This window comes from Hemitrygon akajei, chromosome 2, assembly GCF_048418815.1.
Source record: "Hemitrygon akajei chromosome 2, sHemAka1.3, whole genome shotgun sequence".
In the NCBI taxonomy this organism is placed as follows: domain Eukaryota; kingdom Metazoa; phylum Chordata; class Chondrichthyes; order Myliobatiformes; family Dasyatidae; genus Hemitrygon; species Hemitrygon akajei.
In genome coordinates this window covers 48,045,477-48,333,834 of record NC_133125.1, presented here as the reverse complement: position 1 = coordinate 48,333,834, position 288,358 = coordinate 48,045,477, and the positions used below count along the sequence as shown (strand labels likewise).

The 288,358-nt window shown below is 41.6% G+C and overlaps 2 protein-coding genes across 5 annotated transcripts in view; both read left to right on the top strand.

The window, feature by feature from the left end:
* The window catches only part of lyrm7 (LYR motif containing 7), a 21,272-nt gene extending 36 nt beyond the window's left edge, over positions 1-21,236 (top strand). Inside the window, exons 1-5 of the mRNA XM_073071983.1 lie at positions 1-172; positions 6,212-6,284; positions 8,537-8,607; positions 13,207-13,288; positions 19,209-21,236. The exon at positions 1-172 is cut by the window's left edge and continues 36 nt beyond it. Of these exons, the coding sequence (XP_072928084.1) occupies positions 155-172; positions 6,212-6,284; positions 8,537-8,607; positions 13,207-13,288; positions 19,209-19,282 (318 nt within the window). The 5' untranslated portion in view covers positions 1-154 and the 3' untranslated portion in view covers positions 19,283-21,236. The remainder of the gene's footprint in view (positions 173-6,211; positions 6,285-8,536; positions 8,608-13,206; positions 13,289-19,208) is intronic.
* A 68,455-nt stretch (positions 21,237-89,691) lies between these two features.
* On the top strand, positions 89,692-281,002 carry cdc42se2 (CDC42 small effector 2). 4 transcript variants are annotated; one of them, XM_073071952.1, is made up of 6 exons: positions 89,692-89,890; positions 144,117-144,239; positions 223,721-224,024; positions 272,021-272,125; positions 276,433-276,554; positions 279,043-281,002. In XM_073071952.1, exons 3-5 carry the CDS (start codon positions 223,971-223,973, stop codon positions 276,532-276,534), a joined length of 261 nt encoding a protein of 86 aa, XP_072928053.1. In that variant the 5' UTR covers positions 89,692-89,890; positions 144,117-144,239; positions 223,721-223,970; the 3' UTR covers positions 276,535-276,554; positions 279,043-281,002. The 4 variants fall into 4 exon arrangements, with proteins under 4 accessions (XP_072928053.1, XP_072928051.1, XP_072928044.1 ...); XM_073071950.1 differs by lacking the exon at positions 144,117-144,239; XM_073071943.1 differs by lacking the exons at positions 89,692-89,890; positions 144,117-144,239 and adding an exon at positions 223,127-223,292.
* Positions 281,003-288,358: the final 7,356 nt, after the last annotated feature.

Genomic DNA, 288,358 nt, shown 5'->3' with positions numbered 1-288,358 from the left:
TTGTACTTGCGGTACTTTGTCCCTCGGCGGCACAGGTCCGAAGGAAGATTGTTGCGTAGGCGGCGGTTAAACCGAGTGACGGCTGACGGCGGCCCGGGCTCGGGCTGTGTGCGGTTCACTGCCCGGGAGTCGTGGAGCCCGGGCTCGCTGTGCCATGGGCTCCCGCGCTAAGGTGAGTCCTGGGGACAGGGGTAGGCCCCCCGGAGTGGCCGGGGGCTGTGCCGGCCGTTATGCTGCTGAGCTTCTCCTGAGGTGGGCACTCTACACTGTAAATCCTGCAAGGTGACTTGGAAAGGAGCAGTCTACCGAATGCCTTTCCAGTTGACCGGTGGGTTATTCCTCCCCGCCATCTTAGTCTCCTGTTCGGGTTAATTCATAAGATCGTATAAAACACTGGGGGAGTTTTCCCCGATGCCACCGCACTAATCATAATCAATTAAGCTTAAAAAAAAACCCTGTTTCAGAAATCAGGTTTAATATCACTGGCACGTGTCGTGAAATTTATTGTTTTGTGGAAGCAGTGCATTGTAATACATAATTTAAAAACTATTAAATTAACAACTAGTGCAAAGAGAGGAAAAATAAGAAAAAATATTGAGGTAGTGTGCATGGGTTTATTGTCCATTCAAGAATATGGTGGAGGGGAAGAAGCTGTTCCTGAAATGTTGAGTGTATGTCTTCATGTTCCTGTACCCCCTCCTTGATTGTAGCAGTGGGAAGCCAGCATGTCCTGAGTGATGGGGATCCCTAATGATAAGGTGCCATCTTTTTGAGGCATCGCCTTTTGAAGGTGTCTTCAATGCCAAGGAGGTTAGTGCCCACAATGGGGTTGGCTGAGTTGACAATTTTCTGCAGCTTTTTCTTGATCCTGTGCAGTGGTCTCTCCATATTAGATGGTGATGCAACCAGTTAGTATGTTCTCCATGGTACATCTGTAAAAATTTGGGAATCTTTATTGACATACCAAGTCACCTCAAAATCCTAACGAAATATAGCTGTTGTCATGCCTTTGTAATTGCATCAATATGTTGGGTGCAGGATGGATCTTCAGAGAGGTTGACACCCAGGATCCTGAAATCACACAATCGTTCCACTGCTGATCCCTCAATGAGGACTGGTGTGTGTTCCCTCGACTTCTCCTTCCTGAAGTCCGCAGTTAGTTCCTTGGTCTTACTGACATTGGGTGCAAGGTTGTTGTTGCAACACCACTCAACCAGCTCATCTATCTCACTCCTGTACGCCACCTCGTCACCGTCTGAAATTCTGCCAAAAATAGTTGTGTCTTCGGCAAACTTATAGATAGTGTTTGAGCTGTGCATAGCCACACAGTTGTGGGTGTAGAGAGTAGAGCAGTGGGCTAAGCAGACATCCTTGAGGTGTGCCAGTGTTAATTGTCGGGGAGGAGGGAATGCTATTTACGATCCACACTGATTGGTCTCCTGATGAGGAAATCAAGAATCTAGTACCAGGGGGTTACAGAGGCACAGGTTTTGGAGCTTGTTGCTTAGAACTGAGGTTATGATTGTGTTGAACACTAAGTTGTAATAAATAAAAATCACTCTGATGTAGGCATTGCTGTTGTCCAGGAGATCCAGGCTGAGTGGAGAGCCATAGAGGTAGCATCCTCTGTAGACCTACTGTGGTGATAGGCAAATTGCAGCGGTCCAGGTCCTTACATTCACTCCTTCATTGCTGTCACTCTGAAAGCCAAGTTGTTCCATCAACGTAAATGGTTTTGTCTGCTGCTTTATTCTGTCTCTAGCATTTTTCTGGTGCTGTCAGGTCACATATTTTGGTTTACATTTCCCTGCTGTCTTGGAACTGTGGGTGGTTTGACCCAGTGAAGTTCTGCTGGATGATCGGTGTGATTTTGGAGTAGCCCAGGCAGGTAATTGCAGTACATTCCATAGGCGGGACAAACTGGTGGTAAAAGTGTGCTGTAGAATGAAATGGATTTTTTTTTTTCGCTGCATAATGTCAATTTTCTTGCACAAGAGATTCTGCAGATGCTGGAAATCCAGAGCAACAAACACAAAATGTTGGAAGAACTCAGCAGGTCAGGCAACATCTATGGAAAGGAATAAGCAGTCACCATTTCTGGCCAAGACCCTTCATCGGTGATAGATAAACCCAGTCCAGCACAGGAAAAGCCCTCCCTGCCACAAGAAAGCAGCATCCACCATCAGGGACCCCCACCATCCAGGCTATGCTCTCTTTTTGCTGCTGCCATCAGGAAGCAGGTAGAGGAGCATTAGGGCCTTCACCATCAGGTTCAGTAATAGTTAATGCTGTTCAACAATCAGGCTCCTGAACCAATATAGACAATGCTACTCACCACAACACTGAACTGATTCCCCAACTGTATGAATTGACATTCAAGGACTCTGCAACTCATGTTCTCATCATTATTTATTAGTATTATTTATTTATTTGGTATTTGCACTGTTTTTTCTTTTGCACATTGGTTGTCAGTCTTCCTGTGTACTTTTTCATTGATGCTATTGCATTTCTTTGCTCTACTGTGAATGCCTGCAAGAAAATGAATCTCAGGGTAGTAATGGGGTTTCTGGTTAATTGGGACACATGGGGACCAGTACATTTTGTTTCATGAAAATAGTTAAAAAGGTATTTTTTTAAATAGAAACTACCATTTAACTGAGTACCAAATTTTATATTTAAACAAAATAGAGAATAAATTAGAACACTACCAAAACTACGTCAGTACGATAAAGTTATGTATTAGTTCCTAGTAGTTATCAATGGAGGAATTCATTCAGTGTACACTTGACGTCAGCATTCCCTCTGATTTTTTTTAACAGTTGTATGGATCAAGTATTTCTCTGAGCAGGAGATTTTTACACTAGCTGAAAACTGTGTAGCATTTTAAATGTGTATATAGAAGAAAATTCCAGCTGCACAGCAACAATGGGTATGTGTGCGGGAGCATTTCAGTTACTACACAGCCACGCACTCGCACAACTTTCAGGGAACGGGCTGACATGTTCTTTTGATTAACGTTAAATGTACAAAATCAGTGCAGATAGTGGGCTGCCTTCAAACAGTGCTTTCAATGAGTGCATCCTTCAAATTTTCATTTTAATTGTAACATTCAAGATGTATACTGATATCTGCAAATTCCTCACAGTCCCTAACTTGAAGTAGTGAAATTTTTCTGGCATCTCCAAGCCTTGAATGCTTGAAACAGTAGTGAGCAAAACGGTTATGAATCATCTTACTGTTTATTACTTGCCAACTACCTGTGACAAAAATCACTGTTTTTTGAACACAAACTCAGGTGACACTACGAAGGGTCTTGGCCTGAAACATCAACTGTACTTCTTCCTATAGATGCTGCCTGGCCTGCTGTGTTCCATCAGCATTTTGTGTGCGTTGCTTGACACTATTTAAAAACTTTGCTCTAAGCATGGTGTAGTATTTAACAGACATGCACACAACTGATGCTTCTTAGAAAATGTTCGGCAACAGTCTCATGCCCCAATTAAGCAGTGTAGTGTCCCAAATAAACAAAGGGAATTATGGCTATTTTCTTGATTTGTTTTTGTTCTTTAAGAGTTGTCCCAAATAAGTGGCTGCCTTGATTAACTGATGGCCCAATTAACTGGAATCCACTGTATATAGTGTTACGTTCCCCGTAACTGGGTGACTTACCAGCAAAGATAGAGAGGTCCGCTGAAGTCTGATGGTACGATTTTCAAACGTTTTTTATTTATAAAGGGGCACAAACGTATGGTTAATACAAAACATTCAGATCATATACGTCGTCAATACTCAATCTAAAGCACAGGTATAGTAATAATCAATCAGAAATAAGCTCTATCGTTGTCTAGGGGATAATACTGAGTCCAATGGAAATATAAAAGTCACTCATAAATCTGCAGGCTTTTCCGTTTGGGAACCGCTGGCATTTCACGTGTTGGAGAGAGGGATTGGTGAGAGAAAGGAACACTTGCCCGTTGTCTTTGCGAAGCAAATCCCTGTTGTTAGTTAAAAACGGTTTTTCCTTTGGTTTCAGCCACAGACTCCCGATCCGGAATCTAACGCACGTGGCTTCCTTCAAAATGGCTTCCCGCTCCGACGGGAAGCACTATCGTTTCTTCTTAGTGTGTCTCCTTGGTGCGTCTGAGGGGCTGCCTCGGCAGCCCACCTTTTATCGGGACTTGCAGGGTTGTAGCTGTCAATCAGGGTGGGGTGAGGCAATCTTTCCCCATCACCCAGCCCACGTTGCCCTGAGGGTTTGCACGTAGTCCAGTCCCCATTCCACAAAGGTGTCTCCAAGAGACAATGGCCATGTCTGTGGCTTTTGTCTGGCTGAGAGGCCAGACCACATTCCAAACCTTAAAGCTTCTCTCTTATTTTCCTGAGTCCAATTTCAGCACATGGCTCTCTCTCTTGGGTCATTGACCCCCCCCCCCCCCCTTTCACTAGGGCTCTTGCGATTCTCACAAAGGAGGGGGCTGGGGTCATAACAATAGTGACATGTGTATATACTTCAAAGATAAATTTATTTTGAACTTTGACCCTGCTGTCTAGTGACACAAAGATGAGGTTGAAAGCCTACTTAAAAGTGACTTTGAAGATTTATGATGAAGAGCTGATGTTAATAATTCAATTTAATAGCAGATGATGGGGATTCCTTTTTGTTGGAGATAGTTATTTTTTCACCCTTAGGAGCACAAATATTATTGCCACATGCCAGCTTGAGCCAGACTCCTACCCAGATATTGCTGTATGCAGGCAAATGTTTCATTTTCTCCTGAAGAAATGCAGATGGATTTGACCATGTGGAATTGTTACTGCACATTCCCATGTATGATGGGGGGAGGAGAGGAAGTTGTTCATGAAGTAACTGAAGGCAACTATGTGTTGTGCAGAATGACTGCATCAGTAGAGTACTCTGTGCTCATGTTGATTAACTTCTTTTGTACAAGGTCTCCAAGATGACAGATTTGGTCATAATTAACTGATGCTTAGACCAAGGCTGTAATGAGAGAAGGTACTGAGTGGTTCAGGCAGAACACAAACTGAACTTTGAGCAGTTTATTGGTACGTTATGAAATTGTTGATAACGCATTTCATAACTTGGTTGATCAAAAGTAGAACTCAGGTGATTGGATCAACTGGTTTGGATTTGCACTGTCTTGAGCATGGCTTAGATACGTTGACAGAAAGCTGCCAGTTTTGTAAATCTTAGTAGAACATCTTGCCTAAGGATGTAAGTTATTCTGGAGGGGAAGTTCAACAATACAGCGAAAATATCGCCTGCTTCCTAGAGCTGTTGCAGTATCTAGTGCTCTCAGCAATTTCTTTGATGTTGAGATGAACTAATTGTAGAAAATTTCATAGAGGGAAGCAGAAGAGTATTTACTAACGTATTTGACTGAAGACATTGTCAGTGCTTTAATTTTCTATTTGAAATGTGCATACTGACCCTGCTACTGCTGACAATATAGGTGTTTAGGTGTTCCTGTACCTCCCACTTCAAACTTGCTGTGCAATTGCTCACCATTATTCACAGCTTGATGGTTTAAAAAGATGTGATCTTTTGGGATCTAAGCATCATTGGAAAGGTGAGCATTTATTCCCTGTCCTTAAATGTCCTCAAAGTATCCTGAGCCAACTGAGCTGTTAGCATCCTAGTCAAAGTTCAAAGTACATTTTTTAAAGTAAGTAGACATTATACAGCCTTGAGATTCATCTCCTAACAAGCAGCCCAAAACTAAGAAACCCCAAAAAACATTTTTTAAAAACCCTCAAACACCTAAAATGCAGAGGGAGAAAAAACAAATCATGCAAATAATAAACGCAAGCAAATGATGTTCTGAGCTGAAGGCCACAAAGAGAGTCTGTCCACAGACCCTTAGTTTAGTACCAAGCAATGAATTAACTAAGACTTTAGTTGTTTTCCTTATTTCATCAGCCACCAGTCAAAATTTGCTGAGATTCACCAGCGCCATCTTAAACCATTAATTGCTATTAGATAGAGTTCAAGGATTTAAATCCAACAGCAGATATGGAATGTCAGTGTATTTCCAAGTTAAGGTGGTGTGTAGCTTGGGAAACATGCAGGTAGTGGTGTGCCTATGCACCTTAGCCCTTGCAGGGAGGGGATTACACTTGGAATATCATTGACTGAAGGGTATTTGACTGCACTTCACTGGATTGAGTCTTTCACATCTTTTTGCTTTGGAAGGTATTGCAGCTTTTCAAAGCTTTGCATAGAACAAGGAAAGAGGTGTTCAGCGGTGATGAAAAAACACTGGAAGGTAAGCTGAATTATTATTGGCAGTTGTGCAGAAGTGATTATTTTAAGTAAATAGAGAAGTACAAAAAGATGCATTTTATCATTGCCTGTTAAAATAACTTTCTTCACTTCTGGAAAGAAATAAATACTTGATGTGGATGTGCTGTAATTGTCATGACTAACAAAACTGTACCTTCTCTTTTTTGTAGCAGTTAAATGGAGCTGAATATTACTGATCATTTGCATCTTACCTATTTTACAAGCCTATTTGCTAAAGATTGAGAATTATGACTTGGAGAGCCTTTCTCCAAAGAAAAATCATTCCACTCGTCATCTTTTTGAGATCTTGGGTGAATTCACAGAAAGGTGTCAGGGCTAGGCAGTGTCAACAAAGTATTTTGTTATGGGTAATATCTTATGATCTCTGGGGCTACTTGCAACAGTTAGCAAACAGAAGGGCCTCCGATTCAACTCATAACTAGCCTTGGGTATAAACACTCTGAACTGAGATCAACAGCTCTGAGGTAAAAGCAATTAGAAGCAGAGTCTTTCATGATAAATGTCATGTTACAGTTTTCCTGTTGAGAAGTTTGTTTTCTTTCAAATATTGGATCTGACTTTGAATGCAGTATTTTAAATTATTAAAATCGGGCATTACAATCTATTCTTAGTGTATTAGCTGTTTTGGAGAAAACTTTTTTAATAATCAAAATGGATACTTTCATTAATCTCTTCCCATGACAAATGAAATGATGTTTTGGCAAATGGAGTTGAGTTTCATTGCACTTGGTGAGAGAGAGTACAAAGATCAGAGAAGAAATTCCAGATGTTCTTGGCAGTTAGATCAGATCTGGGTTTGGTTCTAGTTACTGATACGGTATGGAGCTTGCATTTTCTTGTGACTGCTTAACATCAGGCTTCTGTAAATCACCCAAAGTAGATAAGGCTGGTGGAAGTGTGTGTGTACATGTACACTATATCAGTTCTAACGCTTTACAGCACCAATGATCACTGATCAGGGTTCAATTCCCAAAATTTTCAGTTTGTATACTCTTCCCAGGGCCGTGTGGGTTTCCTTCAGGTGTTCTGGTTTTCTCCCACATCCAAAAGACGTATTGTTAGAGTTAGTGAGTTGTGGGCATGCTATGTTAACAGGAAGCATGGTGATAATTGCAGACTGCCCCCAGCATAATCTTTGGACTGTGGTGGTCATTGAAGCAATCGATGCTTTTCACTGTATGTTTTGATGTCTTGATGTACACTTGATAAAGCTAATTTTTAATCTTTAGAATAAAAAATAGTCATGTTGAGAGTAGGTTTTGGAGAATTTCAGGGAATATGATTAACCCCAGAGTCAGCACAGACTCGATGGGCCAAACTCATCTACTACTTCCATTTTTCTCTCCATTCCTCCTGAGTTCTTCCCAGTTCTCATTGCCTCTTACTGCCGTCAATTCATTTTACTTGCCTTGTCTATGATACTCGATTTATTAATAGTTCAGACTCTAGGCATGTGTAAAGTAGATCGTGTAGCCCATTAACCCTGCTCCTCCATCCAATACAATTGTGGCCAATTTAATCTTTGGCTGCATTTCCACATTCCGGCCTGATCGCCATATCTCTTGGCTTCCTCTATAGTGCAGAAGTCAATCACAGTCTTAAAAATACTTAATGACTTGGCATCTGCAACTAACTTTGCATGATATAAAATTTCAAAGATTTCTCATTATTCAGTCTTAAGTAGTCAGCTAAAGACAGTTATACTACAGCATTTACATCCTCCATATAACGTACTTTACCACAACAATCATGAACAAACATCCATCATCATTTTCTATTGTAAACACTAATCCAAGAGGCATCCTTCCAATTAGTTTTCCAGCTTGAAAATTGCTGGCATTCTTTGCCCTGTCAAACACAGAGCTGCCTCCAAATGCATGAGATGTGGTGGTAGTGCACATGTATGAAGCCTGAATTATTACTTGCCTTGTCTATAATATTTGGTTCATTCAAATGAATTGATGTCAGTAACAGGCAGTACAAAATGGAAAGAACCAGGAGGAATGGAAATGAGAGAGATGGAGGTGCTGACTCTGACACTACTCTCAACATGCCCATCTAATGAGACTCTCTCACACTCAAGCTTTGTCTGCAGAGGATATACAATATATTTAGAAATCATTTGGGGTTTCTTGAGGCTATGAAATATTACTGTACTACATCAAGTTACAAATTTAACTTACATTGAAACTAGTTTTATGCCCTGTTTTGCAGCTGCAAGGCAGAAGATTAATTCTGAATTCCGGAACCACTGTAATGAATCATCTCCAGAGCAAATATCTGAGGTCTGTTCAGTGTAATGATCATTACAAAGGTTTGCTCTTCTACTAACAAGTATTCCACTTATCAAGTGTGTGTGCTTAGCTAATCAGGCAATTGAACTTCGCTGTTGAGGCGTGCAGGAACTAGAGGGCACTGTGGTGCAGTGGTGGATTCAGTCCAGTCTGTGAGTTTGTCCGTTGTCCTTGGGACTGCATAGGTTTTTCGTTTGCTCTCCCAGTCCAAAGATAAGTTTGGAAGTTGATGTTGACTGAAAATTCCCTCTATTGTGTGCCACATCTCCTGAGGAGACATTGGATTGTATAGCAGGAAAGAGAGTTTTAAAGCAAACAGAGGCAGTCAGCACAATTTGGGTGCCACAGTTCCCAAGTAGGCATTGGATTGCGTAGAGGGAAAGAGGGGTTAAAAGAAGCAAGCAGGGGCAGTTGCCATATTTTGGCTGCCACAGTTCCCAAGGAGACATTGGATTTTGTAGCGGGAGCGTGAGTTTAAAAGAAATGAGTGGGGGTACCGGGTGCATTTTGGGCACTTTAGTTCCCGAGAAGACATTGAATTTGTAGAGAGAGAGAGTTTAAATGAAGCAAGCAGATCAGCTGTCACATTTTGGGAGGCCTCAGTTCTGAAGGAACTTTGGATTGCGCATAATTAGGCACTTGGCAAGGTCCAATAAAAAGAAGTTAGGTTTATGTGGAGTGACCATGGAGGGAGTGGGTGTTGAGGTTTTGGCTCATCAAAGCTTCGGCAAGGAGAGGCATAGACCGTAGGTAGATTTTTTTTTGTTATTTATGCTTTCTTTGTTATTGCACTTTTAGAGCAGTGGAGATCCAGGCAATTTAGCAGAATGCACCTCTTGTGGAATGTGGGAAATCAGGGAGACTTCCAGTGTCCCTGACAACTTCATCTGCAAGAGGTACATCCAATTGCAGCTTCTAATTGACTATGTTAAGGAGTTGGAGCTGGAACTGGATGAGCTCCAGATCATTTGGGGGGCTGAGGGGTTGATAGACTGGGTGTACAGTGAGGTAATTACATTGAAGGTGTGGAACACAGGAGACCATTAGGAGGGGGAATGGGGACAGGTTTGATACTGCTGGGAGGGTGACCTAGCAGAGGAAAGTCACAGCAGTCAGGTCTCTGACACAGAATCTGGCCCTGTGGCTCAGAAGGGAAGAGAAGATAGGAGGTGAGCTGCAGTGATTGGGAATTTGTTGATTAGGGGAGCAGAAAGGAGGTTCTGTGGACAAGAAAGAGATTCCCAGATGGTATGTTGCCTCCCAGCTGGAGGTTAGGAACATCTTGGATCAAGTACACAGCATTGTAAAGTGGGAGGGCAAGCAGCCAGAGGTCGTGACTAATGATGTGGGCAGGAAGGGTGACAAACTTTTGACATATTGACTGGGACTCCCATACTGCCAAAGAGCTGGATGGGAAAGAGTTTGTCAAATGTGTTCAGGAAAGTTTCCCTAATCAGTACATAGAAATCCCAACTGGAGAGAGTGTAATATTAGATCTCCTGTTAGGAAATGAGACAGGGCAGGTGACAGAAGTTTGTGTAGGGGAACACTGAAACTAATAGCATTATAATCACAAGATGCAAAGTAATTGTGGAAAATTGTAGCTCTATTCATTGGGTTGAGATTCTACATTGGAAAAAGGCCCATTTTGATGGTATCAGAAAGGATCTGGCAAGTGCGGATTGGGACATGTGTTCTCTGGCAAAGGTGTACTTGGTAAGTGGGAGGCCTTCAAAAGTGAAATTTTGAGAGTTTAAAGTCTGTAGGTTCCTGTTAGAATAAAAGGCAAGGATAACCAGTTTAGACAACCTTGTTTCTTGAGAGATACTGAAGCCTTGGTTAAGAAAAAGGAGGTGCATAGCGGGTATAGGCAGGTAGGAACAAATGGTGTACTTGAGTATAAAAAATTAAAGAGAACAGTTAAAAAGTAAATGAGGTGGGTAAAAGAAGGCATGAGGTTGATTTAGCAGACATCATGAAGGAGAATCTGAAGGGATTCTACAGATATGTTAAGAGCAAAAGAAAAGCAAGGGACAAAATTGTGCTTTGGAAGATCAGAGTGGTGATCTATGCTTGGAGCCAAAACAAATGGGGGAGATCTTAAATGGATTGTGTTTTTGCATCTGTATTAACTCAGGAGAGACACAGAGTCTGTGGAAGTGAGACAAAGCAGCAGCGAGGTCATGGGCCTTGTACAGATTACAGAGGAGGAAGTGTTTGCTGTCTTGAGGCACTTTAGGGTGGATAAATCCCCAGGGCCTGACATGGGAGGATAGTACAGAAACTGCAGTGGCCCTAGCAGAGATATTTTAAGAATCCTTAACCATGGGCGAGGTATCAGAGGATTAGAGGATAGCTAATGGTGTTCTGTTGTTTAAGAAGGACTCTGAGATTAAGCCAACAAATTATAGGCCAGTAAGCCTAACTTCGGTAGTGACCAAGTTATTGGAAGGTATTCTAAGGGACCAGATACACAAGTATTTGGATAGACATGGACTGATTAAGGGCAGTCAGCATGGCTTTGTACATGGTAGATTGTGTCTCACCAATCTTAGAGAGTTTTTCAAGAACTAGGAAAGTTGAAGGTAAGGCAATGGATGTTGTCTCCATGAACTTTAGCAAGGCTTTTGACAAGGTCCCACATGGGAGGTTGGTAAAGAAGGTTCATTTGCTTGGCATTCCAGATAAGGTAGTAAATTGGATTAGACATTGGCTTTGTGGGAGAAGACTGAGAGTGGTAGTAGATGATTGCCTCTCCGACTGGAGTCTTGTGACTAGTGGTGTGGTGCAGGGATCAGTGCTGACTCTGCTGCTGTTTGTCATCTGTATCAAAGATCTGAATGATAATGCAAACTGGATCAGCAAATGTGTGGATGATACCCAAACTGGGGTTGTAGTGAACAGCAAGGAAGACTATCAAAGCTTGTAGCAGGATCTGGACCAGCTGGAAAAATGGGCTAAAAATTGCAGGTGGACTTTAATGCAGACAAGTGTGCAGTGTTGCAATTTTGGAGGACAAACCAGGGTAAGTCTTTACACAGTGAGCAGTAGGGCACTAAGGATTGTGGTAGAACAAAGGATCTGGGATACAGATCCATAATTCCTTGAAACTGTCGTCATAGGTAGATAGGGTCATAAATAAAGCCTTTGGCACTTTGGCCTTCATAAATCAATGTATTGAGTACAGGAGTTGGGATGTTATGTTGAAATTGTATAAGACAGTGAGGCTTAGTTTGGAGTATTGTGTGCAATTTTGGTCACCTACCTACAGGAAAGAATGTAAATAAGATTGAAAAAGTGCAAAGAAAAGTTAGAAGGATGTTCTGAGATTTGAGGGTGAGTTATAGACAAAGGCTGAATTGATTAGGACTTCTTTCCATAGAACGTAGAAGACTGGGGTGAGATTTAATAGAGGTAAAGAAATTATGAGGGTTAGAGATGGGGTAAGTGCAAGCAGGCATTTTCCACTGAGGCTGGGTGAGACTACAACTAGAGGTTAAGTGTCTAGGTAACTTTTAAGGGGAACATGAAGGGGATCTTCTTTACTCGGTGGTAAAAGTGTGTATTGAGCTGCAAGTGATGGATACCACTTCAATTTAACATTTAAGAGAAATTTGGATAGGTACATGGATCAGAGGAGTATGGAGGACTATGGCCCGGGTGTGGGTAGATGGGACCAGGCTGATTAATGGCTCAGCATAGACTATATAGGCCAAAGGCCCTGTTTCTGTGCTGTATTCTATGACTGTAGTGTATGTGGGGGCAGGGGAGATGAGTTGATGGGCACTTGCAAGAAAATGGGTTGTAGGGACATGATAAGACTGGCATTGTCTGGAGCTGCAGTAGGACCCGGTGATGTTGTCCAGAGCCGGAATTGGCTCAATGAGCTGAATGACCTTCCTGACCTGTGTGTACAGGAACATGAAAATTAGATTAGTTTCAAAACCAAGGAGAGTTGTTTTCTAACAGCAGAAGGGGCAGGAATGTGGGCTCAGATTTAAGATGATTGGCTGAAAAATAGGACTGTGATGTTGGCAGTGTGGAACAAATGGACAAAAGGTGCCATGGTAGCATAGTGGTTAGCGCGACACTTTTACAACTCCGGATGTCAGAGTTCAATTCTGGTGTCCTCCGTATGTCTTCGTGGAATGTGTGGGTTTTCTCCGGGTGGTCCAGTTTCTTCCCACAGTCCAAAGACATTCTGGGTAGGTTTATTAGGCATTGTAAATTGTCCCATGATTAGTTAGGGTTAAGTCAAGTTGTTTGGGGATTGCTGGGGAAGCACAGCTCAAACAGCCAGAAAGGTCCACTCTGTGCTATATCACTAAATAAAATAATTAAAATTTGATGCCATATTGTGCTTCATGATTAAAAATGGATTGCTCAGTGCTATGAAATTGGAATTCCGAAGATGATTTTCTCCTTTGTACTGCCGAAGGGCTTCTACTTGCTTTCCACACATGCCTCCTGCCCTTAACGCCCATCTTTGTCCAGAGATCTGATGGTCTTGCATTGGATCTATTGTTAGCATGGAACAAATTATTGATGTTTTAAATAATTTTTGTAATATATGTTCTGTTTTCTTCACAGTTAATTAAATTAGGATCAGATATAGAAATAATTCTCAGGAAGACTGTAATCCAGGGAATTCACACCAAACATGATACCATTTGTAAGTAAGATTTATATCTTATATTTTTTAAACACAAATCTAACTACAAAACCCATCATACCTTAAAACGATATTAGTGATTTTTGCCTTTTTTTCCATATTGTGGTTGAAACCAATGGTAAAATAGGGTAATTTGGAAATTTCCTTTTATTGTTCTATCAGATTTTGTAGGCTGACACAATGACGGCACAAGTTGCACTGCTGCCTCATCTCTAGGAAATAGAGTTCAGTCCCATCCTCTGCTATAAATGTGGAATTTGCAGGTTCTCCTTGTGACCATGTGTTTCCCCTCGTTGCTCCCAGTATGTTCCTACATTCCAAAAAATGCTAGTTAATAGGTTAATTGACCATCTAATTTTTCCTAATGTAAGTGCACGAGAGAGGAAAGAGATTACAGAGGGGCAAAATCTGGGAATGGGAACAACACACACAAAATGCTGGTGGAACACAGCAGGCCAGGCAGCATCAATAAGGAGAAGCACTGTCAACGTTTTGGGCCGAGACCCTTTGTCAGGACTAACTGAAAGGAAAGATAGTAAGAGATTTGAAAGTAGTGGAGGGAGGGGGAAATGCGAAATGATAGGAGAAGACTGGAGGGGGTGGGATGAAGCTAAGAGCTGGAAAGGTGATTGGCGAAAGTGATACAGAGCTGGAGAAGGGAAAGGATCATGGGACGGGAGGCCTCGGGAGAAAGGGGGGGGGGAGCACCAGAGGGAGATGGAGAACAGGCAGAGTGATGGGCAGAGAGAAAGAAAAAAACAAACAACTAAATATGTCAGGGATGGGGTAAGAAGGGGAGGAGGGGCATTAACGGAAGTTAGAGAAGTCAATGTTCATGCCATCAGGTTGGAGGCTACCCAGCCGGTATATAAGGTGCTGTTCCTCCAACCTGAGTTTGGCTTCATCTTGACAGTAGAGGAGGCCATGGATAGACATATCAGAATGGGAATGGGACGTGGAATTAAAATGTGTGGCCACTGGGAGATCCTGCTTTCTCTGGCAGACCGAGCGTAGGTGTTCAGCGAAACAGTCTCCCAGTCTGTGTCGGGTCTCACCAATATATGAAAGACCACAGCAAGAGCACCGGACGCAGTATACCACACCAGCCAACTCACAGGTGAAGTGTCGCCTCACCTGGAAGGACTGTCTGGGGCCCTGAATGGTGGTGAGGGAGGAAGTGTAAGGGCAGGTGTAGCACTTGTTCCGTTTACAAGGATAAGTGCCAGGAGGGAGATCAGTGGGAAAGGATGGGGGGGGAATGAGTGGACAAGGGAGTCGCGTAGGGAGCGATCCCTGCGGAAAGCAGAAAGGGGGGGGTGAGGGAAAGATGTGCTTGGTAGTGGGATCCCGTTGGAGGTGGCAGAAGTTATGGAGAATTATACGTTGGACCTGGAGGCTGGTGGGGTGGTAGGTGAGGACAAAGCGAACCCTATCCCGAGTGGGGTGGTGGGCGGATGGGGTGAGGGCAGATGTGCGGGAAATGGGAGAGATGCGTTTGAGAGCAGAGTTGATGGTGGAAGAAGGGAAGCCCCTTTGTTTAAAAAAGAAAGACATCTCCTTCGTCCTGGAATGAAAAGCCTCATCCTGAGAGCAGATGCGGCAGAGATAGAGGAATTGTGAGAAGGGGATAGCATTTTTGCAAGAGACAGGGTGGGAAGAGGAATAGTCCTCTGTGAGAGTCTGTAGATTTATAGTAGATATCAGTAGATAAGCCATCTCCAGAGATGGAGACAGAAAGATCAAGAAAGGGGAGGGAGGTTGGAGGCAAAGTTAATGAAGTCAATGAGCTCAGCATGCATGCAGGAGGCAGCGCCAATGCAGTCGTCGATGTAGCGAAGGAAAAGAGGGAGACAGATACCCATATAGACTTGGAACATGGACTGTTCCACAAAGCCAACAAAAAGGCAGGCATAACTGGGACCCATGTGGGTGCCCATGGCTACACCCTTGGTTTGGAGGAAGTGGGAGGAGCCAAAGGAGAAATTATTGAGAGTAAGAACTAATTCCGCTAGATGGAGGAGAGTGGTGGTAGAGGGGAATTGGTTAGGTCTGGAATCCAAAAAGAAGTGAAGAGCTTTGAGACCGTCCTGGTGGGGGATGGAGGTATATTGGGACTGGATGTCCATGGTGAAAATAAGGCGGTGGGGGCCAGGGAACTTAAAATCATTGAAAAAATTCAAAGCATGAGAAGTGTCACGAACATAGGTGGAAAGTGATTGAACAAGGGGGGATAAAACAGTGTCCAGGTATGCAGAAATCAGTTCGGTGGGGCAGGAGCAAGCTGAGACAATAGGTCTACCTGGACAGGCAGGTTTGTGGATCTTGGGTAGGAGGTAGAAACGGGAAGTGTGGGGCGTGGGAACTATGAAGTTGGTGGCAGTGGATGGGAGATCCCCAGAGCTGATAAGGTTGGTGATGGTATAGGAGTCAATGGCCTGGTGCTCCTTAGTGGTGCCATGATCTAGGGGTAAATAAGAGGAGGTATCAGAGAGTTGTCGCTGTGCCTCGGCCAGGTAGAGGTCAGTACACCAGACAACAACAGCTTATCAGCGGGTTTTATAGTGAGGTTGGGATTAGTGCGGAGGGAGCGGAGAGCAGAGCTTTCGGAAGGAGTGAGGTTGGAATTGGAACAGGGTGTTGTGAAGTCGAAACGGTTGATGTCCCATCGGCAATTAGCAATAAAGAGATCCAGAGCGGGGCCTCCATGAAGAGGAAGAGGGTTGAAGACAGGAGAAGGGGTCATCCGTTGGGGTAGGAGAGTCCTTGCCAAAGAAATAAGCTCGGAGACGGAGGCGGCGGAAGAAGAGTTCAGCATCATGGCGTACGCGGAACTCGCTGAGATGTGGGCGAAGGGGGACAAAGCTGAGGACAGAGCGCTCTGCCTCAGAGAGTTGAAGGTCGGAGGGAATGGTAAAGACCCGGCACGGATGAGAGATGGGATCAGAGGGGGGAGGGAGGCTAGTAGTGTCAGTGGAGAGGGAAGGGTTGGGGTGAGAGGAAGATGGAGCCTCTGAGGACCCAGGAGCTGACGATGGGATCTGAGGGAGAGGGGATGGCAGAGTGGTGATGGGGGAAGGGGAGACGGGAGTCACAATCGCAGCATGTGAAGACCCGTCCTGGAATTCAAGGCTGGAGTCGCAGTCGGTGGTAGTTCAAGGCTGGAGTCACAGTCGGTGGTGGTGGTGGATGGTTACCCCACCCCTGACATATTTAGTTGTTTGTTTCTTTCTCTCTCTCACTGCCCATCACTCTGCCTGCTCTCCTTCTCACTCTGGTGCTTCCACCCCCCCTTTCTTTCTCCCGAGGCTTCCCATCCCATGATCCTTTCCCTTCTCCAGCTCCGTATCACTTTCACCAATCACCTTTCCAGCTCTTAGCTTCATCCCACCCCCTCCGGTCTTCTCCTACCATTTTGCATTTCCCCTCCCCCCACTACTTTCAAATCTCTTAGTATCTCTCCTTTCAGTTAGTCCTGACAAAGGGTCTCGGCCCGAAACGTCAACAGTGCTTCTCCTTATAGATGCTGCCTGGCCTGCTGTGTTCCACCAGCATTTTGTGTGTGTTGTTTGAATTTCCAGTATCTGCAGATTTCCTCGTGTTTGATCTGGGAATGGGATTGCTCTGGGATCTGGCAAAGACGAGATAGGCTAATGGCCACATTGTATTGTGAGGAATGTTCTTTATTTTCATTCATAAGTTACTTTCACATTTGAATCGTGTGAAAAGTACTGATCCATTCAAATTTACATTGCTGGGGATGAGCATTTGCCCACTTGTTACTGTTTTGCCAAGAAACAAAATGGGAAGCAAACCATTCATTCTCTTATGTCTGGCTAATCTTTTACCTTGGTGTCCCTTTCCTGCATGGATCCTGTATCTCTTGATTCTGATATATACTAAAATTCTAATCTGTATTGAGTAGTCTTCATAACCAAGTGCCACTATCCCTCTCCACTAAGAGAATTTCAAAGATTTACTAACTTATAAAGAAATTTTCTTACGCCTGTATCCTGAAAGGCAGAATCCTGATTTTGAAATTGTCTCTTCTGGTTCCTTCCCCAGAAAGGAGAAACATCATCCTGTATCTATACATTAAACTCCTGTAGAATTTTGAATATTTCAATGAGATGCTCTCATTCTTCTAAACTCCACAATATTGGTTTACTATCCTTGGTCTCTCCTCTTGCACCAGGTTCAGGAATCAATCTGTTAAGCCTCTTGTGTTTCCTCTTTTACAATTATCTTTCCTTGGATAGGAAGATAAGACATGTTAACACTATTTTAGGTGCGGTCTCTCTAGAGTTCTATATAATTGCAGTCTGTACTTGTGTACTGATCCTCTAACAATCAACAGACTATTTTCCTTTCTAATTTATGATACTTAAATATTAGTTTGTGGTTATTTTTGGACAACAATACTTTCTGATCTCTGCTTTTCTATTTTTTTTTACCAAAATTGGTAACTTTAGTTTTTATACATTATATTGCTTTTTACCAACCCCTCACCCATTCATTTATGTTAACCTCATCCCTCAAAGCGTTGAAACCAGGACATGGTTTCAATACTATAAAAAGTTCAATTTGGCTTTCTTTTTCCCCCAATAAACTTTAGGTAGGATATTTCCTATTCTAGTGAACTGTTGTTCTTTTAAATTTGATTCTTTCCTTGCCTCTCACTTTTTGTCTTAATTTCTGCCAACTTACTACTAATGTAGGTAGTCTCTTTCATGAATGCCATATTCTGATCATCTCAGTCTTTATGTAATGAAAAGGCACCCAGGTTCTGTATCCAGGGTATCTTAGTCAGTCTTATCTGTGCCTTCTTGCTCTAACTTCTCCCCTTCCTTTCCAATCCTGATGAAGGGTCTCGGCCCAAAATGTTGACTGTTTATTTTTTTCCATAGAGGCTGCCTGGCTTGCTGAGTTCCTCCAGCATTTTGTGTGTGTTGTTTTGGATTTCCAGCATCTGCAGACCTTCTCATGTTTGGAATAGACTTGCCTTGCTGGTGATCAGCAGAGTTGTCCTGTTCATGATTTCTACACAAATGCATTGCAGCAGAGAATTCGGGAAACCCTATTATCAGATGCTGGTACATCTGATCTCTGTTATACTGCTAGATACAAATTGAGCCCAGGATGAAGTACAAATGCTCCAAACATAATGCCAAGGGGCCATACATACAGATATTGTGAATACACAATATCTGTATGTATGGCCCCTTGGCATTATGCAAGCCTCCATTTAAAAAGGAGGCGAAGTTCAGTGACGTAAATGGAAAACACACATGAAAGTTGTAATTTTGCTTTTATATTTGTTGCTCAAACATTCAAAAATGCATTTATAATTTTAATTTAATAATTGTTAGTTATTTAGAACAACCCTCACAAAATACTGTAGGAACTCAGCAGGTCAGGCAGCAAACATGGAATGGAATAATTCATCAGGACTGGAAAGGAAGAGAGCCAGAATGGGGAATGCTCTGGATTTCCAGCATCTGCAGAAACTCTTGTGTTTATAGATAATTAGAAACACTTGTAAAGGCCTTCAGCAGTCAAATGGCCATCAGTGGTTTGGGGTGGGACCCTCAGGATTTCTGCTGCTTGAGACCTAGTTGCTCCTTGTGAGTTGTCCCACTTCATGGGTCAGCTGCATCAGCCATGCCTGGAACTTTTGTCCTGTGGCACCATGATAGGTAGTGCTGTTACGTGGATTCAGCAGAGGCAAATGAAAGACCTGGGTTTAGACCACTGGTTTTCATCACAGTTGGCATTCTTCCCAGAATTTGATGTTTCTCTACTTACCGAGTTCCTTCCCTTTTCTCCCTCAAGGAAAACCTCCATTTGATACACATTGATTATCTCTATAGTTCTGTGAATTCATTCTCAAAAAATAATGAGTCATTTAATGTTTTATTTCCAGTTCTAAGACCCAGGGAAGATGTTCTGCTGGATAATGTGCCCTTCAACGTTAATCCTACGAAGAAAACTAATTAGTGTAAGAAATATTTCGGTGAAGGTTTGGACTTCATGTATTCTTATTGAAACTACAGCATCTTGAAGTTGCTGAAAGGCTGTTGAAATTTTTAAGGACTAAAGGCTGATTTATACTTTTGCGTACAGCTTATGCCATAACCCTGATTTTCACTTTTGCATTGCTCTACGCCATAGCGAGCATGCGTTGGTGTGCGCCAAAACGCTAGTTGGCGGTGGGGTTTCTATGCCACTGTGTTGAGTTTCTTCGTGAGAGACATGGACGAGGAAATGCATTTCAAACATTTTTGCATGACGGCAGGTAGATTTAACGATTTGGTTCATCTGTTTCGCATCGGTGTACGCACAGCCCACAAACATGGCAGAGAAGCAACCGGAAATGCGTAGGAGGAAATGCGATGCTACCAAGTGGACCAGTCACAGTTGTTGCGGTCTGCGTCACTGTGATGTGTGAGTAACTTTTTTGCAGAGGTGCACGTCACCCTACAGCATAGGGTACGGCGTAGCGTATGCGTTACCTACGGCGTTGATGCGACACACAAGTATAAATCAGCCTTAAACATAATCAAGGTGTGGTTATACAGAACCTGATTTGTATTCTCTGGACAAGTATGAACTCTGCACTTGTACTCTAGATTTTTCTGTTCCATTTCATTCACTAGTGCCCTACCATTGAGATTACAAGAACCACCTGGTTTGACTTTACAGTGCAAAATATTTTGATATTTCCACTGTACCTAACCATTAAATGAATGAAATTTCCTTGTTGTCAGTAGCAGTTTAGTTGTGGTAAGAGACCAGTGCTAACTTGTGGAAACATTACAGAATTAATAACACTTAAGAAAATTGAAACTTTTGGATGAGAGCATGACCCTCAGTCAATTGAGTTCTCGTACTTCTGTTGGTTGTGTTACTTACCTAGTCATTGCAATTACCTTATATTGATTATTCAACAAATATAAAGCAATACAAACACTCATACTAGAAATCTTTGGGAATTCAGTCCAAGGTTATCGTTTCGGCAAGAAACGATATTACAAGAAATTGTAATTTGATGAAAACAATGCCAAGTACTTCTGCTGGAACTGATTTCAAAAGTTGAAGATTTAATACTTGAAATAACTATTTTACAGGCTAGTTTTGAATTCCTTTCAAATGTTGGAAAAATCCTCAGAATTTACTATTCTGGGAAAGATGAAATGGCTCTGCCTGGTTAATGCTAAGAATAGAAATGGTTTTGATTCTCTGCTCATTTTCCCAACTTGAACATGATTAATTAATTTTTTTTTTTAAATAATTCAGCTCTTCCTTCCCCTCTATTCTTATATGTAACCAGAAACGTGCATTTATATGCAATTTTTTGTTCAGTACCCCAATTTATAGATCGGGGGGATTACCTTACTATCAGCTCAGATTTGACTACTTGAAATCATTGTACCACATGATACTCTTGTTTAATTGAATACTTTTGCCACAGCCCCTATTTATTATTTATCAGAATTGGTCCTAGCCCCAGACTTGCTGCTTTTCATGCTTTACCAGTAATTTTTAAAACATTTAGTAATCTATGCATCAAATGAACATTTTGTTCATTTCTTTCTACTCATGCTGCATGTTACACACTTACGTTTCCCTTCATTTATTACACATTTCTAGGAAGCTGAAAATGGGTCCACATGCATGATTTAGTTGCACTGTCTGATTCCTCGTGCTGCTGTGAATCTCATGTGTTACAATGGATGAAGTATGTGAATAAAATTGTCTTGATAATGCAAGTTTTTTTTGTAGATAATTAACTCATTGACCCTATATTAAATAATGAACTTTCATGACAATGTCAAAAGCAGGGTTTTTTTATATTTGTGTTTTATAACTTATTTTCCAACTTGAGGTAATAACTGTATTGACCTTGAGTTGATTCACTTTCATACAAATAAAATATTGCAAGATAAAATGATTGGTGCTAGTCCTTTTACTTGTGCTTAAGTTGTGCAAACACATGAATCTTGAGCCAGAATAGGCCACATGGCCCCTCAAGTCTACTCTGCATTGAATTAAGTCATGGCTGTTGGGAATAACTGATACATAATAGACATTAATGTCAGTTCATTGCAGAGTAATTTGCATTTTTTCCACTTCAAAACTAAAATTGTGTTTGTCTCCACAAAATATCTAATCAGTATCACATGTTCTAATTTATCATCACATTCTTGAAAGCTGCAACTGATTAACAACATGAACTTTTCTAAGAAATTTCACATTAAGCAGTCATGCAAGGAAAATTGTGCATCATGCTGTTGTTGCCTATTATATGTGGTAAATTCAAATATGAGTGACAGTAAATTTTACATTAGGATAGCTGACTGTTATACCTAATCCATTGAAAGATGTGATGGAGTGTGACTTAGTACACTCTCAGAATGTGTTTCACACGTCAGAATTTGGTATTGTAGGTTAAGTTATGAAACACTGACCTTTAATAAAGCTTTTCACAAATATCCAATATTTTTATGATCTTCTGTTTAATGGCTAAGATTGCAAAGAACATCAATTCTAGGGAATTTCTGGCACACAATACTACTAATACTCAGCAAACATTTATGTTTATTGATCATTAACTGAAAATTGGAACATAAATTTGAGGTACAAGTTGAATTGTGGAGTATTTGAGAAAGGGAGAAAGTATTTGAAATCAAATTGATTTTTGTTTTTGTAATAGTAACAGGGAAAAATTAAAGGATGTGATGAAGTTTCTTTCAAATGTACCATTCCATCTAATTCCTGAAAAGTTATGGCCCATGGCTGCTCATATATCAGAAGCTCTGCATTATTAGTGAAGGGAGTTCACCACCTTGCAAATCAACCTCTTATCTATCCCATCAGCTACTTTTTACCCCATCTATGAAAGTTTGCACTTCGCACATTGGCTTCCTTAATCAAATCAAAACTTGTAAAGCCAGCTTACAGGCAAGTTATCCAGCTCAAAAAGAATGATTGCAAATATAAAATCTTAACAATGCATTGCAATTGTTCATGCTAATGTGTTTTCTTGAATGGGCGAAGCTGCTATTGAAAATAGTAAAGAATGAGAAAACAGACTGCTCTGTCAATAAGCATCCAATATCTTAACTCAACCAGCCTTGTTCCTATTTTATTTAACCTTTAAAATTGAATTCCAGACACCCATAATTATTTACTTCATTCACCAATATTAATTCTGTGCACACTACTTCACATGTGATCTGATCCTTGTACTACTCAACAGCACGAATCTTGATTTAAATGTAATTCAAAAATGAGATTAATAGGGGTGTGCCCACTAGTCAGTGCAGCCACGTGGCGAGTTTCAATGCTGTCTTATACAATGACCATAAAAGCAACTTATTTGTTAATTGTTTTTTTTACCATTAATTGGCAACTGATTAACATGATGGCTTTGAAGAGTTGGCCATTATGTGTCCTTAAATTGTGATGGACTGCAATATATATAGTGTATAATTTTTGTTGAATCCATGCTCATATAATCTATCTACATTTGGCCCTTAATTGTCTTCCTGTTGAATTAGTTCCTTAAATGACCCACTTCCTCTCACATCTGTTAACGATCTTCCTAAATACTTGTATTGCCTACAAATTAGCAAACGTGGAACTTTGTTGCAGTCTTAAACCTAGTCATTGAATCAAACGTTTAAACTTTCAAAACAGCAAGTATCCAATTGAAGACAATTTGAATGTTCTGTCAATGTAAACCAAAAGGAGAAATCACAAACTGGTTAAACAGACAAGTTAGAAATAATCTTATTCCGTTTGCTTATAGCAGATTATAATTTAAAGCTTTTGGCAATCTTTGTGAAGGTGGCCATGGTTATAAATGAGGTTATTCAATCAGTATTCTTTATTTGAAATAGATAAGGGAATTCAATAGTTTTGAAAAGTGTAGGAAGTCATGATGTTACTAATGTTTCTAAGATAAATTATCAGATTTAAATTTGTCATTTTACTAGAAAGTGAGACTTTTTTTTTACATTGGAGAATGTGGGAGGTTAGTTAACCATATGAAGCTGTGATTCAATTGTAGAGTTCAAGTTTTAGTATTTTTTCAGCAATGTGTTTCACATTTGATCAGTAGTAAGTTTCATCTCATTTACTGATGCTGATTTCTTGCTCTACATTTTAATACTATTGACTGCCTCTAATAGTTCAACATCTTTGATAAAAGATTGTTGTGTTGTTTAGCAGTTTAGCTATGACAACAATTGGTTATGCATGATTGTTGGTAGAACTTTAAAGTTGATATATGGCCCCAAAAATTAGATATATTCAGTTTGATGAGAAGTTAAGTTGCACATTTAAGTATTTCAGGGAAAACGATCACTGAGAAATCAGGAGGTGAATTAATGCGGGCTGCCCCAAAAGAGCAAGGAGCATCAAAAAAGCAAATCCATCATTAGGAGATCTAGGCCTCATATGGAGCCAGTGATCATTAATGGAGAATGTGTGGAGCAGGTTAAGACCTACAAGTATCTGGGAGTACAGTTAGACGAGAAGCTAGACTGGACTGCCAATACAGATGCCTTGTGCAGGAAGGCACAGAGTCGACTGTACTTCCTAAGAAGGTTGGCGTCATTCAATGTCTGTAGTGAGATGCTGAAGATGTTCTATAGGTCAGTTGTGGAGAGCGCCCTCTTCTTTGTGGTGGCGTGTTGGGGAGGAAGCATTAAGAAGAGGGACACCTCACGTCTTAATAAGCTGGTAAGGAAGACGGGCTCTGTCGTGGGCAAAGTACTGGAGAGTTTAACATCGGTAGCTGAGCGAAGGGCGCTGAGTAGGCTACGGTCAATTATGGATAACTCTGAACATCCTCTACATAGCACCATCCAGAGACAGAGAAGCAGTTTCAGCGACAGGTTACTATCGATGCAATGCTCCTCAGACAGGATGAAGAGGTCAATACTCCCCAATGCCATTAGGCTTTACAATTCTACCGCCAGGACTTAAGAACTTTTTAAAAGCTATTATTAATGCTTTTTGAGATAGTGATTTAGATGCATATCATATTTTTTACTGAGTTAAGTATTGTATGTAATTAGTTTTGCTACAACAAGTGTATGGGACATTGGAAAAAAGTTGAATTTCCCCATGGGGATGAATAAAGTATCTATCTATCTATCTATCTATCTATCTATCTATCTATCTAGTCTGAACTGTTTCACAGTAGATCAAAGTAAACTCCATCATGGGTAAAGCCCTCACAACTATTGAGCACACCTACATGAAATAGTGTTGTAGGAAAGCAGCATCCATCATCAAAGATCCTCACCATCCAGGCCATGCTCTCTTCTTGCTGATGCCATCAGGAAAAAGGTACAAGAGCCTCAAGACCCACACCACCAAGTTCAGGAGAAGTTATTACCCCTCAACTACCAGGCTCTTGAACAAAAGGGGATAACTTCACCCATCTTTGAAATGTTCCCACAACCAATGGACTCACTTTCAATGTCCTGAAGAAGGGTTTTGGCCCAACACGTTGGCTTTTTTACTCTTTCTATAGATGCTGCCTAAACTGCTGAGTTTCTCAGAATTTTGTGTGTGTTGATCTTCATCTCACGTTCTCAATACTTGTTATTTATTTATATTTGCATTTGCAGTTTTTTGTCTTCCACACTCTGGTTGAATGCCCTAATTGGGTGGTCTTTCATTGACTCTGTTATGGTTACTATTCCATAGATTTCTTGAGTATTCCGGTCAAGAAAGTGAATTTCAGGGTTGTAGATGGTGACATATGGTAGCATGTAGGCCTCTGTTAGTCTCGATAGACCATGGATTTGCACCTTGGAAAGTTTCCAGGGCACAAGCCTGGGCAAGGTTTTTTTTATGGAAGACCGGCAGTTGCCCAAGCTGCAAGTCTCCCCTCTCCACGCCACCAATGTTGTCCAAGGGAAGGGGATTAGGACCCATATAGCTTGGCACCAGTGTCATCACAGAGCAATGTGTGGTTAAGTGCCTTGCTCAAGGACACACATGCAGCCTCAGCCAAAGTTCAAACTAGCAACCTTCAGATAACTAAACAAATGCCTTAACCACTTGGCCACACACCTACAGAGTGACATACATATTCTTTGGTAATAAAATTTACTTTGAACTTCGTCACCATATACAAACCTCAGATTCATTTTCTTGCAGGCAATTGTAGTAAATACAAGAAACACAATATAAGACATGCCCAACAAGATGGTCAACAACCAATATAAAACAAGAAAAACAAACTGCCAATTTAAAAAGAAAGAGAAAAAAATAAATAATAAACAAATAAGAAATAAATATTGTGAACATGAGATGAAGACTCCTTGAAAGTGAGTCTAGTTCAGTGATGGGGTGGGTGAAGTTATCTCCTCTGGTTCAAGATTCTGATGGTTGAAAGGTAATAACTGTTGCTGAACCTGGTGGTGGGGTCTTGAGGCTCCTGTACCACCTTCCTGAGGGCAGCAGAAAGAAGAGAGCATGGCCTGGATGGTGGGGCTCCTTGATGATGAATGCTGCTTTCCTGCAACAGTGCACTGTAGAGATGTGCTCAGTGGTGGTGAGGGCTTTACCCATGTTGAACTTGGCCATAATCACTACTTTTTTTTTTAGGTTTTTCCTTACAAGGTTTTCCATACAAGGCTGTGATGCAACCAGTCAATATACTATCCACCACACATCTAGAGAAGTTTGTCAGAGTTTTAGATGACATGCTGAATTTTTGCAAACTTCTAAGAAATTAGAGGTGCTACTGAGCTTTCTTCGTAATGGCACTTACGTGCTGCACCCAGGACACATCAAAGAATATAAAGTTGCTGACACTCTCCACCTCTGATTGCCCAATGAGAACTGGCTCAAGGACTTCCGATTTCCTCCTCTTGAAGTCTTTCCTCCTCTTTAGTACTTGACCAAGTGACCCGGCTGAGCAGGATGTTTTCCATGGGTTCACCCTCCTGAAGGATGCTCTCACGTCAGCCTTCGAGACTGAGATCACAGAGTCATCAGGGCAGTGGGAGTTTGTGAAGGTGCCTCTATGTTTTCATGATCAAAGCAAACATAAAAGGTATTGAGCTCATCTAGGATGTGAAACAAGAAGACAAGTTGAAACAAAGAGATCTGCATTTATATGGCATCATCATTGGGGCATTTCAAAACACTTTACAGAAAACAAAGTACTTTAGAAATGTAGTTGGTTCTGTAATGCAGGAACCCACAAAGCAAGTTATCACAAACAGCAATTTGATTGCCAGATATTTTCCTTATCTTGATTTTTTAGCATTGTGTGACCTTAAACCTCCACTTTGATACTTCAATTTATTTGCTTTTGTTATTTTAATAAAACAATATAAAATATAGAGCAGAATCAGGCCAATTAGCCCATCAAGTCTGATCCATTTTCCATCTCAGCCCCAATCTCCTGCCTTCTCCCCTGTATCCCTTAATGCCCTGACTAATCAAGAATGTACCAACCTTTGCCTTAAATATACCCAATGAGTTAACCTTCACAGCTGACTGTGGCAACAAAATCCATAGATCCAGCAGTCTCTGGCTTAAGAAATTCCTTCTCCTCTCTATTCTAAAAGGATACCCCTCTATTCTGAGGCTGTGTCCTCTGGTCTTATATGCCCCCAACCATAGGAAACATCCTCTCCACATCCACTCTTATCGTGGCCTTTCAACATTAGATAGGTTTCAGTGACGTCACCCCTCATTACGCTCTCTAATCAATTCCGGTTCATTGCACAACACCCATTCAGAATAGCTGAATCCCTAGTGGGCTCAGCCATAAACTGTTCTAAAAATCCATCTTGTAGGCATTCTAAAAAATCCCCCTCTTGGGATCCAGCACCAATCTGATTTCTCAATCTACCTGCATATTGAAATTTCCTAAATCTATCATAACAATGCCCTTTTAACATGCATTTTCTATCTCCCATTGTAATTTGTAGACCACATCCTTCCTACTGTTTGGGGATCTGTTTATTACTCCCATCAGGGTATTTTTACACTTGCAGTTCCTTCACTCTGCCCTCAACAAAGCAACACCTTTCAATCTGATGTCACTTCTTTAATCAAAGTTAATTAAAAATCTCTTGTTGACTGATTTCTGGTCTGAGATACCTCAGGCTAATTTGCAATTTCAAATTCATGTGGAAGATTTCAATGAGATACAATATTTCATATACTTTAGAAGTGCCATAGAAGCTAATGTGTTAATGTGGTTCCTTGTAAAAAAAAAGTTTGATTTTATTCACACTTTAATGTCTTTTGGAATGATATTGAGCTAAATGTTATTAATGGGAGTTTACATTTTGCACTAACCTGGATTCAGCCAGTTTGTGGAGGACAGAATCTAATTGTTACTATAATCTGCATATAATGATTTATGGATTATGAAGCCCATTCAAAATAATTGTCTCAGCAAAATTTGGGGAGGTCATACACCAATGATTTTTCAGAAAATATGTCATATCCGAAGAATAAAAATTGAACAAGGATCATTCTTCCCAGTAATGTTTTTAATCACATTTGGCAAGTTTTTCTTTATAAATTAGCTTAGTGTATTAATAACTAGTTGTTTTTTTTTAAAAAGTAATTTCAGGGTATCATTGATGGTGCTTTTGGCATCTCTATTGTTGCTGAAGATCCTGAACTATCTTGTCAGAGATGGGAATTGAGGAGGAGGAGCAGGAAACAGAAGATAAAACTTTTTTTCAGACAATTATATACACAGTTTCCACTGCAATCCTATGATATTTTTTTAAATGATTTTCCACATAACCCCCTTTCCTAATATGACACATTTCTTAAAGGTAATATCTTGGGATTATTTGTGTTAAAAATAAATCACATAGTCCTGAACGCAGGTGCTCTGTGTAAGGAGTCTGCAAGTTCTTAAGTTAACGTTTAAGTTCAAGTTTATTGTTATTCAAACGTATACATGTATACCACCAAATGAAACAACATCCCTCCACGGCAAGGAGCACAACAGAGAGCCTACAACTCACACACAACACACAAAGTAATAGTACCACAAACAAAACGGACAAGCAATAATATATATTCCAGAAGATGGACATTTAGCATAAGGTTCATTTACGACACAAGTTAAGAAGCAAACAGTGTAACACTACTAGCGCTTCATACGTGATGAAACCTGGGTAGAGGCAGCGAGTTCAGTTGTCTCATGACAAGCTGTCTCCCATCCTGACAGTGCTGGCTGGATACCTCCTGCCTGATGGTAGAGGATCAAAAAAGATTATGAGACAGATGGGAGGGATCCTGTACAATGCTAAGGACCCTGCATACACAGAGCTCCTGATAAATACCTCAGGTGGGTGGGAGAGGGACCCTGATAATCCTCTCAGCTGTACTTGCAATTCTTTGTAAGGTTTTGTGGTCAGTGAAGGTTCTCCCTTCACTAGATGTGTTACCTCCAGATGCTTCAACTTCTTCTCACATCTCAAAGAGATAAGAGTTGGTAGATTACATAGCCACTGTAAACTGACCCTAGTGTGAACCTGAATGGTAGAATCAGGGGAGTTGATAAGAGCGTGGAAAGAAATTTTAAAATGCTATTAATATCAGATCGGTGTAATTGAGTTGTTGATGTTCAGTATGGAATTGATGGGCTGAAAGATCTGATTCTATATTGTATGTCTCTGACTGTGACCCACTTGTACCAACAACTGTCTTTCCTTCTCACTTACCTTATTAAAATTTAGTCTTCCAACTTCTTTTTTCACTTTTTTCCCAGCTGTTTTGTTTCCTTTATTTTGAATTTGTCTACCACTCTTGTCGTGCATTATTCTCTCTCATTTCCATTTTGCTAATAACATACCGCTTTGTTGATCTTGAGGTTAAACACTTCTTAGCTCAAATTATTTTCACGTCTTGCCTTTAAGCCTCCGTTTCAATCTTTCTCTCATGTCTTGGAGAGTACGGTATTTGAAAATAATGTCCCGGATTCTAATTGATTTTATTCAGCTAAAAGCAAAGATCAAACAACCAACAGTATCACACCACAATGAATAAAGGGATAAGGGACAAACCAAAATCAAAGGGAAAAATATGTACTAAGTTCAAAGCAAGTCCTCTCCAGCAGGAGAGTTTTCGAAGATTTCCAAAGAATATACAAAACAAGATGCCCACTGCCCAACAAACCAAAACTTAGCTAGAAATCCAATTGTCACCTATAGGGACAACTGGAACAATGAACAACTAAGTCAAATACTTGCTCTTGATCACATTAAGTGGCAAGATATTTTTAGTGTAGGATTTAGCTATGATAAAGAACTGGTAACTCACCTTTCTTTTGATGGAGGTGGTCATTTCTTCACACTTGTGTGGGGAGGAAGTTCCTGCCACTTCTAAGCAAAAGTTTGAAAGCTGAATAGGTAAGGCAACATATAGAGCAAAATCCACATTTCCCTGTGAAATTTAAAGAAGTTTGGCAGAGTACGTGTCCAGATCTATGAAGTCTTTTATTTGCAGCATAGTTTACATTATGGAAGTAAAACAATTCATTTACTGACAAATCACAAACAGAGCTGGAAACTGCAATCATCATTAAACAGGTTCATTGTTGACCTGATAAGACATCTTGTTCTCAGGGAATCACCTGGCAGTGCTGCATTGGAGCTAAGAAGATTTGCTTCCAATAACTACTGACATCTTCCTTCTTTATAGGGCCCCTGCCCCCTCCCTCTTCAGTCCTGTTGTAGGGTCTCGGCCCAAAACGTTGACTGTTCATTTCCACGGATGCTGCCCGACCTGTTGAGTTCATCCAGCATGTTGTGCTTGTTGCTTTGACCCCAGCATCTGCAGAGTATTTTGTGTTTACCTTTATCACAGCTTCTTGATGCCACACTCCATTGTCTGTTTCTCTCAACATTAAAGGCTAGGACTGAAGAAAGTTCCAGAGCTGATGTATATTGACGGATGGCCATTGAACAAGGTGACAAGTCATTAGTGTCACTTGAATTTGCTGTTGAGATTTCATTCATCACTTGACAAATGTTAGGGAGTGGCTTAATACGGCAGGGATTTTCCGAGAAAAATATGTTCTGCTCTTTATGAAAAATATACTGTTATATATTTGCTGCTAGAGCTTAGCCACAGATATGGTAAGTTTTGGATCATTGGTCTCAGCTCTACAGCCAGGATATTTTCAAGTCCTGTGTCATGTAGAATTAATTCAATTAATTAGATTCCACTGCGATTGGAGTGCAGCAATGTCTTGGCCAATGTAGAATATAATGATTGACAGGGGTGAAAAGTACTTGTATTAGTATTTTACTGTATGCTCTTTGCTGCTGTTCTACTGCTTTCTTTCAGAAGCAGTGGCTCGAGCCAGTGATTAATGGATCACTTTACAAGAAGCAGGCAAACTTACTATTTTTCCTGGAGTTAGCCAATGGTAGAGAGTGGAACTATCTACAAGGAAATAATTAAGATTGCTGAAACCTCTAAGTGAGCTGATAAGAGTACCTCCTTAAATTATTTAATGAAGCCAGCTGTTGGTTCGTGTCTGGTTTTCAACAGCAGATGGCAGTGCTGAATAAAGGAGTTTAGTTTCAGTAGTCCTGAACAGTTACAATGCGGGATTCTCTTTGCAGTTGGTCAGAATCTTGCTGTCTGCCCATTTTGATGTTAACAGCACCAGCCAGGGATAATGGAACTGCTGATTAGCTGGGCCCTGATTGTGAGCAGCAGATGCAGGCAAAGCTGAACAGCGAAGGAAGGCTAGCAGATTAAGCTGAGGAGCACGGAACAGTGACGTATCATGAGAAAGGATGGATTCTAAGTTCTTCCAGTAGTGCCCAGGAGGCCAAGGTGGAGAAGCTGCAAAGAACAACATGTTTTATTAGTGAAGGTGAATTACACACTCACAGCCTATTAAGAGTTGTCTAATTTGCTTTCTTCCTTTTTCTTCTTCTTATCTCTGTAGATCATATGGGCTGTGGTCCAGTTGAGGATCGATGAAACTAGGCAGAATAACAGTTGAGCAGGGAATAGGTGGGCCAAAAGCCCTGTATATGTGCTATAGTGTTCTATGACTCCATGACCCTGACTGCAAAAGTTTGCCTACAATAAACTGAACGATCTTTGCTGAGGATTTGACTCCACATGTATGGTGAACTACATATACCTGTCTGGACACACCCCCCTGCTGACTGCTCCTGTGGCTCCTCCCACAGACCCCTGTATAAAGGCGGTTGGAGGCACTGCTCCTCCCTCAGTCTCCAGGACGTTGTGTGGTGGTCTCTTGCTACTAATCATGGTCTCTTGCAGCTAATAAAAGCCTATCGTTCATCTCCCGTCTCCGAGAGTTATTGATGGTGCATCAACACGACAACAATGTTCAGATGCAAGCCGTTTGTGGTCCTCATCACCATTCAACTGAGCAGACACTAGTGACCAGTTCAGTTTGCTGGCTCCCACCAACTATGGATAGTCATTGTCAACTTCCTAACTTGGGGATCTTGAATCTTAAAGTTACTTTGAAGATGCCATTATTTCAATGGACCCTGAATGGACTCAATTAATTGAGTTTCAGCCACTTGAAGTTTGCCTGTTGGACAAAGATCTCATTTTCGATATAATTCAACTCAGCCATTTGTAACTCAATATGCTGGTTGATGTGGGATGCCATGCAATGTATCTCTCTCAATATCTTCAAAACTTCTGAATATATTTTGAGGCTAGGCATCCTCCCTGTGGGGAAACTGACAGCTTTTTGTCATAAGCATTCTTCTGTTGCTGTGTTAAGCCGTATTACTAGTGACCTGCTGCTATTCAGTATTGCAGCCCATAGATACTTTTCAGATGAAGTTGTATACCACTTGCGTCAGATTTAATGTTGTATAACTTGGATCTCTATGGTTTCCTAATAGAGAACGTCTCTCTCTTTAATGAAATACGGTAGAAATACCACTCCATTCTGTTGTCTGCTTAGAGATTGCTCTTTCCCCTTTGTTTCTCAGTGGAATTTGGAATCTGTATAACAGCTACAAGGAGAACGACAGTCAATATAATGTTAACACAGATTTGTCCCTCATTCTTTGTTTGATGCTGTCTTTTTAAAACCAAAATTTTGGGTGTTGTGCTTTGCTACCATTATGTTTGTGTCAAGTGAAAGTCTGAAATCCCTGTCACTTCTGGCTCTCACGTTCATCAAAGTTAAAATCTTACAAACTAAATCAAATGTAAGGCTTGTTGCACCTAGAATTTAGCCTGGACTTTTTAGTTCTTCAAATATCAAGTACAAGAGTTGGAATATCATTTTACAGCTGTACAAAGCATTGGTGGGACTGCACCTGGACTGCTATCTGCAGTTCTGATCACCATATTCAACAAAGAAAGCAATTAAGCTAGAAAAAGTGCAGAAAAGATTCACAATGTTATTGCCAAGACTGGAGGTCTTGATTATAAGAGAGGCTGGGTAGGTTGGGTCTCATTTCCCTGGAGTTTAAGAGCCTGAGGGGGATCTTACAGAGGCTTATAAAATCATGAAGAACATGAATAAGGTAGATTGGCGCAGTCTTTTTCAGAAGGATTAGATTTATTTTTACTGACTTATAGGGCATAACATCACATTTATTTTGTGGTGGCAGTACAGTGCAAAAACATAAAAATTAATATAAGTTACAAAAGCAAATAAATATTAATAGTATATAAAAAGCAAATAATGAGAGTGTGTTAATGGGTTCATGGACAGGTCAGTATTACAATGGTGAAGAGGAAGAATCTGTTTCTGAATCACTGAGTGTGGGTCTTCAGGCTCCCGTACCTCCTCCCTAATGGTAGCAATGAGAAGAGGGCATGTCCCAGATGCTGAGAGTTACTAGAGATGGATGCTGCCTTCTTGAGGCTCCACATGTCCTCAATAATGTGCAGTTTTCCACAGAGTAGGGGAGTCTAAAAATAGGAAGCTACGTTTAAGGGGAGAGGCAAATGATTTAGAGGGAACATGAGCAGAAAGCTGTTCACACAGAGTGGGGTGGAAAGCTAGGATGAGCTGCCAGAAGAAGTGGTTGCTGTGGGTAAAGTAACAATGTTTAAAATACATCTGGACAGGTTCATGAACAGGAAAGGTTTAGGGATATGGGCTAAATGCAGAAACATGGGATTGGCCCAGGAAGAAGAAACCTGGTCGGTTTGAACTGGTGGGTAAAAAGGCTTGTTTCTATGCAGTATACCTCTGTGATTAACACACACCAATCTGTCTCACAGTAAGCAATTTAGAACCTATGCAAAGTTGCACTACCTTGACAAGTCTTCTAACGCAATTATGTAATCACTCACTATTTCTCCCATCAAGTTCACAGCTCTCTGCATCTCATAGAGCTAAAGTACCATTCCAGTCTGGAGTATCGTCATTTTAAGCAGGATGCATTTTGCTTTATTACTAATCAAGAATCCTGGAAACACACAACACCAAGGAGCCAAATTTTGTGCATTTAGCATTTGATGATGGTGAAATATGACTGCATATGCATAAGTAATTCATCAACATCATAAAGGATAGTGGAGAGAAAAAAATCAGTTTTGTAAATAGACTTCTGATGCTAGGGTTTCTGTTTTGGAAATTTTGCCATCACCTTTACAATTTTAGTTCCACATAAACAGAATATACACGTTTACCAAACAAAATCTGTAATCCATGAATGACATTGTCTGTATGACCTTCATCCTCTCCTACCACACACATACACACACTCAGACATTCAGACTGCAGGTTGAGTTATGAAGTACCGGGTGGAGTTAATTTTCAATCATTCTGATACTGTTCTGAAGTACTAAGTGTTTTATTGCACAAATCCATTAGCCTAATACAAAGAAGTCTTTATCTGAATCCTCTGCACCAGACATACGGTATGACCTCCACTTCTAAGAAGTGTGCATCTGTAATATCTTAGCTCTGTCCTGGTTGTTTGCCCAATCCCATTTCATATGTAAGTTTTGCCTTCATTATGCATTTTAATTCTATCCAGAACTGGCATCTGAATCAGTTGCTGAAAGTGTGAAGTCGATCGGTGGTTGCCTGGATTGGAGGGAATACGTTATGAGAAAAGGTTGAGTGAACTTGGCCTTTTCTCCTTAGAGTGACGGAGGATGAGAGGTGACCTGATAGAGGTGTATAAGATGATCAGGGGCAGTGATTGTGTGGATAGCCAGAGGCTTTTTCCCAGGGCTGAAATGGCTAACACGAGGCGGCATAGTTTTAAGGTGCCTGGAAATATGTATCAAGGGGATGTCAGGGGTATGTTTTTCACACAGAGAGTGATACTTGTGTGCAATGCACTGCTGGCGGCGATGATGGAAGTGGATACAACAGGGTTTCTTAAGAGCCTCTTAGATAGGTACATGGAGCTTAGAAAAATAGAGGGCTATGTGCTGGGGAAATTCTAGGCGGTTTCTAAAGTAGATTACATGGTTGGCACAACACTGTGGGCCGAAGGGCCTGTAGTGTGCTGTAGATTTCTATGTTCTATGTTTTATTATTATTTTTGCTGTTCCTACGGTCCTTGCCCAGGCTCTATTTCTCATGTACCTGAAATAAAATGGGGAAAGAGTTCGATATGTAGTGAGGGAAGGGTGAGGAAGAGGAAGAGAGATAATTGCCACACTTCTTGCTAGTCATTACTTATACAAGGTCCTATCAGCTAAGAGAAAGAGTAGCTAATAGGATACATCTTCAAAGGAAGTCAAAGCAAGGCTTCATCAGCAGAGAATACAGTTACAGTTAGCAGTCTCTCTTTCATGTGATTTTGCCTATCCCCAGTCATCTGCCCCTGCTTGTTGGTCATAATCTAATTGGGTGATGCAGCTTTTATAGTTTAATGGATGAGAGTGTGTATTACACTGTGTGTTGGGATTGACACATACAGCAGTGCCCGCTGTGTGATAGTTGGCTATGAGTTCTCTCTCTAGACATAATGCAGACAGGACAGTGGTGTAGCTAGAAGAGCTACTGCCTCATGATGCCAGAAACACAGGTTAGGAGCTGTCTGTGTGGAGTTCGCACATTCTTTCTGTGATAGAAACCAGGACCTTCTGCTGAGGCTTTATAAGGTGTTGGTCAGACAGCATTTGGAATACTGTGAGCAATTTAGGGCCCAGTATCTGTGAAAAGATGTGCTGGCCCTGGAGAGATTCCAGAGGAAGTTCAAAACAGTGATCCCAGGAATGAAAGGCATAACATATGATTCCGGGCCTGTTTCAGAGTTCAGAAGGATGGGGAGGGGGGTGGGGGGGTTTCTCATTCAAGTCTACCAAATATTCAGAAGTATGGATACTGAGGACATAGTAGGAGAACCTAGGATCTCAGGTCACAATCACAAAATAAACCGATGCCCCTTTAGAACTGAAATGAGGAGGAAACTCTGCAACCTCAGGTTAGTGAATCTGCAGAATTTGTTGCCACAAAAGACAATGGAGGTCAAATCATTGGGTGTACCTAAGGCAGAGGTTAACAGGCTCTTGCCTGATGAGGGTGTTGAGGTTTATGAGGGGAAGGCTGAGAGAGAAAAATTCAGCCATGATTGAATGGTAGAGTTGAAGGGCCCAATTCTGCTCTTGTATCTTCTGATTAAGCAGCTTTTCCCTGGGGGCTCTAGATTCCTCCCATATCCCCATTATGTGTGGATTGGTATACTAACTGCCCACAGCAAGTTAACTCTGATGTGTGGTGAAGTTTGGGAGGGGTTGATGAGAACGTGGGAAAAATAAGAAGTGAGATTAAATTAGGATTGTTAGAAATTGTTGATTGACATTTGGTGTGGTCAATAGGCCAAAGGGCCCATTTCTGTGCTAAATTTCTCCATGACTTTGACTCATGGTTAAATCCTCTCATTGGCTTCTGCAAGAGTTTCGCTGGGGGATGGGAAACTTCTGCTGATAGAATATAGATTTGCTCATCCTCCTTTTGCACCATAGAATCTATTTGCATCATAAAACCTTGGAGCCCTCTCTTTTGCCATACAATGTCATTGATTAAAGAATCACAGCCAATATTGAATTATAACAGAATTCCTGCAACTTCTTCCAACTTCAAAGCCTCAACAATCTTAGTCAGGCTATAAATGGTGCAAGCTTGTTTTAATATAAGCCATAAGACATAGGAGCAGAATTAGACTATTCTACCCATCAAGCTTGCTACGCCATTCCATCATGACTGAATATTATCCCTCTCAAACCCATTCTCTGCCTTCTTCCCTTAACTTTTGATGCCCTGGCTAATCAAGAACCTATCAACTTCCACATTAAATACACCCAATTTTGGCCTACACAGATGTCTGTGGCAAGGAATTCCACAGATTCACTACCAATGCTCTAATGCTACCAATGCATGTGTGCACATGCAGACGTCTTTTGCTACTGGCACACAAAGGAATTTAAACAGCGCACATAAGGTTGTCACCCTCTATCACGTTGACATGTTAAGTATATTTTACAATCATACGCAATCACACTTCCTTTTCTAGTTTCTGATGTGGATGGGGTTAAAAACGTGGAGTCTGTGATGATTTGTCTGCAGATTTTAGAAATGCTTTATTTATACTGTTTTTATTGAAGGAATTATTCCGTATACACATGTTGTAACTGAACAAAAAAAATTACACAGCGCAAGATTTTTGCGCACACTGGTCATTACAAATTAGAGGGAACATTGGTCACTGAAGAAATACTTCCTCATTTCTATTCTAAATTGACATCTCTCTATCAGAGACTGTGCCATTCTATCCTACACAACAACATTATAGAAAATATTGTCTTCACGTCCACTCTATCTAGGCCATTCAAGGATCAATGTTTCAATGAGATACCCCTGCATCCTTCCAAACTCCAGTGAGTACTAGCCTAGAGCCATTAAACATTTCTCATATATCAGCCCTTTCATTCCTAGAATCATTCTCGTAAGCCTCCTCTGGACCCCCTCAAATGTCATCACATTTCTTTTCTTAGATAAGGGGCCCAAAACTGTTACAATACCCCATGTACGGCATGACTAATGCCTTATAAAGCCTCAGTATTACATCCTTGCTTTTACATTCTAGTCCTCTTGAAATGAATGCTAACATTGCATTTGCTTTCCTTACCATTTTTTAACCAACAGCCAACCATCCCCTCTGCCTACCTGCCTGTCCGTCTGATACAACGTGTATCCTTGGATGACTATGACCCTTTCTCAGCCACAACTCGGCAATGCCCACAACATCATAGCTACCAATCCTAACTGCGCTGCAGGATCATCTACTTTGTTCCGTATACTGTGTGCATTCAAATATAACACCTTCAATCCTGGATTTGTCACCCTTATCGATTTTGCCCCCCCGTTACACTTCAACTCATCCCACTGACTGCCGTATCGTTTGCCTGTCCTTCCTGGCAGTCTGCATCTACTTGTATACCAACTGCCCCATCCCCCAGCCAAATTAGATCAACCCTTTCCCATCAGCTCTGCTGTGAGGAAGTTCCCCTTTGGTTCAAGTGTAACCCATCCTTTTTATACTGGTCATACATTCCCCGGAAATCTGAAACCCTGCCCCCTGCACCAGTTCCTTAGTCACCCATTCATCTGTCTAATCTACCTATTCTTACCCTCACTAGCACGTAGCACAGGCAGTAATCCAGAGATTACTCCACTCGTCCTGCTTTTCAGCTTTCTGCCTAACCACCTACACTCTCTCGTCAGCATCTCATTTCTTGTCCTGCCGATGTCATTGGTACCAATGTGCACCACAGCTTCAGTCTGTTCACCCTCCCCTTTGAGGGTGCTGTGGACCTGATCTGCAACATTCCTGACCTGGCAGGCAACATACCATTTTCATGTCCACAGCATCTCCTATCTACTCCTCCAACTATGGAATCCCCTATCAATACTGCACTACTCTTCTCTCCAGTTCCCTTCCGAGACACAGTACCAGACTCAGTGCCAGAGACCTGCTATGGTGCTATTTATAAGTGAGAGAGTCTAGGGTCAGAGGACACAGCCTCAAAATAGAAGGGTGTCCCTTTAGAGATAAGGAGGAATATCTTTAGCCCAAGGGTGGTGGAAGTGAGGAATTAATTGACACAGACGACTGTGGAGGCCAAGTCATTGGATATATTTAAACTGCAGGCTGATAGGTTCATAATTAGTAAAGGTATCAAAGATACAAGGAGAAAGCAGGAGAATGGGAATGAGAGGGATAATAAATCAGATATGATCAAAAGGCAGAGCAGACTCGATAGGGTGAATGGACCAATTCTGCTTCTATGTCTTAAGGCTTTACATTGGCTCCTCACAGAAGAAGCTGTCATGCTGCTCCATCAGATACAATAGGTGGAGGCAATTGCGCATCACAACCCCTCAGCTGTTTTGGTTGTCACAAAAGTCACCCTATCACAACTCGTTACAGCGTTCACTGCCTCAGTACCTTTTAGTCTGATTCTGGATTCAGCAAGGATGCCAAACTAGCTTAGAATACAAACCACACTTTGGCAGGCATGTATGATGTTAAAATCTGAGTGATTTGTTCCAGTTAAATAAAAATGTAGTTTGTACATTTATATTTCAATTAGCATTGCCAGCCATTGAAGTGAGAATTTTTGTCAGACAACAAGCTATGAGATGTTATTGAGGGCTTAGGCTGAAGAGAAGTATTTTTAAGAAAATTACGTTCTTCTTGGAAAATATCTGTTGTATTTTAAGTTTTGTTTTTATTTGTGGCTTGTCCTGTGTATTTTTAAAAAAAGTCAAGTTCTTGAAACCTCAAAAGCTTTTTCTTGAGGGGAGCAGATTTTTAAGCAACTGCCTTTCAACTTTACAATAACTTCTGTGGCACTACGTTTCAAAATTTTTACCGAACAAGATATTTTACAATTCATGAGGTATTTGAAAGTTCCATCAGTGAGAAAATGTGAAGTAAGTGTAATCTAATGTAGGAAACAATGGCAAAGTTATTTTCTCAGAACAGACTGGTCCTGTACCATACCTTATATTGTTTACAGGTTTAATTTCCCTTGTGATTTAAAATTGCAAATGACTTGTGATTGTACCAGCTTATTCAAAAAATCTACAAGCCAAGTACAGATAGAAGGCATAGGCCAAAAACTAATGGTTTACTCAGAACAAATCCAATATGAATGATTCCAGTAACATATCAATTCCTTAACTGCATAGACCAGGAGAATATAGAAAGCAAATATCATGGAATATATTAAGGATAAAATACTATCAACAAATTATTTTGAAAAGAAAATCAATTTTAAAAATATACTTGCTGGCTTATAAGGTGTCTTGTACAAAAGGACAGGAAATAAATACTGCTGTTGCGGCTCATTGGGGGTTGTTATTCACAGTTAATTCATGCTACATTGGAAGACAAGAGGTTGCAAACTGCTAATGATTTAATTTTACTTTTCTCAACTTTTCTGCGTAAATCCACTGAATAATTAACTGTTGATGTAATGCCTCATGGACTCCATTTACTGAAAGATATAATGCCATTTTGTGGTTCTTATCCTTTCACTAGCACTTCACACTTCACAGAACCAGACTGTGTAGAGTGTCTATGTCAGTGCTGGTGACGAGCAATATTGATCTGTGGTCATTTCTTTTTCTGTTCTCCCCAAGTCACAGAATAACCTTCACAACGGCAGTGTACCAGTTTCAACTTCCTTTTTAGAAAGTAAATTAAAACTGACCATTTTCAAGATGTCTCTTAAACTTGTTCATGCATGACATGCTGTAATGGGAAATGTTGCAACTGGTACCACCTGATTACTGTAGATCTGCATAAGTAGGAAACATAAAAATGATTAACAAACTACACTGGCTTAAACTGGCATAGTTCTATCATACACAACCACATTACAGTGTGTGTTGTGGGCTATTGAATTTCAATACTGTACATGATTTTCCGATTCAGATATGATAATGCAGCAACAGTCCAAATTTGACATCTCAGTGAAGACCTACAGAGGTACATCAATTACTAAAAGAGAGCAGAATCAGTGAAATTAGCTAAAATTTTAGCTTTTTCATGATTTAGGAGTGTATATCTGTTCTTTTAATGTGAACTAAAAAGTAAGTAGATATACTCAATATTTTGATGAGACAGAACAAGGAAAAGTGAATTTAAGTATGTGAAGAAGAAGGCATTCGTCATCTGAAATGAGTCACCAGAAAAGGAGGTGAGGATATATTTCGTAATCATCAAAACTGCAAGTGTTGAAAATGCCCAAAATATTGAACATTGTAGAGAAAAATTGTTAGCATTTCAGATGTGTGACCTTTCAGTGAAACTCAGAAAGCTAGATATGTAACAGTATTTATGTGAGTACAGAGGAAGTAGAGTGAGGAACAAAACAATAAAGGGAGATTTAAGTAATAACTCTAGAGGGTAGTAATTGAATGACAAATGCTTAAATATTAAAAAGACACTGGAAAACCTGAAGCAACCCACACAAAGTCTTGGAGGAACTCGGCAGACCAGGCAGCATCTATGGAAAAGAGTAAACAGTTGACGTTTTGGGCCAACTTCATCAGGACTGTGAAGTTTCTTGGCATGAAACATCGACTGTTTAGCCACTTCCATAGATGCTGCCTGGCCTGCTGAGTTCCTCCAGCACTTTGTGTTGCTTTGGATTTCCAGCATCTGCAGATCTTCTTGTGTGTGTGATTCTACTAGAAAAACCTGAAGTGAAGTAAAGGCTTGGATATCTGGTGTCTGCCAGAATTGCCAGATGCCAGTAAATCAGATTTTCCAGTGTTATCCAGTGTTGGCCTCGGCTTTTGCTCAGTGCTACCCCAATGTAGCTCCAACTTTGCGTTGGTGCTTTCCCAACATCAGCTTGGGTGCTTCCCGCACTGGGACCCTTTAGCCCAGCTGGTCCCTCTGAAGTGTTAGTTACTGGAGCATGCTAGTTGGTGATACACTGGACGAAAGAGGAACAATGACAGAATCATTTCTAGATGCTAAATAGAAAAATGGGAACAAAGCTTGTGACCTGAAATTGCTAAACTCAAGAGTCTAGTGGTATGGGCTGGAGGGAGAAGTGTTCTGCCTTGGAACCGTTCTGGTTGCCACGCTTATAGGAAGGATGTTATTGCTCTGAGAAGATATGGAGGACATTCACTATGATGTTGCTGGGATTGGAGCTTTTCAATTATGAGGAAAGACTGGAAAGATTAGGTTTGTTTTTCTGGAGAATAGGTTTCTAAGGAGGAGTGGATGCTAATTAAGTAATTCAGAATTATAAGGGTCATAGAAGAGGTAGATTTTTTTCCTTTTAGTAAATACGTCTACCTTGAGAATGCATTGGTTTAAAGTAATGGTTAGGTTTAAAGATGATTCAAAGAAAAAATTTTGGACCCTTTCATGAGTTATACTAACTTAACTTCCAAAATTTTTCAAAAGACAATACATTTTCATCAGTACATCAAGTGATTGATCTTGTGATATCAATCTTAATACCACTAGCATTTAATCATCTTTTGTGTTTATCTTATTATATATCCTCATTATAATCAGGTTCTAAACTGCATTTCTGTTTTTGACTTGGAATCTACACTAGAGGGATAATGGATGTACAGACTGCTAGTTACAGTATTGAAGGTATCTAGGTAAGGACTTGAATCAGCAAGGCATAGAAGACCAAAGGCTAAATGATGATAAATGAGATTAACATAGATGAGTAATTTATGGTTGACATTGACATTGGGGACCCAAGGACCTATTTCTGTGCTGCATGACTCTGTAACTATACCAAGGAGGTCAGTACAGGAGTGGTATAAAGAATTAGAATGCCATGCAGTGTGTGGAAGTGTGTTGTGGCCGATCAGAGTGTCACAGAAGACATTAGATATTGTAAAAAGACAGGATGGTTAGTGTTCTGGAGTATAAGCTAAAAGGGATGAAGGAACTTCACCTAAACCTGTTGTCAGTGGTGGTATGAAACTTATTTTGCAATTACCTCGTCTTCAAAAATCTTTTCAACATGTCAGTAAACTATCATCAGGATTTCAGGTGATTTGGTGATATCTATCATAATTTCACTGGCGTTCAATAATCTTGGAGTATTTTTCAAACAGAACCAACGTTTCTAGTTTACATTTCTATAATGACTAAATTGAATAAGAGAAAAAAGTATTGATGAATATAGGCACAGAAGTTCGAGTGTAGAACAGATTGATTTAAATTTAATAAGAAAATGGAAGACAGGATGTTGCAATTCTCCATTCTGACTGGGTCTGTTGTTCAGAAGGATGAAACCTGACAAGTTACCTCCTACTGTCAACGTGCTGTGCATTTTTTATACTTCCAAGCTTTGGTCAAAATTAGCAGAACAGCTTCAATGAAGCTCTAATCAAAATTAAATGATAAAGACTTGAGCATTTTCAAATGCAGAATGCTCCATACTTGATTAATAGCCAAGTTGTTAGTAATATCTACAAAGTGCGCTGCAGAATATCCCCAATCTTTTTCAATAGCACATCCTAAACCCGAACCCTTTCCGACCTGAAAGGTTAAGTGCATGCAAATACACTCCCACTCTTTAGAACCACCTCAAGCTTTATATCATCTTGATAAAGACTTAAAGGTCCTTCATAATTTCTGAGATAAAATCCTGGAATTCCTCATCTCATGTGAAATTCAACTTTCGTGCACAACTTGAATTATTCTCACAATAAAACAACACTATAAGTTTATATAACATACCGAAATCCATTAAATGACAGATTCTTCACAGGAGTGCCATCAAACAAAATTAACGTCAGACTATATTAGCACGAATGGCCAATCACTCAGTCAAAGTGATAGGGTTTATAAAGTGGCTTGAAATAATAAAAGCAGTGAAGAAGTAGGAAGGAATTGCAGAGCGTAGATCCTTGAAAGCTGAGTCATAACTGCCAATAGTGGAATGATTATCTTTGCAGAGGTGTACATGACTGAATTGGAAGAATGCAAAGATCTTGGAAGGATATTGATGCACCATCAATAACTCTCGGAGACGGGAGGTGAACGATAGGCTTTTATTAGCAGCAAAATGGAGCACAGCATCTTGGAGACTGAGGGAGGAGCAGTGCCTCCAATCGCCTTTATACAAGGGTCTATGGGAAGAGCCACAGGAGCAGTCAGCAGAGGGGCGTGTCCAGACAGGTATACATAGTTTACCACATTCACCCCCCCTTTGTTTTAAAAGAGAGTCCCCACGGGGTGAAGTTTCTTACAAGTATCTTTACAGGTTAAGTCTATCAGGTGGTTGAGTCTGTCACTGCAATCGACGTAGCACCGGTGGTGATTGCACCGGTGACGGTGGTTGTGCTGGCTCCGGCCTGACTTGAGGTGCCAGCCCATTAAGCATCAGTAATCCCTCATGCGTGTGCGAGGCGCCCGGTATGGGAGTGTCGTGAGGAGTCTGTATAGGGCTTGGTGTGCGCTGCGTCTCGTGGGTATATACATTGGTGGGTACGGGGTTCATAGTCATCGTGGAGTGTTCGGGGTAGTGGTCTGGTGCTCCTGCGGGTGCCAGGTCGTGGACGGAGACCGTGTCCTCCCGCCCATCAGGTAAGACCACGTAAACATACTGGGGGTTCGCATGAAGTAGGTGAACCCTCTCGACCATCGGGGAGTACTTATTGCTCCTCACATGTTTCCAGAGCAGCACTGGCCCTGGGGACGTCAGCCAAGCCGGTAGGGTGGTCCCAGTGGCAGACTTCCTGGGAAAAGAAAAGAGTTGCTCATGAGGGGTGGCATTGGTGGACGTGCATAACAGGGAGCGGATGGAGTGGAATGCCTCAGGGAGGATCTCCTGCCAGCGAGAGACCGGCAATCCCTTTGACTTAAGGGCTAAAAGTGTGGCCTTCCACACCGTGGCATTCTCCCTCTCCACCTGTCCATTCCCCCGGGGATTATAGCTCATGGTCCTACTAGTAGCAATACCCCTAGCCAGCAGGTACTGGCGCAGCTCGTCACTCATAAAGGAGGACCCTCTATCACTGTGGATATAGCAGGGATATCCGAACAGAGTGAAGAGCTGGTGCAGGGCTTTTATGACAGACGTGGCAGTGGTGTCGGGGCAGGGGATGGCAAAGGGGAACCGCAAGTACTCGTCGATTATGTTGAGAAAGTAGACATTGCGGTTGGTGGAGGGAAGGGGGCCCTTAAAGTCGACACTCAGTCGCTCAAAGGGGCGGGTGGCCTTGATGAGTTGTGCCTTTTCAGGACGGTAGAAGTGTGGTTTGCACTCAGCGCAGACTTGACAGTCCCTGGTCATCATCCTGATGTCCTCAAGGGAGTAAGGCAGGTTCTGGGCTTTCACGAAATGGTAAAATCGGGTGACCCCCGGATGGCAAAGATGTGCATGGAGGGCGTATAGCTGGTCGAGCTGTGCGCTGGCACACGCTCCCCGGGATAGGGCATCAGGGGGCTCATTGAGCCTTCCAGGCCGGTACAGGATGTCATAGCTGTAGGTGGAGAGTTCTATTCTCCACCTCAAAATTTTATCATTTTTGATTTTGCCCCGCTGTTGGTTGCTAAACATGAACGCAACTGAGCGCTGGTCGGTCAGCAAGGTGAACCTTTTGCCGGCAAGATAGAGCCTCCAGTGCCTAATAGCTTCCACTATGGCTTAGGCTTCTTTCTCCACCGTGGAGTGCCGAATTTCAGGGCCTTGAAGGGTACGAGAGAAGAATGCTACCGGCCTTCCTGCCTGATTGAGGGTAACAGCCAGCGCGAAGTCGGAGGCGTCACTCTCTACTTGGAAGGGAATGGTCTCGTCCACCGCATGCATCGTTGCTTTGGCAATGTCCCCTTTAATGCAGCTGAAGGCCGCGCGGGCCTCGGCTGAGAGGGGAAATGCGGTGGACTTGACCAGGGGGCAGGCCTTGTCTGCGTAGTGAGGGACCCATTGGGCGTAATAGGAAAAGAAGCCCAGTCACCGTTTGAGGGCTCTGAGAGTGGTGGGAAGAGGGAGTTCCACCAGGGGGTGCATACGGTCGGGGTCAGGGCCAATGATCCCGTTCTCCACGACATACCCAAGGACAGCAAGTCAGGTGGTTCCGAACACACACTTGTCCCTGTTATAGGTGAGGTTAAGAGCTTTGGCCGCTTGGAAAAATCGTTGGAGGTTGGTGTGACTGCAGATGGTGATGCTATCCAGATATGGGAATGTGGCCTTCAGTTGGCACTGGTCCACCATCCGGTCCATTTCCCTCTGGAAGACAGAGACACCATTCGTGACACCCAAGGAGACTCACAGGAAGTGATAGAGCCTGCCGCCCGCCTCGAAGGCGGTGTAGGGGCGGTCCTCCGGGCGGATGGGGAACTGATGGTAAGCGGATTTCAGGTCTATGGTCGAGTACACCTTGTACTGAGTTATCTGATTGACCATATCCGCGATGCGGGGTAGGGGGTACGCGTCAAGCTGCGTGAACCTATTGATGGTTTGACTATAGTCCATGACCATCCTATTTTTCTGCCCTGTCTGAACAACAACCACCTGGGCCCTCCAAGGACTTGTGCTCGGCTCAATGATCCCCTCCCTGAGCAGTCGCTGCACCTCCGACTTACTGAAGGCCCTGTCCCCCACGCTGTACCTCCTGCTTTTAGTTGCCACAGGTTTACAGTCAGGGGTCAGGTTGGCGAACAGCGGTGGGGGAGGGATCTTGAGGGTGGAGAGGCTGCAAGTGGTGTCAGTAGCGCGGCCATTGGCATGGTGTTGGGTGGGATGTGTGGGTCGGTGTGTGTGTGTGGTCAGTAGCGGGGTATATGGCGAAGTCCCACAAAACTGAGGATTTCTGACAGTGATTGGTGGCAGGGGCCCGTCATACTCCTTTGTCACACTTTTCAGGTGGCTCTGGAAGTTGAGCCCCAATAGCACAGGGGCACACAGTTGAGGCATGACCAGTAACGCAAAGTCCCGATATTCCGTGCCCTGCACCACCAATGTCACTGCACAACCCCCCCCCCCCCCCGGATGTCTGTGGAATGCGACCCAGAAGCCATGGTGACCCTCTGGCTTACCGGCTGTGTCACGAGTCCGCAGCGTTGCACTGTGCCCGGGTGAATAAAACTCTCAGTGCTGCCCGTGTCAAACAGGCAGCTAGTCCTGTGCCCCTCCACCAGGATGTCCATCATTGACCTTGCGAGCTGGTGTGGAGCGCTTTGGTCGAGGGTTACGGAGGCCAGAGTTGCATCGCCGTCTTGGTGCCCAGTAAGCACCCGTGGGTCGGAGGCGGGGCAAGGTGGCGCCGACTAAGATGGCCACCCCCATGCCTCGCACTCGGTGGGCAGGCAAGATGGCAACCCCCATGCCTCGCACGCGGCACTGTTCGACCCCGCTCGTGGTTTGGACTTACAGGCCTTGGTGAAGTGGCCCTTCTTTCCGCAGCTGGAGCAGGTAGCTTCTCGGGCCGGGCAGCGTTTTCGGGAGTGCTTTTCGAGTCCACAGAAGTAACACTGCGTGGACTTGCGACTGGCAGCAGCCGTGGTCGATTTGCCGGTGGGTTGCGAGGACTTCACGGACTCACGACTGGCAGCAGCCGTGGTCGACTCGCCGGCGGGTTACGGGGACTTCACGGACTCGTGACTGGCAGCAGCCGAGGTCGATTCCCCGGCGGGTTGCGGGGACTGCAGCATCCATGGGGCCAGCGGGAAATCGTATGCCTGGACAGCGTCAGCATCGTGCAGAGCGGCCTCCAGCGTGTCGGCCAGCCTGATCGCTGAATGTAAGGTAAGATTGGCGTGTTCCAGCAGCCACTGGCGCACGTACACTGACCTGATCCCCGTAACGAACGCGTCTCTTACCAGGAGCTCCGCATGTTGTTCTGCTGTCAGTCCCCTGCAGTCGCAGGCCCGCACGAGTGTCTGTAGGGCCCGAACAAACTCAGCACTCGACTCTCCAGCCCGCTGCCGTCGTGTCGCTAAGCGATGTCTTGCGTAGACGGTGTTCACCTGCCGCTGGTATTGTCTTTTGAGGGCATCCATCGCTCCCTGGTAGTCCGTTTGGTCTCTGATCATGGAGTAGACCCTTGCACTGACTCTGGAGAGGAGAACCTTGCGCTTTGTGGCAGGATCGGTCACATGAATCTCCTCCAGGTACGATTCGAAACGTGCTAGCCAGAGTTCAAAAGCGTCGCCGACTTCCTGGGATTGTGGGTTGAGATCCAATCTGTCGGGTCGTAAAATGCTCTCCATGTTTTAAAATTGCTGCTAATAAAATTGATGCACCATCAATAACTCTCGGAGACAGGAGGTGAACGATAGGCTTTTATTAGCAGCAAAATGGAGCACGGCATCTCGGAGACTGAGGGAGGAGCAGTGCCTCCAATTGCCTTTATACAGGGGTCTGTGGGAGGAGCCACAGGAGCAGTCAGCAGAGGGGTGTGTCCAGACAGGTATATGTAGTTTACCACAGATATAGGCCTGAAAAAAGTTACAAAGATGAGAAAGTAAAGAACTTGAAAACAATATATGAAAATTTTCAAGTTGAAGCATGACTGGGAGTATGAGATGGGTAAATACAAACTATGTCAGCCATAGGACATTGCAAAAGTGTTATTCCTGGGGCAGCTGCCCAGGGCAAATATTTTCAGCTGCTTCATTGGTGACCTTTCCTCCATTAAAGTCCAGAGATGAAGATGTTCATTAATTGAATTCCATTTGAAATTCCTCAGATAACCTCTGAAACTTGGAATGGTAGTCGAAAATTATGTTGACAGTGCACTAGTGCCAAGGATTGAACATTTCCAGAGAAGTGTTCATCCACACACCCCCAACTTTCAATCAGAACACCATCACTGAATTCACTGCAGTCAGCATCCCAGAAGGTATCGACTAGGCAGACCCACAAGTTCACTGGCAGTGAAAGCACGTCTGAAGATGGATATCACAGGGTCATAGAACATTGCAAAGTAGCAGACCCTTTGACCTACTTGGTCTTTGCCAAGTTTGATCTATACAGATCCCATTTCCTGGCACTTGATCCATAGATTCAAATGTTCATCCAGATGCTTCTTGAATATTGTGAGAGTACCCATCTTCACTTAGACAGTGTGTTTCAGATGCAAATTGAAGCCACCATCTAGGTGTAAACACTTCTTCCTCAGATACCATCTAAACCTTTCATTCCTCAGTTGAAGATAGCTCTATCAGGGGGAAATATGGTTGTGTATCACTTCGTTTCTATTCCTTTCATAATTCTGTATGCTTCTATGAGGTACTTGCTCAGTCTCCTCTGCTTCGAGAAGAGGAACCCAACCCATGCAGATTTGCCTCCTAACTGAGAATTCCCTTGAAGGCAGTATCCAGTGAATATCTTCAGCGCCCTCTCCAGGGTACTCACATCCTTCCTATGGGGTGCCAATCATAGAGTCATGGAAGCAGAACAGCCTGGATCCAGGCCCTTTGGCCCATCCAGTCCATGCCAACCATTGTGCCCACCCAGCTAGTTCACCTCGAAGCTCAGAGTCAGGATCAGGTTGCCATATAAAGCCGTTATGCATCCAGACAGAATGCTTTCTCTGGTGCATCAAAAAAAATTGATGAGTCAACAAGGATACACGAAACTTCTTTAGCCTTCTCAGGAATTCGAGGTGTTGGTGGACTTTCTTGGCTGTGGCATCCTATGGTTGGACCAAGACAGGCTATTGGTGATGTCCAGATGGAGGAACTTGAAGCTCTCAATCCTCTTAACCACAACAGCATTTATGTAGACAGGAGCATGTGCAACAAAAGACATAGAATCATAATTGGGCCATTTAGCCCATCAATCCTACTCCTCCATTCAATCATGGCTGATTTATTTTCCTTCTCAACCCCATTTTCCTGACTTCTCCATAAAACCTTTGTGACCCTTACTAATTATGAACTTATCAAACTCCACTTTAAATATACTCAAAGACTTGGTCTTTTCAGCTATCTCTGGCAATCTGTTCCATAGATTCACCCTCTAGCTAAAGAGATTCCTCTTCATCTCTGCTCTAAAGTGACATCCTTCTCTTCTGAGGCTGCCCCCTCTGGTCCTAGACTCTCCCACTATTGGAAGCATCCTCTGCATGTCCACTAGGTCTTTCAATATTCAGTAGATTTCAATGCAATCCCCTTCATTCTTCTAAACTCCAGCAAGTACAGCTCCTCATACATTAACCTTTTCATTCCTAAGGTACTTCTCATAAACCTCCTCTGGACCTTCTCCAATGCCAGGACATCCTTTCATAGATACAGTGGCATGCAAAGGTTTGGGCACCCCTGGTCAAAATTTCTGTTACTGTGAATAGCTAAGCAAGTAAAAGATGACCTGATTTCCAAAAGGCATAAAGTTAAAGATGACACATTTCTTTAATATTCTAAGCAAGATTACTTTATTAGTTCCATCTTTTACAGTTTCAAAATAACAAAAAAGCAAAAGGGCCCAAAGCAAAAGTTTGGGCACCCTGCATGGTCAGTACTTAGTAATACCCCCTTTGGCAAGTATCACAGCTTGTAAATGCTTTCTGTAGCCAGCTAAGAGTCTTTCAATTCTTGTTTGGGGGATTTTTGCCCATTCTTCCTTGCAAAAGGCTTCTAGTTCTGTGAGATTCTTGGGTCATCTTGCATGCACTGCTCTTTTGAGGTCTATCCACAGATTTTTGATGATGTTTAGTTCGGGGGATTGTGAGGGCCATGGCAAAACCTTCATCTTGCACCTCTTGAGGTAGTCCATTGTGGATTTTGAGGTGTGTTTAGGATCATTATCCTGTTGTAGAAGCCATCCTCTTTTCATCTTCAGCTTTTTTACAGACGGTGTGATGTTTGCTTCCAGAATTTGCTGGTATTTAATTGAATTCATTCTTCCCTCTACCAGTGAAATGTTCCCCATGTCACTGGCTGCAACACAAGCCCAAAGCATGATCAATCTACCCCTATGCTTAACAGTTGGAGAGGTGTTCTTTTCATGAAATTCTGCACCCTTTTTTCTCCAAACATACCTTTGCTCATTGCAGCCAAACAGTTCTATTTTAACTTCATCAGTCCACGTCTTGTTTCCAAAATGCACCAGGCTTCTTTAGATGTTCCTTTGCAAACTTCTGACACTGAATTTTCTGGTGAGGACACAGGAGAGGTTTTCTTCTGATGACTCTTCCTGAAGGTCTTTTGCAGTCAAACGGGGTTTTTGATTTGCCTTTCTAGCAATCCAACAAGCAGCTCTCGCAGAAAGTTTTCTTGGTCTTCCAGACCTCAACTTGACCTCCACCATGCCTGTTAACTGCCGTTTCTTAATTACATTACGAACTGAGGAAATGACTAACTGAAAACACTTTGCTATCTTCTTATAGCCTTCTCCTGCTTTGTGGGCATCATTTATTTTAATTTTCAGAGTGCTAGACAGCTGCTTAGAGGAGCCCATGGCTGCTGATTGTTGGGACAAGGTTTGAGGAGTCAGGGTATTTATAAAGCTTTGAAATTTGCACCACCTGGCCTTTCCTAACGATGACTGTGAACAAGCCATAGCCCTAACAAGCTAATTAAGGTCTGAGACCTTGGTAAAGTTATCTGAGAGCTCAAATCTCTTGGGATGCCCAAACTTTTGCATGGTGCTCCTTTCCTTTTCTCACTCTAAAATTGTACAAAACAAAAATAATACACTAATCTTGCTCAAAATGTTGAAAAGAATGTTTCATCTTTAGCTTTATGACTTTTGGAGTTCATCTTCTACTCACTTAACTATTCACAGTAACAGAAATTTGACCAGGGGTGCCCAAACTTTTGCATGCCACTGTATAGGGCCCAAAACTGCTCTCAGTACTTCCAATGTGGTCTGACCAACGTCTGTAAAGCCTGAGCACATACAAACTAAATGATTATACTAGTCCAGTAGTGAAATTACTGGACTATTGATCTGGAAACATGTGTTTAAATGCCAGCATAGATTTAAATTTAGTAAGTGAATTCATTAGTGTTTGAAATTTAAAAATTGTTAAATGCACCAATATGATTGTTGTAAAAGATCATCCGGTTCACTGTTCAGCTCAGGAAAGGCGTTCTCCTACTTAACCAGTCTGGCCTCCATGTGACTTCAATATGGTTGACACTAAACTGCCCTCAGTAGTGGCCTCACGAACCAAGGATTAATTGGGAATGGATAATAACTCCAGTTTTGCTAGTGACCCAAGGAACAAATAAATAAAAGGGAATAAATTTTCAAACTGCTACACGTCCACTTTGTCAAAGACACTGCTTAGTCTCTGTGTCAGGGTAAGTGTATTCTGTCACTTGACAGTTCATAAACATTACATTTGTTGAATTTAATTTTAAGTAGAGGACTGGCAGTTGCAGAATGATTTATACTGGAAGGGAAGAGCAGCAATTACAAATAAATTTTAACATTTCAACAAACTACTTTAATAATCCTGTGAAATTATATGATATCAAAAATAGAAACTTTGCAAAGCCAGTTCCAATGAACACTTTTTGGTCTAAATAACCAAGTATGATGAAATTTATTGTATATCATTTGTTTTTTTAAAATCTATTTTATTTTATTATCTTGCACAATTTCCATTCAAAGTTTTCTCTTTAGTAATACTTCTAAGAAAAATGTAAAGATTATCTGCAGTGCTCCTTTGCTGCATATGTACATTTGGAAGTGATTTTATTATTAACAACAAAATATCAATGTGTTTGGGAAATAGAAGTGTGGTCTTGATGGCAGGGCACACTGCAGGAAATGAGAAATGAGAAACACATTTTGCAACTCTTTTTGCAGAGTTCTTGTCCACCTTTGTACAACTTTCCCATTCTGCCGCTACTTTAGCTGAGGTATTGTTTCTAGCAAGCTCCTCATAGCTATGAGCAATGCAATCTAAAAATAATCACTTTAACATTTTTCAGTGTTTTAGATTTGCTGGACGCAAATTCTATTGCTAATTTTATTTGCCGATATATATTATAAATACTTAAGCACGAGAAGAGCAATTTTATGACATCTGCTGCAAATTGTCCAATTAGGAACAATGAAGCCATTTGTCCTTTCCAAGTGCAGAAGAACGTTCTACCAATTAATTGGAAAGTGGAAAGTCTTTGGAAACTCTTGTGGCAAATCTTATATGTTCACACTCTGAGTTACATTTTCCATTTGCTGAAATGTCAGCAGTCCAATTTCATGTTCCACTTTCAGGACATGATTGACCTGTTCTTGATCTCAAGATTCAAGATTCTTTAATGTCATTTCCTGTACACAAGTGAAAGGAGAACAAAATAATTGTTACTCCAGATCTGATGCAGCACAAAAAACCCCACAGGCACAAAAGATAAGGAACACAATGATAATATTAATAATAAGCACACAATACATAAGATATCTTATGTACATGGATTAATGGTATGTCCATAAAGTGAATCTATGCTGTACATAAGGTGGCTGATAGGAAATAATTATGTAGTGGTGAAGTTAGCAGATGGAGATGTTGAACAGTCTTACTGCTTGGAGAAAGTATCTGAGTCTGGTCATCATGGTGTTGGTAATGTGTAGTCTCCTCCCTGGTGGGAGTTAGAAAAACAGTTCATGAGCAGGGTGTGTGGGATCTTTCATTATGCTACTGGCCCTTTTCCAGCACTTTTCTGTGCACATGTCCTTGATAGCGAGTTGGTTAGTGCCAATGATATGTTGGATAGTTGTAGAACCTTCCTGTCTGCCACAGTCCAGTTTCCGTGCCAAGCAATGGTGCAGTTTATTAGGATGCTCTCTACCTCTCCTGTAGATTGATGTGAATATGACTGTGCAAAGGCCCGTTCGCTGCAGCCTCCTCAGAAAGTAGAGGCAGTAGTGAGCTTTCTTGTCTGTGTAGAATGTAATCTGTACTCCCAGGAGTTTGAAACTGCTTGCAGTTTCCACTGCTGTGCCCTCAATGAAAAGGGAGGTGTGAGTAGCGTGAATTCTCCTGAAGTCGGTAACCATCTCCTTTGTCTTGTTGACATTAAGAAAGAGGTTGTTTGCCTGCCACTAGGCCTCGAGCTCTTCCACCTCCTCTCTGTAGGCCATCTTAATGAGCCCACCAGTCTTGTATCGTCAGTGAACTTCGAAGTTCAAAGTAAATTTTATTATCAAAGTACATGAATGTCACCATACTCAACCCTGAGATTAATTTTCCTTATTCAGCAAAAAACTGATTAATAAAAACATATTTTTATACAAGCTGAAAATCTGATTTCATTCAATCTGTTGGTTCCCCACATGCAACAATATGGCCAATGGCAAACATTTGTGATAATACTAGATTCTTATTTCCAGAAGGCAGAGATTTATCATTGAAAGAAATTCATAACTAGGCCACATTTGGAGTACTGTGTCCAGTTCTGGTTGCCTCACTATAGGAAGGATGTGGAAGCATTGGAAAGGGTACAGAGGAGATTTACCAGGATGCTGCCTGGTTTAGAGAGTATGCATTATGAGCAGAAATTAAGGGAGCTAGGGCTTTACTCTCTGGAGAGAAGGAGGATGAGAGGAGACATGATAGAGGTATACAAGATATTAAGAGGAATAGATAGAGTGGCTCCACATAGAGCGCCTCTTCCCCAGGGCACCACTGCTCAATACAAGAGGACATGGCTTTAAGGTAAGGGGGGGGGGGGAGTTCAAGGGGGATATTAGAGGAAGGTTTTTTACTCAGAGAGTGGTTGGTGTGTGGAGTGCACTGCCTGAGTCAGTGGTAGAGGCAGATACACTAGTGAAATTTAAGAGACTACTGGACAGGTATATGAAGGAATTTAAGGTGGGGGGTTATATGGGAGGCAGGGTTTAAGGGTCGGCACAACATTGTGGGCTGAAGGGCCTGTACTGTGCTGTATTGTTCTATGTTCTATAACGGGAAGCAAATCCCCACTATCTTTGGTGGTCATTCTGAATGCGTGAAGGCTAGATTGCAAAGACTGGAGATTTTCAAAACTAATTCCTAAAAATTAAGCCTAATTTTCTTCCCCTCTCCCCGCCTGAGTCCACATACAAAATCTCCTATCAGGGATCATTGGGTTTAAATATTGGCATAATATTTGATAACCTTTTTCAGTTTTCCTAATATGGGAATAACTTGCAAGTTCTTTCAGCAAGTTTTCTCTTACTTTTATAACCACTGTAATCCCTGTTGCTTTCACTAAAATCCATGATTATGTTAGTACATTGATGCCTGTGATACTTGATAAGTATAAAGACTGTATATACTTTAGTGAGTTCTGATTTATCACCCAATACCCAAACTCAAAGTGTGATCATCTTCAATGTAATACCATTTTGAAAAGTGAATTGTAAAAAAATGTTTCAAAGTGGGTTTCAAAGATGCTCTGTTACCAACAGGAGTGCTGGTAACATACATATGTGTATGGTAACATACATACAGATATAATTTCAGAAGCACCAACCTCCAGTAGCAAACAGGAGCACGACTGATTAAGAGAACAACAGAAACATGTCTTGTTCTTCTGAGTTTATGATGATTAATGATAACTTATGCACAGTACTGCCGGCAAAATACAGTGAAGAACCTTTAGTTCATGACCAAGTTAAATATGTTTTGAATACTCAGGCTGAGCTTCGGTTGAAATGTAATTCATAACATTGATCAGTGATATATCAAACAAGTTTGGACAAAGAAAACAAGGTCACGCTTACTTCTCAAAGTTATCGTTGATTTATGAGTATTTATCCATAGTATAAATGACCTTTCCAAGGGTAGGAATTATCGTTGAAGGGAAGATTCAAATTTTCCAAACAACTCTTTTACCTTTTATTTGTGAAAACTATGGCTTTCTCCAAGACATGGTTTGATACTAAAATGCATTAAACCAAATGAAACACATTGTTAATTATTATTTCCAGCTTTTAAATCACTAATGCACAAATACAAGATATAATGGAGCCAATAAATGATAAGTGATTGTTCTCAAAATGCCACAGTTCAGTAACATATTATGTAGACAGCCACTGTTTGTACAGATCAAAATATATTAGTAAAATCATCTATTATCTGGCAATTTTATTCTGTCTCCTGTATCATAACAGACATAGAATAAATGTGGTTCACCTCATGTGCAACACCTCATATACCATCTGGGTAGTCTCCAGTCCCTTGGTATGAACATTGAATTCTCCAACTTCCAGTAATTTCCTCCCTCTCCCTTCCCCCATCCCAGTTCCACTCTGCCTCCTCCTCCAGCTGCCTATCACCTCTCTCATGATTCTGCCGCCTTCTACTACCCATAGTGCTTTTCTCTTAGATTCCTTCTTCACCTTTCCTGCCTATCCCCTGCCTGCTTCCCCTCCCCCATCCCTTGATCTTTCCTCTGATTGGTTTTTCACCTGGCACCTTCCCATCCTCCCCCCACCTTCTTTATAGGGCCCCTCCCCCTCCCCCTTCAGTCCTGACGAAGGGTGCTCGTTTCCACGGATGCTGCCCGACCTGCTGAGTTCCTCCAGCTTGTTGTATGTGTTGCTTTGACCACAGCATCTGCAGTGTACTTTGTGTTAATGAATGTGGTTGGTGCGTGGATGAAGTGCCACATTTAATTTAGTATAGACTTTATTATCTACACAACACAGTTTCTTATGGGTGATTTTTTAAATTAAGGAAAATCACAAGAGCATCTGCAGATGCAGGAAATCTAGAGCAACAAACAAATGCTGAGCTCAGCAGGTCAGGCAGCATCTATGCAGGGAAATAAACAGTCAACATTTTGGACTGAGACCCTTTATCCAGACTGAAAAGGGTATCTATCTATTTAAAGTCAAATCTTTATTATGCTGACGAGGTTTTCCATTTTCGCTGCAGCTTCCTCAGATCTGTAGTGTACATTTGTGGAGATAATATCTTGGGGTGCAGGCATCAGTGGGATGGCCAGCATTTATTGCCTATCGTTAACTACCATTGAACAGCTGCAATCTTTTCCGGTGAAGATACTCACACAATGTTGTTGGGTTGGGAGTTCCACTATTTAGACACCACAAAGATAAAGGAATAATGATGAATCTCAAGGTCTGGGTGGCACATGACCGGAAGAGAAATCTACAGTTGTTGGTGTTGCCCCTGTCGCCAATCTGGTTACTAGATATAGCCTAAGTTTGTTACAACAATCAATATTGCAGTTGATATGGTCAACACTTGGTAAAGTGAGTGAATGTTTAGGGTCGTGAATGAGGTATCAAGCAAGTCAATTGTGTGCCATGGTAGAGTAGTAGTAGCAAGATGCTACTACATCTCCGGGTGTCAGTACCCGGAGATCAGCTCTGGTGCCATTTGCAAGGAGTTTGTATGTTCTCCATGTGACCAAACCTCTTCAAACTCCTAATGAAGTATAGATGCTGTCTTGCTTTCTTTGTAGCTGAAGTGTCATGTTGGGGCCAGGTTAGGTCTTCAGAAATCTTGACACCCAGAAACTTGAAACTGCTCCCTCTCTCCACTTCTGATCCCTCTACGAGAATTGGTATGTGTTCCTTCATCTTACCCTTCCTGAAGTCCACAATCAGCTCTTTCATCTTACTGGCATTGAGATCACAGGACAGTTACTTGTTGAGAGTATGCAACAGATTATAAAAATGAGCGGGCCCTGTAGGAAATTTCAGCAGAGCTTGAAATTGTTTGGATTTTTATGCACTTGGCAAGGATCAGACAGTAGAGAATTAAAAGATAGCCAGGAAGGAGCTTAAGAATAGACATAAGAGAGCTAGAAGGAGACATGAGAAGGACTTGGAAAGTAGAATTAAGGAAAACCATACATGTACATGAAAAACAGGAGGATAACTAGAGTGAGGGTAAGACTGATTGGGGACAAAAGAGGAAACTTGTGCCTGGAGTTAGATGAGGTAGGTAAGGTCCTGACTAAATACTTTGCTTCAGTATTCATCAAAGAGAGGGACATTAATGAATGCAAGGACAGTGTAAAACAAGCCAATATGCTGGAGCATGTCAATGTTAAGAAAGAAAACATGCTGGAACTTTTGAAAAGGTTGAGGATAGATACTGTACTTTCCCAGAACCAGATGAGATAAACCCTAGGTTACTATGGGAGGCAAGCGAAGAGATTGTTGGGCCATTGGCAATGATCTTTGCATCATCACTGAACAAAGGAGTATTGCCAGAAGACAGGAGGTGGCATAGTTATTCTTTTGATTAAGAAAGGTAATAATTAAGACTTACCCTGAGGATTACGGAGCAGTGTGTGTTAGGTTTTGCTATTGGAAAGAATTCTTAGATACAGGTCTTACCATCATTTGGAGAAGCACAGTCTGATTATAGATTGTCAGCATGGCTTTGTGAGGGGCAGGTTGTGCGTCATGAGTTAGGTTGAATTTGAGGATGTGACAAAGCACATTGATGAAGGTAGAGTAGTGGATGTGGTATATATGGATTTTAGTCATGTTTTTGGCAAGGCTACCCATGGTAATGTCTTTCAGAAAGTCATGAGGTGTGGATCCTGGGAAACTTGGCAATGTGAATTCAGAAATAGCTGGCCAACAGAGGGCAGAGGGTGGTAGTAGATGTAGATGGAGCATATTCTGCCTGGAGGATGGAGACCAGTGGCATTCGGTAGGGATCTGTTCTGGGACCCTTGTTCTTTGTGACTTTTATAAATGACTTTGATGAGGAAGTGGAAGGGTGGGTTATTTAGTTTGCAGATAATACAAAAGTTGGTGGTGTAGAAGGTTGTCATAGGCTACAACAGAACACTGTTAGGATGCAGAGCTGGGCTGAGAAGTGGCAGATGAAGTTCAATCCAGAAAAGTGTGAAGTGATTCACTTTGGAAGGTTAAACCTGAAGGCTGGACACAGGGTTAATGGCAGAATTCTTTACAATGTGGAGGAACAGAGGGATCTTAGGATACAAGCCCATCAATACATCAAAGTAGCTGTGCAAGTTGATAGGGCAAGAAGAAGGTGTATTAGTCAGGGATTAGAGTTCAAGAGCCACTAGTTAATGTTGCAGCTCTATAAAACTCTGGTTAGGTCGCACTTGGAGTACTATTTTCGGTTCTGGTCACCTCATTACAGGGAGAATGTCAAAGCTGTAAAGAGGGTGCAGAGGAAATTTACCATGACGCTGCCTAGATTAGAGAGCATGTCTTATGTGGAAGGGTTGAGGAACTAGGGATTTCCTCTTTGGAGTGAAGGAGGATGAGGGTGACTTGATAATAGAGGTGTATAAGAGACATAGATCAAGTGGACAGACAGAAACATTTTCCCAGGACAAAAATGGCTAACACAAGGGGACATAATTTTAAGGTGATTGGATATAAAGGGGATATGAGAGGTAGTTTTACTTTCCCCACTGTGTGGTGTGTGTGTGTGGGATGCACTATCAGGAGTAAAAGTGGAGACAGATACATTAGAGACATTTAAGAGATTCTTAGATAGGCAGAAAGTTGAGAGATAAATACCATACCATTTGTAAGGAAAGGGTTAGCTTGAGCTTAGAGTTCGTTAAAAGGTCAGCACACCGTTATGGGTCAAAGAATCTGTACTGTAGTGAACTATTAAATGTTCTATGCTCAATGTCCAAAACAAATAATTATAGAACTGATAAAGTATTGGATTTTATTACACTATTAGCACCGTGTTGACTTCAACTCAACCACTGCTTTATCAAGAATTCAAGTTACATCACAGAATAATGTATCGGAAAGGATTGGTCTTAAACTCATTCTTTTAATGCTTCATTCTGAACTGAGCATTATTCCACCAAGCACAAGGTTTGTTTGATTAAGTGCATCTTTCCACTTGAACAGGAAAACCCACGTTGAGAACTGCAATCAGCATTTGATTAGATCTAAACACTAACCGCTTTATAAAACTGCCTATTTTTGGATAAAATAACTTGAATAAGAAACAGAGAAAAAAAAAACTGCAGCTGCTTTAAACATTGCTATTTTGGCACCTGATCTGTTCTACACTTAAGTTGTTAAGACTTGCTTAAATTTCCACTGGAGACATTCTAGCAAAGATGTGTTGTGTTCAAATAATTTGGCTATGGATCAGGGAATGAACGTCTGAGAAAAAAGGTTTATCCTGAATGTATGAATAGATAACTTAATTTCCTGACAGTCAAGTACAAGTGATTATTTTGTGTTTCCTTTCTCCCTTAAATCCCAAGTTTGGACATACTTTAGAAGTGGTCCCTCCTCTCCAATGAGCTGAACTTGTTATTCAAAACTGATGATGCTATCATCAAATTTGTTTTTGCAAGAATGCCCAACAGATGGTACATCTGATCAGAGGAATGATTCGACTGATAAAATAAAATGAGAACAAATTGTTCTGATTGGTTTCTGCCACTGAATTGCTTTTCTCCATCTTTCTAACCTCTGCACTATTATTGCAGTTTATTTATAATGCATAGCTGTTGGTCTTGGTCTACAGTATGCTCATCCATAATTGAGATGTTTCTTTGCTTAAATTTTTAATTATTATCAAAGCCTGTGACACAGAGGCTGATTGTTGTCTCCCTTGCCATCCTATTTGTAATCATACATTGGGCAAGAGCAGACAGAAAATAGAATGTCTTCTTCTTGCCCAGTGACTGGAGCTTTTACCATTGGTTAACATTTCCCTAGAACATTAACACTGTGGGCTAGAGTTCTTTTCTATCCTGCATGAGATCTTAGTGAATAAATTAAAATCAGGGTCATATCAAGGTGACTATTGTAAATATTATTTTTTTAAATCCTCAGCTGTTTGCAAATAATGCTGAAAAGAATTGTTGGAGGGAACATTCCTTATGCCATTTTTGTGCTTTTTTTTAACCTTAGGGAACTTAGAAATGCTTTGACCAAGTGAACGTATGCCAGTAAAGGCAACACAACTTGCCAATATAAAAGCGATCAATATAATCAATACAAACAAGTTAAATGAAGAATGTTAATTATGCAACCACACTGATATAAAAACTAAAATTACTTTCATTCCTGCCTGAAATCAGAGTCTAAGTTTTTAATTGAGCAAACAGCAGAGCAATTGTTTTGTCTATACAACTACTTAAGAAAGAAGAGAAGGAAGAGGAAAGAACAAATTACCCTACAGCTTGTGTGAAAGCAAAACGAGTTTAAGGCCCACTGCAACAGAACTGCTGATCAGAGGGAAAAGGTATGCAAAGGTTCAGATTCATTAACAAGCATGTGCCACATCCGGCAAGAAAATCTGCAGTGAACTGTTGCATTTCCACACTCTTGCCTGTCGCAGTCAAATTCACAGCAGGCCTGAACCTTTTTGCTTTGAGTCTTTTCCAGTCTATCAGTTAGTAACAGGGTGCGTTGAACAACAAAGATTTTGCCTCCTGAAAACATTTGGGTGTATTTTATGGATTTAGCGCTGCTGATCATGAAAAATAACAATAAAGTTTCCCTATCACAACCCTTTTTTAAAAAATCACCTATATTTGTTATTTCAATTCGTAATTCTAGTCAATTAAAATGTTGCCCACAATGTAAGCTGAAAAGTTTTCTATCCTGCCTGGACATGCCTGGGCATGCTTAGGCAGAGTGGATGCTGCATGGCAGGACAGGATTTAGAAAGGCTATACATTTCCATGAAGGATTTTGATATTTAGGACAGATGTTTCCCAGAATTACTGATGCCAAGATTAAAGAAGGCATTTTTGTTTGTCCACAAATTGAACAGGTCATGAATGACAGGTAATTCAAAGAACTTTTCGTGGAACTGGAGAAAATCACATGGAAGGCTTTCAAGGACGTTGTTGAAAATTTTCTTGGCAACTATAGAGCACCAAACTACGTACAGCTGGTTGGCAATATGCTTCAAGCATACAAGACTATGAAGGGCAACATGTCACTAAAGGTTCATTTTCTACATTTCCATTTAGAATTTTTCCCTACAAATCTTGGTGCTGTATTGACGAGCATGGTGAAAGATTTCACCAAGACATTGCGGTCATGGAGAAACGATATCAGGGCAACTGCAATCCATCAAAGCTGGTTGATTATTGTTGGACACTTAAGCAAGAAGCCTCAGACATTGAGTACAAATAAAAATCATCAACAAAATATTTTTAGCATCATTGAACTATTGCAAAGCATCAGCATTGTTACGCAATTAAACACATTATATTTAATAGAAGTTAGTGTTTTGTTCCTCCAAATTCCTATGTGATACAAGTACTCTGAAATTATATTTTCATTCAGCTTCAAGCAGTCTAACAGGTTCTAAAGAATTTTCTGAGGAAGTAACACTTCCAAAAAAAAAACTGGTTGGAGACAACAGCAAAATGACCAAGGGGGAAAACAGTAATGAACCCTCTGTTAATAGCTTATGTTGATCACGATAAAGGAAAATAAATCATTAGTGTTGAGGATTTTTGATGAACTGTGCAAAATTATAAAGTATGTAGGTAAGCCTTCCCTTGGTACACCTGGTGCGTTCATTAGTTATCAGAATCTGACAAAAGTTTTACGATGCTCTATAGCACTGCTTTATTTACATAAAACACAATTCCTTTTTAAATTACTACAAACCCTTAAGGGGTTACATTAATAGCAATTTTTCTGCATACTAAACTGCCTGTGGAGAGCAAGAGTTGCACATTCATAAAGCAAATTTAGCAGTGGCACAGAAAATGAAGCAGATTACCTCCCAATTCCTCACATTTTCCACAGAAATCGGCCTTATCTTCCCCTGATTATTTCCCAACAAGAGACCAGAATCTAATGAGAGCATCATTTCTAAATCCAAGCCATCAGTTAATCGGAGTGCTTGCTCTCTGCAATGGAGAAAAAAGGCAAGTGGACAGGTGCCTCCTTGAAAAGTTGTGGATTATTTCTCCTTGGTGGGACATTTCCTTAAAACCAGATTATTTTCTTCAATGGCTAATTATTTTCCACATCCAATACCATGACTCTACAAACCCTACCCAACTGTTCTACAAATTATTCCCTTAATGTGTAAATGGGCAAGAGGTTGTGTCAAAGATCTTGTTGAGTCAAACTCTAGAAGCTGTATGAGGTCAGCCCCATTATTTTGGCATCAAAATAGCACATCATTTGAAGTGTAGCCATGTGCTGCAAACTGCAAGAAGAGCAAGGAACAGCAGTAGAATATCAGAACCATAGTGCCCTAACATTTACTTTTTAAATTTATAAATTTGTTTGGTCCCCAATTCTCAGCCAACAATTTGTAGCACATTGAGGGAATGTTGGGGCACAGAAAGGTGATCCAAAACTTAGAAACTAATCAGCAGGAAAAGGAACATCTAAAAGCAATCAAAGAATTTTATTTGATGATAAAGATATTAAAAGCTCTGTTCATCTTTTCAATCTTTTTTTTAATCATGAGATCAAAGGCAATAGCTCTAGAAAGCGGGAGTGGGCTGGGGAATGGCATCTACAAACATCTTGGTGCAAGCTCCAAGATGGAATGTTGCAGATTACCCACCATTATTAATGTTCTGAAAACCAATCTAAATACAAGTGCAAGAATAAGAGGCTTGACGACAAAATATAAAATGACATTTTTTCAAGACTAGCAGATCTCAATTCAGCTTATGTTTTACGATTGAGTCACAGGATCAGATAAAGGGCTGCTTCAGACATGCTTGTGTGTTCTATGCATGTATTTAAGAAAGTATTTATTTGCATTTTCCACTGATTTCTAGGATGTGTAGATGTGATTTGAAGGATTACAGCTAGAATTCTACTGTGAATCATTTCAGTTATCAGCTATTAGAATATATGTAGTTTTTTTTACTTTAAATTGTTTAGAAAAATGTGATTTTCTCAATAGAAAAGATGAGGAATTTCTAAAGTAGTTATGGAAGTTCACTTTCGTAGTATTGGTGTTATTAATTCAAGGCTAAATCATCAAAATTTGTGCAAAAGATCAAAAAATTTTAACATGATTGAGTTAACCTCAAACCACATGCTTATGTTTTCCACGATCCTTTATACTGTTCAAGATTCAATTTGCCTGGCTCTGGCTTCACTACAAAACTGTTCACCCCCTCAGGTCAACTTGGCAAGATTCCACAGATTCCACTCGTTCAGGGAGGCTCTTCAAAATGCATTCAGTTCCTCAGTCATCCAGACCTTTTCAGGCATATATTTCTGGTTTATTTTATACCTAAAATATTATCATGTTAGAAACTTGACTCGTGAACCAAAGAATTGCTTAAAATATCATTTTCAGTCATTTTAATTGGGGTTACCCATTAGTAGGCCAAAGAGATGGATAGTATTTATTTTTATTTAGATAAATAAAATCATTAATTTAATTACTGATAACTATACATAGCCATTTAAAAGCTCTGCTGAGTTCTGTGAATCAACTTTGCACAGTCATTATCTCCTTAAGATAACTAGCTATGATAAAAATATTCTTTACCTTAAACTAAGAGTGATAAACCTCCATTTTTTCTTGTGAGTTGATTACTTTCATAGAAATGGTTTTAATTCCTTTTAGGAGAATTTTGCACATGACAAATTCTGTGTTGGGATCATTTTCCTTCTTTTTATTAATTGCCTTGAAATGCTTCTTTCTCTCCAAAACAAAAAAAATAGAAGCAAGGGTTACAGAATTTATAAAATGGAAATTGACTGCAAACTGGTATAAGGATTTGCAAAACAAAGGGAATGAAAAGTTTGTGCATTTTTCCCTATATATTCCTTAAAAACATTAGTCACCCATGTACGGAAATGCAGACACATTAGTATCATCATCGAAACAACATTGTTTTCTTCAGAAATTAATGGTTGGTAGGCTTATATTAGTGGTTATTAAATCTTCACTGCAAGTTAATTCTTGAGAGTTTTCAGATTCTTTCTGCCCCTGAAATTTAGTATTAACAGCTAGAAAACTGTGGGAAGCTTTAAAAAAATGTCACGAATAATGCACAACAATTGTGGTTGCTATACCAACATGCCTTGGTATTTCAAACAGAGCACGTAGTGATTGAGAGTCTAATGTTGGAAGAGGCCTTACATTTACAGTATATGTTGTCAGATATCTTAAAGTAACCTTAAGCAATTGTCTCAGTTAGACACAGCTTGTGTCCAGAGGAGAACTGAATAATAATTACTAAAACAAAATTCACAATCTACAAATGAGAAATGTATTAGAATAATTGCAGACAACTGAATAATAATTACTAAAACAAAATTCACAATCTACAAATGAGAAATGTATTAGAATAATTGCACACATATGTGTATATCACCAATTAGTGCCAGATACTTCATAAATGAGAAAATTCTTACCAAACGTCTCACTCAAAATCCATTGCCATTTGACAATACTTTTATTTTCTAACCTGGGTTAGACAGAAAGGAGGTTGAAAGCTGAATGTAGGCCACTACTGGTCCTGGTTATTTGTACCACAAAGATTGGGAAACTGCTCGCCTATTGAAGATTTTCAGCTTATTTTCAAAGAGTGGAATATGCCAACTAGTGGAGTGGTGCTGCAGCAACAACCTTGCACTCAAAGTCAGTAAGACAAAAGCTGATTTTGGACTTCAGGAACGGCAAGACGAAGGAACACATACCGATTCTCGTAGAGGGATCAGAAGTGGAGAGAGTGATGCACCATCAATAACTCACTCTGAGACGTAAAGGTGAGGTATCGGCTTTTATTGACTGGAAGAAGGAACAAGCAGTGATTGACCACCATACTACATCCTGGAGACAGAGAGGCCGGGCTCAGACCTCCATCACCTTTATACAGGGGTCTGTGGGAGGAGCCACAGGAGCAGTCAGCAGGGAGCGTGTCCAGACAGGTATATGTAGTTCACCACAGAGAGTGAGCAGCTTCAAGTTCCTGGGTGACAAGATCTCTGAGGATCTAATCTGGTCTCAACATATCGATGTGGTTATAAAGAAGGCAAGACAGCGGCTGTACTTTATTAGGAGTTTGAAGAGATTTGGCATGACAACAAATACACTCTAAAGCTTCTATAGCTGTACCGTGGAGAGCATTCTGGCAGACTGCATCACTGTCTGGTATGGAGGGGCACAGGACCAAAAGAAGCTGCAGTAGGTTATAAATCTAGTCAGCTCCATCTTGGATACTAGCCTGCAAAGTACCCAGGACATCTTCAAGGAGTAATGTCTCAGAAAGGCAGTGTCCATTAATAAGGACCTCCAGCGCCCAGGGCATGCCCTTTTCTCACTGTTACCATCAGGTAGGAGGTACAGAAGCCTGAAAGCACACACTCAGTGATTCAGGAACAGCTTCTTCCCCTCTGCCATCCAATTCCTAAATGGACATTGAATCTTTGGACACCACCTCACTTTTTTTTAGTTTATAGTATTTCTGTTTTTGCAGGTCTTTTTAAATCTATTTAATATACGTAATTGGTTTACTTGTTTATTTATTATTATTTTTCATTTTATTTATTATTTTTTTCTCTGCTAGATTATGTATTGCACTGAGCTGCTGCCTCTAAGTTAACAAATTTTACGTCACATGCCGGTGATATTAAACCTGATTCTGATTCTGATCTGATTCTGCTAAATATTGTAAATTCACAATTTCTCATCTGGTAGCAATACAGCTCTTCAGTATCCAATTTCTCATTGAATTTTTGGATGTTCTTCCATCTTCAGCACACAACAGATGACAACTAGGATTCAGAATAAGTTAAAAATGTTATTCATTCCAGGACTTCTATGATGTCTAATAGTTTCTGTTCCTTTATATTATTATATCAATGTGATGTAATCTAATATTTAACGGAACAACTTTCTGTGATTCACCAGCCTAGAGTTCCTGCTTAGTTGTCCTGAATTTATCAGATCAATTTGAAATTAGACACATCTCCACAAAAAAAAATTGTGGAATAGTAAGTGCAAATTATGTCCAATGCAAAACGAGTATTAATTATCATTCAAAAAATATCATCCTGCAAGTTGGCCCTTCTTAAATATGGGCATGGGCCAAGTTATCACAAAAGCTCTTAAAACATTTCCCCCTTTTGTAAGTACGCAGCAACCATTGGGCACATTTTAATGTTTCTGAAAACGCTTTCTTAATTTGGTGACTGCTCCCCAACAAGCATAAAATAAGTGGCTCAATATTGCTTCTAAAATCCTTTCTCCTTGATTTGAAATTGGGTTGCTCTCAGGTGCTCGGTAAAAAAAAATTAACTTTTTTCTCTACTAAGTTCTGTTTCTGTCAAACTTTCCCATATTTCTGCTCAAGCGTATAAAGTAATATTTTTCAAATCAATCTTTTAAAAAGATAGTATTTTAAAACTTAACAGTTTATGAATAATGCTGATATGGAAGTGAGTTTAAAAGGTTATGGGAAAAATAACACTGGCGAGGTTAGTACAGTTACTTGGTCCCAATCTGCAGAAGCAGAAAATCTAGGTCGCATTTTTTATTTGTGACTATTGACACTTCAATGATGTTATATCCAGTATGATATATACTATTAAACTGGCTGGTGCCCAAGTAGCTACATATGTTTTTCAAATTCTTATTTTAACGAATATGCCAGGTTATGCTCTTGAAACATTTGTGACTGAATACCAAATGCTGAAACACTCAGGGGATCTCAAGGGTAATTTGGGCAGATTCTGCTAACCATAGGAAAACAAACTTTCCCAGCAGAGTAGATGGTTGGTTTTATTATAGCAAAAATATAGTAGGGGCAATTTTCAACCTTGCTGTTTCTCAGATAACTATATGAGTGAATTGCCTGCACAACTACTCAGTTAACAATATCTCGAGTGAAATTGCCTTCCTCATCTCAGCATCTAATGTTTCATACTTTCTCATCATTTATAAGACCATAAGATACTCTCTTGATATCCGCTTGACCATTTCACTTGCACTGAAAACAACAGGAATACTGATATTTACACAATTCTCCAGCATAAACAAGTTTTGGGGAATGCTACAGGGTTCTACATGAGGGCCTCTGCAATGCAGTGGATGATCAGCATCTGGCACCACAGTATCGCAGGAAGATAGCCAAAGGTTAACTTATTCTGATCTTAACGCCTCATTCAAATTTTAAAAACGACAGCTTTTTGTAGGTGAAGCTGTCCAGAAAATAATTCACACAAAAATGTCCTTAAGAATGATTTTCACAACTCAGAGTCAGAGAGTCCTAAAGCATAGAAACATGTCATTTGATCCAACACGTCCATGCTGACTGTGTTGGCCAGAAAGTAAGTCCCATGTTCCAAGTTCATAGAGGGCACATAGCTCTCTAAACCTCCCCTATCCCTGTACTTGCCAAGATGGTTGTTAAACATTGTTAAGTTGCTCGCTTCAACCACTATTTCTGGCAGCTCCTTCAAGATACACACCACCTTTTGCATGAAGAAAATGCCCCTGATGTCCCTTGTCTTGCATTTGATCTTTAAACTATGCCCTCTTCTTTTTAGCACCTCCTTCCTGGGAAAAACACTATGTGCTTTCACTCTGTTTATGCCTGTCATGATCTCATATATCTGTCTATCTGGTCACCCCTTGATCTCCTCTAAACTCCTAATCTAGACAACTTCTTGTAACTCAGATGTCCAAGTGCAAGCAACATACTTTTTCTTCATTCTTTCTGGTTCAATGACCCTATCTACCTGAGATGCCATCTTCAATGAACAATGCTCTTGTTTAGCTTCGTCACTCAGGGCACAGCATCAAGAATCAAAAGACAAAAGTAGAAATGCTAGACAGACTCAGATAGTCAAGTAGCGTCTGCGGAAAGAGAAAATAATTGACATTTCAAGTCAAAGACCCTTCATGAAAACTGAGTAAAAGAGAAAGCAAATAAAAAAGCTGCAAATTCTGAAAAATTAAATAAAAACAGAAAATGTTGGCGATACTGTGGGAGTGAGCCATTTCAGTTTCCTGGGTGTCAGTATCTCTAAGGATCTAATCTGGACCCAACATATCGATGCAGCTATAAAGAAGGCTGGACAGCTGTTATATTTCATTAGGAGTTTGAGGAGATTTGGTGTGTTGCCAAAAACACTCACAAATTTCTACAGATGTACCATGGAGAGCATTCTGACAGGCTGCATCACCGTTTAGTATGGGGGGGGGGGGGGGGGGGCTACCGCACAGGATTGAAAAAAACTGCGGAGAGTTGTAAACTCAGTCAGCTCCTTCATAGGCACTCCCATCCATAGTATCCAGGACATCTTCAATGAGAGATGCCTCAAAAAGGCGGCGTCCATGATTAAGGACCTCCATCACTCAGGTCATGCCTTGTTCTCATTGCTACCATCAGGAGATACAGAAACCTGAAGGCATACACTTAGTGATTCAGGATCAGCTTCTTCCCCTCTGCCAAATGATTTCTGAATGGACGTTGACCCATGAACGCTGCCTCACTACCTTTTTATTTTGCACTACTTATTGAACTATTTAATATATACATCCTTACTGTAACTCACAATTTTTTTCTATTATTATGTATTGTATTGTACAGTTGCCACAAAGACAACACATTTCATGACAGGTGTGGTGGAGACAAAGAAAGTGTGGGACGAATAATTGAGTGCAGGGAGAGAAGACATACAGTTACTCCAAGAACAAGACTAAGAGAAGGAGGATGCTTGTAGGAGGTGATACTCTGCCTCCCAATCTTAATTTTTCTCCTTCTCTCTCTTTGATGATCTTTTATTGAGTATGGGTGGCATCATGTTGAACATACACAGTACACGTCTTAATAAGCTGGTAAGGAAGGCGGGCTCTGTCGTGGGCAAAGTACTGGAGAGTTTAACATTGGTAGCTGAGCGAAGGGCGCTGAGTAGGCTACGGTCAATTATGGATAACTCTGAACATCCTCTACATAGCACCATCCAGAGACAGAGAAGCAGTTTCAGCGACAGGTTACTATCGATACAATGCTCCTCAGACAGGATGAAGAGGTCAATACTCCCCAATGCCATTAGGCTTTACAATTCTACCGCCAGGACTTAAGAACTTTTTAAAAGCTATTATTAATGCTTTTTGAGATAGTGATTTAGATGCATATCATATTTTTTACTGAGTTAAGTATTGTATGTAATTAGTTTTGCTACAACAAGTGTATGGGACATTGGAAAAAAGTTGAATTTCCCCATGGGGATGAATAAAGTATCTATCTATCTATCTACATGTGGCACAGTGGATGGAGCATTATTGCTGCCTCCTTACAGCTCCAGTGGGCCTGGTTCAATCCCTGACCTCTGATGGTGTGTGTGTGTGTGTGTGTGTGTGTGTGTGTGTGTGTGTGTGTGTGTGTGTGTGTGTGTGTGTGTGTGTGTGTGTGTGTGTGTGTGTGTGTGTGTGTGTGTGTGTGTGTGTGTGTGTGTGTGTGTTAGTGTTACTCTGGAACTGTCTGTGCTGTCTATGTGTAGTTTGCATGTTTCCCCTGTGGTCATATGTATTTCACTGGATGCTCTGGATCCCTTCCACATCATAGCGGTGTGTGGATGTCTACCACAATATTCCTGATGTAGTTAGCTGTTAAAAGAATGAAAGGAAAGTCAATGAGCATCTGAGACTCTCTTCCACATGGAGTTGTCGTATGATGGTTAGGTGCAAGTTCTACCTATGACCACGTGGGATTCCCCTTTTGTCAACGCAGTATGCACACGAGTACTGATTTCATCTCACAGCTAGAGCACAGACCCTTAATGTGCTCAGACTTTTGTTGAATTTGAACCATCTTTGGTCATTTGCTCACTCACTGTGGGCAGAAACCCATGGTGACCACAGAAGGGGCCAGTGGTAGGCTCTGATACTGAGTCAGGCATCTGGGTTTCTGACTGCCAACTCCAGCTGGAGATCGCCAGCTGCTGATAGTTCAGGTATATGTACAGGTTGTGAAGGATTTATTGCAAGGAATGTGGTTGAACGGTAGTAAATACCAGAATCTACCCCTCCCCCACTGCAATACCTTGCTCATTCTCAAAAGGGGGCTAGAGGAGGGTAAAATGCTTTTTACCTTGCTTCAGTAGTCCTTCTAGCTTTACTAGCAAACACAACCTGCTCTTGTGCCTGTTCAAGCTAATTTGTTAACCCTACAAAAAATGAAAAAAGAGCTTTTTGAAGTTGCCAAAATCCCAAAATGTGTGAGTTATTAATCCTGAAACAAGGTTGCTCCTTTAAAGCAGACCAAATAAATCAGATTTTTAATTATTTTGGGTTTTTTTTAGAATTTTTATACGTGTTTATACACTTCTTGCAAATCTGGAGCTAAGACATAATTCTTTGCAAGTGTGAGTCATTAAAAAATGAAAGACTAATTGCATTTTTGGTTTAATAATTAAGAGATTAAAAGATGAGATCAAGGAAGCAAACTTGTATAAATACTGTTTAAGCAAGAGTTAGATTACCATGTGCAATTATGGATTCCACATGGCAAAAAGGACATCCCAGCTCTTTCATCCTGGATTTTTTCACCAGGTTACACTATTCCTGCTCAGCAACAAAAGGCAGAAAATATTCATGTAACTTATTTAGATTCTCCGAAGGTTCATTATATCTAACCATTATATATGGTTGGATGAATCAGGTCTGAGAACTCAAAGCAAGAGGACAAACAGCTGAATGAACTGCTGGTTGACTTCAGAGCAGACAGTGAGAGTGAGTGTACACTGGAAGAGGGAATGCAGTTGTGTTCAACGGGGATTAGTACTGTGACCACAACATTTCACAGTTTAAACGTTTAGACTTTTGAATCAAGAGCACAATTTCTAAATTTAAAGATGATATCAAATGGCAGGTGTGTGAGTGGGGGCTGGGTGGTGGTGGAAACAATTGAATATTGTGGAGAATTACGCCAGATTATAGGAGGGCACAAAACTTGCAGAATGGGAAAATATTTGAGAGGTGAGTTTCAAAAGAGGTAAATGTGAGAATATACTTTTCTCCAGCCGGCCACTGTCACCAGCAATTGTTCAGCAATGAAAGGGTGGAGGTGGCTGCGCATCGCAGTGGGGAAAAGCACAGCGGAGCACGAGGTGTGGCTATCCGACCTCTGGGACTCCTGCATCATCGGCCTGGACCTGCTGTTCTGCTGGGGGGTTCATGTAGATGTGCGGGGGGCAACACTCTACCTCGGCACTGAAGACGTGGGTCTCCGGTGGGGCAGCTCCAGGCAGGCTCAGTAACGACCACAATGGCCACCCCAGCACAGCTAACTGTACCCCTGTCATGAGCAACAGAGAAGCAGTCATCACCCTGACACAGTGGTGTCAAGAAAACAACCTCTCCCTCAATGTCGCAAAAACAAAGGAGCTGGTTGTGAACTACAGGAGGAATGGAGACAGGGTAGCCCCTATTGACATCAATGGATCTGGGGTTGAGAGGGTAAACAGTTTTAAGTTCCTTGGCATGAGATCACCAAGGATCTCATGTGGTCTGTACATACTGACTGTATGGTTAAAAAAAAGCACAACAGTGCCTCTTTCACTTCAGATAGTTGAAGAAGTTTGGCATGAGTCCCCAGAACCTAAGGCCTTTCTACAGGGGCACAATTGAGAGCATCCTGACTGGCTGCATCACTGCCTGGTATGGGAACCGTACTACCCTCAATCGCAGGACTCTGCAGAGAGTGGTGCGGGCAGCCCAGTGCATCTATAGTTGTGAACTTACCGCTATTCAGAACATTTACAGAGACAGGTGCATAAACAGGGCCCAAAGGATCATTGGGGACCCAAGTCACCCCAACCACAAATTGTTCCAGTTGCTACCATCCGGGAAACGGTACTGCAGCATAAAAGCGAGGACCAACAGGCTCCGGGACAGCTTCTTCCACCAGGCCAACAGACTGATACAATTGTATTTCTATGCTATATTGACAGGCCTGTGTACATACTACTTATTACAAATTACTACAAATTACTCATTACACATAAGATGGAGACTTAGCGTAAAGATTTTTACTGCTCGTGTATATGAAGGATATAAGTAATAAAGTCAATTCAAATGCATTGGCGCAGCACTACAGTGGTGCCCTCCAGTGAGACCATCCGGGTGTTGAGGGAGCTGTGGCAGTGGAGCAGTAAGGGTTTGGATCAGGACCAGAGGCGGTGGCTGATGTACCTCCTGGGCCAGCACCTCGACATCTTCACAGCCAGGGACGAGGACTGCAGACACACCAGCCTGGTCCAACACCACATTAGCACTGGGGACACCCAGCCCCTGCGGCTTCATCGCCTGGCCCTCGCCAAGTGCCAGGCAGCAGAGCAGTGGATCAAAAAGATGGCAGGGGCTGGCATCATCAAGCCCTCCGACCACCCGTGAGCAGCCCCAGAGGTGTTGTTCAGGAAGAAAGACAGGTCATGGTGGTTCTGCGTAGACTACCACCGTCTCAATGCCATGACCCAGCAGGACTCCTACTGCCCCGAATTGATGATGCTTTAGATTGTATCATGAGTTCGACCTGGTTCAGCTCTCTCAATCTCGGCAGTGGCTGCTGGCAGGTCAGACTGGCCCCAGAGGCCCGGCCTGAGACTGTCTTCACCATTGGTCAAGGGCTGTAGCACTTACAGGTAACGCCATTTGGCCTGTGTAATGCCCCGGCCACATTCGAGAGACTGACGGAGAAGGTGCTGACTCACATTCCACGGAGTCGCTGTGTCATCTGTTTGGACGATCTCCTGGTGCATGCTGCCATTTATGATGATGCTCTGCAGAAACTGGAAGAAGTCTTTGTCCCCGTTCGCCGTACAAACCTGCGCCTCAACCCTACAAAATGCTGCCAAGTTTGGGGCATTTAGTGAGTGTGGCAGGAGTGGCGATGTACCCTGAGAAGGTGGCAGCAGTCAGGGAATGGCCCACCCCCCACCCCACGATTCCTGAGGCTGGAATCACACCTACCGCTGGTTCATTAAGGACTTTGCCACCAACGCCCAACCCCTGCACCAGCTTACTGAGAAAGGGAGGCTCTTCGCCTGGACTGACACCTATGTTGCTGCTTTCGACCAGCTCCGAGCTACACTCACCCAGGCGCCGGTGCTGGTGTACGCCCCTTCATTGTTGACACAGAGACCAGCAATGGGGAGCTTGGTACAGTGCTGACACAGGAGGGGCATTGTGGTGTACAGTACTTCAGCTGCACCCTGAGGTAACCTGAGCAGAACTGTTGTTTCACCTGCCAGGTGCTCTTGGCTGTGGTCCAGGCCCTCCACCACAACTGCCCCCTACCTCTTCGGTCGATGGTTCCTGCTTCAACTGACCATGTGTCGCTGGCCTGTCTGTTGAGCTTCCGCGGTGGATGGAGGCTCTCCAGGACTACGTTTTTGAGAGGGCAATGCTGTTGCCCTCTCTCGCCTTCCCTGTGAGGCCACCGACTGTCGCTACTGTCACTGCCTCGATGAGCAGAGCCAGATGAGTGATCCCCTGCTGGCCCGGGGTCAGTACCTGGTGGGGGCCCCAGTGGAACATCCAGGGCTGGACACCCTGGGCCCCCTTCCCCCCACACCGCTATGTTCCTGTGGCCATGGATTACTTCATGAAGTGGCCAGAGGTGTATGAGAAGCTGGACCAGAGCACCACCAGCACAGCTGGGAGACTCATGGAGGGTCTTTCTGCCATTTTGGTGCCCCTGAGGAACTCCACAGTGACCAGCGGTGCTACTTGGAGGTGCAGGTGTTCGCTGAGGTCTGCATGTGCTGGGAATCACCAACACCCCCCCCTCCTCCTGCAAAGTGATGGGCTGGTGGGGCGCTCTAACTGTACCCTGGCTACACAGTTTGCCATCCTCGTCAGCCAGCACCAACACGATTGGGACCACCACCTACCCCTAGTATTGTTCAGGCGGGTGCTGTGCATGCCGGTGGATCTGGTGTTTGCCCCCACCCCCCTCTCGAGCCAGGTTTGGAGTACCTGCTGCACCTCAGGGGTTGCCTATGGACTGTCCGCTATGCAGCTCGGCAAAACCAAAGCACAGCAGGTGGCCGCCAGAAAGTGCTTGTGGTGCCCGCAGCCGGGGGCAGGACTTCTCAGGACGGGGGACCAAGTATGGGTCTAGAGCCCCTCCCAGAAGATCAGGTTAACCCCCAAGCCGGGAAGCCACTCTAAGGGGCTGGCGGAGGAGCTCGACCGCATCTCCAATGTGGTATACCGGGTGCGGTTGCTTGTGTGTCAGACGGCAGTCGAGCAGCTCCGGGATTGGCTGGCCCTTGGCCACCACCGACCTGGTGAGCCTGAGGAAGGAAGTGACACTCTGGGTGCCCAGCCTCTTGCCTCAGCAAACCGTGCATTCCCTTGGGGGTGGGGTTGGATCCTCCCAGGACCCCAGGCGGCAGCGTCGACAACCTCCGGGACTCTTGGTGTTTGGTGTGGACCCTGGCGTGGTCAGGGATGGCTGACCCCTCAGGTGTGGGCAGTGTGGCATCCGGGAGGGGGGTGGGCATGATCGACAGCTTGCCCCAGCATTACATTACTGGCGGCCAGCACTACTTATTGTCCCTGTTTCAAAATGTGTTTGTGGGATTATGGTGGAGTGTTCAAGTTCATTTATTGTTATATTTTAGCTTGGGTTACACAGTTACTTGCTTGTGTGTTTGTGGGCCATCCTGACTGTAACCAGGGTGTGTGATCACCTCCCCCGTCTGTATGAGACTGAGCGTTTCTCCCCCGAGGTCATAGTGCCCGGTCTGTTTCTGTGCTTGTCGCAATAAAAATGGTAATTGAGTTAAAGGAGCTTTTCTCATCTGTCATCATGCACCAAATGCTCGCCACAATATTTAAAACACTGCAGAGATGTTATTTCTGTAATCATTGCTAAGATCTAAATGTCAGATTTCTAAGCACCTACATAAACTTTCTGGGTTAGAACCAGTAGCTAAAATAAAAACAAGAGGGAAAAACATCAGTGGCCCATTTGTTTGGGCAATGGAGCATCATGAACCACACTGAATTAAACATATGTATACCTTGATGATTTACATAGAAATAAAAGATGACAGGCAGAGAGTACAATGCCACACACTTGCATGTCTCGAAGCAAGTTATAGAGTTATATTTTTCTACTTGTCATGTTGCTGTAAAGCGCTGAAAGTCATCTAGTTTAAGTATGTGTCAAGAGTAGAATGACTAGTAACCATTTTGAACAGTCATAACTTCTTGACTGTGTTGTAGACTGTCTTGCTTATTTCTGTTTATGTACAGAAATCAAATTTAACTTGCGTGCAAATACTGTGCAAAAGTCATGACATGTAAAAAGAAATCTGTAAAGCGAAGATGCTTTCTAAATAATGAAATGTAAAATTTCTAAATATCAAAAAAGTCATCGTAAAGAGTAGTAAACATTAAAAATGTAATTAAATCAATATTTTGTGCCTTTAAAGCTGCATCATTTCTCTTAGGTACACTGCTATGCAGTTTTATATGAAAATTGGCTGGTAGGTTGTTCCAAGAATCTCGGAGAACTTGCCACAGTTCTTCTGCAGACTTTGGCTGTCTCACTTGCTTCTGTCTGTCTAGGTAATCCCAGACAGCCTCAATGAATTTGAGATCAGGGCTCTTTGGAGGTCATACCATCTGAAACCATATACAAAATCTAGGCTGTCAAAGACGTTTGCACAGCACTGTAAAATGTTTGAAAGTGGCATTAGTTATGCATTCCCCAGTAAGTAAATAATGGGATCAGAGTTCATTGACTGACCAGAGTTGATATCAATTAATGAAAAAGGAAGAAGTTCTTAAGGACCTCTGCTGAGAAATTCTATCATTGATGTAAGTGGTTTTAAATGTCTTAAAAGTTCCTTTCGCCACATTGTGCTGAAGTGTGAAGCGTCCATACTTAAGCCAAATGGAATTCAGCTTACTGAAAGCACAAGAAGTTACATTTGAGCTTGCACATAAAACAGCCACATCAGTAGATATTCCTATAAAGAATGTAAGCCATTGCATATAAGGAATGTGAGCATCTGACAACTCCAAGGAAGGAGGATGCCATTTGATCATAGCAGATTTACTTTTCCCTCTCCCACTTTCTCCCTGTAACCTTTGACACCCTTACAAATGACCAATAAATAAGGGTGAACTCATACAGCCAGTGACTACTCAGTTACGTGCAGAGATCTGTATATCAGGAAGTTCAGAGTACAAAGCGTGTTGAATCTGAGACCATAGACTGGGGAAACACTGAAATCCTCAGGCCAGCTGTGCTGCTGGTTTCTCATAATGGTCAAAAACTGAGGCAGCTAATCATGATCGCTAACTACACAAATGGACCACTTATATTCCAGATTGGTTGATTCATATAATTATAGGTAGATTGGAAGTATATATTTAGTATGAGCTTTGGGTAACCATGACTACTGGCCTAGCATCAAGGATAAAACCGGACCCAACATTGAGCACATTAACAAGGAGTGGCGTTGCAGGAAAGCAGTATGCATTATCAAGGACCCCCACCATACAGGCAAAGCACTCTTCTCACTGCTTCCATCAGGACCCCACGCGACCTATAATTACCACTCAACCGTCAGGCTCTTGAACCTGACAGATGCAGCAACTTCACCCAACTACACTCACCCCAATACTGACCTGCTCCCACAACCGATGGCCTCACTTCCAAGATCTCTTCATCTCATATATTCAAGATTTATTGCTTATTTATTTATTATTATTTTGTTTTTTAAATTTCTTTTTGTACATGCACAGTTTGTTGTCTTTTGCACATTGGATTTTGTCCATCTTGTTGTGTGTGTTTTTTCATTGATTCCATTGTGTTTCTTTTTATTTACTGTGAAGGCTTTCCTGGTATGCATTAAGTGGTCATTGCTCCTTAACTGTTTTGGGCTACTGAGCTTCCTTCATCGGTGGTGAGCTATTCTCAGCATTATTGGGATGAATAAATGCAGGTTTGCTACCTGGCTTGGAACGCACTGAAGAAGGAACTTTGGTTTTTGAACTTTTGGTTTTTGACCGTGGCTCAGAATAGACCCAATTGCAAATTTTTCATAGAGTTCCTTGCTATAACTTGGAACTATCTGGAGTTCAATAGCAGGAAATGCAATGCATTTTGGTAAACCTCTTGTGCTTGAACAAAGGTCTTGTCTGTTAAATCAGAGTCATTGATTTTGATGATACATTCATTCTCCTGGAGCAGGTTCTCTTTTCTTGAATGGCTGTTCTCTTCAATACCACGAATACTCAGGCCAAGGAATCTTCCACTCAGCGTAGAGTTAAAGGGCACCACATGGATTCCCAGAGGGTCGCTGTCTCCAGAAAATTCTATCTTCTTTGTCAACTCACTTAGAGTGCTTTCTGAATGCTTGTCTGGTGGTCCTGGAAACTCTGTTCTTACATCGTCTGGGGATGGCCCATTTGCTACTGTTACGATTGGCTTCACATGCAGGTTCCTGTTAGCGGGATCATCAGGCTGAGATGCACCTTGCTGTAACTGGGCAGGTGGTACAAGAGCTGGGTCACTGCTTCGACGTACTAGAAGTGGCGTGCTGGCTTTCCGTGCCGAAAGGGTAACTTCAATTTCTCCTGGAATAGGCTGAAAAGTCGCAAGCTGTACTGCGAGCTCACTCTCAAATGTGTCCGGACTATGTCTGTCACTCAGATTGCCATCGGCGACTTCATCCTCTTGTTCTTCATATACTGCAACAAGCGTTTTATCTGCCTTCAAAACTGGAACAATGGGAGCCGCCCACCTTGAAAACTGGACAGGCTCAATGATGTAAACGTTACAATGATGTAAACGTTCCTGCTCCACCTCGACTTTGCCTTTCATGGCATAGGGCACCGACCTGGGCTTAAAAAAACATGGTGTGTCCTCAGGGTCGACATGGAGTTTCACTGTCACACCCTTCAGCGTTCCCAGCTCATCCCTGAAAAAGTCACTATACCGCTGCAGAATGTCCTCCATCGTGTGTGCATACCTAATTTCATGCCAGTAGAGCCGGATTTTGCAAAGCCAATCGTGGCTCAAAAGACTGGACCCACTGCCCGTAGCTATCACCAGCCTGACTTCAGCCTTCTGACTCCCAGCTGAAATATCCACATATAACTGTATGGGCTGCCCTGAGTTCGAGCTTTGATGGTCTGATGGGAGGCAAGTTAGACCCCCATGTCCTCCTGCAGGTCTCCTCACTAATGACCGATGCAGTAGCCCCTGAATCAATATCAAACTTAATGTCCTTTCCACTGACAGTAACTGTGGCATAATATGGTTCAGGTGGTCCCTCATCCATTTCCACTCCAAACATGTTGTAGGGACACGCTGCCTCCTCGTCTGCTTCTTCTCGGTGGTGTGTGGCTGCCTGAGTCTGTTGAGCTTTCCCCTGCCCAGGCTTAACCTTACCCCTTATGCTCCTGCACTTTTTAGCTAAATGTCCCTTCTTGCTACAAGCATGGCAGACAGTATCTTTGAATTTGCAATCATTTGCATAGTGCGTCCCTCCACACCAAAAACATTCCACCCACTTTGCCTGTTTACCAGTCTCCCTCCTGACTTGGAGCACTGCCGCCGACTGTGACCCCCCATATCCTTTCTGTATATCCTTGGCATTATTAGCAGCCAACTCCATGCCTTGAGCAATCTCTAGGGCTGTCTTGAAAGTCAACGGTGGGGTTTCCCCCAACAAGTGGCGTTGTACGGCATCATTATTAATGCCGCATACTGATCTATCACGGAGCATGTCATCCAACACGGCTCTGAAATCACGATGCTCCGACAGCTGCTGAAGCTCGGCCACAAAATTGGCCACAGACTGACCTGGCTTCCTGAAATGGCTGTGAAACGTGAACCGTTGGAATATCACTGAAAGTTTCGGATTGTGGTGGTTCCCCATGAGCTTGACCAGTTCATCATATGGAATTCCTCCCGGTTTCCGCGGTGTGGCTAAGTTCCTTATCAACTGGTCTTTGCCCCACAACACTCAGGAGAATAGAGCGCTTCTTAGACTCCTCAGTAATTCCATTAGCACAGAAAAAGTGTCCCAACCTTTCCTCCTACTCCGGCCACTCCTCGGTTCACTCCTCAAATTCACTGATAGACCCGAACGTAGCCATCTGAACGCGAGGCTCCTCATCCGCTCACAGCTCCTGTTTGAAACATGCCGACACATCCACAAAACCAGTTCACCTCGTTGCCAAAAATATGTGGTAACTTCTTCTTTACAAAAGGACCACTTGACAATTTTATGGCCAAAAGAACATCTTTATCTGGGACGGCAAATGATATTTACAACACAGAGGCTTCCAGGTACCTCATGCGGCATGGGTGGTGGAACCATATAAAATGCATACCGGAAATTTAAAAAACCCCGCTGACCCTGGAACCAACAGCTTCCCAATTAGTATTAACTTACTTTTAATAATACTCACATTACAACAAATACAAAGAACACTTTGTGGGAGCAACTTAATGATGGGACGAGTGAAGTTAACCCTTCTGGTTCAAGAGCCTGTTGGCTGAGGGGTAATATCTGTTTCTGAACTTGGTAGTGTGCGTCCTGAGGCTCTCGTGTCTTCTTCCTGATGGCAGCAGCGAGAAGAGAGCATGGTTTGGATGGTGGGGGTTTTTGATGATGGTTGCTGCTTTCCTGTGATAACGCTTCATGTAGATACGCTCAATCGTGATGAGGCCTTTACCCATGATGCACTGGGCCTTATCCAATGACCACAGGACTGACTTTGACGGCACAAAACTACTGTGCTGCACCAATGGCTCTTGGAACCGCCTGGTGAAAGAAGCCATTGAAATAAGGCTAAAGAATAAGAATTTTAACAAAGATGAAGAGCTGAAATATGATTTTGAACAAGATGGAACAGTGGACAACAAGGTGCTTGAGGACTAACCAATCAGGAGGGACGGATGACGGGAGTTGAGTATATATACCAGCGGACTAGACAGGACTAGGCATCATCCCCGAAGAAGATGGCGGAGTTTGTCAATGAAATGTCAGCTAAAATCGACACTTGTACCTGTCTGGAAGCCAGAGAACAGTTTATGCGTGGGTCAAGTCAAGTCAAGTCAAGTCAACTTTTATTGTCATTTCGACCATAATTGCTGGTACAGTACATAGTAAAAATGAGACAATGTTTTTCAGGACCATGGTGTTACATGACACACTACAAAAAACTAGACTGAACTACGTAATAAAAAAAAACACAGAGAAAGCTACATTAGACTACAGACCTACACTGGACTGCATAAAGTGCACAAAAACATTGCAGGCATTATAATAAATAATAAACAGGACAGTAGGGCAAAGTGTCAGTCCAAGCTTCGGGTATTGAGGAGTCTGATAGCTTGGGGGAAGAAACTGTTACATAGTTTGGTTGTAAGAGCCCGAATGCTTCGGAGCCTTTTCCCAGACGGCAGGAGGGAGAAGAGATTGTATGAGGGGTGCATGGGGTCCTTTATAATGCTGTTTCCTTTGCGGATGCAGCGTGTAGTGTAAATGTCCGTGATGGCAGGAAGAGAGACCCCGACGATCTTCTCAGCTGACCTCACTATCTGCTGCAGGGTCTTGCGATCCGAGATGGTGCAATTTCCAAACCAGGCAGTGATGCAGCTGCTCAGGATGCTCTCAATACAACCCCTGTAGAATGTGATGAGGATGGGGGATGGGAGATGGACTTTCCTCAGCCTTTGCAAAATGTAGAGACGCTGCTGGGCTTTCTTTGCTATGGAGCTGGTGTTGAGGGACCAGGTGAGATTCTCCGTCAGGTGAACACCAAGAAATTTGGTGCTGTTTACGATCTCTACCGAGGAGCCGTCGATGTTCAGCGGGGAGTGGCCCTCCTGAAGTCAACAACCATCTCTTTTGTTTTGTTCACATTAAGAGACAGGTTGTTGGCTCTGCACCAGTCTGTTAGCCGCTGCACCTCCTCTCTGTAAGCTGACTTGTCGTTCTTGCTGATGAGACCCACCACGGTCGTGTCATCGGCGAACTTGATGATATGGTTCACATCGCGTCAACACCACCCTGCGGCCTTTGCGATGCTTTGTTCTAATTAAACAGTGGGATTCCCCTGGTCCGCACCAGTTCTAAGTCAGCTGCTAGGCGTCGGCCGAGGCCACCCGCCAGCACGAGTCATATTGATTCGAGGGCATTGATGATGAATACACATCAGAACTGAGTCCTCTTTGTCACAGGAGAGTTGGCACAGAGTTAGGATGTGACACTTGCAAATCATCCAAAGATGGGCATTACATCAACAACATCTGGCAATTCACCAATATCAACCCAAGTGGCATCAGGGTAATTACAAGGATCAAGTAGTAATCAAACTTAAATTTGTAACTGTCAAAATGTTCCTCTCGGTTCAGACTTCTTTTTTTCTTTCAAAGTTGGAAGCTTTATGTAAACAAGTGCAACATCACTATATGAGGTAATTGATTATGTGTGAATTGTACAATAGAGCAATACAGCACAGATACAGACCCTTCAGCCCAACTAGTCCATGCCAATGACGGTGCCCAATCAGCTAGTCCCAATTTCCTGCAGTCCAACCATACCCCTCTAAGACCTGCCCCCCCCAATGTACCTGTCCAAGTGCTTCAGAAACAAAAACTGTTTTATTATCCCCAGCATATGTCGTGAAATTTGTTGTTTTGTGGCAATACGTAATAATCAAAACTATAAATTACAATAAATATATATATTATAAGAAGTAAATATATATAAATTAAATTAGTAGAGCAAGAGAGGAAAAAAATCTTGAGGTAGTGTTCATGGGTTCATTGTCCATTCAGAAATCAGATGGCGAAGGGGAATAAATGCTTCTTAAACAATACCTTTGTGCCTGCTTCAACCACCTCCTCTGGCAGCTTCTCCCTTTACTCACTACCCTCTGTGTGAAAAGGTTGTCCCTCATGTACAAGTAGGATGATGCGCAAGTTCTAAGGAATTCCAAGCTGTTTCCTGCAAGTTTTCCTCCTGTGGGGCACTCCTCCACGTGCACAATGTCAGATAAAACAGGCACACCTTTTTGCAGTCTCCATCGTTCTCACACATATGCTTATCAAGCTGCCACATCCTACACTGGAAACCCGCCTGCATGTCTGCCTTACAGAAGTGAATTCTGGGAACACAGAAATTTTCATTGTTAATATCGATAGATTTTTATCAGATACCGATGCAGGAAAATACTAGATAAATTTATAACGATAAAGTACCGATGGGTCATAATTTAACTGAATTGGTTTAATCCTATTCCTCTAAATAAACTTCTATCTTCAAACTGTTTAAAAATATTGGCTCCAACTGATGGCAGTATACCCCACTTTTTTCTGAATAGTAACCAAATTCCTTTAACCATTCTGATACTTCTATGAGTCCTATCAGAATCATACAAACGGATACACATTATCAACTCCTTTGTACCAGGACATGTTGTCCTTCCCATTCTCAAAGTACAGAGAATTGAACATTTGCTATAATAACTAATTTATTGATCACAAAGTTCTTGAAAGTGGATATTAAAGCGATGTTTGCTTCACCCTGAGAAATTTTCATCTAATTGATAAGAACATAAGAAATTCAGATTGAGAAAACACTCCTCAGTCCACTTAATATTTCCCAATCACACAATCCTTTAGATTTCTTCCCAATTTTCCTACAATTTCTTTCTGCCTTGTCTCCCAACTATTCACCAGCTGAAATAGTTATAGTTGATGAATTGTCCTCAGGAATAAGCCAGGTCTAAGAGACTCAAACCATTGTCGCAGGTGCAAGTCTTCAGATAAACAGCAATGCAGCCCAGCACCCGATCGATCAGCTGTATGGTTGTTTAAGTTACAAAGCTAAGGCACAATATGGCTGTGAAGACAGCTACGCTGGACCTCATCATGCCACTTTGTCATGGGAATATGGAAGCAGGAATGTGCCATTTGGATTCTTCTGCCTATGAATTTCAACTCCACTCCACCTCCTACTGATTCCATTCCACATCTTGTAGCTTCCATTAAACCACATGATCCTTCTTCAAGGAACTCTTCTATTTTAATTTAAATTTAATGAGAAGAAATCTGGAGTGGCACATATTTCATGAGAAAAAAAATTAAGGAAGACAGTATGAACCAGAAGGTACAATGTTAAACTGGATAGGTTAACACATATTTCCACATTATCATATCATCTACCATTCCATTTTCACAAACCACTTCCCTTTAATTCTCTCTTTTGCACCTCAGTGCACCCTCTGCAATTTCCCTATCTGTTGCCCAATATTTCCTTATCGCCTTTAAGACTGAACATTTTATATTGTTTTTCTTTGGTTTCTTATCCCCAGGACATGACAGGCTATCCCCTCGGACCTTGCAGGAGACTAGTGTTGAAATTGCAGGGGCCCTGGCAGATATATTTAAAATGTCTGTATCTACGGGTGAGTTGCCAGAGGATTGGAGGATAGCTCATGTTGGTCCATTGTTTTAAAAAGGCTCTAGAAGTAATCCGGGAAATTATAGACTGGTAAAATTTGATGTCGGTAGTAGGTAAATTATTGGAAGGAGTACTAAGAGATAGGATCTACAAATATTTGGATAGACAGGGACTTATTAGGGAGAGTCAGCATGGCTTTGTGCATGGTAGGTCATGTTTAACAAATCTATTAGAGTTTTTGGAGGAAGTTACCAGGAAAGTGGATGTAGGGAAGGCAGTGGATGTTGTCTACATGGACTTTAGTAAGGCCTTTGACAATGTCCCGCATGGGAGGTTAGTTAGGAAGATTCAGTCACTAGGTATACACGGTGAGGTAGTAAATTGGATTAGACACTGGCTCAATGGGAGAAGTCAGAGAGTGGTAGTGGAGGATTGCTACTCTGAGTGGAGACCTGTGACTAGTGGTGTGCCACAGGGACCAGTGCTGGGTCCATTGTTATTTGTCATCTATATCAATGATCTGGATTATAGTGTGGTAAATTGGATCAGCAGATTTGCTGATGTTACAAAGATTGGAGGTGTAGTGGACAGTGAGGAAGGTTTTCAAAGCTTGCAGAGGGATTTGGACCAGCTGGAAAAATGGGCTGAAAAATGGCAGATGGATTTTAATGCAGGCAAGTGTGAGGTATTGCACTTTAGAAAGAAAAACCAAGGTAGAACATACAAGGTAAATGGTAGGGCACTGAGGAGTGCAGTAGAACAGAGGGATCTGGGAATACAGATACAAAATTCCCTAAAAGTGCCGTCATTGGTAGATAGGGTCATAAAGAGAGCTTTTGGCACATTGGCCTTTATAAATCAAAGTATTGAGTATAAGAGTTGTAATGTTATGGTGAGGTTGTATAAGGCATTGGTGAGGCCCAATTTGGAGTATCGTGTGCAGTTTTGGCCACCTAATTACAGGAAGTATATTAATAAGGTTGAAAGAGTGCAGAGAAGGTTTACAAGGATGTTGCCGGGACTTGAGAAACTGAGTTACAGAGAAAGGTTGAATAGGTTAGGACTTTATTCCCTGGAGCATAGAAGAGCGAGGGGTGATTTGATAGAGGTGTATAAAATTATGATGGGTATAGATAGAGTGAATGCAAGCAGGCTTTTTCCACTGAGGCTAGGGGAGAAAAAACCCAGAGGACATGGGTTAAGGGTGAAGGGGGAAAAGTTTAAAGGGAACATTAAGAGGGGCTTCTTCACACACAAAGTGGTGGGAATGTGGAATGAGCTGCTAGATGAAGTAGTAAATGTGGGCTCACTTTTAACATTTAAGAAAAACTTGGACAGGTATACGGATGAGAGGTGTATGGAGGGATATGGTCCAGATGCAGGTCAATGGGACTAGGCAGAAAAATGGTTCGGCACAGCCAAGAAGGGCCAAAAGGCCTGTTTCTGTGCTGTAATGTTATATGGCTCTATGGTTCTATGAGGAATGTGGCAAGTTATTCTGTCAGAGATTTTCCTAAATTAGACATTTTTAAAATGTATCTACCTTCTAAAGTATTACCTTCCAGAGATTTAAACTCGTGAATCTGCAATGACTTTTCTGTGATGTTCTTTGTAAGTTTATTGGGAATACAATTTGAGATACAAATGTAAGGGAATGAAGATCTTGCCAAGTTTCTTTGGATAAGTATAAAGAGCTCTGAACTTAGCTCTATTGAATGAATGAAATTCCTTCTGCTCTACCCCCCGCAATATTCATTGAGATATATGATCATTCATTATCTCAAACTCTTCCCAATTGATCCTACCAAATGGTACTTCAAAATAAAAAAAAATACCACAAATGATTGAAAGCTGAGATAAAAACCAAGTGTGCTGGAAACTCTTGGCTGAAAGTGCAGCATTGTGCAAAGGTAAAAAGAATTAAAGAATTTATTTTTTTACCAGAATGATTAACTCTCTTTCTCCTTCCTGAGATGATGTCAAAGCTGTACTTCAACTCCATTTCACAGCAGGGAATTCCAGATTTCACTACCCTTCTCAAGTGGTATCCGCTTCCTTATTCATATTCCAAATGCCCCAGTTCCAGTTTGAAAATTGTGGCCACTTGTTCTGGATTCCACAGCAGGCAATGTGGTGTCTACTCCAACAAGTACCTTTATCTATTTAAACATTTCTATTGGATCATTCCTACATTTTCTGAACTCAAAGAAGTGCAAAACATTTTTCTGCAATCTCTGTTTATAATTTGGCCCTTTGAGTTCCTTAATGATGTTGGTGAGATTTGCTATGCTCCTTTCGAAGGTGTGTGTGTGTGTGTGTGTGTGTGTGTGTGTGTGTGTGTGTGTGTGTGTGTGTGTGTGTGTGTGTGTGTGTGTGTGTGTGTGTGTGTGTGTGTGTGTGTGTGTGTGTGTGTGTGTGTGTGTGTGTGTGTGTGTGTCTGAGTTTACTGGCTGACTCCCCTTAGAACACAGAACATAGACTATAGAACAGTAAAGCAGGAAAAGACCCTTCAGCCCATGATGATGTGCTGAAACTAATTAGGCTAATGACACCTTATCCCTTCTGGCCTGTAAATGGCCTATGTACCTCTATTCTCTGCATATTCATACATCAACAGTACCTAAGACCTACTCAAAGACCTCTATCATATCTAGCTCCACCACCACCTCTGGCAATACATTCCAGGCACTCTTGTGTAAAAAAAATACTTGCCTCACACATACCTTTTAACTTTCCCCTCTCACATGAGAGTGTAAGCCCTCTAGTATTAGACATTTGGGCCCTGGGAGAAAGATACTAGCTCTCTATGCCTGTCATCATTTTACAAACTTCTGTGAGCTCTCTCCTCAACCTCCACAGCTCCAACGAAAAAAACCGTAGCTTATCCAACTTCTCCTTACAGAACATGCCTTCCAAGCCAAGCAGTATCCCGGTAAACCTCTCCTGCACTCCTCTTAGCCTTGATATCCTTCCACTCGGGTGACCAGAGCTGAAGGCAATACTCTAGATGCGGCCTAACCACAGTTTTAACAAAGCTGCAACACAACTTCCTGGTTCTAGAACACAGTGACTCAATAAGTAAAAGCAAATATGCCATACAATTTCTTTACCACTCTATTGACGTATGACCCGTTTCAGTGAGCTATGGAATTGGATTCCAATATTTCCATGTACATCAACACTGTTAATGATCCTACCATTTCCTGTGTACTTTCTCTTTACATTTCATCTTCCAAAGTGCAACACTTCACACTTGCCCAGATTAAATTACAGCTGCCCATATCTACAACTGATTATATCCCACTGTATCTGTTGGCAACCTTCTACGCTATCCACAAGGCCACCAATTGTAATGCCATCTTCAAACTTAATAACCCATCCATCCACATGTTCAACTGTATTACAAACGACTGAGGTCTCAGAATGGATCTCTGTGGGACAAAGCCAGGCTTGTCTCAGTACTAGCGGCCAATCAAGTTCCCAAATGGATTTGACATCACGTGGACCTCACCGTCAGGCTCAGAAGCTGTCAGAACCGTTAAGTTCAAGTTCAAGTTCAAATTTATTGCAATGATTGGCATACGTAAGCAAGATACAAACTCTATGGAAATTAACTTCTTGCAGCAACAGCACAGTATATCACAAGGTGAGGACAAACGTAATATAAACTTAAATTAGCATAGATTATTTATAACTTACACTTGTGCAAAATAAACAGCAAAATAATGTGACAAGAGTGCAAGATTGAGAGAGAGAGAGAGAGAGAGAGAGAGAGAGAGAAAAAGACTATAGTCTAAGGTTTTCCAGGTCACTTCAAAAACCTGATGACAGTTTGAATCCACCATTCTCTCTAGTTTCCTGTGCATCTATGTACTGGAGTTTTGATACTAGGCCAGTTTTCCCAGTCTGACAGCTATCAAGATTCATGGCTTGAAACGTGTTGGATCTCACAGCCAAAACAGCTAGACGTTCAATTTAATGGCTTTTGGTTAAGGAGGTTTGAAAAATTGGAGCCATGGACCTGGCTGTTTTTGATTATTATAGGGGACCGAAACAACTAGACAGCTAAAGCCTTGTTTATGTATCGTGTTGCACAGCAAGCAGGAAAGAGTTTAAAGTCCGTATTTGTAATGGCACAATAAATTTTTTGAATTTACTGAAGGGAATTCCAAATGGTGATGTACTTTCAAAACAACCTTCAGAATTGAAAGTAGTTTTACTCAGATAAACCCCTTTGTTCCAAATACAAGCAGCACATTTATAATTTTAAAAGCAATAAAGCCAAATCTGTCTCACTGCAGTGGAACAGGTTTTTCTCTTTCTCATCAGCCCTCTATTTTTTCCTGTTTGTTAACCCACAGTATCTGACAAAATGAATTTTATATAAAATGCTACATGCAAGCAGCAAAATAAGACAATAATTTCAACAACTAGGTTCTGAATCAGGTTTTAAAGGTGAATAAACAATACACTAAAGTGAAAGGGTAGATTATACATTGTTGATTCAGTCTCCTGTTGGACTTTGTGTATTGTAATGAGCCATCCTGGGCTGTGTGGGGAGCCAGAGAGTACTGGGTGCCAAGGTTTGTATAGCACCTTAATTGGTTAATTGTTGTTTTATTAGGATCATTAATTGTTTAATCTTGTTAAGTTTATTTTGATAGGCTTGGAGATCCCAGGTCACCTGTTCTATTTAGGTGGATGTTCCTTGGCACTTATTGTAGTGTGTAGTTTGGAGAATGTTTTGTCACTTGGCCGAGCTACCTAAGCTCTGTTTGCCATCTCCAGATAGCAGACTGGCTAACTTCTGCACTTGGGTTCCATCATTACCAGAGCACACTGTGACAGTTTGTGTCCCCTCCATCTGTAAATAATAGTTTCTGATGGAAAATATTGTCATGTGGCTGTTTGAATTTAATGTAGTTGCATGCTACAAGCAGTAAAAGTTTAACAATATCCTGTTTATTTGTTGTCAAAATGAGATCACCAGAGAAAACAAGAGAAAATGTCAATGAATGATGCTGAAAACCTGAAATTAAAAGGTGAAAACAGAAAATGCTGGAAATGATCAGCATCTGTAGAAAGAGAAGAAAGAATTATTGCTTCATGGCTTTGCAATAAAGAGTCTTTGAGCTAAAATGTTAACTCTGTTATCCTTTCCGCAGATGCTTTCTGACCTGCTGGGTGACTTCAGTATTTTCTGTTTATATTTAAGAGAAAAAGTAACAGCTTCTTGCAGCAAAATGTACACGGTCCATGTTGTAAAGGTTCTGATGTAAAGTATTTCATTCTGGTAGAAGCTGCAATTCAGTAGAGCACCATCACCAATAAGGTTAAACAAAATCTATTCCCAAGGTTAATTCAGCAACATGTATCTTTGAGGTGTTGGCACCCTTTAGAAAGCAACATTCTGGTCCGTCTTCCTTGTGATTTCATCTCAATGGCTGGTCCCGGACTGATCATCCGATCTGCTAATACCCATGAATTTAAAGCGCCCGATCATATCCCCGTGGATTCACCATTGTGGACCCACCTTCCCCTTCCTGAACTCAATAATCAGCTCTTTATTCTTACTGATACTGTTGTGGCACCTTTCAATCAGCGTGTCTGATCACGCTGTCCAGCGTGGTGACGGAGGGAAATATGACAGGGGCGTTCAAGAGATTTAGGCACATGAATGGGCAGGAAGTAGAAGGATCGGACATTGTGTAGAGAGAAAGGATTAGTATAATTGGGCATTTGAATACTAATTTAATTAGCTTGAGGGGCCTGTTCCTGTGCTGTACTTTTCTAGCTGGTAGGGAAGGTGGTGCCCGCGATGGAGCTGGCTTGAGTCTATAACCCAATGCAGCCTCTTGCAAAATCCTGCACAGCATAGCAGGTGGATTAGCAATCTGTCAGAATGTTCTCCACCGTACATCGATGTAAATCTGAAAGTATCTCTGGTGACGTATCACAGAGGGTAACGATATCATACTCCTGTGTGATCTCATTTCTCACCCTCCCGATCCCGCTCTTTCCCTTGGTTGAATGCCTGGAGAAGAGAGCGAAAATGCCCAGTAGTAGCAGTGCTGTCCCAAGCGAGACCAGCGAAGGCGCTGCTCTCCCAGTGTGTGAGGGAGGGAGGAGAGACTTCGCAGTCTCCTCCTTTCTTTCTCATTATTCGCTGGTTCGGTTTTCTTTCAAAGCCGCAGAGCTTTCTTCAATCTTCCCCCACATTCAGCCCAGAGTCGCCATCTTCTCCGTTCCCTGTAATGATTTAATGCTGAGCAGAGCCGGAGAGGGAAGACACATCGCGAGCAGCGCGGAGTGGCCGAGCTGACAGAGCAGGAGAAGGTGAGTGAGCCTCGCTTATATTTAATTGCCACCCACAGCTTTTTTTTCCTCTCCCCTCTGTTGCTCAAGCCGAGTGAGTGGTGTGGTCTGCATTCATTCACTTCCAAAACCCACGGTTTCTCACAGAGAGGGCTTGACATTGGCAGCGATGAGATGTACTATTTCTCAGAGTGAATGATTTGATATGTTTCAGAATAGCCATTACCAAGAACCGGCATTGCTTATCGTCCCTATTTGCATGCCGCCGGTGTAGATTTTGACAGTGAAAATCTGTCTCTCTCCAGATTTACATCATTCATATTTATCGAATTGTGCTTCTGAGTTTAAGGGCAGAATAAGGCTTTGTATTCAATCCGAAATATTGTTTCCTATACTTAGGTGGCATTCCTGATTGCATCCCCATGGGTGGTGTTGGAAGCTCGTGAATAAGTATGAGAAAGATCTGTGTAGCAGATGAAAGAAGATTTCTCACTGACATCCTCTGGAGACGGGTGGGGGGGGGGGGGGGGGTGTTCTCTGATGATCGCCAGCTTCATTGCATCCCTGGGTTGCAGGATGTGAGATATGCCACAGATTTGCGGCGCTCAGATCCTGAGCCAATAGCAGAGGTCCCATTTTTCACTCCTTCCCTCAAGCCCGGAGTAAGCGGGTAGGTAAAAACTGAGACGTTCAGCCATTAGACCACTAACTCCGAAAAAGAACTTCAGAAATTCCCAATGATCGATTCAATTTCGCGCGGTCTCTGGGAGACCCGTTTCAATGCAAATGTAACTAAAACTCATTTTGCATTTGCTGTGATTCTCGAACTCGGTGGACGTGTGATGTTTCGCTTGTTGACGCCTATTGAGGCATTGAGAGTCCTGAACTTTCCAGTTCAAAGTAAAAAATAAATTTATGATCAAAGTACATATGTGTCACCGTGTACAATCCCGAGATTCTTTTTTTGCGGGCATACCCAATAAATCTATAATATAATCAATGAAATACTGCACCAACTTGGGCATTCAACCAGTGTGCAGAAGACAACAAATTGTGCTAATACAAAAAGGAAGAAATAATAATAATAATAATAATAATAATAATAATAATAATAATAATAATAATAATAAAGAGAAAATGAGATGGAGAGTCCTTGAAAGTGAGCTCACAGGTTGTGGGAATAGTTTAATGACGGGTAATTATGGTACAGTGACTTACTAGTGACACTACCTTTGACTCCCCTCCTGCTCAGGGTATTTTGCTAGTGTTCAAAGTTCAAAGTAAATTTATTATCTAAGTACATATATGTCACCCTGAGATTCATTTTCTTGTGGGCAATAGCTGTAAGTACAAGAAGCACATTGAACCACACTCAACAGGGTGGACAACACGCAACGCACAAAAAACCCCCTCCAGACTGTGCAAATACAAAAGAAAGAGAAAAACAAATAATAATAGTAATAACAATACATAAATAAGCAATAAATATCAAAAACATGAGACGAAGAGTCCTCAAAAGTCAGTCCAATTCAGTGGGAACAGTTCAGTGATAAGGCGAGTGGTTCACAAGTCTGATGGTTGAGGGGTAATAGCTGTTCCTGAACCTCTCGGTGTGGGTCCTGAGGTTCCTGGACCTTCGTCCTGACGGCAGCAGCAAGAAGAGAGTGTGCCTGTATGGTGGGGATCCTCGATGATGGATAATGTTTTCCCGTGACATCGCTCCTTGTAGATGTGCTCACTGGTGGGGAGGGCTTTACCCATGATGGACTGGTCTATATCCACTGCTTTTTGTAGGCTTTTGCGATTAAAGGCATTGGTGTTTCCATACCAGGCCATGACGTAACCAGTCAGTATACTGTACTCTACACCACACATCTACAATGATAAAGATAACTCCCAATTTTTTGGCTATTGCTTCTTACAACTACTTTATATCGCTGTTAGGAATCATCCATAAGACCATAACAAGCAGAATTAGGCCATTCTTCCCATTGAGTCTGTTCCGTCATTTCACCTCTCAACTTCCTCTTGACTTCTTGACTTCTTGACCTCTTGACTTCCTCTCAACCCCAATCCTATGTCAACTCAGAAAGTACAACCTGCCTCAGGAACTGCTGATTCAATTCTATTCAGGAATAATCCAGTCTGTTCTCTGTTCGTCCATCACTGTCTGGTTTGGATCAGCTACCAAACAAGACAAGAATAGACTCCAAACAACCGTCAGGGCTGCGGAAAGGATTATTGGTGTAAAGCTGCCCTCGATCCAGGACTTATATGCATCTAGAGTCAGGAAGCGAACAAGCAGCATTATTGTAGACCCATCACACCCTGGTCATCACCTGTTCCAACTCCTTCCTTCTGGTAGGCGCTTTAGATCACTGTATGCCAGGACAAATAGGTACAAGGACAGTTGCTTTCCATATGCCATCAGTCGTATGAACACTTAAATTTTAGTCTATTATAAATCAAGTCCACCTGTACATTCAATGAGGTGGACCTCATTGTATATAGTTTATGATTATTTGCACTATTGTTTTTGTTTGCTTTTAATTCTGTACAGAGAGAGAGAGCTCAGGGAAACCGACATCAAATTCCCTGTGTGTGTCCTCATACTCGGCGATAATAAAGGATTCTGATTCTCCTGCCTTCTCCCCGTAGCTTTTGACGCTCTTACTAATCAAGAACCTATCAACCTTTGCCTGAAATGTGTCCAATGACTTTGCCTCCACAGCCACCTGCGGATATGAATGTAACAGGTTCACCACCCTCTGGATAAAGATATTCATTCTCATCTCTGTTCTTAAGGGATGTCCTTATATTCTGAGGCTGCGCCCGCTGGTCCTAGACTTCTACACAATAGGAAACATCCCCTCCACAACCACTCAATCTAAGCCTTTCAATTTTGAATAGGTTTCAATGAGATCCTCCTTTATTCTTCTAAACTCCAGCAAGTACAGGCCCAGAGCCATCAAACACTCCTCACATGTTAATCCTTTCATTCCTGGGATAATTCTCATGAACCTCCTCTGGATCTCTCCAATGCCAGACATCCTGTCCTAGATAAGGGCCCACAAACTGCTTACAATACTCCAAGTGTGGTCTGACCAATGCCTTATGAAGCCTCAGCATTACATCCTTGCTTTCTATATTCTAGTCCTCTCGAAATGAATACTAACATTGCATTTGCCTTCCTCACCACTGACCCAGCCTGCAAGGTAACCTTTAGGGAATCCAGCAGGAGGATTCCCAAGTCCCTTTACACCTTTGATTTCTTAATTTACTCCCCATTTCCCACTTCCAATCCTTTAATTTATTCTACTCTAACTGTTGATAGCCCTGTAAAGTGCCAACTTAAACATTAATTCCCTGCTTATATTGGAGATCATTTCAAACTGTGCTTGTCCTATTGTTAAAAATGGTGCAGCATGATGCAGCCTCTCAAGTAATTTTCAAAGTTGGCTACTTCCTCTGCAGACTATGGAATCTATTGTGGTCAAATGGTCCTTAATTTATTTGGTTTATTTGCTTCCAGTCTGTCATCTGGTTAATTTAGGACGTGACCTTTCAAAAGTTTTATTGAAGATTTTATTTTTCCGTACAAACAAGAAGAGTTATGTAAACACAACTGAAATTAGCACTGAAAGTCCAAAGTCAAAAATGTAATTAAAGCAAATTCTTGTATTAAAGTATATGTGCACTACATGAATAAAGCCAAAGGCAGAGGATGATCAATTATATAGCATGCTGAGTAAAAATTCAAGAAGAGCTTGTCATAGATATGTCCAAGAATGGGAAGATTTGCCCTCTGTATTGTCAGAAATTTTTCCCATCCTTAGCAAAATCACAACTGGGAAATACCGAAGGGTTTGGCAACACTCAGTAAACAAGTCATGAAGATTTAGCTTCTCAGTATAGAAACTCAACAACTTCTTAGTTCAGGAGCATTTGTTAGGTTTTGTGGAGCTAGGACTGCACTTCATGTATCTGTTGTGGACTATAAAGTAGGAAAAGTGTGAACTTTGGTTGAATCTAGAGTGCTGGAGTTTTCACCTTATAATGTATTTCTTATTTGGCACATTGTTCATAAACTCTGCAAATAATTAGATTTAGATGGAGCTGCATAGCTGGAAGCACCCAATAACAATGATGATAACATCATCATTAAGATAACCTTGCCATATTGCAGAGGTTTGATCATTGATGATCTCAGAAAACAGACTAATGGTTGGGGCCACAATTTACATGAGGTTAGAATTAATTTCTTTTAAAACAATGCAGATTTTAAGCTATTAAAAATTATCCATATTGATGTCTCCTTTATCATACCCAGACTCTGTTCTGAAAGACTGATCTTGCTGGTTTAGCCTTCTACGTCGGCCGTGCTGTACTGTAAGCTTTCTTAGCTCAGCCACCAACTCTGAGTTGTCAAATTGTTGGTCCAACATGGATGAGTAATTTTTTTTCAGTCAAATACTAATGGCAGATCTTTAGATGCTTGTTGTTACCTAACTATTGATTATATGCATGTTCTTGACTACTGTCTGAGGCGGAACCGAGTTGCCCACAATTGCGCGAGCTTCAAGTGAGCTCCTGCTCTTATAACGGCTCTGTCACAGAGGTTGCCTACTTCCCTTTGTGATGTTGCCCATCTATATCCTGACTTCAGCCCCTCTGCATGTGGATCTTATCCAGGTTTGGCTTGCACCAGAGAAGTGAATTCCTCATTTTGCGCACTTAAGAAACTGGAGCTCATCCAAAACCCTTCCCCATGCATTACTCTTGCCAGGTGCTGTTTGCTGACATGCAATTAGTCCAGAAGTGTTTTGAACTGGAAGCTCTGATTTTTCAAGCCACGTTCCTGACTTTCTCCTTTGTCTCTATGAGAAGACTGATCTCCTTCAGGTTTGGACTAATGCACATCTGTCATACTGTGCAGTGTATTCAATCATTAACCAGAGTGCTACAATTCCTTATCTGTTTCTATCTACTTTCCTGCTTCCCATTGTAAGACATTACCAATAAATCCATCTCATTAATAGGCTTTTAATTTGTTCCAATGTAAAGTTTTGACAAATTGTTTCCGTGAGGTCCCTGGGAATGCTAGAAAATAAAACACTATTTTTTTAATATATTTGTGGAGTAAATTCCAATGATATTATTTATGTAGTACAAAGGTAGTGTTATGATTCTCATGGTATTGATCCATTACTACATTCAAGTAATGATTTTGTGTGTTAGTAATGTTACTTAGGTTAGGCCATTGTTGCTTATCAGCACATTTGTGTTTGTTGCCGCTTTTAATTGCACACTCAGATCCTCAATCAAATGTTGGTGGCTTCGAGGACCCTGTCATTTCTTTGCACAGAGCACTGAATTAGAATAGAGTACAAAACAAAACACCTAAAATTTAAATTGAGAGTGGAGTATTTTTCCATTGAAGTTTAGAACACATGTCTATAAAGTAGCCGATGCTACTTCACCCACCATTAAGGAAATGTATACGGAAAGGTGCCGGAAAAGGACCGGTAATATTGTGAAAGATCTCACCCACCCTGCTTATGGACTATTTGTCGCACTCCCATCAGGGGGGAACCTATATAGCAGCCACACTAGGACGACTAGATTCTAAAACAGTTATTTTTCCCAAGCAGTGAGGCTCTATCCACCGACCCATCCATCCACAACCCCACTTCCAATGCTTTATTATTTCCTGTCAGAGTCACTCCTGCACCTAGCATCACTTTATGGAAATACTTCTATGTATAGAAGCTAACTATGTATTTGTATTTATTGATTTTTGTCACCTTATTCTGCCTTTTTTGGGCTTGATGGGATCCGGAGTAACAATTACTTTGTACTGGAAACAACATTAGACGATCATGAATCTTGAAAGATTCAAAGATACAAATCACGTCTCACTAATTTGCACCTGAAAAATATTTCTTGCATAAATATTAGTGAGATCTCTACTTTTCAAAGGGTCGCAGAGAGAATTCACAACCTTAAAAGAAATCATCGTTTGATTTGCTCTCCCTTTCCGAACACATCACCATTTCTTTATTAACAGATCAAGATAATGAGGAAGGGAATTTTGTAAAGTTATAAATAAACTAGATTGATTTTAAACTATGGACAACTTATCAGCTCACACTAGGAAATCTGCAGATGCTGGAAATTCAAACAACACTCACAAAATGCTGGTGGAACACAGCAGGCCAGGCAGCATCTATAGGGAGAAATGCTGTCGACGTTTCGGGCAGAGACCCTTCATCGGGACTAACCAAAAGGAAAGATAGTAAGAGATTTGAAAGTAGTGGGGGGAGATGATAGCAGAAGACCGGAGGGGATGAAGCTAAGAGCTGGAAAGGTGATTGGCCAAAGTGATACAGAGCTGGAGAAGGGAAAGGATCATGGGACGGGAGGCCTCAGGAAAAAGAAAGTGGGAGGGGGGAAGCACCAGAGGGAGATGGAGAACAGGCAAACAACTAAATATGTCAGGGATGGGGTAAGAAGGTGAGGAGGGGCACTTCCACCCTCACCACCATTCAGGGCCCAAGACAGTCCTTTCAGGTGAGGCGACACTTCACCTGTGAGTCGGCTGGTGTGGTATACTGCGTCCGGTGCTCCCGGTGTGGCCTTTTATATATTGGTGAGACCCGACGCAGACTGGGAGACCGTTTCGCTGAACACCTACGCTCGGTCCACCAGAAAAAGCAGGATCTCCCAGTGGCCACACATTTTAATTCCACGTCCTATTCCCATTCTGATATGTCTATCCATGGCCTCCTCTATTGTCAAAATGAATGCAAACTCAGGTTGGAGGAACAACACCTTATATACCGGCTGGGTAGCCTCCAACCTGATGGCATGAACATTGACTTCTCTAACTTCTGTTAATGCCCCTCCTCCCCTTCTTACCCCATCCCTGACATATTTATTTGTTTGCCTGTTCTCCATCTCCCTCTGGTGCTCTCTCCCCCCTTTCTTTCTCCTGAGGCCTCCTGTCCCATGATCCTTTCCCTTCTCCAGCTCTGTATCACTTTTGCCAATCACCTTTCCAGCTCTTAGCTCCATCCCACCCCGTCCGGTCTTCTCCTATCATTTTGCATTTCCCCCTCCCCCCCCCCCCCCCCCCCCCCACTGCTTTCAAATCTCTTACTATCTTTCCTTTCAGTTAGTCCTGACGAAGGGTCTCGGCCCGAAACGTCGACAGTGCTTCTCCTTATAGATGCTGCCTGGCCTGCTGCGTTCCACCAGCATTTTGTGTGTGTTCTTATCAGCTCAGCCTTGGCTTCTCATCCTAGCTGTTTTAAAAAGAATGTGATGAATTTACAGTGACTGTCGGAATTCAAGCACTTTTGTTCTTGTGTATTTTATCAGCATTATTGCTTTATATGTTACACCGTACCTCAGAAGTCAAAAGTAAACAGTGTTTGGACTTTTTGATGCCGAAAAAGACTTAATGGTGGATAAAAATTGATAGTCTTAAAAAGTGTAATGCGTAAATTTAAAACATGGCTATGTGTTAATGGGCAAATTTGGGAGGTTTTCCCATATCCTACAGTATTTGGTCTTCATTCTTTGGTCTGAAATTTTATTAACTCTCTAGTCCTGGGGATTTATTGAACCATACAACAATGAAGTAGGCCCCCAATGAGTAGCCTTATCATGTGAGAACATAAATGATAGGGACTACAATTAGCTGCAAGTCCACTTCAACTTATTCTGTCATTACACACCTATTAGATAGTCGGCCTTCACCCCAATTTCCTATCTGATTCTTATAATTCTTGATTTTCCTGTGCTCCAAGTATCTACCTCAGTCCAGAAAATATTTTATAACCCAGCCTCCACAGCTCTCGAGTTAGAGAATTCCAAATATTCACAATCTGCTGAAGGAAAATATTGTTCCTCATTTCAGGCTTAAATGAGCATCCCTTTCTGTTGAAACTATACCCGTTATTCTAGTTTCCTCCCACTAGAATGTCAAGTTCTCTCAGAATGTTTTACACTGTCACATTCTTCTGACACTGGAGATTCTTTCAGTATCTACTCATCTTTCTACATTGGACAAGTACTTCTTCCTGGAAATCAACCTTGTGAGCAATCCGTACAGTTCCTCAAATACAAATATGTCCTTCCCAAAATAAGGAAATGCTAGCTGCCAATGGTTCAGGTATGGTCTCATCAACATCCTGTATAGTTGATGTACATACGTTCCATCTCCTTTGCACTTAAAACTAAATTAACATTCCATTTGTCTTCTGAATTCACTTCTGTATCTTCATGCTAACTTTCCATTTCCTTGTGTGAGGACACACAGCTCTGAAACATTCATTAGTTACACAATATTTAAATAACATTCTGTTTCCTTTTTTTCTCCTTAGTGGAAAACATCACATTTTCTCCCACATCTTAATTCTTCTTCAGAGCCCAACACTCTCTGACATTTTATGTTGTGTCTTGACTGTTGAGTAAAAGGAATAAACAGGAGTAGGTTACATAAAAAATGTTGGCAGTTACATCACACACATTCTTGGATTTGAAGAAGCAGGAGTAAAGGATGGAAAACTAAATTTGGATGGTGATCATCTGGCATCTCAGAATGAGCTGTGGAAATAAACTATCAATGCAGAGGTCCCATACACGTTCATGAGATATTTGTTCCTATTTGTTTTTTGATAGGCCTGCCCAACTTCTTTCTATCTGCATGATGCTGTAAAGCTACAGCATCTTGTTGCTCTCCCCTTTGGATACCAGCTGCTCTGGGATGCCACATCCATTTTGCCTCCCTTCTCGTTAGAGTCTAGCCTGTCATTTGGAGACAAGTCATCACAGTCAGTTGTGCCCTGCTCAGTTTTTGTACTTGCAAGCATTTGCGGGGAAGATCATTGGTGTTGACCAGCAGGTGAGGACATGTTTTGACTCCCATCCATCCCGGTAACCCAGGGATGTTTGGCTGCTTCCTGGGCTCGGATACAGAATAGCAGCAACACCTGGAACTCTTCATCTCTTTCCCCAAGTTCCATTCTGGATAGTGCAGTGGACAGGTCCATTCCATCACCAAACCTGCTTTAAATCGCCTTTTTGAATCTACGGAATTCTGGGTTGGGAGTCTCATGATGTGACATTAATATGTCTCAGTGAGGAAGATATTCACATTATGTTTGCTTGGAGTAAGGAAACATGCACTGTATATAACCAATGAGACTTAAAGAAATATTAGCACTAAAATCAGTGATAGTAAGTGTTTTAAATGCTGGGCTACGTGCATTTCATTGGAATAAGATGCATCAAAGTAGGTAAATATTTGCATATAGTTTGGCTCTTCTTGTCTCATCTACTTTTTAGGCACAATGCAGCCCTCTACCCATCTTGTCCTGTCAGTGAAATCTTCATTTCGTTTTCCCCTCATTTTTTTCTATATAACTTCCTCATAAACATTTCCATGCCATCTATCTCCTAGGTAATGAGGTCCACCTCTTCAAGTATAGAAATTGCCCTCAAAACTCCTCTTAGATTTATTAGTTGTCAATATAAATCTGTAGCCCTTAGTTTTAGCTGGCCTCACAACTATAAACATCTGCATGTCTACACTTTGGTAATTTAGAGCAAAATAAATGCAGTTGCTTGAAATTAGTGAGTTTTGGTAAACCTGTTAATGATGTGATTGAATGATATAATCCAAGATTGACAGCAAGCAGCTCTTGGTATTCTGCTGCAGATGGCTTTGATAACAAACTTGCTTCTTATTTGATTGAGAAGGTTGTCTCGGTGTAAATTTAGAACAAAGCTGACAGAGATATAGTATGATCAAGCCCTTAACCAAAGTTTAGATTATTGCTGCAGTGCATTTCTTTAGTTATTCCTAGATAATGTCTTAAAAGGTCTAGAATCAGTCTTTAGCCTTCAGCCTTCCACACTAATATCTCTGTTTACATCTGTTTTCAAGAAAAAAAGCAGCATCAAACTAGATTCTGAACACTTTTTGTTAGGAAGTAGGTGAGCCACCCACCTCCTGATTGTGAGCACGTGTGCATCGCAGAGAACTGAACCCTGATTAGAACCAGAAATGGCTGTTTTTGTGACTGATGGCCAAAATTAAACCTGTCGCATTATTCAGCAGCACAAGGAAATAGTGCAAGCTAAAACTTTCCAGAAAGCTTTAAGCAGCAGTACGCAATGTGTGATGCAGGTGGGGGAAGTCTAGTGTTATACGTGAACAAAATGTAAGCATGGTATCAGTTACTGTTTTTAGGGGCCGTGTATGTGGAGTGTTTTGACAAAGAAGAGTATATAAGAAAACAGTTGTGAGGCTGTGGTTTATATTGGTCAGGAAGTTAGATTTGATCATGGGCATATTTACTGTTGCTGCTTTTCATTCACTGCAGGAGTTCTGGTAATAACCAAGGAAGAGTTATCATGTGATTATAAACACACTCATTCTTATGAGTTCTTGGTCTGTTCTGAGTTTTCTGTAGCAGTATGTTTGTGACATGCTTTAACCAGAATAGTTCAGGCTTTTATATACCTGAAAGATGAGGGGCTTTGAAACTTGTCACAAAATATAATGAGTTGTCAGTATTATCTGAAAAGAACTTCACTAGTGTTAACTTATTTGAGAAGTAAGTCATGTGAAAGTGTGTTGAAGGAATGATGACATCAGGTTTGAGATTTGAAATAAAGTTTGAGCTTTTGGAAACATGTTTGTGAAACTCAATGGTGAAATGAATTTTTTTTTTACACAGTATGTGTATGGATGTGATATGAATCCAGAATCTGTTAATAAACTATCTCTACTGATGTGGAAGGTTTATGTTCAAAATCAATAAGAGCTTTGTGCTCAGTAAAACAAACTGTGTTGTTATTTGCCATATATTTACATTATATCGTCATTGCAGTTGATTCATGTTGTATGCCAATATTGTGGATCCACTTTTCTGAAAACCAATCTCTTAATGTACAGTATGATTACTAGTTTAGGCTGGGAAATTCATGCAATTGACGTGGTAACTAGTATAGACTAATACCAGTTTTTTATTATTTTCGAAAACTGTTTAAAATATGAAGTAAAAGCAATGGAGCAGGAAGGATGGAGAAACATCAGGTGTGACCATTTGCCAGAAGTCAAAAGGGATTATTTTCACATTTGATGTAGGTGGAAACATGGTGGAACGGACTTGCCACCCATGATGCTCTGAACTCTCTCCCATCTTGCGTCATGCTACACTTGACTGACTTCAATGGAAAAGGAAATTGGCCAGTCTGTAAAGGGTGGTCAGTCCGCAGATGTTTGCACTCCACCTGCAACTGGTGAAACTTCTCCCAAAAGATTTCAATGAAGATTGCTCAAAGTACAATATTTCAATAATTAATACAACATAAAAATAATTTTAAAATTTAAAATAATTACCAAAAAACTACACACATAGGTGCTGTTGGTTTCATCCCAGCTTAACTGTTCTGTACTTTAGTAACATTGTAAATATATTGTTTGAGCATTCTTGTTTGTTTAAATAATTCATTACAGGTTATATGTAAAAATAAGGTAATTGCATATATCATCACACTACAACATGATACGTGCACACTTCATTTAAAGTAAACACAAAGTTAGACTTGCATGTCGGACTCCCGTGCCTTCCTTTTAATTAATTTAATCTTTTGGAGTTACAAAACATAACACTTGTCTTTTGAGGTTTCTCCATAAGCGCTCCACTTGGGGAATTGATTTAAATATGAAGACATGCAGTGGTCAATTGTTGAAGGATGTTTGACAGCTTGATGGCTCTTTATGCATTAAGAAAAACAGAAGAGACAGGAAACACTTATCAAGTCAAACAGCATCCCTTGAGGAGAAAGTGTTAATGTCTTTTTACAGAGATATAGTATTCTGGTTCCTGTCCTCAGCTTGAGACAATAAAGGCCCAAAACCAGAAGGAAACACATAAAATAGAAAAGGAAATGTGATGGAGGAATGCCATTTTCAACACTTTTATCTTTAAAGAATAAATGTGATAATAAATGAAGATAGAAATTTAATTCAAAATTAAATATTTATCAAGGATTCTTAGAAATTCTGATTAACTTTAGGTAACTTCGATTGATGAGAGATGTGATATTACATGTGCAGTGGGGGTGTTGGATATTTCAATACAGTGGATTCCAATTAATCAAGGCATCCACTTATTTGGGGGAACTCTTCAAGAACAAAAACTAGTTAAGAAAATAGCCGGGATTCCCTCTGTTTATTTGGGGCATTGTGCCACTTAATTGGGACAGAAGGCTGTTGCTGATCAGTTTCTAATTAGCGCTAGTCATGTGAATTTGTGTGGCCATTAGACACTTAGAGCAGTTTTTAAATAGCGTCACTTGTGTGTGTTTGTGTTTAAAAAGTCTAGTCCGATGAGTTTACGTGCTAGGACAGCCATGTCTCTATTTCACTGGGGAATGAGGCCTGTTGACTACCCTCACCTGGTTTAGCCCACCTGTCAAAGTAGCGTACCGGGGGTGGCTGTTGTCGCGTATAAACAGCGTCTTGGAGCCACAAGTGAGAGCGGAGTGTCCGTTGGGGACCAAAGGTGAATGAATTGCCTCAGAATGGGCATAACAAGCCCCTTCAGCATAGGATGCTACCTTTCCCTGTTACCCCAAACATGGCAGATGAATTCCCTCATTGATAGCTAATAGGAACTAATACACAGTATTATAGTAATGTGGTAGCATTTGTAGTGTTCTAATTTGTTCTGTATTTTATTTAAGTGCATAATTTGTTACTCAGTTTGCCTTTTTATACCTTTTTAACTACTTCAATGAAACTTCAACTAATTGGTGCAGCCACTTAATTGGGTCAAAATGTGCTGATCCCCATGTGTCTCAATTATCTGGAATTCACTGTAGGTTACTTTTAGTTTTTGCATGTATTTCTGACCAGTACCTTATTGTGTTCATTGTAAAGCAAAATCAAAAAAAAAAAGTAAAGCTTTTAATAATTATAGCAACAGATTTAAAACTACAAAAGGAGGCCAGTGTGTACTTCTGGGTAATTTTCGACACAGCCTGAACCAACACCATTCACGTGTTTTTTGTGAGCAGTACCACAGTTTGTGGTGGGGAGCTTTTTGTTTGATTTCAGAGTGAATTTTGATCCAGTACTTTGATAGAGAACGCTGAACACTGAGTGTTCTTCTTTGTAAGCACCGTGTTTGATGAAAGCACAGACATTAGAAACGATCGGTTTCAGTTTTGTGTCCTATCTTGAATCGGACGCAGATATCTAGCAGCAGTTTTCATTTGCACTGTCCTGTGGAATTACCCAACTTTTTTTTTTAAAAAAGTGCATTCACAGCTGCTTTCATCCCATCACATGACGCTTCAAACCTTCATCTTAAATATCTTAATCCCTCTCTTCTTACCACACTCAAGTTCAGATGTTAATAGGAAAAGTTACATGCTGATTCACTTACTTATAAGGGCTTACTTTACTAAATTTACTTCCAGGGCATTTAAACTCTATTTGTGGATGGTACAAATTTCAATTATTGCATCATATTAATATAAATATTTAATCAATTTACTCAGCAAACTTGATAGTTATTTAGTAACTATATTTAATCTTAATATTGTTTCTGCCATTTAACTAGTCAGTTTCCCACTGAATCAGTCCCTTTATCAGAATCAGAATCCAAATCCGGTTTATTCTCACTGACATTGGTTGTGAAATATGTTGTTTTGTGGCAGCAGTGTGGTGCAAGACAAAAATACTATAAGTTATAATAAATAGTGCAAAAGTTGACTAATGAGGTAGTAGTGTTCGTAGTTCATGGACTGTTCAGAAATCTGCTGGCAAAGGGGAAGAAGTTTTCCTAAAACATTGAATGTGGGTTCTTCAGGCTTTTGTACCTTCTCCCTGATGGTTGTAATAAGAAGAGGGCATGTCCCAGTTGGTAAGGGTCCTTAATGAGGGATGCTTTCTCTTTTCCATCATTTTCATATTTTAATACTATTATCCATCTATAATATTGTCCAATTTTGATGGAAAGTTTATACATGAAACTAATTCTACTGGAGCTAACCAATCTGCATAATGTTTCCAGACTCTTTCATTTTCAGAATTTGCAGCTGGTTTGCGACTGCAGTTATGAAGGCCTTTGCAACTGATAAACCAGACGAACTCCAGTATCCTACACTGCATTTGTCGTACATCTATATTTGAATACACTGCAGTTTCCCCCGGCTTCTGTTGGTACAATATTCAGCATTTTCTTTCTTTCTCTTGTTTCCAAACCCAATTCCCTCTGGCATTGCACCTCATCAGCTGCATTCCCCTTTTCTCTCCATCCTCCTGTCTAAGGTCTCATTTTGCCATGTCCTTGGTTATTTTGTCCCAGTTCCTATTGCAACCACTTACTATTGGTAGTTCAGCTACCAATATCCTACAGGTGTTGCAAATGTGCTGACCTGAAAGTGGGAATTTTTGCATATTAAGAGTTAGTTGACAAACTTGTCCATAAATTCTACGTGTAGTACTTCCAGTAGGTGTCTGTGTGCCCATCCAATGAAGATTACAATAAACTGGACTAATTGTTTAGAGAAATATGTTCAAAGAACCATTAATAATCTGCCAGCATCAATGTACGATTGACTGTAGCATAAAATAGGAAGGATTATTTGCATAGCTAAATTCGTGACGGCTAGAGTCTAACCCTTTTCTGGCTCAGAGGAAGCCACATGGAACCACAGCAGGGATCAAACCATGTTCTATTGTGATTATTTGTCTGTAGGCCCTGGAGAGAGTTCAGTTTACGTTAAGACTGTCTGTATTGTTCCTAGGGCTCATAAACTCAGCGCCATTTCCACATTATTGAATTGCCATGATTGACGAGACTTATCTGTGTAAAGGACATGCTGATGGTGAAGGTGGAATGCCTCCACCACAAGGTTTCTAACCAAATATTGATCGTGGACAGTAATCATAAAGCAACCAAGATTTAGGAGCAAAACAAAAATTTGAATTACATTTGAATAAAAATCACAGAAGCTTATTTTTTAATGAAGCAGCTTTCTTTTTTGAAATACTTAGATTATTTTCAAGGGTTTGGCCACTGAGCAACTCAGTGTCAGGTTTATATGTGAAGCTTTCAACCTTTGAAAGGTGGTTGGATGATTGGAGCAACCAGTTGCCATTTACAGCTTCATCGTGGGACCACTGCTGCAGACTTCCAGCTGTGCCTACATCCCCAGGTCTCAGGCACTACCAAACCATGTATTGCGGAAGATCACAACCAAAATCTAAGGCTGATCCAGGGCACAGGGGAAGAAAGACTGGTAGCCACAAACTTGGGAGTGTGGTCTGGGGTGGTGGGAGTGTCCAGGATGGTGATGAGGTAAGGTGTCCTGAGAGTGGATATAGCTTTGTGGTGGTGTTGGATTGGTGGAGGGAGCAGGGACGGAGGCAAGTTGAAGTGCAGGGAGAGGTGGAATTGCTAGCTTGGACACCTAGGCTTATTGAGAAGTAAAAGGGGATGATTAGGGATCGGAGGGTCAGTGGGGATATCTTAAAGTTGCCTCTTGACAGAAGCAGGAGATGAGCAAGCAATTGCAACACACACTAAATGCTGGAGGAACTCAGCAGGTCAGATAGCATTTATGGAAAGGACTAAAAAACGATATTTCAGACCGAGACCCTTCATCAGGAGTTGCTGAGCAATCAATGCTACTCTGCCAAAGATCCCCATATCCCAGCCAATTATTTGGGAAGGGAGCTCCTGATAACTGAGATAACCACAGACAGAGCTATGAGATGGCTTGATGAAACATGTGAAGCCATTGGGAAGGCACCTTGAAATAGGCTTGCCAGGCCTTTTAATTCTGGCAATGCTGACCATCCCAGTTTACTGTTACAGTTTACTGCATGCACGGCAACATTCTCAAAGCATTGTTACAAGGAATAGTTGGTTTCATCTGCTAACGATTTGGAACTGGAAGAACTTCCTGCTGAATCACCTCTGAGGGCAACGGGTGCATCGAGGCAGACATCCTTTGATGAGAAATTCACTTTGAAACTTAGTGAGGCGTGAAGTATATTAGCTTTTGAACTAAACCTGCATAGCCTTCCTTGACTGTAATTCTTAAGCATTGCAAGCAAACTTTGACTGGGAGCAGGTTTGCTTGATTTGTGTGTGGCTAATGGTTCCTCGGTCTGGATAACTGGAGAACTGCCCATGTATTGGGATCCATCCTTGAACAACGGGTTCTCTGTGGTGCTGGTGGGAGCCGCCCGAGAACTGCACTGTCTCTTTTGTCTGGGCCTGCAACTGCTGGTGTTACAGCAGATGTACCATTTGCTTCTCACCCAGCTTGGGAACCATGGCCTGAATGCTACAGTAAATATCCGTGATATTCCCACATATTCCACACCGCACTACGGTTCCACCAAGTGGGCGTGAACCACTGAAGGTGCGTGGGCGGGCGGGGGGGCCTCTGTCACACCTGCCTGCAAACCTTGTCACTTGCTGTGCATGACCCAAGTAAATGCTGCTGATCTTGAGGCATGTTTTTTCCGATGACAGGCAGTTCATGGAAACTGGGATCCAGGAAATTAGAAAGGATGTGATCTGGCTGAACAGCTGCTCCTGTTCACACTGAAGAAGTATTTCATTGGTTGTTTATCCACCAGTGGTATATCCCGAGTGGTCATGTTGTCCAGAAGGTCTTTCATGTGTTAACTCTTTAATGATTTGTGCTTCCCTTGGCAACACTACTCTGAACTAACTATTTAAATCTCCTGGGTTGGTTGAAGTTGCTGGTGCTAGTGTGTTCGTTTGTTTCTTTGTGGTAGGGAACTTGCTGCATGACCTGTTCCTATCAATTGGGGCATTTTTATATTCCACTTGTTCTGGAACCAGTGTCTCAGTGCAGGATGAACAAGGTACCATGGAGATGGTCAAGAACCTAAAGGCCATCTTGGAGCTTGTGCGAGTGAACTATGCACAGCTTGAAATTTGCTCCTCCAAAAAGGTTAACCACATGCAAAGTGAAATTGCAGTAATTGCTTAGTTCCTGCTACAGGATGTGTAGATTGGACAGGAGTTTTTTTTTTCTGTCATGGCCTGCTTATTTCACACATCTAGCTCGCAAGCATGGGAGGTAACTTATTTTCCAATTTGTTCGTGTATGCAGTTAAGAATCAAGCCCATTAGGGTGACACGTATCTGGTCCTAGATTTCCTTCCCTGAAGGACATTTGTGAACTTGTCTAGTTTTCACCTAAATCCTTAATTTTCATGATTGTCATTACTGAGATAAGCTTCTTTTAAAATTCAAAACTCATTCTTTAAATTTAAATTCTGCAGTCTCCATGGTGGAATTGAAATTTGTATCTTTACACGTAGATTTCTGGCTACAAGTAACCTTGCTGCATCAGTAGCCATATGATGTTTCTGCTCCCCTGACTATTCTGATTGTGCTGTTAACCATACCCAGCTGCTCAACAGGGTATGTGCTGGCCCATCTTCTTCTCATTTGCTTTCATATCCTTTGAGTATTAAAACCAGCATATCTCCCAACAACCACAAGAGAAGGATGGTCTCCCTTGATGGCACTTGCTTTGTGGACCCACCCAAACTTGTATGTAAGAATAGTACTGATTTACTACTTCCATTTCTCTTTTCAAAGTTCAAAGTAAATTTTTCATATCAAAGTGCATACGTGTGACCAAATACTACCCTGATATTCATTTTCTAACAGGTGTTCAGAGTAAAACAAGGAAGTAAAATAGAATCACATAGACAAGTTTTGCAAATGCAAAAATAAACTAGTAATAATAATAATGTAAATAAGTAAATAAATAATCTGATGACATGAATTGTAGAGTCCTTTAGAGTGAGTCTACAGTTATGTTCAATGATCAGTTCGGTAATGGGGTGAGTGAAGATGCCCATTCTGGTTCAGAAGCCTGATGGTTGAAGGGTAATAACTTCCTGAATCTGCTGGTATGGGACTTAAGGCTCTTGTATCTCCTTCTTGATGACAGTGAGAAGAGAACATGGCTTGGATGGTGAGGCGTCCTTGATAATGGCTGCTGCTTTCTTGTGGCAGTGCTCCTCGTAGATGTGCTCAATGGTGGGAAGGACTTGTCATGAACAGGGCTTTATCCAACACTTTTTGTAGGCTTTTCCATTCACAGACACTGGTGCTTCCATATTAACTTATGATACAACATCAATATACTCTTCAGCGTGCATCTGTTGAAGTTTTACAGCGTTTTAGATGACATGCCGAATATGCACAAACCTCTAAGAAAGTGCAGGCATTGCCGTGCTTTCTTTGAAAAGGCATTTACCTGCTGGTCCCAGGACAGATCCTCTGATGTGATAACACCCATAAATTCAAAGTTACTGACCTTCTCCGTCTCTAAACCCCTAATGAGCCCCTCATAGACCCCCAATCTCTTCCTCCTGTTGTCAATAATCAGCTCTTTGGATTTGCTGACATTGGGTGGCAGGTTGTTGTTGTGGTACCACTTAAACCGATTTTCAATCTCCCTCCAATATGCCGATTTGTCACCGGCACAACAGTTGGCGATTTGGCCAACAACACTGGTGTCATCAGCAAACCTGAATATGGAATTGCCTTTGTACTTAGCCTCGCGGTATAAAGTGAATAGAGCAGGGGGCTATGCACACAGACTTGTGGTGCACCTGTGCTGATGGAGATTGTGGAGGACATGTTGTTGCCAATCTGTACTGACTGGAGTCTGCAAGTGAAGAAATCAAGGATCCAGTTACACAAGGAGGTATCAAGGTTTAAGGCTTGGGGCTAATTGATTAGTTTTGGGGGATGATAGTGTTTAATACTGAGCGGTAGTCAATGAAGAGCATTCTGATGTATGTATCTTCACCATCCAGATGTTCCAGAGCTGATTGGAGAGACAATGAATCTGCTGTTGACCTGTTGTGACTGTAGGCAAATTAGAATGGATTCAACTATTTCCTCAGGCAGGAGATGATATGCTTCATGACCAACCTCTCAAAGCACTTCATGACAATGGACGTAAGTGTTGAAGGATGCTCTCAGATCAACCTCAGAGACTGAAATCACAGGGCTGTCTGGGGCTGTGAGAGTTTGTGAATGTCAGCAGGGAGAGGGGGAAAAGTGGGATGTCTCGGCCCAAAATGGCAGCTCTTTATTTTGCTCTATAGATGCTGCCTGACCTACTGAGTAACTTCAGCATTTTATATATGTTGCAGCTAACCTTTGCCATTGATTGAATAGCTGTGCCGCCCACTTACAAAGAAATGCCTTACCGCACAGAGCTACCGATGACAGAAAAGTGAAAGCATCAGTGAGGCCAAAAAATATCATATTGTGATATAAAGAAACATTAAGATTCAGGTTCCATAGGTAAATATAGTAATTGGGATTTTGAATCCAACAAGTGTAACTTAAAGATTAGTGTAGGTGGCTAAATTTCATGTGGTCAAGATCCACTAGAATTCAGGGTTTGTTTGGTAATTAATAAATGTTAATAATTAAAATTGGCTACCCAGGAACATTGAATGGGAGATGTTTTTTTTGTAGCACGGTTTTCTCACCTTTTTACATTCTGCCTTTTTCACACATTATGTTATAGTCAAAATATAACAGACTGGAGCAGACTTCCTTTGTTCTGAATTCTTCTGCTCACAACTTAAAATAACTTCCATTCACTACAAACCTGTGGAAATCTTCTGGATTATGTCACCAGCTTTTAATTAACCTTTCCAACATCTTGGCCACGTTATATTAATACTTGGAGTTTAAATGATGCAGACTGTTTTAGTGCTGACACATGATCTGCTTTTAGCAAAATAAAGCAAGTTCCATTGTCAGAATCAGAATCAGGTTTAATATCACTGGCAGCAGTACATAGTAATACATAGGAATAAAAATATAAATTATGCTAAGATGCACATATAAAAATTAAATTAATTAAGTAGTGCAAAAAGAGAGGAAAAGTTACTGAGGAAGTGTTCATGGGTTCATTGTCCATTCTGGAATCTAATAGCAGAAGAGAAGAAGCTGTTCCTGAAATATTGAATGTGTATCTTCAGGCTCCTGTACCACCTCCTTGATGGTAGCAATGAGAAGAGAGCATGTCCTGGGTGATGGGGGTTCTTAATGATGGATGCTGCCTTTTTGAGACATCTCCTTTCGAAAGTGTCCCAGGTGATGGGGAGGCTAGTGCCCATGATAGAACTGGCTGAACTTGCATCTTTCTGAAATTTTTTCCATTCATGTGCAGTGACCCCTCTATATCAGACAGTGATGCAACCAGTTAGAATGCTCTCCATCATACATCTGAAGAAATTTGCAAGTGTCTTTTGTTGACGTACCAATTCTCCTCAAACTCCTAATGAAATATAGCCATTGTCACGTCTTCTTTGTAATTGCATCAATATTTTATTGACACCCAGGAACTTGAAACAGCTCACCTTTTCCACTTCTGATCCCTCGGTGAGGACTGGCGTGTGTGCCCTCAATTTACCCTTCCTGAAGGCCACAATCAATTCCTTAGTCCTAACATTGGGTGCAATGTTCTTGATGCAACACCACTCAATCAGCTGATCTATTCAGTACGCCTCCTTGTCACCCACCATCTGAAATTCTGCCAATAATAGATGTGTCATTGGAAAATTTATAGACGGTGTTTGAGCTGTGCCTAGCCACAGTCATTGGTTGGCACGGGTTTTCAGAGCCCTACCAGATACACCATAAGGGTCTGACATCTTGCAGAGGTTCACCCCCTTGAAAGATATCCTGACATTGGCCTCCAAGACACTACTCACAGGGTCACCGGATTCTTTAGGGATTCGTATAGATGCAGTTTTATTCTCCCTTTCAAATCATGCATAAAAGGCATTGAGCTCATCTGGGAGTGATGCATCACTGCTATACATGATATTAAGTTTCTCTTTGCAGGAAGTAAATGGCTGCAAACCCTGCCAGAATTGAAGTGCATCTGATTCTATCTTTAACCTCTGTTGGAATTGATAGCTTTCCATTAGTCGTACCTGGGTTTCTTGTATAGTTCTGGATCACTGGTCTTGAATGTCACAGCTTTCAGCAGACTGTGAAACTCCTGGTTCATCCACAGCTTTTGTTTTGGTTACGTCTGGTAGTTCTCGAGGGCTCAAACTCATCCACACGGGTCTTGTTTTTTGGCAAGATAGTGCCAGCAACCGACGCGACTGATGGCAACGTCCTGCAGACAGTTTACGAAACCACTACTACATCTCCTTCTTTTAAATTTACTGCCACTATTAATTTGTGTGTGATTGGAACCTGTAATTTACGTTTTGATAATGTGTCTTCTTGGCTGACTGAGCAATCTGGCTCTTCTGCTGTCTCCGTCTGAGAGCAAAGGTTGGGAATGGAGTGTGCGGCCTAATTGTGGAGCACAAGTCAGTAATCGGTTTCCAGCTCGCTGATTAAAAACGTCCGGCGAGATTGAAATCAATACGGATGTGAGCGGAAGGTGAGCAGGTGTTCAGTGACATTGCCTGTGTTCGACCGGTCTCCCTCTCCCTCTCTCTCGCAGCTGCTGGTGGGAAGTGTAGGAGTCCCGGGTTTTGGAAAAGTTTTATTGCCATTTTGTGTGATTTTGGTCAAGGTGGACTGGCTCTGGGGCCTGCAGTCAACAAACGACAAAGCGCTAAGTTGAACTGAACTGAGCTAAACTGAGCATTCATAGACTGTTTCGAGGACTGTGTGGTTTCATGTTTAATATTCTGTGTTACACACTCATTTTTGCTGTTTGTGCAATTTGTGGGGTTTTTTTGCATGTTGGATGTTTGATCTTTTTTGAACAGGTTCCGTGGAGTTTCTTTGTTTTGTGGCTCTCTGTGGGAAGACGAATCTCAGAGCCGTATACTGCTTACACACTTTGATAATAAATGTACTTTGAATCTTTGAATTCAGTTACAACTGTGGCATATTCATTCAGACTCGCAGATGAATCCTTGAATATTACCCAGTCTACCGATTCAACGCAGTCTTTTAAGCACCCCTCCGCCTCCCTTAACCATACATCTTGGACCTTGGCACTGTTGTTGTGGTCTTTAGTCTCTGCCTATACGCTGGAAGTAGAAATACAGCCAGGTGATCGGACTTTCCAAAATGTCACAGTAAGCGTTCTTGGTGGTGGTATAACAGTGGTCCAGTGTGTCGGCTCCTCTCATTCCACAGGTGATATTTTGGTGGTAGTTATTAAGAGACTTCTTCAAGCTGGCCTGGTGGAAGTCTGCCACAATGATAGGGAAGGTATCAGGAGGCACCGTTTCGTGCCTGATGTTTATGGAGCTCAGCTCCTCCAGTGCCAGCCTGACGTTGGCCTGAGGTGGAATGTACACCGCTACCAGGATGATGGCGGAAAACTCACAGCAGATAAGAAGGACGACATTTGATCGCTAGATGTTCCAGGATGGGTGAGCAGGACAGAGACAATGCACCACGAAGAGTTAATTAAAGAGCGTACTCTACCTCCTCTGCCTTTATGATACTAAGCTGTCCCCTGTCTTTACAGTGAATGGGGAAGCCGTCGAGCAGCAGCACTGCATCTGAAATGGCGGGGTCTAACCATGTAGACTCTGGCCTGTACGGTGCTATCCTCCCAGAAAAGGCCTCTATCAATTTCAAATTCAGCAACCAATAAATTGCTCTCCGCATGCTAACCGAAGCAGAAACTGTTTGCAGCTTTTCTAATGGTAACTCTTTTGAAAGGGTTAAACAGGGTGTTGCACAAAGGCAGGCTATTGTGCTTGCTTTGTTGAGGCAGAATTTACAACAGCAATCTCTAGTTGTTTGTGCTTTCATCCATTTACCTCTTACGTTACAGTACATGATTATACAGAAGTTAATAGTATGGAGAGGGGATTGGCTACTCAATGGTGTCAGAACAAACAGGTCATTTTCAGGTTGGCAAGCTGTAACTAATGGGGTTCTAAGGGGAACAGCAGCTATTTTGTAAAACCTTTTTTTAGGATGAGCAGACAAGATTTCTGATAGATTAAATAAAAATGAAGTGTATAAGCAAGTCATGGGGAAGATGTAGACTGTATAAATCGGTTTAGATAGATTAAGCCGAGAACAGAAGTTTATTAGATGGAATATAACATGGGGAAACCTGAGGTTATCAGCTTGGCAGAAAATGAGATGATTGTTTAAAAGGAGGGAGAGTACAGAGTGCTGGAGTACAGAGGGATCCGGATGTCTTTGTACAGAAACACACGTAGCAACAGAAAGCAATTCAGAAAGCAAACGCAATGTGCCATTATTGCAGAGGATGGCATATAATATTAGGGGAGTGTTTCTGCAGTTGCACAGAGCATCAGTGAGGCCACACATACCTGCAGTACTGCAGTTTTAGTCTCCCAAGTTGAAGAGGTATTTGCTTGCATCGGACGCAGTCTGATAGAGTTCACTGGGCTGATTCCTGGATAGAAAGGATTGTTCTATGAGGAATGGTTGAGCAGATTTTTAGCCCTTACTCTGTGTTTCCTACCACTGAACCTTTTGGATAGGAGGTTTAGCCTTCTTATAAAAGTAATTTCCTGGAAGATCGCGAGAATATCAGATGAGGACCTCTGTTGGTTGGGTCGACCATGGATGTTGCGTCTCAGCTGTCTACATGCTACACAAACCAGGGTAGTAGGAGATGGGGTGCAAACATGTAGCAGGCTCCCCCTCTCCACATGTACCTGATGAATCCAAGGAACAGCAGAGACTGATACAGCTTGGCACCAGCAGTATCACAGGAGGTGCCAGTCAGGGTTGAACTGAACGTAGGACAGCCTTAGGACTCCAGCTCTGGATATTTGCTGGTTTGTGTTTGAGTGGGTATAACCACAAGGCAGCGGAGGTTTGAGAACAGAGATTTCTTTCTCCTAAATGAGCTGCCAACCACAGCTGAGCCCCACCTGCCTGAAGCGTCTGGTTTTAAGGTGCCAGCAACACGCCTTTGCCACACCTCCTTTCAGTTCCACCCAACTTTGCAGCTAAACCACATGTGAAGGCCTGTAGCTGCACTTGGTTGTCAGAGGCTATTTCAGATGCAAGCCGTTGGGAGCATTTAATAGTTAGTGGGAGTTTATCCCCATTACCACCTCTGGCTATAAAACCTTAAGTAACCGGATATTCAGTGATTGCACAGCATTCCATACCATTCATTACATCATTACTGTGTGCGACAAGTCCTGGGCACATTCGTTTATGAGGTACTTAATATCTGATGTGGCAAGTAACATCTGCTTTGATATGGGAAATGACCATTTGGTAGAAGGGAGAGTTCTAATACTGCTCCTTAATAGACAATAGACAGTAGGTGCAGGAGTAGGCCATTCAGCCCTTCTAGCCAGCACTGTCATTCACTGTGATCATGGCTGATCATACACAATCAGTACCCCGTTCCTGCCCTCTCCCCATATCCCTTGACCCCGCTATCTATAAGAGCTCTATCTAACTCTCTCTTGAATGCATCCAGAGACTTGGCCTCCACTGCCTTCTGGGGCAGAGCATTCCACATATCCACCACTCTCTGGGTGAAAAAGTTTTTCCGCATCTCTGTTCTAAATGGCCTACCCCTTAATCTTAAACAGTGGCCTCTAGTTCTGGACTCACCCATCAGCAGGAACATGCTTCCTGCCTCCAGTGTGTCCAATCCCTTAATAATCTTATATGTTTCAATCAGATCCCCTCTCATCCTTCTAAATTCCAGTGTATACAAGCCCAGTCGCTCCAATCTTTCAACATATGACAGTCCCGCCATTCCGGGAATTAACCTTGTGAACCTACGCTGCATTCCCTCAATAGCAGGAATGTCCTTCCTCAAATTTGGAGACCAAAATTGCACACAATACTCCAGGTGGGGTCTCACCAGGGCCCTGTACAGCTGCAGAAGGACCTCTGTACTCCTATACTCAATTCCTCTTGTTATAAAAGCCAGCATACCATTAGCTTTCTTCACTGCCTGCTGTACCTGCATGCTTGCTTTCATTGTCTGATGTACAAGAACACCTAGATCTCGTTGTACTTCCCCTTTTCCTAAATTGACTCCATTTAGATAGTAATCTGCTTTCCTGTTCTTGCCATCAAAGTGGATAACCTCACATTTATCCACATTAAACTGCATCTGCCATACATTTGCCCACTCACCCAACCTGTCCAAGTCACCCTGCATTCTCATAACATCTTCCTGACATTTCACACTGCCACCCAGCTTTGTGTCATCAGCAAATTTGCTAATGTTACTTTTAATCCCTTCATCTAAATCATTAATGTATATTGTAAACAGCTGCGGTCCCAGCACCGAACCTTGCGGTACCCCCACTGGTCACAGCCTGCCATTCTGAAAGGGACCCGTTAATCATTACTCTCTGTTTCCTGTCAGCCAGCCAATTTTCAATCCATGTCAGTACTCTGCTCCCAATACCATGTGCCCTAATTTTGCCCACTAATCTCCTATGTGGGACTTTATCAAAAGCTTTCTGGAAGTCCAGGTACACTACATCCACTGGCTCTCCCTTGTCCATTTTCATAGTTTTATCCTCAAAAAACTCCAGAACAGCCGTATTACCTTTGCTGAATCCAGCACCATCAATAACTTGACCCCTATTGTTAACCAGACAATTAACTGAATGAGCCAGATAAATACTGCAGCTATTAGTGCAAAGGTTTGCTGTCCTGTCACGAAACACACCCCAAAGTCTTTCCACCAATCTCAAGACATGAGGTTGGTGGAACACTCTCCATTTGAAATTCCAGCAAAATTCCTGTTCAATCCAAGCCAGGACAAGGAAGCCCACCATGTCCGTGTCCTGCTCATAACCTTGATCCTCCACTGGTGGTGTACCATGTCTGAAGTGTGTAACCGTTTCCTAAATTCAGTGGGGATTCCTGTCGAGGCTAACAGAATGAGGAAAAGTTTGCCACAGCTTGCAAGTTCTGACTTGGAAACATGTTGAAGATCACTCGGCATTGCTAGGGTAAAAATTCTTAAATTCTTTGTCTAAAAATACAGTGGGAGTACCCTTACACTGGTTCAAGTAAGAAGCTCAGCACAACCTTCCCCTGGGTAATCTGGGATTGGGATTATTCGGTGGCTGTGTTAGATATTGGCATGTCCCAAAAGTGAATAAAAATAATAACTAATGCAGTTGAGTCACTGTTACCAGTTGATTATATGCCAGTGTGAGTGTTGGTATCAGTACTTAGAATATTTTGGCAGTGGACTTGTAAGTTTGGCAATTTCATATTTGAATATACTGAGTTCTAGGAAAAGAAGAACATTTGGAGCATGTGTATGCCAATTAGCTCCATGGGCCCGCTTCACTGATAAGGTCAGCTCCTCAAACCTTATTTCACCCTGCACCATATAATACCCTTTTAATACCCCCAACAAATCCACCTTGGTCATGAAAACATAAGTTGCCCAGAAATTGATGTTCATTTGGAAGAATGATCCAAACCTGCAATTTTATGATGAAAACATGTTGTCTTTCCCATTATAAACAGGGCCATAGCCATTCCTCGGTGTTTCCGAATTCCAATATTTCTTTAGTGTCTTGATTCTGAAAAAAAAATGACAGAGGGCCCATTTTAATGTCGTCAATGGAGAGATGTTTAGTGCTGTTCCTGCTCAGTCACCACACAGCACACCCATTAGTCTTTAAATAGTTTTGATATGTGGAATTAAAATTAATCCTTTTGAGCTGGATAAAGAATGTAGTTCTATACTTATTGGGAAACCAATGCAAAATGCTTACTTGATTATAACACAGATGTACTGGTTTGGCTTGCCTTTTTGTAATCTCTTTCAGTAAATCTGTTTCAGTCCATGAGCTGAGCCCTAGTCTCCGACGCAATCTTCCACTTCCTTTGCCCTTCTATTGATGGCTATGTCTTCAGTTACCTCATTAACCAGATCTGGGAGTATTACCCAAACTATATTGCCTCTTGCTTTGAGACTTTCTGTAAAGCCTCACTCTTCAGTCAGGAATTTAGCTATCTACCTAACTTCTTTGATTATACTTCTGCAAAGAGCCTCGGAATATTTGTAAATGTTAATTTGTTACATTTGATTGCTTTTCAAATCTTTAAAAATGCCAGCTTTTTTATTGAAAACAGTGTATGTTTCTATTTTCTTTGGCTTATCATTAGAAGAGGAATATTGGTCATCTGTGTTTGCATATCTATGACAGATATTTATGGAATATATGAAATACATTATGCTAGTTGGAACTTGGTAAGAGTTTGCTTATACCAACAATGCACACCAGTGAATATGATTGTGTCATTTGATATTACAAGATGATAGTCCTATTTTCAAATTCATTGGAACTCTTGCATGTAGAAAGAAAATGTATTATACATATTTTCAATTGAGCAACTATTTAAAGCCTTCTTCTAAACTGGTGTACATATATGTCATATTTGAACTAACTTTTGATTGTAGGGCCTCGAGTACATAGTCAAAATGTATTTGCCTCACTGTTTTGTGAGCTACTGATTTGCTTAGGGGAGATAAAGTAGTCTGTCTATATAATATTAAGGTGGAGCTGGCCTGAAGCATGATAAAACTTCACTGTGGCAAGTCATCACAAAATCTTTGCAAATCTTTTGAGAAGATGTTGAAATATATAAATATAAATTCTATATTAATCAAGCAGTAACTTGATAAGATACAAATAAGTTTTATCAAGGTTTATAAAAAGGCACTCCTTGAACTGTTAAAATTGGTTTTTGGAGAAATTCTGAAATGTTATTTTATTTGGGCTAACATTTTTCCTGAATATCTTTCATAAAGGTCTTACTGAATGGCAGCCAAGGGCGATGCATCCCCTTCAGTCTATCCCACCAATTTTTTTATCCCCATGATGGCTGATCAGTGACTAAAATCACCTTTCCATCTTTGCCTTATATCCTTTGAAACATTTGTTAACAAATACTTACCCTTCTCATTCTTGGGTTTCAAATTTACTGATGGCCTGGCATATGTTCCAAATATCCAACACCACCTGTGTATTAAAGTTTTATCTGAAATAGCTGCCTTCTTTAGTTCGGTCTAGGCTTCTCAACCAGTGGAAATCGGTTGTTTACTAGTGATCCATTTGTTCTCAATGTCATGAAAGCTGATCGAGTCACCCCATCCTCTAAGCTTCAGGGAATGTGCTGGGGTTTTGCATTATCTGGTAAATGGGTCAGCCATTGCCCAGTTGACGGAGTTATAATGACCTTTGGCATCTCTGTGGGTCATAGTTCCACTGCAGAAACTTGATTATCAGGATCTAGACTAACTGCTGTTTCTGCCATACTTTGCTGCTAGACTGTTCAGAAGTATTTTATTGGCTGTAAAGCTGAGGGTTCAAAAGGCAAAACCACATTGTTTTCCCTCTAAGGGCAAAAATCCTGCAGTATCAAAGGCAGAACTACTCAGATTACATCAAGCATGGTCTAACCATGGTTTGATATAATGTCCCTGTCTCGCTTGATATCAAGACCAACTTTCCAGTAGCCTTTCTAATTATCTTCGCTGCTGAATACATTTTAATGACCTACGTACTTGGACCAGTGAGACTCCTGTTGCCACCATTTTATCTACTCTGTTGCCATTTAGAAGATCAGCTGTTCTTTTCATTTTGGGTATGAAACAGATGAACCTGCATTTGCTCATAGTGAAATCCATTTACTTATGTCCAGGCTCCAGGCTCTGTGTCTGCAAGCTTCACATCCATTTGCTCCGCTATGTGATAAACTGAGGCTGAGGCTGCGAGTCGGCTCTGGCTGCTCTGGGCTTCGTATCAATGGACTCACTTTAGTTCTGAATGCCATCGCTTGCTTTTATTGTTTGCACAATTTGTACTTTTCCCTCTCTCTGTGCACCGGGTGTTCGTTAGTCTTTTTTTGATTAGTTCTTTTGGGTTTCTTGTTTTGTGGCTGCCTGTAAAAGGGCAAACCTTAAAGTTGTATAATTTATACATAGTTTGATAATAAATGTACTTTGAACTATTAGTATCTGCTTGTGCTTTCAGCATTGCATGTGCTTGTTTCTCCAGTAAAGTTGAATATCTGGTATTCTACTTCACCATCTTAAGTGAATTATAAATGTAATACCAAATCATTACAGCCTCAATATAGAACTTGCAAGATATTATTTTCACATTCTGATCATTTAGAGTTCCTGGTCAGGTTAGTCTTCTACCATCCAGATAAGTTTCAAAGCATAAAAAGTTCATGAGCTCCAGCTTCATTTAGGCATTTTCCTCTGAGTATTGGTTATCCGTTATTCTATCACTTCTTTGGGATATCCATTCCAGGTCATTGGTTTTGCTTAAGTTCTTATAAATCTAGGCCGGGCTCTCCCTAAGCACCTGAAAATGTCTGTGCTCAGTTACCCTAACCTAAATTATGAGATTAACCACTTTTTGTCAAGAACACATGACAGGCTAACTGCTAACTAATTTTCATAGAGTCATAGAGCACAAGCTTTTTGGCCCATCTTCAATACCTATTTAAGTAAACCTATTTACTAGGATTTGGTCCATAGACTTTGAAACCGTGGTGATCGAAGTACTCATTTAGATACTTGTTAAACATTGTACCTCTAGCAGGCATTCGAAGTTGCAGCTGCCTTCAGGGTGAAAAGCTTCTTACCCTGTCAAACATCTTATCCCTTACTTTAAACCTATACCACCTGTGCTAGTCACCCCTGCTGAAAGGGAAAGTTTCCTACTATTAATCCATACTCTTCCTTATTTTGTACATCTCTAGCAGGCTCCTTCAGCTTCTTCTCCTCCAAGGAGAACAGACACAGCAGATTCAGTTTCTCCTCTGACTGAAACACACCAACCCATGCCTGTAGGTGTGTTGAAGGGTTTCAGCCCAGCCTGTTGACTGTTGATCCCCCTCACCAGAAGCTGCTGGAGTTGCTGAGTTCCTCCAGCATTTTATGTGTGTTGCTCAAGGTCTCCAACATCTGCAGAATCTCGTACGTTTATTCCTTTACCATTTGTTCTTTTGCTTCTTAACACACGAGCTCAGTTCATCTGGGACGATCCCTGCTTTGTTGTGTGAAAATATCCTAAATCTCAAATCTCAGTAGTGTTCCACCTTTCTCCCTTTCTAACGTGCACTGGACTCAATTATATTGTATCACGATTTGGTAATTCGGCTCAATGCTGTTCTAATTTTGTACAGCAAGTGTTTATTGGTACTTGACCATATTCGCATAGAAAACAATTCAAAAGCAGGGAGGAAAAACTGATTGTGTTTCAGAGATGCACTGATCCAATTTCAATCCATCTGAAAGTTGAAATCCTTTATTAAAACTGGTCTGCCTTTCCTACATGTTTGTCATTTATCCATTCATCACTTTTCAGCTAAGCTAAAATCAACTCCCATTGGTCTTAAACCCTTCAGTGCATCTGCTTAATATGTAGCTCAAGTGACAAAATAGTGCATCTGCAGATTTATATAAACAAGCTGTGGGCACAAACGATATATAGTGGACTTACTCTTTGTGTAAATTCTATAGTTTGGGGAGCGGGGTTTTATAGCCTATTATTGCTATATTATTTATGTTCTTATTTTCAGACATATTTGAATGTACTGAGTTATATTCAAGATCTCTCAATCACACAGTTCAGATATCTCACTGTTCGCAGAGAGAGGTTTTTGTACTATGTTATCTGAAACTGAAACCGCTTCATCAACATTGATAACCTCTGTTAATAAAGGGAACAATTTGTGATTGGTTATATTACATGTGTCATTAACATTATCTTGAGTGGGGTCGTGGAATACTAATGTTAATAAAGCTGTGGAAGATGTTGAACACCTTATCTGTTAGATTCAAATGGTGAATTTTGTTTTGGCTCTCAGAAAACAAAATTAGGCCTCTGGCTTTCATTTTAAGACGTGATAGATTTCATTGCAGTGAAGGTGAGCAGCGAGGTTTAAGTTGCAATATATTCTTTGTTGAGCTGCAGCATTGAAATATATCAGCGTCAGGTTTGGCCTTGGTGAACTCAGCATGGCATCTGAACTCAGCAATTCCTTTGGACAACCTCAGTGTGAAGGAACCCAACCACAAGAGTGCAGTAGGTGAGGAGTCCTCTGTATGTACAGTATGACCGACAACACAAATTGGCCCACGCATTGTAACTGTATGCTGAAGTAGCTCCTATTAACCTTTTTTCCTCATTCCAACTATTACCTTTATGAAAGAAAGCAGTAAAATGTAACTTAAGATGAATGAAGAAAGATAATTTTGATTTTGTAATTCCACAAGCATGACACGCTTGCAGGTGTCTCTTTGTCCAGAATGAAATGACATCTGCTAGGTAATTCCAGTGCACCATACTGGTGTTCTAGGTTGTCTCAACATTTGGGCACTGATGAAAAGGCACTGATTGCATGGGGACTGACTTCACCCTGTAAGACCCAGGCATGGAAATTACGTCAGGGTGCCAGGGTTACTGACACCTGGAAATCCTTGGTTAAGTATTTGAAGTTGCGTTTTCATATCAGTCCAGAAAAAGGCTGATTTTCATTGTTTTAACATTGAGAAACACCATTGTATCATTTACTTTCTAGTCTTCCTTATGTCATCTTCTACAATGCAAAGTACAAGATGAAATGTGTAGTTTATATAGAGCTTGTTTGAAAATGGCTATTGATTTGCTCTTATTCTCAGAAAGGACTTAAGTTTCATTTTTCCTGATCTAGAAGCAGGCACTTATAGTATTCATTACATTCCAACACAATGGAATTACTAAGTCTGTTTCCTGTTTGGAATAACTATCAGGAAGCAGTCTTTTATTAATCATTGTTTTTCTTAGTTGAAGAATCTAGCTTAATCCCTTCAATTTGATGGAGATTTATTGCCAATTAATCTTGAACCCAATAGTTTAGATTTGAATGTTTATGGTTCAGCTGGAGAAGACATTAGCAATTTGCCAATCAGTTGGGATTCTATATTATAAAGAACAGCAGGCTATTCCAAACAACGTCTTGTGGACTATGTCAGATTGTTAGGCCTAGATATAATACCCATTTATAAAGATTTGACAGAATCTTTATTATTTTCCTTTGGGGATGGTTGGACAGAGACTATTAATTTAAAAGAAAATGCTTCGCTGAAATTTCTGACTTTGTATTGAGTATGATGACACCAAAGATTTCAGAAGAATCTTAAATATTTAACACAAATTACAGGAGAAACATTATTTGCCCTTCTATTCTTACACATTTGTTTAAGAAGTTCCTGATGGCTAAACATTTTTAAATGTTGTGAGGTTGGGCTGTGACAATCAATCATTCCTGAACTGTTGAAAGATTTGAGTGTGAGCTTTAAGCGTCCTTCTTGCTGCAGTTTATTCTCTGCTGATTAGTGATGTGTTCATCTTGGTTATTGTGTTAAGTACTGGAAGAAAATTGTTCCTTGTTCCCTGTCAAAATCACTTCAGTCCTGATTTGTATTCCATCATACATTAATATTGCTAAGAAAACCACAACATTCCAGTTGAAAATGTACTGAAAAGTGATGTCAGCGGGAAAAATGCCTGAAGAACATACCTGCATTCCAGCTGCTCCCGTGAGTGGTACGGTGAAAGGTTAAATGTCACATAATTTCAGCTGTCAAAACATCACAGTGCAAATGGACAAATATTTGGTTAAGTCTACACCATGCTGCAGCCATTGAGCTCAATTGTGGAGCAACCTAATTTGCCTTGTCTTATTGCACTGTTGATGCTTACGACTACTTTCTTGAGAGTATTTGGCCTCTGTCCAAACCCAGCATTTCTTCTCTCTGCTCCAGTGTCCAGCAAGCATCGCCACCTTACCCAACCAGCCAGAATTTTTCTTCTTCCCCTGTTTTCTCTGCCATCTCATTTCTTAAAGCACTATTCTCCAAATCCCAAACTGCAGCAACATTCCATTTTCCTTCATTAACAATCATCGTGGTCTCCCTGTAACAGCAGAATTAATAGTAGGTGCACATGTTTTGTGACACATTTCTGAATTTGTAATCTTCTCCATGGCATTATTGTCTCCTTCCTCGCTAACCATCTAATCCTACACCCACCCCTTTCCACTACTCCCTCCCCAAATAATCACCAAGCAGAACTAACTATTGTGCCTGCTGTCTGATAATGGGGCTCAAATGAAACAAATCCTTGTCCTCACTTTACCACTCAGTAACCTGTGGAGCTCCACACCTCACCTTCACCAAGCATCTTCCCTTTTCTCTGGCAGCCCCTATAACCCCCACAACATCTTCCCATACCCTCAACCCCACTTACAACTGAGCACATTTATTCCATCATCTTCCAACAGGACGTTCTCTCTCTCCAGCCAGTTGAAGAGCGTTCCAGTCTTTTTTTCTTTCTTTCCCTCACTCTGCCTTTGCACTCCATCTTACACCCAACTCTCTGGTCCCCTAACAAGGCACAATATGACTCGTTATGCCTCAGTCATCCACCTTTCAAACCTGCTACTGGGCTGACAGACAAGATTGCAACCCCATTAAGGACTGAGATCAAATAGAACAAGACAATAATTCTGAACAGTATCTAATCTTAAACTCAGTTAGCCCCCTCAAGATTGAGATCATCTTCAAAAGGTGGTGCCTGAAAAAGGCAACATCCATCATTAAGGACCCTCACCATCCAGGACATGCCCTCTTCTCATTGCTACCATCAGAGAGGAGGTACAGAAGCCTGACAGCTTCTTCCCCTCCACAATCAAACTTCCAAACAGAATGTGAACACATGAACACTACCTCACCATTTGGCTCTCTTTTTCAAGATTCAAAGTACATTTATTGTCAAAGTACGCGTGCACCCTGGGATTCGTCTTCCCACAGACAGCCACGAAACAAAGAAAAATATTAGCCCTCCCCCAACGCACAAAAAGAAACAAATCATGCCGAGAGCAAGCAAAGTGAGCGAGAAACATCATCCCACAAAATCATCATCGAGAGCCCAGGCATGTTCAGTTCAGCTCAACCTGGCGCTGTTCGTTACCTGCAGGTCCCCCTGATCAAACCAGAAACACATTATAACACGAACTACAGAGTCCAGTCCACAAACCACATTGATTAGACCTTGTACCAGGTCTCCGGTACCATTCTCCGACCGCATCGAGGGAGGGAGGGAGAGAGAGAGAGAGAGAGACCATCACACGCAGACACCTTCCTGCAGCAGCAGAGAACAAGAGGAGGCTTGCCTTCCGTGCTACTAATTTATTTGTTTTTCTATTTATTGTTGTAATCTATAGTAATTTTCTTAACAGCACTGCTGTTGCAGAGTAGCAAATTTCACAACACGTCAGAGATAATAAACCTGATTCTAATTCCACTGCTCAGCTTCAAGTAATGGGTCTGGAAACTCTTCTGATCTATGGCCCATTTCATCCCATAGATGTGATGCAGCACTAGATTCTCCACCATTGCTACCTCGTTATTACATCGCTGAAACCATTACTTGTCTCGTGCCATCATGGCTGGAAATACTTTCTTTAAATGAAGATTTCTTAATTGCTCAGGTTTGATTTATTGGTACTTACGTACCAGTGCCAGAATCTTTCCTTATCAATTATTAAAATAGGTCATCGTGTATAATAATCTTGAGCTCAAAATTCAAATTCCAGTGCCACTTAAAACATTAGTCATTTAATTTTAAGAATTGAGATCCCCTGTAGCTAATGCTGACTTATATTTCCTTGACAATTGCAGATCTGCCCATTGCTTTCATCTGTTATAGGTTACTATTGTCATTTCTAGGGCATTTGAGCTCCTTGGTGAAGCAAACATAACTTTTAAATTCAGGCCAAAGATTTTTGTGTTCTAATTTGCAGATGCAGGCCTTAGCATTGAGAATAGGCTTGCTTTATGCTTGAATTGTACTTTTCCTGTGGTAGAACTAATTTATTTAAAGATTTGAATTCACCCGTGGAGACATTTAGATGCTCTGCATGTGAAATATCAAATCTGCTATGTAATATTGCATTTAAATCTGGGATTCAAAATGCTCAGCAATGCAGATACCAATCATAAGGAATATTCATAATCATCAAGTAAATTTAAGTAACGCAAACCAATGCTGGACAACACAGCAGGTCAAGCAGCATCTATTGAGAGGAATAAACAGTCACAGATGTTTCCCCTGTCGCTGCAGAAGGAGCAATGTCGGTCTCTCCTTTGTTAGTGAGAGGGAGAGCCAGTGGGATGTCGAAATGTTGATGGTTAATTTTGATGGACTGTAGGCCATGGTCTTTCTCGGGGGGCTTTGCTGTTGCTTGCATGGTGGGTGGTGGGAATGCTGATGCTTCATGCTAGAGTAATTTGGACAAGGAGAAGTGGAGAGGGTTAATGTCGCTTGCTGTTGCCTGTGCGTGGGAGGGAGACGGGGCTTTGGGGTTCTTGAGTCTTTCTATCATCATTCATTCTTTGGGGGGTTTTCTTCTGTTTCGAGGATGTAGAAACACGGAAAACCTACAGCACAATACAGGCCCTTTGGCCCAGAAAGTGTTGCTGAACATGTCCCTATCTTAGAAATTACTAGGCTTACCCACAGCCCTCTATTTTACTAAGTTCCATGTACCTATCTAAAACCCTCTTAAATGACCCCATCGTATTTGCCTCCACCATTGTTCCTGGCAGCCCATTCCACGCACTCACCACTCTCTGGTGAGTGAAAAAATTTACCCCTGACATCTCCTCTGTACCTACACCCCAGCACCTTAAACCTGTATCCTCTTGTGGCAACCATTTCAGTCCTGAGAAAAAGCCTCTGACTATCCACACAATCAGTGCCTCTCATCATCTTATACACCTCTATCAGGTCACCTCTTATCCTCCACCACTCCAAGGAGAAAAGGCCGAGTTCACTCAACCTATTCTCATAAAGCATGCTCTCCAATCCAGGCAACATCCTTGTAAATCTCCTCTGCACCCTTTCTATGGCTTCCACATCCTTCCTGAGTGAGGCGACCAGAACTGAGCACAGTACTCCAAGTGGGATCTGACCAGGGTCCTATATAGCTGCAACATTACCTCTTGGCTCCTAAATTCAATTCCACGATTGATGAAGTCCAATACACTGTACACCTTCTTAATCACAGAGTCAACCTGCGCAGCTGCTTTGAGTGTCCTATGGACTCGGACCCTAAGATCCCTCTGATCCTCCACACTGGCAAGAGTCTTACCATTAATACTATATTCTGCCATCATATGTAACCTACCAAAATGTACCACTTCACACTTATCTGGGTTGAACTCCATCTGCCACTTCTCAGCCCAGTTTTGCATCCTATCAATGTCCCACTGTAACCTCTGACAGCCCTCCATACTATCCACAACAACTCCAACCTTTTTGTGTTATCGGAGAGTAAGAATTTCAGGTTGTATACTATATACATTCTCTGATATTAACTGGAATTATTGGACTATTGAAGTTTCTTCCATCAGGACTGGAAAGGAAGGGGGCTGAAGCCAGAATAGGAAGGTGGAAGGAGGGGGAGGAGTACAGGCTAGCAGGTGATAGGTGAGATCAGGTGAGGGTGAAGATGAGGATGATGTGAGAAGCTTAGAGATAGTAGGTGGAAGAGGTAGATGGCTGAGGAAGCAGAAATCCTGATAGGGGAGCAAAATGAAATAAAGAGAAGGAGGAGGTGAAATGGACAGAGGTGATGAGGGCAGGAGACAAACAGAGAAGGGCCAGCAGAATGTGAGAAACAACATGAAAATGTGGCACGAGGAAAGGGGAGTGGTTACTGGAACTTAGAGAAATCAATATCCATACCATCAGATTGGAGACTACCCAGAGAGAATATAAGGTGCTGCCACTCTCACCTGTGTTTGGTCTCATTGTGGCAGTAGAGGTGGCGATATGCAGACATGTCAGGGGAAGTCCATTTGAAATGGGTGGCCACCAGGATATTAAGCAATCAGAATTCTATTAAGTCTTCATGTAAATTTTCAATTCATGTTTTCCATTTCAATTCAGTCTGCTCAGAAAGGTGATATCAAACATGGATGTTGGGGTAAGGATTAATTTAACAGGAGACTAACATCATCTTATTAAGGGGGTGAGGGGGCTGCTACAGGGGCAGAGACCAGTTAGCTTGGCTTGGCTGCGGATTGACCTGGATAGCTCCCAATTCAACTCTTAGTCCAAGCTGCAATAGTTGAACTTGGTTGCTTTGAGTTTAACTGCTGGCCAGCAAAATGGATGTATCCACTTTACCGAATAATAACAATGAAACTGAAAGGCCACCCTACGACTCATAATGCAAAACCTTGTCCTACGTATGATCAAGCTATGACGTATTCTTACAGTTCAGTGCTTGGTAGGAAGGTACAGTATTTCAAAGCAATAGCAGCAAGTCACTGAACACCTTGTGCAATCCACTATCAAGATAATGAATGTGCTAGAAAAAAAGAATATAATGTTGCTTAGAACTCACTTCTGGTGAAGTAGAAATCCTTTAGGGCACTGATTCACAGAAGACTCAACCAGTATGACAGTCTTGTGATTTTTGCCTCTTTATTTCTTCTGTTGCTGAGAGCTTCGTAAGATCATGACTCATGTCATTTTATTATTCTTCGCTTGTTCATTTTCCACCTTCTATATGGAACAAAATAAATCCCAAGCTGAACATCATTTTACATATTTACATTTCTTGCCAATTTGTTAGTGAAGCTGAGAAGTTCCTGAAGCCTAATCTCTTCTTCAGAAAGATCAAGTGCTCCTCTAATTTCAGGTTAGTTATTAACCAATCCATATTAAGGCATTCATACACTTTCACTGATTTTATTCCACTGACCCTCTCACATATCTTACATGTATCAGGCACCCTTCGCCATTGACTTTTCTTCATCTATGATCACAAAAGGAGTTTCGACTGTTAAAGTGTAAATGCAGTCATGTTTGAAATGGGTTGCAATATGGACATAGGAGGTAAAATTCTGAACTGCTTTCCACTAAGAGCCCAAGTCACAACTCCAGCTCAGAACGGCTCAATTATCACGTCGTGACCTGAAAACAACTTCCAGTGTCTTTGGCAATTGTTCTATTGGCGTTAATTCGGCTTGCACTTATAGGTAAACGAATAAAATTTAAAAAACACAAAAGTTAAACTTGCACCTTCCACAAAATGGGAATGTCCCAACGCACGTTGTAGCAAATGAAACAGTGTTTCATTGCTCTCATATCGGAAACCAGACAGGCAATTTGTGTACAGACAACTCCCACAACCAGCAGTGCCAGGTTGCTCAGGTAACCTATTACAAAATGCTGGCTGAGGGCCAGGACAACTGGGGACATGTACTGGTTCTGCTTCAGTGTAGTTCCGTAGGCCAAAGTGAATAGGAGGAGGAGGAGAGGAGGAAGGGGAAGAAAGAGAAAAAAAGAGGAGGTGGAAGAAAATTGGGTAAGAGCAGGAGGAGGAGGAAGCAAAGTGAGAAAGAGGAGAAGTAACACACACAAAATGCTGGTGGAACGCAGCAGGCCAGGCAGCATCTATAGGAAGAAGCACTGTCGACGTTTCAGGCCGAGACCCTTCGTCAGGACGAAGAGGAGAAGTAGACAGCTCCTGAATGTCCTGACACCAAGTCACCACTTCACATCCAGCTTTTTGTGTGATGCTGAAGATCAAATGCTGTCTGTTCACTGTAATGATTAAGATGAACCCAGATATATTATAAGGGAAGTACAATGCCAAATAAGAAAACTTTTAGTTTAAATAAAATGAATGACCAAACACCTTCCTGATACTTGTTCAATGTAAGTAAATTGACAAAATTGGGTTTAATTTATTAGGGCACAAGGAGAATCTCGTTTTCCTTTTCCTCAGCAGAAATGTCATAATTATACTGAAGACATCACCAGTTAGCCAAACAGTTTATTAAATCAAAGCTAAGCCTGATGAATTTTTGGAAAGCCTTGTTTGAATCCCACTAGGCAGGTTTCTGATATAACCACAGCTTGAAGCTGCTCTGACTAAACTGACTAATGATTTCCTGTTTGTGACTACAGATGTCTGCCCCTCTTGGCCATTCCTTGTGGTTCCACAGTGTTTGATATGATTGATGTTCTCCATCCTCTCCCAGCATGTCTCTGCCATTACCCAGATGGCTGAAGCTGTGCCTGCCTGGTTTCACTCTTCTACCTGTTGTCACCAAAGAAAAGTCAGTAATGACTACTCTTTCTGTGCCTGTATCACTTTTCTTCTTCGTACCTCATGTTTCTCACCTACGTGAAGCTCGTTAGGAACACTGCCCAAATAAAAGTGTCAATCCCTGTGATGCCCAGCTCTAACCTACCACAGCTTCTATTGATTGGCCCACTTACTGGTCTTTCAGCCAGAAACTGGGACAACATTTTCTCCCAGGTAATTATTAGTCAGCAGAGCTAGACCATTGTTGTTGGTCCTGATTATAGAATTCATTTCCCAACTATCCCTTTCCTTGGCAGTTGTCTGAACTAGACTACTTGCAACCTCTGATCTCATTTGACATTGAGTTGACTTTCAGACCACTTAACTCCTATCCACTTCACTTCAAAGTCTATCTGATTCCATCTTTGCAACATTGTCCATTGTTCGATCACACTTAAGTTCATTAAGTCCTCTTCGTTGTCTTTGTTCTCTCTAGACCAATCTATTTCCACACTACTGGCTCCTGACTTTCTGCATTTTCCACTGTAAATTTTAGGTGTTTCTCGTCTCTGCAGCTCGTGTCCTAGCTCACATCATCTCGGTCAAGCCCTGTGCCTATGCTTCTTTCTGGTTATACATCATTCTGATAATGAAGTCTATTTTTCTTAAACCTGCTTGGGTTTACCCCTGTATGCTCTATAAACCCACAAGATATTTGCATTCTTCTGAATATGGATTTCAGTGCATCCATGGAATTCACTCAACACCACCACCATTGCTGTACCGTCAGCTGCCAGGAACCAGCTGTAGAATTCCTTGTTTGAATTCCACCACGCTATCTCACTTTCCTTTGATAAGCTGCTCCTTAATACTCACCTCTGACAAAGTTTTTAGTCACCTGCTCCGATAGTTCCTTTTGTAGATCATTTTGAGAAAAAGAACATAGAACAGAGAAATCCACAGCACACTACAGGCCCTTCAGCCCACAATGTTGTGCTGACCATGTAATCTACTCCAGAAACTGCTTAGAATGATCTTGCCACATAGCCTTCTATTTTGCTAAGTTCTGTGTACCTATCTAAGAGTCTCTTAAAAGACCCTATTGTATCCACCACCACCACCATCGCCGGTGGTATATTCCATGCACCCACCACTCTCTGTGTGGAAAAACTTATCCCTGACATCCCCTCTGTACCTACTTCCAAGCACCTTACTATGCCCTCTCCTGTTAGCCATTTCAGCCCCGGGAAGAAGCCTCTGACAATCCACACAATCAATGTCATCATCTTATATACCTCTATCAGGTCACCTCTCATCCTCCATCACTCCAAGGAGAAAAGGCCAAGTTCACTCAACCCAATTCTCATAAGGTGTGCCCTCTAATCCAGGCAACAAAAGGTGATGTAGAGATTGGCTGGGGACTGTCAACTTCAGGTAACTGAATGACAGAATGGTTTTAATAGGCTAAATCGGTTTCACTTTCCATCTTCTTAAAGCAGCAGAAGTGCTTCTAAAATTGGTGGCATTTATGTAGAAAGTTGAAACTGTGAATGAAATGCCTTCAGTCGATTACTGGAGACATAAGACACTGGAGATAATGGAATCTGGAGCCACAGTCTGCTGGAGAAAGTCAGGGGGCCAAGCAGCATGTATGGGAAGCAAAAAAATTCCCTGGTCCTGCTGCAGAGTTTCAACCTGAAACAATTCCTTTTCTCCCACAGATGCTGCTTAGCTAGCTGAGATCTTCCAGCAGGTTGTTTGTTACTTCAGTAAGTTAATGTACACTAGACATCTAACATTACAATGATGGCATCCGTTAGTCTCACGAGACCATGGATCTGCGCCTGTAAAGTCTATTGGAGTATCCTCTCCAGGGCGCAGGCCCAGGCAAGGTTGTATGAAAGACCGGCAGTTGCCCATGCAGCAAGTCTCCCCTCTCCATGCCACCGATGTTGTCCAAGGGAAGGGCAAGGGCTGATATAGCTTGGCACCAGTGTCATCGCAGGAGTTGCCAGAACGAGGTTGAAGGCAACGTCAGACTGCCTTAGGGACAGCTCCGGATTTGTCTTCAGGGTTTACTCCTGAAGCCTTTCCCATGAGTGGGTTTGGCCGCAAGGCAGCGGAGGTTTGAAATCAGAGTTTTCCCTTTCTTAGATGGACTGCCTTCCCATGCTGACGAGCTCCATCTACATTACAATAAAGCAACAAGTTTCAGCATCTTCAATATCTTAAGCTTATGCTTTTTAAGTATTGGTTCATTGACTTAATATTGCATTGTTTTCCATGATGGTTAGTTCTCCTGAAATATTACCACTCTCAGTTGCACTGAGTAACAACTCTTCCGCAAGGTGGTTGAGCAAGCCAAACTCATATTGGATGACAAGGAATCTAACGGGCTATCTGTTGTTTGGCAGCTTGCATGTGTGAGCCAAATCAATTTATCCAGCAACAGTGAACTGTCTTGTTTGTACTGTAATGACGCAAACAACTGCTTTGACACTTGAACTGAATTGAAGCCTTGTTCCGTGTATTTCCTTCCAGCTAAGATGTTACAGTTGTCGTCAGAGTTCCTTGAATATAATTTCAAACTCTGAACAGCTTGTTTTTAAACTTGTACTAGAGTCACTATTTCAGTTAAGCAGACAATATTACAATGATGTCAGTGTTGTACTGCTGCAACACCTTAATGCTTTGTTTCAATTCCCTTTCCTCCCACACTCTCTTCTGAAGGCAATGCATATCTTGATGAGACGGGGCAGCACAGTGCATTGCTAATAGAGCTGCTGCCTCACAGTTCCAGTGACACCCCCCCAACTCCCCTAGTACTGAGTGAGTGGAGTTTGCATTATGCACCTTGTCACCACATGGGATTCTTCCCAATGCTCCAGTTTGCACCCATATCCTGAAGGCCTACTGATTTAAAACGCAGTATCGGTTGCCTCAGTGTGTAGATCAGTAGTACAATCTAGGGGGTTCAAATATGGGAAAATGGGGAGAATAAAATGGGGTCATATAGAATAAGAGCAAATGAGTACATTACAGTGGGTACAGATTTAGTGGACTGTGTACATTATGTGGGTGCAGATTCAGTGGACTGGGCACATTATGTGGGTGCAGATTCAGTGGACTGTGAGCACATTATGTGGGTGCAGATTCAGTGGACTGGGCACATTATGTGGGTGCAGATTCAGTGGACTGTGAGCACATTATGTGGGTGCAGATTCTGTGGACTGTGAGCACATTATGTGGGTGCAGATTCAGTGGACTGGGCACATTATGTGGGTGCAGATTCAGTGGACTGGGCACATTATGTGGGTGCAGATTCTGTGGACTGTGAGCACATTATGTGGGTGCAGATTCAGTGGACTGGGCACATTATGTGGGTGCAGATTCTGTGGACTGTGAGCACATTATGTGGGTGCAGATTCTGTGGACTGTGAGCACATTATGTGGGTGCAGATTCTGTGGACTGTGAGCACATTATGTGGGTGCAGATTCTGTGGACTGTGAGCACATTATGTGGGTGCAGATTCTGTGGACTGTGAGCACATTATGTGGGTGCAGATTCTGTGGACTGTGAGCACATTATGTGGGTGCAGATTCTGTGGACTGTGAGCACATTATGTGGGTGCAGATTCAGTGGACTGGGCACATTATGTGGGTGCAGATTCTGTGGACTGTGAGCACATTATGTGGGTGCAGATTCTGTGGACTGTGAGCACATTATGTGGGTGCAGATTCTGTGGACTGTGAGCACATTATGTGGGTGCAGATTCTGTGGACTGGGCACATTATGTGGGTGCAGATTCTGTGGACTGGGCACATTATGTGGGTGCAGATTCTGTGGACTGTGAGCACATTATGTGGGTGCAGATTCTGTGGACTGGGCACATTATGTGGGTGCAGATTCTGTGGACTGTGAGCACATTATGTGGGTGCAGATTCTGTGGACTGGGCACATTATGTGGGTGCAGATTCTGTGGACTGTGAGCACATTATGTGGGTGCAGATTCTGTGGACTGTGAGCACATTATGTGGGTGCAGATTCAGTGGACTGGGCACATTATGTGGGTACAGATTCAGTGGACTGGGCACATTATGTGGGTACAGATTCAGTGGACTGGGCACATTATGTGGGTGCAGATTCAGTGGACTGGGCACATTATGAGGGTGCAGATTTAGTGGACTGGGCACATTATGTGGGTACAGATTCAGTGGACTGTGAGCACATTATGTGGGTGCAGATTCTGTGGACTGGGCACATTATGTGGGTGCAGATTCTGTGGACTGGGCACATTATGTGGGTGCAGATTCAGTGGACTGAGCACATTATGTGGGTACAGATTCAGTGGACTGTGAGCACATTGTGTGGGTGCAGATTCAGTGGACTGGGCACATTATGTGGGTGCAGATTCTGTGGACTGGGCACATTATGAGGGTGCAGATTTAGTGGACTGTGAGCACATTATGTGGGTGCAGATTCAGTGGACTGTGAGCACATTATGTGGGTGCAGATTCTGTGGACTGGGCACATTATGAGGGTGCAGATTTAGTGGACTGTGAGCACATTATGTGGGTGCAGATTCAGTGGACTGGGCACATTATGTGGGTGCAGATTCTGTGGACTGGGCACATTATGAGGGTGCAGATTCAGTGGACTGTGAGCACATTATGTGGGTACAGATTCAGTGGACTGTGAGCACATTATGTGGGTGCAGATTCTGTGGACTGTGAGCACATTATGTGGGTGCAGATTCAGTGGACTGGGCACATTATGTGGGTACAGATTCAGTGGACTGGGCACATTATGTGGGTACAGATTCAGTGGACTGGGCACATTATGTGGGTGCAGATTCAGTGGACTGGGCACATTATGAGGGTGCAGATTTAGTGGACTGGGCACATTATGTGGGTACAGATTCAGTGGACTGTGAGCACATTATGTGGGTGCAGATTCTGTGGACTGGGCACATTATGTGGGTGCAGATTCTGTGGACTGGGCACATTATGTGGGTGCAGATTCAGTGGACTGAGCACATTATGTGGGTACAGATTCAGTGGACTGTGAGCACATTGTGTGGGTGCAGATTCAGTGGACTGGGCACATTATGTGGGTGCAGATTCTGTGGACTGGGCACATTATGAGGGTGCAGATTTAGTGGACTGTGAGCACATTATGTGGGTGCAGATTCAGTGGACTGGGCACATTATGTGGGTACAGATTCAGTGGACTGGGCACATTATGTGGGTGCAGATTCAGTGGACTGGGCACATTATGTGGGTGCAGATTCAGTGGACTGGGCACATTATGTGGGTACAGATTCAGTGGACTGGGCACATTATGTGGGTGCAGATTCAGTGGACTGGGCACATTATGTGGGTATAGATTTAGTGGACTGTGAGCACATTATGTGGGTGCAGATTCTGTGGACTGTGAGCACATTATGTGGGTGCAGATTCAGTGGACTGTGAGCACATTATGTGGGTGCAGATTCTGTGGACTGGGCACATTATGTGGGTGCAGATTCAGTGGACTGTGAGCACATTATGTGGGTGCAGATTCAGTGGACTGGGCACATTATGTGGGTACAGATTCAGTGGACTGGGCACATTATGTGGGTGCAGATTCAGTGGACTGTGAGCACATTATGTGGGTGCAGATTCTGTGGACTGTGAGCACATTATGTGGGTACAGATTCAGTGGACTGGGCACATTATGTGGGTACAGATTCTGTGGACTGTGAGCACATTATGAGGGTGCAGATTCTGTGGACTGGGCACATTATGTGGGTGCAGATTCAGTGGACTGGGCACATTATGTGGGTGCAGATTCAGTGGACTGTGAGCACATTATGTGGGTGCAGATTCTGTGGACTGTGAGCACATTATGTGGGTGCAGATTCTGTGGACTGTGAGCACATTATGTGGGTGCAGATTCAGTGGACTGGGCACATTATGTGGGTGCAGATTCAGTGGACTGGGCACATTATGTGGGTGCAGATTCTGTGGACTGTGAGCACATTATGTGGGTGCAGATTCAGTGGACTGGGCACATTATGTGGGTGCAGATTTAGTGGACTGTGAGCACATTATGTGGGTACAGATTCAGTGGACTGGGCACATTATGTGGGTGCAGATTCAGTGGACTGTGAGCACATTATGTGGGTGCAGATTCTGTGGACTGTGAGCACATTATGTGGGTGCAGATTCAGTGGACTGGGCACATTATGTGGGTGCAGATTCAGTGGACTGTGAGCACATTATGTGGGTGCAGATTCTGTGGACTGAGCACATTATGTGGGTGCAGATTCAGTGGACTGTGAGCACATTATGTGGGTGCAGATTCTGTGGACTGGGCACATTATGTGGGTGCAGATTCAGTGGACTGTGAGCACATTATGTGGGTGCAGATTCTGTGGACTGTGAGCACATTATGTGGGTGCAGATTCAGTGGACTGGGCACATTATGTGGGTGCAGATTCAGTGGACTGGGCACATTATGTGGGTGCAGATTCTGTGGACTGGGCACATTATGTGGGTGCAGATTCAGTGGACTGTGAGCACATTATGTGGGTGCAGATTCAGTGGACTGTGAGCACATTATGTGGGTACAGATTCAGTGGACTGGGCACATTATGTGGGTGCAGATTCTGTGGACTGTGAGCACATTATGTGGGTGCAGATTCAGTGGACTGGGCACATTATGTGGGTGCAGATTCAGTGGACTGTGAGCACATTATGTGGGTGCAGATTCTGTGGACTGTGAGCACATTATGAGGGTGCAGATTCTGTGGACTGTGAGCACATTATGTGGGTGCAGATTCAGTGGACTGGGCACATTATGTGGGTGCAGATTCTGTGGACTGGGCACATTATGTGGGTGCAGATTCTGTGGACTGTGAGCACATTATGTGGGTGCAGATTCTGTGGACTGTGAGCACATTATGAGGGTGCAGATTCTGTGGACTGTGAGCACATTATGTGGGTGCAGATTCTGTGGACTGGGCACATTATGTGGGTGCAGATTCAGTGGACTGTGAGCACATTATGAGGGTGCAGATTCAGTGGACTGTGAGCACATTATGTGGGTGCAGATTCTGTGGACTGGGCACATTATGTGGGTGCAGATTCAGTGGACTGTGAGCACATTATGAGGGTGCAGATTCAGTGGACTGTGAGCACATTATGTGGGTGCAGATTCTGTGGACTGGGCACATTATGTGGGTGCAGATTCAGTGGACTGTGAGCACATTATGAGGGTGCAGATTCTGTGGACTGTGAGCACATTATGTGGGTGCAGATTCAGTGGACTGTGAGCACATTATGTGGGTGCAGATTCAGTGGACTGGGCACATTATGTGGGTGCAGATTCAGTGGACTGTGAGCACATTATGAGGGTGCAGATTCAGTGGACTGTGAGCACATTATGTGGGTGCAGATTCAGTGGACTGGGCACATTATGTGGGTGCAGATTCAGTGGACTGTGAGCACATTATGTGGGTGCAGATTCTGTGGACTGTGAGCACATTATGTGGGTGCAGATTCTGTGGACTGTGAGCACATTATGTGGGTGCAGATTCAGTGGACTGGGCACATTATGTGGGTACAGATTCAGTGGACTGGGCACATTATGAGGGTGCAGATTCTGTGGACTGTGAGCACATTATGTGGGTGCAGATTCTGTGGACTGTGAGCACATTATGTGGGTACAGATTTAGTGGACTGGGCACATTATGTGGGTGCAGATTCTGTGGACTGTGAGCACATTATGTGGGTGCAGATTCAGTGGACTGGGCACATTATGTGGGTACAGATTCAGTGGACTGGGCACATTATGAGGGTGCAGATTCTGTGGACTGTGAGCACATTATGTGGGTGCAGATTCTGTGGACTGTGAGCACATTATGTGGGTGCAGATTCAGTGGACTGGGCACATTATGAGGGTGCAGATTCAGTGGACTGGGCACATTATGTGGGTGCAGATTCTGTGGACTGGGCACATTATGTGGGTACAGATTCAGTGGACTGGGCACATTATGTGGGTACAGATTCAGTGGACTGGGCACATTATGTGGGTACAGATTCAGTGGACTGGGCACATTATGTGGGTGCAGATTCTGTGGACTGTGAGCACATTATGTGGGTACAGATTCTGTGGACTGGGCACATTATGTGGGTGCAGATTCAGTGGACTGGGCACATTATGTGGGTACAGATTCAGTGGACTGGGCACATTATGTGGGTGCAGATTCAGTGGACTGGGCACATTATGTGGGTATAGATTTAGTGGACTGTGAGCACATTATGTGGGTGCAGATTCAGTGGACTGGGCACATTATGTGGGTGCAGATTCAGTGGACTGGGCACATTATGTGGGTGCAGATTCAGTGGACTGGGCACATTATGTGGGTGCAGATTCAGTGGACTGGGCACATTATGTGGGTGCAGATTCAGTGGACTGTGAGCACATTATGTGGGTGCAGATTCAGTGGACTGTGAGCACATTATGTGGGTGCAGATTCAGTGGACTGGGCACATTATGTGGGTACAGATTCAGTGGACTGGGCACATTATGTGGGTGCAGATTCTGTGGACTGGGCACATTATGTGGGTGCAGATTCAGTGGACTGTGAGCACATTATGTGGGTGCAGATTCAGTGGACTGGGCACATTATGTGGGTACAGATTCAGTGGACTGGGCACATTATGTGGGTGCAGATTCTGTGGACTGTGAGCACATTATGTGGGTGCAGATTCAGTGGACTGGGCACATTATGTGGGTGCAGATTCTGTGGACTGGGCACATTATGTGGGTGCAGATTCAGTGGACTGTGAGCACATTATGTGGGTGCAGATTCTGTGGACTGGGCACATTATGTGGGTGCAGATTTAGTGGACTGTGAGCACATTATGTGGGTGCAGATTCTGTGGACTGGGCACATTATGTGGGTGCAGATTCTGTGGACTGGGCACATTATGTGGGTGCAGATTCAGTGGACTGTGAGCACATTATGTGGGTGCAGATTCTGTGGACTGGGCACATTATGTGGGTGCAGATTTAGTGGACTGTGAGCACATTATGTGGGTGCAGATTCAGTGGACTGGGCACATTATGTGGGTGCAGATTCAGTGGACTGTGAGCACATTATGTGGGTGCAGATTCAGTGGACTGGGCACATTATGTGGGTACAGATTCAGTGGACTGGGCACATTATGTGGGTACAGATTCAGTGGACTGTGAGCACATTATGTGGGTGCAGATTCAGTGGACTGGGCACATTATGTGGGTACAGATTCAGTGGACTGGGCACATTATGTGGGTGCAGATTCAGTGGACTGGGCACATTATGTGGGTGCAGATTCAGTGGACTGGGCACATTATGTGGGTACAGATTCAGTGGACTGGGCACATTATGTGGGTGCAGATTCAGTGGACTGGGCACATTATGTGGGTGCAGATTCAGTGCACTATGAGCACATTATGTGGTGCAGATTCAGTGGACTGGGCACATTATGTGGGTACAGATTCAGTGGACTGGGCACATTATGTGGGTGCAGATTCAGTGGACTGGGCACATTATGTGGGTACAGATTTAGTGGACTGTGAGCACATTATGTGGGTACAGATTCAGTGGACTGGGCACATTATGTGGGTGCAGATTCAGTGGACTGGGCACATTATGTGGGTACAGATTCAGTGGACTGTGAGCACATTATGTGGGTGCAGATTCAGTGGACTGTGAGCACATTATGTGGGTGCAGATTCAGTGGACTGGGCACATTATGTGGGTGCAGATTCAGTGGACTGTGAGCACATTATGTGGGTGCAGATTCAGTGGACTGGGCACATTATGTGGGTGCAGATTCAGTGGACTGTGAGCACATTATGTGGGTGCAGATTCTGTGGACTGGGCACATTATGTGGGTGCAGATTCAGTGGACTGTGAGCACATTATGTGGGTACAGATTCAGTGGACTGGGCACATTATGTGGGTGCAGATTTAGTGGACTGGGCACATTATGTGGGTGCAGATTCTGTGGACTGTGAGCACATTGTGTGGGTGCAGATTCAGTGGACTGGGCACATTATGTGGGTGCAGATTCAGTGGACTGTGAGCACATTATGTGGGTGCAGATTCAGTGGACTGGGCACATTATGTGGGTACAGATTCAGTGGACTGGGCACATTATGTGGGTGCAGATTCTGTGGACTGGGCACATTATGTGGGTGCAGATTCTGTGGACTGTGAGCACATTATGTGGGTGCAGATTCAGTGGACTGGGCACATTATGTGGGTACAGATTCAGTGGACTGGGCACATTATGTGGGTACAGATTCAGTGGACTGGGCACATTATGTGGTTGCAGATTCAGTGGACTGGGCACATTTTGTGGGTGCAGATTCTGTGGACTGTGAGCACATTATGTGGGTGCAGATTCAGTGGACTGTGAGCACATTATGTGGGTGCAGATTCAGTGGACTGGGCACATTATGTGGGTACAGATTCAGTGGACTGGGCACATTATGTGGGTGCAGATTCTGTGGACTGGGCATATTATGTGGGTGCAGATTCAGTGGACTGGGCACATTATGTGGGTGCAGATTCAGTGGACTGGGCACATTATGTGGGTACAGATTCTGTGGACTGGGCACATTATGTGGGTGCAGATTCTGTGGACTGTGAGCACATTATGAGGGTGCAGATTCTGTGGACTGGGCACATTATGTGGGTGCAGATTTAGTGGACTGTGAGCACATTATGTGGGTGCAGATTCTGTGGACTGGGCACATTATGTGGGTGCAGATTCTGTGGACTGGGCACATTATGTGGGTGCAGATTCTGTGGACTGTGAGCACATTATGAGGGTGCAGATTCTGTGGACTGGGCACATTATGAGGGTGCAGATTCTGTGGACTGGGCACATTATGTGGGTACAGATTCAGTGGACTGGGCATATTATGTGGGTGCAGATTCAGTGGACTGGGCACATTATGTGGGTACAGATTCAGTGGACTGGGCACATTATGTGGGTGCAGATTCAGTGGACTGGGCACATTATGTGGGTGCAGATTCAGTGGACTGTGAGCACATTATGAGGGTGCAGATTCAGTGGACTGTGAGCACATTATGTGGGTGCAGATTCTGTGGACTGGGCACATTATGTGGGTGCAGATTCAGTGGACTGTGAGCACATTATGAGGGTGCAGATTCAGTGGACTGTGAGCACATTATGTGGGTGCAGATTCTGTGGACTGGGCACATTATGTGGGTGCAGATTCAGTGGACTGTGAGCACATTATGAGGGTGCAGATTCAGTGGACTGTGAGCACATTATGTGGGTGCAGATTCTGTGGACTGGGCACATTATGTGGGTGCAGATTCAGTGGACTGGGCACATTATGTGGGTGCAGATTCAGTGGACTGGGCACATTATGTGGGTGCAGATTCAGTGGACTGGGCACATTATGTGGGTGCAGAATCAGTGGACTGAGCACATTATGTGGGTACAGATTCTGTGGACTGTGAGCACATTATGTGGGTGCAGATTCTGTGGACTGGGCACATTATGTGGGTACAGATTCAGTGGACTGGGCACATTATGTGGGTACAGATTCAGTGGACTGGGCACATTATGTGGGTGCAGATTCTGTGGACTGTGAGCACATTATGAGGGTGCAGATTCAGTGGACTGTGAGCACATTATGTGGGTGCAGATTCAGTGGACTGGGCACATTATGTGGGTGCAGATTCTGTGGACTGGGCACATTATGTGGGTGCAGATTCAGTGGACTGGGCACATTATGTGGGTGCAGATTCAGTGGACTGAGCACATTATGTGGGTGCAGATTCAGTGGACTGGGCACATTATGTGGGTGCAGATTCAGTGGACTGGGCACATTATGTGGGTGCAGATTCAGTGGACTGGGCACATTATGTGGGTACAGATTCTGTGGACTGTGAGCACATTATGTGGGTGCAGATTCTGTGGACTGTGAGCACATTATGTGGGTGCAGATTCTGTGGACTGGGCACATTATGTGGGTGCAGATTCTGTGGACTGTGAGCACATTATGTGGGTGCAGATTCTGTGGACTGGGCACATTATGTGGGTGCAGATTCTGTGGACTGTGAGCACATTATGTGGGTGCAGATTCTGTGGACTGTGAGCACATTATGTGGGTGCAGATTCTGTGGACTGGGCACATTATGTGGGTGCAGATTCTGTGGACTGTGAGCACATTATGTGGGTGCAGATTCTGTGGACTGGGCACATTATGTGGGTGCAGATTCTGTGGACTGTGAGCACATTATGTGGGTGCAGATTCTGTGGACTGTGAGCACATTATGTGGGTGCAGATTCTGTGGACTGGGCACATTATGTGGGTGCAGATTCTGTGGACTGTGAGCACATTATGTGGGTGCAGATTCTGTGGACTGGGCACATTATGTGGGTGCAGATTCTGTGGACTGTGAGCACATTATGTGGGTGCAGATTCTGTGGACTGTGAGCACATTATGTGGGTGCAGATTCTGTGGACTGGGCACATTATGTGGGTGCAGATTCTGTGGACTGTGAGCACATTATGTGGGTACAGATTCAGTGGACTGGGCACATTATGTGGGTGCAGATTCTGTGGACTGTGAGCACATTATGTGGGTGCAGATTCTGTGGACTGTGAGCACATTATGTGGGTGCAGATTCTGTGGACTGTGAGCACATTATGTGGGTGCAGATTCAGTGGACTGGGCACATTATGTGGGTGCAGATTCAGTGGACTGGGCACATTATGTGGGTGCAGATTCAGTGGACTGGGCACATTATGTGGGTGCAGATTCAGTGGACTGAGCACATTATGTGGGTGCAGATTCAGTGGACTGGGCACATTATGTGGGTGCAGATTCAGTGGACTGAGCACATTATGTGGGTGCAGATTCAGTGGACTGGGCACATTATGTGGGTACAGATTCTGTGGACTGTGAGCACATTATGTGGGTGCAGATTCTGTGGACTGTGAGCACATTATGTGGGTGCAGATTCAGTGGACTGGGCACATTATGTGGGTGCAGATTCAGTGGACTGGGCACATTATGTGGGTGCAGATTCAGTGGACTGGGCACATTATGTGGGTGCAGATTCTGTGGACTGTGAGCACATTATGTGGGTGCAGATTCAGTGGACTGGGCACATTATGTGGGTGCAGATTCTGTGGACTGTGAGCACATTATGTGGGTGCAGATTCTGTGGACTGGGCACATTATGAGGGTGCAGATTCTGTGGACTGGGCACATTATGTGGGTACAGATTCAGTGGACTGGGCATATTATGTGGGTGCAGATTCAGTGGACTGGGCACATTATGTGGGTACAGATTCAGTGGACTGGGCACATTATGTGGGTGCAGATTCAGTGGACTGGGCACATTATGTGGGTACAGATTCAGTGGACTGGGCACATTATGTGGGTGCAGATTCTGTGGACTGGGCACATTATGTGGGTGCAGATTCTGTGGACTGTGAGCACATTATGAGGGTGCAGATTCAGTGGACTGTGAGCACATTATGTGGGTGCAGATTCTGTGGACTGGGCACATTATGTGGGTGCAGATTCAGTGGACTGGGCACATTATGTGGGTGCAGATTCAGTGGACTGGGCACATTATGTGGGTGCAGATTCAGTGGACTGGGCACATTATGTGGGTGCAGAATCAGTGGACTGAGCACATTATGTGGGTGCAGATTCTGTGGACTGTGAGCACATTATGTGGGTGCAGATTCTGTGGACTGTGAGCACATTATGTGGGTGCAGATTCAGTGGACTGGGCACATTATGTGGGTGCAGATTCTGTGGACTGTGAGCACATTATGTGGGTGCAGATTCTGTGGACTGTGAGCACATTATGTGGGTGCAGATTCTGTGGACTGGGCACATTATGTGGGTGCAGATTCTGTGGACTGGGCACATTATGTGGGTGCAGATTCTGTGGACTGGGCACATTATGTGGGTGCAGATTCAGTGGACTGGGCACATTATGTGGGTACAGATTCAGTGGACTGGGCACATTATGTGGGTACAGATTCAGTGGACTGGGCACATTATGTGGGTGCAGATTCAGTGCACTATGAGCACATTATGTGGTGCAGATTCAGTTGGCCACTGGACCTGTGTCCATGCTGTCTGTCTTTATGACTCTAGTTTATACCACACTCTATTGCCAAGTTCTGATACCTTGATACCTGCTGAAGTAGTCATTACCATCTTCTACCCTAACATTAATGATTCTTAGTAAGGTCCACTATTAGTCAATGTCCCTGTAGCTTCAGTTTTGACCCAGCTTCCAGGCCCGTTAGAAACTTGCACAGCGATGCCTTTTGGCTACAGGAAATCACGGCAGTGATGTTGCTGAACTCAGCAATGTGGTGGTTAACCCTTCGCTTCTCTAACTTAGTGTACCAGTGTTGCAGTTATTAATTCCAGCTGCAGGCCTATAACTCAGCAAATCTACCAGACCTATATCTGCTGCAACCTTTGACCTTTATATATTGAGTTCCGTTTGCTTCATCATTCCAGTGATTCACTGTCTCTGTATTAGAGATCCATGACGTTCACTGAGAATCTGCCCAAATGCATCCAGGAAACCCTAAATAGTTTTGAGACAGAATTACCTTATTTGCCAATAGTCAGAACTTTACAAACTTCAAAGCAAACTTTGAGCATTCTCGACCACTAAAGAGCCTGTGGGCATGTGTGTTAATTGAGACATGGTGCTGACATGCCTTCATGAACTATCTTCTGTGGCCACTGAGTTTTAACCATTAACTAGAAAGTTCAGTACAACAAGACACCGTGTAGTTTCTCCAACCAAGGCTCTGAGAATGAGTTTAGAAATGAGAGCCATGACTAATTTCTGTCAGTGAACTCAAGGGGCTGAAGCCTTTGTGGTGCCTCTTGCAGCAACTGGATTAAATGTGGGATTATTACACTTTTATATTTCTGACCTATTTTCCTATATCGTTGTCATTTTTGTCTTCTGTATTTCAACTAAATTTGAAGGTGATCTTCCGTTCCCCGCTGCCGATGCTAAAATCTCATTGTGACCTCCCGGTGTGCGCCAGAAGCGAGATAAGAATCATCTTCTAGGTTATTTCACTCACTGAATCTTGGATATTACTGCAGGTTTGTCATTTATTTCACTTACTCATTCTTGTACGTTGTCATATTTGACTTTGGAAGCCAGTAACTAAACTGGACTTTGAAATGAGCCTCAAACTGCCAAGCAGATTTATGAAACAGTAAAAAAGAAAAAAACAGCTATCAGCGGTAATATAATATAAAACTGCTTAGCAATGCCCTTGGGAAGTGAATAATAAATAGTTTAGCCTTTGCACAAAACAATTACAAAAGCAGTATTCTCGTGGCAACTGTGCCTAAGACCCCAAGGTTTGCTAGGATGTGAGGGAGTACTGTGTCGTGAGATAACACAGTAGTGTTGAGGTGGGGGTCCTGCGAACTTTATCACCAGGGCTTCATTATAAATTATTTACTTCTTGCTCACGAATGGCAGCTGCCCACTTGACAGGCTGTCTGGTTTGTGTGTGTGAAAATCAGGAACAGGAGACTAAAAGGGAAAAGGAGATTACCTTCTAAGCTTGAGGTTGGGGGTTTTTAGGGACTGCCATTATCCCCAGCGGCATACAAGAAGTGCCTTACAAAGTATTTGACAACTGGAGATGGAAGCACCTGCCTTTCTTTGGCTCCTGGGTTTCTTGAACCCCGGTCAACTTAATTGGCACTATTTAAATTTAATTCAGGTCCCAATTAAAATATGTTAATGAAGCCTCTAGCCACATGAGCACCATCTTGGAAATGGAAGCATTCTCAATGCAACTGAGATACCTTCCCCACTAATTAGGGTTCAAGCTGCCATTGCCACCACCTCCCGCATGTCGTGGGAGGTTTAATACAGAAATCCTTTCTTTTCAACAGAAGGTTTCAGACAGGTTGGAAGTAAAAAAAAAACAGATTCAAAAAGTACCCGAGACTAAGAAGATTTAAGTAACATTTAGAACAAATAAAATTAATATTTGATCAAATTCCATAAGATTTGTAAATTTAAATTGTACAACATGACAACCACAGCCCCCCTTGAATACCATAAGACCATATGTTACCAGGTTCGGATATGGCCCAAGTGCGGAGTGAGAGACACTGAAGCGGGTCGATAGTTCGCAAACTTTATTGTAAACAGTGTTAAAGGGAAAATAAACAATAAACACTAGGCCAAATAGGGATGTTAACTAAAATTCTCAAATGGGAAATGAAGCCTATACTGCAACTGAACATTAAACGAATACTAGTCTTCAGAGTCAGTTGACACAAAAGTCCAGTTTCTCAGGGAAGGCCGAAAGCAAACAGGCAGCGAAGAGTTGCTGTGTTCAGTCCACATCTCAACAAGCACCACCACGACAAGTATGGAGTTAAATACTATCAAGGTTAACTAATTAGCTGACAAGTGCAAATTCACAAGTGCAATTGTCGTATCTACTTCACTGCCAAATCTGTGTTTTTGACACCATAAGACATGAGAGTAAAATTAAGCCATTCACCCCGTCGAGTCTGCTCCGCCATTCCATCATGGCTGATCCCAGATCCTACTCAACTCCATACACCTGCCTTCTTGCTATATCCTTTGATGCCCTGACTGATCAGGAAATAATCAACTTCTGCCTTAAATTTACCGATGGATAGATGCCTTCACCGCAGTCTGTAGCAGAGTATTCCACAGATTTACTACTCTGGCAAAAAAAAAATTCCTCCTTACCACTGTTCTAAAGGGTCGCTCCTCAATTTTGAGGCTGTGCCCTCTAGTTCCGGATACCCCCACTATAGGAAACATCATCTCCACAGCAACCCTATCTAGCCCTTTCAACATTCAGTATGTTTCAAAGAGATCCCCCCCCCCACCCCGCATTCTTCTAAATTCCAGTGAGTACAGGCCCAAAGCTGGCAAACGCTCTCATATGTTAACCCCTTCATGCCCAGAATCATCCTCATGAATTTCCTCTGGACTTTCCATTGACAACATATCCTTTGTGAGATATGGGGCCCAAAACTGTTGACAATACTCCAAGTGCAGCCTGTCTAGTGTCCTTTAAAGGCTCAGCATTATCTCCTTGCTTTTTTATTCTATTCCCCTTGAAGTAAATGTCAACATTGCATTTATCTTCTCTACCACGGACTCAACCTGTAAATTAACCTTCTGGGAGTCTTGCACGAGGACTCCTAAGTCCCTCTGCACCTCTGATGTTTGAACCTTCTCCCCGTTTAGATAAAAGTTTGCATTATTGTTCCTTTTACCAAATGCATTATCATATATTTCCCAACACTGTATTCCATTCACTACTTTTTTGCCCATTCTTCAAATTTGTCTAAGTCCTGCTACAATCGCATTACTTCCTCAGCACTACGCACCCTTCCACCTATCTTCATATCATTCGCAAACTTTGCCACAAAGCCATTAATTCCATTAACAAAATCACTGAGGAACAATGTGAAAAGTAATGGTCCCGATACTGATCCCTGAGGAACACCACTAATCACTGGCAGCCAACCAGAAAAGGCTCTTTTTAATCCACACTCCCTGCCTCCTGCCTGTCAGCCATTTCTCTATCCATGCCAGTATCTTTCCTGTAACGCCATAGGATTTTATCTTGTTAAGAAGCCTCATGTATCGCATCTTATCAAGTGCCTTCTGAAAATCCAAGTAAATGACATCCACTGCCTCTCGTTTGTCCACCCAGCTTGTTACCTCCTCAAAGAACTCTTACTGATGTGTCAGGCAATATTTCCCTTTACAGAAACCATGCTGATTTTGTCTTATTTTATTACACAACACCCAAAATAGAGGCAGACTGACTCACTGATGCCTATTAATTATAGTGCTGAGAAGAGAGCCGTTATTTCTGTGAATGAAAAATCCTTTAATAATTTATTTCTCACAGACATAGCTACAGCAGTACGGACCAGGCCCATTGCCAGAGAGAACATTTAATTTTGGCCACATAGTTAACTCAACAGGGATTGAGAAGCAAGTCTAATGTTACGTGTATGGCCCAGCGACTCGCTGCCTAAGCTTGCAGAATCCCAAGGGAGCCGAAAAGGCTTTGAATTGCTCCCATCCGTAGCACAGCAGGGAGTTGCCAGGCCTAGTGCTGAACCGCATGCCAGTCCCTGCTCTCTGCTGAGCTTTTTGTTATTCCCAACACCCATGCACTGGGAGTACGTCAGAATATTTGCAGCATTGAAATATCCAGCAAATGCCATTCCTGTTGATGGTTGGAGTGCTCAGCCCAGTACGACAACTGCTCTGCCCAAGAGCACACGAAATTGCAAAAAGCTGTAGATGCAGGCTGATCCATCAAGCAAACGGGTCTCCCTCCATTGGCTCTGTCTACAGTTCCTGTTGCCTCTCAAAAAATAGCTAACGTAATCAAGGACGCCATTCTTGTCATCCTGTATTGTCCTTTCTACTGTCAGGCATAAGATACAGAATTATCCCACCATGTTAAAGACAGCTTCTATCCTACAGTCATCAGTCTCTTGAACAGACCCCTTATACACTAAAAGATAAACTCTTGATCTCCCAACTTATCTCATAATGACCCTTGTACTTCATTCGTCTACTGCGCTCTGCAATTAGAATCAGAACTGGGATCAAAAATTTGTTGTTTTGTGGCGGCAGCAGTACAGTGCAAGACATAAAAATCAGTGTAAGTTACAAAATAAATAAATAGTGTGAAAACAGAAGAGTGAGGTCATGTTCTTGGGTTTACAGACTGTTCATAAATCTAATGGTAGAAGATGTTCCGAAAACGCTGAGTATGCGTCTTCAGGCTTCAGGCTTACTATGGTTTACTTTTTACTTCCTCAGTGTGCTTATGTATGGGATAATCTGTCTGGATGGCATGCAAACAGCTGGGCTTTTGACTGAGCCTCGGTGTGTGAAATCATAAAGCAATACAAAGGGAGTAGGGTGTATGTGAACATCCAGTAGAACACCAAAAACGTGGCAAGCCTCGGGCATGGAGGCCCTGCCAATACTGGTCTCTAGACCAGCATCAGGATGCTGCAGATGGTATCAATGGAACTGACTATGGTGGTTAGCTTGACAGGAGTGGCAGGACCCCAGATCTGAGGGAGGGGTGGGACAACATTGGGAGATCAGGATCACGGTCAGCAGCATGGTGAGAGTCTATGAATGGAGCCATGATTGGGGTCAGGTAAATGGACCTGCAACGTTAGTGGGGAGGAGGGATGGGAATGGAGCTCTCCTCGGTACATGATGGGCAGAACGTTTCCATCTGATGCTCAGAAGACTGTTTCTAGTCTTAAACTACTGAACAGCTAAATCATCAACAGACTCCCCTGCAGTTTTTGGCCAATACCAGCCCCTAGTTAGGTTGAGAGCTGACACTGGCTATTAGATCATGATGACATCTTCAAACTCAGAACACATGTCTGAAATTGGAGCTTGCCTCTATCTTGTGGTGCTCAGCATGTCTTCGCTTAAGAGTGGGATAATACCAAGGCAGACATGGAAGGAAATACTATCAATGGGAACGAGATTACTTTAATTGACCTCTTACTTTGGTTTTGGCATTGGTACTGGTTTATTATTGTCTTATGTTTTAAAATACAGTGAAAACCTTAGCTGTATCAGGCTTGCAAAGAGCATTGAGCTAGAATAAGGTTAAAAAAATAATAATGCAGAATAAAAAGTAAAACTACCTAAAAGGTTCAGCACATGTAAATGATAAAATGCAAAATCGTAATAGGGTGGATTGTGGGAGTTAAGAGTCCTTCTTAGTTGAAGAATCCATTCCAGAGTCTGACAGTGAGGTAGAAGCTGTCCTTGAGCTTGGTGCTTCAGGCATTTTTACCTTCTGCCCAATGGGAATGTCTGGGGTGGTTGGGGGTCTTTGTTTATGCTGGCTATTTTAGAAATATAGAAACATAGAAAACCTACAGCGCAATACAGGCCCTTCAGCCCACAATGTTGTGCCGAACATGTCCCTACCTTAGAAATTACTAGGCTTACCCATAGCCCTTTATTTTTCTAAGCTCTATGTACCTATCCAAAAGTCTCTTAAAGGACCCTATCATACCCACCTCCACCACTGTTGCCGGCAGCCCATTCCACGCACTCACCACTCTCTGAGTAAAAAACTTACCCCTGACATCTCCTCTGTACCTACTCCCAAGCACCTTAAACCTGAGCCCTCTTGTGGCAGCCACTTCCGCCCTGGGAAAAAGCCTCTGACTATCCACATTATCAATGCCTCTCATCATCTTATACACCTCTATCAGGTCACCTCTCATCCTTCGTCACTCCAAGGAGGAAAGACCGAATTCACTCAACCCATTCTCATAAGACATGCTCCCCAATCCAGGCAACATCTCCTCTGCGGCTTTTCTATAGTTTCCACATCCTTCCTGTAGTGAGGTGACCAGAACTGAGCACAGTACTCCAAGTGGGGTCTGACCAGGGTCCTATATAGCTACAACGTTACCTCTCAGCTCCTAAATTCAATTCCACAATTGATGAAGGCCAATACACCATATGCCTTCTTAACTACAGTCAACCTGCACAGCTGCTTTGAGCATCCTATGGACTCGGACCCCAGGATCCCTCTGATCCTCCACACTGCCAAGAGTCTTACCATTAATACTATATTCTGCCATCATATGTAACCTACCAAAATGTACCACTTCACACTTATCTGGGTTGAACTCCATCTGCCACTTATCAGCCCAGTTTTGCATCCTATCAATGTCCACTGTAACCTCTGACAGCCCTCCACGCTGTTCACAACACCTCCAACCTTTGTGCCATCAGCAAACTCATTTACCCATCCCTCCACTTCTTCATCCAGGTCATTTATAAAAATCACAAAGAGCAAAGGTCCCAGAACAGATCCCTGAGGCACATCACTGGTCACTGACCTCCATGCAGAATATACTGAGGCAGGGAGAAGTAGAGACAGAGTCCATAGAGGGCAGGCTAGTTCCTGTGGTGTGCTGAGCTCTGTCCACGACTCCTTGCAATTTAAGGAATTAGAGATATTGGTGTACTTTCTTAGCTGTGACATCAACGTTGTTGTACTAGGACAGACTATTGTTTAATACCTAGGAACTTGAAGATCACAACCTCAACACCATTGATTTATACATGAGCATGTGCACTGCCCCTCCCCCCACAACACTTTCTGAAGTCAATATCCAGCTCTTTTGTTTTGTTGACATTGAGAGAAAAGTTGTTGTCATGGCACCATTGACTGAGTTCTGAATCTCCTTCCTGCACAATGACTCATAATTATTTGAGGTGAGGCCAACAACAGTGATATCATCTGCCAACTTGGAGGTGGAATTAGAGTAGAATCTAGCCACGCAGTCATGAGTGTACAGGAAGCAGAGTAAGGGACTGAGGGCACAACCTTGTGGAGCACCGGTGTTTAGAGTAACTGGTGGAGGTGTTGCTGCCTGTCCTTACTGATTGCGGTCTATTGGTCAGGAATTCAAGGATCCAGTTTCAGAAGGAGGCAGCTCTTAATTTCTCCACACGCCCCTGACTCTGGCTACTTCCAGGTGAGGACGGTTTACTTTGGAGGCAAACCATTTGCAGGATGGGATCGGTAGTGGTCTTCACACGCTCACAAGTCTATGCTCTTCAGTGCTTTGGTTTAAAGATGAAGAATGACTGAGACTTCAATGTGCAGAGTGTTTGCATGTCCTGTGTAACTCTTGGCTGGTACGGTGCCACTTCTTCAGCAGAATACTTGAATGCTGCGGCACAGTATGGTCAGGTCCCCAGGAAAGCATTCCTGTTAGCTCCACTTCCTCTCTCTTCCCCACAGCCATGCTTTCTTACTTTGCCTTCAAATACTAATCAAATTCTCTTTAGAAAGCTGTCTTATTGATATGTAACAGTGTCAGGTGGGATACTCCGAATTCTACCCACTTGTCACTTTGAGAAGTTTTATTCCTATTGTGTTTAGGTTGAGTCGGTGGTGAGGAAGGCGAATGCAAAGTTGGCATTCATTTCTAGAGTATAGGAGCAGGGATGTGATGTTGAGGCTCTATAAGGCACTGGTAAGACCTCACTTGGAGTACTGTGTGCAGTTTTGGGCTCCTTATTTAAGAAAGGATGTGCTGACAATTGGAGAGGGTTCAGAGAAGATTCTCTAGAATGATTCCAGGAATGAGAGGGTTAACATATGAGGAGAGTTTGACCGCTCTTGGACTGTACTCCTTGGAGTTTAGAAGAATGAGGGGGGAACTCATAGAAACATTTCGAATGTTGAAAGGCATGGACAGAGTGGATGTGGCGAAGTTGTTTCCCATGGTGGGGGAGTCTAGTACGAGAGGGCATGACTTCAGGAGTGCAGGGAGCCCATTCAGAACAGCAATGCGAAAAAAAAATTTTAGCCAGAGGGTGGTGAATCTATGGAATTTGTTGCCACGGATGGCAGTGGAGGCCAACTCATTGGGTGTATTTAAGGCAGAGATTGATAGGTATCTGAGTAGTCAGGGCATCAAAGGTTATGGTGAGAAGGCGGGGGAATGGGACTAAAGGGCAGATTTGATCAGCTCATGATGAAATGGCGGAGCAGACTCGATGGGCCGAATGGCCGACTTCTGCTCCTTTGTCTTATGGTCTTATGGTCTTTAGTGAAACCAATCATGAGCCATTGGAAAGAGTTTCTCTTCCTTTACTGTTATCGGTCGCCGTGATGATACTAAGCATCTCCATTAATTGTCTTTTCCCTTATCACAGTCAAAGGGAAAAAGCCCCAGCTTCTTTAATCTATATCCACAGAACTGTTATTCCATTCTAGTCAGTCTCTTTGGTGCTTTGAGCAAAGCCATCACAATCTTCCTACAGTGTCCTGGATGCCTTGCCATTTGGCCTAATGAATGACTGGACTCATACTCTTTCTCAGTTCTGAGGTAGAGTCCCGGACCTGAAATGTTAATCGCTTCTCTTTCCACTGATGCCATCCAACTTGCCAGCAGTTTTTTGTTTTTAATGGATACTTTGTTTTTTGATGCCAATATATTCAGTGACACTTAATTATATTTAAGGAGATAAACAAAGGCAGAACTAGGTCATTCAGTCTCTCACCCCAGTTCTGCCATTAAGTTAAGATTATAAATAATTTCTTATCTCAGCACTAATTTCTTACGTGAACACCATGGTAAAGTAGCAGTTAACGCCATGCTATTACATCTCCAGGCATTCGGGAGTTCCAGGTCCAATTCTGGTACCATTCTGAGAGGAGTCTCTGTGCGTCTTCCCTGTGGAATGCACGGGTTTCCTCTGGGTCCTCTAGTTTCCTCACACAGTCCAACTATGTATTGGATGTTTTAATAGGTCATTGTAAACTGTTCCATGATTAGGTTTCAATAAGTACATTTAATGTCGGAGAAATGTATACAATATACATCCTGAAATTCTTTTTCTTCACAGACATCCATGAAAACAGAGTGTCTCAAAATATGAATGACAGTTAAATGTTAGCACCCCAAAGCCCCCCCAACTTTCCCTCCCACGCATAAGCAGCAGAAAAGCAACGATCCCCCCTCCCCCATCAGCAAAAAGCATTGGCACTCCCCACCGAGCACTCAAGCATCATTAAAGACACAGACTTGCAGTACCCCAAAGACTACTCGTTCACCCGGTAATTCCACACACCACAGGCTCTCTCTCTCCCTAATAAGGGAAAAAGAGGTGTCCCCCATTTCACAGCGGAAGGGGAGACATAACAAACAACTCACTGATTTACGATGTTAAAAGTCGCTTTCTCTGAGCTCTGTGCCCAGAGATTCGGCACCAGAAAGGTGCAGCTCTCCAGACACACAACCCCCGGCAGCTAACCCGCTGTTCCCGATGTTCCGTGTTCTCCCGTGACACTTCATTCAGGTGCACTGGCTTAGAATCAGCACATCTCCAGAGCCACGAAAATCCGGAACCCCGAAGGCACGCTAGTCTTCCAGGCCGCATCCTTGGGATATCAAAAAGCGGCCGGTCGTGAGGTCCTGAGTGCCGGTCCCATCCCCACAAAGGACCAAGGTCAGAGTGTAACTCCAGGTCAGGGCCTTCAAAAGAACCTTGAAAACGAAAATAGAGATCAAAGATAGAAATGGAGCTGTTTCCAAAGATGCAAGCAAAGAAGCCGCATTATAGCGCCATCATAACTTTGCTCCACGCCTCCGTAGGGTTAACTGGATTTATCATGGGTTGCTAGAACGCCAGTGCTCAAAGGACCGGAAGAGCCCACTCCGTTCTGTGTTGCTAAAATAAAGATAAAACGTTAATGTCAGTCTCCATCTTTGAATATTCAGCAATTGAGCTTCATAGATCTTCCGAACATTGATTTCTGGAAGTTGATTACTCTCTTGTTTTAGGCATTCCATTTCATTCCTCAATGGCTGACCCCTTTTTTTGAGATTGCAACTCTTGCTTTTAGTCATCCAAAGCAGAATACATAACATCCTTGCATCTATCCTGTAAAGACCATGAAGAAACTTATGTTTCAATGTGATTATCTCTCATTCTCTTGATTCTAGTAGACTTAATCACTTCTCGTTAGACAAGCCTCCCATCCTAGGAAGCAATCTGATAAGACTTCATTACAGTCCCTCTATCACAAGTACATCCTCCTTTTGGTAGTGCAGTCAGATGTGATAACCCATGTACAGCTTTACCAGACTCCTTTGTAAATGCAGCAAGATGTCAACACCATTTAATTAGCATAAGGCTTTGATAGGGATCTGCATTTTTTATATTTTTATACCAAAGCGGATGACATTTGCCACAGTACGTTCCACTCACCATGATCTTACTTAGTTACCTAAACTGTCCATAACCCCTTGACACATCTCTGCATCCAACTAACAGTTAATGTTGCCATCCAGTTTTGCATCATTGGCTAACTTGTGTATATTACACTTGATCCCTCATTTACATCATTGAAATAATTGTGTAAAGCTAAGGCTCCACCAATCATCCCTACAGCTTTCCAGTAGTGACAAACTCTCAATTTATTGTTTATTCAGTTTATTCCTAATCGATTTTCTGTCCAATTACCAATACTCCTTCCACTACTCTGTATTGCCTTCAATCCTATGTGCCCTGATTTTGTTTCATAATCTCCATCAACAACAAAATGTGTATTTTCACTTACAGAAGACTTATCAAAAGCCTTCAATTAGTCAAAATACACCACATTCACTGATTCCTCCTTATCTATTCTGTGTTTTACAGCCTCAATAGACTCTAAAAGATCTGATAAATGTGATTTCTGCTTTATTAATCCATGTTCATTTTGCCTAGCCCTATTACTTTCTGGGTGCCCTTCCCTAATAAAAGTCTTTCAATTTCCTTGCCATTGATTGCACATTTGCACTTAAGAAACTTGAAATTGCAGCAAGAACTTTACCTTTACACATTAAGTGCACGCAAAATGCTGGCGGAATTCAGCAGGTCAGGCAGCATTAATGGGGGGGGGGGGGGGGGGAATAAATAGTCAACTCTTTGGGCCAAGAGTCTTGCTGCCTGATGTTGCCTGACTTGCTGAGTTCCCCCAGTATTTTGTGCCTGTTTCTCAAAATTACCAGCATCTGCTGAATCTCTTGCGTCACTTTTCCCCATTCATTTGTTTTTCTTTGCCTGAAATATCTTTTCTGAAAGACTTAACAGATTCAAATTATGGTAACAGCATTGAGTTTGCATGGATCACAGAATCCACCTTACTTTATTGCCATTGCATTTAAATTGTATTGAAGGGAGAGCATTTCATGACTGCTGATTGACTGTAAGGAATTGTTAGCAATGATGATCATTTTCCCCTCCTCCCTCCTCCTTGTCCTTCAGTGTCTAGGACGCACATTGTTTAAATATATTCGCAAGTCCATGGCAACGGTGATTGCTGCAGACAATCCCTGGTGCTCTCCCTTTTCATACAATGGAAAACTGACACAGGGACATTCCAAACATTTGCTCTTGGAGCTGGCCAGGAATGTGTCCACAGGCTTTCAGTTTATACACACCATTTGTGAGCAAGAATGTTGAATTAACCGTTTCTGGATATAATCACGTGGTTTTGGTAAACCAAAAAAAGGATTTTGGTCACTATTTAAGGAATTCCATTAACTTTTTGAGGCACTTTTGAGACAAAAAAACTTGCCTGGCACATCTCATTTGAACGTAGTCCCTATCACCTTAAATGCATGCTCTCTAGATATTGAAATATTTAATACTTGAGGACATGCATTTAAGATGACAGGGCTTTGTTCAAAGAAATTGTGTGGGGCAAGATTTTTACACAGGCCGTAGTGGGTGCCTGGAGTATACTGCCAGGGATCGTGGTGGAGGCATTTAAGATCATCTTAGATGGAGGATTATGTAAGCAGAAGATTAGTTCAGATTTTCGTTTAATTGTTAGTTCAATTAGATGGCACGTAATGCGCTGAAGAGCGTGTTCCTGTGTTGTACAGTTCAGTGTTCCTTCAGTTAGATGATTTTACTGATCTTGGCTTCAGTAACACTGAATGTCACCCAGGGAGGAAAGATGAGAAATTCACAAGCTATTTGTACCACTAACAGCCAACGCAACAACAGCTTGATGCTTTTGCTGAGGTTTGTCATATTGATGTAAATCACACTGCCACCTCACTATTTATATTAAGCTTTCCAAACACTTCAGATGACATTTCCTAATTTAATCAACGTTAGTCATCTTCTCGGCCCTTAGCAGAATGTATTTTACAGAACGAATTTTATCCTTTTAATCGCACACCACAACCTCCACCAAGCCTGAGATCTCAGGCACAACTGAGTAGACATTGCATATTCTCCACAATATGAGGGTAAGAAATACAAACAGCAATGGTCACTTGGCCCCCATAACACTCTGCTTTTCAACAAGTCTGCTCTTTTACCATAGCATCACATTTCTGTGCTAATTTAATATACATCTCAAGCGACTCATTGTCTAAGAAACTACCTTTGTTTTGAGCCCACTTAGTTAGAGAAATCTAAAGATTTACTACTCTCTGTGGAAAGGAATTTCTTCTCATCCTAATCATGAATGATTGACTCCTTATTTTGAAATTGCGACTCTGTTTTAAATATTCAAACAAGGGAAATAACATTCCTGTATCTGTCCTGTCAAGTCCTATGAGAATTTTTCTTCATTTCAGTGAGATTATCTCTCGTCCTTTTTAATTGAAGACAGCAGTCAAATCCACAATCTCTCATCATAAGATGATCTCTCCATCCCCAGGAATAGGCCTGTTGGACCTTCTTTGCATCCCTTCTATTGCAAGTACAACATGCCTTAAACAGAGAGACCAGATCTGTACACAGTTTTCCAAGTGCACTCTCACCAGGATCCCGTATGATTGCTGAAAGAAAACGTGCTGTCTGGGACTGAGAGCAGGCAGGAGAGAGTGTGCGCAGTTTTAGGCCTGATCCCGGGCTGGTTAGGATCAGGGAGCAGGTGTGGGAATGTTGTCGGAAGTAGCAATCGTACAAACGTTGAGATGGTGAAGGAGTGGTCAGCTAGTTGTTGGGAAATCAGCTAATTGGTGGGCAGCACACACAAAATGCTGGGGGAACCCAGCGGGCCAGGCAGCATCTATGGAAAAGAGTACAGTCGACGTTTCGGGCCGTTGCAGTCCTGCTGAATGGTCTCAGACTGAAACGTCGACTACTCTTTTCCATAGATGCTGCCTGGCCTGCTGAGATCCTCCAGCATTTTGTGCGTGTTGCTTGGACTTCCAGCATCTGCAGGTCTTCTCTTGTTTGTAATTGGTGGGCAGTGTGGGATGGAGCAGAGGGTTGGGGGGAAAAAACTGGACAAGTCAGAGGGTCAGTAAATAGGAAGGTAAGAGAGGTCTAAACATAGGTTTGGAATGAGGAGATCAGTGGCTGGGATGGGGAAGGAAACCAACTATGGGACATGATGAGGTCTTAGTTCAGCACCTTCAGTTTCATAGTGTTCTGTTTCTTTACCGTAATGCAATCATGTACTCACCAAGCAACAAACTCTGCCACGTTAGCCTTTGCAAAGGGTGATTTTGTGGGCATTGCAATCTAAGCTTCTTTGACAATTGCATATGCTTGTCATTGAATTGAAAACTACCCCCCCGCCCCCACCAAGTGTTCTGTTTACTTTTCTGGACACTTTCATTAACCTTCATCTGTGAACTTGCATTCCGTTTCCGATTATAGCCAGCTGCTTCCTGGGATTTATCACTGCACTGAGTGCCAATTAACCCTTTCACCAGCTGATTTTGTTCAAATTGAGAGCGTGTGCCCACGTGGTAAGGGCTTTCCACCCTCGCGTTGGGGTGTACTTAAAAATGTATCACTCGGTCAGAGTTGTACTTCCAAAGTACGGCCTATTGCTGCTGCATCTTGAGGCTGGATCCTATCATTAAGGGGACAATGATGGTTCTGTGGCTTTCCAGACTAAAGCTGATGACAATCCTGCTCTTGGTTTAATTTGTAACTCTGAGGATCACTTTATTTTGTCTCCGAGTGTGGTTACGTTAGGCTGACCTTCCTGTTAGCTCAGACTCCATCACTGTAAAAAAAAATTTGTATTTACTTTAGAGAGTTCTCATTTAATTGCATATTTTTTTAAAAATTCAATATCATTATAGAAATGTATCTGTTTCATATTTACTCTCATTAGCATTTAGCCTTGGTTAGTTTTTGCAGGGAGTCACTTTTGACTCCCACTTCCAAATCCATCTGGATTTGAGAAAGGGAAAAAAGGTTTAACATTGTTTAAAAAATATATATATATGCCTTTAGTCTGGAACATATACTAGAGGAACTGTAAACCTTTGTCAGGATCAGCCAGACGCTGGGCTCCGCTGATGGGTTTGTTCACGTTTCATTATCCTCGGGCTGCTCACAGGTTGATTTTTTTCCTGAAGCCTAAACAGCTGCTGCACAGATACCATCGGCTTAGCTTTATTTGCCATTGCATCCTGTCTGCTTTGAGGTTGTACTGCTTGCAAAACAAAATGTTCATTCTCCAAAGTCGCAGGAAGATCCTTCTTCAAGAGACTCATCGGAAGTTCAGTGTCTGGTGCCGCACTTCGCAGTTTCACTTTTTGGGAATATCCATTCTGACGTTTGAACTCTCTGTTGTTTCTTTTCATAAGAACATAAGCCCATAAGACGTGGGAGCAGAATCTCTCCTCACCTATGGAAAACCCCTGTGCAGGTTCAATTGGTATCACTTTGACAGAATCTCATTTGGAGTAAAGAAGGCAAACACTGCATTTCACCAACTCTCCTCGTCCAAACTCTGCTGGGCAAGTCAGGACCGATGGCAGTGTGTTAGTCTGTGATGCATGTATTGAGTGTCATTTTGCCTCAGTAAGTTGTGAATGGCAAGATCTAATAATGTCATCCATACACCAGCTCAATGTTTATGTGCATTTAATCCCAACTGCTGCTTTACCAAGGAAACCCCTGTCAGAATTAAAGCCAAACTGCTGGAGAGACCATCTGAGGAGCAGCATCTGAGGAGGGAAAGGGCGGGTTGACAATTTGGGTGGAAGCCCTGTATCATGATTGTCCCTCCATGGATGCTTCACAACAGACTGCGTTACTTTAGTCATTTGTTTTTTTGGCTCCAGATTCCAGCATCTGCAGTCTCTTTTGCCTCCCTGTCAGAACTAGCCCAGACAGGGTTGTAAGGGTCAAAAAGCCATGATCCTTGCAGCCTCATAAGGAATCAGTGGGTTGACCCTTTACTGCATTGGGGACTCTTCCTGACTTCTTCTCTCCACTCCGTATTTCCTTTCTTCATTCTGATCGGAATAAACTTGAATAATGCGTTGTTAGGAGAAGCCAGTAAAATTACCTTCCCCACCTCCTCCGCTGAATATCTGAGGTCATGGACTTTGCATCCAAGGACTTTGAATGCCAGGTGGGAGCTTGGATCCTGGCTAATTTTTACTAACTGTGGAATCCCCTGGCTGGTTCCCTTCAGCATTGACTGGGAGTTGATCACGGGACTATCCATGCTTGGGTAGTCCCGTTAGTCATTCCCGTATCCAGATCAGCCTTTCTGGAAGCTCGGTTTTTCCTGGTATTAGGTCAGTGCACTAAAAATTAACTGAAATGGTTGCGGTTCAGTTAATCAGTGTTACCCAATTTGGTCATTAACATTTTGTAATCTTTATTGTCTTAATCCACTCTATGAATCGTGCCAAAAAGGTTAATAGTGACTGGAATGAAATTTCAAAGAACAAGGTGAACAATAAATAACCTTTTTCAAATGGAATGTTACATCTACATATTCTTATGAGAAGATGAAGTAAGTATTTATTCTTTTGGATATTTTGACAAGAACAACATTCACTTTCCATTAACTCGGATTAGCTGTTAGACAATTGAAGACAATTTTTTTTTGACTGTTCCTTTTTGCAAGTAAGTGCAAGTTACAGGAAAATTACTTTCTCCTGACTTGACTTGTCTCTGAACAATTGACCCCTTGTTGTCAGGGAAGTTCAAAGCTCAAGGAGATGGTTTATGCTGCTCAGTTTCAACCCAGGGTGTCCACTGAGTTTACTAAGTCTGAACTGAGCTGGGCCAGACAGGTCTTACAGTGACCATACATTTGTAAATAAATAAATCAAATTTAAAGAGCCTTGAAGAGTTGGTAACAGCAAAGCTCAAGGCTAAACCTGACAGAATTTTTCTATTTAAAACCATGACTATTTCTCTTCAACAGTAAAATGTGTGGAATAATTGTTAGGACAAATTCTGTGTGTAAAATAATTTTCAGTGAAGTCCAGCATTATGACACAATTGCTTGGGGAACTATTTAATTAACTCTAACCCAACTGGGTATGATGGTGTCACCACATGCAGCCATAAAAATAACAAACAAATAAATATTGAAGCTGTTGTTTGCTGGGCCTGTTTGATCCTGGGAAAGTCTCTGGAAGATTTTGCTTGGTGGGAAGGATATTCCCAGCTACCACACACGGACCTTGGACTTAAATAACCATATCAGAGCCCCAGTGACCTAATTGCAACTTGATCTGCATTTGTAAACCAATCTCTTGCTGTCTGAAATTTTAAATTTTTGTTGTTCTAAACACAATAAGAGGGGAATGTGTAAATTCTTTCCACATTTAAGATGCCCTCCTCATCCCAACCTAGTATTTGTGCAACGTTAGGTAGAAGCCTACATACGCCTGGATGGGGCAGGTAGTGGAATTCACAGTGAAGTGTTCAAAGGCTAGAAAATGAATAACACTGGTTAAGAAGTCAGTGAGCTATCAAACAATTCACACAGATAAAACCTTGGATGGTTTGTGTCTCAGCTTTCTGGCATTGTATAAGTTTATATATTTTGTGTGAGCTAAAAGACATGTTTGTCGTTTCTTCCTTTTTAAATAAATATAATTTATTTGTTTTTCTATGCACTGTGCTTCCTTTGGTAACTAAAGCAATGAGAGCAGTTGCTATCAAATGAAACCTCTTTTAGTATGATATGGATCTGTTTACAAAGCTTTTCCTACATTTTCAGCCGACACTGTGAGCAATTGGGTTATTGTACTTGGGTGGGTTTTGGAAGACGGCCAGGTTCTGAGTGCACTCAACATTTCATGCTGTTGCAGTAACTGCTTTCCTGCGCAGAGATCACTGTTCAAGCTAGCTAAGTGAAAGCATCCCTTTAATCTAATACTGTGGATTAAAGCAAATATACTTGAGTTCCTGTTGATGTGAATGCAATGCTAAATTCAAAGGTGATGATAATACTGGATCTGTAGAAATGTCTCAGTCCACTTCTCCAGCTTACTCTTCCTAACATCCAGAGAATGTTCCACAGTTCTGCGCATTCTAGCATAATGGAAATTGTTCAAATCATGGGAGTTTAAGTCAGTTAAATGTTCTTTTAGAAATTCAAGGACACTTTTGTCCATGTTGCTTGATTTTCATGTCTCTAACGGTTAGTTAGCGCGTCACTATTACAGCTCAGAGCTCAATTCCGATGTCATTCTGTAAGGAGTCTATACGTCCTTCCCGGGAAATGTGTCAGTTGTCTCCGGATGCTTACATGAACAACATTGCAAAATATCTAGTTGTAATGTGAATCATATTTTTACAAAGTCAGTTTAGAATTAAGCTACTTATAGTTCAAATGCCTTTTATCTGATCAAGTGTATGTGTCTTACTTAATTTCATCATTAAAATCATACTCTGGATAATGACGCATATAACACGATTAGACAAATTTACCATATCAGAGGCTGGTTCTGCTGTAGTAGAATACCATTGGCCATTGTCTCTTTCTTACGCAAGTTTCAGGATCTCGGAGGACTTTTTTGGTGTACTGATAAACTCGGAGTAGCAGCTTTATCTGTATTTCAACTTTAGCAACCCCTGTTCTCACTCTTTTTCTTTGCTCCAAAGCTTGAGTCATCAATCTGAAAATCAGTGTGATTGTGGGTTCTTGAAAATGGGAATTAACATACAAGAGACAAGGGTTTAACCAAGTGGGTCTTTCGATTTTCTGTTTAATGAAAGCATCTCTATCTTTGCTCTATTTATTTTGCTCTTTTGAAACAATCTAGTAGTATAGTAATATCTCAATATAGTATTCATGTGGCTTACCAAGATGCAAAAAGCCTGTGGCCAACTTTTCAAGGTCGGACCATTTCACTTCACTCTTCGGCAGAGGATCAATAAAAGAGATATCTAGAAAAGGTATCATTTCACATGTTATACATTGAAGGATGGTAGTGCATAAACAGCCTGCTCCGGTGTTTGCATCAGGTGAAGAGAAATTGCACAAAATAGCTGAGCTAGTCTTTAATAGAACTAGCCCCCTTTCTTTCACCTTACAATGAAGACCTTCTAGGACTTTGCTGTCAAAAGGGCAGAAATGGATGTTCAGGATTTTGGATGTTTTAAGAGGGAAAGGGATGGAGGTAAAAGAGGTGGGGAGTGGCATTGGTAATCAGGGATAGTGTCACAAATGCCGAAAAGGGGGACCTTGTGGAGGGGTCATCTACTGAGTCAGTATGGTTGGAAGTCAGAAACAGGAAGGAAGCAATCACTCTATTAGGAGTGTTCTATAAACCCCCAATTGCAACAGTGACATCAAGGTGCCCATTAGAGGCAGAGTTTGGAAAGGTTCAAAATGGAAATATAGAGTTTGCTCAAGAAGCAAGGGGATCTGTATAGGTTTGTCCCATTGAGCTAGACAAAAGCTTGATAGAGTGAAGGAAACCTGGATGACAATGGATATGGTATATCTAGTCAAGAGGAAGAAAGAAGCATATTTAAAGTTTAGAAAGCAAGGACCAGACAGGGCTCTGAGGAATTATAAGGTAGCCAGGAAGGAGCTTAAGAAGGGTTTAGTAAAGCTCAAAAGTGACATGAGAATGCCTTGTTGAGTAGGATTAAAGAAAACCCCAAGGCATTCTATACATATTGAACATGAAGAGCAGAAGGATGATTAGAGTGAGGGCAGGACCAAACAGGTAGGAAAGAAACATATGTCTGGAATCAGAGAAGGTAGATGAGATCGTTAATGAATGTTTTGCTTCGGTATGCACCACAGAGAGAGACCTTGAAGTGAGGACATTGTAGAATGGACATATGCTGGAACATGTCAATGTTAAGAAAAAGGACGTGCTGAAACTGTTGAAAAGTATTACGATAGACAAGCCCCTTGGGGCCAGATAGGATATATCCTTGTTAGCTATGGGAGGTGAGAAAAGAGGTTTGGCAATGATCTTTGCACCCTCACTAGTCACAGGAGAAGTTCCAGAAGGCTGAAGGATGGCAAACGTTATTCCTTTGTTCAAGAAAGGTAATGGGGGTAATCCTGGAATTATGGACCAGTGAGTCTTATATCAGTGCTGGGCAAACTATTGGAGGGTATTCTTAGGAACAGGATTTATGAGAACTTGGAGCAGCATTGTATCAAAAGGGTTAGTCAGCATGCTTTGTGAAGGGCTGGTTGTGTCTCACTTTAAGGAATTGACAAAACAGATTGATGAAGGCAGAAGAGTGGATACGGTGCATATGGATTTCAGTAAGGCACTTAGCAAGGTTCTCCATGTTAGCTCATACAGGACGTCAAGAGACATGGGATCCAGGGAAACTTGGCTGTGTGAATTCTGAATTGGCTTGCCCACAGAAGGCAGAGAGTGGTAGTGGATGGAGCATATTCTGCCTGGAGGTCAGTGGCCAGAGGTGTTCCACAGGGATCTGTCTGGGACCCCTGCTCTTTGTGATTTCTGTAAATGGCTTGGATGAGGAAGTGGAAGGGTGGCTTAGTAAGTTCACAAAGGACACGAAGGTTGGAGTTGTGAATAGTGTAGAAGGTTGTCATAGGTTACAACTGGACATTGATAGGATACAGAGCTGGGCTGAGAAGTGGCAGATGGAGTTCAATCCAGAAAAGAATGAAGAGATAGACTTTTTTTTTATTTCTTTTTAGTTTAGGGGGAATTTTTTTTGTGTAAGAATTTTTTGAATCTTTTTCATTTTCAGTTATTAAAAGATTGGGAGGATTAGATTACAGATGTTACTCAGAGTCTGTTTCTGTATACGTTAACCATTATTAATGTAATCCCCATCTCTTTGTATCATTATCATTGTTATGTTTATCTATTCAAAACTTAATAAAAAAGATTGAGAAAGAAAGAAGTGGCAGATGGAGTTCAATCCAGAAAAGTGTGAAGAGATAGACTTTGGAAGGTTGAACTACAGGGTAAATGGCAGGGTTCTTCGCAGTGTAGAGGAATGGAAGGATCTTGGTACCTATGCCCCTAGATCTCCCAAATTTGCTGCGCAAGTTGATAGAGTTGTTAAGAAACCATATGACGTGTTGGCCTTCATGAGTCAGAGGACTGATTTCAAGAGCTGCGAGGTAATGTTGCAGCTCTATAAAACTCTGGTTAGCACACACACGAAATATCGTGTTCAGTTCTGGTCTCCACATTATAGGTAGGATGTGGAAGCTTTAGATAAGGTTCAGAGGAGATTTACCAGAATGCTGCCTGGATTAGAGAGCGTGCTTTATGAGGACTGAGTTAAGGCTTTTAGGTTGAAAGAGGATGAGAGGTGTAAAAGACGATAAGGCACTGATTGAGTGGACAGCCAGTGCTTTTATCCCAGAGTGGAAATCACTAATACAAGGGGGTAAAATCTGAAGCGGATTGGAGGAATTATAGAGGGGCTGTCAGAGGTAGGTTATTTTACACAGAGAATGGTGGGTGGTGGTGGTAGGAGCAGATACATTTAGGAGACTTAGACAGGCCCGTGGATGAAAGAAAATAGAATGGATGGAGGGTTAGATAGATCTTGAAGTAGATTAAAAGGTCGGTACAACATTGTCAGCGGCAGAGCCTATATTGAGCTGTACTGTTCTATGTTCTATATTCACTATTCAAACAATCATTTTGTCATTTAATTATTTCAGTTCTTCCTAAATGTGACACGTGAATGATCAACTACATAAGGTGACACCTATTTTGTGTTACATTTTTCAATATCTGAAATGCTGAGAGCAATGCTTTCTTGAATTGATGTTATCGTTATGAAAATCAGGAAAGACTCGTTTGCCTTGGATGTGACTTGAGACAATAATAAATCCACTCCGGCTATTTTCTACTTCCCTTATCAGACATAAACTGAACCAACCAAAAATATGCTGATATTCAAGAAGATCAGGCAAAAGTCCTTGTTACTTCGGTCTCAAAGCCTTTACACTGATACATCCATCCATTGAGATGGTTCTTGTAGTTTTTGGATCTATTAGAAATCTTGGCTGCTTTTTGTGACCACAGTCTACACAGCCACAACTTAATTGGTGAACAACACTACGACTAATTTTTCCCAATTTCTGCTGCTGTCTACAGATTGTGATGTGCACTCCTTGGAGTAAACAAGGATGTAACCTTTTCTCAGAATCCTTCCGGGTTGCACTTCCTGCATGTACATTAAGATCTCCTCTACCTTCCTATTTTACAGAAAGTGCATCATGACACAACATGTAGTCTGCTGCAAGTTCATCAGTTTTGCAAAGCCACTTTCTATTTTGAAAAAAAGGTCCTTACACTTGTAATCATTGTGATGCAGCATATTGGGAACATTTTGCCAGAGTAATAGAACATTGCTCCTGACTTGTAGTAGTTAGGGAGTAATAGAACATTGCTCCTGACTTGTAGTAGTTAGGGAGTACCCAAAATTCAGCTTTCACAACTCTTCCACTCTGGCTGTTTCTCCAAAGCCAAGCAATTAAACTGAAAACCCTTTCAGTGTGTACTTGAGGTTGGATCTGAAAATATAAAAACTGAGCTTAATCATGTGAACATATCCAAATTTTAATAACTGGAAACCTGAAATATTGATAATTCCTTTCCTCCCTGGGACCTGGCTTGACCCTCTGAGTTCATCGAGCAGAATACTTGTTGCTCCAGATTCCAACAACTACAGTCTCCTTTGTCTGCATTCTATTTTTACCCTACTGTGTGTGCGCATCTGAGATAGTCACAAATTTGGCTGCCCACGGGAATTTCCACCTTATCTCCGACTTATACCTGCTTCATGGTGGCTTGCACCTGTGATATAATCAATGGTCTACAATAGAACCAATCTAACTGAAAATCAAGACAACTTCATTCCCCAACCTTTCTTTCAATCTTTCTCTCACTGTGCTGGACCTCCTCCAACAGACTTCTTCCAGATCCTCCCAAGGTCATCCCAACCCCAGCAGTTGAACTGCAGTTTATAGAAGAAGGTATGCATTTTCACGCATGGAATCTGATCCCCATGCCATTGTTTGCAGAAGCAAATGAGGGGTTGTGCCTTGTATTCAATGCTGTCAAGACCAAACCTGCCCCTATTGTACAAAGGTATAACACTGCCCTCCAATATAAACAGCCCACTGTATGACCATGGAAAACAGGCACAACTTCCAAAATCTTGGGGACCACTTGCGTTGAAATTCACTATCATGTCCAGTGCACCAGCCGAGTCTTCTGCCAACTGAGTGAAAGTGTGCTTGAAAGTCATTAGCTCAGACCTGGCACAAACCTATGGTCCACCAGTAACAGTGATTTCCTGCGCTCATTGCTGCATTTATTTTAACCTGTGTGCTGTTTACTCTGAGGACTTCATGTAAGCGCAAATTTTCATTGCACCCTGGTGTATTGCAATAAAGTAATCTGAACCGGAATCTCTCATATACACTTCCAAGTCTGAGATTATCTACATCTGCCGCCTCAGGGCATTGAATGGATACCACCATACCACCATGGCTCCTCAGTGTTCCAAATCACCAAAAGAATAAGCAGTTAAACATCTGTATCCTCGCCCTGCTCAACACCTCTCGAGCTGAGGCCCTATTTGCATCCATGTTATTCTGTTGGGCAGGCCTCATTCAAATCCAGGTATGCAAAGCTACAAAGGAGCATTCAGGATGGTACTGGGATCCTCGTGACCAAAAACTCACAGAAGCTCGGTGTAAACCTCACAAACTGCACAGCTACCTGTCCTGCCGTATCTTGTATTTCTTACATTGGTCACATCTGTTTATACATCAAATGAAGAGAGGAAGTGATTCATCCTTAATGTGAAGAACTGTATGTTTATGTGTGTGTGTTTGTATATTTGTGTGGGTGTATTTGTATATGTACATGAGGTGGGTGTGTGTGTGCCCGCATGTCTGTGCAGCGTGTCCACAGTCACAACACATCTTTACATCATGAAGTCACAGCCACTGAAAATGCAGAGAGAGTGCGACTATGCAGCTCAGCAGGCAAATGTACATTTCTTTGGGATTTTAAACACCGGCTGTTCTGGTTAGATTTGACATTCAGAATGCCCCATTTCTATCCTGGATTGCTATTGCTACTCTCCTGGAGATTTATATTTAATTCTGTGTTGTGGCCTGGGGAAAAGTACACACTCAGGACAACAAATATTTTTTTCGGGTTTTAATTCCTTTATCTGTTTTAGATGTTTAAGTGCCAGAAGAGGGTCTTGAAACAAAACGAACGACTTTACAATCAGGTCCTGCCGTTACAATCTCTGTTTAACCTTCGATCCACACACTTAGGTATCGATGGATTGCGTATGCAGTATAAAAATACAAAGAAAACCACACAAAACTAATACAGTACTAATAGGGCAGTGGCATTTCTACTTCTCGGGTGGGAACATTGCAAGCCACGCTATCCAGTGTCGAGTTCTTTACTCATGAAAATCTTTCCTCGCCAAGCTCGGTACCTCTGGGAGGAACTTGATTCCAATGCCCCAACAGCTTCTGCAGCAGAAAACAAAATGGTCTCCCCACTATCCCACGCGTTCATAATGATGTCACCATCTCCACTTAAAGGCACAGACAACCACCCTAACATCACCCAGATGGATGCCCGAGCACACCTTTCAACAACAATGAATAGCATTCGATGGTCACCCGGTTACATTTGGAAGAAATGGACTATCTTGAAGATCAAAATATGTAAGAGTGCACCAGAGTTTTTTTCAAAAAGAAATTTTAAAAATAGAGAAGCACGTTACCAACCAATATGTTCATGATATGAAAGGCTGTTGATGAGAAAACTGTACAAATAGTTTTTGAGTTCTTTTAATAATGATGCTGAGGTCAATTGAGTGACTTTACTAAGATTAAAAGGAAGAGATCAAATATATTGAGTAAGCTGAAGGAAAATGAATTAGAGCCCAATGGGATTAGTTCCAAATCACAAAAGAGAAAACTGAGGCCCTACAATTTGTTAGGGCTTGTATGTGTGTCTCCCTATCTCTCCATTTGTATATGTGTGCATGTGTGTTCGAATATTATCACTAGATTTTCTTAGAAAAACAGCTATGCTGAGAACCCATACAGATGTCTAAATGGGTAAACAATTATTTGTTAGTATTTAAAGCTGTTTTAAATTACAATATTTTTGAGAAGTTAGCAATCACCAGCAAGAGAGATCTTAAGAATTGATAAAAGGTTTTAGCAGTTGGCAAACTGTTAAATCCTGTCTAGGAAGTCTGCGCTGGAGTCTTAGGATTACACGCCTTGAGACCTGTTTACTACTTGAAACCTGCCCCACCTGGCTCTTGGGCACGGGTGATGTGTGGAGCAGGTTTCTTTACGCAGAGAGTGGGAAGTGCTTGGAATGGGTTACCAAGATAGTGGAAGCAGGCAGTTTGATGGAGTTTCTGAACCCATTAGATGCTGTCCATGAATATGAAGAGAATGGAAGGATGCACATGACACACAGGAGGAGGACATTTGGTAATGTGTGAAGTTTTTGGTGTTGATCAGACAAACTGCTTGGGGAAAGTAACTGTTTTCATGAGTTTGGTGGTCCTGGCGTGAATGCTACGTAGCCTCCTCCCTGGTGGGAGCGGGACCAACAGTTCATAACCAGGGTGGGTGGGATCCTTCATGGTGTTGCTAGCCATTTTCTGTATATATGTCACTGATGGTGGGTAGGCTGGTGCCAGTGATGTGCCAGGCAGTTTTGCCTACCTGTTGTAGAGATTTCCTGCCCACTGCTGTGTAGTTTCCATACCATGCAGTGATGCCACATGTCAGGATGTGCTCAGCTGGCATCTGCTTTCCTTGACTTTCTCGTGAGGAGAGTACAGTCAGTACGGATCGGAGATATCTTCTCACTGACAGGAGTAGCCCACTGGCATATCTCAAGCCCACTGTGCTGCTCTACACCCACAACTGTATGGCTAGGTACAGCTTGAACGACATCTATAAACTCGCCAATGACATAACTATTATTGGCAGCATTTCAGGTGGTGGCAAGGAGGTATACAGGAGTGAGGTAGGTCAGCTGGTTGGGTGGCATTGTCATCTTAAACTTGCACTCAACATCTGTAAGACCAAGGAATTGACTGTGGGCTTGAGGAAGGGAAGTTGAGGGTACACACACCAGTCCTCATTAAGCGATCAACAGAGGAAAAGATGAACAGTTTCAAGTTCCTGGATGTCAACATCTCTGAAGATCTATCCTGGGCACAATATGTTGATTCAATTACAAAGAAGGAGTTAGAGGGGACTTGGTATAAGACCATAAGACATAGGAACAGAATTGAGCCATTTGGCCCATTGAGTCTGCTCCCATTCCATCATGGCTGAATTATTATCCCCCTCCATCCCATTCTCCTGACTCCTACCCATAACCTTTGCCCTGACAAACCAAGAACCCATCAACCTCTGCTTTAAATATACCCAATGATTTGTCCTTCAGCCATCCATGTCAATGAGATCCATAGATTCACCACACTCTAGCTGAAGAAATTCCTCCTCCTCTCTATTCTAAATGGACATCTCTTTACTCTGAGGCCTTGGTCTTAGACACCCCCACTATAGGAAATACCCTCTCCACATCCACTCTATCCAGGCATTGAAATATTCAAAAGGTTTCAATGAGATTCCATCTCATTCTTCTAAACTCCAGCAAGAACAGGTCCAGGGCCATCAAACACTCCTCATACATTAACCCTTTCTTCCCATAATCATTCTCGTGAACCTCCTTTGGACCCTCTCCAGTGCCAGCACATCTTTTCTTAAATAAATGATCAAAACTGCTCACAATACTCCAAAGTAAAGTCAGACCAAGGCCTTATAAAACCTCAGCATTACATCCTTTGCTCTTGTATTTTAGTCCTTGGGAAATCAATGCTATTATTGCTCAACTGGTTCTACCTGCAAGTTAATCTTCAGGAAATCCTGTAAAGACTCTTGCAAATTTCTGCAGATGTATCATGGAGAACATTCTACTAACTGCATCACCATCTGGTGTAGAGTCGGGATTGCACAGGATCGGAAAAAGCTGCAGAAAGTTGTATAATCAGCCAGCTCCATCATGGGCACTAGCCTCCCCAGCATCAAGGACCTCCTCAAAAAATTATTCCTCAGAAAGGTGGCATCCATCATTAAGAACCCCCATCACCCGGGACATCCCCTGTGCTCATTGCTACCATCAAGGAGGAGGTACAGGAGGTTGAAGACACACACTCAATGTTTTGGGAACAATTTCTTCCCCTCTGCCTTCAGATTTCTGAATGGACAATGAACCTATATACACTACCTCACTTTTTTTTTGCTCTCATTTTGCATGATTTGCATTATCCGGCTCTCTCCATCCTCCTCAGAAAGTAGAGGCGCTGGTGAGCATTTTTTGATTGTGTAGGATGTGCTTTGGGACCATGAGATGTTGTGCAACATGTGTACTCCCAGAAGTCTGAAACTGCTCGACTGCTTTGCCATTGACGTAAAGAGGGCTGAGTGGCATGAATAAAAACACAAAATGCTGGCAGAACTCAGCAGGCCAGACAGCATCTATGGGAGGAGGTAGTGACGACGTTTTGGGCTGAAACCCTTCATCAGGAGTTACAACCCTTCTGAGTGGCATGAATTCTCCTGAAGTCAATAACCATCTCCTTTGTCTTGGTGACATTGAGGAAAATGCTATTTTCCCAGCATGAGGCCTGGAGTTCTTCCTCCTCCTTTCTTTAGGTCATCTTATCGATGTTGGTGATGAATCCCAACATTGTCTTGTCATCAGCGAATTCAACATGTAATTATATTAGTGTTTGGCCATGCAATCGTATGTGAGCAGAGTGTACAACGATGGGCTCAGCACACAGCCTTGGGAGCACCCGTGTTGAGGATAATTGGGAGGAAGGAGCAGTTTTGCAACCTGACTATCTGAGGTCTGTTGGTTAGAAAGTCCAACACCCAGTTGCACAGTGTTGTATTTAGGCTGAGGAATGGAAATTTGTTCACATTGCCTCAAGATTCGGGGGAGTAGATTTAGGACAGAGATGAGGAGGAACTGCTTTTCCCAGAGAGTGGTGATTCTGTGGAATTCTCTGCCCAATGAAGCAGTGGGGGCTACCTCAGTAAATATACTTAAGAAAGGTTGGATAGATTTTTGCATAGTAGAGGAAATAAAACCGTTATAGGGAAAAGGCGGGTAGGTGGAGATGAGTTCATGGCCAGATCAGCCATGATCTTATTGAATGGCAGAGCAGGCTCAACAGGCCAGATGGCCTATTCCTGCTCCTATTTCTTATGTTCTTGTGTAAACACTGTGGGTCAATTGTGTTAAATGCTGAACTGAAATTCAGAATCGGCATTCTGACATAAGCAACCCACACACACATAATGCTGGAGGAGTTCTGAGTTCCTGCAGCATTTTGTGTGTGTTGCTCTAGATTTCCATCATCTGCAGAATCTCTTGTGATTGTGACATAAGTGTCCTTGTTTTCTAGGTTTGTCAGGGCCAAGTGCATGACAGCTGCTATCATATCGGTTGTCGAGCGGTTCTCTTGGTGAGCCTGGTGGTGAGTGGAATATTTGTGGCGGGAATGGAGTTGCTGATGTGTGCTAATCAAATCACTTCAGGATGATTGCTGTCAGTGCCGCCGGGCGGTAGTGGTATAGTTCTGAAGATATAGAGGTGTAGCATCATTTGGCATTAGCATCAGCACGGCATCGTGGCATGAATGGCCTGTCCAGTGCAGTAGTGGTCTATATTCTCTGTAACTCATTCAGCTCTCCTTATCTTGATGTAGTAACAGTGGTTGGCTGGGAATTGCAGCAACGAGTGAAGGGAGCAGGTTGCTGATCATGGCCCGGTGATGTCCTGAATGTTGTAAGAAGAGGCAGAGAATATATAAACTGGTGTAATCATGTGCCCTAGCTGAAACATAAATGATATCCATTACTGAGTTTCCCACACTATAAAAAGAAGGTTCAGAATTTGTCAAGGGCGCAGCGTTGTTCGGAAGTATGAAAATAAAGGCTCAAGCTCAGGACACTTGATGGTCAAACAATGCAGATTGTGGTCCCATGAGAATTTAAAATGATGAGCGCTGAAGAAAGGCAGAATCAGGTTTTTCCCAGTGCTCTTGGGTTACAGGAACTGTGTGGGTGAAATAAGTGATGAGATTTGGGCTAATCGATTCCAAACTGAGTTTGATTTATGACAGGAGAGCAAGAAAATCGTCTCTGCCAAGACAACCCGTGACTGGAATTCATACAAGGGACACAACGCATGTCAGCATCTGATTATGTGAGTTGATGAATCAAAAAAAGGAGTGAGAGGGTTTATTGCTTCTGAGGCATTTTGTTCACAAGCAGGATAATTATTGACTGAACAGGTTCAGGTGAAATGAACATTTTCTGCATTGTGTTACCTTGCAGTCAATTTTGTATAACTACATTTCATTATGACTGTCAGCTTGGTAGTTAAAGAATAGGACTGGCTGCTCAGCGATCAGTTTGTTAAATATAAATAATACACTCCAATTACACATTAGATTGGTCAGATGAGGCTGTTGGTGTGACTGGCCTTGTGATCAATTACAGTATGTTTGGGAAAATATTGTAGAAGTGAAAGAGGAAACAGCAGCTTTCAAAATAAAATGGTCAAACAGGATTGTTGAAACCTTCCCAACCCGTTGTATAATAAATCAATCTATTTAAGCATTGCATATTGGAGTGAACATGATAAAGTCATGACCAGTGCTTCACGTTTTCTGTTTTGTTGCATGGGCTGTGACTGGTAGAGGGAAGTCCCCTGCTCCCACCCCTCCCCATCTCAGTGTTGAGTGCTGCAGGCTTCAGAATACTATGTGTTTCATTGCGTAATGATGTGCTTGAAAATACAGACGAGATCTGGAGATTGTGCAGGGACTCCAAACCCCTGTTTACATGGGCACCAAAATTATTTAGGCATAGTTGGCATGTGGACGGAGGAATAAACAGTGCTTGGCATTTCATTGCTGAGTTTGCTCAAAGGAAGGGCGAGTCCCAGCCTCCTCAGTAAAGTGGGATCAAACAATGAGACAGAGATGTATCAGTCTGTTAGTTCGGTGAAGGCGTCAATCAGCTGAGTGGGTTTAAGTCCACACAACCTCAGGTCTAGCTTGTGGAACAAGTGCTCAAGTGTGGTGAGGGCAGCACCATGAGAAAGGTCTGTTTGCAGCAGCTTCACAGGCACGCAGGTTCGGACAACACACAAAACATAAATTACATTAGAACTGAAAAGAAAGAAGAGTGTGAAAACCATACTTTAATGGAAAAAATAACAGTCTGAGACAAGTGCACAATAATGCGAGAGGATCTGTCCTGCTGAGGTAGGGTCAGGGTTAGTAGCTGTTTCTCAACATGGTGGTGTGGAACTTCAGGTTTCTACACCTCCTGCCTGATGGTAGCAGAAATAAGAGAGCATTGCCAAGATGGTGGGGATCCTCGATGGCAGATGCCACCATCTTGAGTCAGTTTCCATGTAGATGCAGTCCATGGCAGGGAGGGCTGTGCCCATAATGGACAGGGTTGTTCCACTAACCTCCACAGGCATCTCATTACTGATCCAGGGGAGGTGCTGCTATGTGGGGGTGTCATTCACTGGATGAAATGAGAAAGCAACAACACCACACTCAGAGGGGGATATAAAAGGTAACACTAAATGAAGAAGAAGGGTGAACTTGTTGATATTTCTGGGAAATTACCCATTCTCAAATAACGTATAGACTGGGCTGGACATTCAGCCTCCTGTTGCTCACTCCTTATGAACAGAAAGATAAGTTACAATTGTGAGCACTAGGTGGATATTACATCTTTGAGATGGTACATCAAGGTTCTGCAAGTTTCCCAAAATGCAGTCATGCTAATCACAAACAAGAGAGGATCTGCAGATGCTGGAAATCCAAAGCAACACACACAAAATGCTGGAGGAACTCAGCAGGCCCCGCAGCATCAATGGAAAAAAGTGCAGTCGATATTTCAGGCTGAGACCCTTCAGCACAACTGGAGAAGAAAATGATGAGGACTCAGAGTTAGATGGTGGTGGGAGAGGAGGGAGAAACACAAGGTGATAGGTGAAACCAGGAGGGGGGAGGTGAAGTAAACAGTTGGAAAGTTGATTGGTGAAAGAGATACAGGGCTGGAGAAGATGGAATTCAATAGGAGGGGACAGAAGGCCACGGAATAAAAAGGGAAGAGAAGCTCCAGAGGGAGGCAATAGGCAGGCAAGTAGATGAGGTGAGAAAGGGGAAAAAGGGATGGGGAATGGTGAAGAGTGGTGGAGGGAGCATTACCGGAAGCTTGAGAAATCGATGTTCATGCCATCAGGTTGGAAGCTACCCAGACGGAATATAAGGTATTTCTCCCCCAACCACTGGGTGGCCACTGGGAGATCCGGATTTTGGTGAGACCCAATACAGATTGGGAGGCCACCCAGTGGCTACCCATTTTAATTCCACTTCCCATTCCCAATCCGACATGTCAGTCCATGGCCTCCTCTACTGTCACGATGAGGCCACCGTCAGGTTGGAGGACCGACACCTTAAATTCCATCTGGATAGCTTCAAACCTGATGGCACGAGCATCGATTTCTCAAACTGCCAGTAATGTTCCCGCCCCACCTTCAGCATTCCCCATCCCCTTTTCCCTCTCAAACCTTATCTCGTTGCCTTCCTCCAGTGCTTCTCCTCCCTCTTCTTTCTTCTATGGCGTTCTATCCTCTCCTATCAGATTTCTCCTTCTACAGCCCTGTATCTCCTTCACCAGTCTACTTCACCCCTTCTCCCCCTTCCATTTCACCTATCACCTTGTGTTTCTCTCTTCCCTCCCCCCCACCTTCTCATGGACTCCTCGTCTATTTTCTCTCCAGTCCTGCTGAAGGGTCTCGGACCGAAATATCGACTGTACTTTTTCTCCATAGATGCTGCCTGGCCTGCTGAGTCCCTCCAGCATTTTGTGTGTGTTGCAGTCATACTAATGCTGACTAATAAACCTTTGACCTCACTTTGGTTAAACGGTTGCACAGATCTGTGCCCTGTGAACAGTGCAACCTCAAATGTAGGAGTATGTCTTTTCCAGAGGGTGAAGGTGAGGTCAAGGGTTAAAGGGCCAACTACATCACTCATTCTGGTGGTTGTTCTTATCTCACAAATATGACTTTTAAAAATTATTTCAAGGGACTTTCATTGACATTATTGTTCCAATAGTCAACCTACAAAAGTATGTTGCCTTTATTGGGATGTGCACCTGCACTGAAGGACACATTTGTCTGAAGTCAGCCCTCTCCCTTCCCACCTCGGTTTAAGTGTTGTTTGTGATCTCCCATCTAAGACCTTATGTGACATGAGGCATTTGATATCAAGGGAATTGCAAAGGAATGTTTGGTCTTCTCACGTGATTTTTCTTTTCTTATGTTCTGTGCACAGTAGTGAATAAAAGGCCGGGTACTGCAGATTCGAATGAGCAGCGTGCAGGGCAGGTGGACCTATTAGAGCATCATTACACCACGATGTCAAACAAAACTGGAAGAATGCCCACACGTGGCACTGCTTTGTCGTGCATGTAACTTAAAAGAGCAACTCCCACCCCGTTACCTTGGCATGTCCCATCATCTTCTTCTAGACGCAGGTTTTCTACTCTTCCCATCCTTGTTCCCAACCTGCTCCCTAACCAGAAACTCACACCGCAGCTTGAGCAAGAGGCTCTCCAGGCCCCGAGCTACACGTGAAAATAAAAACAAATTGCCCGTGCTGGTGATCTGAAATGAAACCGGCAAATGCGGGAAGTGGTCAGCAGGTCAGGCAGCATCTGTAGAAAGAAAAACAAAGTCAAAGCTGCGGTAGAGCGTCTTTGATCTGAAACACTAACTGCTTCTTTTTCTAAAACTGCTGCTAGACTTCCTGAATGCTTCCAACACTTACTGCATTTTATTGTAGAGATTGGTTGTTTTGGCTTCAATTGGCAAAATGTCAATTTAGAAACATCCAGTAATTCACTTCCTCAGATTATTTTCTTGGGCAGGGAAAAATGTTGGGAGAATGGGAATATGAGAAGGAAGATTGTATTAAATGCTGGAGCAGGTTTGAACGGCCAAATGATTGAAATAAAACATCTTTTATATGGACTTCAGTAGCTTGTTGATCCTTTATTTTCTAAATTGCTGACCTTTTCTATGCCTTTTGCTGTATTGAGGACTTTATTTGCGAAGATGGAAGATCTTTATCAAGCCCTTTCAACATTTTCTTTAAGTCTTATTGATGGCCTTTCTCCCTTCAGCCCAATTTATACAGAGTAAGAAGCAAGCTGAAGCAGAGTAAATAAAATGGTTCCACTCCACTTCACTTCCTCATTTGCAGAAGGAAGTAAACTGTAACAACAGTGTTTACAGGGAGGTGCAATTCTACCCTTCCTCACTAATCTGCACACAATTCCACCTGTCGTTATGTCGCTTGCCTTCTCTTTCTCTCTTGATTTTTTTCTTCTCATCATCTCTGTATTCTGAGCTTTAAATTCCTGTCGCTAGATCCTTAAACTATATACTAGGTTTCTTTTTCATAACCTCTCTATACATTGATGGAGATTTCCTCTTGACCTCTTCCAGTACAAGGACAACATTCTTGTCGTTTAATGGTGAATAAAAACAAAGCTGAGTCCATGAATAGAACTTCAGTGAAACTGGACAGAAATAAGAATTGAAGATGTGAGTCACCACATCGATTCACCAGGATGTTGCCTGCATTGAAGGGCTTGAGTTCTGGGAGAGATTGGATAGATTAGTCCAGTGATTGCCAATGGGGGCAGTTACATGTCCTAAGGGGGCATTAGGGGAAATAGAAGTCTTCGGGGGATGTTCAGGATTCTAGGCTGGGACAGTAAGTGCGCACCCTAACTTGAGGCACGAGACCTGACTGACTGTGTCAACTCACTGCCATCATCAACATCCTGTTTGTGTTAATATTTTATTTTAATTTAGCCCTGTTAGTAATGGATAAATACGTACTCCACAATCTTTGAAGTTGGTAAAGCCTCAAATTCTAACTCTGCTAAGAAACAAAAACTACAGAAAATGTAGCAATACAATGTTACACACCTGGAATATAGTTTTATTCTGTTCCCATCAGATAAGCAAAACCCCACGTGTCTTATTTGTAATACTGTGTTGTCTAATGAAGCCATGAAACCATCAAGATTGCAGGAATACTTCTGTAAAAGGCACCCTGAAAAGGCCACGTATGGTATTACTCAGTTCCAGAAGATGAAAGAAGCATTTGAAAAGTGCTGCACACTTGAGTCATTTGCCAAGAAAGCTAAAAATGACCTTAACAGTGGTCTCATTGCTTCTTATAACATTTCCAAAATTATAGCAAAGTGTGGAAAAACTCATATATTAGGTGAAAAATGAATAATGCCTGCTATATCAAAGGTGCTCACCAGTGTTCTCAAAATGGATATCAGTATTTTAAAATCAGTTCTGAGTAATAACGCTGTAGCTCGTCGTATTGATGAAATGAGTGAAAACATTGAGTATCAACTATGCACAGAGCTACAAAAAATAGAATTTGGGACACAACTGGATGAGTTAACTGTGCGAGACAATGAGGCATTGCTAATGGTATTTGTACTATTTATTAAATATGGAAAAGTTTATGAAGAGATTCTCTTGTAAAAATTTGAAAACAAATATCAACGGAAAATCAATCTACAACGAGCTCAAAATGTATATTGAGGATAAAAGTATTCGATTTGGAACATGATTTCTTGTGCAACAGATGGAGCACCATATATGACAGGTCACCATGCTGGTTTAATGGTCTTTATGAAAAAAGAAATTCGAAGTCTGTTTGCAATCCATTGTGTAATTTATCATCAACATCTCGCAGCCAAAAACCTCAGCCAGTGGCTTTTTTTCAAGCATGACTCTTGTAATATCTGCTGTCAGCAAAATTAAAGATCATCCATTAAGTAGCAGAATTTTGGCCATTTTTCTAAGATAACAATGAATAGTTTGAACACTTGCTTCTTCACAGTAAAATGTGTTGGCTGTCAAAAGGCTGCTCCTTAAAACGTTTCTTTGATTTTGTTTTTGACACTGTGGTTGAATTTTTGCTCAAAGCAGACGAGCTTGGGAATTGCAGGGTGAGAATTTCAATTTAATCCAAGCAAGAAGTGCAGGGTCCACTTTTATTGGAAAATTGGAAATATATAAGCAAAATATTGGGAGACCAACGTTCTCACAGTTTCCCTACATGCAAAGTATGGCACTCGCTTTCATAGACGGTGATTTGCAAGTGTGCTGCTTATACCTGCAGGCACTGAAGAAGGATTTTCAGAATCAATTCAAGGATATTGAACGATCTGGAAATTCGGGACTTGTATATAACCCATTTTTTTTCGCAAGCTGGAAGGAACAGGAAGGGAGCTTGCAAAAAGAAATTGTGAACATTCAGAATGAAAAGCAACAATGCTTTTCCAAAACGTCAGCTTCTGTGGTATGTGGCTACACTGTCATACAAAGTTTCCTGGTGTTCGGAGAAGAGCCAAACTGCTGTTTGTTGCATTTCCATCTTACTACTTTGTTGAAAGAGGGTTCAGTGCAGTGAAGCACATACTCACAAAAATAGAAACCACTTGGGCATTGTTTCACATGGGGACTTCAGGCTTTTGCTGTCACAACTTGAACCAGGTATTTCAACTCTTGCTAAAAACCACCAAGCTCAAGGATCACTTTGCTGCACAGCGCACAGTTACTGTGTTAGCTAGGTTTAAAAACAAATAAAAATTTAAAGCAGAATCATTTTTTTCATGTTAGCATCTGGTAGACATGTTTTTACATTACAGGTGGCGGTGGAAACTATATTGTGCTTAAGGACAGGGTTGGCAAGTATGAAAGCGCTTTAGATGATTGGGCTTAAGAAGATTGGGAAATGCTGGATTAGTCCAGAGTACCTGTTTCAGAGCTCTGTATCTCTATGCTTCTATCACAGTGGCAGATTGAAGGAGACACAAGCAATGAAATTCATTTCCTTTCCTGAGAAGTTATAAAATTTTGGGTATCATTTCGATTCCATTGTTTTACTGATAAATGTTTACCCTGTGATTTTAGTCATTTTTAAAGAATCCTGAAGTTGAAGCAGCTGAAAGCTGTTTCAAGAAAAAAGCTTAACCTATGTTGCAAAAATATCTGCTGTAATAACTGGAAAGTAAAATCTATAAATAAAATGAGATAGCTAAAACATTAATAATGCAGATAGGATTTTCAAATATAAGCCATGTAATAGCTTTATTGTTTGGGTGAGGGGAAGGAGAATTGTTAGTACACCCACTAAAATGTACGTTTTACAGTTCAAATTTCCCTTTCAGCTGATACAGCAGTTAGCTTTTATGCCACACGTTAGGTTAGTAACTTTCAAGTTGTTTGAAGAGGCTGATGGAGGGCCAAGAATTTGTAACCCCACAGAGACCTTGTACACTATGTAGCTGAGGTAAAAACTCCCTATTTTTGTATTTCATTCCCTTAGAAATAAATGATCATCTTGTTAACTTTCTGATTTGTTTGCAGTGTGTACAAACAAGCTTTTTGCAAAATTTGCACTGTTCCTTTTATAGTATCTTTGAGAATAGATCTAAATTTTTTCCTACGACAAATGTTAAGGGCATGTCACTGTCTCCGTTTTTGTGTAACTTCACTATTTTCCCATCTAATGGAGCCTTTCCTGAATCTGGGGAATTCTGTAAATTTAAAGCCATCTTATCCACTATCCCACAAGCCACTTCTTTTAGGACCACTGAGATGAAGTCTATCAGGCAAGAGACAGAAACCTGTCAGCCCACAGATCCAAAAATTTGCCCAGTACCATTTTCCTTGTGATTTAAATTTTCCTGAGTTCCTCCTTCCCAGCTTCCGATTTACATCTATTTCTAGGTGGTAATTTACACCATCCAAACATTGGGACTCACAAGTTATTGTCCAACCGCCTCCCCATCACATTCAACAGCATCAGCGTTGTTCAGTACTCCACTGCTGACATCCTGGGAGACACCTTTAACTAGAAATTCAATTGGACCAAGCATGAAAATACTGTTCCTGTAGTATGTTAATATAGTATATAGGTCAGAGACAGGGTATCTATTGGAGGGTTTCTCATCACTTGACTATTTAAGCCCTTTCCATCATCCACAAGCAATATATCAGGAATTTCATGGAATTCTTGGTCAATACAGGCCCAACAACACAGAAGAATCATGGCAACTTCCAAGGCAAAGCAGAATGATTGGCAATTCTTTTGCCTCTCTCCCCATACCACTATCAAACGATGAATGCAGTGTGCATCATCTGTAAAATGCAATGCATTTAGGCTATTTCAATAGCCCCTCTGATCATCACCATTGAGAAGGACATGGTATCACCACTCCTACAAAGTTTTTTTTTACAAACCACACAACATCTTAACCTACAAGTATATCGCCATTCTATAATTGTTATTTGGTTAAAATTATATAAGTACTTATGCAAAAACACTGAAATCTAAAACACTTCCATGGTTCAAGGAGAAATATCTCCACTCTCTTCTTAAGCATAGAAATTAAATGCTGATCTTTCTGATGTCCTCATCTTATAAATGATTAGGTTTAAAATATAGTGTACATTATACAGAACAATTTAACACCTTTAGGGCACTTGGTGTAGTCTTATTATGTTAAATAGAGCAGAGGAGTTCTAGTTATGTCAATCACCCTATGTAAAGGAATGCAAGAAATAGATGTACTGCTAGACAATTTTGCTCGTTTATTCCTGCTTCACCACTTATTAATATGATAGATGATGTTTTATTTCAGTGCCCTGTATCTTTTACTTCCCTTAACATGCAAAAATATGATCTGTGCCTTTAATGGGGGTCTGTGATTCGGGCTTCCAGATCATCTTGGGTAGAGTATTACAAGTATTCACCAACCTCTGGTGAAGAAATTTCTACTTATTTCCGGTGCTGGGGAAGGAATTGGACTAGAAGGGCTTGCACTCCATTATCTGCTCAATTTGCATTGGCTCCAACATTGAACAACCCATCCAGGATTACATATTTAGACTAATTTGTTGTGGTTCCAGAAGATTGTTGCCTATGGAACTTTATCCCAGAATGAATTGCTCCCTTAACAATAGGAAGGAAAGATAAATTATCTCATGGTTATAGGCTTACAGATACAGGAGATTTCTGGAGAGAATACTGTTTTACAGTTGATTGATATAAATGAAAATTTGCATTGATGATTCTATCCTTTTTAAAATAGATTCATTGTGAAGTGATTTTAAATTTGGCATGCACAATTGACACTTACTGCTCTTGCTTTGGAAAGAATTGCTGAGAGTTACAGTTGACACTATCCATTCAGATTAGAGAAAATTTAAGCTTCTGACAATGGCGTTATGCTTCATATCCTCAGCTTATTCAAAGTTAAATACATATGTATATAATTAATAGTAGCAAAGAAGTATTAGTATTTCCATCTGAAAATAATATAGCATGAGTTTCATGGTTGTAATTTATTGCACAGATAGTTAAGCAATAATCCTAAGTAATTTCTCCTGTAATCCACTAATGATTTGGAAGGAATTAGGTTTTCTGACTGTCTTTTCTTGCCTGATTACCCATCACTCATTTTATGCTGGATGCATAGAAACTCCCAGGATATTGCTTATCCTGTTTTGATACCATTCCTCTGGAATCTCTGTGAATCCTTTGAAACTACAGCAAGTAATAAGGACAAAATTTACAAAAATTAATGGGTTTTCTTATGTTTGAAGAGGAAATAGGGTCAAGCATTTTTGTCCTTGTTTTATACTTGTAAACGTACATATGAAATTATCTGCATCCGATGTCTGCAAATATTTCATAAGAGTTATATTCTACACATATTAATGAATGCTAACTTTCCTTAATATCATTGTTCTTGGGATCAGTTTGTCAAATAAGTGTGAATCCATGTTGCTAGCTGTGCATGACATTACGTCTAGCTATATTATCCTTTCAAATTATCAAAGCCCACCAAAATTTTGAAAATCATACTATCTTGGTCCCCAGATGGAGACGTAACGTAAAGATTTTTACTCCTCATGTATGTGAAGGATGTAAGAAATAAAGTCAATTCGATTCAATTATTCCAGAGATTTGTATAGCTGCCTTGGAATTCACAAGAATGTGCTCCAGCACGTAATGACAGTCCATTATCAACTCAAAGTATGGGCATTTAATCAGTGCATTACTATATCCACAGTAATACACAGGATGGTGGCTAGTTCTTCAGCAGTATTCGTAATGTGTTACTAAAGCAATTAAAAGCAGTAATCCTACTTCTTTCCCCAACTCTCATTTATAACATGGGAAATATAATACAAGTTTGACATCCAGGAAGAATTTTTCAATATTATGCAAGGCATTTGCCTAGCACAGAAGATGGTTTGAGATGATATTTAGAACATGCATCAGGAGAAAACAGAATCAGTGCATGAAGAACAAATGTCCACCATCTCCCCATCAGCATTTCCTGCCCCGTCTGTGAAGAGTCTGAAGATCCAATATTGACCTCAGCTGACACCTCAGAACACAGAATGGAAGCAAACCATCTTCAATCCCAAAGGTCTGCTTGTGCAGACATAGATTTCAAAGGCATACAGGTTTTCCGAGATGGCTTCTTTCCCAGCATCCTTCATGGTGCTTGTGCTGGACATGATCAGATGGAGAATTTACTGCACTTGACGGGAAAGGAGATTTCAAGAGTGGACTTTACCTAACTGTCAAGAATTATGGTTATTGGTGACTACTCAATACCAGCCCTGTTTTTTTGTGAACCCTCATGATATACAGAATATTATAAAAAAAGATGACTTTCAGGAGCCTGAAGGTACATCTTCCAAACCATTAAGAAGGGCCTTTCAGGAGGCTCTCATATAGAATGCTTTTGTATAATGTTCTATTGTCACCTTAGCAAATATTGCCTTTATCTCCTATACTCAGCACACCTTCACCATAATGCTTCTTTTGAGCTGCAGATAAATTTCCCAAAACCATGCAGGGATCCTCCATGGACCCATTGTAATGGAAGGCTATGGCATTCTCAGTTGTGTTATATATGCGATGATGCATAATAAATTGCCTCTTTATTTTATTTTTACTGTGCCTCTGTTTCCTCAAGCTGTTGTTTATGAACTGCTCAGCAGATTTAATTTGTGCGATAAACTTTTCCTCACTGCACAATTAATATTTCAGTATTCTCCAAATCTGGAGATTGTATGACTGCTCTCTGCATTTTGTACAGTGGATTTTGTTGGTAAAGCATCTCTGGGTTCTTAACAGAAGCTTCACCAAGGAAAATTTGGCACACAGCCACACTGAGAGATTTAGGACAGATGCCTAAAGGCTTCATCATATAATGAGGACAAATGCCTAAATGTTTCATTGTGAAAATTGGTGTAAAACTTAGGAGTACACTGGGTTGAGGCTCATTTGTACAATTGCTGTTCCTAGTTGGTCCCATGCAGATTCCAAGGAAAAGTGTGAGTTTCGTGAATAATGTAAGTTAGCATTAAAGAAGGCATGCTGCTTATTTTTCTGAAACTTGTTGTAATTTCTTATGGGAGAGGGATTGTAGTTCCTCAGTGGAACGAGTACTATACTTGGTGCTTCAGGGAGTTGCATATAATACCCATTCTTTTATAGATCAGAAATAGGTGTTTAACTTTACCAAATCATTGTTATTAGGAGTCTGTACCACTATAATTGATGCAACTTCTTGACGTTTTGGAATATGATTGCAGTGTTAATGCTGGAAATTGAGGGATATAATCCATGTGCATGCAAATCAGCACTTTAAAACAGCATCATTGTCAACATTGGTAACGTTCCTGTGCCATATTGTTCCATGTTCTGTGTAATTTCTGCCTGGTTCTTGTGAACATTGGATGAAGAGCTGATCATATGCTGCATTTCTCCTGTTGATGTTCATCTCCCTCATGAACAAGCCGCCTTTAACCAGCCACAGACATTGAACTTGATACTTGAAGAGGGGTATCAATTATTAAAGGTTGCAGTGCTAATGGCCTCAAGCTGATCCCTAAAGGCAATAAATTACAATTTAAGGGAAGACTGGAGAAACCGGGTCTTTTCACACAGAGTTATAGAGCTAGTGAGGAAAAATATGACCCAATATGTCAAAAATGAACAAGCTTTCTATGAATGTAGGGTATGGCAGAGGTAATAAATAGCCTGGAATAAATTGTGAGTCGCTGGTATGACCAAATTGTAATTCCTACAAAGAAGAATTCACTTCTTTCCTTCTAGGTTTCTCATTCCTGTACTGTTAATGTTCAATGAGGATTTTAAGGTGCAGGTATAATTGGTTGTGTGATCTGTAAATCAAAATGATGCCATGATCATATACAATAATTAAATAGAAACTCTGTCAGTAAAACTATTAAATTATGCAGCTTGGTAGTTTAGATAATGGCAACTGGTGAGAAGAAACAGCTTTCTTCTCCCTTGGGGCTACTTGCCCTTCAGAATGAATTTGCAGTCTTTTTCTAAAGCCAAAAATCTTTCAGAAACTAGATTTAAGGGCAACTCAGGGCCTATCTGATTTCTAATCTCATCAAACTGCTTGCTTTCAGTCCACTGTGTGTTCAAAGCAGAAAAGAATCTACAGTGTGTTCTGTCACCATGGTGAAGGTAATAAACCTCCAGATTATCAAAGATTCCTTAGGTCAGGGGGTCCTGCTTTTCATGACTGACCAATTAACTTCTTTTCAGCCTTCATTGATGGTAAAATTCTGAAGATTCAAGCAAAACACACAATCCATGGATTGAGGAACCTGTTTAATTTGAGATTATAATTTGTATAATACTTCTCAGGCTTCACCAAACTGATGTTAATGGAGTAGTCATAATACCTTAACAAGTATTTTCAGTGGTATACTATGATTATGACTGGTATAGGTAGGCAGACAAAAGATGAATTTACAAGTTAGGCTTCCACATTTCTACTGATTGATGTCAAATTAGCAAATTGTAATTAATTTGTTTGAATATTTATTTATATATCCTTTGAAGAAAATCCTACTGGGCTTCAGATGAATTAAGTCCAGCAATATGGACATACTAAGGACATTATTCAAAATGAGCTTTATTTTTTAATCCTTTTTAACCTCTGACCTTCCTTTGGAAAAGGAAATTTGCATCAACAATTTGTTGAGATGATTTTTCAGTTCTCTTTTGTTTGTCTGGAAAGTGGGGGAAAAAATTACATAATCCAATTTCAAAGAAAATTCTAATGTTAATGAAAATAGGGAACCTTATACTGTATGAGCGGAATGAGCCCATGATTTTCATTCCTGGCCCTCTTCGCTTTTGATAAACTCTCAACGGAGCCTACACAAAGACCCCACTTCCATAGTTTTCACTGACATGCCCCCATCCACCAACAGTGGCTAAACACATACAGTACTGTAGAAGTAGGTTTTCAGAAAGAGTTAAGGGGATTTGCTTGTCAGGTCCCTGTTCATTATTGGGAATTCAATTCTTATTTGGTCCCCAATAAGAAATACCTATTCACAGGGCATTCCCTCAATGCGCCGCCACCCAATGAGACCCCACCCAAACCTATCTTCATTAGTCTTATCAACCTGACAATCTGTCAGCACAGACCCACAGCAATTCCACTTTTACTTTCAATCCTACTCACCAATTACTGGTCCTCAACCCCAGTCTGCTAATCTGAACCCTCCCTGATCCCTAAATGCAGACCCTCACCTGCTCACTGTTTGGCCCTCATTCCAGGCCGTGGCATAGTCTGCCTTCCGTGTTACTAAACTCTCCAGCGGCAGGTCCTCGAATGAAGCACCTCATGGCTGGCCTCTAAATGCCCACCCGATGCAGGAGCTGACCAATTTCAGAGCAGTTGTCTAAGACACACTGACTTGGGAATTCATCTTCATGTTTATCACTGCACTGAGGTGATTTTGCAAGAAATGTTTCGGACACGGATCCACCACATGGGGGTAGTATGAGGTGCATAACATTCCCTTTTGACTGACGTACACGTTTATCTGTGCACTGTGGAGCATGCAAAAGGGGGGGCAGGGCTGAATCTGGGGTTGGGATTCTTGGTGGGGAGGGAGAGCTGGTAATTCAGTGCTGTACTGGCTGAAGCTGTAGATGAATGGAGATTGGTCATGAAATCAAAGCTGCTCATTGGCTGAGAGGGCATCGTTATGGCGGAGTTGCAGAGAAAGCTTCTGGTTCGCCTACCTAAAGGGAACAAGTGATTTTAATAAATATTAAAGAGGATCTTACTGCAACAGTTTCCATTCATTAAGACATACTATGGAAATCCACTTCTAACTAGCAATATAAAAGCATGTTTGCTCCTGGAAAGCCCAACGACAGGCACTCCTGGGAACAAATTTCCCAGCCAACGGTCCAAACTCTTCTCCTTGGGGAACTACGTAGACCTATCATTGTTTGACACGGAAATAACCTCAGTGGTGCAAAGCTGATCCTCGACCACGCAGTTTGATTGAATTTCCAGAGTGATGCAATGCGTACCAGAACTGGTCAGCTCAAGGGAAGGGAAAAAAAATAATCAGTTTCAGATGTATAACAATGGGAAAAGCAACTGGGCAACAATGCTGGAAGTTCAGGTCAGTATCAGTGAGGTAATATTGATCGATTTTCTTGCAAAAAAGGCAAAACAGGGTTTTTATGCATTTTTAATTCGCTTTGGAGCTGCGAGTTGAGCCAAGATGTTTCATCACATGATTGTTTGTTATTCAGTCTGTGGGATTTGACCTGATTCTATGTTTAGATGCTGCTTTATTCTCCCAGACTTTGCTGGTTCTGACATGGAAATTATTTAAAAATTTCTTATTTTTAGCATTGCTTGGTGATTTTGATGGTCCGTGGGGGTGGGTGGCAGTGCTTCATAAATCAGTGCATTCAGCATTTTAGTGCTAGAATTCTAGATGTTACAAAGGATTCTTGTGTGACAGAACTGCAGTGAAGTATTGACATTTTAAAAAGTCTGATTGTATCCATTGGGGGGGGGGGAATGTTAGTTGGAATTTAATCTCTGATGGAAACGTGTGTGGTGGTTGAAGAATGAGGACAGACTTAAGACCGGTGGCAATGTGTGCTGCCGCCTTGCAGAGAGGATGATCAGGGTGCTGACACTTGCTATCAGAAATGTCACATGCACAATGATCACTAAGGGTACCGTTAGCTCAAGCACCCAGCAAGAAGTCAGCAGTCTGGAATTTCTTCTAATGGGATAGCTTATGCCAGAGTTTTCTGTGATAGGTTTAAATAGACGTAGGCTGTTTATATCCAGGTTTTCAGCAGTCACTTTACCAGCCTTCATTCAGGTACAGGTTTGGAAAATTCACACAAAAACCACTGAGAGTGGGAGTAGAAGAATGTACGTAAGTTAAATTAAAAGGAATTTGATAATGATTTCAAACAGGACAGTAGATCTGCAAGCCCTTGAGAAACTTATTAGCAGCCTCTTCAATAGGGGCAAAGAGATGGAAATAGCAGGAAAGTAAGAAAAGGGAAAGATGTAAGCAAACATTTTAAATATTTGCTATATATAGAGAGAGTTCTCTCATGATCTACTTTGTTTGAGCAATCCAATTTCATTTTAACTCATTTTGGTGATCTGGGCAATGCTATCAAAGCCAGTATATGTTGCCCTTAAGATAATGATGGTGAGCAGCTTTCTTGAAACACTTCAGTCCTTCCAGTGAGGTTGATCACGTAGTGGTTCCGAGTAGGATGCACGAGGAGTTAGGGTTGAATGACACAGAAGGAGCACCAAGTCAGGATGGTGCACAGCTTGGAGGAAACCTATCCTGCTGTCCTTGACCTTCTTGGTGCCAGAGATTGGAGACAGGCTACCCTCCGAGTAAGTGCAATGCCTTTTATAGATTGTGCACACTACAGCCGTCATACATTGTTGCTGATGGGATGAAGGTTTCAGGTCTTAGATGCTACTTTGTCCAGAATGACATTGAGCTTCATAAGAATTGGTGGCAATACGCTTATGCAGGTAGGGGATAGAATTCTATCATGACTCTAACCTGCCACGTAGATGATGAAAAGAGCTAAGGTATCAGGAGGTGAGTCACTTGACGTGGGAAGCTGCGCCTCGAAGCTGTTCTTGTAGACACAATATTTAGTGACAGTTCTAGGTGAATTTCTGGTCAATGGTGAGCCCCAGGTAGGGCGGGGTGGGGATTGCAAATGACAATGATCTTTCCTTTGAATGTTGAGTTAGTTGGTTAAACTTGGAGTTAGTCTTTGCCTGACACGAATATTCCTTGCTCCTTATCAATGCAAGCTTTAATGTCATTTGGGTGTTTCTGCATTCAGGTATGAAACTGCTTCAGTTCATGTGGACTTGCAAAAGGAAGAGAACATTCTGCTGCAGGCAGAGAACAAGTCCACATCTACCCTTGTGATCAGAGTGGTTGGGTCTGGAAACCACCATAAGGCAGTTGTGTTCTGTGACTAGAGTGATTGAGGTCCAGCAACCACAACCTTTTCCTTTGGTGTAATGTATGACTGTATCTACCTCTTCTTTCTGATGCTCAATGAGTTCAGTTCCAGCAGGGTTCCTCGATGCCACATTCCATCAGGTGTTGCCTTGACTCCAGTTATTTTCACCTGAACTCGGGAATCCACTCCTTTGAACCATGTTTGGAGCCAAGGCAGTGAGGACGTTTGGAGCCTAGTGGTTCATCTAGAACCTAAACAGAACATAAGTGAATATCTATCTATCTAGTTATTTATTGAGATATGGCGTGGAATAGGCCTTTCCAGTTCTTTGAGCCACGCCGCCCACCAATCCCCCGAATTAAACCGAGCTTAATCACAGGACAACTTACAATGACCAATTAACTTACCATCTGGTATGTCCTTGGACTGTGGGAGGAATCCAGAGCACCTGGAGGAAACCCATGCAAGTCAAGGGAAGAACGTACAAACTTGTTACAGTTAGCGGCAGGACTTGAACCCGTGTCGTCTGTACTGTAAAGTGTTGCGCTAACCACTACACTACAGCCCATGCTGTAGGTAAGTAGGCAAAAGAATCAAAGTAAAGCTGATGAGCATTTGAGAAAGAACGAGAGGACTTGAGTTACAAAGAGAGGCAGGATAGACTGAGACTTTTTTTCCTGGAAATGTACAGAGATTCATAAAATCATGAAGTGCACAGAGACAGTAATAGCCCCAGTCTTTTTTCTCAGGGTAGTGGAGTCTAAAACTGGAGGACGTAGGTGTCAGATGAGAGGGGAAAGATTTGAAAGAGACCTGAAGGGCAACTTTTCAGACAGGGTGGTAGGTACAAGAAATGAACTGCCAGAGGAAGTCGTCGATGCGGGTGCAATCACAATGTTTAAGTGACATTTCAAAAGGTACGTGGATAGGAAAGGTCTGGAGGGATGTGGGCTAAACAGGCAAATGGAACTTGTTGAAGCAGACAACTGGTTTGGATGAGTTGGGGGGGAAGGGCTTGTTTCATGCTGAATAAATCTATGACTCCAGTAAGTTGCAGGGTTTCGGAGTAATGGGAGAGAGGGAATGGGGACTAATGGGATTGCTCTGCTGGTGGCCAGCATTAGATTAATGGGTTGAGTGGCTTCCTTCCATGTCATAATAAATAAGGAAGCTAACCCCTATGCCATCACCATCCCCAAATGAACTATAAAGACTTTTGTTTCTCTAATCTGACCGTTCCAGTTATTTTGCCAATTGATACCACTCACTTTATCAAAAGCGCTTTATAATTTTTGGAAAAAAAGCTCCATCGGATGCACACAGCTCTCTTTGTTTTTATGGAACTGGTCTGTGTACTTGATGCACCTCCTCAAAATAGTTTTCTATCCCTCGTAAATGTTCACATGAACCTCTGCTGCACATGGATTTAATGTTCTGTGCAGAATTGCACACAACACTGTGTCTGTGGCCTAAAAAAATATGTACCAATTCACCACAGCATTTTAAAATGTTTTTGTTACCACCCTCTGATTTTTGAACGTTACTGCTCATTTCGTCTGAATGTGTCTATCTGAAGTCACCATTACAAATGGTAGAACTGAATGAGGATTGCGATGCAGAGAGACGGCAAGTGAGAGACAAGAAGGGGGAGTCAGTGCAGCGTGTATCAGAAATCTTTGCAGCGCACCCACGGCGTGATAAGACAGCTGGTGTAAAATCAACTGTGCTCCTGCGGACAATAGACCCATAGACAGAATTAGTATCGCATCATTCTAGGAGTAGAAATGTTCGGAATTAATGGTGGAATTACTTGTCATATCTCTGCAGGTGTGGAGACAAAGAGTTAAAGACTTACTTAAATACCAGAAAAATAAGCTGAAGATCAACCTTTAATGGCTTTTGAGGGAATGATTGGCATTGGCTTGTTACTTTCTTACCTGAAAACACTTCAATTTTATCACAAGGCTTTGAATCTTAATTAAATGATGAACAAAGCTGAAGAAATTTCTGATGGGTTGGCTGACGCTATCAAGCATTAATGATAAACTGCAAATAGCTGTATCTTTCTTGTTTTGTTTCCAGTTCCTGCTTGTATAAAGAAGTGATCTGATGCAGCTGCACACGGATTTACATAATACATATCAATTCAGAGCTTCCATCATTGTATAGTTTTGTGTTAGTGCATCTTCTACAATGCCATTTTGAGGGTTTTTTTTCCAGATTTAGCCACACATATTTGTGTGTCAGATTCAATAATATATCAAAGGCAGAGATGGGGAATAAAAATGTTTCTTTGTGAGGTCAGTGAGAAACAAAGGCCTAAACCATTAAAACGGCTGTACTGAAAACTCATTTTTGATGTTGTATTCACTAAACAACCATTTGGCATCTTAAAAATTTGAATCTTACTTCTCATTCTCGATACTTCCCTGCTTTGATTGGAGCAATTCAGTTTCAAGTTAGCTACCCAGAGATTTTTCAAAAAGTAGTCTGGCACCATATAGAAAAAATATGTATTAACTTTTTTTCTAGTTATTTTATAAACTGAGGCAATTATTAAGATTTTTGGTGTTTTAAACAAAACTGCTAAAATCATCGTGGTTGTGTCCACAAGCTGGTTGTCATTTTTTTTTCCACAATGTGCAATATGCCTTACAAAACAGACCTGAAAAGAGCTTCAGCTGGCACCAGTCTACATCTGGGAAGTTCCTTTCACTCCTCCAGATGAGCCCTACTCTCTCTATTTATGGCAATCACCAAATTTTTGCCACTTATTGAACCCTCTCAACTCAAAGGTTTGAACATATGTAGGAAACACATAATTAATTCCTGATACCTTTTACAATCACACTTCCTACGCTTTTTAATACTACTTCTCTATGCACCTACTGTACACTTAGGCAATCGCCAACTTTTCTCCATTACTGCTTTAGACCGTTATCTTCTTAAATTTATCTCCTTCAGCATTCTCCCTCCTCCGTTCTCACCTCCATGAAGAGCTCGCAGACATGTTCAGGAAAATTGACAGCGTCTATTCACCCACTGTTACTGTTGTTTCCCTTTTGGTCCTTGCCAACTGCATCGAGCTCCTCCTTCTTCAGCCTTTTCTTTCAGCTAATCCTGACGAAGGGTCTCGGCCTGAAACGTCGACTGTACTTCTTCCAATAGATACTGCCTGGCCTGCTGTGTTCCACCAGCATTTTGTGTGTGTTGCTTGAGTTTCCAGCATCTGCAGATTTCCTCGTGTCTGCTGCTAGACTTATTCTATCTTCTCATGTTTGAATATAAAACCCTCATAACTTCTTTCATATCTCTGCAAACTCCTGTAATTCCATTGGTCTCTTGGACTACAGGTCCTGTTTAGGACCTTAACGATGATGGTTACCTGTTAAGTATGAAATTACATTGCATGCTTCCTAAAACCTATTTTATTGCCCATCCTATAAACAACCCTCATATTATCTCCTTTCACTTTCTATTTTGTTATGATTATATCTCCTTGTAAGAACTTGGGATTTTTTTTTTCCTTCAAGCAAAGTATAAAAGCACCTTAATTTATTTTGTTCAAGATCATTTGTTTCTGGTATGCTTTCTCATTCGATGAAAAGGGAAATGAAATTTTTTTTAAAACTAGCATTAGAAATGAAAGTTGAAAACTAAGGTGGTGAGAGCACTTTTTGAAATGTTTAAGTGGTCTGCAGCAGTATGCAGAAACTGTGTCGAAGAGACTGACTAGTTTGTGAAATGCCCTAAAGAAAACTCACCTGTATAGGCAAAAAGCAATTGACTTCTGACCATAGTTCAAACACGAGCAAAAGAAAATCTGCAGATGCTGGAAATCCAAGCAACACACACAAAATGCTGGAGGAACTCAGCAGGCTGGGCAGCATCTATGGAAAAGAGTGTAGTTAACGTTTTGGGCTGAGAACCTTCATCAGATGCTCCCTATCTTGCTGAGTTCCTCCAGCATTTTGTAAGGGTTGGTTGTGACTACAGTTGTTTGGATTTTGTATCTAGAATTATAGTTATTAATTGTTCTACTCTTTCGGACATTGAGCCACAATCCCATTAATTGAGACAAGGAGGAAAGTAAAAAAAAATTGTTTTTTAAATCCTCTACTCTTTCGTAACTAGGCAGTGGAGGTGTTATAGTTTCCTTTTATCGGGATTGGTCGGGAAGTAAGAGTTATCAGCTAGCTCTGGAACACAATGTGTGGCCCTGCTCCGAAGGGAAATACTGTGTAGTAATTTCCAATCTGTCAGGTATACTTTTGCTTGACCTTGTGAATGAAATGTGCCCTTGGGGTCTCCATAATGACAAATACAGACTGTCTACATTGTGTATATAAACAGCGGCATTCAACTCTGGAGCAGTTTCAGAACTGGAAAAGCAAAGAAGTGTTATGCTGAGGTAGTTTTATTGTTCGTTCAATTCAATTGATGGAAAATTTTCAAGAGATTAATCCTTTGGGGATGATAAATTGACATGAGTCACAATCTTCCTAAGCTCTCAATAACAGAGAAAATAAAAGGGCCAAACCACAAAAATACAATAATTATATCTTCCTGTGAATCAGTTCCCCAAGGGATCATCAATTATTCCCTAATTTACCAGAAATGAATTCTGAACAATACAACTGTTCTTCCCTGTTTCCAGGTCCAATTTGTTATTGTGATGCTTAATATGAGGTATTTGATGACAGTTTTTTTATGCCACCACTATACCTTCCTGCAGAGCACTGAACTTCACTGTGGGAAAAAAATAGACAAATTTTACTAGAGAACATAATGGATTGGGCTTTGCCAAAATAATAGTAGTAGTTAACTTTGTGCTGTTCCTAATGTGTAAGTTTGGTAGTGACTGCACATTATCTTGTTAAACACAATCATTAGGAAATCACTGAGTAAGTTTCCAACTCTTCCAGCAGCTGCCTGATAACAGTACATTTGCGAGAATTGCTTTTGAAACATGTGAAGGTATTGGATTTACCAGCTGCACAATAGGGACACCAGGAGAAGTCCAGGTTTATCCCTTCAGGGCAAGTACAGTCAGAATCTTAATTACTCCCAAACAACCTGCGGTCTCTCATTACTTAACATTTCAGTTGTTGACAGAGATTTTAAAACTATTGTTCTCTCATTTTTTCTCTCTCTCTCTTTCTCTCAATTCAATATTTCCTTCACTCCTTGTTTCACTCTCTACAATTTAATTGCCAGTCCTGGATTAGACAGTGAGTTGGTTATCAACTATTTTTGATCCACCTTTTTAAGGATCTGTATGGTTACTTTGCCGGATTGCACAGGTCCCAGATCAGCTCAGTGAGATCACTGCTTTGCTGATAGAAACGTCCATGGCTAAAGCCCAGAAGATATCCCTGGTCAGGTGCAAGTTTAACAATTACTGCTGCTGAACACAAAATCTGGCCGATTAAACTTGTATCTATTGAAGCAGATTTTTAAGGTACATTATGATATTTTTTTAAAACAAGGTATTTCAAACAAGAGAAAATCTGCAGATGCTGGTTCTGATGAAGGGTTTCGGCCTGAAACATTGACTGCACTCTTTTCCACAGATGCTGCCTGGCCTGCTGAGTTCCACCAGCATTTTGTAAAATATGATATTAGGTGACTGAAAAGGAAAGTTGGTTGATCTGGGGGCTTGGGAAGGGATGAGGGGTGAGTTAAATGGAAAAAGAAGGCATGAGAGCAATGCGGTGATGTGGAAGAGTGAAGGAGCAAGGAGAGATGAGAGTATGTGAAGAGTGCAAAAGGGAGAAAGAAGAAAAAAAGAGGGAACGTGAGAAAAATGACGGAAATATGGAAGTAGAAGTGGGTTCCTGGTGGTTCATAATTAACATGAAAGCCTTTTCTTATTGGTGCTCTTCTGAATCTGCCTGGGGTGAACGATAAACCAGTGGCTTTTATACTATTACCAGTTAAAACTGCATTCATCCCCCTTCCACAGAGAACATAACTTGCAAATAGAATGCAGGTTCTTGTCAGGTTTCAGCAGCTCAGTGAATTAGCGTAATATTCAGAACAGGTGTTTTTTTTGTATTCTCCCACAGTTTCTATGGTTACATTTAAAATTATCACTGTTGTGTGAGTAATGAATTTAAATCTATATGGTTTTCTATGATCTTAGCCAAAAGTTTTTCAATGATGCACAAAGGTTTTTTTTTTAGAACGCTCTGCGTTGGCTGTGACACAGGGTTTAGATTATACTGCTGTTCCATAAGGTGGTGGGAGTCTGTTTCAGTTATCTTGGCAATTTTTTTTTCATAAATCCATCTTGTATTGATGTGTGCAGCTCTGCATGTTATAGGAGCCATCCAATATATCCCATGAAACCTGTTTTACTGCTTCAAATCAATATTTAACCTGATGCAAGTGTAGAGTTATTTTTTAACAGGTGCTTTAAAACTTCTTCGACAGGATGCCAACATGATTATCAGAAACAACCTGTATTTGTTATAGTAATTCTGCACATCTAAGACTGTTGAGAATGTCTACAAACGAATAACTGACTTCCTGATAAGGTCAATTGTTCATTGGTAGATATTCTCAACAGTTTCCAAGCCCATCTACATAACTTACACTGGGAGCACTCTTCACTAAAAAAAAGGGTGTAGTCCATTTAGGATCTGGATAAGAAAGTTTTTCACAGAGGCAGATGTTCATTCAAACTAAAGATGAATAGATATTATCTTCTGGGTTAGGACAGTGCTGGAAAATGACACCAAAGTAGAATTTTAGCCGTGATCTTGCTGAATGGCACTGTTGGCTTGAAGGGCCTGATTGCTTATATCAGCTTGTATATTTTACAATCTTGGGTACTTTCTTTCTTCATTGAACATCTGGACAACCTAACCTGTATATTTTATATTTTACCATATTCCATTAAGATCATACTTAGTTTATTCTACATCTGATGTTACTGTATGAATTGTTCTCGGAGATTCTTGGTTGTTCTGAATTTTATTCCTGTTTCAGAGATTCAAGCTGATCTTTGTTTTCAAATTGGTAAACATGTCAGCAGCTAACCAAGCTTCCCAAATTAAGGAGATGTAATCACCCTTAGTTAAACAGCCATTTGTAATGATGAACCCAGATGTCATGAAAAGTCCAACAATCCTGATTTGTGTCAGTTTCCTTACCAGCATGGTTTGTACATCTCTTGTGGAGATTCTATCTATCCATAACGATGCACCATCGATAACTCTCGGAGACGGGAGGCGAACGATAGGCTTTTATTAGCAGCAGAAGTGACCACAGCAACTTGGAGACTGAGGGAGGAGCAGTGCCTCCAATCACCTTTATACAGGGGTCTGTGGGAGGAGCCACAGGAGCAGTCAGCAGAGGGGCGTGTCCAGACAGGTATACACATAGTTTACCACACATAAAGACTTCCCTCTTCACTACCCTGTCTGTGTGGGCTTAGTCATGGATGTATCCCAGTGTTGCAATGAACCAGCTACGGAGAAATCAGTTCAACAAAAGCTGAAAGCTTACAGCAGATGGATGGATTGAGGATTTCCTGTTTTTAATTTCTTCTGCTTTTTGTCAGCAACCAAAAGAGATGAATGATTTAGATAGGGTGGCGAATTGTGTCAAAATACTTATATTTCCACTGAATGCCGAATATGCATTTATAGAAACTTCTAATTTTGCACATTCATAATTATTGATTATGACTAGTACTGGCGAATAGGTTATCTCCAACACTCATCCCATTTACAGAATATAAAATCTGTAGCAAATCAGGAATATTTTAGGCTGTTCCATTCTTCAGAGTAGCAAATAATATTGCATTTCGTGAAGGTGGTTCTGAAATCAGCCATCAACGTATTATTGGCAATAAGCAAAGCCCTATTCTACCTCCACTACAGTTAAAATCTGAATGCATTTGGGACAGTGACTGATGGTGCATATGTGCCCTCCTAATGGCAGTGCCTGGGTAATGTTCACACAGCCCCACTCTGGGCAATTGATATGCTAATGTACAGTGATGGAGTTGCTGAGCTTATATGAACATTGTGTCGTGGACGTGCACTGTCCTCGCTGTTTGTGTGCGCTGAGGGAAGATAATGAAGGCTTTTGTCCTGGTGGTTGCATTTTGACAAGGATCAACTCCGCAGCTGCAACCCGGGCAACGTGCCGTGGAAGTGAGGAATTAGAGTGGCTGAACAAGGCTGGCAATTGTCCCATTTGGGGCCAAGTGAATCCGAATGCAAAAGGAGGTGTTATCTGGAGTGTGTAGAACAAAGGCCCAGAGATCGAATATATTTTCCTATAACAACTTTGACATAGAAGTGCATCTTTAATACCTTCAGCAATAGGGTTCTGGTTGTCATAATTCTGAAGCCAAATGCAAACTTGATTGTTTAGTGTATGTGATTATTGTTATTAATAAAATAGGACAAAGCAGCTGGTACTTAGATATGTATGGATGGGTGTCAGTTTTCTGTGGAAGATTCTGAGGCCCTAGCAGAGAGCCAGGTTTTGAATATCTGAAATTTGAATGACATCAAGAATGAAATTTGAATGATCCTTGAATGACATCAAGAGGGGATGGATACTTGGGACAAGGAGCACGTCCTCCTCAGCCAGGGCTTTCCATCTCTGTGTCTGCAGTGCCACTGTTTGTGGAGTTTCTTGATCAGCGTCCTGCTGAGGGGTTTCAGCTCAAACATCGACTGTACCCTTTTCTGAGGTGCTGCCCGGCCTGCTGAGTTCCTCCAGCATTTGTGTGTGTTGCGCAAATGTCCAGCATTGGCAGATTTTTCTCGTTTCTGATCAGGGAGTTTTCAGGCAAAGTTCAGGGAAAGGGGATCAGTCTCAGTAATGTTGGTGTTCTTTCACAAATATTTTCTCTCTTTTGAATGAGTTACGCCGCGCTACAGCGAACAATTGTCATTCGCTGCAGGTCACCAGGAACCCACAGCCTCTGTGTGCCCATGTATGGCAGTGCCTCTGACTTGCAGCGTTCACAATTTAGCCTAATTTGTTTCTGGCAATGATCGGAGTTGGTGCAGGACCAGTGAGGCGCATATTACAGAGAGAAGTATTTATCCCCTTTGCCTTGTTTGTGAATCGGCTGATTGGTACTCGGGGAAGGCTGGACGAGATGTGCCAGTGTCTATTCATGAGCCTATTGCAGCTTGGTGTGAGTCTCTGCCAAGGTTTGGTCTGTAGATAACTGACTGCCAGAGCCCAGAATGAAAGCAATTGCTGTGTCTCCATTCAAATGTTAAGTTGCTTTTTAGGTACAGGCAAAGAGGCGCATGCACCGTGTTCAGGCAGACACACTGCTGGCGTGGCTTCCTTTACAAAGCAGAGATAAAAATGCGGAGAAAGTTATTTTTAGTTAAAGCAGAACTTGCAGAGTTAGTCATCACTAACAAAACAAACAGATCAAAGCATAGATCCTAAGCTTTCTGTTATGTGATCAAAAATGGCCGAGGAGGAAATGGATAGAAGAATTAAGCTACTTGAAAAATTATTTGCAGTTTTATTTTTCAAGTTAATCTATGCTCTGACTAAGGAAAACCACATTTCAGTTTAACTTTAGAAGTGGATTGATTATCCCAAGGTCCAGAATAGCTATGAGCTCTTTCTCGTCCCTTACACCAATGGTAATGACCTCTAAATCTGAAGTGTTGGATAGAACAAGGGAGGAAATGCAAACTTTACACGTGGGCAGGAAAGGCATTTAGCTGCACATGATGAATTCACCAAAACCCGCATAAGATATTAACGCAGCAAAAGTCATTTCTCAAACCCTGCCAGTTTGAAACTACCAATTTATTTTGCCATACTTAACATTTTGATTTCTTATCACAGTAGAGGTGTCGGTGTAAAGGCTGAGGAAAGAGCGTATGATTTCTCTGGCTTTCGGCTGTTGTGAAGACAAACCTCCTGGGATAGCGTCACAGCACGTACAGGAAGCGCCTCAAGTGTCATAATCTATGACTAGTTCAGTACACTGTGGAGGATTTAAAAAGATACTTTGTGAAGTTTTATCAAGGTCAGGATAAGAGCAACTGTCTCATGACTATCAGCAGTACCACTGCATGTGTGTGTACACATCGTTCAAACTCAGAACAGTTGATTTGAATGTTGGTGTGGCTAAGGTAGGTCACAGTGTCTTCGATACAGCCCAGTCAGCCCACTGACCAATGGATCTGGGGTTGTGCCCCTATAGAAAGTTCTTCGGATTTGGGGGTCCATACCAAACTTCTTCAACCGTCTAAGGTGAAAGAGGTGCTGTTGTGCCTTTTTTCACCACACAGCCGGTATGTGCAGACCACGTGAGATCCTCGGTGATGTTTATGCTGAGGAACTTAAAGCTGTTCACCCTCTCAACCCCAGATCCATTGATGTCAATAGGGGTTAGCCTGTCTCCATTCCTCCTGTTGTCCACAACCAGCTCCTTTGTTTTTTGCGACACTGAAAGAGGTTGTTTTCTTGACACCCCTGTGTCAGGGAGATGACTTCTTCTCTGTAGGCTGCCTCATTATTATATGAGATTAGGCCAATCAGTGGAGTGTCGTCAGCAAATTTGATTAGCAGATTGGAGCTGTGGATGGCGACACAGTCATGAGTATACAGAGAGTAAAGGAGGGACCTTAGTACACAGCCCTGAGGAGCTCCTGTGTTGAGGATCAGAGGGGCAGAGGTGATGGAGCCCACTCTTACGATCTGACAGGAAGTCCACGATCCATCTGCACAAGGCAGGGTGAAGGCCAAGGTCTCTGAGTTTCTTGTCAAGCCTGGAAGGAATTGTGGTGTTGAATTATGAGGAAAATCTTTAAGTTAGATGAATCAAAATACCAAGAAATAGCAATTACCTTTCAGGACATAGATCGTTCTGTCTATAGGTAAGACTACACAGCTTTATTAAGAATAGAAAGCTTAAATTCCCACTGAAACGGTTTTCTGTTAAACAAATAAGAAACCTATGTAAATCACCAAGTCATCCCCTGTGACATCTTGAATAGTAAGACAACATATTAAGTCTATGCCTCAAAGACTTATGAATGTGGGATGGAAGTATGTGGAAAGGAGAAGAGTTGTTATTTGTAATAAATGCAACATCCACTGGAATGCTAAAAAACACACAATTGTCATGTTGCTTTTGCAATTTATAACTGTACATACATCTTGCTTCATGGTATTTGAATGTTATGGTAACCTCATCCTAAGCTGTCTTTGCACAAGTACATTTACTGGTATTTTCATCTTTTATGTATGCGTGTGATACCTGCAATTCTCTGAATAATAGGTCAAATTTATATTTGGACCTATAGGAAGCTACCAGGAAAGTTTGGGTTTTTATCTGCACAGATTCTCTGAGTGTACATCACACTACCAAACCTTTTGGTTACCACAGTGTGAAGTCCTCACAGTCAGCCTCTTCTTTAGACTCCAGTTCATCCAAAACCATATGCTAACCTGCTTTGTATGACTAGTACAGCAATCTACGTGCACATCATTCGACCAGTGAACATCATTCAAAGCCTCTTTTTAAATATCAGATGGGCCCAGCCCTGTGACTTTCTCACTGGGCTGTTATTTTTGAGTCTCTACAAGATGATATCTCAAAACCTCAAGAGCCAGTGTTTATAATCGTGTTGATCCTGATAGCTGCTCTGAATTCATTCAAAATTCAAAGTAAATGTATTATCAAAACACATATATGTCATTATGTAAAACAGTGAGATTTATTTTTGTGACAATCATAGTAAATAAAAAACACAATAGAATCAATGAAAGACCACACCCAACAGGATAGACAATAACCATTGTGCAAAGCAAACTGTGCAAGTACAAAAAGAAAGAGGAAACAAGAAAAATAATTAAACAATAAATATCGAGAACACGAGATGAAGAGACTTGAAAGTGAGTCCAGTTCAATTGGAACAATTCGTGATGGGGCAAGTGAAGTTATCCCCTCTGGTTCAAGAGCCTGATGGCTGAGGGGTAATAACTGTTCCTGAATCTGGTTCCTGTACCACCTGGCTGATGGCAGCAGCAAGAGGAGAGCATGGCCTGGATGGTGGGGGTCCCTGAAGTTGGCTGCTTCTTTCCTGCGACAGCGCTCCATGTAGATGGTATTACCTGTGATGGACTGAAACATATCCACTACTTTTTGTAGGTTTTTCCATACAAGGGCATGGGTGTTTCCATACTAAGCCGTAATGCAGTCAGTCAATATACTCTCCACCACACATCTATAGAAGTTTTAGATGGCATGCCAAATCTTTGCAAACTTCTAAGAAAGTAGATTTTCAACTTTTTCTCTGCATCATCCCTACAGTAATTCATGCTTTTGTACTCAATTCTCCTTCCGAACCATTTACCACCTAATGTGTTCATCATTGTGCCACGGAAACTCTGGATTTCCTTACCCTTTAACTCTGAAACCTTTAACCTCTTTCCATCAATTAGACTATTTTGCACACCCACCGCTGCCATATTTCTCAAAGCAACTACAGGTACTTCATGTGCAGAATAGTTTGAAATGGATATACTAGTGTCCTTATGAAATTGGCACCCAGTTTAAAGAGATGATTAAAACTGGGCATAAGATGGCTAGTATGAAAGGTTGAGAAGGATTTTATTCTGCATTCAACCTGTGCTGCACGTATGTCCTTGTATAGCGTGATTCTGCAAAACAGGAAGTAACCTTCTATTCCTGTTATGAACAGTTTGTTATGATCAGTGAAAAATTTCCCTTGCCCTGACTTAATTTTCAAGCAATTTTCAAAGTTCCAAGTAAATTTATTATCAAAGTACATATATGTCATCGTACACTCTTGAGTATGTGTAAATACAAAAAAAAAGTAATAATAATAAATAAATAATATTGAGAACATGAGTTGTAGAGTACTGTACTTGAAAGTGAGTCCATAAGTTGTGGAATCAGTTCAATGTAGGGGGTGAGTGAATTTGTCCACTCTAGTTCAGGAGCCTGCTGGTTGAGTTTGTCTGCTTTTGCAGCAATCTACATTAGGTTAGTCCACCCTACCTTTGCAGTGGGGCGCTTAGTGATTTTCAAGGCAAGAGAAGGAGAATTTACTGAAATGAAGTAAATAAAAGATGAAAACACAGATATTACCATTTATTAAGAATTGTTAGTGTTACTCCTGAGACAGAAAGTAGCTTTGAGTTAATAATGCTGTTATTACTGTCACCTGTGTTCAGGAGTACTCATCATCACACAAGGCACTTAGATGTCATTCGGTAGTCAAAACCTCTTGAAAAATCATCGACCCACACAGTATAAGAAGACGTCATTTAGTTCATTACGTTAGTTCTGGCTCTACAAAAGTGTTAGATAACTAGACTCACACCTCTACTGTGTCATTGTAGCCTTGCAATGTTTTTCTCTTTGTGCATACTTCCATTGTGCTTTTGTGAGTCTTCTGCTCTGTCAGGTTGGTTCTGGAAGGTAGACAGATCTCATCCACTGTCTTTCCCTTTCCTTTTGTGCACACAGAATAGAAACATGAGGCCTTTTGTCTGCCGCATTGCTCTGTTCCAGCAGCATCCTGCAAGAATTTCTGCAGTGTTCAAGATGTTTGCCATCTTCTTCGACTCATGACCACCAAGTTCCATTGTCTGCTCAAGATTCCTTGGAAGAAATTTTCCCCAATGTCATTAAAAAAAATCTATCTTTATTGATTATGAAACATGTTCTTCCTCAAAGTGGCACCTCAGTATTTTTAATATCTCATCAAATAATCATCAGTGTAGTGCTAATGCATGCGTTCAGCTTTTACACAATTTTACTAGAGCTAGCCAAAGTACTGCAGGCTCAGAATCTTGATCGTTACCTGGTATACAAATCAAGTAACATCTTGATTGTACACATTCCTGTGTAAAAATAATTCTCTTGAAATTGTGTTTTCTATTGTTTTTGGTAGTTTTTTTTTGTAACAATGGACCATGGTGAACTTTTGCCAGGCGATAACTTAGCAAAGAGGCACCATGCAAAAGAGAGTTTTCTCACATCAACAAAATAAAAACTTGAAGCTTATGTACACAGTTAATGGGAACAACTCCAGTTATTCATTGATAAGTAATTACCCACTGATGTGTGATTTACAGATTTTAAAATATTGCATTGTTCGTGTGTAGGAAACGTAATATGACCATTCTTCCTCACCCAAATGGTAGCTGCTTGTAACCAACCTTCTAAACACTATGACATGACTTGTGCCTTGGATCCTGATTTAATTCCCACTCTCGGTCTCTGAAATCTGAGCTGGACACCAGTCTCAATTATTTTGTTACAATTAGGCAGGTCTCACCTCCTTCATAGCTCCCCAGTAGGCAGCTCATGTCAAGCTTCCCATGGTCTGTGTTATCCTGCTCTTTGGTTCCCATACATCTGTGTAGATTGCTTATTTAAATCTGTTCAAGACTGATTACAAACATAGCTATATATAAATCAGCAGGTGTCACTCAGTTAATAGTTAACACCAATCTATTTATAATCTTGAGGAGACAGGGAGAAGGTTCCCTATCTGGTTGACACCACATTCCTTGATATTGTTTCTTTTGAGCTGGGATAGAGATATATTTGATTCTTTGGAACTTAATTGCATTCCTGTTTTTCCTATATAAAAAAATCATGGGCTATAAAATTGCAGTGAACTACATATACCTGTCTGGACTGCTCCTGTGGCTCCTCCCACAGACCCCTGTATAAAGGCGATTGAGGCCTGAGCTCGGCCTCATTCTCCAGGATGTAGTGTTGTTCATTCTTCCAATCAATAAAAGCCGATATCTTGCTTCTTACGTCTCAGAGTGAGTTATTGATGGTGCATCAAAAATCAAGAGTACAACTTGCATGTCTCAGCAACTAAGTAGATATTGTAGTGAAAGGTGCATGCATAATGGGAGATTCTGGTATTACTGTGAGCTGAGGTACAAACAACATCCTAGAGGCCATCAAGTACAAAGAGGCTTTGTAGTTGAGGCACTGGATGGATTGTGTTATGATGCTGGTGGAGTGAAGGGCACTGCAGAGTCAGTCTTGGGGCTTGTATTCTGGAACACTTCTGAGTATTACTAGCCGGACCTGAAGGTAGTTATTTAACTATATCTACAGTAGGATGAACTTTGAATGGGACAAAAATATTAATGCTGCTTTACTTACTGAGGGCGTGGCATCTGCTCCTGTCTCCACAAAGCACCTTTAATGTTGGAAGCTACAAATCTGTCCAAGATCTGTTTGCTTTTCTCCCAACTCTACTTGGAATTTTTTTGGCAAGTAGTAATGATACTAAAAACTAGCGTAAATCTTCTTGCAGACAGTTTGCAAGTTTGGTATTAGGAGTGGACCTTACAATTATGCATTGTCTCCATTATGAATGGTCACATTTGAAACATTAACTTCCTCCCTGCCTCAACTTAGCTAATGCTATGATGATCGACTTTTCTTAGTCACTCCCAAGCTGTAATATTTCCATAAGTACACGATCAGACTTCCCTCGTGCACCTCTGGTGTCTGCGTCTTGTCCTGCACCGTGTCCCACTCACCCGGATCTTGCTCTCTTACTAGTTCCCAGTTGGACTGTGCCCCATTAAAATTCTTGTCTCTTGCTTCCTAATTATGCAAGTTTCAAAACCCTGAAAATCATCTTAAGTTCTCTTTTATCCCCATCCTGGTTCCTTATATGTCTTTGCAACCAAAGGCTTTGTCCTCAGCCACTAGATTATGAGATTCTTGGCAGAAGACTCTCCATCCTCCCCTTCTCCTTTCACTAAGTTTTGATCTTCTCCTTTTAACCTATTCCCTCCTCGGGCCTGCTATTCTTTAGTTAACGTTACCTGTGACATATTTTGTCACTTCATTTCTATGTTAGTACAATGTAGGAGCTGATCTTGTGTGAGTAGTGGTGGTTTTTGTGCATGTCCAACAGTCCAGACAAAAGATTTTTTATGTACTAATCTTCAGTGAGAACTCCGATGCTCATGCAGATGCCACGGGTGCCACAGTAGCGTAGTGATTAGCACAACAGTATCAGGGTGTCGGAGTTCAGAGTTCAATTCCGGTGTCCTGTGTAAACAAGTTTGTACCTTCCTTCCTGTGTGCGTGTGGCTTTCCTTCCAGGTGCTCCCGGCTCCTCTTGCATTCCAAAGATTTACCGGTTAGTAGGTTAGTTGGCCATTGTAAATTGTCCCGTGATTAGGCTAGGGTTAAGTCAGTAAGTTGCTGGGTGGCGTGGCTCAGAAGGCTGGGAGCCTATTAAATAACATAAATAAATAAAACCACAGGCAGTAAAGAAATCAATTCAGATTAATAACAGACGAACAGAAAGTGAAACCAAATTGGCTATACTTGCAAAATCTTTTTATATGAAGAATTGATGTGATGGTTTTCATTTATTGTTAAATAACTGAATATTTTGGTCCAGAAATGTCCCATTTTGTTCTTGGACCTGCTCCTGGGTAGCTGCTCTTACCCAGTACAGTAAGAGCCTTGATTCTGAACTCAATTAACGTGATGCTATTACAGCTCAGGACATCAGAGTTTGGAGTTGAGTTCCAGTGGCGCCTGTAAGGAGTTTGTACGTCCTCCCGGTGAGTGCACGGGTTTCCTCCGGGTGCTCCAGTTTCCTCCCACATTCCAAAGATGCACTGTTTAGAAGGCTAATAGGTCATTATAAACTGTCCTGTGATAAGGCTTGGGTTAAATAAATGGGTTTCTGGGTAGAGTGGCTCGTTGGGCCGGAAAAGGCCTGTTCTGTGCTGAATCTCCAAATAAACTAAACCCCACCGAGGAAAACTCACCTGTGTTCTTGCTGCACTTCAGTGTGTCAAACTCTTCTCCTTCAAAAAGAGTTCATGTGTCTCGGTGGTAGCTTTTACGGAGCTGAAGATCTGATGCTCACTGCCTATATGCAAAGAAGCTAGGAGGTAAAGGTTGCATTTTATTGTGCCTGTGTGAGGTATTACCTTCAGCCATGACTGAGAGGGCAGAAAGCACATAGACCAGTCACTTAAATGGCCACTATCTTTATTTAGTTTTCTTACTTGAGTGCTCCAATAATAATCTACTATAGTCTGGCCACTTGCTCAGACACATGGTTGGCACTGTCTTCCCAAATGAGTACAGTACCATGAAGCAAGTGACTTAATTGTGCTTTCCTTCCACAGTGGGTCATTGTGCAATTGGAGTATTTCTTAGACAGACATGTTGAGCTTAGTTCCTGCCCTCAAAACAAATACATTTCAATTTTAAACAATCATTTAGCAGAACAAAGTATACAGTGTACGTGACTGACTAGTAAGCAGTAAGTCGTGAAGGGAACTTGCCTTTTGTGATGTTACTGATCCCTTTACGACACAAGGGCATAGAAGGATAGACTTGACCATTTCATCCAAAACGTTAACCTGGTTTTAATTTTAATATACATACATCAAGTACATTGTCAGATCTAACATTGTCGTACACAACATCTTGATGCGTGTTTGACCACCCAAAAAAATAAGATGTGATCAGACATAAATAGAGAGCACAAATTCATCTCCATACCCTAACTACACAGTGTAGCTTATCTCTAAAACTTGCTGTCTGAATTATATGTGAGCATGACGGATTATTAAAATTGCTTTCTAAAGTGGTCTAAGCACTTATCTCCAGAGTTTGTGTTTCAATCAGTGCAGGCAGTGGGAATAATAATTGATCTCCGCTGTCTTTTAATTGCTCTTTTGGAAAATGAATAATTTTATTCAAGCTACAGGCATCTGTGGGTCAATGATGTGTGTATACAAGAGAGTTGAAAGCTAACAAAAAAAGGGAAAATATTGCTGGAAGATGCTGCAAAACGGAAGTAAAAAATGTAAAATGCTGGAAATACACAGCTGGTCAGGGAACATCAGTGGAAAGACAGAGTTAACTGTTCATCAGAAAGTTAACTGTTTCTATTTCTGAAGATGCTCTCTGATCTACAGGGTGCCACCATCATTTTCAAAGTTCGATTTATTATCAAAGTATGTATACATTATACAACCTTGGGATTCGTCTTCCCCTCACAGGCAGCCACAAAACAAGAAACACAAAAGAACCCATGACAAAAAAAACCGACAAACACCCAATGTGCAGAGAGAGAGAAAACAGATTGTGCAATCAATAGAAGTAAGCAAATAGCATTTAGAATGAAAAAGGGTCCACGGACACAAAGCCCAGAGCAGAGGAGCAGGCCCACAGCCTCCGCCTTGGTTCAGCATAGGGTGGAGTAAACGTGGAATTTATTTGAGATTATGAAGCTAATTGCCAGTCCCATTTACAGAGGCGACATGAAGGTTGAAACTGGTGGACTCGCTTGTTATTGGTTAAGATGCATTGTTGAAAGCTCAAGGGCCTATTCTCTATACTGTCACAGGTCTTCCAGGAGTACCTAATGCAGCTGCTGCATGCTCACTACAGAAATGTCTTCCATTTACCATCGAGAACGCTCATCTTGTGATGCTCAAAGTGACATGTTGCAGTGTTTCAATGGGTAATACATTGCCCAGATCAGTGAATCACACTCCATCCATATCTGAAGGTTCAACCTGCAACTTCCATGAGTACACCCCACTATGTTTGACCATCTTGTCCCCACAATTTCCACATACAACCTTTATAATGGCAACTCCACATAATTAACAGTGAATTGCTTGGAGTTATCCTGATAACGAGGAAGTTACTTCCATGGATGCCATGATTACAAGGAATTAATTATGAGGAAAGATTTTTGATGCAGTGGAAAGGATAAAAGAGAAATCAAGGGAGTTTCTTCAAAGAAGGAACTATTTACACAGGACAATGGGATATACACAGATTAGACAATAGATTGCCTATCTGAAACAGATGATGATCAGAGTGGTGGTGATTTCTACTACCTTCTGTTTTTATTTCAGATTTTCAGCACCTACAATAATTTGCTGGGGTTTTATAATTGATTTGGAATTAATACTTTTTTATTAGGAATTATTTATAATTTTTGGAGAGTGGGTGAGGAAAGTGTTTGGTCTTCATGGAGGCGGTGTGAGCCTCCTTTTTGAACCATTGCAGTCCTTCTGGTGAAGGGACTCGGCCCAAAACATTGACTGCTCCTTTCAACGGATGCTGCCCGATCTGCTGAGTTTATCCAGCTTGTTTGTACGTCTTGATTTGACCACAGCATCTGCAGTGTACTTTGTGTTTACTTCTGGTGAAGGTACTTCCGCAGTGCTGTTGAGGAGTGCGTGCTAAGATTTAGACCAAGCAAGTATCGAGCAATAGTCTTTTATTACATGTCGGCATGGTGTTTCACTTGGAGGTGAACCTGCTGTGGCAGCATTACTGTCTGCCTGAAACCCATGGAGGTTGCCGGTTTGTGAGATGATTTTGGAATAGCCTAGATGAGTAATGGCTGTGTGGTTTGTAGATGGCAGGAATTTCGCCACTATGCACAGGTGGTGAAGGGAGTCAATACTTAGGGCTACCAATTAAGCAAGCTTCTTCGTCCTAAATGGTGTCCAGCTTCGAGTGTTGTTGGGGCTGCAACCATCCAAACAAGTGGAGAGTGTCCATCACACTCTATATTGGTGTCTTGAATGATGGAAAGGCTTTAGGGTGTTGGGAAGTGAGGCTTTCATTGCAAAATACCCAGCTTCAGATCTGCTCTTACAGCTGTCGTATTTACCTATCTGGCCATGTTGAATTGGATAGAAATAGTACAGGGTTGTGCAGTCAAGTCACGTTTATTGCCATTTAACTGTATAACTGTATATAATGTACATAACCATATAATGTACAGTATATGGAAATGACAAATGTTTCTCTGATCTGTGTATAAAAGCATGGTTGTATATATAACACACGATAATTTATGAAGGTAAGGATAAAATCTACAGATGCATCACACATAAATAATAAACTAAAGTATATTAATATTAAATGAGTCCCGAGGATACAGGTTGTGACAGTGTAGATTTGTGATTTTGCTGCAGGTCGACAGCACATTATGAACGCCCAGCTTTGAGATAATCTGTGTCTGAGTCTATCCCATTTACTGTGGTGCCACACAATATACTGGAACGTGTTCTTGACATCGCCACACAGTGCACTGACCACTTTTAACAATGCTTTTACAGATTGATTAGTGAAGACTTCGGGTAGGTTTATCTTCACATTGATTTGCTCATTGTTTGTCGCAGACCAATGTGTCAAGTATATTGATCGTTAGTCTATGGTGATGCTACCAAATCAGTGATGGGATATTGGCTCCCTCACTCAGAGTACGTCTTGTGTCCTTGATACTTTCCCTGATTTAGCCGAATGTTACACAATGTAGAGAATAACCAGTTCATCAGCTTCTGTTAAATAATGGAAAAGTTAATCGTTCTACTATGAATTGGAGGTACAGAGGATAAAGGAGATTTGGGAGTTCATACTTACAAGATATCAGAGTGGATAAGTTGAGGAATAAAATTAAATGATGAATTTTATGATTAAAGCAATAGATTATGGATGTAAGGATAAAGTGATAAACTGAGACAAAATAAATCTTAACAAGACCAAGAAAGCATGCCTATCAGGTGAGAGGAAAGATATTCAGAAGGGAGCTGAAGGGAAAATAATTTGCACAGAGATGGTTAGAAACTGGAATGTGCTGCCTGAGATGAGGGTGAAGGCAGGGACAACATTTAAGAATCATGCAGAAAATATTTCAATCACCAAGACATAGAGGGTTAGGAACCCAATGCATGTAAATGACACCTGTTTAAACTTGCACAATGGTGGCATGGATGCTGTGGGAGGGGTGGAGAGTGGGAAGCAAAGCCCTGTTTCTGTGTTGTAGGACCCTGTGATCACAATTATATTTCCACATGATGCAAAAGATGTTAAGGCACTGCAACTCCCTGATATAAGGAATTACAAATACGAAGAAAGACTTGAGACTTCCATTCAGCACAGGAGGTTAAGGAATAATTTTGATTGAATGACTGAAGGGGTTGGGACAGTGTTGAAGGAATCCTCCAGTTCCAGTGGGTCACTCAAGATAAAAGATTAAATATAGGACAGTTACTGTATATTTGGGTGGCACAGAGGTTATCGTCTTGCACAACACTTTACAGTAACAGCGACCTGGGTTCAATTCCCGCCACTGCCTGTAAGGAGTCGTACATTCTCTCCGTGACTGTATGGGTTTCCTCCCACAGTCCAAAGACATACTGGTTGTTACACTAATTGGTCATTGTAAACCGTCCCATGATTGGGGGAGGGCTGCACAGCACGGCTCGAAGGATCGGAAGGGCCTATTCCATGCTGTATCTCAATAATCTGTATCTGAATAAACAAACAAACAAACATTTAGGATGGCAACTTCTTTTTCACGTGAACTTAATGAATGAAGCTGAGACCATTTTGGTGTCTAACATTAAAGTAGAGTCAGGTATCATTTAAAAGAAGTGATATTGAGATAAGACAGAGTTTAGGACTGTGAATGTTGAAGAATAACTATAGACTGCTTGAGCCAAATAATCTGTTTCCATGTATGTGTGTATGATGTAATTCTATGTTGATTATTTTGCCTTTATTTAAAAGGCAGAGTTGACAGCTTCTTATTCCTGTAATGTTGAAATTGTTTGGGATGGAAACATTTACGTTGGTGCATCTCATCAGACATAACTTGAATTGAAACTGAATGCAGTAAGATCAGCCCTCTACATTCATTAGTGGTTTTACTGTAGACTTGATAATTGTCCTTTTTTTTTGTGAGGCATTGATCAAAGCTGAAGTGCAAGAAATAGAGGACACCCATTTAAGTTATCAGCAATTCTGGGAGTTTGGGAAGAATTGTTTTTCAAATATGTCAGGGAGCTTCATGCAGTAACTTGCTGTTGAAATGCTCTGACTTGTTATGAGGACAAGAAAGAGCTTCCTTCCTTTCCTGAAAGTGATCATTTATGATGGCATATGTTTCCTTGGGCGCCAGCAACACTTTGCCCACGTTCCCCCTTGTCATTTGAACCCAGGCAGTAGGTGTTACCATGACACATTATAAACTCATCCCATTCCTGACTACATTAAAGGAGAACACCCAGAAAGGTTGACTCAGAAAAGGAGTCAGAAAGAGAAGTCACTATTGCTCTTATCTGTAATGATGCTGTGTTGCCTTGTCAACACATGTGGTGTTTGTCCTGCCCTGAATTTCAACATCGTGCATTATTATGCAGTCTTGAAATTAGCTTTAATTATCATGTTTAATTTTTTTGACTAGACTCCTAAACTGAGGAAAAAGGCATGTTAAGACACTAGTAGAAACATTACTTGCTTGACAAGTGGAGACTATTGTAATGGTTATTTCCTCATCATCTCATCATGACCTAAGGCCATGCGTTAGACTGGGTATGGTTTGGAGAATGGGCAGACTTGTTGGGATGATGGGCACTTTCTTTAAACAACTTTTTGAGTAAAATTTCTCCCAATGGAGCAATTTTAATCTAATTTATTCATCTCAATTATTGCACCCATATGCATGTTGTCTCTCTCTCTCTCTCTCCCCCTTCTCCCTCCCTCTCTCCTCTCCTCCCCGTCTCCCCTCCCTCTCTCCATTTTCTCTCTCCTTTCTCTCTTCTCTGTCTCTTTCTCTCCCCTCTCTCTCCCCCTCTCTCCCCCCTCTCTCCCTCTCTCTCCCCCCTCATAATTTTTCATTGCATCTTTATTTACCTTGTGGTTAAATTGCTGACTAAGCAAATACTAGAATCAAACTTGCCTCAGAAAGGACTGTCCACGCAATCTGAAACAGTTCACCATTAACCCAGTTTGCACCTTCTAGTCAAGGGTATAAGGACAGTAGAGGCAATACATTTTTTGTAATTCCTATGAAGCCTAGTTTGTCTGCTGAGAGACTGCATGATTCTAACAACCTGTAGAAATTCTGAATGACCCACACAGAATAATATCTTAGTGATTTTATTTCATTTACCTTTCCTTCATGAAGCCAGGCCACCAAGCTATCTCGTGCACTTTTTCCAGCATTAATGAGGTAGGCCAGGCTGTAGGTAGAAAATCCAATGTTCCATTTCACAGTGGACAATGAAGCCACATGGTTGAATGCTTTTATTTCAATTTCAATGTCAAAGTTTGCAGTAACTTCAAGCATCCCAAATTTAAACAATAACAGAACATGCCAATGGTGTTAGGCTTCCAACTTGCCATTACAACATTTCGAAGGCTCATTTACTTAAATAATAAACAAAATTAAAAGATCCATGCGGAAGAAACACTGTGCTCTGTGTGGATTTGACTGATGCCATTCTGTGTTAATTACAGTTTTTGCATTTGCCTGAGGTGACTGAAAAAGCCATCTGTGCATGCTTCGACCCTCAAGTCTAGACACTGTTCATTGCACAGAGGATTAATTTATTTTTTAAATATATTTTTTAAATACACAGGGGTTTTACGAACATGAAAAGTTGCAATAACTGAAGTTAAGCTAATGCTTGCAATCTTTGCATTCCTTTGCGGAAGAATGAAAAACACCTCACTCACATTCAGACTAGATAGAGGGAACTGAATGGGTGGAACGCAGAATCACCAGGCAACACTAGACCTCTGTAACTTGTGAGGTCTGCAGGTGTCAGTTAGCTGTGCCAGCAGAGGGTTGGGATGATATTGGGAACTGCCGTGAGAAATAGGTTTGGGCTGGATGTATGCATAAAACTTTGTGAATTTGCTTTATAATTTAGAGATCTGATTCTAACTGAAATGTCTGGGGTGCTGCATTCTAGGTTATGTAAATGTATTGTTTCAACATGTTTAACGAAATTTCTCTTACGTACACCTTATGTTACAATGTAGCACTGACGGTGTTGACTCCCTTGAACTCAGGACAGGATATCCGCATTGACTGACTAAAAGCATGCATTTACATTCTAATGTATATGTGTCATATTACCATCCTCTACTCAGGACTATTGTGCATAGTACATGATCTATGTTCACAACTTCCCTTCTTGAAGAACTATGAACAAGGTAATTGTTCCATATCCTTGGCTGTTTCTAGTTTAGAATTCTTTGGGGGAACTCCAGTTACCATTGTAAAACACGAGGCAATTGTTTAGCTTATTCTTCTCTACTTCTGGCTTTTTTAAAATATAGGATAGCAATGCAACAGGTAGGTAAGGTAGGAAAGTATAATCCATTGAATAGTATTAGTTGCAGAGGCTCTACAAAGTCTGAGCCTATCTTTGCACATTATAATCTTTGTTAAATATGCACAGTTCTTCAATAAATGCTGACTAGCGTTCTCCTGTAGTGAGGAATGCAGCCTGTTCATTCACCCCTTTGGGCATGACATTCTTTGGAAATGAAGGGGAAACTGTGATTAAGTGAGTGACTGCGAGAGCTGCTGTTTGATCTGCTGCTGAGTTACATATTGCTTCAGCCCTGTTCATGACTGGGGCTTGGTGTTTGGTTCCTCACAACATCCAGGGCGTGGGCTGTGTTTGGATTTAATTCCTGTGAGCTCCTCCTAATGTAAACTCTGTGTTGCATTGAGTTTTGAAGGCAAGGTTCCCTCTTTCGACAGTAAGCTCTTTCATCCTGCAACAAAGTTAGAACTGTGCTACGTGGGCAAGATGCAAACAAAGAAAGTACTCACTATTAGTTCATTGCAGCTGTATTATAATGCAATTGCTGTAAATGCCATGAGCTTCTACTCGGCTGCCGATAGTTCGCTTGGAAAGTGCAACCTGTAGGGTAGAAAGAGCGATAGAGTCATACACAGATTGACCTTTGGCCCATCAAGTTGATGCTGACCAGCAGAACCCATTAACACTAAAACCATAAAATCTAATCCCATTTTGTTCTCTCCACAATTACCAACAGCCCCTTCAGTTTTTATTACCCACCTACCCACACACTAGGACAGTTTACAGTGGCATATTAGCCTACCAGCATGCACGTCTTTGGGATGTGGGAGGAAGCCAGAGCACCCAGTGAAAACCCACCTATTCTTGGGGAGTCTCTGCAAACTCCCCACAGGAGTACCAGAAATCAGATTCTACTTTTGATCTTCACTTGAGTTGAGTACTTTGCAGTAGAGCTGTTAAAATTACCCATCCAAGCATGCAGGCAAAATGAACTTGGCGCCTATTCACAATGATCATATAGCGATTACCTTCTCATCTAACAGAAAATATATTCATTCACTGGTAGATAAGCTGATAGCCCAGATCTTCTGCCATGTTACCTACTTCACAAGTAGGTACAAGTGCGATGTTTGTAAGCTGGTACTCAGAAATGTCATACACTGTTCTTCATCAAAGCCCCGGTTTCCCAGAACCTTCCTCACCATGCCATCTAAAGGCAGCTGTATCTACTAATAGTTTGGATTGTAGCTTGGACCCAAATCAAAGAAACCTATGATGGTGAAAGGCCAAGGTTAAAAATTTCAGTGGTGTTGTGATAGGAATAGTTGTAGGAACTGTTGGAGGGAGAAATAAATGGCCTTGATAATGAATGGAATGTTATTTTAATTGTGGATTGAACATCATTGCCTTAGTTTTCTGTGGTCTAATAGAATCCAACCAGCCAGGGTGAAGATTGGAATTGGCTGGAAAATGCTTTTGTAGTGAACAAAAATAATGCTGGTTTGCATTACTCCGCAAGTAAGTTGGAACAAACTTTAAAATTTGTGGCTCAAATCTCAGATGGACAGTTTTGAATCGAAGAGATGGGGTTATGATGCTGGTAAAGTGCAAGCTGTAAGTAGCATGCACGTGGGTTCTGATGCTCATTCCCGGATTCAAAACAGCATGTGAATCCAGCCGAGAGGGAATAGCCAAGAAATACTGTTAGAGAATGACTGATGAAATGTGGAAAGAGTTGCTGTAGTTGGCATGTACATTTAGGCTGCAGTTCAGCTATGCTTAAATCATTCCACTGAACTCATCAAACCATGACTGAGACGGGTTGCATGGTCTTTCTAATGTGGTCATGATAAGGAAGGAAAAGAGGGAAAAAAAACTTGCTGAGTGATATTTGGACAGGTTGTTGGTTTTGTGAAATTGAAAGAAGCCAACAAGGAAGTTTTGGGAGAAATTGTCAAGGAGATGGGATATGAAAGTTTCTTCAAAGCTTTTGAAAAAGGGGAAATAATTGATGAAGAGTTAACCAAAATGTGAAATAATTTGTATAAAATATGTGGCTAAGAACTGAATGAGAAAGCAATCTTGTGAGCAAGAAGTTGGGTCATCACAGGAATCAGTATTAACCCTTTGTTATACTCCCTCTAGGTAGCTCTTTTTTTTGAGTAAGGAGATTAAAGTTGCACATAGAATACCAAGTGTGTAGCAAGACATCCTTCCTCTGGTACTCAAAACCACTCACATTGAAGGCCAAGGTAGATTTTCCACTTTAATTGCTTACTTCACCTGCACATTTGCTTTCATTGAATGGTATCCAAGGACATCCAAAACACTTATGCATTATTTTTTCCAGCCTATCACCATTTTGATAAAACTCTGTCTTATGTTTTTCCTATGAAGTGAATAACACCATACATGAACACAATATATTATAACTGCCATGGATTTGACTGCTTACTCACCGTCTAAATCACTTTCAAGCCTCCTTGTAACCTGCTCACAAGTCAGAATCCCTTAAAGGTTTGTCTTGTTAGCAAACCTAGAAATGGGACAAGAAAATATACAGGTGCTGGAAATCCAAGCAACCCACATAAAGTGCTGGATGAACTCAGCAGGCCAGGCAGCATCTGTGGAAAAGTTGATGTTTCAGGCCGAGACCCTTCATCAGGACTGGGAAAAAAGGATGAGGAGTTAGAGCAAGAAGGTGGGAGGGGGAGGAAGAAGTACAGGCGGTAGGTGAGAGATTAAACTTCGATGTGGGGGGAGGTGCATGAAGTGAAGAGTTGGGAAGCTGATAGGTGAAAGAGATAAAGGCTGAAGAAGGGGAAATCTGATAAAAGAGGGTAGACCATAGAAGAAAGGGAAGGGGGTGGAGCACCTGAGGGACATAATGGGCAAGATGAGGCAAGTAAAGAAATGGGGGGGGGGGGGGAACTACCGAAAGTTCAAGAAAGTTCAATTTCTCAAACTTAATGTTTGTGCCATAAGGTTGGAGGCTACCCAGATGGAATGTAAGGTGTTGCTCCTCAACCTGAGGGTGACCTCATCGCAGCAGTAGAAGAGGCCATGGATTGACATGTCAGAATGGGAATGGGTAGTAGAATTTAAAATGGCGCACACTGGGAGATCCAGCTTTTTCTGGTGGATGGAGTATAGGTGCTCAGTGAAGTGGTCTCCCAATCTAGGTCAGGTCTCACCAATAATCAGGAGGCCACACCAGGAGCACCAGATACAGTTGATGACCCCAACAGACTCACAGGTGAAGTGTCACCTCGGCTGGAGGTCCTGTTCGGGGCCCTGAACGATAGTGAAGGAGGAGGTGTAGGGGCAGGTATGACACTTGTTCTGCTTGCAAGGTTAAGTACCAGGAGAGAGATCAATGGGGAATCAAGCGATTTTGAGTAGGGAGCGATCCCTGCGGAAAGTGGAGAGAGAGAAAGATGTGCTTAGTGGTGGGATCCCATTGGAGATGGCGGAAATTACAGAGAATTATGTGCTGGATGCTGAGGTTATTGGGACAGTAGCTGAAGACAAGAGGAAGCATTGGGAAGGAGGATGGGGTGAGGGCAGATGTGATACCGGTATAGGCTTGGAACATAGATTGTTCCATGTAGCCAACAAAAAGGCAGGCATACCTGGGACCCATGGCTACACCTTTGGTTTGGAGGAAGTGGGAGAAGCCAAATGAGAAATTATTGAGAGTGATGGCCAATTCCGCCAGATAGAGGAGAGTGGTGGTGCAGGAGAACAGGCTGGGTCTTTTCTAGAAAGAAGCGGAGAGCTTCAAGGCCCTCCTGGGGGATGGGGATGTATAGGGACTAAACATCCAGGGTGAAAATTAGATGACTGGGGCCAGGGAACTTGAAGTCATTGAAAAGACGCAGAGCATGTAATGTGTCATGGATATAGGAAGGAAGTCTAGAAATATTATGTTTTGTTCCCTCATCTAAATCATTACTGTACAATGCCAAAGCGTTGATTCTGTGATACCCCACCAATCACTGCCTGCACCCCAAGAAGGTCCTGTTTGTTCCTGGTGTACGTTTCATGTCAGTCAACCAGTTTTCAATGCATTTCAGTACATTACACCCAAATGCATCTGCTTTAATTTTACATAATAATCTCATATGTGGGAGTTTCAGAAAACACATCTATTCACTGGTTCTCCCTTATCTATTCAACCAATTACATCCTTATAAATATCTCTTTAGTTTTATTAAATATGAGTTTCATTTCATATTATGTTAATTTTGAATAATCCCAATGATAGAGTCCTATTTTCACATCGTTATAATGGAGTCCAGCATTTCCCTTCTGTTTTTCTTGAATTAACTTCTATATAGGGTGGATTCCAGTTAATTCGGCCCTTGGTTAATCAGGGCAGGCATTAAAAAGCAAAAGCAAAATGAGAAAATTGCCGGGATTCTCTTTGTTTATTTTGAACATTTAGTGTAGGAGACTGTTGCCGAACAGTTTCTAACTAGTGTCAGACACGTGCACTTGCAAGGCCGTTAAACACTATGCTGTGTTTAGAGCAAACATTTTTAGAAATAGTGTCAGTTGCGTGCACTTGTGTTCAAAAAGCAGTGACTTTTGTCACTGATAGTTGGCAAGAGATAAGCAATAAGACAATACAGAGCTCATTGTGGTTTCAAGCATTGAGGCTTGGAGATGCCGGAAACAGTCAGGAATGAAAATGAAATGATTTCATTTCTTCAACAAGTTATGAACTATGAAGAATTTAAAGGTATCAATAATCATCTTGAATGTTACAATGAAAATGAAGATTTGGAGGATGAAATTATTGATAGCTTTGTATGAAGGCAGTCCATTATCTATACCAGGTGTCTATGCTGATCTTGTTCACTTACAATACATCAAAAAATGAATTCCTCTGACAATAACTATTAGGAACTATACACAGTTTTATAGTATAGATAATGTTATAATTTGTTCTATATTGCATTCAAAAACTTAGTTTGTTAGTTGAATGGTAGTTTTATCTTTTTTATACCTTTTTAAGTATTTCCATTGAAGTTTGCCTAATTGGGGCAGCTGCTTAATTGAGCCAAATGTACTTGTGCCAATGTGTCCCAATTAGCCGGAATCCACTGTATTTCCCTATTTTTCCCTCACTTATTTTAAGTAGTGGGATTACACCTGCCAGTGTCCAATCTGCATGAGCTCTTCCATGATCTGTAGAATCCTGGAAAGGTAACAGCTTCTGAATCGCCTATTTGTATTGCTATCTCTTTGAACATTCTAAGTTGCAGATACCAGGCACTGGGGAATTATCTGCTTTAGTTCCTTTAATTTTTTTTTGTTCACTAATACTGATTTCCTCTGATTTCTCCTTTTCATTACACTTTGGTTTCCCTGGTATTTCTGAGAAGTTGTTTGTGTTCTCTTCTGTGTACATAGAACCAAAGTGCTTGTTTAGTTACTCTGCCATTTTTTATTCCCTATTATTAATTCACCCATTTCCAACTCTAAGCACCTATATTTATCTTCACTAATTTGCCTGAATTGTAATTAAAGTTCAGTGGGTTCCACTGTCATCATTACATTACTCAGACAAAGATAGGAATGGCTTAGTATGGCTTACATTTCAACACTAGTTATTTTTCACTTTAATCTATTATTGATGAAGTATGCAGACTACGACCTCTGAGGTTCCCAAAGAGCTGACTGGTTCCAACATTCTTCTCACTTACACTGTCCCTTGCAAACATTCATGTAAAACCAGTGCTGTTTTCCATAGGTGCACTGATATTACCCCAACACCACAACACAGGCACCTCCCTCAGCCTCTCTGCTGCCTCCATGAGTACTTGTCTAATATCCAGTACTGGATATGTGGAGATTTCTTCCATTTTTATCCGTTATTTGATAGGAAGACTGCATCTATCATCTTGATCCCTGCTATAAATAGCACTTGCCTGCCACTCTTCCTGCCAACAATCTGATTTGGAGCACGACTGCTGTAATCTTAATGCTACATTTTATTGAAGATGAGCTTCGGATCACACGGAAAAACCATCAATAATATATTCTCTAAAACGTCAACCCGGGCTCAGAGCAACCACGCCTTTTATTGTCCTTAGAGCTAATGATTACAATAGACTCCTGTCAAATGTTTCTGTTCCTATTCTCCACGAACAAGATCATCCAAAACCGTTGGTGCATTAATTTGCACCATACTGTTCACACATAATCCCAATGTTAAATGAAGTACATTGATTCTAAGTTAAGCAATGGCTGACCTTAGTTTTCTGTTTCCTCTGTGATCCCTGCAGGTCCCTCTTACTGTATTATTCTTTGAACTTAGTGTTTTCCTCCGTTTTTAATCTCTTAATCATCTCTGAAATGTAATAATTCATACCCCAACCTTCAGTTGTCAATCCTTTAGGTCTTGGCATTCTCTTTCTAAGCATTTTGGCCTTTCTAATTCTCTTTTGGCCATTAAAATGCTCCACTAAACCTATCTTGTCCTGGGAACTACCATTGTGGCTCACCAGCCATTTAATTGTTTGCTAACACTGGTTATCAGAGGAGTTTGGTTGAGCTTAGTATGCCCAGGTGTCAGAGATTTCCTCAGCTCAAGGACCTTGTTTTGAGCTTGTATAGCATTTCTGCCCAGCTGCTTAGACTGCTTTGAGTGGTGCAGTTCCAGGAGCAACCAGCCTTGACACCTTCTGCAAGGTCGAGAAAGGACCCATATTGTGCTTGAGACAAATCCTGAGATTTATTTTTGACTGGTTTCTTGGAGAAGATCGTGTCCTCTCTACCTTCATCTGGATGGAATCCGCACTGTAATTCAGGAAGCAACGTTTCAGCTGCTGCGAGGAGGTGGTTGAGGAAGATCCTTGTGAAAACTTTCCCTGTAGCAGCAGGGAGAGTTCTCTGAAGTTATTGCAATTAGATTTGTGTCCTTTGCTGAAGATGGCTCACAAATTGTGTCTGAAATAGTTCCTTTCTAGGTCATTTGCGAGACTTTGTACAGAGATGTCTTTGCAGGGTCCTTGAAATCTGCAATGTTCAGAAGAGCCTTTGATTGTCAGTTAAGGGCAACTGTGAAGATCGTGTATCAGTGCAAACTGTTTCCTTCACCTGGTTTTACCTATCACCTGCCAGTATGTACTCCTTCTCCTCCATACCTTCTTATTCTGGCTTCTCCCCTTTTCCTTCTCAGACCTAATGAAAGGACTCAGCCTGAACCATAGCCTGTCTACCCCCTTCCAGAGATACTGCCTGACTTGCTAAGTTCCTCCAGCACTTTGCTTAAGATTTTCAGCGTCTTTAGAATCTCTTGTGTTTATCATCACCACAATTTTTTTTCTCAATCTTTCTTGCTGAACATCACCTCCAACAAGTTTCTGATTAGAGAACAAATAGCCCACAGAACAGATGAAAAACTATTCAACCTAAATCACATCTACGCCAGAAATGAAACTAACACATCTGCTGCCATCAAGCTGCAACAACTAACATTTTATGGCAAAATTACTAACCAGTGTCAACAAACCTTGAAAATGTTTGTATAATAGGATAATATTTCCTTTAAAATGTCCTTATATCATCATTCTTGTTTCATACGCAGCTCATCTGCATTAGAGGTTTTTAATAATTAAGCAGAAGAGTGTGGACATACCTTTAGCAGTCTGGACCTATCTACATTTAGAGGGCACTTTGATCCCAGAACTCAGTTTCATGCTGACCAGTGGGCACCCATCCATATTAATCCCACTTTCCAGCACATACCTGTTTCTCACTTTTATACTCAAACTATCATGAAGTTACAAGCTCTATAACCTTTTTTCAAGTCTCTGAGATTGATACTTGATATTCCTGTAACAGGAACAGATTTGTTTTCAAATTACCCCAATGCACCTTGACATTTGAACCCCAAACCATCATCCATCAAGATGACCGCTACTCTTTCCAGTCTTAGAACTTGTTCAGAAAGTCTAGGAGTCCTTCTGGGGTTTGGTGTAGACTTCCATGGCCCTGCACACATTGGGCATTTTGGACACAAACTATAGTTAAAATGGTTGATTCATTCGACCTTCCCACTACATGTCATCTAACGGCTAAGACTCTCTCAGAGCGTGATTTTCCTCACCTATTGTTAATCATGGCCTTGCTTCAAAAGGAGGCTTCCTCAGGAAGACAGGAAGACCTGTAAGAAGAAGAGTTCAGGGTGCAGGATCACTGATTTCCATTGCCATGGCACTAGAGGAAGAATGCGTGGGAAAAATCAGAATCAGAATCAGGTTTATTAACAGATCTCATGAAATCTGCTGAAGGGTTTTGGCCCGAAACATCGACTGTACTTTTTTCCATAAATGCTGCTTGGCCTGCTGAGTTCCTCCAACTCTTTGTGTGTGTTGCTCAGATTTCCAGCATCTGCAGATTTTCTCTTAGATATCATGAAATGTTTTGTGGCAGCAGGACATTGCAAAAATAAGTACAAAAGGAATAAATTGTGCAAACGACGAATAATGAAGTAGTGTTCATGCGTTCATGGACCATTCAGAAATCTGATGCTGGTGAAGAAACAGTAGATGATTGCCCTAAATCTGTCCCAAGAAGTAGAATAGGTGTCCTATTTTTGATATTTCAAGAATTTAACTTGTACAATAAGCATAATTAAGAAATAATTGATCTTGAAGGCAGAATACAGGGTTAATGGCAGGATTCTTAACAGTGTGGAGGAACAGAGTAATCTTGGCATTTGCTGTCATAGATCCCTCAAAGCTGCAGCCCAAGTTGATAAGGTTGTTAAAAAGATGTATGGTACATTGGCCTTCATTAGTCATGTGACTGAGTTCAAGAGCTGAGAGGTAATGTCGCAGCTCGATAAAACTCTGGTCAGATAACAGTTGCAATATTGGGTTTAGTTCTGTTCACCTCGTTATAGGAAAGATGTGGAAGCTTCAGAGAGGACGCAGAGGAAATATACCAGCATTCTGCCTGGATTGGAGAGCTCGTCTTATGAGGATCGGTTGAGCAAGCTAGGTTTTTCTCTTTGGAGCGAAGGAGGATGAGAGGTGACTTGACAGAGGTGTACAAGATGGTAAGAGGCACAGGTAGAGTGGACAGCCAACACCTTTTTCACAGGCTTATACAAGGGGGCATAACGTTTAAGGTGTTTGTAGAAAAGTATATGGGGTGGATGTTAGAGGTAGGAATGTACTACCAGAGGCAGATACATTAGGGACATTTAAGAGGACTAGAGAGGCAAATGGATGGAAGAAAAGTGGAGGGCTATATGAGAAGGAAGGGTTAGATTGATGTTGGTGTAGGTTCAAAGGGTAGCACAATATTGTGGACACGGGCCTATACTGTGTTCTACCGTTCTATGTTCAATATTCTTAAAACTATGTTGTTCCCCTTATATTCCAGGGCTGCATTATCCTGCTCTTGATTAGAAACTTGAAAGAAAGTAGGCTGCACTCTTGATCTGTAACTGTGGTGAACCATGATTCTGGGGATGAAGAAACATAAGAAATAAGAGCAGGAGCAGGCCATCCGGCCCATCGAACCTGCCCCGCCATTCAATAAGATCACAGCTGATCTGTCTGTAAACTCAACTCCATCTACCTGCCTTTTCCCCATAACCCTTAATTCCCTTACTAGGTAAAAACCTATCTAACTGTATCTTAAATATATTTAGTGAAGAAGCCTCAACTGCTTCCCTGGGCAGAGAATTCCACAGATTCACCACTCTCTGGGAAAAACAGTTTTTAGTCTTGAGCAAACACGAGGAAATCTGCAGATGCTGGAAATTCAAACAACACACACAAAATGCTGGTGGAACACAGCAGGCCAGGCAGCATCGATAGGGAGAAGCGCTGTCGACGTTTCAGGCCGAGACCCTTAAGGGTCCTGACGAAGGGTCTCGGCCCGAAACGTCGACAGCGTTTCTCCCTATCGATGCTGCCTGGCCTGCTGTGTTCCACCAGCATTTTGTGTGTGTTCTAGTCTTGAATTTGGTTAGAGTCTTTCTGCTGTTCAAAAGTCCGGTGTGCAACAGGTCTTGGGACTAAAAGCCCAAGTTCTTAATATCTATCTGAGAATTTACTTCATTAAATAAGTGGCATAATTTAAAGTGTTCCTGCAGCTTCTTAATTTTAAATGAAGATTGAAATATTGAAAGTATTTTAACCAACTATTCCTCTTACACAGCTTTTCTATTAGGTAACTTAACGCAGAACAATTTCACGTGGAAGGCTCAGACTGCATGGGATGTTATTACTATAATGCAGAGTTCATCATTCAAGCATATGGCTAACTGCGAATGCTTGCATCAAATGTAACTCCTGCAGCAGTCATGGTACAGAGAATCAGAGCAAAACATTGCTGTCTCAGGATCATGATAGGATTTCTCTCTCAGTGATTTTGCATTTCTTTTGGTTTTCGAGCTGGTTTCCCTTTATGTATGCAGGGTTGCACAATGCCTGCTTTTCCCCGCCCACCTTGCCTCTCTTTGCGGGCTGCAGCGCAGTCTCAGCTCTCTTCCCTTCAGCACGGTCGCTAACTGAAACACAGCTGGCCGTCCACCCGCGGGGATCTCCGGTCCACCAGCTTTACGAAGACTGGTGTCGATCATATTACAAGGAGGCTTCCTACCTGGAACAACCAAATGGAAAAAGGTGTCTGTCCCAGTACAGCAGAGTTTAGCACTGACGCTCGCTTCCTACTCGCATCGACCTGTTCTCCCCCCACCCCCCCCACCACCCACCACCCACCACCCACCACCACCCACCACCACCCACCCCACTTCTTCTGCTTTGATGTTTTGAAACCATATTGTGTGTGTTGCACAGGATACAAGTGAAACAGTTAAGTGTGGTGTGGGTTAGGTGATCATGCTCGATGTTCAAAGGTAAGTAATTTTAGGCAAGCCGGCTGTTGAGTAGGAAAGATTTTCGTCCACTTTTGGCGCTATCCGTGCATATATGGTATAGTAAGTAAGCAAGCAATTGTCTGACAGTGAATGGCGACGTTAGTCAGTAATTCTGAACTGTCCGGGACCGTTCATTCCTACATTAGCCAACGTTTATATTTTAATTTCCTGCAGGTGGACGTTTGTAGTCCGAGAGAGAAGGCGTGAGCGCTACAGAGCTCTGGAGTGAAGATCCCCACAACGACCAGCTGGCCAAGCAGTGCAGCATTACTGTTGCGACCATTGGGATATACCTGGAAGAACTTTTTCTTTCTGTTGCACACGTTGATCTGCCTCGTGAAGGACAAGTGGATTTTCCCACTTTGAGACAGAGAGCCTGGATTCTGTGTCACTGAGGGACCAGTTAAGCAGCGGACTGTAAATCATGAGTGAATTCTGGTTGTGTTTCAATTGCTGTATTGCAGAACAGCCGCAGCCGGTAAGTGTGACCTAATTACGATGGCAAGTTTTTATTTGGGGGAGGGGGGGAGGAGAGAGAAGATCGCCCAGTCAACCTGGATCCCAACGATCAGCAAACAGGGGCTGGAGAGAATGAAAGGGCCAAGATATTTTGAGTTTGATACACTTTAGAAGTAGGTGATTAAAAACGGTCCTGCCTGGTGAGGGGCAGGGTTGAAGTTTACCAGAATCAGATTGGCATTCAAAGCATGGTTTCTAATTCAATTGGTCAAATGCTGTGGAAGGGTGTTCTGCAGGAGCACCCTCCTGGTAATTTTCCTTACACAGCGTTAAAAGCCATTTTTATAGAGCTTCCAATTAGATTGTGGTAAATGTGTTGATATTGTTTTGCACTCAGTATAACCTTCACGAGGTTTTCAGTCATTTGCTGACTCTACTGTCCAGGTTATTTGTTCCTATACACTTTAACTCTGCATTCTCCAGAGTTATTTGTTTTATGGGATGCCAGCTCAATCATTGCTCGTCTCCCTAATGGCTTCCTCTTTCCACTCCAGCCACAGGGAAACTCCAGCCTTTCCCTACTATCACAGCCTGCAGAAAGATGGCATTAGTGTTAATAATAAAACTGTAACTGAGATTGGCAAGAGTGGTTAATAGAGAACAGGGAAAATTAGGACTCTTATGGGGTGGACAAGAACGAACAAGAACAGAATTGATTCCTCGTACCATTGAGAAGATCCTGGAACTTCTTTTACCATTGGAGTCCTTCTACGAAGCTTTTATCTTTTAATTGAATCAAATGGCTTGCTGGGCTATTTCAGAGGGTGATTAGGAACATACCACATTGTTGTGGCTCTGGAGTCACATGTCGGCCATCAGCCAAGGAAGGCAGATCTCTTTCCCCGGAGGATGTTAGAGAACCAGATGGGTATTTTTACGACAATTTAATTTCATGGTTCTATTAGTCTTTATTTTTAAATTCTGCACCATTTAATTAACTGAATTTAAATTCTCCTGCTGCTCTGTTGGGATTTGAACTTGTCTCTGAATCTTTTGACCTTGGTGGTTGTTATGAGCTCTTTATTAAAAATGTGGATAAATAAACTATGGCAACATCTGAGAATGCAACTTTGTACCAAAGAGCTTTGGCCAAAAGGGGGATATAATATTCTCAACTGTACATTAGTACTTGTTAACAGAATATGTAGATATACAATTCAATATTAGAAAATGAAATAAAGTTAAACAGTCAAAAATTTATCCAGATCTTAATTTAGAAATGTCAACTTAGAAATTGTTTTCACATGACTACTTAGAGAAAAACTTTGCAAAACAAAAATATTATAAACTGCATTCCTTAATTAGGCACTTATTTTCAAATTAAGGCTAATCTTGCTGATTGAGTTTAGTTAATTGTCTCAATATTTCACTTTGCCTTAATGTAATCCTTTGTAAACTGCATTAACATAGATATTGTGCAAGAGAGAACCCTTGGGCTAGTTTATTCATTAGTAAAATTGTTAGAACAAGTGAAGCTAAAGCTTAAACTAGATGTTCACAAAAATTAACTGTGAACAAGTTCCAAAAAGCAGAAGGAAATATCCTCATTATTTATAATTTTCCGTGTTGTGAGCTATGATCAGCCTTACAGTGGCACTTCCTGAATGTATGGTTCTCAATAAGTCGATATTGAACTTCACAGAAACTTCCTGCTTGAAACAAAATGTTGCTGTCTTATGTTGAAACAGGAAAGGAGATGTGGCTTTAATTTTTTTTTTACATTAGTGTGAGAGCTTAAGCTTTCATGTCTGGTCCTGTGCCATCTGTTCATGCTGCATTGCCAATTATTAACCTGTGATGGAAGGAGGTGGGCGTGTGGTTGCATTTATAAGCAAGAAGGGAGATTTTGTGTAGAACTCCTGCGTACTTCCGAGTGGCTGGCTACAAGGATATTAGCAACAGTCTTACTCAGGCAAAGAAAGGAGGATTATTTTATTTTCATCATGGTTACTGGCTCAAATTTTCTTTTTAATTAAATCATGCTAATACCATGTTTAAATTGCACAGATCTAATATCAATAACAATCATTTTCTAATTTTTTGTTAATTTGCTATCACTTAGCTAATTTTATGAATTTGTAATTTAAATTGAGGGAGTTCTACATTGCTGAAGATACCATAATGTAAGTAAGATGAAAAACCCTTTCTTGACATAAAGGATGCATTGCACTGTTGGAAAATAAGTATGGATCCAGGACATTCAGAATTTTCAACATGGGTTACATGTTAAAGTGATCCAGTCCAGTTTGGAATGCTCAAAATAGAAAGAATAAAATATACAATCTGCTATTTTTGGAAAGTAATGTAAGTATATAAACATTGCTCATAAACAGGATATTTAATATTCTATGTGTACTGTAAATTTGCCAGGAGTAAGCTCAGTTATGATTTCACTGAGTCCTAATACCTTGAAAGAACTGCTCCAGAGACACAAGTTCAAATCCCAGCCAGCCAATTGAAGATTGCAAGCTCAGTTCATTTAATAACATAAAGTAGAAGCTAGAATCCCTATCACAGTGGCCATAAAATTACTGGACTGGCATCCAAAAACTCATCTGGTTTACTAGATGACCTTTATGGAAGGCTGCATTACCCTGGTGCATCTGATGAGCAAGTGGTTGAAGGAGTAGTGCAGAGGGCAGGGTTTCAGATTTCTGGATCATTGGGATCTCTTCTGGGGAAGGTATACCCTGTACAAAAAGGATGGGTTACATCTGAACCTGAGCTGGGCCAATATCCTTGCCAGCACATTTGCTAGAGCTGTTAGGGAGGTCCCTAAAATGATGGGGCTGAGGATAGGGTGGTTGGTATACAAGCATTGTGTAGGTAGAGGGTGAGGAATGATGGGGATGAGTTGAAGTGTTACCTGGGGTCAAAATCAAAAAGGATGATGAATACAGGTCTGAAGTTGTTGTATTTGAAGGTATACAGATTAAGGTAGATGATCTTGTAGTGCAGTTAGAGGTCGGCAGCTATGACTCTGAGCATCTCAGTCATGGCTGGAAGAAGGTTATAGTGGGAGCTTAACATCCAAGGGTACACCTTGTATCAAAAAGCATAGGCAGGTGACATAAGGTCAGAAGTAGAATCCTTGTGTAGAGTTAAGAAACTGCAAAGGTAAAAAGACCCTGACAGGAGTTACAAGACCATAAGACATAGGAGTAGAATTAGGCCATTTGGCCCATTGAGTGCTTCACTATTTAATCATGGCTGATCCTCAGCCCCACTCCCTGGCCTTCTCCCTGTAACCTTTGATGCCATGTCCAATCAAGAACCTATCAAGCTCTGCCTTAAATACACCCAACGACCTGACCTCCACGGCTGCCTGTAGTAATAAATTCCACAAATTCACCACTCTTTGGCTAAAGAAATTTCTCCGCATCTGTGTTTTTAAATGGACAGCCCTCCATCCAGTGGCTGTTTACTCTAGTCCTAGACTCCCCCACCATGGGAAACATCTTGTCCACATCTCCTCTGTCTAGGCCTTTCAACATTCAAAAGGTTTTAATAAGATACCCCGTCATCCTTCTAAATTCCAGTGAGTACAGACACAGATCCATCAAACATTCCTCATATGATAACTCTTTCATTTCCAGAATCATCCTTGTGAGCATCCTCTGAACCTTCTCCAATGCCAGCACATTTTTTCTTAGATGAGGAGCCCAGAACTGTTCACACTACTCAAGGTGAGGCCTTCACCCCTGCCTTATAAAGCCTCAGCATCACATCACTGCTCTTGTATTCTAGACATCTAGAAATGAATGCTAAAATTGCATTTGCCTTTCTCACCACCCCCTCTACCTGCAAGTTAACCTTTAGGACGTTCTGCACAAGGACTCCCAAGTCCCTTTGCATCTCAGATTTTTGGATTCTCTGCCCATTTAGAAAATAAATGGGAAGGAATTATATACTGGCCTTTGGACAGTAGCCAAGATGTGAGGTATAAATTACATTGGGAGAATGGAAATTGGCAATGTTATGATGGTCATGGGAGATTTGAATATGCAGGTAGTTTAGGAAAATCAGGTTGGTGCTGGATCTTAAGAGAGGGAATTTGTAGAATGCCTACAAGATGACTTTTTAAAGCAACTTGTGGTTGAGCCCACTGGGGGAAAGGCAATTCTAGATTGGGTGTTGTGTAATAAACCAGATTTGATTAGGGAGCTTAGTGTGAAGGAACCCTTAGGAGGCAGTGGTCTTAATATGATAGAATTCATCTTGCAGTTTGAAAGGGAGAAAATAAAGTCAGATGTATTAGTATCATGGTAGAGTGAAGGGAATTACAGAGGAATGAGAGGGGAGCTGGCCGAAGTTAATTGGAAGAGGGCACTATCAGAGATGATAGCAGAACAGTAATGGCTGGAGTTTCTGAGGGTAGTTCAGAAGGTGCATGATAGATGCATCCCAAAGATAAAGTGGTATTCTAAAAGGAGAATAAGGCAACTGTGGCTATCAAAGGAAGTTAAAGATAGCATAAAAGCAAACGTGAGGGCATAACATATAGCAAAAATTAGTGTGAAGTTAGAGGATTGGGAAGCTTTTAAAAACGAAGAGAAGGCAACTAAAAAGCCATAAGGAGAGAAAAGATGAAATATGAAGGTACGCCAGCAATAGTATAAAAGGGGAAACCAAAGGTTTCTCAGGTATATAAAGAGGAAAGGAGGGGTAAGAGCAGGTATCAGATCACTTAAAAATGACGCTGGAGAGGTAGTAATGGGGAACAAAGAAATGGTGGATGAACTTAATACATATTTTGTGACAGACTTCGCTGTGGAAGACACTAGAAGAAATTTGAGAGTGTTAGGCAAAAGTGAGTGTTGTTGCTTGGGAAGATGAAAATACTGAAGGTAAATAAATCACCAGGATCAGATGGACTACTCTCCTGTGTTCTGAAAGGTAGCTGGAGAAATTCTGGAGGCATTAGTAATGATCTTTCAAGAATCACTAGATTCTGGAATAGTTTCAAAGGCCTGGCAAAATTGCAAGTGTCACTCCACTCTTTAAGAAGAGAGGAGGTGGAAGAATGATATTATAGACCCACTAGCCTGACTCTAGTGGTTGGGAAGATGTTGGAATCAACTATTAAGGATGAGGTTTCAGGGTACTTGGAGGCACATGATAAAATAGGCCAATGTCAGCATATTTTCCTTAAAGGAAATCAGGATTTCTTTGAGTAAATAAAAGGCAAGATGGACAAAGGAGAATCAGTGGATGTTGTGTACTTAGATTTTCAGAAGAAGGCCTTTGACAAGGTGCTGCACAGCAAAGAATCTAGCATGGATCAGAGATTGGCTAACTGGTAAGAGGCAAAGAAGAGGGCGTATTCTGGTTGGCTACTGCTGACTAATGGTGTTCTGCAGGGGTACGGTATTGGGACTGCTCCTTTTCACGTTATATGTCATCGACTTGGATGATGGGAGTTGATGGCTTTGTGGTCAAGTTTGCAGACGACATAAAGATAGATGGAGGGGCAAATAGTGTTGAGGAAGTAGGGCAGCTGCTGAGGTACTTAGACAGATTGGGAAAATAGACAAGGATGTGGCAGATAGAACATAGTGTAGGGAAGTGTATGGTCATGCACTTTAGTAGATGGAATAAAGCTGTAGAATATTTTCTAAATAGCGAGTAAATTAAAAAATTCCAGGTGCAAAGGGACTTGGGAATACTCCTGTAGGATTACGTAAAAGTGAACTTGCAGGTTGAGTGGGTGGTAGGGAAGACAAATGCAATGTTAGCATTCATTTTGAGAGGACTAGAAAAGAAGAGCAAGAAATTAATGCTGAGGCTATATAAGGCATTGGTCAGACCGTGCTTGGAGTGTTGTGAGCAGTTTTGGGTTCCTTATCTAATAAAAGATGTGCCGGCATTGGAGAAGATCCAAATGAGGTTCTGAAGAATGATTCCAAGAATGAAAGGGCTAACCTGTGAGGAGCATTTGATTTCTCTGGGCCCTACTTGCTGGAGTTTAGAAGAATGAGGGAAATCTAACTGAAACCTATTGAATATTGAAAGGCCTGGATAATGTGAATGTGGAGAGGATGTTTCCTATGATGGGTGAGTCCATGACTAGAGGATGCCGTCTCAGAATAGCCAAAGTCAACTTAGAACAGAGGTGAGGAGGAATCTCTTTAGCCAGGTGGTGGTGAATCTGTGGAATTATTTCCCATAGATGGGTGTGGAGGCCAAGTAATTGAGTATATGTTAAGTGGAGGTTGATAGGTTTTTGATTAGTCAGGGCATCAAAGGTTATGGGGAGAAGGCAGGAGAATGGGGTTAGAGTGATAATAAATCAGCCATGATGGAATGGCAGAGCAGACTCAATGGTCTGAGTGGCCTAATTCTGCTCCTATGTCTTAAGGTCTTGTGGTGCCTAGCTGACAGGCCAACCAGAATCCTCTGCATTCTCAGTAGAGGATGTACCAAGTTTGTACACCGAGCAGCAATGGACCAGGCAGATAAAATCATGAGAATCACACTAGCTAATGTCCCAGAAGTTCCTGTTACCATTTCTTTTTCATCAAGAGAGAAAAGAAACTAGGTGAAGAGGTGTTGAAATGTCCAGTTGCAAAGAAATTGTGTTGAGAGTCCTCAGCTTTATTTCAAATTGCATGATCTTTCAAATCACTTCGCCTAAAATCTCTATTGCAATTAAGTTAGAAGTCAGGCTCTGATTTCAGTGAGGAGTATTATGTACTCGATGCAGTGGGAAATTTCACAGGGCACTCTAAGAGTAATTTCAATTAGGACAATAGCAACTCTACTGAGCTACATCGTCTCAAAGACTTTTGAGGATAGACAAACCCTGCCAGCATCGCACACATCCTATCAATTAATTAAAAATGAGACAGTGCCACTGAAGTTCTTTAGTTTCAACAAAACTGTGCTTTTATAAGTAGGTCAGTTACATACTTACCACAGAGTAAAATGTGGCATCTCTCATTTCCAGGCCAATTCATATTTGTATAGCAACTGTACCAGGACTTGCTCACCTAAGTCGAGATTGTTTGCCTGATTTTTCTAATGCAGTGCTCCCTTTGGAGGACTGTGGTGGGAATGGACCATGTTGTCCTAGGAGATACCACCATTGTAAACATTTGGGCAACGAGACTCCGAAATGGACTCTGGGACCCCACTAAGGATTCCCTTAGACTTCAGATCACATCCCATGTCCTGAGTGCACACTCCATTAATCCATCAATCTCTTCACCATTCCCTCCTGACACACTGTTCACTGGGTTGCCAGGCTTATCTGAGTACAGCCCAATCCAACCCAACACTCTCTGAAAAACAATTGTCCAAAAAACAGCAAATTGTAGGCATTCATAGAATACCCAGGTTTCACTGATTCCATTTTCTCGAACACTGTTATTTGAGGAACAAAGACTCAACTCCATCATTTGTCCTCACTTAGATGCTGCAGCTTCAAATACCAACACGAGAAAATCTGCTGATGCTGGAAATCCAAAGCAACACACACAAAATGCTGGATGGACTCAGCAGGCCAGGTAGCATCTATGGAGAAGAATAAACAGTCAATGTTTCAGGCCTAGGCCTTTCATCAGGACTCATGAAGGGTCTTGGCCTGAAATGTCGACAGTTTGCTCTTTTCCATAGATGCTGCCTGGCCTGCTAAGTTCATCCAGCTTCAAATACAGCTGTGTGCCTGGACTAATTTGCCTGTGAAGTCAAATTGATGGACACTGATGTCTTTTTAACCTAACATTCATGCCTGTTTACAATGATTGACCTCCCCCACTTCTCAGTGTCTGCTGGTCATTGCCACAAAGGTTTAACTACAAGAGGAAAAGACTGTATCTAGTTTTCCTTTTGTCTGTGGGAGCAGGCAGAGATGGCAATGGGATTTGTCTGTGTCAAAGCCTTAGCCAAAACACAGGCATTGAGAGACTGCAGTCTCACCTTTACAGATATCTGCTTGGCAACTTCTACCCAGAGTGCCTGGCTGTAAGAAGATCTTTGTGACCTGGTGTACACGAAAGAAAATATGTCCAGTATGTGTTCATCTGCCTGTCCAAGTCTTTCTGATTTCTTGCATTATTCCATCATTGCAGCATCTACTCATCTCACTGAAACACTCACCAGTATCTAGAAGAGTGTTACTCACACTATTGTATGTCCTGTTAGGAGCTGACTTCAGAGAATATTACTGCTGACCCAAGTGTTAATATCAACAAGAAATCCCCCATCAGTTAAGCAATGCTGTATTGAAGTTGTCAGTATAAGTTTAAATGGTCATTCATTACTCAGAAGAAGTTGACAATACTGTTTTTTCTGAACATCATAACTGAAGATTTATGTTTTTGTGATTTTTCACAATTAGTATTAGGGTGACCCACAATGTTGTTTTATTTCCATTTGAAAGTTGATAATATAATTTTCATCTTTTTGCCTCTTCCTATTTTATCTTAAAGATTTCTAATTAAAAATCAGAATTGCTGTTTAAACAACATAATGGATTAAAACCTTAACACTTGCAGCAACCAATTCTGCTGAACGAAGTATTAAAATGTATGATGAGCTACAGGTGCAGACCATAGTTTGTTTTCCAGATTTTCATTGCACTTTATTGACGAGCATTGCATGAAAATCCATGGTAATTTATAAATACTTGCCTGTTGTGGAAAAATCTGGACATTTTGATTGATCAGTTGAAAATACTAAATTGTTGGTGTGCTCTCATTAATACTCATGTGACTGATTCTAGTTAAATGGACAGATGCCAGCTGGTGAGTGGATTTTGAGCCAGTAATCTTCAAAGGGCTCTGGGCCTGACTGATATCCAGAGCTCACTTAGTTTGCAATTGAGATCCTAAGAGTGAATTTCTTTATAATTATGTCAATTAGGTTGGGACTTAAATTAGAAGTAATTTTCTTTGTCTCTGACAGCCGTTTGTTTATTTTGCCTAGAAACTGGTTGGTTAGCAAGTTTTTGTTTTGTATGCACAAATCACACACAAAGTATTTTATCCTGAGCTAGATCACTCTGGCAATAATTTCTAGGTCGGATAGAAGCCAGTGGGAAATGGAACTGGCTACCGCTGTCCATTACTTACAATAGTGCACGTGACATTTTTCTGTCAGGTTCACATCTCAAAATTTGTGCAGTGCTAGTTTCACCTTTGTACCTCAATGTCATGGCAACTGAAAGAACATTCCATTACCCTGTTGCTTCTTCCATTATGTAAAAGGGCACTGCAGACTGGGAAACTTGACTCAGCAGCTTATAGTCGACTTCAGGCTTCCGATGTCCACTGTGTGTGCTGAAACTAACGTGTAGGTTTTTCTTTGGCACTTCACTGCAGACATGGCCACTCAGTGGGTACCTCAATGAGAACAATAATCCAATTTGGAACTGTGCAATTCCCGTCTTTTATGTATAAGCCGCCTTCAAAGCCTGTGTAACCAATTTTGTGATTTTATGCAAGAAAAATTGATGGTTTTCAGCAATAGATTCAAAGCTGGTTTGGCTCACCAATAAAAGGAAAGTACAGTTTTTGATAGGTAATGAAATCATAAGAGAAGATCCAATAGAATTAAGTTTAGTTTCCATATGATTCAGAGTATTTCACAGAGCACCTTTTCAGTTAATTTGCTATTAGTGGCAAGAACACAGTATTTGCCTCATCTGTAACAACTGTATGTGAAGACACAAACAGGAAGCTTCTAATATTGTTCAAGACCTGACAACTTCTTGACTATCTTCCTGCAATCTCTGCCTCTTCATTGTCCATAACTTGGCCAATTCTTGTATCCTCTGCAAGCCTCTATCCACCACATCCCTCTTTAACTCTGTCTCATCTGTTAGTCCTGTAACCAAGAATGTTAAGCTGACAACCCTTCCCCTCATTAAGCTACATTTTTGTCAGTGCTCCCAACTCACCACCTTCACTTTCATTTAGCAAAACATCATTGGCCACAGTTAGGCTCCCTTTTTTTTATTGTTTGTTTCTCAACCATTCAAATTCTGTCAGTACTTGTTTGCCTTCCATTTTCAGATCTGCTTTTCTCTCCTCTGAATCTTTGCTCAGCTTCCCATCCCCAAGTCAAGTTGGTTTACGCCTTCCCCAGGTCTAGCCATGAGTACGTCTGTCCAGGTCTTGCTGAAACACAGCCTAGCCACCCTGTTCAAGTTCTAATTTTGCCAGTGCTCCTGGAATTTAAATCTTTCTTCACTGCACCGTTTCTCCATCCACACATTCTTTTGACTAACCTATTTCTAAATTCATTGGATTGTGACACTGGGAGTAACCTTTTGAGATCCTGCTTCTCATCCTTTCTCCTAATTCTATAAAGTATGCAGAACCTTTTCTTTCTCTTCCCATGTTAGTACGAATATGGATCATAGCCTCCGGCTGTTCATTGTCCTAGTCCTCAGAGTTTGGCAGCTCCTCAGTGACTCTGGCACCATAGAGGCACCAGGCCATTCTGCAGTCACGCCTGCGACAAGAATTGGGTTAAAAATTGTGACTTAATCACTTCAAGTTTATGAAGGAAAACTTTCAATTGATTCTGGGGAAAATAATCTGCCTTTGTAATTTATAGTTGTAATGTAACCCAAGGAGTGAAAGCAAATTGTGATGGGCTCGCCCTCCTTTGTTCTGGTAATACTATTTACAAGTGCCTGTGTTGTAAACGTGTAAGCACAGAGGTTTATCTGTGTGTGTATATAGTGCAAGGCTGTTAAAATTGAAATTCTGTTGGAATGAAAGGAACCAAAAATTGGGCAGAAGCGGAGAGGTCATCTCTGGCATTAAGTGCCTCAATTCAGGTGATCAGTTGTATTAATCTCAATTGCGTTATGACAAGATTTGAATATAAAGATGCCTGTGACTAGCGTTTTAAGCCTTGCTCTAGCTACTTTTTACATTGCCAGCTGTTCAGTTGAGTTCACCGAAAAACTCTATGCAGTGCATCATTTATATATGTCTTCAATGCGGAAACTAATCCTTGGCAGCATCGACCCTTTCTACCATTCAACCAGCGATACTAGAGAATTGCTGTTGTGCAACAGGAAACAAATGCATTCCCAGTGGAAATGATGTTAGTCACCTACCTTTAAAATGGTCACTCAGAAGTGATTGCAGGCATTAGTCCCAGCTCAGGATTCAGTTAACTGGATTCTAGATGAAATGTTAAATTGATCCCATGACCCATGATCTTATATTCTTCAGTTTTGTATTTTTTTTAAAGTTTAATTCTGGTTTTCTTTCTTTCTACCTACCCCATTTTATTAGAATCCCAGTATAAAAGTTCAAAGTAAATTTTATTATCAAAGTTCATATGTCACCATATACAACCCTGAGATTCAAACAAATCAGAGCAGGATTTGTACTGTGAACGGTAGAACACTCGGAGTACAATGAGTCAAGCGGACCATGGAGAACAGTGCATAGTTTAGCATCCTAGGTGGAGCAGGTGGTGAAAAAGGCTTTCAGCATACTGGCCTTCATCATTTAAGGCACTGAGTACAGGCGATGGGACATTATGTTGCACTTCTATATAAGTCATTGCTGAGGGCCCTGTTGGAGTACTGTGTGCAGCTCTGGACACCTGTTATAGGGGGAAAAAATGTAGATGAACTGGAAAGAGTGCAGAGCAGGTTCATGAGGATGTTGCCAGGTCTAGAAGCCTGAGTGATAGGCACAGGTTTAGCCATACTAGGCCTTTATTCCTTGGAACTTGGGAAAATGAGGCGCAACTTCATAGAAGTGTTTAAAATTATGAGATGTGTAGATAAGGTGAATGGCTAAGTCTTTCCCCCAGGGTAGTGGAGTCCTAAACTAGGGGCATAGATTTAGGATAAGAGGGGAAAGATTTAAAAGAAGCCTGAGGGGCAACTTTTTCACACCGTGTGAGTGGAATGAGCTGCCAGAGGAAGTAGTAGAGACAGATAAAATGGTATAATTTATAAAGCACTTGTATATGTTCATGGAAAGAAGGGATCTGAAGGGATAGGGGCCAAATGCGAGAAACTGGTACCAATGTTACAAAGTGGCACTGAGGAAAATGATCAGCCAAGATCTTATTTAATGGCAGACCAGGCAGGAGAGGACAACCTGGTCAGCATGGAGCTGTTGGGCTCAGCAGCCTGTAATTGTGCCATATTTCACATTGCCTCTATAAATTAAGAGCAGGAGTAAATCACTCATCCTCGTGAGCCTGTTCTTCTCGTTCAGTAAGATCTCAGCTGACCTGATTGTAACTGACGTAATTCAGGCCGACCCCTAAAAAAATCCCAGAGTTCCAAACTCTTTGAGTCCCCCTTGGGGAGAGAGAGGAATCAACTCATTTGTCTCAAGGATGCAACTGCATATGTTTAAGCAGTCACCCCATTTCTAAACTGTCCCACAAGATAAAGCTTCCTGTCCACGTCCATACTTTCATGGCCCCCTGGGGTCTTGTGTTGTGCGCAGTTCTGGCCTCTAAATTTTCAATGATGGTTGCAGAATTGACCTGCAAAACATCTTCACAAGTTGACCCTATAACATATCAGGCTGCAAGCCTCAGGCACCAGTTGCTACTTGTGCAACCTGTCAACGTCAGGGGTGTATAACACCAATAACACAGCCTCTGACCTGCAAGGTTGGTGCTTTTGGCTCAGAGTTTCCAGCCATTATCATTTGTTTACTGTTAAGCAGTTGGACACTCTTAAATTGAAATATTTTCAAACTTGCATAAAAGCATTGAAAATAGCCTCTCCTACCTGGTCTGCCATTACATAGGATCCTCAGTGTCACTTTTTAACATCCCCTTTTTCCTGTGATATCTGAAAATCTTTACCTCTCTATTTTGAATACTCCCAAGGACTGAACGTCCACAGTCCTCTTGTGTCCCATATTGAGAGATGAGACACCCAAGGAAAGGGAAATATTATCTCTACATCTATCCAGTAAAAACTTGTAAGGATTTTGTATGTTTCAATGAAATCATCTCATGGTTATCTAATGTTAAAGAAACATAGATCCAATCTGCTTTTTCGCTCCATCTTAAATGACAAATCCACCATCCCAAGAATCAATCTGGTGAGCCTCTACAACCAGTACATTCTTCTGAAGGAGAGGGTTTTAGACCTGTACACAGTATTACAGTTGTGATCTCATCAGGCCAGATATACCTGATGCAACATAAAGCACAGGAGAACTAGGCCATTTGACCCATCGAGTCTGTGCCACCATTCTATCATGGCTGATTTATTATCCCTCTCTACCCCATTCTCCTGCCTTCTCCCCATAATCTTTGATGTCCTTACTAATCAAGGACCTATCAACCTCCTCTTTAAGTATACCCAATGACTTGGTCTCCAGCTGTCTGTGGCAATGCATTCCACGTATTTCATGACCCTCTGGCTAAAGAAATTCCTCCTCATCTCTGGTGTCTCATCTGTATTCTGAGGCTGTGTCTTCTGGTCTATGGCTCCCTCATCATAGGAAACATCCTCCACCTCCCTCTACCTCGGCCTTTCAATATCCAATAGGTTTCAGTGGGATCTCCCCTCATTCTAAACTCCAGCGAGTGCAGGCCTCAAGCTATCAAGCAGTCCTCATACATTAACCCTTTAAATTCCAGGATCAGTCTCATTAACCTACACCTCTAATGACAGCACAGCGTTTTTAAACATGTTTCTGCTTTTGAACTCAAATCCACTTGCATTAATATTCAATGCAACTTTCCCCTTCCTAATTGCTTCCTGTTCCTGCACATTAACTTCCAGTGATTTTTGTGTGCAAGAACGTCAATGCCTTTTAGCCTGTGCTGTCATCCGGCCTTGCATTGTCAGCAACATTGGATTATTACACTTGGTGCTCTCATCCAATGTAAACAGTTCTGGGCTCAGCACAACACCGTGTTGCAAACCCTCCAGGCAGAGCAGCAAATCAGAAAATGATCTATTCATTCCAATTCCCTATTTTCTGTCCATTAACTAATATCAATCCATGCTGATATATTACCCCAACACCACGGGTTTTAATTTTGTTTATAATCTTATGTGGCACCTAGTCAAAGATGTTTATTTATTGATTTGTCCATTTATTCACTTATTGATTGAGATACAGTGTGGAGTATGACTTTCTGGCCCTCCAAGCTGCACATTCAGCAATATCTGATTTAATCCTAGCCTAATTACGGGACAATTTACAATGGCCAATTAACCTACCAACGGGTCTGTCTTTGGACTGTGGGTGGAAAACGGAAACTGACGTGGTCATGGGAGAACATACAAACTCCTTCAGACAGTGACGGGAATTGAACCTGGGTCGCTGGTCCTATAAAGCGATGTGCTAACCGCTACGCTGCCCCTTCTTGAAAGCCAAATGCAGGTAGACTTACAACCATTCTTAACAGGTAGCTAGATTTGGGTTGCATAGTGGCACAGTGATTAGTATTATTGCTTCACAGCTTAGTGAATGAAGTTCAGCCTTGGCCTCTGCTGTTGTCTGTGTGGAGTTTGCACGTTCTCTGTGTTCATGTGTTTTATTTCACTCGGGTGCATTGGTTTCCCCCCATAAATGTGCTGATGGGTTAATTGGTCACCTTAAGTTACCACCGGTGAATGTGAGTGGCAGGGAAATCAGTGGGTGGGGGGAGTTAGTGGGCACGTGAAACCAGAAAGGGTAGAAGTAGTTAAGCAAGGCAGTGAGATTGGAGGGGTGTGCTGAAAGAGGAAAAGGAATCTGAGTCATACAGAACAGAAAGGATTTTCAAACACCATATCCACACCAAACTTTAAGGACCAGTTTACACTAATCTTTCATCACTTCCAATTTATTCTCCCCACATTCCCACGAATTCCTTCCAGATGCCACGGCTCACCCGTGCATTAGACTCGATTTGCTGCGACTAATTATCCTCCCAGGGGAGGTCCACACAGTCACAGGGAGAAGGTGCAAACTCCACGCAGAGAGCACCCAAGGTCAGGATTGACCCTGATTATTGGAACCATGAGGCAGAAGCTCCAGTGGTTTTATCAATGGGCCAGCTTTAAAATGTTAGTGAACCAAATAACATTTTTAACATCAATCTACTTGTTTTGTGGTCACCATTCCTCATGACAAAAAGATTTTTTTAAAATTCCAGATTATTACCTGAATTTTAATTCCACAGCTGGCATGAAGGAATCTGAATTTGCAACTCTGGATTGTTAATCCCTTAATATAATTGCACCAGCACCCTACACAGTGACCCAAGTGGCCTATTTCTGTGTCATGAGGAAATATGAGATACAAAATTTCCCCTATTACTGACATCAGATTAATTGGTCTTTAGCCCCTTGATTTGTATCCCCTCCTTTGTAAATACATTGCAGTTCTGTGGAAACTCTTCTAGAATCGATGGAGTTTTGGAAGACAAGCAATGCATCTTCCAATCTTCTTTGGAATTGTGGGTGTTTTGGTACAGACTGGGAATGGGTCGTGAAGCGAACAAGTCCATTGTCATGATCAGCAAAGGGGAAGTATCACACAGAGGTTTGATGAGAGTTCTGTGTACTTAGTAGGTGTCTACAACATTTGATTAACCTGTGAGTTTCTTTCTAAGTGTGTTAGTTCCAATGTGCATTATGACACGCTGCCCCTTTAAGACTAATTTGGTACGTACTAAATGGTACAAGTGGGAACCAGTGCATATCGGTGATCAACTATTCATTTGCACTCTAATTGTGTTCAATTTCCTGAGCCTGTGAGGTGCCGATAGATGTTTTCATGTTGAATTGTTGAGCTGTTTCATCAAAATAGCAACCCAGACCCCTGCTCCATAAAAAATCTTGACAAGCGAAATGATTATCTAGGCCACGGAATCCCTCTGGATGTATGCAGAATTATTCCATTTATAGGATCCTAACTGTACTGCAGCAACACAGCTCTGTAACAGCACATGATAAGTAGGAGGCATAGCTGGAACAATAATCTGTCAAAATCTTGAAGGTCATGACACGAAAAGTCAAACCAGTTTCCTCAATGATTAGAAGTCGATGGAAGGAGGGTTCCAAGTAATATCAGCTCAAGGTAACTGAGAAAGTTTGAGGAAGTGATGTGAAGTTCTGCTTTCATTGATGGCTCCTTGGAAGAAATGTGTGATTTGAAAAGAAGAAGAGAGCTTCTGCAGCTGGGAAGCCAAGACAGCTTGAGAAACTTGATTATAATATTAAAATAGTATTTTACTATTTGATATTAAATAGCTCCCTCAATGACCTTTAGAGATATGTATATATGTTTGTTGGGTATGCAGTGATAGGAGTTGGGAACAGGCAAATCGAACAAACCACCAACCCCGACCAACCTGTGTGATCAGTGGGCCACCTTTTCACCTGTGTATATAATTTACTTTCAATGCATATATCACCCGTTTAAAAAAAAAAAAGTCAACTGTAAAGTTATGTACACAACTGTAATGGTTAGGAACATAAAATATTAGAATTAGGAACAAGAGTAGACAATCTGTCCTGTTGAGTCTTCTCCACCGTTCCAACAAGATCATAGCTAATCTGGCGTGGACTGAGCTAAACCTACCTGCCTTAGAATTAAGTAGGAGAATTCCTACTATGCAAAAATCTATTTACAGTGTTTTGGACACATTTCACGAGGTAGCCACTCTTGCTTCCCTGGGCAGAGAATTCCTCAGTATGTTGCCCAGTTCCTCCTCATCTCCATCCTAAATCTATTCTGAATCTTGAGGCTATGTCTTCTAGTTCTTGTCTCACCTACTAAGGAAAACGAATGCCTCTTTAATAATTCTTTAATAATTTTTTATTTCTATAAGTTCCCCTCTCATTTCCACTCTCAATTCTACTGAATATAGTCCCATCTCTTCTCACAGGCTAAACCCACATCTTTGGAATCAGCCTGGTGAACTTCCTTTGCATTACATCTTTTATATCTTTCATCTTGGCAGCAGCAGCCATGTCCTTTCTGTGCATCAAAGAAACCATATCAATTTCCTTGAAGGTGTCTGAAGACCCAGTGATGGTGAAGGAATTTATATGTTATGATGGTGTACAATTTGAAAGGGAGCATGCAGATGTGAGTTTGTGTTGCTGCGGCCGAAGCGCTAAACATTCAGTAAAACTCGCATTGTTGAGTACTAACAGGAATTAGTGGGATCTATAGGTAGTTGATTGAAATGTGTGTAAAAGAGGTCGCAGAGAAAATCAGGGGGCAACAGGATTGTGCCATGAGCTGGCATGAACTCAAAGGCCCGAATGGTCTCCATCTGTGTCATAAAGAAATAAGCAATTATGGGATATGTAGTTGCCATACATCTTTCCCTTGTAGGTGGGGAGTAGAATTCACAGGTTTGGGGCTTGTTCACAGTCATCCAGGTTCAAGATAGTGGACTAATGAAGCATGAATTGTACTATAACTTGCGTAGCTCTTTTGGAGATTTAACCAAGCCATTCGGGACTCGCGCATTTGATGAAAACTGCCTTAGGCAGCCCTCATGTCGAGACTTCCACTTGAAATATGTTCACTTTGCCTGGTGTCAGAGGAAGGAATGAGGAAAACTCTGCTTGTTATTCATGGTTGTTTAAATTCATCAGTGTTAAGGCACAGAACGAAGGCCAGGCTGGTTTTATTCTTGTGCATATGCCACACCTTGACAAATGTTATAAAACTTGGTTTCAATTTATTTTTGAACAAATGGGATTAATTTGAACCTAGTGTCATGTTGTAAAATAATTAATTCTATGCTGGCAACTTCTGATTTTTATTTTATGGTTCATTTTCATACTGCACACACAGTCAAAGTCAACCATGTGTGCGCGTGCAAGCCTACCAAAAAGCTTATTTCCGGTGTGTGTGCAGTGAGAAAAGAGAAGGGCATAGAAGCAGAAGGCTTTAAGTTAGTTGTGGGCTAAAGATGAGTGTGTGGATTTCAGTGATTTCCAAAGCTATTGCAAGCTTTCCTTTGTATGTATGGTTGCTGTGTATCTCCAGGCCCTAAACCAGATGACACATACCTTCTCCTTCCCTTTCTTCCATGGACTTCTGTCCTCTCCTGTCAGATTACCCCTCCTCCAGTCCTTTATCTCTTCTACCAATCAGCTACCCAGCTCCTTACCTCAACCTTACTCAAATCTCCCAGTTTCACCTATCACCTGCCACCTTGTTCTTCTTCTTCCCCTCCCCACTCCGTGTCTTCTTTCCCCAGTCCTGAGGAAGGGTCTCAGCCTGAAGTGTCGACTGTTTATTCTTTTCCTGCCTGGCCTGCTGAGTTCCTCCAGCATTTTGTGGGTATTGCCTTGGATTTCCAGCATCTCCAGATTGTCACGTGTTTCAGTCCAACAACTGCTCATTTAATGCATACATATGTATTTTAATCATTTGCTTTTTTAAAAAATAAAACAATGTAGCTTGGTATTCAGTAAGAATGAATTTGTAAACTGGTTCAAAGAGGATGGGACCAAAGCTAAGGATGACAATCAGTCGTTGCACATAAAGAATGCCCATGGTTGAAAATCCTAATCTATGGTTTGAGAGAAGAAATGCACTACGATCTACATATGGATATGTGGGTCTGAGCACTGGTGTCCTGTAAATGTTCTAGATTACAAAATTAAACATATTTCTTAGTTTTCTGTTTTTTTTTGGGGATGAAATAAATTTTGCTACAGTGCATAGTTTATGCTATCATTTGCAAGGTGGTTACTGTTATACAGAAAGCTGGTTGTGGTGGGTGTATGCAAAACTCGTGTGGTGTATTATTGTGGTCGCCATGCATTTCTAGGTAACGTAACATGAAACTTGGTGCATTAATATCTGAATTGTGTAGTGAGGAGGAGGGTGGGAGAGTAAATTCCGCCTTACCAAGACAAGCCACAAAAATGTCTGCACGAAATGCATCTTCCCAACCAAACCAAACACAGTATTCTGTTTTCTGTTGTCTGCCCTTCATTTGAACATGTGTGGTAACTTTGAGGAACTTTTAATAACTCAATTACAGAGCCAGTGTACTTCACCTTTAGAAGAAAAAAATGCTGAGGGTGTTAAATAGATAAGAATATTAAAAATGTAATATTCTTACCCATTTGTTTTGTGTTAACATCACAAAGTGACATGGAATCTTGCAGTGCAGTGTGAAACTAAACCAAATTACCCCAGAACAATCACAGGCTAATCAAAGAAAGAAAACGGAACACTTGTACATATTGGAAGTTACCAGTAAGGTCAGAATTGCTTCAGCTTTTAAACCTACAGGTGTTAGATGATGTGCAAATTTTATCAAGCTGATTTTCTTTGTGCCAAATACGTATTTTAAAACAAAAAGAAAAAATCCATTGTCTTTGCAGAATTAATCTGCAAAAGCAAAACATCTTTTTAAAAAAAACTATCTGTCGACTGGAAATTGTAGTCCACCGTAAATGACAGACAGTTTAATCATTGTTTGTCATCCCCATGTCTGTGGCTGTTGTGGCCTGTCATTGCAGACTTCGGTGGTGTCACATTGAGCTTGTTGTCATGTGCACCAATATGCTGAGGTGCATGTACAACGGAAGCCTCACTTGCAGCAGCATCACAGGCACGCAAGCACAGTCAACGCACGGAACATCAGAACAAGGAAGATAGAACATTACAGCACAGCCTACAAAGCTGTGTCAAACCAAATAAATTACTCATCAAATGGCCAACTAAACTAATTCTCTCTGTCTGCGTAATATCTATGTCCCTCTATTTTCCTCACACTTATGTACCTAACTCAACATCTCTTAAAAAATCTTTAATGTACTTGCCTTGACCACTACTCCCAGGCAGCACATTCCATGCACCTACCACTCTCTGTGTTTCTTTAAAAAAAAAACTTGCCCCTCACATCTAATAAACTAATATGGCAGGGGGATGAGAATCAGCGTGATAGAGATGAGGATGAGCCAACAGGTTTATAAGTAGATGATGTAATATGCGTGTAAGGAAGAACAAGCCAATGGTTGGGTAATGATTGACTGCAGACAGAGCAAAGAGTTAAGTTGTACCACAGAGGCAAAATTCATAAGGGCGAAGAATGCAGGACAGAAGGTGCTGTATTTAAATGCACTTAGCATTCGGAATAAGGTGGACGAACTTGTGGCGCATTTGGAGATTGGGCGGTATGATGTAGGCATCACTAATTTGTGGCTGAAAGGAGGTCAGAGTTGGGAGTTTAACGTCAAAGGATATACTTTGTATTGAAAGGGCAGGTAGGAAGGCAGAGGTGGTAGTGTAGCTCTATTGTCAGAGATGGAATTGAATGTCTAGAAAGAGGTGACATAGGGTCAGAGAATAGGGTCAAATCTTTGGGTGGTGTTAAGAAATTGCAAGGAAAAAGATACCATTATCGCAATGGTATCTTTGCAGTGAAGATCAGTATCGCAACGGAATAAAGGGAATTACAGAGTCATGAGAGAGGAGCTTGCCCAGGTTGATTGGAGGAGGATACTGGCAGGGATGATGGCAAAACAGAGGTGTTTGAAGTTTCTGGAAATAGTTCACAAGGTGCAGGATAGATATGTCCCATAGAAGAAGTTGTTCTCAAATCACAGGCCTAGGCAACCGCAGCTGACAAGGGAAATTAAGGACTGCATAAAAGCCAAGGAAAGGGCATATATAATGAATGGGAAGTTGGATGATTGGGAATCTTTTAAAATCCAACAAAAGACAACTAAAAAAGCTATAAGAAGGGAAAAGATGAAATATGAGGACAAACTATTTGACAATATAAAGCAGAATGCTAGAAGTTTTTCAGTTATACAAAGAATAAAAGGGGGGTGAGAGCTGATATTGAACTACTAGAAAATTATGCTGGTGAGGTAGTAATGGGGGACAAAGAAATCACAGATGAACTTAAGTACTTTGCTGCAGTCTTTACTGTGGAAGACACTAGCTGTATGCAAGAGGTTCATGAGTATCAAAAAGCAAGAGTGAGTACCATTGCTATTACAAAGGAAAAAGTGCTAGGCAGACTCAAAGATCTCAAGGTGGATAAGTCACCTAGACCAGATGGACTGCATCCCAAGTTCTGAAAGAGGTTGCTGAAGAGATAACAGATGCATTGGTCATGATCTTTCAAGAATCACTTGATTCTGACATGGCCCTGGAGGACTAGAAAATTGCAAATGCCACTCCACTTTTTAAGAAGGGAGGAAGACAAAAGAGAGGAAATTATAAGCCAGTTAGCCTAACCTCAGTGGTTGGGAAAGTGTTGGAGTCCATTATTAAGGACCAGGTTTCTAGGTACTTGGAAACTAATGATAAGTCCAAGTCAGCTTGGTTTCTGTAAAGGGAAATCTTGCCTATGGATGTCATTTACTTGGATTTTCAGAAGGCATTTGTTAAGGTGCCTTACATGAGGCTGCTTAACAAGATAAAATCCTATGGTGTTACAGGAAATATACTGGCATGGATAGAGGAATGGTTGATAGGCAGGAGGCAGTGAGTGGGAATAAAGGGGGTTTTTTCTGGTTGGCTGCCAGTGACTGTGCCAGTGTTTCTCAGGGGTCAGTATTGGGACCGCTACTTTTCATATTGTTTGCCAATGATTTGGATAGTGGAGTTGATGGCTTTGTGGCAAAGTTGGCAGATGATACAGAGATAGGTGGAGGGGTAGGTAGTACTGAGGAAGCAATGCGATTGCAGCAGGACTTAGACAAATTGGAAGATGGGCAAAAAAAAAGTGGCGGATGGAATGCAGTGTTGGGAAACGTATGGTAATGCATTTTGGTAAAAGGAACAATGTTGCGGACTTTTATCTAAATGGGGAGAAGGTTCAAACATCAAAGGTGAAGAGGGACTTGGGAGTCCTCATGGAAGACTCTCAGGAGGTTAATTCAGAGGTTCAGTCTGTGGTAAAGAAGGCAAACGCACGGTTGGCATATATTTCAAGGGGAATAGAGTATAAAACCAAGGAGATCATGCTGAAACTTTATAAGACACTAGTCAGGCCACACTTGGAGTATTGTCAACAGTTTTGGGCCCCTTATCTCAGAAAGGATGTGTTGTCATTGGAGAGAGTCCAGAGGAAGTTTATGAAGATGATTCTGGGAATGAATGGGGTTAACATATGAGGAGCATTTGGCAGCTTGGGCCTGTACTCACTGGAATTTAGAAGACTACATGGAGATTTCATTGAAACCTACCCAATGTTAAAAGCACTAGACAGGGTGAATGTGGAAAGGATGTTTCTTCTGGTGGAGGTAGCCAAGATTGTGGGGTGATCTTTTAGAACAAAGGAGGATTTATTTTTAGCTAAAGAGTGGTGAATCTGTGGAATGCTCTGCCACAGACTGCAGTGGAGGCCAAGTCTGTGGGTATATTGAGTGGAAGTTGATAGATTCCTGATTGGTCAGGGCATCAAGGGAGATGGCGAGAGGGCAGGTGTAGAGGGTTGAATGAGATCTGTGATCAGCCATGATGAAATGTCAAAGCAGGCTCAATGTGCTGAATGACCTAATTCTTCTCCTATGTCTTATGGTCTTGTAGTCTTAGCTTTTTGAAATTACCCCCTCTCACCTTAAATGCATGCCCTCTGGTTTTAGACAAAAACAGATGCTGTCTGCCTACTTTAACTATTCTGGCCTCCAGAGGCACAGTTCATTCCATATGCAGTTCATTTTTTATTAACATCACTTCCTGTACGTAAGCTGTTTTTTAGCATCATATCCTGCACAGGTTAATTTGGATTTCAGTTTGAAGCACACAGTGAGAGGACCTCCATCTCCATCCCCTCTTCATTTGCTCTTGAAATAGCAAAACCTGTGAGTTTTAAATTTTGGTAGAAGAAATAAATGTGAAGACTACTTTCTAACTGGGGAGAAAATCCAAAAATCTGAGAAGCAAAAGGGCTTAGGATTCGTTGTGCAGAACACCCTAAAGGTTAACTTGCAGGTGGAGTCAGTGATGAGGAAGGCAAATGCAATATTAGCATTCATTTCAAGAGGTCTAGAATGCAAGAGCAAGGATGTGATGCTGAGGCTTTATAAGGCACTGGTGAGGCCTCACCTTGAGTATTGTGAACAGTTCTGGGCTCCTCATTTAAGAAAAGATCTGGCATTGGAGAGGGTTCAGAGGAGGTTCACAAGGATGATTCTAGGAATGAAAGGGTTATCAGTCAAGGAAAGTTTGATAGCTCTGGGTCTGTACTCACTGGAATTTAGAAGGATGGGGAGTGAGGTATCTCATTGAAACCTTTTGAATTTTGAAAGGCCTAGACAGAGTGGAAGTGGAAAAGATGTTCCCCTTGGTGGGGGACTGTAGGACAAGGAGGCACAGCCTCAGGATAGAGGGGCATCCTTTTAAAACCGATGCAGAGAAATTTTTTTAGCCAGACAGTGGTGAATTTATTAACACAGGCAGTTTTAGAGGCCAGGTCATTGGGTGTATTTAAGGCAGAGCTTGATAAGTTCTCAATTGGACATGGCATCAGTGGTTACAGAAAGTGGGGCTGATAAGAGGGGGAATGGATCAGCCATGATTGAATGGTGGAGCAGACTCAATGGGCCAAATGGCCTAATTCTGCTCCTGTGTCTTATGGTCATAATATCAGTAAACATTTAGTGAGAATGGTTAAAGACTGTCTAGGAAGACTGTTTTCAAGACCAGTCCCTGAGACTGTCTTCCTTTTTTCATAGACTAAATGAAATGATCATTTGACTTTTGTTTGACATCTGATGGATGCCAAGCAGGCTATGTTCTGGCCTCTAGAGGCACAATGTATTTTGTATGCAGTTTGCTTTGTACGTACATCACTTCCTGTATGTAAACTGTTTATTATCGTTTCCTACACGGGTTAATTTGGAGTTCATTCGAAGCACACAGTGGAAAGACTTCCATCTCCATCCGCTCCTTATTTGCACCTGATGCAGCAATACCTCTGAATCTTAAGTTTTGTTAATATCGGTAAACATTTAGTAAATATACTTTGAAGGAAATATTATGTTTATCACTTATTATTAAGATATCATTGGGCCAAGAGTTTACTCTTCTTTACATGGCATATGATTGTGAGAATAATCAATAGCATTTGTATGTTCAGGCATGTGGTGATTCTGTATTGAATTTCATGCATATTTTACTTAACTTTCTGCAGTTTCACAATATCTCATTTAAAAATCCTGAAGGTAGCTTCTGTCTTGGGTGATTTTTGAGAAGTTGTTTAACTGACTGCATGGCTTTATATATCTACAATGCAAGGGCACTAGACTATCTATGGCCTTCATAATCTTACAAACATCTATCAGATCTCTCCTTGGCTTCCACCACTCCAGAGAAGACAACTCAAGTTTGTCCAACCTCTCATTATACTGTAGCAAACGCCTTCTAATCCAGGCAACATCATAATAAACCTCTTCTGCGCCCTCTCCAAAGTCTCAACAGCCTTCCTATAATGGGGTGCCCACAAATGCATTCTATACCCCAGAAGCAGCCTGACTGGAATTTTATAAAGCTGTAACATAATGTCCTGACTTTTGAAGTCAATGTCTCGACTAATAAAGGCCCCGGGGACTATCCACATTATTGCTCTTGAAGAGACCCAGCACTAACTCCTCTTTACTTCCAAATACCCCAGCATATTAATACTCCGTTATCCTCCATGTTCTTCTCCTTGGTAAGTACTGATGTAAAGTACTCACTAAGGACCTCAGCCACGCCATTTGCATCCAAGTAAATGTTAAACCCTTTATCCTTGAGTGTTCCACCCTCTCTGTTATCCTCTTGCTCTTGATGTATGTATAGAATGCCTTGGGATTTTCTTTAACCCTACTTGCCAAGGACTTTTCATGGCCTTTCTTGCTTTCCTGATTTCCTTCTTGAGTTCTTTTCTGACTTTATAAACCTCAAGGAATCTGTTTGATTCTAGCTTCCTAAGATTTGCATAATTTTCCTTTTCTTGACTAAACTCATCACCTCCCTCAATATCTAAGTTTCTCTTGCCTCGCCAACTTTATCCTTCTTCTGACTAGAACATACCTGTCCTGTACTTTATGCATTTGGTCTTTAAACACTCTTCCATATGTCGGATGGGGACTTGCCCACAACAGCTGTTCCCAATTAACTCTACTTGCCTAATGCTCTTGTAATTTCCCCTGCTTCAATTTAATACTCTCCTACAAGATCCATACTTATCCTTAGCTATACCTATCTTAAAATTGAAGGAACTGTGGTCACCATTCCGGAACTGCTGATTCCCTGAAAGGTTGGTCACTTGGCCAGGCTCACTACCCAACACCAGATCCAGTCCAGCCCCTCCTCTTGTTGGACATTCTATGCTGCATTGATTTTAGAAACCTTCCTAGATGTACTTAGCAAATTCTTCCCCATCTAAGCCTTGCGCCAAGATGGTCCCAGTTTCTATTAAGGAAGATGAAGTCTCCCATGACAACAGCCATATTTGTTTTACATCTTTTCTTAATCTGTTTGAGTTGTACTTCTATAGACTCAGTGGATGAGCCATCCATCGTGTCCCCTCTGAATGCAGCTGTGATATTGTCCCTGATTAGTAGTGCCACTCCCCCACCATTTTTACCCCCCTTGCTATCTTTTCTAAAACATTGAAGTCCTGGAACATTATACACCCATTCCTGTCCCCCTCTCAGCCAAGTCTCTGTAATGGCCACAACATCATGGTTCTATGTTCGAAGTTACCTATACTCTTGGCATTAAAAAAAACACACTTCAAGCTATTCATCCATTGAATCAATTACTTTGCACTGCCTGTTTTTACATCTCCCTTCCTCTCCAACCCTCCACTTTTTAACCTAGTACTCTGGTTCCCAACCCCCTTCCAAACTAGTTTAAACACTCTCTGGGTTATGGATATAAATTATATATAAATAATACACAACCAAGGGTATTGTGAATCTGAGCTGTTGCAGAGAACTGAAACCAAGAGGCTAATGTTGGAAACTCCCAAAAGATCGGGCAGTGCTGTAGAGGGAGACAGGAAACAGAAACCTAGATCAGAACAGGCCACTTCTGATGCAAGCAGAGAACATGAATTAACCTGAAGTAGTTGAATTCAGTATTATGCCCAGAAAGCTGCAGGATCATTCCCAGCATTTTCTGTTGTATTTGTATTTCAGGTTTCCAACATCTGCTATGTTTAAATTTTCAGTCTTGGTCAGGAAGTTGAGGGAGTGTGAATGGAGCAGCGTCTATTGGAGAGTTGGGTCTGTACTCTCTGATAGTTGCAGGCTGTTTAAGGGTTAAGTAAATACTGTGACTTAACCAAGTAAAACCCCAGTCTGGTATAGCACCCTGAATGCATGGCATTGCTGATGGTACCAAGAAAGCTTATCCCACAAAGCAGCATGGTCTAATATCTGTAGCAGTGCCCTTCCCACAGACACTTGGCAATTCATCTCCCCTGCATGCCAGCTATTAAGCCATTGTTGACTCATTTACATCAGTTTTCAATATAGCCTTACATTCAACACTCAGAAGAAAAAGCTGCTGCACTAATCTGTCCCCCGCTGTACATCACTGACAATAAAAAAAATTCACAGAAGATCACCACAACAGATATTATCTCGTGTCTCAAGTGCCACCTATCAGCAAAGGCAGATACTTATGATACTCCATGTCTTTTATTATACAAACACAGCCTTTGATGCAAAGGATGTTTGAAGACCAAGATCTTAATCCTGGCAGTAAACTCATGATCACTGCCCTCCTTCTGAAATCTGGGCAGCCTACAGCAGGCCTCTGAAGGCACTGGAGAGATACAGCAATGTGGTCTTTGCAAAGTCCTCCGAATCCACTGGAACACCCTTTCCCAAGCTAATTTCATAAACTTCGGGGCCATTATCAGACTGTCAGATTCACTTGGATGCCTGACTCCAAAAGCAGACGTTCTTTTCCAAGCTCAGTCATGGGAGGACGTTACCAATGAGATAAAAGAAATGATTCCAGGATGAGTTCAAAAGCTTCTAGCAAAATTCCCACAGTCTTATCAATTCTGGGAATCCCTGGCCTATACTTGCTCAAGCTAGAGAAGGTGCACTCAGGCATAAACTTGATGAGCTTCTGTGTTGTAAGAAAGCACATTATTGCTTTGAAAACCTCAAGTCCATTCAACCACCCGCTCCATCATCCATCTGTCTCAACTATGGAAGAGTCTATGATCCCACATTGGCTTCATCAGTCACCTCAGAACCCACAGAACAGGAGTTGAAACAAGCCACCCTCGATCCTGCTGGAAGAATGTAATATTAAATATTAGGAATAAAGCTTATTAAAAAAACCTCAAAGGTTCCTCGGAGCCTTTCTTGAGTGAAGCCCTCAGCAAATGGAGAGCAGCTTTAATTCTGATGAAGCGTCTCAGCCTGAAACGTTAACTATTTTTTTTCTTTCCATGGATGTGTCCGAACTTGCTGAGTTCCTCTAGCACTTTGTGTGTGTGCATGTTGCTCTCAAACTCCCAGAGTTTGCAGAATCTCTTTTGAATTGATTAAACTTCAGCCTCCGAAGTTAATGTGCTTGAATTTTTAGTCGTATTTTATTGGCAGGTATTCTCAAAATGGCTGTCACTTTTTTATTTGTGCTGAAATTAAACTAGAAGTAAGATATCTCGTCAGTCAGGATTAGGCCTTTGTTAGCTTTCCAGTATTCTTCTGCCTTTTTTCCGACTTTCCTCATTCCATCAAGTAAACCCTACACCACCAAAAAGTAAAGGGCTTGCCTGAAGTGTGAATGGCAAGTGTGAAAGGAAGGGGAACAAAGGCTTTTCAGTTATAAAATTGGTTGAAAATTGGTCAGATGGAATAATGATTTCTTTAGGTGAAGTTCCGGAGGCAGCTCCACCCTCCTCCCACCTCATAAAGAAGAAAACAAATGAGTATTGACGGGACCACTGGAACGGTTGCTCCATCTTGAAGATAAGGGATCAAAGGACACGTAGAAAGTCAGACATGTAAGAGTCCTGTTGAAGGGTCTTGGTCCGAAACGTTGACTGTACTCTTTCCCATAGATGTTGCCTGGTCTGCTGAATTCCTCCAGCATTTTGTGAGTGTTGCTTGGATTTCCAGCATTTGCAGATTTCTCTTGTTTGTAGAGAGTCAGGGTTTTTTTTAAATGATGAGTGAAATACCAAGGGTTGGATTCGGTTTACATATATAGATACGGGGGAAGGGAGAATACGGATACCAGCTTCCTGAACAAAGCAGTACATAAAGGGGAGAGAAAGAATTTATCTGGGATAACTGCAACATTAAGGGTAACAAATTTGCATGGAGGAAGTCTGAGTCACTCACATAGTGCATCACTCAAAATATTTATCTAAGCACACAGGATATATAACTTGAGCATAAGCAAACAAAGTAAGTACATTTAAATTCCTTGTTATAGTTTGGTATAGCTACTGTTTCTAAATTATTAATTTAAAATCAAGAAATTTATGTCTGTTGACGTTGAGTTTATGTGGACTCGGGGAACTTCTGATTTCAAATAACCCATTTTACCTCTGGTTTTGTACAGTTTCATTGCAAAAGTGAATATTCTAGTCATAAATGTTTGCAGTTATCTTCCTTGAATTTGCTGTCACTTTAATTTTGCATCATTTCCTCTGCTGATACTAAACCAGATGTAAGAGATGTGGTTAATCAAAATATGTTCATTCTGCTTCTGCTGTCAGCCTAGTGCATTTCTAAAGAATGCTCTGAATGCAACTGCAGAGAAGTTAGAGCAACTGGCCCATTATGTGTGAAGAGACATGATGACCCCAGCAAATGATCTGCACGCAGCCAATTACTGAACCCCCCCCCCCCCCCCAACCTAGTGGGCAGGAAGCATGTGTGCTTCCAGCTGAATGCATGTCGTTCCCACTTCAGGCCACGTGAGGGTCCTAAGCCTGTTGAGGTCACTACTTGAAGATTAATCATTCCATGAGACAGTTGGAACTCAGAATATCTTGAGGGAAGGCACTAGGCACAATCTAGATGCTGAGTAGCTTATCGCATGTGTAGCAGACAGGAAACTGACTGCTCCTCTCAACCACACATTAGAGGAAGTGACAGCCGGTTTCTGCCTGAATACCCAATCTCACTCAACCAGGCATGTTTTTTAAACCTCTTCCGAGACAGAATTATCAAAGCGGCCATTATGGTGAAGCAGCACCGATCTGCAGTCTCACAGCTCCAAGGACCCAGGCTCGATCTCCACCTCTGGTGCTGTCTATATGGAGTTGACACTTCTTCCCTTTTGACTGTGTGGTTTAATGCTGTATGCTCCAGTTTCCTCACACATCAAAAGGAAATGCTCGTACTACAGCAGAGTTGCATTGTGATTAGCATAACTCTTATTACAGCCCCAGGCATTGCTGTTCTCCCTGTAAACACATTGGTTTCCTTTGGGTGTGCAAGTTTCCTCCCACATTAGCCACTTGGGAATGGACATTGTTCTAAGTAGTCTCCTGTATGAAGTAAGAAGCATCCTATCCACTGTTTCCATAAACACCAAAGAGATGAAAGGAATGTAGACCAAGTTCTCTTGTATGGCCATGTGACCTTGACCAGACCGGTGGCTGCGATTGCCCCTTCCACAACAGATTGATAACATGGTTAGACTTCTGCCACAGCTTTGAGTCTACCCAACTTTATGTAAGCCAAAAAAAAAACTTGCTGGAGAAACCTAGAAGGTCAGGTACCATCTGTGGAGGCAAAGTGGGGTGTGTCAGGAATGGACAGGAGGAAGAGTATAGGAAACTGATACAGTATCTATCTATCTAAACAGATAGTCAATGTTTTGGATTGAGACTTTGCATCAGGACAGAGAATGTAGAAGGGGGATGAGATAAGGGGTAAAGGAATGGGGCAAGAGCTGGTAAGTGATCACCAGATCAAGGCAAGGAGGGGTAGATGGACGAATGGAGCTTGTGGATTGGAGGTGGCGATGGAGCTTGGAAGATAATAGATGGAGAGAGCAAAGTTGCAGATGATGGAATCTGATAAGAAGGGAAGATGATGAGTAAAACTGGGTGAAGGATGGATAATGGGCAGATGGAAATAATAGGGGCAGCATAGGGGACCCATCTTTGGCATATCCATTGATTCACTGACAATAGTACAATGTAGCTGAAAGATCTTGCTGTATAATGGCGTCCCCCGAGTTTCACGGAAAGAATAAATGTCCTGTGTTACAGTACGTAGTGTACATAAGTGGAAGAGTTGCTTTTTAGAATTGAACCGATCATATCATTTGACCTTTGACCCATTATTGCACTAAGTTCTGCTGTTAGCTGGATTACTCACTTTGGTAAAGGACGTACTGTTGATGACTCCACCTCTGTTCATTTGCTGATGCAAGCAGGAACACGGAGGAAGTCACACAGTAGCAACTGCATTAAACTGCAAAACATCAATAGTGAACGCCCTGCTATAACCGACCTATCAGTTTTGTCACAAGGAAGCCCACCCATTGTTGATCTGTGAATCTCTCCGTTGAAGGTCTTGATATTTCTGCAACTTTTAACAGGAGCATTGGGTATCATAGAACAGTACAGCATAGTATGGCCCTTCACGATGTTGGCTTATATCTGAGGCCTCCATTGGTCAGAGTTGACCATGGATATTGTGTCCCAGCTGTCTAGAATCACAAGCCTGGGCAGTACGATATGAAGAGCAAGCTGTTGCCCACGTAGCAAGGTCCCCCCCTTCACGCATCTGATGAACCCAAAGGAACGGTAGAGACTGATACAGTTTGGTACCAGAAGCATCGCCCGAGTTGCCGGTCAGCATTGAACTCAATGTATTACTGCCTTAGAGACTCCAGCTCTGGATTCAGTTTACTCCTGAAGCCTTCCGTATGAGTGGGTATAGCCTTAAGGCACCAGAGGTTTGAGATCAGAGTTTTCCTTCTTCTAGATGAGCTGCGAACCACAGCACTCGACCCCCATCTGCCCAATATTGTGTCGACCTACGTGAACCTACTCCGTCATTCTAACCTTTCCCCCTCAAACAGCCCTTAACCTTCCATTTTTCTACATCCATGTGCCTATCTGGAGGTCTCTTAAATGTTCCGTATTGTGTCAACCTCTACCACCAGCCCCAGCAATGTTTCAGGCACCCACCACTCCATCTATGTCTTTTATAACTTTATACACCTCCTATCAAGTCACCTCCCTGCCTCCTTCACTCTGAAGCGAAAAGCCCGAACTTGTTTAACCTTTCCTCATAAGACATATTTTGTAACTCAGGCATTCTGATACTACTCCTCTGCACCCTCTCTAAAGCTTCCATATCTTTCCTATAATGAGGCGTTCAAAACTGAACACAATACTCTTAAGTATGGTCTAGCCAGAGTTTTTTAGATCTGCAATTCTGCTTCAGCATCAAAACTGGGCAAGCAGTAGCTTCTGGGCAGGAAACTCTGCTTATCTGTGCTCAGTAAGTGATCTGTTGATGACCATATTAAAGCACATTTGCTTCTTAGCTGGGTTAGAGCACAGTTAAATGAGTTAATATAGGCCCAGTTAATTGGTGAACTATCCACCTGGGATCCCTTATGCAGTACCAATGATATTCTACTAGTGAAAGAGCTCAATATTCCACCTGGTGTCTAACCTTCAAAGATAAACGTACGCCAGTCTCGCAACTCCTCGTCTTCTCCACAGTGCCGCAATCCACAAGCAAAGAGCAAAATTGGTCTGAATTACTATCCCCAATAATCTGCTTAAAAGCCTGCAGTTTCACCCCAAGGAGCTGAATTTTCCCTGACAACGTGGAAAGGAGAAGAAGGAGGCAAATAAGTAGGAAGGTGACAACAAAATGAGATGCTGATAATATGAAAAGCTAAGAAGCAGAAAAGAAGGAACAAAGACTGGATCTCTTTCAGTTTAAAACAAAGCATCTTGTCACATGAGTGTCACGTTTCAGTTTACATACATGATGTGCTGTTTGTAGGTCGAGTGAGAATAATAGCAAAGTTGCTAAATTTAACTTCTGTTACTCAGGCACTTGGGGTTCAAAGGTCAGGAAATCACATGGTACTGATAGCTGAGTTCATGCAAAGTGAATGAGAAGTAGCCCATCATAAATCCAGTCGAACAATGGCTGAGGATTGATACATCAGTAGAGAAACAGTCCAAGTGAAAATTAGGAAGTAGTGAACTCATCACTTAAAATGTGAGTCTACAAGCTTTGGCAAATCCAGGGTAATAATTAAACGCTACTGCATAAAGCTGCAGACACTTAAACTGATAAATGTCTTGCATACTCTGCTTATATGCATGTTACTAATGGTTAGTTTCAAGCACGATGATTTGCATGGTACACAGTCTGAAATGGTATAAGAAATGTATTTTCTACAGACACTGGTAAGAACATTGTAATACAAGTGAGAAGATTTCTTAGATTAATTGTTCCTATCTAAACCAAAAAGTAATTTGAAAAGTGAGAAGCCTCATGATTGATTAAAAATGTTTAGCTAAGAAAATCTGTCCACTGCAGTGACTAGCGTCACTAATAAAGTGTCACCAAGATGAACCATTTTCAGAAGATTCTGATGATAAAATGTTTTATTAAAGCTAACACTCAGCATTTTTGCTTTTCTTCAGCTAAAGAACTACTCCGTCCACTGAGCACAATCAGTTATGTATGTTTGACCTTACAAACCACAAGAATAACAGGCAGATGATGTTTGATTTCACAGACTTGTTGATTAAAATGGTGGCTGTATGCAAATTCTGATGAGAAAACACAGGCAAATCTTCCAGACTACACTGGATTAGTGTGGCAAACCAGTTACTGCTCAGGAGCCCTTGCCCTCATGCCCTAACCCCATATTCACAGAAAGACTGATGGGTAAGCGTAATTTCCCATATTGTTTCAAGAGCAGAGTCCCGTCTGAGAAAATGAGATCCCTGCTGCTGTTGATGTGAAAGGTTGCAGAAGTTGTTTTTAACAATCCTCCCTAGCTTGCAGTGTGAGCTCTTTGATTACTGCTGTCAGTCATCTTTAATTTGCATAGATTTTATACTGTGGAGTGGTCTGCACGCAGTTGCTACTCGCTGCAAGATACTGGGGCACTAGAAGGCACAGTGGCACAGGCCAGTTTTTTGAGAGACACTGCCCACAGTGCAAGATTGATCTGATGGTCACTCTGCATCGCTTTACAGTTATTTAGTGCCCCCTGTGGATAAGTTTTTCACACTGAATGTTCATTGCTGACCGAGAACTGTTGCTCATCGCCAGCTGCCTTCACACATTGAAAGGAGCAGGGAGAACTCTCTCTGACTCTCATTCTCCCACTCACCCACACAGAGCATATGCAGTTGGATACAATTAGCGCTCCTTGCGCAGGGAATTTCCCACATCCCCCTCTACTTCTGCTCCGTTTTGGAAATCTTGTCAAATACCTGAGTGATTTAGTTGCTTCTGCAGCGAGGCACTGCAAATTTATAACTGCTGCATCTGGGCTCTTTAGAAGCCAGCGTAAATCTGACTGACACATACATGTCTCCCAGGGTCATTATAAATCAGATTTTTAACAGAAAACAGTACGGAGGGATTTTCAAAAGCACACTTGTGGGCTTGGCAGCAAGTGTGGGAATTTTGGATAACTAAATAACTATACGAACTTTATGAAGTAAAAGATGTTGGGAGTAGAGAGAACCAGCAACTGTATTTAATTATTTTATTGCGAAATAAATAAATTGTACAATATGCTTGTGCGGTTGGTGGGCGAGGTGGGGGCCATGAAGAAGAATCTTTCTCCCTTTCCAGCTCTGTCAAAGGTTTTGCCTGCTTATTGAAGTATGTTGATGAGGAACTGGCTGACTTTCTGCTCTTAATCTTGTGGTGTTGAGACCAGTCATGCAACTCGACTAGCCAATTTGGCATACTCTTGGATTCAACCTGGAACGATGACTGTGTTAGTTTTTTTCCTTTGCTGAAAGTAGCTAGTTTAAACAATAGCTTGTTGATGTGGTGGTCATGACTCTGCTTCCGCACAACATATAATTCTGGCAATCATCAACAAAGATGATATTAGATGTAGGCCATTTGCCCCAGTAATCTCATCCTCCTGTGAAAATCTGTGAGTATCTCATTGCAATATCTCACTGCTTTTTCTATGATTCAGTAATTTTGTCATCACTCTGTGGATGATGATTACTTTTGATTTAAAAAAAAGTTTAACCTTAGTTCTGATTGTGCCTTTTACTAGTTTCTCCCTCTTTAATCTTAATCTACAATTATAGTTTAATTACAATCTGTAAAGGAAAGGGTGTTTGAAGATCAACGTGAAGCTCTTCATTACTGAGCAGCTGTGAGCCTTGCCCCACTTTATGCTTTAGAAACCTGTACTACCTACATCAAGCTGGCAACAGCACTGGACTTTGAGGCAAATGGTCCTGAGTTCGAATCCAGCCGGCTCCTTGCACGCTTTCCATTTGAGTGTTGAGCTAGTGACTCAGCCTTGTGAAAACAGCCAAATGCTATGGAAACGGCAAAAAATACCGCCCGATGCGCCACAAGGTGCGAAAAGGAACAGCGCCTAACTACATCAGATGCCGGAGAGATACCCTCAATATTGCCTCTGCAGAATCTTCCAAATGCATTGCTGGAATAAGCAAATGCCAGACTTGAAACAGATTCCTAAAACTGCAGATTGAGCATTCTGAGGAGGAGTATTCATCAGGAACAGCATCTAAAGTGGACATCCTGCCCAGCCCATCACTGCAGGAGCTCTCATTATCAGCTGGGCCTCATTAGGAGCCAACAAACTGGAGTCTTCCTCAATTGCCTAAGAGGTGAATTTTAAAAGATGTTCATGGTCAACTTTCTGTATTCCACTTGAAGTTAAACATGAGACAATCAAAACCTCCTTTCCAGATGGAGGAGGCCCAATACTTCCCCTTGACTGATGCCAGAGAATTAAAATATCAGTGATGGCCTGTGTGCTCCTCGCAGATTTGGATGTCTCCTTATGTTACAGTGCTCAGAACAGCGTAGTTGTCAAGACCCAGCCAGATCAACACACTATACAGTTATGGCAGGACAGCCTTGGATTTCCTACACAGCCATAACTCATGCTGTGAACACGTAGAAGCATGTTAAGCATAAGACGTCACTGTTTAAAAGTTACTGGAGACTTCTTGCAAAAGGACGTCTGCATGCTTTCAGTAGAACTCTTGACATGGAAGAGATCTCAGGTGAGGGTTTACAATCGTAGCCGATTTCGAAGGATTTCACCTCAGGCTAAGAATGTAAGCTTGTTTGTAAATAGAGTGTTGTCACCTAGTAGATTGCAGGAGATGGTGCTAAAACTTTAATGTTTTTGGTCACCCACTTTTCCATGCCCTTTTTACTGTTTCTGATTATTTTTCATCTTTTTTTCTCTTCACCTGACAGTTATTGTATATAGTGATAAAAGTATTGTAGATGGTTGCTGTGTAGAGCTGAGACAGAGAATACGTTTAAGACTGTAGTGTCAATGGACATCTGAATAAGTTTTGAGAAAAATAAATATATTGCCAATTGATTTAAAAAAAGAAGTAACTTGTATTTCTTACAGTAGGTTCAATATGGTAAACTCTCAGGATTGGGTTTAATATCGCTGGCATTTATTGTTTTGCAGCAGCAGTGCTTTGCAAAGTTTAGTTTTTTATTATTTATCAATTACCATTAGAAATATGTAAGCAGCTTCCCTACATAGATTGTATGCCCATAAGAGTTGCTAGGCACAAGAGTGTCTGTACACAAGCTGACTCTGACAGGAAATGCTAAAGTGGTGGAAGGGTGGGTTAGCGGGTGGAGCTGTTGATCAGCCTTGCTGTTGGGGAGAGTAACTGTTTTAGAGTCTGGTGGAACTGATGTGGATGTGATGTGATGTACATGAGGTGACTCTGACAGGAAATGCTAAAGTAGTGGTGGTGGAGGGGTGGGTTAGCGGGTGGAGCTGTTGGGGAGAGTAACTGTTTTAGAGTCTGGTGGAACTGATGTGGATGCTCTGTAGCCTCCTGATGGGAGTGGGACAGACAGTCCATCAGCAGGGTAGGTGGGATTCTTAGGATGTTGCTGACCGCCTTCCGGCACCCTTCTGTATTCAGGTGGCCCCCTCTCGCTGTTACGAAAAACCTACATTAGTACCTGTTTTTGCTAACCATAGAGGATTTTCGCTTTTACAAAAAAAAGACGCCCGTTTTATATGTGTGTTTACCCCAAGAAAGACTACCATGGCCGTGAAGCCTTGTGCGGGCAGTTGTGTGCACAGGCATGTACGTACACACGCGTGTACGTGCAAAGGCGTGTATGTGCACGTGTGTACATGCCTATTTTTTTTTCTCTCTCCAAATCGATTTTGGCTCACTGTCATGAGAAAATCTGCAGATGCTGGAGATTCAAGCAATGCACGCAAAATGCTGGTGGAACACAGCAGGCCAGGCAGCATCTATTGGAAGAAGCAGTCAACGTTTCGGGCAGAAACCCTTCGACAGAACATTCCCGATATTGATAAGTGAAACTACACCATACATACAATATCTCTACTTTATATTGGCTGTGTATTTATCATATCATTCCTGCTTTTACTATATGTTCGTGTTATTTTAGGTTTTATGTGTTATTTGGTATGATTTGGTAGGTTATTTTTGGGGTCTGGGAACGCTCAAAAAATTTTCCCATATAAATTAATGGTAATTTCTTCGCTTTACGGCTTTTCGGCTTACAAACGGTTTCATAGGAACACTCTACCTTTGGATAGCGGGGAAAACCTGTACATGTCCATGATGGTGGGTAGGCTACCGCCGGGGATGCGGTGGACCTTCCTGTCCGCAGTGGTGCAGTTTCTGTATCATGCAGTGATTTAGCATCTCTACTGTGCATTTGTAGAATGACGTGAGTATAGATGTGCAGAGACCAGGTGACTTCAGCTTCCTCAAGAAAGAACTTTGAACTCTCCCTACATTCTAGTGTTCACACTGGAGGGTAATTTACTGTGTCCAATTAACCTGCCAACCTACATATTTTTCTATATGGGAGCCTCTGTTTAAAAAAAACATCCATGCCACAGACACCACCTTGAGTCAGGAATTAACCTAGATCAAGGACAGTTTTGCTAGTGGTTTGTCCAAGAGCTTACTCCTGGATCAACACCTCATCTCACAAGGAATTTAACTGCCCAACAGATTGCAACAGGATAGTTCCAATGTCACGCTGCAGTTACAAGTATGCAAACCTGGACGTCTTGGTTTGCAGTGTGTAGTTCTTCTGTCTCACTCTAGCGTCCATTTTAATTGGTCCAGTCTAGTTGTTCAATAATCATGTAGCAGCCCAAATTTTGTTAAACTTCAGTAAACTAATTGCAGAAACTTAAAGGAATTGTTATGCATAGTTGAATTGTTCCATGGCATGCACTATGTAGTTCCTTAGTAAATTAAATAACTTTTATTGCAGAGAAGCTTCTGAATCTAACAACTGTACACAGGAAAGAAAGTATCTTTTGTAGGCCTATCTTGTAGCAATAGAATGGTTGGGAAATTATAGTATTAACCTGGGGGATATGACTGGTTTGTAGATGTAATTTAATTAAGAATGTGTGAATTTTAATCCAGATTAAAGGTTCATTGAAAGCAGAAATGTATGTTTGTGATTAACACCAGTAAAATTCCCCAACCCTTTGCACAGGTTTTGTTCATTGAGATTTAACTGAAATGGCTTACAGAAGCTCTAACCTCATGACTTGACTTTTCTAGTCATCAAAAAGGTCTTTATTGCTTATTGTCTCAACAATAATGATTTTGTGGATTGCATCTCAAAATAGCAGTCAGATGTGAATGGTTAACTACTGTATATAATGACACTGACACTCCAGCTATTTTGAGTTTGTTTTAAATTGATATTACTGAGCAGTATTTTAGAGCTGAAGAGTTTCTTTAGAGGGAATACATTTAAAAATAAGTGACTTTTACCACATATCTTTCCATGATAATATAACTCTAATTGTATTCAGAGTGTCTGTTACAGGTTGTTCAATTCAGGCACAGCTCTTAACTTTTTTGCATTCAGCAGTTAAAGAAAGTATCTTATCTTTTTTTTTCCCCTCAAGAGATATGCTACAACATTTGCAGAGGACAGTGTAGTAAATAATGGGGTGGCTGAAAAGTGATCCTGTGCCACATCATTTTGTGAACAGAATCCAAGTAAATCCATAATTTAAATTTCAAACTTTCCAAGCCTGGAATACTGAGTTCAAATATCCATCTGGAATTCTTTAGGTTTCAATTAAAAGCCACTCCACAAGGTTTCCATTTGCACTGTATCTGCAAATGTTTTGACTGAATTTATGATTTAACTGTTGAGACATCGCTGAATACAAGCCGTAACAATCAGTAGAATGCTTCTTTAAAAAGATGTACTTTGTTGTGGCATTTCCTTTGTGGAAATGGGGAAGTCGAAATGTGGGTTCTTCCCATTTCTCCCCTTCCTGTACTGAAGTGGTGGATTCTTAATGCAGTACACAAGTGCATAACATTCACGTACCAAAAAATGTAATAGCATTAAACGGAAAGTTATTATCAAAAACCAGTATTACTTTTAATAAAACAAACTTCCCTGCTTGATTGCAAACGAGAATGTTATCTTTTGGTTTCCCTCAGTAACAAGATCAAGCCTACTGGGGTTTGTTGCGCTGTTTCTGCAACGCCATCCAAGGTAAATCAGTCTAGTCCAAATAGGAATTAAAACTAATGCATTCTTGGTTCATGAGGCTCTGCATTGAACTGGATTGTCGGTTTGACAGTGAAACTTTTGGGGTCTACATAATATGGCGACCCAACCTGTTAAATGCAACAGAAGTTGCATGTGACACATTACATTTTGCATAGCTTCCAAGTTGTTTCTGTGAATCAGTTTATTCACTAACTAGCAGAAATGCAGTGCATCTTGGGGCTTTCTTGCAGGCTGCCTCAAAGTGTCCACCAGCATTGTTGCAGTCCAGAAAGCAGTTAATCACAGGAAGTAATCCTTAAACTTTGGAGTTAAAAAGACCTACACCTCCCAGGCCACGCTCTCTTCACATTGCTGCCATCAGGTGGAAGGTACAAGAGCCCAAGACTTCCACCACCAGGTTCAAGAGCAGTTACTACCCTTCAGTCATCAGGCTATTTAAAAAGGGATAACTACACACTTTAGCCCCATCATTGAGATGTTCCCACAACCAGTTGTCTCACTTTAAGGACTCTTTATCTCAATATCTCATTCTCGTTGTTTATTACTATTTATTTATATTTGCATTTGCACAGTTTGTTGTCTTCTGCACTCTTTCATTGATCCTGCTAAAGTTACTATAAATTTGTTGAGTGTGCCCACAGGAAAATGAATCTCAGGATTGTATATGTACTTTGACAATAAAGTTTACTCTGAACTTTGAAATTTGAGGATTATTGTCCATAAACTGATCTTACTTTTAACACTTGCTTTTGATAATCAAGGACCAGAAAAACCATCCTAATTATCTTCCATTCTCTGTGAGTTTTACATTGGCACGAAGTCCCTCAAGTACTTGGCTTGACAGATTGTCATTTCAGGTATGATCCCAACTGGTAGTGTTTGGCCAGGGGCTGCTTATTGAGTTGTGATGTTCTCATTTTGTAGGGTTTCAGTATCTCCATTTCTACTTCATTGAAACCAATGGAGGCCTCTTGTAGGTCTTCTGAGAAAGCACCTGTTTTTCAGATCTGAAATGACTTCCTCTGTGATGATCTACTGTGAGTGTATGTTTTCTGATGGGTCTGATCTCCAACAGATATATGCTTTCTCCTCACTGGATCTGCACTTAGTGATGGGTGATACTGGGAACTACCTAGTGTGTCACCATCCAGGCCATTTCTCTTCTCTCTACTGGTTCAGGAACAGCTAATACACCTCAATCATCAGGTTCTTGAACCAGAGGGGATAACTTCAATTGCCCCATCAAAAACTGTGCCTACAACCTATGGATTCGCTTTCAAGGACTTTTCATCTCATGTTATCTGTTTTTTGCATATTTATTCATTTTTATTACTTTTTCCCCTCTTTTGTATATGCAGTTTGTTGTGGGGTATTTTGCACATTGGCTGTTTGGCTGTCCTGTTGGCTGTGGTCATTCATTGATTCTGATTCTATTGTGTTTCTTGTATTTACTGTGATTTCACACAAGAAAATGAATCTCAGAGTTGTATATGATGACATATGTACTTTGATAATAAATTTACTGTGAACTTTGGTTCTTTTTGGCCACATCCATTTATATGCCAACACTTTTTTGCACTTCGAATTCTAGCATCCCTCTGTTAGGAGCAGAATCCTTGTTCCTTAACTCAGAAATCTCTGCAAGAGATTGCTCATCGTCCCCTATGCTGGGCCGTTGTGGCTGGTGGAATAAAATTCTAACGGTGATCCTCTAACTTCAGCAATTATTGACCACTTTCACATGCTCCTTTCTATTTTGCTGATGTTGTCTTGTGATCAGAAATACAGTTCTTGGAGAACGTCACAAAGTTGCCTTCTATGAATTATGGCTCATTAACACTTCAGCTAAGCTTTGTCAGACTGTCCTATGAGCTTGTGAACATCTGTTAATGAATATGTCTAATTTTAGTGCACTGAAAAGAAGCCATTTAAGAATCTACTGCTTGAGGCATCTGAGCTTGCATGATTTGATGCTAAAGAGATGTTTTTAAATAATATCAGACAGGGTAGGGCTGGTAGGTTTCTTTCCCTGATTGACATTCCTGAACCAAATAAGTTTTTAGAATAACCCAATGGTTCTCCAATTACTGGTAGAGGCTAGTGTTTTTAGAATATTTCTTGCCATTTTCATTGTCTGAAGCATTGCTTATTATCTTGCGTTCAAATCACGTGGTTATGTCTATGTCAGAATAGTACTGAATCTCTGTGTTACTATCTGAGCAAGTTACAGATTTTGTTTCCGATGTGTGAGCCATTTGGGCAGCTTATCAAAAACGATGTGGAACGAAGTTGGTTAGACTTCCAAAAGCAAGTTTTCAAATGAGTCAAGGAGTTACTTGTGTAGAGCCAGTGTTGCCATATTTGGAGAGTTAAGGAGTCAAAACTACAGGAGAAGGCTTGGAAATGTTGCACAAACTATCTCTGTAACCTCTTTGATGTTTTATGAAAGAGTTTAACTGGAACAATCTCGTGTCTTATAATCATTTTGCGAATATACAGTTCTACCTATGTGCACTGGTGAAACTTCTTCAGCGTAAAAATGACACAGTTGATTTTTTGAATTTTGTGTGTAATGGATGTGTCAGGGGTCTATTTCTTTATAGTGTCAGCTGACCCTCCTGTAAGGTCACTGTTCTGACCCTTCTGCTGTTTTGGCTCCTTTTTATTACTCAAAACAGAGCAACATGGGCATTGCCACCTCTCTGATTTGTTTGATCACTTGGTTAAGAAGACTATCCAACAGCATAAGCCGTTTGAGAGGCTTTCACATTTCACAAACTTCCTCAGATAGTTGACAATTGCAGAAGTATTGTACTCTAGTGAGACCATGGCTACTGATAAAGTCATCCTTGAAGGAAGTGTGAGTGTGTGTGTGGTCCCTTACCCAAGAAGGGCCGAACGAAGTCTTCAATGACTACTGTCCAGTGGACCTGACCTCACACATCACGAAGACCTTAGATGCTAGCTCACCTCTGACCCCTGGTCAAATCAGCCCTCGATCCCCTGGAGTTTGCCTACCAGGAGCACATTGGAGTTGATGCTGCCATCTCCTTGCTGAACAGAGCCCACTCACATTGGATAAGCAGGGCAGCACTGTGAGGATCAGATCTTTGATTTCTCAAGTGCCTTCAATACCATACAGTGTTCATTGCTGGGGGAAATTTCTGTTCAATGCAGGCTGGCACTTCCATTGTATGCTGGATAATGGACTACCTGACTGGCAGACCAGAGTTTGTGCAGCTTCAGAGCTGTGTGTCAGACACAGCTATAAGCAGAACTGGGGCCCCAGAAGGGACTGTATTGGCTCCCTTCCTGTTTACCCTGTTTACCTCAGACTCTAGATACAACACTGAGTCATGTCATCTGCAGAAATTCTCTGATGACTCAGCAATAGCTGGGGGTATAAAGGGAGGATGGGGGATGAAAACAGGGCCCTGGTGGAGGACTTTGTCAAATGGCGCAAGCTGAATCATCTCCAGCTCAACATCAGTAAGGCAAAGGAGATGGTGAATGACTTCAGGAAGACCAAGCCTGCATCGTTCTCTTTTATTTTTGATGGTGAGGACCTATAAGTACCTGAGGTTGCACCTGGATGACAGACTTGAGTGGAGCACCGATACAGAGGCTGTGTACAAGAAAGGCCAGAGTTGCCTCTACTTCCTGAGGAGACTGAGGTCAGTTGGACTATGCAGGCCTCTCCTTCACATGTTCTACCAGTTTGCTGTCGCCAGTACAATCTTCTATGCCAGTGTTCCCCAACCTCCTAGCCCAGATCAGAGGTGCGGCCGACATTTACGTGCTGGGCGACACCTAATGAATTAGCTTGTTTATTTCGGCTTTTTTCTTAAAGATGTGCTGGGTGTGCACCGGTTACTGCTGCACCCTGCATGCTTTGTGGCCTGGAGGTTGAGGACCAATGTTCTATGCCGTGGTGTGCTGGGGCAATGGCATCAACACAAGTGATGCCAACAGGCTCAATAAACTTATTAGAAAGGCTGGCTCTGTTATAGGAGTCAAACCGGACACACTGGAGGCTATGGTAAAACAAAGGACCCTCCAGAAATTCCGGACAGTGTTTCTCACCCTCTGCATTCCACCTTGGCTAAACAAAGGAGCACTTGAATTGAATTGACTTTATTACGTACATCCTTCATATACATGAGGAATAAAAATCTTTACGTTACGTCTCTGTCTAAATGTGCAATATGCAATTTACAGTAATTTATAGCATGTACAACAGGACAGTCAATATAATATAGAAATACAGTTTGTCAGCGTGAATTAATCAGTCTGATGGCCTGGTGGAAAAAGCTGTCCTGGATCCTGTTGGTCCTGGCTTTTATGCTGCGGTACTATTTCCCGGATGGTAGCAGCTGGAACAGTTTGTAGTTGGGGTGACTCGTGTCCCCAATGATCCTTCTGGCACTTTTTACACACCTGTCTTTGTAAATGTCCTGAATAGTGGGGAAGTTCACATCTACAGATGTGCAGGGCTGTCCACACCACTCTCTGCAGAGTCTTACTTTCAGAAATTGACTAAGACAACCGTATCAAAGAGTGGACCGGTCTCCCAGCGGCCACACATTTTAATTCCACATCCCATTCCCATTCTGATATGTCTATCCATGGCCTCCTCTACTGTCAAGATGAAGCCACACTCAGGTTGGAGGAACAACACCTTATATACCAGCTGGGTAGCCTCCAACCTGATGGCATGAACATTGATTTCTCTAACTTCCGTTAAGGCCCCCCTCCCCTTCTTACCCCATCCCTTATTTATTTATTATATTTCCCCCCTTTTTCCTTCTTTTCTCTCTCTCCTTCTGTCTCTGTCCCTCTCACAATCACTCCTTGCCTGTTCTCCATCTCCCTCTGGTGCTCCCCTCCCCCTTTCTTTCTCCCTAGACCTCCTGTCCCATGATCCTCTTCCTTCTCCAGCTCTGTATCCCTTTTGCCAATCACCTTTCCAGCTCTTAGCTTCACCCCTCCCACCTCCTGTCTTCTATCATTTCAGATCTCCCGCTGCCCCTCCCACTTTCAAATCTCTTTACTATCTCTTCTTTCAGTTAGTCCTGACGAAGGATCTCGGCCCGAAACGTCGAATGTACTTCTTCCTATAGATGCTGCCTGGCCTGCTGCATTCCACCAGCATTTTGTGTGTGTTGCTTGAATTTCCAGCGTCTGCAGATTTCCTCGTGTTTGCACCAGGGAGCACTGTATGAGGTAATTCTTGCCCTCGGCCATGAGGCTCAATAATGAGTCAACCTAGAGCCGGGGCAGTGATGACCCCATCTTGTTAGACTGTTGTTAAACTCTGTTTACCAGAGCTCAGTTTTAGATCTGTTTACCACACCCTACTTTTGCAGACTCCCTATGCAATACTACTATCACTTCTTATCTGGGCGGTGTAGAGGTTCACCCATAACTGTATAATATTATAAATCTTGCACTATCATCTTATCAGTGTCAGCATGGAAATCTTGTAAATCTTGTAATCTTTCACTTGTTAATCTTGTACATCTTATTTTTAGGGTAACATTTTTTAATTCCTTTTCTAATATTTGTATATCTGTGTACTTGTAATGATACTGAGACACTGTAATTTCCTTTGGGATCAATAAAGTATCTATCTATACACATAATATGATTAAATTAAATAAGTAGTGCAAAAAAGAGAGCACAAAAATAGTGAGGCAGTGTACAAGGCTTCATTGTCCTTTAAGAAATCTGATGGCGGTGGGGAAGAATCTGGTCCTCTGTTCCCTGATTTGTTTGATCACTTGAGTGTGTATCTTCAGACTCCTGTACCCTCTCCATGATGGTAGCAATGAGAAGTGGGCATGTCTTGGGTGATGGAGCCCTTAATGATGGAAGTCCCTTTCTTCAGGCATTGTCTTCTGAAGATGTCCTTGATGCTGGGGAGACTGGTGCCCATGAAGGAGCTGGCTGAGGTTGCATCTTTTCTGCTGCTTTCTGCAGAGTCATGGTCTAATTTGTCAGATCTGTGACACATTCCCCCATTTGCGACAGTGTTATTAGTCAGAAGCTGCAGAGGGTCGTAAATTTAGTTGGCTCTATTTTGGGTACTAGTCTACAAAGTACCCAGGACATCTTCAAGCACAAAGCCAGCATCCATTATTAAGGATCCCCAGCACTCAGGGCATGCCCTTTTCTCACTGTTATTATCAGGGAGGAGATACAGAAGCTTGAAGGCACACACTCAGTGATTCAGGAATAGCTTCTTCCCCTCTGCCATCTGATTACTAAATGGACATTGAACCCGTGAACACTACCTTACTTTTTTTATAGATGCTGTTACTGTTTTTGCACAATTTTTTATATTTATTCAACATGTGTATACTGTAATTTACTTATTTTGATTATTATTTTATTATTTTTCTTCTATATTATGTATTATATATTATGTATGAATCCCAAAAAGTTGGCTTGCAGGTACAATAGGTTATTAAAAAGGCAAACGGATTGTTGGCTTTCATTGGTACAGGGATTGAATTCAAGAGCAGGGAGGTCATGCTGCAACTATACAGGGTACTGGTGAGGCTGCACCTGGAGTACTGTGTGCAGTTCTGCTCTCCCTACTTGACGAAGGATATACTGGCTTTCGAGGCAGTGCAGAGGAGGTTCACCAGGTTGATTCCAGGGATGAAGGGGTTAAAGTAGGAGAGATTGAGTCGCCTGCGACTATATTCTCTGGAATTCAGAAAAATGAGAGGGGATCTTATAGAAACATACAAAATTTTGAAAGGGATAGATAAGATAGAAGTAGGAAAGTTGTTTCCATTGGTAGGTGAGACTAGAACTAGGGGACATTGCCTCAAGATTCAGGGGAGAAGATTTAGGACGGAGATGGGGAGAAACAGTTTTTTCCCCAGAGAGTGGTGAATCTGTGGAATTCTCTGCCCAGGGAAGCAGTTGAGGCTTCTTCATTAAATATATTTAAGATACAGTCAGATAGATTTTTACATAGTAAGGGAATTAAGGGTCATGGGGAAAAGGCAGGTAGATGGAGCTGAGTTTACGGACAGATCAGCCATGATCTTATTGAATGGCGGGGCAGGCTTGAATGGCCGGATAGCCTACTTCTGCTCCTATTTCTTATGTTCTAAGAACATACACCAACACCAGCTGCTGCTAAATTAGCAAATTTCACAATATATGCCAGTGATAACAAACATGATTCTGATTCCGAAAGTGAGGATTGCAGTGAATCCATTGATATGCTGTCAGTAGGATAACTGAGAAGTGGGTAGTGGTTAGTAAAAGGAATGGCCTTGTTGACTTGAGATTGAATTGCTGACCATTTCACAATCTAGCTAATAAAATCACAGTTGAGATAGTTTTGCAAGACTTTGATAAAAGTGTTGACTATATTTGCAAATGGGCCATGTATTAAAATCTTGCTGAGCTTTGATGCCCGCCATAGCTTCTCAGATCCCTACTGCTCTTGGCCCACAATAATTTAAAATAACCAGCTATATTGGAGACACAGATACCAGAATCCAGAGCAATGTGCAAAAGCTGGAGGAACCCAGTGGATCAGGCAGCATCTTTGGAGGGAAATGGACAGCTGACGTTTTGGGTTCAGACCTCACATCTGGACTTGTGAAGGGTCCAGATGAAGGATCTCAACCAGAGATGTGAAATATCCACTTCCCTCCACAGATGTTGCCTGGCTAACTACTTTAGCCCCCTTTGGGCTACCGACTGCTGGTAGGCTACCCCAAAATGGCCCCAATTTCAATGTTGCATCAGTCAAGCGTTATCTGTCTAGACAGAAGGATTTGCAGTGATTCCCAATACTGACCTATAAGGGGTGTTGGATGTATATCCCAGGTGGATAAAGTAATGCCACACTCTTACTTATTTTAAATACCACCTCTGCTTTTCCCCTGTCATGGCTACTAAGTTATTCTGCAGCTGAGTGGTAAAATCTGGGGGCAGTTGATGGGAATGTGAAACTGGGATTAATAGTAGTGTAGTTGATCATTGTCAATGATTGTCTGATGACAAACACGGACTCTGGGCCATAGGGCCTGCTTCTCAGACTCCTATTGCTTTTAGCCCACAAATGATCCTGAAAAATCAATTAATTCCTGTGATATGCTCACTTGGAAAGTGTGAGAGGTGCTTCAGTTTTTGTCTGTTGTGTGCTTGTGCTCCTTGTCGTGATCTTCACATGGTTTTTAATGATGTGCTCTGCTTATGGCCACACTTAAGCTTGGCGACGAGATAGAATCAATAAATGTCAATAACTATAAGAAGCAAGACATTTTGTTAACTTCTGGGAAGGAGAGAATAAAGAGTTTTTTAAAAAAAAAACAATTGCATTGCTATTAGAAAAGTTCTTATCCAGATTTGTGAAGATCAGGTTATTTCATAAGACAAGGAACAGAATTAGGCCATTCAGCCCATCGAGTCTGCTCTGCCATTCTATCATGGCTGATCCCAGATCCCACTCAACCCCATACACCTGCCTTCTCTGCGTAACTTTTAACACCCAGTCTAATCAAAAACCTATCAACCTCTGCCTTAAATATACCCAATGACTTTGCCTCCACAGCCATGTGTGGCAATGATTCCCACGGATTCGTCACAAGGTCTTTCTGTATTTCTGGGGAAGAGTTTCCAGATTTGACAGTTTTAAGATTTTATTTTACATGTTCAAATTCACTTAATTGTTAATTACTGGAAAATATTGCCCAATCTAAAGGAAGAAGTGGATACAAAGCATGTAACTACTTGTTAACCATGAAAAATACATCATGCAGTCATTGTTTCAGAAATAGGACTATGCAGCTCTGATAATCTCTTCAGAGCAATTTTGATGAAGGCCATGGGTTAAATCAACTTCAATGTCCGCTTCTCTCACTGCACGGGTCTCCTAGTGTTCCATCTGTACTCCAGATCTAGGTTAAAATTAAGGCTTACGGCAAACAGGTGTACAAAGGCAAGAAGGTCTTATCTATCCAGTACAAGATTTTATGCATGCGTGCTGGATCCCTGCTGGGATAAAAACACGCAAAAAAATGTGTTGGATTTATTCTGTTCTGATAAAAATAGAAGCCTTCAAAGAAACATATGATGGTAAATCGGAAGATAATTATATTTGGCGGCATTTTAGTTTCCCTAATGGCATAAACCACAAGCCAACTAGCACATACTTAGTGAGGTACGGATGGTGTCAACACTCCTGGCCAATGAAAGCAGGTACAGGAACAAGGTTGTTTGTCGTGCCTTTTTATGTACTTGTGAGACAGAGCAACTTCTGACAGCCTTTCCTTCCATTTCAGAAAAGGCGACGGCGGATTGACCGAAGTATGATAGGAGAGCCGACCAACTTTGTCCACACCGCCCATGTAGGATCAGGAGATGTCTTCAATAGTGGAATGAACTCAGTGAGTACAAACTTTTCTTTTTATGGAGCAAATCTCACAGTTTTTTTCCTTTACAAGATAAATCAATCCTTTGTGTAAGTTATGTCTTGGGATTTCACTTTTGTCCCTTCTATTTCCTTCTCTTCTAATGTTTTTCTCCAAGCCATGAAATAGAGATTCGCACTGGCCTTTGTTCCCATGAGTCACATCCTGACAGGTACCCAAAAGTGGCCAAGTCTACGTTTCATCGATCATCACAGGAGCAATAACAAGTCTTTCAGCCTCTCTAGGCTGTTCACCCACTCAGCTCCACCATGGCTGGTGTATACATCAAGTTTTTTGTTTCAAATGGCATATAAATATTCTAATGGCTCCTTATTGCAATGATTCTGCAAGCATTCTCATTCCTGATACAACATCTTAAATATTAAATGAAGGAACACCCCGTCAGCGTGGCATATGCCAAGCAGAAGGGGCATTGTTTCTTCAAGAGCTGGTATTGATCGTCTTTGGCCTGAATCAAGTAAGAGTAGTGCCAGTTGCATTTCCAGTGTTACACGAATGAGAAAAAAAATTGCAACCCTCTCCTGAGAAAAGCTTACATCTAAGCTCCTTTCTCCAATAAACAAAATCTGTTAACATGCATTTTGAGTGACAGAAAATGAAAGCAGGGTGCAAACTTCATTTGTAACTTTATTAGGACTGAATGGCTGTTTTAAAGCCTGTCATATTTGTTTCTGATCATAGCTGATTCTGGGTCGAGCTTCATTCAGCAGCTATTGTCAGCTTGCAGTTGAAAAGCCTGGAATGTGACTCAATAGTCAGAAACACAGCCAACATGTTATTGGCCAACATCTCAATTGGTAATTGTAAAAGGATGTAACTCAGTGTTGTATATGCCAGTATTCCTTTTATTCCAGTAGCTACTAAGGACCCTGTACAATTTAGCAACTGCGTTCCAAACAGAAATGAAAGCCAACTGTCCTCAGATAACAATATCAAAATGACTGATGAATGGAAAAAATACAACATGGAAAGCGGCCATTTGGCCCAATGTTACTGCAGCCAGTCCCACTCTGCTGGACTGGGTCTTTCAGAGACCAGAAAATGCTGGAGGAACTCAGCAGGCCAGGCAGCATCTAGGAAAAGAATACAGTATGAATATGAGGAACTATGACTCTGAATCCCTTTAGGAACCTTACATGGCAGTAAAGCATGTTACGTGCAGTAGGTTGGATAGATATGTATATGCTGAGGCCAAGACAGAAGCTTTTACAATATCTTGCCTGGTACATAAGTCAATATCAGCTCAAGTCTGCTTGACCACCTCTAACTGTGCAGCTTTCATTTGATTGCCTATGGAGAAGGAACTCCACTTTCAACATTTTTTTTAAAAAAGGACATGACTTTACTGGAATACTTGTACGGTGTGCAGGAATCATCTGCGCATGAACAGTCATTCACCATGCAATATGTCTGCTATTGGCATTGAAACATGTCTACAAAATATAAAAGCATGGCTTTAGACCAGGGCTATTGTAACAACTACAATGACAGAATTTGGCTTTGAGTTTAAATTTAGTGAAGTACTGTATCCAAAAATGTCATAATGTCCATATGTTCAAGTTTTGAATTTGATCTATGCTATAACTATAGTACTTTGAAATTGTATTTTGACAGTACTTAATAAAATAGTTGAAGAAATCATGCATTCCGTTTTCTACCGCAAACTAATGACTCATATGTCAGATCCTCATTTGCCATTACTGAGATTTTAAAGGTTGTTTTATTTTTTTTTTAAATCATCAAGATGTTTAATGTCATTTCCAGTAGACAAGTGTAAGGGAGAATGAAAAAATTGTTGGTCTGGATCCGATGCAGTACAAAAAAAAAACACAATGAGATAAAGAACCCAATTTAAAAAAATACACTATAAATACATAAGATATTTTATACTTACTGGAGAATCGGCTGCACATTATGGTATATAGGAACATTATAATACTTTTGTATAAATCTTAAATAATTTTTTAGTAGAATCAGGAAGTTAGTTCTTTTTTTAATCAGGAAAAGAAACTAATCCTTGGAAAAGTGAGTCAAGTGTTGACCTTAAGGTCAAGTAGGAACACCCACGGAGTTAAACCTCATTCCCCGTAGGCTCAAGAAATGGTTTTCTTTCGTCTGGCTCAAGAATATTTTTCATGGTGCCCTTGGCTCTTCACGAAAAGCTTATGCAGTACAGTGACATCAGTTTTATTGCTAGTGGGCTGTGGGAAAAAATAACTGTGAGAAAATTGTACATGCTCCTTTGAAGTCAAAACTTCAATCTTTCTTTCCTTCTGGATAAAACATATATAGTATCTTTATGGTACACAAACTTTCCGAGTGGGTTTACCAACATCTATCTCAGCAGTGCTTTTGCATCTGCTATCAACTTGCAAAAGTAATGGAAAATACAAAGAACTGGCAAACTCACTTCCTTAGTGCAAATTAAAACTGTGATGTTGTTTTAACCTAAAGGTCTCCAAGTTGTAGCAATTAAGGTCTTTACATTTTATGATAATATTTCCTTACAGATAATTCAAGTTGCAGAGATTCTTCAGTTAGGTTCTTTGCCATACTGGGCTGGTGGTACATGTGTGGCTGTCTGGTGTCTTACTGTATCAAAGCAAAATTAGAAGTCTGATAGAATTCTGTCCAGAATTGCTGGGACTTGATGCAGTGATACCATGAAAATATCATATTTCAATGAATTAGGCATGTTCATTGGTGCAAAATGGAAGCTTAAAGATGGTGTAAGAAGTTCTCTTTCACGAGAAATATTTTGTACTACTGATTTGTGTTAAATGGTGCGAAAGGTTTTGTAGTGTTTGGTTTGGACAGTAACCACTGTAAACTCAATAATGAATAGAGCGATCAACTTTGATTAAAAAATTGGTTCTGTTTTAGATTGCTATTGAGAAGTTAAGCAATCTTGAGCAAGTAAAGACAAATATAAAGAGAATTTTCTTGTTTTGCAGATAAGAGATTAATAATGACTTGATATCTGATCTAGTTCTTTCCTGGCATGTATGACACACAAAATTCTCAGGCTTCCAGTTGGGTACTGATATCGATTTTAGCCAATGTGACAATGACAAAATCCACCATCTCCATGATAAAGATGGCAGAGTTCATCTTCGAAATGTTGGCTAAAATTGACACCTGTAGAAGAAATTACCTTTTTGATATCTATTTTAAACAGCTGTCGATTATATAACAAGGCAGAATTCTCCTGTTCTGTGAAATGAATACTAGAAAACTGGGCAATCACATCACTCCTATAACAATGCTTCTCTTCCATCTTTGAAACAGCTTGAGTAAAATTTAACAATTTGGCAATAGGAAGCTTAATAGTTTGAGTATGGTGTGCAAATAATGCGTCTGGGAAAGTGACAAAAATGATGATTAACTTTTGAAAAGGATTCTTCTCAGATAAGTACATTTCAGTGAGGAATGCAGGCTGTCCCCAGACTACAAGCACCCAACTTAATGACATCCCCACATACAAATGAGCTCCCATAATATTATTAAATTCAAAATTCTTATTAATGACAACATTTTCTCTAACGTGCTTTCTCTCTCTCACTCTCTCTCTCCACCTTTATTAATGCTTTTAATTAGTGTTATTTTACTTATCAATCATTCCAATACTGTGGTTACCACATCAAGTGTATGTGTATTTTCTAATATATGGACAAAATTGACTTAACATCTATAAGAATGGAGCCAGTTCATTACCTGGGGATAAGCTGTACCTATTTTTCTACAAGAAATATATGCTTGGTCATCAAGGCCAAATTGGATGTGTGTAATTGTCTGAAAAACTGCTAAAGGATAAACTCACAGCCAGCTTTTATTATAAACAAATGTCACACAAGGTGACTGTTTTTATTTGTTCGTTTGCGTATGAGAATGTCAAGAAGTCCGTTGATCTTCATGGGATAAATCGGTAATGAAATAATGTGAAAGGGACCTAGGAAAAGGAGATATCTGTTCAGGGAATTGCAGAATACATTGGCTACAAGGCACTCAATCTTTCTTGTGTTTGATAAAATCCTGTTGTGTGTTTTGGAATTTCAGAGAGATTCGTTAAATTTTTGGCCTTTGTGTCATAGATTTCACCTGCAGCCTTGAGGCGGGAGTGAAAGCAGTGAGACAATGTAGGCGACTCTCGCCAATATGGGGTATATGGATGTTTCAATGAGCTCCATTGGTGGTCAGCTATGGTGGTCAAGTACTGCAAAAGGTGGTTAATTTGCATCTGACTGTACTGTTTCCATCTGCAGGTGAGTTCAATTCAGAACCAAATGCAATCCAAAGGCGGCTATGCAGGCTCTCCCATGCCAGTGAACGTTCAGATGCAGCTGGTGGACACAAAAGCTGGATAAAATTTAAAATAAAGTTTGTGGTAAGTGCCAAGTCTCTCAAAACAAGCAACATGATGACCAAAAAAAAACACTTAACCTAAAATAATGTTGTAGCTGTTATGAAGAAAATGTCTCCTTAATAATAATAATAAGCAATTGGAGGTTGATCTTTTTAACAGGACAACTCATACCATCATGTTCAATAAAGAGTACACCATACACTCTGAGGCTCTGGAGAGAGATTCTTGGGTTTGAACTCTGAATCGTGTGGGTACAAACTTGGGAAGATCATTTAGAAAATCGTTCGGGAAAATCTAAAATACATTTAGAGAGTCGTCTTAGGAACTTCACTTGAAACACTGTCACCTGATCTCACATGCATCGATTTGTAATTGAAATTATGTTCATGGAGCTTTGTGAACCAGAAGTTATTATAGAGCATTTTTATTCTATTCCTTTCTTTAACTTTAATTCACTCGTACATTATCGAAGTGTTTTCTTTCTCGTCCAGTGTTTCCGCTGCCTCTCCCAGTAGCGGATTCCATTAACGTGTGAGCATAAAAGCCAGTCACTGTCTCTCACAACATGGGAGTGGGCTTTGCTCAAGTGTGAACCCAGATGGCAAGGCTTCTTCAACAACATCATGAACCCAATTTAATCTGCACTCAAATTGGAATTCTATTCCTTTCTTTAATTTTAATTCATCCTTAACTCATTGAAGTATTTTGATTTTATCCAGTGTCTTCACTGCGCCTCCAAATATCATTAGGGTGGTACTCAGCTGAATGCTGCTCGGACGTTGATCTGAATTAACTGGGACCATTTGTAATACTCCTCCTTTCTTCAGAACTGAGATTAGCTAATAATATCACAGATTTTTGGGTGGATCCAACATGCTTCCAGTCTAATGTTTCCAAGCAGTTTATTTGCTAACTAAGTCATGGGAAGATTTTTATCTCTCTTACTGCTGGACTCCTAGACAGAGTCAGTGGAACTTGTGAAGCAACCATGCTAATGCTCTGAAGTCATTCAGTCTTGCCCTCTTAGTCATAGAGGCTGCAGCAGAACTCAATATCACTACCCATCTCCTTATTTGGAAAAGTGATGAATAGCAAAAGGAGAAAAAGGGAAGGAGAAAAGCTTGTACAAAACGTAATAACCTACATAGAGAAAACTGCTCATAACTTGTCATGGGAAAGTTTGCTCTAGAAACAACTTTAATTCTGAGCTGCTAATTGATCTCAAATTAAGTGCATACCTTTTCTAAATGGTCATAGTTCATGCACCCTCTCCTGATCCCTTCTCTGTTTTTGACTGCTTTGGACTTGCTGGAATTTCTACCATTTGAACTCTGAGGAGACTGTACTCAGTGTTGATACACTCCGCTTTCTCCACCAACTGAATTCTTCTTCCCGTGTTTCTTTGGCCATGTAGTTCTCAGCATTAATCTGCGAATGGATTCCAGGATGAGCTTCTAATTTCATATCCTTTCCTCCTTAAAGACGGCCTCGGTGATATGGCGCATCTCAATTCATTTGATGCTGATACTCAAGTCCATGCTTCCAGTGCCTTAGTAAAAATCGGATAATCTGCTAAATGATTATTCAGCAATCCCCCTGGTTCAGGAACTAGCTCACCAAATGCCGGTTGCCACATTCCATGTAGCACTAGGGCCCCGATTCCCACATTCTGTTTTCAACAGCTGTTATCTTGAAACTAATTTGGTTGTGTTTCCTGTGTTCTCTTAAAACTGAACTTACTGGAAATTTTACTGTGTAAGTAACCTCTTTAGAAAGTCAATTTAAATTATGTTTGAAAAATTAGAATAACATCTGATAGTCTGAAAAATCTGTCAGCCTGGTACCACCAAGGCCCAGAGAGTGCCAGATTAACTGAGTCTAACAGTCACCCAAATTTCACCGAGGTTTATCCAAAGTTCTCGGTACTTTACTGCACCTTTCATTATTTTGTTACTTGGAGACAGAGCATGGCAACAGGTCCTTCCATCCCAACAAGCCTTCGCTGCCCAATTACACCCATGTAACCAATTAACCTACTGTCCTGTACATCTTTGGAAAATGGGAGGAAACTGGAGCACCCAGAGTAAACTCACATGGTCGCAGGGACAAACTCCTTACAGACAGCATCGGGAATATGATTTTAAATTTACTTTGTCTCAAATTTGAAGTCTCACCCATTATGTTTAAATCCATTCATTACCTGACCCCCTCCCCAATTCCTGTTCTCTCCTCTGGACCTGCAACCCCCACAGAAATCTGCCTCTCACGTAGTTACTTCCACTCTTCTCATGACTGACACAAAACTGATCTCTCCACCAAGTTTACCACTATTTCCTCTTTATAGATTAAACCTTTGACCCACAAAGGTTTTGTTTCAGCATTATTGGTATTATGTTAAAGGGAGTTGATATTGGCCTGACCTTGTACTTGTGCATGTAATCTGCCTAAAGAATTAAAGCTTCATCAGATGGCTTGTGTTCTAACACTGTGCACCATTTTTTCTTTACAGATTCCTCCAAGTTCATGTATTTCTTCCTGTCGAACCCTCCCACCCTCTTTTCACTATGGTGATTGCTTCTCTGAGTTCTTCATGATGAGAAAAGCATTACAACAGCCCGTCTCCTGTTCCCTTGGCAATTATTTGGCTGGAGTCTCCCCTGTTCCGCTCTGAAGATATCATTAATAGGACTACTCCTTCTCAAGGCAGTGACTTGAAAGGATTTGATCTTTGCCGAAGTCATGGACATACAGTAGCTTCTCATATTTTTTTAAAAAAATACAAATAGAATTTTAGCGTTTTCTTCTCGTCAAGGTCTATATGTTCCTGAGCGAACCATTACTGTATATATTTCATTTTGCCCATCTTTTAAACGTGCAACATTTTTTCTTTTCATTTTTATTATGCTTTTTATTTGCCTTTGAATTCAGTGTTAGTTTGCAATTAAAAATGTCTACAGGTCTGGAACCTGAAAGCACAATTACATTACCACACTCCCTCTAGGTAAGTCAGCATGGTAAATGACTGCATGTGATGTAGCTCAGCCAATGGCAAAGTGTTTGTTGCGGCGGAATGATGATACTAATGCTGACAAGTTTCTAACCAGCATGTCAGTTTTGCCAGATGCCTGCCTCCCTATCCCTGAGCCTACCTGCCTGCATACTTTTCACATTTTGTTCTCTTTATCAGACACCTCTTGAGAATAACTGAATACAGTAACTGGCATTTTTTTAAAATATAATGGCTTGTGGTAAATGTGCAATTCAGCATACTCCTGTATTTTATATGAACGGATTAAAGAAAAATGCATTTGGCCATGAGCAAGTAACCAATTGCACTTGTGATGCAGTAAAATGGTAGAGCTCCAATTTTGTTATATTGCAGCAACTGTTTAAACAAAATACCTGGATCCTGAATTCACACACCGGCCAACAACAGGAGTAGAGTCCTTATCAATTACTGTACAGTTTTGTTGACTTCTCTGCAGCCCTTTGGGTGAAAATCAAACTTTTAAAAGAAATAACTTTTCTCAGTTGGGTGTGAGAGGGGGTGGGTGGGGAGTATTTGGGAGGGGGGAGCAGGGGCTGTGGATTTCTATGTGTTGCTCCAGGCAACATTGGGAGCTGTCTGAACAAACACCAGAGAAAATTCTGTTCCAACAGGGTGGCTTTCGCTTTCCAGTGAAAGAAAGCAAATACCTTGCTCAGGTTTATAAGGGCATATTTTTTTCCCTCCCATTCCACTCACATGTGACATACTAATATTGCACTGTTTCATAATAAATGTAAATTGTGCATGGTTTAATGGTTTAAAAAAAGAAGCTAAATCAAGATTATCTTTTCAGTAGGCAAAAACATTGGCTTTACTCAAGAACGTACTCTGTGAAATGTGACTTAAGTGATATTTTAAGTAGTTTTAGAGCTTGTATTTTAGTGCACAGTCTTTGGAACCCAGAATAATTTGCTAGGTACTGAATTGCAAGAATCTATGCTATGAATGTGTAAGGATAGGGAAATGCTTTTACATGGAGCAGTGCAGTACAAATTGTGACCGAATGTCTGACATCGAGATATAAAGTATTTTTGAAATATGAGTGAGTAGGTTAATAATTAATTGAATGAAATAGCTGGATATTGTGGCTTGCTAGCCTTTGGGTTATGTTGCTATGAATGATCTGAATGCATCCCAGTACTGGTCCTCTAAACTCTCTGTGGTAAATGTTATATAAAGGGGTATGTAAATTGTCATCACTTAGTGCTGCCATAGCAAGCCATTAATTGAAATATAATTTATCATTCTCATGCAGGCAATACTTTGCCAAATAAGAATTGAAAGGTTGTTTTAGCCTATTTTTATAATGCATACAATTTTGTACATGTTTGTTGTTCCTCAGTGAAATTGGTTTAGTCTACAATGGCTTATAGTTTCAAAAGTGACATCAGATTAAAATAAAGTTTGTCATTTGCTCTTGCATATTTCTTGAACTTTGTTCTCTAAGTGAAGTCACTGGCTTCAACAGTGTTTACAATTCCTTTCAGCACAGAACACACTGTCTGTTGCAATGATGGAAACTAATTCAGTGCTATAATTTTGACTCCATTGTTGCAATGTGTTCAGGAACTGAACAATCGTAGACAAAGGACTATTCATACACCCTTGATAAAACAAATGAAACTATTCAATGGGTTGGGGGGGGGGGGGCAGTTTTGATGACCAAGGATTGACCACATGATACATGAGAAAACAAATTAAAGAAATTTGTTTATTATGAATAAACTCTTCTCGGGCTTCCAGCTGGGAACAGGTTATCAATTATAACCGACGTTTTGATAACAAACTCTACCACCTTCATTGGGGATGATGCCTGGGCATATCTAGTCCAGTGGTATTTATACTACCGTTGTCCATCCCTCCTGCTTGGTTCATCCTCATCCAATCAGGTTTCCACTGTTGCAGCTTGTTTACAATTGAATTACAGTTCTTAGAGCAAGACCTTCATCTTTATTAAAATAATTTTCCTCTGGATTTATTTCAATGACTTCCTTCTCCAAACAGTTCCAAAAGCCATTGGCACAGCACAATAATTTTGTGATTAATATTAAAGTCAATCCTATGGCCATTGTGAATGCAATGTTCTGCTACCGCTGGTTTCTCCGGGTAACCCACATGGATACACCTCCTGTGCTCCTTGACGTAGGTTTCCCCCATGCTGGCTGCTCCTCATTCACAGAATCCTGCAAACACCCGCCATCCTGGGTCCCGGGTCATCTATGACCCACAGAAGCTATGATTTGAGCTTCCTTATGGGTTTATGGATGGTAATAATCCAGTATTTCTTCAGGATTCTGCCAATCCTTCCAGAAACCAAGGAAATATAGGGAAGGCGATCAGGTTTCCTGATTTTTCCCCATCATTGAATTGAATTGACTTTACTTCTTACATCCTTCACGTACATGAGGAGTAAACATGTTTATGTTACATCTCCATCTAAATGTGCAATGTGCAATCATAGTAATTTATAATAAATAGAGCAGTCAATGTAATGTAGAGTACACTCAAAGTCAGCTTGAGTTTATCAGTCTGATGGCCTGGTGGAAGAGGCAGTCCCAGAGCTTGTTGGTCCTGGCTTTTATACTGCAGTACCGCTTCATAGCAGCTGGAATAGATTTTGGTTGGGATGGCTCGGGTCCCCAATGATCCTACAGGCCCTTTTTACACACCTGTCCTTGTAAATGTCCTGAATCTTGGGAAGTTCACAACTACAGATGCACTGGGCTGTCCGCACCACTCTCTGCAGAGCCCTGCGATTAAGGGAGATACAGTTCCCATACCAGGCAGTGATGCAGCCAGTCAGGATGCTGTCAATCGTGCCCCTGTAGAAAATTTTTAGGATTTGGGGGACCATACCAAACTGCCTTTTTCATCACACAACTGATGTGTACAGACCACGTGAGGTCCGTGGTGATATGGATGCCGAGGAACTTAAAACTGTTTACCCTCTCAACCCCAGATCCATTAATGTCAATATGGGTTAGCCCGTCTCCATTCCTCCTGTAATCCACAACCAGCTCCTTTATTTTTGCGTTGTTGAGGGAGAGGTTGTTTTCTTGACACCACTGTCAGATGACCTCTTCCCTGTAGTCCACCTCGTTATTGTTTGAGATAAGGCCAATCAATGTAGTGCGGTTGGCAACTTTAATTAGCAGATTGGAGCTGTGGGTGTTGATACAGTCATGGGTATACAGGGAGTAAAGGTGGGGACTTAGTAGGCAGCCCTGAGGGGCTCCTGTATTGCGAGAGGGTTGGAGGTGAGGGAGCCCACTTTTACAGCATGCTGGTGATCTGACAGGAAGCCCAGGATCCAGCTGCATAAGGCCATCAGCCCTTTCAATATGTTTATTGTTGTCCCATGTACTGTAAAACAAGCGGAACAGCGTGTCTTGCAAATTGCTCTTAAAGGTCAATTCATTACCACAGAGAATTGAGGACTCTCTGGTTGCCACATGACTCCCTGGAGTGGAGGGTCAGCTCCTGACCTTCTCCATCAAGTATCGCTGGAGTCCATAAGCAGCTTTGTGGATGAAGCCAAAATTGGTAGTGTACTGGACAGTCAAGAAGGTTATCTAAGATTACAACAGGAACTGGGATAAGAGGCCAAGGAATCACAGATGGAATTGGAGTTGGTTATTATTTTCACATGATTATAACAAAACACAGTACAAAGCTTGTCTTGCATACTCTTCATACAGATCAAATCATTCCACAGTGTATTGAGATAAAACAATAACAATACAAAATAAAGTGGAACAGCTATGGAGAAAGTGCAGTGTGGGTAGACAAGGTCATAATGAGGTACTTTATGAGGTCAAGAGTCCATTCTTCATTTTTTTCTATCTTTTTTTTGATTTCCAAATGAATATACAAATCAAAAGAGGAGTTTAACAAGTAGATAATATAAAAGACATATAAACAGCAATAGTAAAAACAAAGTATATAATGTCAAAATCAAATAGATAAAATGTTATGCTGTTATATATACAATGGTCAAAAAAAACTACAACTCCTCATAGCAATCATTAAAAAAATTGGAAATTTTATTGATAAGGAAACCCCCCCCCCCCCCACTAACTAAGCTGAAACAAAAAAAAAGAGAAAGAGGAAAAAAAGAAAAGAAAAAGAAAGATTGGGCAGTCCAATTGAGGATAAAATTATAAAAAAGAGAGAAAAAACACATCCTTCAAGTCATCTCCGAACCTTCATGGATAAGGATTTTCCCCAAAGAGAATAAATAAATAAATAAAAATTCAATCATGTGAAAATATTGAATAAAGGGTCGCCGGACTTGTTCAAAATTAAAGGATGTATCAAATGTCCGGCTTCTAATTTTCTCCAAGCTTAGACATGACATAATGGAGGAGAGCCAATAGAAAACAGTAGGTGGGTTAGATTCTTTCCAGTGTAGCAAAATAGCTCTCCTAGCCAGTAAAGTTGAAAAAGCTATCACATGTTGGGCGGAAGCAGACACTTTGCTTGCTTCCTCTGGAATAATCTCAAAAATTGCTGTAAGTGAATTAGGTTGAACATCCATATCTATAACTTTAGATAATATTCCAAACACATCCCTCCAAAAATTATTTAAACTTACACATGACCAAAACATACGAGTTAGAGTAGCCACTTCTGTGTTACATCTGTCACAAATAGGGCTTATATTAAGAAAGATATGTGCCAATTTATCTTTGGACATATGGGCCCTGTGTACTATCTTAAAATATGGTGTGTGCAGGTAGATGAATTATTGACTAAATAATAAATTTTATTCCATTGATTATCTGAAAGTGAATGTTGAAGTTCTGTTTCCCAGGTGCATTGAACCCTATCATTAGGTGACATGCGAGCATTCATTAACTGTTTATAAATGATAGCTATTAATTGTTTTTGAAAAGGTTTAAACTGAAAAATAACATAAGCCAAATTTAAAGAGCAGGCCAAGGGGTAATTCGGTAAAAAATTCCTAACCTGTAAATACCTGAAAAAATGTGTATTAGAGATATCATATTTATCCATTAACTGTGAAAAAGACATTAAACAGTCTTGTAAAAACAAATCTAAAAATTTTTAAATATATATATATAAATTTTTATATATATTTCAAGCAGTTCCCTCCTTTGTTCCAAAAGCATTTTTTGATAAAATAAATTCTCTATTTTGTCTTATGTTTGGAATAATAAAAGCTCTAGAGTGAATAAACTTTTATTGCAAAAATCAAAAAAAGATGGAGGACTGGCTTTACCAAACTTTAGATTTTATTATTGGGCAATTAATATTCATTATATTACTTTTTGGATTTATGATATAGACGACCAAGATTGCCCTACATGGTTACAGTTGGAGGAAAATTCAGTAATGGGGTTTTCGTTAGCTTCTTTATTAGGAGCTCCTCTTCTGTTTTCGCTCTCCAGAATAGGTAATTAAATAACTCATTCTGGTTATATCTTGAATTGAGTTGCTTACGTCATCACGCTACCATGTGATACGTGCCCACCTCGCTTAAAGTAAACTCGAGTTAGACTCGCATTTCTGGACTCCCGTGTCCTCTTGAATTAGTTTAATGATTTGAAGTTACAAAGCAGATACAAATCCCCATATTTATTTCTAATTCCATTTCCACATTTCCAATTGCCTTCAATTTCAGGGACTCTTGGTCAATAAACTTAAGGATATTGTGAATACGTGCAGTTTTGATAAGTCCACATTTTTCTCTTAGCCTGTCCTGGTCCAACCACACAGATGAAATGGCCAAGAAATTTCACCAATGCCTTTACTTCCCTGGGAGGCTGAAGTAGTTTAACATGTGTCCTTTGACCCTCACCAATATTTATCAATGCATCATAGGAAACATCCTATCTGGATGAATCAGAGCTCAGTGTGGCAAACTCTCTGCCGTGACTGCAGAGAACGGCAATGTCGTGGACACAGCTCACCACATCACAGAAACCAGCCTCCCCTCCCTGGACTCTGTCTGCACCTCTTGCCGCCTTGGGAAGGCAGCTAGCGTAAAAAGCTCACACCCATCCCGGAATGCCCTCTTCTTTCCTCGCCTATCAGGCAGAAAAAGCAAGTCTGAAACAACTTGCCACAAAGCTCAAGGACAGCTTCTATCCCGCTGCTATGATTGGTTCCCTAGTATGATAAGAATGAACTCTTAAAAAAAAGTTTTTATTCCCTTAATTTTCCATGTTAAGAAAGCCTTATCCAAAGTTGATAGTTTAAAAAAGAAATTAGAATAAATATTACTAGAAAGTAAAAAATCATTTAATTCAAAAAATCTATGAAATTGAAACCAAATTTCCAGCAACTGCAGATTTTCTCTTGTTTGCAGTTGGAAGAAGATACATTTGACATTATTGGAATAATGTTAAAGCTAGGCAAGTCAAAGACGATGAAAATCAAAACACTGCAGATGCCAGAAAGTTGAAATAAAAGAAAATTCTGGAAATATGCAGCAGATCAAGTAGTGTCAATGGAGAGCGAAAGTAACTTTGTTACTCCTTCCACAGAGGCTGCCTGAGTTGCTGAGTATTTCCTGCATTGTCTGTGATAAAGTCAAAGGGAGAGTGGCCTGAGGAATTATGCTTCTTCCTCCATCTAGGTTTGTTGCTTAAGAGAACTATATTAATGCGCTGTCTCCACAACTGCCGCATTACATCTCTATTTATTTCTTTTGATCTTTCTTTTATATCCAGTTTTGAAAATAAATGTTACCTTGGCAGCTTTGATCTGCGTCCTATCACAGACATTTCCCCCCACCCCCCGTTCTCTCCACCCCCTCCTTAAAGTGCCATGTCTTCTCACTTCTGCTGTTCTAATGAAGGGTCTGTGACTTTGCATTGCAGCTCTGTATGGCTCCAATTCCGCCTAACTTCCTCAGTGCTTCCATCGATCTGTTTCTGTTTTGGATTTCCAGTTTCCACATCTCTTTGACCTAATTACATAAGCACAACCTTAGTTCATCGTAGCTGTCTGTATTGCATGTACTCAAATGAATGGAGTATTGGGTGACACAGGAGGTCTGAGAGATGCTAGAAATCTTGAGTGACACATATAATGTTGGAGGAACTCAACCAGTCAGTCAGGCAGCATCTATGGAGGAAGTAAACAGTCTTACCTCAGGCTGAAAGCCTTTATCAAAACTCATCAGGGGAGCTCAGAAGTAGGTGAGCATTTACTTTCATGCAATATTCCCCAACCGACAACGCAAATACGTCGCTAAGTATAAACACCAAAGTATTTTTAAAAATCCACTCTTTTACGACATAATAATGATTCTAGAGTTTTAGCCTTCAGAGTGCAACTTGGGTGCCATTATTTGTACTGTTACTTGAGTGGGTGTTTATTAGCAAAAAAACTTAATGAAAATCTTGAATTCTGAATTAAAATTCTGAGTTAAAATCAATCAAGTGGTTGATTGAGGCAATTGATCATGAATTAATTTTGAGCTTTGATGGAATAAAATTAGGGGTCAGCTCCCTGAGCAGAGCTGCACTGACAACAGTTAGCATGACAACTACCTTTGTTCTTGAGAGAAGATTATTATTTATCAGCATAAAGTCTTGAATATTTCAGGGAGGAAAGAGCAATTATTCACCATATAAAATACCCAGGATACTTTGCAGAGGTGAATGGAAAATGAAGAGAGGTTATTAGCTTAGGTGATGGGATAATCTAATGACGCAATGAGATGTTATTTCCTTCAGTAGGGAAAGCTAGAGCTAAAGAGCACTGACCTAGGATAAGGGGTCACCCATTTAATACTTGAAGAGGTACTGTCCTCCCCAACAGTTTCCCTTCTCTATTACAGTCATTATACATATTTCTGCTAGCTGGTTTTCGTGGAAAAGGGTACCTTCCCAGACTGCTGGCACTGAGTTATTGCAAGTTATGCTCAGTTGAATGTATCCCTTTGGGAAACACACGGAATCCATTTTAGGGCATGATTGTTTGAATTAATCACCCGAGCAAATTCCAACGTATTTTGAGCCAATTTCATAATTTTTGAAAGCGGATCAAATTAATTGCTAGCCTCTTCCACTATTATAGGAGGAAAGAGAAAAACTATTTAAAAAAATACCGCAGATTAAGACTGGTCAGTGAAAGACGTAAGTAACGGTAGTAAGGTAATTAGGAGCTCAAAGTCAGTCAGGAGTGCAGTTATCACAGATCCATCGCCGTATAAAATTTAGGAGATAGAGAGGGGCAAGACCGTGGAGCAACTTGAAGGGCAGAATGTTGTTGAACTTGGATCTGGTCTAGGTCAGTAAGCAAAGGAATAATGGAAGAACAAAATCCAGGATATTCACAGCCAAGCCTCAGGTGATCTTACGCAAGATAAGGAGGTGCAGAGAGGGGCACATTGGAATAGTTATGCCCAGAAAGAACAAAGGCATGGCTGATGGTTTTGATTATGCAAATGGAAGACAGTCGTTTTGTTAGTGGATAAGTGACTGAAGCCTGAATAACTGAGTTTGACTGGGGTTCAGATACAGCTGTGAAGAAATTTAAATCCAGTTCATTCATTAAGACTGGAATAAAAAGATACTATGCTGTTACAAAACCCAGCTAGGTTTGCTTAGCAGAACAGAATCTGCATCCTTTGCTAGTCCGTCTGGCCTGTGTGCAATTCTAGACCCATAGCAAAAAGTATGAGTCTCATACATCATTCGTTTGTATCAAAATGGTTTAAAAATGACATTAAAAGGAATAAAATGGGACGAACTGTAGAACTTTGATCTAGACTCAGACACACAGCCCTGTCAATTCTGGAAAG

Excerpts from the sequence above, each read along its gene's own strand:
- cdc42se2 (XM_073071950.1), top strand. The coding sequence starts at position 223,971 with ATGAGTGAATTCTGGTTGTGTTTCAATTGCTGTATTGCAGAACAGCCG. Across the intron at positions 224,025-272,020 it reads TTGCAGAACAGCCGCAGCCG|AAAAGGCGACGGCGGATTGA; the intron begins GTAAGTGTGACC and ends CTTCCATTTCAG. Across the intron at positions 272,126-276,432 it reads TCAATAGTGGAATGAACTCA|GTGAGTTCAATTCAGAACCA; the intron begins GTGAGTACAAAC and ends TTCCATCTGCAG.